Source organism: Marmota flaviventris, chromosome 17, assembly GCF_047511675.1.
Source record: "Marmota flaviventris isolate mMarFla1 chromosome 17, mMarFla1.hap1, whole genome shotgun sequence".
Taxonomy (NCBI): domain Eukaryota; kingdom Metazoa; phylum Chordata; class Mammalia; order Rodentia; family Sciuridae; genus Marmota; species Marmota flaviventris.
Genome location: NC_092514.1, coordinates 48,096,988 through 48,385,345, shown reverse-complemented (window position 1 = coordinate 48,385,345; position 288,358 = coordinate 48,096,988). Strand labels below are relative to the sequence as shown.

At 36.8% G+C, this 288,358-nt stretch overlaps 3 protein-coding genes across 9 annotated transcripts; 2 read left to right on the top strand and 1 right to left on the bottom strand.

Moving 5' to 3' along the window:
* Nucleotides 1-66,232: 66,232 nt before the first annotated feature.
* On the top strand, nucleotides 66,233-108,851 carry Tom1l1 (target of myb1 like 1 membrane trafficking protein). 3 transcript variants are annotated; one of them, XM_027924782.3, is made up of 16 exons: nucleotides 66,233-66,345; nucleotides 69,066-69,150; nucleotides 70,633-70,711; nucleotides 76,965-77,114; nucleotides 77,742-77,867; nucleotides 78,630-78,725; nucleotides 79,731-79,847; nucleotides 87,499-87,632; nucleotides 93,122-93,182; nucleotides 93,547-93,664; nucleotides 94,946-95,042; nucleotides 102,325-102,376; nucleotides 104,243-104,348; nucleotides 104,790-104,871; nucleotides 107,384-107,448; nucleotides 108,078-108,851. In XM_027924782.3, exons 1-15 carry the CDS (start codon nucleotides 66,288-66,290, stop codon nucleotides 107,445-107,447), a joined length of 1,425 nt encoding a protein of 474 aa, XP_027780583.2. In that variant the 5' UTR covers nucleotides 66,233-66,287; the 3' UTR covers nucleotide 107,448; nucleotides 108,078-108,851. The 3 variants fall into 3 exon arrangements, with proteins under 3 accessions (XP_027780583.2, XP_071459894.1, XP_071459893.1); XM_071603792.1 differs by having other exon boundaries at nucleotides 66,270-66,345; nucleotides 69,071-69,150; XM_071603793.1 differs by lacking the exon at nucleotides 69,066-69,150 and having other exon boundaries at nucleotides 66,264-66,345.
* On the bottom strand, nucleotides 108,726-114,169 carry Cox11 (cytochrome c oxidase copper chaperone COX11). Its single transcript, XM_027924783.3, has 4 exons — nucleotides 113,744-114,169; nucleotides 111,491-111,646; nucleotides 110,067-110,192; nucleotides 108,726-109,726 (listed from the first exon to the last, which is right to left on the bottom strand). Exons 1-4 carry the CDS (start codon nucleotides 114,104-114,106, stop codon nucleotides 109,544-109,546), a joined length of 828 nt encoding a protein of 275 aa, XP_027780584.1. The 5' UTR covers nucleotides 114,107-114,169; the 3' UTR covers nucleotides 108,726-109,543.
* A 20-nt stretch (nucleotides 114,170-114,189) lies between these two features.
* Stxbp4 (syntaxin binding protein 4) lies at nucleotides 114,190-275,259 on the top strand. 5 transcript variants are annotated; one of them, XM_027924780.2, is made up of 18 exons: nucleotides 114,190-114,271; nucleotides 136,517-136,593; nucleotides 137,024-137,154; nucleotides 140,799-140,931; nucleotides 149,782-149,888; nucleotides 150,070-150,289; nucleotides 151,260-151,338; nucleotides 156,653-156,747; nucleotides 161,274-161,370; nucleotides 163,653-163,744; nucleotides 175,196-175,285; nucleotides 178,547-178,612; nucleotides 201,029-201,205; nucleotides 209,793-209,909; nucleotides 210,928-210,977; nucleotides 213,072-213,205; nucleotides 259,428-259,485; nucleotides 274,729-275,259. In XM_027924780.2, exons 3-18 carry the CDS (start codon nucleotides 137,108-137,110, stop codon nucleotides 274,841-274,843), a joined length of 1,677 nt encoding a protein of 558 aa, XP_027780581.2. In that variant the 5' UTR covers nucleotides 114,190-114,271; nucleotides 136,517-136,593; nucleotides 137,024-137,107; the 3' UTR covers nucleotides 274,844-275,259. The 5 variants fall into 5 exon arrangements, with proteins under 5 accessions (XP_027780581.2, XP_071459891.1, XP_071459892.1 ...); XM_071603788.1 differs by lacking the exon at nucleotides 114,190-114,271 and adding an exon at nucleotides 114,569-114,689; XM_071603789.1 differs by lacking the exon at nucleotides 114,190-114,271 and adding an exon at nucleotides 114,880-114,938.
* The last annotated feature ends 13,099 nt before the right edge of the window (nucleotides 275,260-288,358 follow it).

Genomic DNA, 288,358 nt, shown 5'->3' with positions numbered 1-288,358 from the left:
TATACTGTATTGTTTGGGGAATAATAACGAGAAAAAAGTCCATATGTGTTCAGCGAAGACGCAATTTTTTTCTGAATATTCTCAGCCCAGGATTGGTTGAATTGATGGATGCTAAACCCGTGGATACAGCGGGCTGACTGTACATGAATCTTGTTCCATTCATTTCTTGAGACTTTGCTTTTAAGACTGTGTGGATTTTTGTCTGAGCTTTTGATAATTACTTCTATTTCTACTGAAAAACAACACACGGGGGAACAAGAAACCCCACACAAACTACCCTTTCATCTTTGTAATCCCAGCTCCAGTCTTGTATGCACAAAGGAGACAAGTTCTTCCTAGGGCTTCAAGAAATAAAATCACAGAAGAGATTCAAATGGTAGGCGATCTAAGAGCACAGAAAAGACTCCAAAGGAAATATTAATTTCAACTTTTATACCCAGAGAGGTTAGGGTATAGTCCAGAATACTCTGCACAATCACAATGTTTTCCTAAAACACTGTTTGTTAATCCACACAAACTTTCTGTGCTGCTTCATAACTTACCAGCAATTATTTTAATAGACAACTAAAAATTTCCACAAAATTAAAAATTACATTTCTTCTAGAAAATTCTCCAAAGTTTTTTTTTTTTATTTGAGCAATGTTTGTCCTTTAGCTCTTTGTGTTATTTCCAAACACACATAGCCCAATATAAGCACAAAGGAAGTATGTTGTAAACACACACACACACACACACACACACAATGTTCTGGTCAAACTGGAATCTCCCTAGAATGTGGAAGCAGAAATGCACAGATGCTAACACAAAAGGAGAAGGGAAAAAATTATGCTTTGTTTTGCAATGTCTCATCTTTTTCTCCCTTAAAGGAGTTCTTAAAGGTAGGATAGCTAAAGAAATCATTGTAGGTCATACAACTCCATTTATATGATAAAAAAGAAACTGGCTACCCTGGAAAATTATGGAAACTCTCAATATTCACTTTATAAGATTGCACATTACCTTTCCCTAAAGCAATGACCATGGGAACCCAAGATTTCAGCATATTAGAAATGACCATAAGCATAGTTACATCTTCAGTTCTCATCCACATAGTGCAGGAGATTAGAGGTGCACTTCAGGATGGTTCGCTACCTTCCTTGTTATAGAAAAGAGGAAGCAACACTCGAGAACCTGCCATGTGCAAGTGACTATATTTTAAAGCACTTTGCATTCAATGCCTCGATACTGCACAAGTCTGTGCATGCATGTTTAACATGCCTTCTATGGGTTAAAACTGAAGGGGGCTGAGAGCCCACCCAGCAATTTAGTAGCAGAGCCAGGGTTTGACCCCCACTTTTCTCTCAAAGCAGAACCCCATGCTTCCTCCTTGCTATAGTTTGAATCAGGAATGTTGCCCAGAGGCCTAGGTGTTAAAGGCATAGTATGCAGCCAGGTGCCATGGGAGTTGGTAGAAACTTTCAGAAATAGAGCCTAGTTGAAAGATTCCCAATCTTTGAGGGTGGGATTTTGAAGGGACTGTCATGGTGTGCTGCCCTCTATCCCCAAGAAGTCTCCAAGCCCTAGATCTGCCCAGTCACGGACTGGAACCTCCAAAATGGTGAGCCAAAAGAAACTTTCCTCTGGGAAAATTAATGAGGATATTTGTTAAGCTGACCAACCCTCCCTGATTCTGCCAAAAAAAGAAAAAAAAAATATATATATATATATATAATATATATATATATATATATATATATATATATATATATATATATATACATAAAACCTTTGCTGTTGTTGGGCAGGTGAAAGAGTAAACTCCTGCTCTGTTCCAGATTTTTGCCTTCAGGACAAACTTCAACACCAAACTCTGCCAACTGTGATTGACAACCTCGAGGGTTTTGTTTTTTTTTTTTTTTTTTGAGAAATTAGTTCGGCACTATCCAGTAACATTGAAGAAATAAGCACCTTATGACTAGTAATTCCACACTTAGGATGTACTTCTGCAACCAAGATCCTGCTGGAGAAGTAGTAACAGCATTGTTCGCCTGAGCCCCAGACTGGAGATACCATCCATGGTAGGATAGCTAAAGAAATCATTGTAGTTCATACAACTCCATTTATATGATTAAAAAAAATACAAGTAAATTAATTAGCATAAATTCATCTTTCAAACATATTGCTGAACAAAAAAAAATACAAGAACTCTTAAGGTATGATTTGTATTATATAAAGTTCAGAAACATGAAAAAATAGACTATATTGTTCAGGAATGCTTGAATATGATTAAATGACTTTAAAAACAAGGAAATAGTTACCATAAAGTCAATGAAAGAAGATATCCTAATGGGGCAGGAGGTAGTCCAATGGAGCACAGCCTCACAGAGGGCCTCTGAGTGTTGGACTTATTATTTGGGCTGTGACCATACAAGTATTCACCAGTAATTATTTGAGAGGAAGCTCTATTCTCCACTTATGTCCGCAGGTGGGGCCTGTAGCAGCTAATCACAGCAGGGGATGCCTACCTGTGCTGGCTCCGAGGTTGCAGCCAGCAAAGCCTCATTCTTCTCTGCTACCTTTGAGGGGTGAGCTGCAACTCTTCATTTGGCCACACCCTCCAGGTTGCAACAGACCCCAGGAGCTCACCACCAACTTCTGAGTTCTTGTCTCACAAATCCAAAAAATGAAATTCACCAGACAATGGAAGGCAACAGTGAAAAGAATGATTTATTCGAGTGCGAACTCTCACAGGGGCAAAGGGGGCTAACGGAGGGGGGGGCTAGTCTAGGGGTTTACATAGCACTTGGGTCAATGCTACTGGCCCAAATTTATGCTAATTAGGTTTGGAAAAGCACTGATGCTACTGGTTGGCCCTTAAGTCTCTGAACTTCCATTTTCTCACAGATGCTCCCTAGGAAGCAAGAGATTGAGTTCCTTAGATTTTGGATGCTGGGGATTCCAGGCTACAGTGCATAGCAGGTACACAGCACTGGGTCCAGGAGGGGCTATCTCCCTGTGACAGGTCAGTCTTGGCCCTGGCTTACTGAGCCTGCTGGCATGGCAGGCTCTTGACCACCACTCCAGAGCTCTGGGACAAGGACTTGGCTTCATTATGATGTATTTTTCCATATGTGTATTTATTTCAAAATTATAAATGTTTAAAAAATTAAAAGTTGTTATAAAGTAAAATTTGGGGAAGTTCACTTGATGCTACAGTAAACTCTGACCCCTGAACTCCTCACCTTACTTATCTTCTACTTTAATTGTTAAGATGCCAACAAGGCTGAAATTTTAGATGAGAATAAGGAAGACAGAAAAGAGAACTGCCCAATAAAGCAGTTCCTATAATCATTCAGAAGAGAAAATAAATATAAATGTTAGAATATATGTAGATTAGACCACAGAATTTACATTTATTGAGTGCCAGTATGTATCATGACACATATACACATATGCATACAAACATAGGAGCAATTCAAACATCAATGTTCCTTATATAAAGAAGAAAATCAGCATAAGAATCATAGCCTCTGGGACAGGAGTCCATTGTGTTTCTCATTTGCTAGCAAAACAATAAAACTTCTTTTTCCTTTTTCTTAAAACCACATCCTCATTATTGGATTGGCACCAGAGACAAGGAACAAGTTTTTGGAAACAAATTTGGTACCCCAGGTAGGACCTGAGAGCAGCCCTGCTCCAGCTTTCTTGGGCAGGCCTGGTTCTCCAAAGAATCCCACTTCCATGCTGAGGATCTATGGTCCTGGTGAACTTGAGAGCCAACTACTGGAGAGTTAGGAGATGGGTGAGTTTGCCTCCGATAGAACTGGAGGCACTATCCCTTTCAGTAAGGAAGGGACTGAGGACTCTCTCAGCAGCTGCCAAAGCACCTTTTCCTTTGGGAAACATCCACCTTCTCTCCCTGAATGGTACAGTTTGCTCCAGCCTGGTCCACTGTGAGAAAAAGGAAACTCAACTCAGTAAAGTCACAACACCATCTGGTAAGTCTGCTGTGTGCACGACAAGACACCTGGTCCCTCTTTGTCGGGAAACCTGTGGTACCACTGGTGTAGGAGTCAAAGTTAAGCAGGATTCGAGAACCTGGCCTCTGCCCTGCCTTCCAGCCCCATTTACCCATTGTGGGTGGAGGCTGCTGGCCACAAAGGACATGGAAGTAGGTTACAGCACTGTCAGCTTGTGACCTGGGGACAGGAATAATCTCCCCTTTTAAGAGCTGACAGGAGACCCCATTTGGCAGGGGATAGTCATCACAGGTGCAAAGCAGTTCTTAATAGAATCCCATCAAACTAAATGCCTGGGGAGACTTGCAGAATAAACAACTGCACCCAGAAAAGAAAAACACAGAAACTAAGGCCGACCTGTGTTTTGTAGGCAGGCTCTGCAAGGGGATCTTCAAGGAAGCCTAAAGAAAAGGATGGAAAGGCCCTCTTCTCTTCTATATCAATATGCCTAGTATAAGAAAAGGCCCAAAAGGATCCTCTGGGTACAACTGATAGTGGGAAAGCCACTTAAGATTGATTATATCATGATAATGATAAGGAAGACAGGTCAGACTCAAAAATATCATGTGCTCCAAACCCTTGAATGCAACTTGGAAGAAAAAAGAATAAGGCACAGTTTTTGTATATGCGATATAGTCTGACTGCTCTCCCCTGAGATGAAATTTGTTGTGCAAATTACATGCACAAAAGCCATTTATAAGGATTGTTTCAGAATGTGGATTTAAGAAATCGTCCAAAATTAGAAAAGATAATAGGAATGGAAATATCTTTTAGTGCAGAAAAATAGAAGATAAAAGAAATGTTTCTAGATAAGAAAGTATTTTGTTTGGTGAAGTAATATTCTCGTGCTAAAGTCCACAGTGAAAGAGAGGACAAAACTAAGGATGTAAACAAGTTGTGAATGTCTACATAAGTCACAGAAGGTTTGTGGAAGGTAAATCTCAAAAAGTTTGTGTCTGTGATTAAAATGGCTATAATTACCCCCCAAAAGTTATGAACTTTAATGTAATGATATGAAGCAAAGTCTGAAACATTTATTTGCTTTTGTCTATCAATATGATTTTCTTTGACTAGAATTTTCTTTTTTTTAATTTTTTTATTTGTTTTCTTATGTCTCTTAGGTTTCATTACTTATAGAAACTAAGTCTTAAAGAAATTAATGTTGGTACCTGCTTCAAAGTTTTTAAAACTATTACTTTGTAACTGGTTGAACAACTATTATTTTATAACAATATAGTTGACACCCTAAATATGTAAGTATACTAGATACATGTATACATCTTGAAATGATAGCTTTCTGAGCCTTGTCTAAGTGTTACATAAAAGTTTATAAAATGAAAGTTTATGTAGGTTGACTGGAAAGGTAATTAATAAGTGTTCTCCTTTATACACTGTATCAGACATATAAGGGCCACACTATCATTTGAAGACACTATGGGTTCTAAATAGTGGAATGTATTACAATTCTTATTACATATATAGACCACAATTTTTCATATCTCTGGTTGTATACATAGTACATTCACACCAATTAGTGTCTTCATACCTGTACTTTGGATAATAATGATCATCACTTTCAACCATCATTAATTACCCCACCCCTACCTCGCTTCCTCTCCCACCCTTCTTTCCCCCTTCTCCTCCCACCCTTCTGTCCCCCCTTCCCCTCCCACCCCTCTGCCCTATCTAGAGTTCATATATTCTTCCCATGCTCCCTCTCCCTATCCCACTATGAATCAGCCTCCTTATATCCAAGAATATATTTGGCCTTTGGGTTTTGGGGATTGGCTAACTTCACTTAGGATTATCTTCTCTAACTCCATCCATTTACCTGAAAATGCCTCTTTTATTGCTGAGTAATATCCATTTACCTGCAAATGCCATGATTTTATTGGTCCTATGACAGCTCCTCTGACCTTAAGGGTCTGCAGAAAGAGAAAGAGAGAGAGAGAGCATGAACCCCTTTATTGAGGAGAAGCCATTCAAATGAGGCAAGGGGTCAGATTTAAGGGATTTGAGTCCAGCTTCGTGATGTCTGCTGCCAGCAGTTGACTGACATCTGGGAAGGCCACAACCAAAGGCAGAGCAAGAGAAGGGGACACACAAAGGGTGTTTCCATGGAACATTCTATCCCAAACAGGGCAAAGGGGTAGTGTTACAATAGAATAGGTGAGTGCAGCTCCTGAAGACACATCTTCTACTTCCTGGGCTGGGACAACGCCCAAGTCACCATGAAATGTAGTGATCTAGTGATCTGTCAGAGCCTCTTGCTTCAGGATGGAAAGTGTGGGTCATTCAGAGTGGCTCCCCACAGGCAAGGATAGAGAACTGGCTTAATTTTCTGTAGACATATAAATCAGAGCAACTTTGAAAAATGTTTGATAGTCAAACTAAATACACACACACACACACACACATACACTGTACAATCCTGTAATCCTACTCCAGGGTACAAACTCAACAGAAATAAGTTCCATGTGCACAAAAGACATGAACAAGAATTTTGATATCAGTTTTATTGAAATAGCCCCAAACCGTAAATGATCCATATATTTATCCACAGTTGATTGAACAAGTAAATTATATAGTCATGAAATGAAATACTATGCAGTAACAAAAAAGAATAAGTCACCGTGATATATATTACCATTATTGAATAAATCTCAAAAATAAAAAGTAAAATGAAAAAAAAAATCAAGCTTTAAAGAGTAGGTGTTGCCAGGCAAAGCAGCACATGCCTATAATCCCAGCAACTGGGGAGGCTGAGGCAAAAAGTTCAAGGCCAGCCTGGGCAACTTAGTGAGACCATGTCTCAAAATAAAAAAAATAAATAAAAAGGACAGAAGATGAAGCTCAGTGGTAAAGCACTACTGGGTTCAATCCCCTTTACTGGGAAAAAAAGTGTAATTATTATATAATTCTACTTATATGATGCATAAAAACAGACAAATTTTGTGTATGGTGGCAGAAATCTGAAGAGCAGTTAGCTTTGGCGGGAGGACAGCTACCCAGAAGGGCACAGTGGGTAGTCCTAGGACCCTGGATATAGTCTATATTTTGATCTACTTAGTAGTCATATGGGTTCATACCCATTTAAATATTTATTAAGCTGTACACTTAATACTTATAAATTATGGCAGGTACACCCTGATAAAAATATATAAATAAAAAACTGTAGGGACCAAATTTTTTAAAAAAGATACAAATATTTCTTTTCCCAAGGAATATTAATTCTCCTCCTAAATTTTTGTTGCTGGTCATGAGATTATTAAAATTTTATAAAAGCTGGTTTTGTTTCAAATCACATATTTCCCCACTTAGGATCAAATGCTAAAACGTGAGCCATTTTCATTCATCCATGTTCTGTTGGATGTCCATTTCCATTGCTCTGTACACGTACACACCAGCACACTGGGAATCAGAGAACTGAATTTGAACCCCTGCTGAGCTGCTCCTTAATCCCTTCCTCTCCTGCTTTATCTGCTTCCTGGCTACCAGGAGGCCAGCAGCTTTCCTCCAAGGCATGTTCCTTCCCATGATGCTATATCTCACCACAGGTCCAGAAATAACACAGCCAAGTGACCATCTGAAACTGTGAACCCCAATAAGTCATTCATCCTTTAAGTCGATGTTCTCAGATATTTTGCCAAGGCAGCAGAAAGCTAAGACCTCTAGAACAGGGTTCAGCAAATGAGAGCCTGCAGATAAATCCCGCCAGCTGACTGTTTTGTAAACCAAGGTTTTTATTAGACTATGGCCATGCACATTCACTTATTTATTGTCTATGGCTTTTTTTCTGCTAGAAGGACAGCAGAGGGTAGTTGTGGTAGAGATTACATGGGCCATGATGTCTGAAATATTTGCTGACTCTTCACAGAAAAAAAGTTTTCTTGTCTCCAATTTAGAAGAATGCCTAGCACAAAGGATAAATGTAATAAATGTAAAGACTATTCCTTATTGGCTCTCTCATTCTTTGGGCTTGCTTTTTTCCTAATGGCACAATCAGTTCTCTTTCAGCAGGATGGCTCTTGCCTGGAACTACTTCACTGATAGCATTCCACACTATACTTCCCGAGAGAAGAAAGAACTCATTCCCTTGGATCAGAGAATTAAAGTTCAAATTCTTCTTCACGTCATGGGGGCATCTCAAAGGGAGAATCAAAAGACTTTCACAGGTGAGCAAGATAAATCAGATTCTACCTGCATTTCTTCAAAGGAACACTTTAGATCTTCCTTTGCCAACCAAAATTTACATAATGACCAGGAAAACTTCTAAATTTTCTATCACAATTTGTTATATATACTATCAATATCTTTCAAAATACAGAGTACTTTGAAATTCTAGTGTTTTTTCCTGCAATTCTTTTATCACTGAAATTAAACTACTTTAAGCCTAAGTTATGATACCAACTCCCATGTCATTAGAGTCATGTTTTCTGGGAGTTTTCTGTTTGTTTTTTGTTTTGGTTTTCTAGTCAATGTTTTTATCTTTGCTTCTTAGGAATATAACTTTTAATAAATTTCAACATTCAATACCAGAAGTTTGACACCCAGAGGATAGGTTTTGGGAATCCACTTCCTGTGTTTCCTTTAATGCTGAGAACTTCCGGCATTATACAAGGTGTATATGGAGGAAAGTTGCATCCCTGGTTTATCTTTGGGGGGGTATGGAGTGAGCAGTGTTGGGGAGAAGTTGCATGCAAAAGAAGTTGTATTGTAAGCCCACTAATAGCTGCTCTTCCAATCACTACTGGATTTCTATAAAAATGCCTGAAATGAAGTGATAAGGTTTCAGGATCCCCTCTTTGAAATCTATCCCACTTATATACCATCCAAACCTGCCTTTCTGCATTTCCCCCCTCAGAATCTGCCTCTTGGACATCTACCTCACACAAGCTTCCACCAAGTCCCATCTGATTAGGGTTTCATTTAGTCTCTGAGCTTTGTTCCTAAACACTGTCTCTGGGCCTACTTTAACTCCATAATCCATGTGAATCTAGGCTCACCCCATCCCCGTGTACATCCAGCTTCCCAGATTCCAATTCTGCCATCTTTGGTAAGATAGTTACAACATTCAAAATATATAGAGGAAAAAAATACGTAGAAAATTGCTGTATAGCATATGACTCACTAATCCTGGGAGGTGCACTGAGAGGAAATAATTCTGTTATAAAATACATTTTGGAAATGCTGAATTCCCTACCACCACCATCAATGGTGATTGTGAAGTTCCATAGTAAAGAAATCTATTTGGTTTTTAGATGTTTTATTTATGCATTGTAGTTATACATAATAGTGGGGTTCATTTTTTACATCATACATTTGTGGAATATAATTTGTTCTATTTCAAACTCCGGTAATTTCAGTAGTCTCCCCTCTTCCCTCTCCTTGTTCCCCTTCCTCTACTCTACTGGTCTTATTTCTAGTTGGTTTTGTTTTGTTTTTTTCATTTTTACTTTATAGATACACATAAAGGTGAAATTCATTTTGGCATATTCACATATGTACACAGCATAATTTGGTCAATTTCATGCTACAGTTCCTCCCTTTTCCTGTCCCTCCTCCCTCCCCTGCTATCCACTTCCTCTCTTCCACTAATCTTCCCTCTATTTTCATGGGATCCTCTCAAAACCCTTATTTTCCCTCTACGTTCTGCATAGGAGAGAAAACATTCAACCCTTGACTCTTTCCATTCCATAGACCATACTTTGGGAAATGATAGTTGATTTCAGCTATAACCAGTTCAAATGCTTTAAATGTCCAGGTGTGTAAATAAATGTGAGGAACATTTTGGTAGAAGATGTAGGACTCGTAGGTCCTTACTTTCTAAAGGCATTCAAGTTCAAAGCACTAAAAACAAACAATGGATTGAGAAATAGAGAGATTTGTTGGTCAATCAGAGTGCATTTATGGAGAAAAATACAACTCTTGAGCCACAGTTCTCAGTTCCTGATCTCAGTCACTCTTCAGCTAACAAGTAAAAGCAAGAGTCTCAGAAGGAATAACTTAGTAGTTCCACCGGAGGATTGTTGATTATTTTGAAGTGGTTATGATTTACAGATTTCAGTCAGCTTTTGCACTGCTGTGACTAAATGACCTTACCAGCACAACTGCAGAGGAGAAGGAGTTTACTTATGGGCTCACAGTTTCAGAGGTCTCAATCCATAGATAGACAACTGGTTCCATTCCTCAGGGGTCCAGGTGAGACAGGAACAACATGGCGGAAGAGTGTGGCAGAAGTAGGTTACTGGTGATCAGGAAGCAGAGAGAGAGGTCTCCACTATCGAGATATAAAATATATATCCCTCAGCCACCCCCAATTTCCACCTCCTTTGGCCACGCCCCACCACTCATTTAATCCCCATCAAGGGTTAATTCACTAATCGGGCTAAGACTCTTACAACCCAATCATTTTTGCTCTGAACCTTCTTGCATCGTCTCCACGTGAGCTTTTGGGGGACACCTCACATCCAAACCATAACAAGGTTCATGTCAATACAAAATATCAAATTCATGTCCTTACCAAACATACCCCAGGCCATCTGTTGTTACCTTTTATATTGTAGATAAAGCAATTTATGTTCAGATTATTTGACCTCCCTGGAATTAGATTGATCAAACTGACACTTGAGTTCGGATCTCTCTGCTTCAAAGTCTGTGTTCTTTCTGACTACTATTATGCCTCCCTCCTGGTAGGACAGGAATGTGGTACTTCACATGACAAGGGTAATACATAAAGGCAAGTAATGAAATCTTCAGCTAACCTGGCAGAGTTGAGTGGCCATATATTTTCCAAAAGTAATCAATTCACAGGTCTTTTTTAAAAAAATAGCAATTATAATAATGGCAGACCTACCATTTTTTAAACACTTGCATTACTAAGGTCCACATTAATCATATTCCATTATTCATATATCTCCATATTGTACATTATGTTCATATTATTCATATAATCTCCTGCCACCACAACATCTTCAAAATAGGCAATATGTGCATTTTTAAATTTAAAAATAAAACAACTTGAGAAAAATTAGGTAAATTTTCAAAGTGACAGAGCTTTTAATAATAGTGGGATCTGATGACCTGTTGTTTCTTACACGGAGCTCCACTTCATGTTGTAAACCCGTGGCTTTGGAATAAAAAAGGTATTTTTTAATCTCTTTATTAGGACATGCCAATATTAAAAACTATCCTTTCTAGTCAAATGGTTCTCTGACAATTTAAGAATTGCTTTAATATACGTAATCTCATTTAATACTGCTAATGGCTCTGTGGGTAGAGAAGACAGGTTTCAAACCCCCCACATAAAAAATAAAGAATCTGAGACTCTTCCCAGCGGCTGAGATATGTGTAAAGCAGAGCCTGAACATGAACCCACATTTTCGGCTTTTCATGATCATGATTCCAACATACAGCATAAGAAAAAAAAACAGAGGTATTCAGTTCTCATTTCACCAGAAGGACACAACCCAAAGAAATTCAAGTCACAGAGTGAAAAACAATTGCAGGTGTACCTATGAATTAATAGTTGGGAAAAAGTTACTCAGGTACTCTAGATTCAGAATATTCTGTGTAACAATGATCCTTCTTAATCTAATGCAAAATTTCTTTAGCATTTTACTTTCCCGAGTCTCTATTTCAAGGCAGTAAATACCTAAATTGTTACCAAGTAAAAATACAGACTAAGAATAGTATAAACTTGCAGACATTTTAGATCTCCCATTTACTGATACGCAAGAGAAATTGGATGAATTCCAAAGACATAGTGCTGAAATCAGGTGACATACTGTTATGACTCCATTTATATTACACTCTCAAATAACCAAACACTAGAATTGCAAAGAGTTATTGATTCCAAATGTTGGAGATGGGTGTGGGGAGTGATGGGGTGAGGGGGATTGATGGATGTGACGATAAAGGGGTATCATGAGGAATTTTGGGGGTGATGGAGTTTTGTATCTTGGTTATGGTGATATTAAAAAATGTGATAAAATCACATAGAAACACACACAAACACACACACACACACACACACACACCATATGAGCACATGTGGCTGGTAAATTTGAATAAACTCTGTGGATTATACTAATGCCAGTTTCCTGATTTTAATATCTCCCCATGATTATATAAGTTGTCACCTCTGAAGAAAACTGGGTGAAGGGTACAAGAACCCCTGTGTATAATTTTTACAATTTCCCATGAATCTCTATCTCAAAATTTAAAAGATATTTGTTAAATCTCCTGATCTTGGCAGAGGACCTTGGATCAACAGTGCCTTCCTTAGACATCACCAGCCAAGCCTTGGGCAAATCTCTCCCACCATCTTCAAAAGCCCCCTAACCCCCAAGAAAACCTGGGCTCTCAGGGCTACTATCAAATGTATCCCAAATCTAAACTGGTTGCTTCTCTTGAAAATACATCCACAGGATAAAGTTCAAATTCATCATTTAATAAGGCAACCAAGATCATTATGATTGGAATCCTGCTTGCTTTATCATATGCTCCTCCCTCCAAAACAAAGTACTCTCGTGCTCATCTCACGGCTCTGGTTATGCCCTCTAATCTTTCTGGAGTGCTCCTTCCTAGTCCTTCCAGAGCCACTCAGCTGAGAGTCCTCAGCAGCCCAAGGTAGCTGGGGGTAGGAGACCTTGGGAAACCTCTTGCTTCCCTCCATAGACCAACAGTTTTTCCACACAGTGCAACTCCGTTCCCAACAGGCTGTGCAGCTAAGGAGCTGCACCCGGCCAGCTAAAAGCTCAACTCATCAACAGACTCACTGAAGATTCCTCACAGCTTCTCTCCACATCCAGGATTCCCAAGCCTTTGCCTCTGCCAAGGACTAAATCCACTTATCTATTTTTCAGAGCTCTCTCTCTCTCTCTCTCTCTCTCTCTCTCTCTCTCTTTCTCTCTGTGGATCTAGGAGTGAAACCTAACCTAACTAGTCCCCAGAAGGGAAGCCTGTGGATTTTCTCTCCCCTCATTTTAACTATTTACTGCACACCTAGTTTTCAGAGGACGATGGTGGTGACAAAGAGGAGCACTAGGACCAAGATATGGAAACGATAAATTCTGGATACTTGGCCCATGCAGGTTATCTCTGAGAGGCTGAGAACCAACAGTGTAATTTGCAACAGACAACCCCAGGTGTGCAGAGTTTATTTTAGAGAGGCAAGATAGCATGACTGCAGCTTAACTCAAGGTGTGAGCAAAAGAAAGAAGACCTGTTCCATTTCAGAACCTGTGATGCCAGATCCAGTCCTGCTGGTTGTTTATCCTGAGGACTTCTGTCCACCTGTCTTCCTTCTCGCTCCAATTTTTCTTCCATGTTGCCTCATGTCATTGACAAGCAGTGAAACTCCTGCAGTAGGTGCAGTTCAAACAAACTTATGAGAAATTATTGAAGACCCACATCGGCACAAAGGAGTGGAAATATATTTTTGAGGTCAGTTCTCATCCCACAGAGAACACATTTTTATCTAGCTCCAGAGACGATTTTTAACTAAGAGGGATATTCTGATTAACCTTATCATGAAAGTCTCTTCCCATCATAACTGCACAAAGCCAGCTGGATACTCAAGCAATGCATATGGATAAGATAAAGAATTGTCGATCTTTTTAAATAATTCAGCAGCATATTAATCTTTGTGAACTTTTGGGGACTGTGTTAATGTCAGCTTTGCTTTGGTTCCCTGAGACTACAGAGAATTCAGGCCACGTTTCTCACCTTCGTTTAAGAATTATAGCAGAGCAGGCTCAGAAAAGCTCAAGTCTGGAAGTTATGCTGGAAGAGGATAGGAAGCATTTGGAACCAGCCATACATAAGCATTCTGTAAGGTACCATTCTGTCCTGAAGGGCAGCATTCTGACTCTTCTTATTCTCAGTCCCTTTACCCAGCACCGTTAGTCATAACCTCCGAGTTTGCTCATAACACTCAGTGGAAAATGAAAAACATGACTATCAAAGCAAAGGGTTCCTTCCTCTCAACTAGCCATCCCTATTTCAGGCAGTCCAGAGTGTGAAAATTGCCGAGATAGACATCAAAACAACAGAGAAGTTATCTAGTCAATCTGATGATCCAAGTTAAGGTGTATACATTAATAGTCTTTTACACAGATCAAAATACCAAGATATTGCAGAATCTGCTAAGAAACACAAATGCACAGAGCTTGCAGTGATTTTCTCATTCAACCAAGGTTATTTATGTGTTGAATTCTAAATGCCTTGATTTTATAATCTATCGACCTTCACCCCAATCTGTACCTATTTGCAAAATGTTGAATCTTCTCATTATTATGTGATGAACCATTTTAAATGGAAGAGTACTCCTGAAGAAAGTGTTTTTTAAATCCTTGCAAGACATTTTAATCTAACTAACAGTTGAGGTATATGTCTCTTGGGAATGGATTTACAGTACTGCAAACCATGCTTGTTTATCAAAAGAGTCCTCTACTCATTGTTTTCTTGAAGTATTGACAAGTTACAGGTTCAATAAGTATAAACTTGAGTACCTGTATCCCTGAATTTACTTGGAAAATATTAGCAGGAATTATGCCTTTTAGAAGTAAGAATTAATCAATCTTCAGCTTTGTTGAAATGCCAACTTTGAAAAGTGGGGTTGGTCCTCTGATAAGCAGAAGCTCAGTGCTGGGGATTGCTAAAATCTTAAACTAGAAGGGAACAACTTATCCAAGGCAGCATAAAAAGAAGCAGAAGCATGTTTACAAACCAAAATCTACTGATGATAGCCGCAAGTAAGAGACCAAAGCACATTAAAAAAAAAAAAAAAGCAAAATCCAAAATGCTAGAAATGGAAGGAGACATGATCAGTGAAATTTTGAAGTCATCAGGGCATTTAATCAGACAAAGACTATGTGAGGAAGAAGCAAGTAACATCCAAAGTGCTAACTGCAAAGAACATTCCAGCAGTTGGGGTATGTCTCATGCTTGGGTGAGTGGGAAGGACAGAAGCAGCTGGCTTAAAGCATTGGAGGCAGGCTGCAGAAGCCTTTGATCACAGGCAGGGAAATAGCGTCGGGGTCAACCACTGCAAAATAGGTCCCAGACTCCAGAAGATTCTTCCCAGCCTTTGTCAAATCACTTCTGTGAAAAATAGATCACACAAGAAAGGGCTCTTGGCACAGTTAATTCAGAGCCTAACCAATATTGTTAAAAATTTAAAAGACTCTGTTCTAAACACTCTACATTAATATTTATACTCAAGGTAAAAAAGCAAGTCAGTTTCCTTAATTCTACTATCAAAACGTTAACCCTTTCAAGTACTCAGTTTAAAGTATATGGATCTCCTTCAATCAATAATACAGAGCTGTTGTACTAAAGAAAGGAGGCACAGATCTTCATACAGTGGTCTATCCATCTAATGTTCAAATTCTCAATGAAATAACTGATATTCAGAGATAAAGGATAAGAGACTTGCTGAACATCCATTTCCTTCCATTCCCTAAGCCCTGCCTGTCCCTGAAGCAAGTCAAATACCCAGAAAAGTTATGTGCAGAGACTATTATACTAGTTCCCTGCAAATGCCTTTAAAGGCCAATTTAATATTGTCTTTGTATTAAGACTAAAAAGTTGTCATCTTTTATAAAATTGCTATTGAAAAACTGTCTAGTATATTGTGTAATGACTACTATAGAAAACTATCAGGAGCAAAATCAGACCAAGGGAAGTGTGACGGTCCCTGATGAGCAGAACTGGTCTATTAGAAAATAGCAGCATTAAAGCTTTCCACCATGATGTCCAGAAAGCTCAAAACTAACAAATTTATACCTTCCCCTTTATTTATTTTATGTCCTTCTACTCTTGTCTTATTAGAAGAATTAATGTTTTGGGAAAAAAAAGAGGTAGCTCAACAGGTATTGGAACTAATTATCCAGAATGATAAAAGTAAGAGGTTAATTACAGCTCTGCCATTGATTTCACTTTTATCAATGTATGTGATTCATGTTAGATTTCTCTATTGCTTTCTGGTATTTAGGAAAGCTCTTTGTGATGCTATGCATTCACCAAATTTCTTTTCATTTTCCTGGATACCAAGGAAGAATATGCTGTTTGCTCAGTCTATATTTGATATTATACCTGTAGTTCTTGACAGTGAAACGTAGATGGGGAATAAAGGCATTTCACTCTAAGTGGGACACTTAAAGATATCCCATGCCGTCTTCTCACATTCTCTTCCCCTGTTCCAATAACTTTAGAAAGCCACAGTGAGAGAGCAACATCATGAAATGGTGCAGCCTTCATCAGCCTAGGTACCTGAGGGACCAAGTGGAGTAGAGGCCCTCTACACATCCATGTTGAACATCTAATTGTTAAATATTTTTTTCTTAAAATAAGACACTAAGACTTCAGAAATAATTTTTTTTGACACATATAGCATAGCCACTTCTCTACTGACAAGGCCCTGTGAAATGTTTGTTACAAAACCCTTTATAAAAATCCTCACTATTGGGGCTGGGGTTGTAGCTCAGTAGTAGAGTGCTTGCCTAGCATGTGTGAGGCACTGGCTTTAATTCTCAGCACCACCTAAAAGTAAACAAACAAAATAAAAGTCCATTGACAACTAAAAATGTATTTTAAAAAAATCCTCACCCTTTGCTCTTAACTTGGATTACAGTCACTGATATTTTTCTGATCTATTATTTTAGTGAGTAGGATTGGAAAATATATGAAATTCTATAGCATCTTCCTTACATGCTCATTTTTACAATTGTGGTAAAATACATATAACATAAAATTTACTAGACCAACTATTTTTAAGTGCACAGTTCATTAGTGTCAGGCACATTCACACTGCTATGCAAGCTTCACCAACCATCCATCTCCAAAATTCTTGCAAAACTGAAATTCCTTATTAGACATTACCTCCCCATGACTCCCATCCCAGCCCTAGCAAATACCATTTTACTTTCTGTTTCTGAATGAGACTACTCTAGGTTCCTCGTTTAAGTGGAATCATTCAATATTTATCTTTTTATAACTTACTTCATTTAATATAATGAACTTTAAGTTCATCCATGTTGTAGCACATGCCAGAACTTCCTGCCTTTTTAAGGTAAAATAATAATCCACTGATGTATATGCTGCATTTTTGGTTATCGGTTCATATATTATTGAACATTTGGTTGCTTCCACCTTTTGACTATTGGGAATAATGCTTCTAAGGACATGAGTGTACACATGTCCCTTTGAGACCTTGCTTTCAATTCTTTTGAGTTTATACCAGAAGTGAACTTGCTAGACAATATGATAATTCTAGTTTTAATTTTTTACAGAATTATCATACTCCTTTCCATAGAAAACACTATTTTCCATTTTATACACCTACCAACATGGCACAAAGATTCTAATTTCTCCCATATCCTTGTCAACACTGGATATTTTCTGTTTCATTTTGTTTTGACAGTAGGTATCCTAATGGGCATAAGGGGGTCTTATATTGTAGTTTTGATTTGAATTTCCCTAGTGATTATTGATGCTGAGCATATTTTTATGTGCTCATTAGCCATTTGTATATCTTGGGAGAAATAGATATTCAATTCTTTTGACCATTTTTAAATTGGGTTTTCAAGGGTTGTTTCCTTGTTTTGGGGGTGCTTACATTATACTTTAAACCATGCACTTGAGAAACTCTCTTCACCACATCACTCTCCTCTGGATTCCATTCATGCTGCTTCTGCTCCCCAAATATGAATGCTTAGGAAAACTACTTTTTATTCCTTACATTGGCTTTCTTCTTATTTGTGGCTAGGGCTGGAATATATATATATATTTTTTTACCGCACATAGAAACAGAATTAAATTCACTCTGAGGAAGAATTTTAAAAAGTCTTGAAAAGACATAGTTAGAGCTTTGAGATTATGTCATAATAAATTAGTTTCCATAAGGGACCACCTGAGATCAGGCCAAACTATGGAGAGACCAACATAATGAACACACAAGTCAGGATCAACCCAAAGACCAAATTATTTTGACCTAGGAAGAGAGGCTTAATTCAAAGAAAAGTAGCTAATCAGGCCAAAGCTTGATTTCAATAGGACAGAACTATTTGAGGTTTACTTCCAACAAATAATTAAATTCTTACTAATCTAATTCAGAGAATTAAACCTATCAATTTAGGTCAGAGTTGGGATAGCTTAGCACTTTTCTGCTTCAAGGAGAATCTAGCTGTTGGCATTGAGCTCCACACTAGTACAGATGTGGGTAGATGACTTTTCTCACCATTACTGCATGGCAGGCACCAGCACTCCATCCTCTTCCTCCAGGACGCCACCCTGACTTTCTCTGTGGCTTATAAATCTCTTGGGACCTTGTGAGACAGAGGAAAAGGAAGGATTGTACAAGTAGAATAAGCTGGACAGAGAGAGAGAGCCATCACCAACCACCAAAAGCATCTGCTTGCAAGATGATCAGTACACCATGTGGTGAGGACTGATGAAGAGAAGTCCTCATTGGAAAAGAAAAAATTCTAGCATAGCCCCTGAGTGAAGTGAGCACCACAGCCACTAGCTGGGAGACTGATCACCCACACCACTGACGGGCTCTACTTACTCAAGTAGAGTCTAAAGTGAGAGGACACTGACTTTCCAACACATAATCCATTTAGGTTCCCCTTAAGATCAGCTCCAACAGACATTTCTCTCAAGGACTCCCCATTCTCCCTGGGTCCCTCTCCACCAGCCCTGAATGGGAAGAGAAAGCCCTTGTACTCTTGCTGTTTCCTCCCTAACCGTCTAAATATGAAAAACATCTTTCCTGTGATGCTGAGACAAGAAACTCAAAAGACACGAAGAGGCACCTTTTCTGTGCTCTCTGTTACATATCTCTTTTCTGATACAAAGAAAGCAAAGAAAAAATCTATGTATCTGAACATGAGTGGTCAGCTGGTATCAGAAAAGCCACAGTCTACAGGCAATTACCAGAAGCACTTGTATTATTCATATCCCAGACAACACTTGAAGGTCAGCTAATTAGCTGACCACAAGAAGAAGCAGAAATGGGCTTTTTTGTCGAAATGTGTGGCATGTTAAGTAGCATAAGGAACACTAGATATGGAACTCCAGATTACAGAGTAAGCACAGAGGTACTAATTCACTTCTACAGTCAGCAAGGGGTGGTTTTAGGATTGAAACATTTCCAGAAAGTTATAGGGCAACTCAGAGGTTCTGTACACATTCAGATATGCTACATATGCTTGGCCATTCCAACTGGGGAGATAACTGTACCTTTATGTCAGGACTGGCTCTTATAATGTTTTCAGGAACTCCAAAAGGCCTTTGTCTTCATGAGCATTACAGTAATATGTATCCAGGGGGAATCAAGAGAGACACTGGCAGGGGATCAACCAGAAGCTGATAATATGGAGAACTTCCATTCCAAATAACAGATTTTTTGAGCAAATTAATCCATAAATATACACCTATCTCTAGCACAGCTTAGGTATGAAGATGTACATAACATTCTTTGTTTTTTTATAACTGAATTAATTTTTTTGTTTTTTGGTTTCCATCCAATCAGATGATGAAACATGTAAAGTTGTGCCAAGTTCCAGTGAAATGACATGGTACCAGGGCCTGGTAGAGTGGATTGGGTGGGGGAATAAACTTGTTGGATTGAGTTGTCAATGTAGGGATTCCCCTGGAAACAGATCCTGAAACAAAGATTCAAGTGCACACAGTATGTTTGGAGGTAATCCCAGGACACATTGGCAGGGGAATAGAAAGTATTATAGGGAAGAGAGGCAAGGCAGCTGCTATGGGTAAAAGCTTCATCCTGCTGGGGAATCCCTGAACCCATGGAGAACACACTCTGAGTTAGCCCACCTGAGCACAAGAGACCTTGGGTATTAGAATATTAGCTCCTATCAATCCATTGGTTGAGGGGTGGCTTCTAGGGATGCAGGGTGGTGCCAGGTTTCTGTTCACGACTAAAAGGCTCAGGGGTCACTCCAGGTAAATTGGGCTAACTGGGCTGTGCAGAATAACCACACACGAGACACAAATACCTTTTTCTTTGGGTCACTGTGAGGACTCCTCTGACCTTAAGGATCCACAGGAAGAGAGAGAGAGAGAGAGAGAGAGAGAGAGCGCACACACACGCGCTGACCCCTTTTATTGAGGAGAAGCTATTCAAATGAGGCAAGGGGTCAGGTTTCAGGGGGCTGAGTCCATCTTCACGATGTCCACTGTCAGCAGGTTGACTGACACCTAGGTAGGCCACACCCAAGGGCACAGTAAGAGAAGGGGACACACACAAGGCACTTCCATGGAACATTCTATCCTAAACAGGGCAAAGGGTAATATTACAAAGGAACAGGTGAGCATAGCTCCACCCATGGGGCTGTAGGAAGACACACCCAGGCATGAAGACACAGTCACTCAACCCTAGAAGAGCGGGACAGTCTAGCAACATAGGTGCCACATCGCCCAGCAGGGGAGTTACTCAGTCACACGTGAGGTTGGCCTCCCACAGGGTGGGGTGGGGGACACTCATTCTCTGTTTAGCACTGTTGGTCTGCCTGGGACAGAAGCACAAAAGGTTCTACCCATGAGGAAAGCCTCCAGCAGTTGAAAGTCAGGCTGTTTTACTGGGCTGCACTGCAGTGATAATGCACCACATCTGCTGCAATGAATCTCACTGTCATGCTCTCTGTTCACTGCTGCCCCCTCGCACCCACCAATGGCACTTTGCCCTCTCTTGTTCCTTGGCCATCAGGCCATGAATTACACTGAATGGCTTCTCCTTCTCCATCAAGACTCTTAGGATACAGCTTTCCTTCATCTGCTTCAAAATCTTTCTCTGTACAAGGGAATCATTCAACTGACTGCATCTCATGCTAAGTTGCAGGAAATCTGTGAGACTGAGTGTGCACCCACCACCTCTGTGCTCCCAGGAACATAGATCACTGCAGTGACAGGCTGGGTGGTGGAAACTCCAGGTGCTCTCCAAGGCTGGCTTTTCCTAGGCTCACTAACCTTTCTTCTCTGAAGTTCTGCCACTCCTCTGAGATTCTATTCTGGAAGCATCACACAAAATCTTCAGACATACCTATCACTATGTATTGCCTTCCCCCATCCCACATTAGACTACGGAGGTAGATCAAGGTGGAGTCAAGCGTTCTTTCCTAGTTTTTCAGGGATATATAATATATAAGCCCACATTACATTGCTTGTCAGCAGACATTTTCCCACCTCCCAACTAGGAAATCCTGCCTGAGAGTTTCCTAGCAGGATCCCTGGCTTTGACTCATCCTGTGTCCTTCCAATTCTATTGTTTACCCCCTAGTAATTTTAAAGGCTATTCTTTTGAAAGAAAATTCTAAACTTTTTTTTCTGTGGTTGTTTGTTTGTTTGTTTGGGGGTTTTTTGGCGGTGGAGTGGGGGGGGGGCCTCTCTTTTTCATTCCTCTGAACTTCAGGTAATAAATGTCACAGATCTAGCAGCCCAGATGAGAAATACAAAAACAAGGAAGAAAGAAAAAAAACTTTTGGTAACATTTCCAAAAGCATCACAAATCCATGACTATTGATCATGCTCATTAGTCTTTGGCTTGATAAAAATTTTATTCACTCATTAAGGGACAGTCTTCTGCAGACACCTTTCATTTAAGGACAGCAAATTTCTCTATCTGACTGATTTCAGGCTATGAAACTATTCAATGAAGTAGATATCTGTATCATTTCACAAACCCTTTTTTTTCCCATCCGAGAGGTGACCAGAACATCATTTCTGTCACTAAAGGAGAAGAGTTAACCTTATTACACTTTCTGGATTTACTGATGGAGGCCTCTGTGTCTGTCCCTTATGTTTCCAGATTTGCAAATGAGACAGAGCTGAGTGTTATCTCACAACTCATGCAAATTAGATGCCAGAAAGGCTATTGAATAGGGAAGATGGTATCATCCGTCTTGCAAGGGCATCACTCAGATTGACAGCCCCACATTTAACCTCCTATTTTCCTTCACAGGAATTAATATCTCAGCTCAGTCTCCCTAAGAAGTCATCTGCTTTATTGAAATGACATTTCAGCCACACTAGGGAGACAGCCACTAAGACAGACTCTGTCACTTGTTGCCTTTGTTCTCCTAGGCTAGCCAGGACTGATGAACAATGTTTGAGACTTCTGATGTGCCTGAAGAAAGGAGAGGGTGGCAAGGAAGGACAGCTTCCTGATTTTCAGATGCCTCCACGTTTCTGAGCTCCAGGCTGAGGCATCCCTTGCTGAGACCTGCCATCATCCCTGCATTCCCACGACATGTACCTTGATTCCACCAGACCTACTCACCAGTATTCAGCCTAATACCTTATGACCGCCCAGCCTTAATATTAATTCAATGCATCACTTGAAAATATGAATACCTGAGCAATAAATATTAGGCAACATTTGTTCAGTATATTTTGATGAACCACTCACTAGGGTCAAACGCATATTTGAGGCATACGTATGTTTATGAAAGGATTAAAGTTAGGAAATATGCCTAGGAACCAAATAATCTATTCAACAAATATTTATGTTCTAGGACTGTACTAGGTGCTTGGGATACAGTCACAAACCAGACAGACAAGTTCAGCAGGATTAAGAGTGTAGAATCTTACTGGGAATCTAGAGACAGTATGCCCCAAAATCAAATATTATAAACGAACTGGTTTCAGATGGAGGTGAGTGCCACCATGGAAACTCAAGGGGGTAAGGTGGTGGCAGTGAGCAGCGTAGTGGGACTCCCCTGTGCGTAGGGTGGTCCAGGAAGGCCTCTGCAAAGAGGGGATGCCCGAGATGAGCATAAACAATAGAGAGTGACATAAAATAAACGAGAGCTCAGAAGTTCAAAACTCTAAAGTACAAATGAGCTTGAGCTGGGAGACCAGTGTGACCAGAGACATGACTAAGTCAGAGGGACAAGACAGGAAGAGCAATTGGTGGAGAGACTATGGAGCATTTTCAAGTGGAAGTCCCATGATCTAAGTTTTAAAACACCGCTCTGACGATATCAGAGGAGCAGGTTGTGGGGAAGGGAGAATGAGGCGAAGACACAGGTTAGCTGGCAATAGCATAATCCAGGCGAAGTATGATGGGTAGATTAGAGTTTTTGGCAAAAAGAAAAAAAAAAACTTCACCACAAGCAATTCTTACCCTAAAACTAATGAAGAGGGAAAGATGGGAAAAGGTTGATTCATGGATATTAAGTTGCAGCTCGAAAGCTAGAAGGGAGAATGAGGTTCGGATATTCTGTTGCACCATAGATCTTGACAGTATACTGCACAGACATTTTAGAAGCTGAAAGAAAGCCAGGTGTGTTGGTGCACGCCTGTAATTCCAGTCATTCGGGAGGCTGAGGCAGGAGGATTTTGAGTTCAAAGCCAGTCTCAGCAAATTAGCAAGGCCACAAGCAACTTAGCAAGACCCTATCTCAAAGGAAAAAAAAAAAATAAAAGGGCTGGGAAATGTGACTCTGTGGTTAAGCACCCCTGGGTTCAATCCCCAGTCCCACACCCCCCTCGCATCCCACCCCCACCAAAAAAAAAAAAGAAAAGAAATTTGGAGGCTAGCCCAGACAATTTAGCAAGGCCCTATCTCAAAATAAAAAATGAAAAGGAATGGGGATATACAGCTCAGTGGTAAGGCACCCCTGGGTTCAATCCACAGTACAAAAACAAAACAAAACAAAAAACAAAAACAAAAGCTAGAAGGAGTTCTTGTTCATCACAAAGAAATGTCTCATTGATTGTGTAGGTAGGAATGGTACCCCAGATGTGTGTGTGTGTGTGTGTGTGTGTGCGCATAATTTCTATATATCAGTTTAACATTTTATGTATAAAATTTTGTATCATGTACATACACACACACACACACACACACACACATATACATACACTGAAATAGACTGAAGTACTTTCTTCCCACTCAGAGAAATATTTATGAGAGTAAAGAGAGGAGGCAGACAGTGGAGGGCGGGTTCATGGATGGTGACACTGGCAGCTTAAACAGAGAAGAGCAAGTGCCAGTCCTAGAAATCGACACCACTTCAGGGTTTCATGATCCTCCCACTCTTTTTTTCAAGAAGAGAGATCAAAGGTTACAGGGCAAGAACTTAAAGGCAAATTCAGTTAGATAAAAAGAATTGGACCATAAAACTGTTTTATGGGAGATGAAAGAAAAAAAAATCTCAAAAGAAGTGTCCCACGAGGCCGAGGGAGAAAAACAGAGTTAAATTTGGTCTTATTGGGACCCACCTTCAGCAGGATAAACTGGATAATCAAAGCGTCTATCCAGCTTCAATTTCTTACCAGATCAAAGCAAAGGCTTTCATGAATAGCTCCCATCTATATAAACAAAATGTCCACAGCCTTGGTTTTAGGTGTCCCGTTTTTCCATTGAGCTGGGCAGAAGGAAGCATACACTTTCAATTGCAGCTAAAAGTCCACAGGTGTCAGCCATGGTAGAGAGAGGACAGATTCAGAATATAAAAGAGGCGAGGCCAGTGAGATTTTGCAGGCAGCTTAAATAAGAGGGGTAAAGAAAAGGAAGGACTCAAGGTGAATTCCTCAACTTTAGGCTTGAGCAATCATGCAGATCTTTATAAAAGTAATGGCCCCTTGGAGCCAAAGACATTCCTTGGTTTCCAAAGAGTCTTAATTCCTAGTTCTTGCTGGTTTAATGAAGATCCCAAGCTTCTTGCAAGCAGAGATTGTATTATGTGCCTACATCTGTCCAATAATTTAAAACAGTGCATGTAAAGGTATATAGATGGCTGTTGGATTAGAACAGAAATTTTTATTGGAGTGGGAATGGGGTGAGTAAATCAGAGGTCTTTGAACAGATGATGTTGCCTGACTGGGAAAATGATTCCTAAAAAAGATAAAATTATCATTGTAATCACTCGCATTTGAGTGATTATCTTATATTAGTTTTAGGGTTCTTAATGTGTATCATTTTAATGATTCAAAACCCTGTGGGACTGATCCTGTTATCCTCATTTTGCAGACAGGAGACTAAAACGAGTGTCAAAACAATTGCCCCAAATCACATGGTAAGCAAGTGGCAAAGCCAAGGTTAGAGCCTACCCTGACCATCAGTCCTTGATCCAGAACCACAAGTTTTACTACATACCAATGGTGAAGGATGTTTCTGGCACTCTTGCCAATCACAAGTGAATCAAAACATTCGGTGGAAATTCATCTCCCATGGATGACAGCAGAATGTCAAGGAAGGTAGATGCCACCCATGGAATTTAAGCCCCGGAGAGCTCTGTGCTCTCTATCATGGCCTCTAGCACCACATTGGCTCCAGAACTTGCCACTTATGGACACAGTCCCTGCTCAGTCTTTGAACTAATAAATTCATGACTGGAACCTCAAACCCTAGAGGCCATTCATAAGCTTTCCCTTTCCTCACTAAAATAGGTTCTCCAGAAAAACACAACCAGTCAGATAGATAGATATAGATATGAGAATTATTTTAAGGAATTGGGTCTTAGAATTATGGAAATTGGCAGGTCCAAAATTTGCACGGTGGCCCAGCAAACTTGAGACCTAGGAAGAAATGATACTGTAATTCACGTCCAAGAGCCATCAGACTGGTGATCCAGGAAAAGCAAAATATGTAGTTCAAACGCAAACACAAACACTGCTAGCAGAATTCCTTCTTAATGAGGGGCCGGAGGTAGGGAAGGATACCAGTCCTTCATTCTCTTCAGGCTTTTGACTAATTGGACAAGGCACAGCCATAGTATGGAGGCCAATCTGTTTTACTCAAAGTCCACCAACTTAAATGTAAACCTCTTCCAAAAATACCCCTGCAGAAATATCCAGAAAGTTTAAATATCTAGGCACTGTGGCCCAGAAAACTGACACAGTTCAATCCACAGTACAAAAACAAAACAAAAACAAAAACTAGAAGGAGTTCTTGTTCATCACAAAGAAATGGTCATTGATTGTGTAGGTAGGAATGGTACCCCAGATAGATAGATGGGTGTGTGTGTGTGTGTGTGTATAATTTCTATATGTCAGTTAAACATTTTATGTATAAAATTTTGTAATATATATATATGTGTGTGTGTGTGTGTGTATATATATATTTACTTTTGCAAAGGAAACACCAGGGGCCTCTAAACTTTCTCAGGTTGCTTCTTCCCTAGGAATGTCCCTTTCTTCTTTGGTGGCAGCAGCAGCAGCAGCAGCAGTCATCCAGTTTTGCCCAGGTCATGGTAAAAGCAATGGAGAGTCTATTGGTTACATGATAGGTTTTGCTATCTGACCAGATGTGAATCTAGGCTCTGCCTCTTATTATTCTTGTAACTTCAGGAAGGTCATATTCACTTTCTGCCCAGAGATATCCCCTCCGTAAAACAGAATTAAGATTACCTCCAACTCCCAGGTTGCGACAAAATAATGGAAGTAGAGCAATTGGCACATAGTAGATCTCTATAAATTCTAGAGACAGCAGCAGCAGCAGTAATCCAGTTTTGCCCAGGTTATGATAAAGGCAACAGTTTTCACTGTGCAGAACAGAAAAGTAAAGGCCACCTTAAAAATCCTGATAATGCCAAGCACACTCTTGTAATCCCAGCTACTCAGGAGGCTAAGGCAGGAGGATTGCACGTTCAAGGCCAGCCTCAGTAACTTAACGAGACCCTGTCTCAAAATAATTTTTAAAAAGGGCTGAGGATATAGCACAGTGTTACAGTGCCCCTGAGTTTCATTCCCAGAACCACAAAAAAAAAATCCAGATTATAAAATAATTCTTAATTTAATTCTCCAAAGCTAGCCTCATACAATGATATTGGTCTGTTTATTCAGACTTGCTTTGATAATACTTCGCACTGCTTTGCACATAATTTTATCTATACAGTTCAACACATACTTCTGTTTTCTAAATAAATTTATTCCACAGGACCTAAGGATGTTAACAGGTGTCACCCACACATGAAGAAGGATTTGTTGTTGCTTGAGATTCAGCACAAGAACACACACAGGCTTCTTTAGCACAAGTTTTCTCAGAGCATTTAAGTGCACACGTAAATAGAAATCTCTAAGAGGAGAATATAATATGCAACATTTCAAATTTAATTGACCACAGCCCTTTCTGGTATAGCATCTCTGCAATGAATGTTCCGCAGAACACTCCTTGGCAAACAGTGCTCTAATTGTTTCAGGTACAGCAGCCTTGTCTTTCAGGTTAACCGGTGAAGTCTCTGAGACTAGAAAAATAATTGCTACTTTTGTATTCCCCAAAGCACCAGCACAGAGTGGGATACAGAGTGGCTGGGTAAATACGTGTCAATTGATAAACTCATTTTAATTCATAAATCAGCATAGATATTCTATTTTTGTAGTGCCTGTTCTATGCTGGATATTTTCCTGGATACTAGAAAAATTAAAATTAGTTAAACATAGTCCCTGCTCTCAAGAAATACATGGTCCAATAAAGAAGAAAAGCAAGTACATATATAAATAATGGCAATGTTGTTCACCTATTACTATAATGACATGTTTGCAAGGCCTTGGAGTGACACAAACAAGGAAATCATAGCTTCATGGTCAAGGAGCCCAGAATGAGAGGGGAGGGTGGGAAAGGGCTTCATTGAGATGACTGTCTGTGTGCCGTGATAGAAAAATACCACAGATTGGGTAAGTTACATACAATAGAAATATATTTCCCACAATTCTGGATGCTGAGGAGACCAAGGCATGCTCACTGTCTGGTGAGGGCTGCTCTCGGTTTCCAAGATGGTACCCTGTTGCTGTATCCTCTGGAGGGGAAAAAAAAAATGCTATGCTCTCACGTGGCAGAAGAAATGAAAAGGCAAGAGCACCTCCTTCAACCTCAAGGGTGCTCATCCCATCCATAAAGGTAGAACCCTCATGACTCTGTCACTTCCCCAAGCCCACGCCTCTCAATACTGTTAGATTGGGGATTGAATTTCCACATGAATTTTGGAGGGACACCATCATTCAAACAATAGCGGGGACCATGGAGCGGAAGCACAAGCAATGACCAGACAGGCCAACGATGCAATAGGATTCCAGGAAAAAGCAGGAGGCATGTCCAAAACCACAGACATGAAAGTAGCATGACTCATTTACTGAACCATAAGAATTCTGCAGGGCTCATACATAAAATGCTCATGGGACTACAGTGAGAGATGGAGAAAGGGTGGTGAGGAAGGCAGGACATGGAATGCCTCGTAGTTTCCATGCTGTATTTAAAAGTTTTAACTGTTCTCAAGGTAATGGAGAGCCAGCAGCCGATCTGGAAAGGGTCAAGGCATTTATTAAGAGAAGGAGAGGGCTGGGGATGTGGCTCAAGCGGTAGCGTGCTCACCTGACATGCATGTGGCCCGGGTTCGATCCCTCAACCCTGTTGTTGTTGAGGGTTCGATCCTCAACACCACCTACAAACAAAGATGTTGTGTCCGCCAATAACTAAAAAATAAATATTAAAAAAAAAGGAGAGAAGGAGAAAGGCAGAACCTGGGAAGTGCCTGTTCCCTGCAATATTCTCATTGGAGAACCGTGCTAGCAATAGTGCAAGATGTCTGTGTCTCTTCCTCATCTGATTTCCTAATTGAGACAAATCCCTATAATCCTGGTTTGATGATACTGTAAATTTCAATACAACTGTCATTTCCCCATCCTAGGTTGCCCCTGTTGGAATAATGGTATCCCTTTGGCACAAGGAATTACTAGTTAATATTTTTGACTGTTTAAAAAAAGATTAAGGAAAAGCCTTTGGAAACGTGTGAATGATAACATTATTATAAACGGATCTTGTTTAAAATGTTCACAATATCTGAAGAGGAGATTATGTCAACAGCATCCTTGGAGATATTTCAGGTTTGTTAATTTTAAAAAGTATTTTTTTAATATGAAAGTATATAAAAAAAGATACTTTGGTTGAAACGTGCTCTGTAATAAAAGCCAAAAGAAAGGATTATGATTCTAGCTTGTAACACAATTAATAAAACTGCTCTTTGGAGAGTATTAATATATATATATATATATATATATATATATATATATATATATATATATATATATATATATATGTATATGCTTTAAAATATGTTTTAAAAATTATACATGATCCCTTAAGGATTCTTCCAGAATAAAACTTTAGAGTTAAGCCACTCAGTTGATCATATATTGAGATAAATCTCTGGGCCTTGAGATGGTGTCATTGTCTTCTCCCCTCCCTCCTCCAAGTCCCAGGAATTACCAAATGCATCCTTTACGGCCACATATGCAAGGAAGGGAATGACAGAAATACACTGAACACATTTTTCAGAATAACATGATTTCATGGAGGACCTTCAATTCTCTGCTTAATATAGTTGGAAATAAAGAAAGCCATCTGATGCCAGATTCAAAGACTGTAGCTCCAGTTCTCCACATTCTATACCACTCTGTAGCTGCCCTTCATGGGCACAGTGCAGGGGGAGGGGAAACCCGACTTCTGAGAATGACAGAAGGAGACCAGGGAGGTGTTTACTCCAGGAAATCCTTCTAAATGAAATAACCAAGCCAAACGGGAAAACAATAAAACTCAAAATGACTTGCTTGTTCCCACAGAAGACAAGCAAATAAAGAACAAAACTCCCAGCTACTCCCAAGGACTCTGGATTGAGAACTTAATGAAGGACAATCTCACAGGCAAGCAAAAAGAGCTGCTGCAGGCCTGGAGGACTCTGAGGGGTACCTGCTGTCACCTTGAGCCTCAGAGGCAATGCTCTGAGGGTGACAGCATCCAGGAACTCCACCTCAGCTCTGCTAGTAAAAGCATTCATATCTTCCCAAGGTGAAGGTAAATAGGTCCATAAGTAATCAGGCTCACAGGTTCATTTTAAGAGACAAGTTTAAAAAAAAAAAGGTAATAAGTCATCATTTTTATTTTCCCATTTTTTAAATATTTTTATTGGTCCTTTTAGTTATACATGATAGTAGAATTCATTTTGATATAATTGTACAAGCATGGACTATACCTTATTCTAGTTAGGACCCCATTCTTATTGATGTACATGATGGTGAGATTCACTATAGTATATTCATATACGTACATAGGAAAATTATGTCCAATTCATTCCACTATCTTTCCGTTTCCTATCCCCCCTCCCTTCACTACATTCTCTTTGTCTAATCTATTGAATATCTATTCTTTCCCTCTGCCTCCTTATTGTGGGTTAGCTTCCACATATCAGCAAAAACATTCAAACTTTGGGTTTGGGGGACTGGCTTATTTCACTTAGCATGATAGTCTCCAGTTCCATCCATTTACTTGCAAATGTCATAAAATCATTCTTCATTATGGATAATGTAGTATATATCCCATTATGTATATATACTATAATTTCTTTATCCATTCATCTGTTGAAGGGCACCTAGGTGGGTTCCATAGTTTAGCTCTTGTGTATTCAGCTACTATAAACATGGATGTGAGACATTTATCCTAGAAGTTTCACATAGGCATTTCTGAATACCCCCCAAGTTTTACAAAATTAGACTTAAGAAATAACAAAATCATGTAGAATTCCTTCTAGGGCAAATCACTCAATACCTATGCAACTTTGTACTGGAGCACTATAGATCAGAACCTTTGGAGGTACTTGGAAAATCCAAACAGACATAGGGCTGGAGAATACCCGCAAGGAATACCAACACCCACCTCTCACAAATGGAAATCCTCCTTGCAGGTCAGACTTGTGCAGGTGGAATTGGAGCCACGCACCCAGGAGGAACACCTGGGTACAGATGCACACATTGCATTTCTTCACATAAGGTTATAAAAGCCCCTCCCTGGACTCAGACAACTAAGAGTCGTACTCTTTCCTGATGAAGGTTGTTGTTCTCCCTCTGGTCTGCTGTTCATGTTCCTGAGAACTGTGTTGCAGCAGAACAACTACCTGACCTTGCTCCACATTATTCCTATAGACCAAATATGTTCCCAAGTGGGACAGGCAAGGGAGGAGTCACCAAAACACAGGTTACAGTCCTCCTCCAATGCAGTGAGACTCCCCAGATATTTTGTATCTGGAGAGTGGAGTCTCTCTCTCTGCTTCCAGTTCATCGTGATGTGAGCTGCTTCCCTCGGCCATGTGGGTAGCTGATGGCAAGGAGATGTGAGAGCTCCGGGGGAACAAGCCGGTGGTGCATGGAGGCAGATGTGGGCAGCTCCGTGGAGGGTTTTATAACATGAAACTGTCTCCAGTGAGGCAAGTACAAATTGTACAAATATGATGGAACTTTCCACGCCTTTTGCTTTATGGAGAATGGACAGAGGATTGGTGCAGAGCACAGTGAGTAAAAACAAATGAGACTGTGGTATCAAGAAAGCTAGGGGCAAAAATCATGAGAAGAGAAACATCAACTGTGTATAATGCAATTGAAGGATCAAGTGACAGGGAATCCCCGTAACTGGCAACACGAAAAATACTGTTTTTCTTGACAAGATCCAGAAAGAGTGGTAGGTAGGAGACAGAGCCCAAATGGAGTGAACTGGGAGGAAAGTGTCCTGAGGAAGTGCAGAAATCTCAGATCAAGAGTCTGTAAACTGCCAAGTAGTAAAGATTCTAGACTTTTCCAGCCTTGCAGTCTCTCACAACTCTGCCTTTGAAAAGCCAAAGCAGCCAAAGATTGCAGATAAATAAAGGAGCGTGGCTGCATTCCAATAAAACTTTATGGACAAAAAATTTTAAGCTTTATATACTTTTTACATCATGAAACATTACATTTTGTTTTATTTCATCTTCCCCCCAACCATTTACAAACATAAAAACCATTCTTAACTCTTGCATTATACAAAACTAGGTGCTAGGCCAGATTTGCATTGAGGGCCCTAGGCATGGCAACCCCTGCTATAGACTCCTCTTGGGTGAAGGTTTTCTGTGAATGGTGCTGAGCAGATGTCATGGACCCTTCAGGTCAAAAGGGAAAGCAAGCTCCACAGGGTTTGGATGCAGAGGCTTGTTAATGCACAACATGCCTAATACATGTGCTAAATAAATGAATTAATTTTAACCTAGATCTAACTGCTAAATCGGTCTACTAATTTCAACTTGGCCACACTGCCACACAGGGGCATACATGAGCCAAATTAGACACTTTAAAAAAAGTTCTCATCAGCTAATGTAATGCTAACCTGTCTATGTGCTGTGAGTCTTTCACTCCTCCTGGGACAGAATGAGGCATCTGTCTGCCAGCCTGCTTTCTGGACCTTGCTTGGAGCTGTCCTAGGCAGATACCTCTTGGTACCCTCAGACCTGAACCCTGCAAACCGTTCTGAGACTGCCTAACCTAGTCTTTAAACATAGGTCTGGGTAAGTGAGGGTGAAAAAATTCCCCACCTCAATCCTAATATCAATTTTGTATTAGGGAAAAATCCCTTTCCTTGATACCTAGCTAAATTTTAAGGTCAGGCTAAGAAGAAAAAAATATGACTATATAACATACACATATATACACATATGTACAAACACACATGCATACACAGTGTGGGGTTTGCTTATTTGTTTTTTGATTTGCCCTGTCATTTCTGTCCTTCCTTCCCTTTAGAAACCTGCTATCTTATGTTTCTCACAAACAGCCTCTGAGCTGCTTTGCCTGAAAAGGCTGTGAATGGGTAAGCCCTTTCAGACTCCTCCAGGGTCTCAGGCAGCTATGCTAGCTGAGGGAGGAGATAACCCTGAGTTTGAAGAATGACAGAATATTCCTTGATCCACTAGCTGACTTGCTAAGTGCTCTGCCACACACAGACCCAGGGTCTGTGTTTTCAAAGCTCACTCAGGGAGACCGAGCCAGGGAGAGGCACTGTCAGCACAGAATTTCCTCCCCCAAAATGACTCAAGGAGCAAATGCTCACCCTGCTTTTTCCCTCCTCTGAACTCACATCACTGACAGCGTAAGCCACTTGGAATTGAATCACACGCTGGGCTGTGCAATTGACGCCTGGTGCCCACCTTCTCGGTCTTATCATTCCTTGCACACACTCTTTTCCATTTCCATTTCCCGCATTTGAGTCACAGTGAATTTTCTGCCATTTTTGAACGGCCCATTTTCTTCTATTTCATTTGTTTGCTCATTTTGCAGCCTACAACCTACCCCTCTCCTGCTTCTCCCCACTCCACGCCTCCTTCTCTCACAGTCCTCCACAGTCTTCAAGGGTTTCTTCTCATTCTCTGTCTTCAAGGAAGTTTTCCCAGATGCCCAAGATGCCACTTAGGTCTCCAGAGCCTCTCACTCACTTCACTATTTTTCCTCCCCCACTACAACGATGGCCACACAGAGCATCTGCTCTAGAGTTAGACTCGCTTTAAACCTCATCTCTGCCTCTTATGGCAAAGGAAGCTGGGTGAAGTCAGTTAACCTCTCTGAGCTTCTGCTTTCCCAGCAACAAAATACCTAAATGTTTCCAAGTTGGCTTTAGCAGCAAATGATTGGCCCAAGTGGTCAACAAAACAGTCACCAGTGCATCCTTCATCCCAGAGCATTCTGTAAAAAGTAACTTCACACAACTTTTGTATTTGCTGCTATCCAACTATGTTCCATGTGAGAGCTGACCTATTTTCTCAAGAGGGAAGTGATTGAACTCAAGCTTTTTATTATGGTTTGGATATAGTGTCCTCTCAAAACTTACATTCAAGAAGGTTCAGAGGAGAAACAATCAGCTACGACAATCTTAATCCAATCAGTGGGTTGATCCCTGATGGGATTAACTGAGTGGTGGCTGGGGGCAGGTGGGGTGTGGCTGGAGGAAGTGGTTCATTGGGGACATGGCTATGGGGTATATATTTTGTATCTGGAGAGTGGAGTCTCTCTCTCTGCTTCCAGTTCATCGTGATGTGAGCTGCTTCCCTCGGCCATCCTCTCCTGCCATAATGTTTAGCCTCACCTTGAGCCCTGAGGATTGGAGCCAGCCTTTCTCTGGACTAAGCCCTCTGAAACTGTGAGCCCTCAAATGAACTTTTCCTCCTCTATAGTTGTTCTGGTCAGATCCTTTAGCCACGGCAGTGAAAAAGCTAAGACACTTCTATACCCTATCAAATTAAAACAAACAAACAAAAAACAAATCAGAGTTATAGATGGGAAGGACCCCTAAGAAGGCAGTATAATTACCAATCTTCAAGCAAATCTGTGGGCCATCTGCTGGTCACAGGTGTCTGTCTGTACTCGGACCCAACCTAATAGAATCACTGGGCCAATATCTGGACCTCACATTCCAGGCCCACAATGCTATTTAGTGGGGGGGACTTCCTTTCCAGTTCCTCTCCCTGCAATGGGCTGGCTTTGCCTATAATTGTAGCAATATCACAATTTTTGTTTACAAAAAGGAATTCTCAAAAGAAGTCATTTAAAAAGGTATCCACTTTATATGACTGCCCTTGCATTTTAACATTCGCAACTTTTTGATACTTCTGAGGTTGTCTTTCATTCTCTCATGGCTTTAAACAGCTCATTTCAAAGTAATGATATTGAAACGAGCACAACGTCTTCCATTTCACAAAGGGGAAGGCTTAAAGTCATAATGATGAGAGAGCAGTGTGGCTTCAGGCCTTTGATCTCTTTATAATGACCAATCATGCATTGAAGGCCCTCTCTGGGCAGCCAGTGGATGGGCTCGGGTGGGGCCTGTGGTCATCACCATTCACTGGGCATCTCTGGCCTCCACCAGCTTGAGCAGGAATGACACTAGAAATGAAGTGCTTAGAGTAGGATATTTTCAATTTGCAGTGAAAGAGAAATAAGGGCAGGAGGAGCAAGGCAAGAGTTGACAGCCCACAAGTATAAAAATGCTCTCAAAAAAGGAGATTTACCCAAGAAGATGATCACATTGAAAAATCGAATCTCCTCAGGCAAAGCAAACTGTATGCCAGTAAAGGTCAGCTATTCCTCCTAGATTGCGGTTATTGCAACCAACTATTTGTTTTAAAGCGAGTTCTTTATTGTTTGTGTTTACAGATCCTGCTCTCTCTCTCTCTCTCATGTAGGGAGACTACTGAAGGAAAAATAATAAGAAGCAGATACATCTTTCCCTATTCCATGCCTGGGAATATTAAATGGTGCTTAGCTATTTAAATATGCTGTTTGTACTGAATTTAAAGTGCATTATGCTATACATAAGTTGATGTTGAAACACTTAACCAAATGCCTAATGCCCAGAAAAACCATGATGAACCTTAACATCTGTAGTTTAAAAATAAGTAATGTCAGAATTTTTCACTCTTTTGAGTTAACTCTTGGTCATTCAGGAGGATGTGAATCATACCTAAAATAGTCCCAGAGTTGTAGAAGAATCACTGAATAGTGCTTCAGTTGTTTTTCTGAAGAGTTTACAGCTTTTCCGAGGATTAAGAAGAGGCTAAGAGACAAAGTAAATATTGGGAGACTGAGATACCCAAAGAGCTTAGGAGTGTTAAGATGCTGGGTAATGAATATCTAGGAAAGCAAGACCTGCTAGGAATGATCCTTCCCAATAGGGTCCTACAAACCTAGATCTGTCACTTTGGGCACCTATACCATCATATATTCATTCATCTGGTCTCATCCTGTAATAGGGCTTTATATATCCCATACCATTTAATCCTCATAACACGTCTGCAAGAAAGGAATTGGTTTCTCTGTTTTACAGACAAAAGAGAGGGTAGCTGAGCAGAGTGAATAAACTCATCTGAGGTGCCACAGCTTGTTAAGTGGCAGAGGTGGGTGAGATCTGAATGCTCTAAAGTGCTTATGCCCCAAAGAGTTACCATCACATAGCCCTGACCCACAGGAGGTTAAAGACAGGGGAATTGGCAACAGAAAAAGAGGTCAAGGGGATCAAAGTCAAGAGAAGAATCTGCCAGCCATTGATCATTGGCCGTTCACGATTCCGTGCAATGGAGGGAGTTAAAAGGTAGAATGTGAAGGTTTGCTTTGTGGCCAATGCATTTACTTTCACAGGCTTCCTCGTGTTCCTTTTGCCTGCATCTATATCCCCTGGTTTACAGTACATGCTTTCTCTTCCCCTGATTGGCCCACCAACCTTTCTAAGTTGCCTGTAGGGTCCCTTGGTCTCCTGTATCTTGTAGTCCCTACAAGACAAAGCCACCCCTTAACCCTAACAGGAAACTTTAGTTTACCACCAGCCCCCATCTCTCTGATTTCCTCTCCCCTGCTGCCCCTTAGCTCCAGCCCCTACCCTCCCCACCCCCCCAAGCTATACCACTCATGTTAAGACCACAGTGTCCTGAGATAGCCACAAAGCTTGGGCTAAGAAGAAATTCCAGTTCCAAAGAGGCAACTAATGATGGTAAGTTCAAAAATCCCTCAACCCTTTTACTTTGATTCAGAAAGAGGCCACACACCCATACAGACTCTGTCTGTTAAGTGACAGATAAAAAGAGCAAGGACCCTTTGCAGCTATTCAGACCTGAGCGGGCATTTACACTTTTGGCCTCCAGCCCACTGCCAACAACATTTTCTCTCAACCAGAAAGTAGTGGCAACTCCTCCTTCACAGGTCCTGTTTATCAATTCAGCCATGCACCAAACCTTTCCTCTGCAACCTGTCAGTTACCTTGCTTCTTCTCGTCTTCTTAGGAGTCCACACTTTGCCTAGGAAGTGCTTAATTGGTACCTTAATGCCAGTTTAATTCTCCCCACTATTATTCCCTGCATTCTGACAGCCCCATCGTATTTCTGCTTTTTTAATATTTAATTCTTTATGATGACTGTTACTGATGAGGACTCAATTTTACCCCAGGATGTCCAGGGAATAAATGTTTTTATTAAGAGTACAAGAAAAAAGAAAGCCATTCTGAGAAATAGAAAAGATCCCCGTGATTTCCCTCTGGAGACTCATTGAGCAGAGAGCAGAGCTGACTTGTGGCTATTATTTGATCAGCCTGAGCTAATCTGTGTTGATGCCTCCTGCCAAGTGCCACCATTTGTGTGTGATTTCTCCTCTACTAATACATAATGTATAGATCTGGATATAGGCAAATCAATTATCCTGCGTTGAGAAAGCAAAGACAGCTAATGGAAACATTAGCCCAAGACTTCAGAAAAAGAGAGTTGAAGACCCAGATGTGTGTTTTATGGGGGGTAGAGAAAGCTTTCAAAAGAAGATGGAAGTTTGGAAAGGGGTGCAGAGAACAAAAAAAGGAGGGGAAGTAAGGAGCCAATTTCGTCACCTGAGGATGTGGCTGTTCTGTAAGGAGGACATCTGTCCCTCACAACAAAGATTCATTTAAAACAATGCCCAGATGATTCCAGGCACCGTGGCTTTCTTGTATTAAATTATCAGATGCAAAGAGACAGATATTTAGCTCTTTTGAAGCAAACTAAGGATCAGCGTGAACACACACTGGAGAAATTATAAGTATCAGACGGTCCTAGAATAGATTATCTTGACCATGCTTGAATTCTTAGTTTGTAAGAAATCTGAAAATTGACAGCACAGACACAATGTCCTAATGTCCATGGGGGCAGTTAGAGATGTGAAATTGGAAGGGGTCGGGGGTCCTCTTGAAGATTGGCTGAAGGGGAGCTGCATGTTCATGAAGCTAGTGTAAACCCCTCTCTCTCCAAAGATTGATGTTAACTTTCAAATTGTATATATTATGCCCCTTCAGCTATTTGTCTGTAAAAATGTTTCTGGATGCTTTATTATTTTTCAAAAAAATACAGATTTTTCTACATGAGTTTAATCCATCATTTTATAATTTAAAACATTTATACGAAGCAATTTTTGCACATCACTAAGAATTCCTAGAACTGAACTCAGTGACCAGCATGAAGTAGATAACCTGAGGAAATGTGAACGGGGGTCTTCTGACTTCTATTCCAGTCCTCAATAAAGGTATAGGTAGAAAAGAGATAGTACATAGAAAGGCTGAAAGTAAAATAATGGGAAAATTATACTAAATAAATACTAGCCCAAAGGAAAAATAAAGAAGTATGTGAATGGAAAAAATAGATGAGAGACCAAATGAATGAAAGGTCTCATATGCATTCAGCAACAGCATCCTGTGTTCATAGGGGTGTAGGCCACAAGTACTTAATATATTCTAAAATTATAAGAACATTCTTTCATACTTATTTTATATGCTTCTGACCACCTTCCTGTATTTAGTTGTGAATCTCTTTCTAAATAGAGCAGAGACAAGATGAGTAGTCTACATTTGGGACCAGAATACAGAAAGCCCAGGAACACCCTGCCCCCTCGCCCTGTGAACTTTTCATTTGCGAAGTCAAAGTCCTCACAGTTGATATGAGACTCAATCGTACGCGCCATTAAGAAAATGCACATGAAGCAAACATCAACAGATGCAATAGGGTCTATGAGGCTGAACGTGGAATTCAGACGGGTAGGATGAAATTCTAGATGGTTCATAAGATGCAAAACAATTTTTCTTTTGCGTTAAAACAAATACTGCATGTTGGTTGTAGTCTGTAAGACTCAAGACCTTACATTTTTTTATAAGGCAGAAAACTGATGATATAAACACATATTTAAAAATACATTCTCATGCTACCACCACTGACAACTGACATATTTTGAATGCCCTGTGCTACATTCTTTGTGACTCACTGAACACTCAACACAGTCCATTATCCTTATTTTGCAGATAAAAAAAGACATGATCTTATTTTACAAATGAGAAAAACAGTGTGCAAAATGTAAACTTGTTGTCTAAGGTAACAAACCAGGGTATGACAGAGTTGGATTTGAACCCAAGGCCATCTAATTCCAAAACTCAGCTTTTGACCTCCATGAATCACTGCCTTCTGTTTCCAGAAAGGAAAAAAAAATGAATACATATGTCAATGTTTCATTAGTTTGTGGAAATCTTGATATTGCTTTAACATGCACCTTCATCTCCCCAGTAACTGGGTGCAAATTCTATGCTGGGTACTGGGAATAGGAAAGTGAGCTGAATATAGTCCCTGTGCTCAAGACACTGAAAATAAAGACCATCATGATACAATGTGACATAGAAACCCAATGGCTTCCTCAATGATACAATGATGTAGAAAAGAAATGAAAATGAACAACTTTTCTGTCAAAGAATTATGAATATTCACAATAAGCATGATCAATAAGAAAATTAAGCATGAAGGCAGGAACAATGTGTTAGTACAAGGGAGGTATTGTGATTGGTTTCTGTGCAAAGCCTTATATGACTGAAATATTTTATAAAATATGGTGTGTCAAAATGAAGCTGTAGGAAAAGACTCTTGAAAAACTAAAGCAAAAAAAAAAGAGTATATACTCAATAACTTGATGATAATTATAACAGCATCCTCCATTGTAGAATTGACTCAGTCTTTATATAAAATAAAAGGGAAAATGGTGTGGCTTTCAACATGTCATTAAATTATAGTCAAATGTAATTATAGATAACTAATAAAAATATGTAGGCCAAAAAACATCAAATAACTAATTGCAACAGAAAATGTGCTCTGAAATTGACCAGGGAAAAGAACTCTATGAATATCTTAGTACCTAATGATGATTCACCCACAAAATAATAAAAATATCTACAGATGGCTCTACCAATGTAGAAAAATTCTCATTACAAAGAAGGAGTGCTGTGAACTAAAATAAATCAGAAAGATTTACTGTATATATGAGCGATTTATCTTGAAGACATTTGCAGAGATGTAAATTTCAGGAAAGTTTTGAAGTCATAGAGACCTTCTTTCTAGGTTTCATAAAAAGTTATTTTCCTTATCCAAGAATATATATGTAAAAGCTAGGCAAAGATTTCTTGTATAAGCACAAAAAGCATAAGCCGTCAAAGAAAAAAGATAAAAGAAAGCTTTGATTTCATAAGAATTAAAAACTTCTCTTTGAACAACACTTAAGAAAACGAAAACTTACTGGGAGAAAATATTTATAAAAGACATCAGATAATGGACCTATATCCAGGATATATAAAAAACTCTCATGACTCAATAATGAAAAAAAACAACCAAATAAAATAGAAAAGATATTATAGACTCCTAAAAATACACAGATGGAAAGTAAGAATACAGAAACATGTACAATATCTTATGATGTGTTAAGCACCTACTAACAACTTCACAAGGTGTTAGGGAAATGCAAATTAAAACCACCATGAGATATTACTAGACATCTGTTAGAATAGCTAAATTTAAAAGGCTGACCATACCACATGTTGAAGAGGATGTCATTGTAACCATCCCACACTGCTGATGGGAATATAAGATGGTACCACCATTTTGGAAAGCAGTATGGCAATTTATTAAAAAGTTAAATATACATTTATCGCATGACACAACCATTCCACTTCTAGCCAAGTGAAAGCACATATTCACACAAAGAGTTGTACATAAATGTTCATAACGACTTTATTTGTAATAGACAGTAACAAATGAGAAGTCTCACGTCCATCAACTTGTTAATGAATAAACAATGTGGTATATCAATACAATGGAATACTTCTTAGCAGTGAAAAGGAACTACTGATACCTGTAACTACAAAGATGAAGCTCAAAAGCTTTATGCTAAATGGAGATTCCAGATTCTACTTATATGGCATTTTGAAAAAAAAGGCATATAAAGAATATTTAAAAGTAGTCTCTTAGGGCTTAAGACTAGGGTGGAGAGAGAAGTTAACTACAAAGGGTATGAAGAACATTTTGCAAGTAATGGAAATATTATTTATCTTGATTGTGGTAGTGGTTACTCAGCCATATATATATTTGTCCAAATTCTTAGAACAATACAAAAGGGTGAATTATACTCTATATAAATTATGCCTCAATCAACTCAACTTTAGTAAAATAATATGTACTGTAGCTCCCCACCTATCCATGCTTTTGCTTTCTGTGGATTGTTACGCTCTATGAACTAAAATCTGAAAACACTGAAAAAAAAAAATCCCCAGAAATAAATAATGGATGAGTCTTAATTGTATGACATTCTAAGCAGCATGATGAAATCTCCCACCCTCCCATCCTATCCTGCCCAACCATAAATCATCCCTTTAGTCCAGTGTACCCATGCTGTATATGCTGTCTGCCTATTAGTCACTTGAGAGTTATTTTGGCTGTGAAATCGACTTTCTTGGCATTGGTGTGCTTCTGCTCAGGCAATGTTTACACAGTAGCCTCCTACTATGTCACAATGCCTCCATCACTCACCTCACTCCACCTTATCATGTATGCATGTCATAGCTTCCCAGGAAGAAGGGTAAGAATATTACAGTAAGATACTTTCAGAGGGAGACTACATTCACATAACTTTTATTTACATGTATTGTTATAATTATTATTGTTAGTTATTGTGGTTCTATAACTGTACCTAATTTATAAATTAAACTTTATCATTGATGTGTGTGTATGTATAGAAAAAAATCATAATGTATACAAGTCTCAGGCATCCACTGGAGGTCTTAGAATGTGTTCCCTGTGGTAAGGGGGACTACTATATGTAATATTTATTTGTGTCTCCTTTAAAGTCTAGTAATAGAAAAGTATTTTACACAGCTAGATTCAAAACAGAATTGTGGTACATAGTCAATTTAAAAAAATAATTTGTTTAACAACAGAAACAAAATTGTTACTTCAGTTTACTAATGAATGTTTTCATATTTTTTTTTTAATCATGAGCTACTGAACTTTAAAAATCCCTCCTCTATCAAATCCAGCCTCAGCAAAAGGAAGGTGCTAAGCAACTCAGTGAGACCCTATCTCTAAATAAAATACAACATAGGGCTGGGGAAGTGGCTCAGTGGTCCAGTGCCTCTGAGTTCAATCCTTGGTAACCCACCCCCGCCCAAAATCTAGCCAGCTGATTGCAAGTTTTTCCATTACACAGTTTATAGTTGATCATTCTTAGCTTTTCGGAAAGCCTCAAGTTATGCACCTCTCTCAGGGATTATAAAATACAAGTATCATAGCTGGGAGCGGTGGCTTCATGCCTTTAATTCCAGCTGCTTGGGAGGCTGAGGCAGGAGGATAGCAAGTTCAAAGCCAGCCTCAGCCAAAAACGTGAGGTGCTGAGCAACTCAGTGAGATCCTATCTCTAAAAAAAAAATACAAAATAGGGCTGGGGATGTGGCTCAGTGGTTCAATGTCCCTGAATTCAATCCCCATACCCCCCAAAATAAAATACAAGTGTCTGAACCAAGTAGATTCCCAGTTACATTTCTGTTTTCTTAGTGTGAACAATATAGTAGGAAGATTCTTATCTACAATGATAGTGAGAGCACCTTATATCATTCTAACTTTAAAGATGATTTCAACCTCAGTGCAGGACACGTCAGCCCTGGCGTGCTGCATGCTCTCTGATGAACACTATTGAAAGGAGAGTCACACGTTGAAGGGTAAACCTTCTGAACAACTGCTGCATGTGCACCCCTCATGCAGCTGACGTCCCCAAGCTGATTCCAGATCCCTGTGTGCAATCTGAAGTTCAGCAATTGCCTTTAAGAATAAAACTTCACATTATTGTTTCTGAGCTTTCTGAATCGGGGTCTCTGGCCCGGTGCATGATAGATATACTTCTCTCTCAGTTTATTTTCATCTCATTGCATGGAATATTTCCCATAGGGGACTCACAAGGGGGAAAGCAGAGAGCTGTCTGAGGCACTGGCAGAATGGCCTGATCACTTAATTTTTTTCAGAGAACTGAGGCAGGGACTCATTTCCAGGGAAGAACTGCAGCTGCCCTCCAGAGCATCTGTTGCTTAGCAAGGCACTGGGGTGACATATCCGTATATCTTAATAAAGCACTGTGCATTAATCTATTAGTAGCAACTCCAGGAAATACTCCAGTGGCCAAAACACACGAGGTATACACAGTGAGGACTAACAAGATGGACGGGAGAGAAATATTACAAAGAAACTTAGTGATAATGCTTTGCCCCCTCTACACGCAAAGAGTTCGCTGTCTTCAAAATTGAAAAGGATGCTTCACCGTAAAGGAATTGGAACAGTGAGCTGGGTAGGGTTGCCTTTGAAGGACAGCTAGCAGCTAGAGGTTATTAGTTCTTAATGATACACAGGAAATCAGTAGAAACAGAAACGGACAGCTTCTGGAATATTAGCAAAAGAAAAAAAGTCATGAAGATATAAGTACAAAATTTATTCCTTTGGTTTTAAAAATGTAAAATTATTATGTAAACTGAGTGGGGGTGGAGACCAAAATGCATTTAGTTGACGAGGTTCTTTGAGGTCTAGGGTCCAATCAGTTTGCATGCCATGGGGTGAGGTCAAGTAGAAGATGAGCAATGATGGTCCAGCAGCAGGAAAGTTGGTCTCAACATCAAGAGATTTTTTTTCCGTTTGATTCTCTTCTGCCTTTGCTCGCTGGATGACCCTTGGCCAGTTACTGAACTTCTTTGAAATCACATGAAACAATACGTAGGAAAGCACCCAGCACTAGCAGACACCAAGTGGGATTTTACACGTTCTGTTATTCCACTGTAGAGAGCTGGATAAAGGCAGTTCAATTTCATGTGCTGAACGTTGCATTTAATTTTTTTTTTTTTTGTAAGTAGCTCATTGGCATCGTCCATCAGGATGTCAATATCTTTCCCAAGTAGGACCACCCAAGTGGGGTCCCTCTTCCAGTAGACTCACCTAACCACTTAATATGCTGCCTGCACCCGAGTGTACTGCCTGGAAAATTACTCTGTAAGCATTCTTATATCTGTTCATGTGTGCATGCCCTGTCTACTCAATTAGGATTATTGATTTATTGAGCCAGAGAGCATTTTAGAGAAGTAGGCCAAACTCTTCATTGTGTAGGTGGGAATGTGGAGATCCAGGGAAGTCCAATGACTTGTACATTGAATGGTGACTCAGTCAGTATGAAGACCAAGTTCTCTTGCCTTCCTTCTGCCATATTCTCATCACAAACTACTTTAAAAAGCAAGCATCTGAGGACAAGAAACCATTTTGTTTCTATTGTTTACTCCTAAACGTCAGTACACATTTTATGTCCTAAATGACCAGAACCTAAAATGACCAGAGGCATTGGAAATGTTCCATATTTATAAACTGTTACATTCAGAAACACCCGGGGGTGGGGACAGAACCACCAGAAATATTTTCTAATGATTAATTTGCTTGATAAATTCCATTCTTTCTTCATGAGACTAATCATACCGTCATAGATATAAAGATCTTTATATGGATGAGATACTTTCATGTTTGCTGTCATATTTGATCAGTTCAGTTACCCTGTGGAGATAGAGTTGGTAGTAGTATCCCCATTTCACAGTGGAAAAAACAGAGAACAGAGATATTAAATAGTTTTCCTCAACTACACACAAAGTCTACTTGGTAGGGCTGGAAACTCCCACTGACAATAGGTGGGTTGTTTTTTTTTTGGCTCAATAATCCAATACTACACCCCCATTGCACTATGCTGTATCACATCCATAGTTATATTTTAATAAAATATTAACATTTTTTTAATTGTAAGTAGCTCATTGGCTCAATGTAGTATCTGTACTACATTGGTCAGACTTCTTTTGGATGTAGGTGAATAACACCCAATTCAAATAAACTTCAGGGTTTGGTTTCTTGGTTTTTGTTTTTTGGTTTAAGGCAGGGGAAGGAGAGGATTGGCAGGGAATGTGAAGTTCACCAGCTCAGTAGAACTAAACCCCAGGGAAGCAAAAGTAGAGAAGCCTTAAGAACAGCTCTAGTTCTGATCTTCACAGCTTTAACAGAACTCTCTCCCAGGCCCCTTCAGAAATCTCAAGGAAAAATTCACTCTGAAAGAGACAAAAGGGGGTCCATGTGTAAGCATATGTTTATTTATTTTAACCCACTTTATTCAGGTATGGTTGACATGTTAAAAACTGTATGTATGTGATGTGCATGATTGGATGTCTTTGGAGATGAGCATATACCCAGGAAATAATCACCACCACCACAGGCAAACACATGACCATCATCTCCCAAAACTTCCTCCACCTCCTCCTTATTACTGTGTGTTTGAGTGTGTGTGTGTGTGTGTGCCTATAATATAAAAATTAATATAAGATCTATTCATTTAACAAATTTTAATATTACAACAGTTTTGTTAGCTATAGGCATGAGACTGTGGTAGATCTTAAGAAGTTATTTATCTGCTAATGTGGAGGTGATGGTCACAGGGTACAAAGTTCCAGTTATTTCTTTAAGTGCTAGAGCAACTATTGCCGGAATTCAAGGAATGAAAAACCTGGGCAAAAAAGATCAATATTTATTTATGATCTTGATGTTCAGACAATAAGGCAGCATCCAGCAAAAGAAATAAAAAACTTAATGTTTGACTTGTAGCTTCCTCTGATTTCTAAGATGCAAATACTCCCACCATGGCTGATTTCAGGCTACCAACAACAAGACATCAATCAGCTCACCAGTTTCCTGAAAATATGAAACTGGCTCTTGCACACCAAAATGAACCAGCCTCAGCATGAGACAGCATGGAGCACTGGTTAACCACAGCCTAACCAGAATAGGTCAAGAAATTCATAGAGACCACCAGTTCACCAGCAGATATTTCTCTGCATCCCTGGAGAGGAGAAACAATTCAATTCAGCAAGCATTTATTGAGTGCCTACTCAATGTTAGGCACCAGCCTCATCAATATGAAGATAAAAAGATGCTTTCTCACCCTTAAGGACTTCACACTCTAGAAGGGAGAGATTAACTAAAGAGTGGGAACAAGGAGAGATGTACTACAATAGAAATATTAATTCATTCCTTTCACAATAGTTTACGGATCATTTACTAAAGACTAAACATTATGCTTACATTTAAATAAGAAAACTAGACATAAGACAGACACAAAAATAAATTTGAGTTATTGTAAGTACTGTGAAGGAAACAATTAGGATTTGAAGAGAATAACAAAGCAACCATATGAAATATGGTGGAGTCCCCAAACTTGAAACGTCCTACTAATTTGTTTTGGTTTTTATAAATTGTTTTAAATTTTAATTTGCAATCCACTTACAAATTTATTATTGTTGTTGTTGTTAATTTGCTTTTTTCAACTAAAAGCACAACTCTCTAGCTGCAGTGTTGGTCTTACAGTTATTTCTCCCATCTCCCAAAAGGATTTATTTTTAATGCCCAAATGAAAGAAACATAAATCCAAAGGAACAATGAACTAGATCTAATCAAGCTCTCAGCTCTCAGCAGGAGGAAACTGAGCCCAGGAATACAGGACAGGTAAAGGGGGTAACTCTTGGTCAATTCTTCTACCAAAATCTGCTCCATTTAAGGTCACTAGTGATTAAGTTTAAATATGCTACAAAAATCATCTTTTCTCATTCATGCATTAAATATTTGAAGAGCCTCTCCTCATTCAACATTTATTTATTGATCAATTCCTATGTTCCAGGTATTTTTCCCAGTTGCTTGGGTCACAATGGTGAACAAAACAGACCAAGACCTCATGAAGCTTACTTAAAACGAACAAATAAAGAAGAAAATTGGGCAGTGCTATACACTGCAGGAAATTATAACACAATAATTTGATAAAGAGAGTTTGGGTAGTTCTTTTGATTGGGTGGTGAGGGAGTGACAAATTGAGATTCTGATAACAAGAAGGAACCATCAGTCCCAAAATCAAAATTAGAAGAAGAGTCTTCTAGGAAGACTGCACAGTTCATGCAAAAGTTCTAATTTCAGAGAAGGAGGGCCCAGGGTGGATGGAGCTTAAAAGGAAAGGAAGTTAGTATGTGTTGAGGTCAGACAGGTAGACAGGGCCAGACTGGACAGAATATGGCTTCACAGAATGTGCTCTCCAGGCTGACAGCATCCAAGGCACCTGGGAACCTTTGAGAAGTGTGAATTCTACACCCAGGCTCCAGGTCTCCTGAATCAGAAACTCTGAGGTTAGGGCCTAGCATTCTGGGCTTTAATAGGTCTGCCAGGGGACAATGGTGTGGCTCAAGTTGGAGAACCACTGGCATAGAGTTAGATAGATCAACATGGGTAATCTGAATTTTCAAGTATGGAGCCAAGGTTATTGGTAGTTTTAAGGCATGAGGAAAGGATGTGTGACATCCTTAGATTTGTGGTTTTCAAAAGCTCACTCTCTACGGCTTTGGAGAGAATGCAGTACAGGGAAGGGTAATGAGTTAGAGATACCCAGAACAGAGCCTTGGGTCACTTGACAATTACTGACTTGACATAGAAATGGGACCATCAGAAGACTAATCTGTGAGATGAGAGGAAATTAATTTTTATGTTTGAATCTTATATTTCCCCCCAAAGCCCAAATGTTAAAGACTTGACTACCAGTCTATGGTACTGTGTGAAGTTGGTAGAATCTTTTGTGTGTGTGTGTATGGGGGGGGGGGTGTACCAGGGATTGAACTCTGGGGCACTCGGTCACTGAGTCACATCCCCACCCCTATTTTGTATTTTTACTTAGAGACAGGGTCCCACTGAGTTGCTTAGAGCCTCACTGAGATGCTTAGCACCTCACTTTTGCTGAGGCTGGCTTTGAACCCACAAAATCCTCCTGCCTCAGCCTCCTGAGCCGCTGAGATTACAGGCATGCACCACCATGGTGCCCAGCAAAGGTGTTGGAATCTTTAGGAAGTGTGGACTAGTGGATGGAAATTGAGTCACTGGGGGCCTAACCTTAAAGGAGATAGTGGGACCCTTCCTTTCTTGCTCTTTGCTTCCTGGCCACCATGATTTACTTTACCACGTGCTCCCTGCCATAACGTACTGATTTGCCACAGGCCCCAAAGCAATGGAGCCAGCCAACCATGAACTGAAACTATAAAACAAAATAAGCCTTTCCTCCTTTTAAGTTGATTCTCTTAGATACTTTTTCACAGTGACAACGAATTTAACACATACACACACAAAAATGTATGGCATCATGCAATCAAGTGAACATTTAAAAAAAAAAAAGTGCATCAGCTATTTTGAAAGCTGCCCAGGAATCCTTAAGACAAGATCAAGAAGTTACCAGTGATCCATTTTGAATCATCAGTGACTGTGGTCAGAGAAATTTCCATACAAGGATAGGAAAAAAAAAAAAAACACTTAGAATGGGTTGAAGAGAGATTATGAGATAAGGAAGTAAAGAAAGCAAAAATAAATAACTCTTTATGTAAAGGGTAGAAAAAAGGGAAGGAATTAGAGGGTCCTTTGGGGTTGAAGCAGGTTTGCATATTTCAGGTACTGTGTAAGATAGACAGGGTCTACTTCAGAGAGGTTTACCATACAGCAGAGAAGGTAGGCAAGATAGGAATCATCCCCAATTACATTTGTGATAGATGCACGAATAACATTTAGTGTGCATCTATGTTGGGTAAGAATAATCAAAATGCAGAAATAAATATTCACCTAGGTAATTAAAATAAAAACCAGTGGGTGGAAACTCCACCATTGTAGTACAAAGTGCTTGACTTTTTCCTGAACTATTGATAATCTTTAAGAAAAACAGAGGATTGGAACAGTTTTACTCAAGGATAGAAAAGTAGTAGCTTTTAGTATGGAGGTCTCATGACTAAAGACTAATTAAGAGAAGGGGTCGGTAAAGCAGTAAAAGTGAAAATACATTTAACTTCTATTATATTCCAGAGAATAATAATTAATATTATGTAAGGTTGAGGTTTTAAAGTAACTTTATATGTTTTGTTCTTCAGATTCATAGAAAACAGAAGGTTGGATATCTACAGCAAGAGACAAGAGTCAGACAAAATATGGAAGAAATAGAAATTTACCAGGAAGGAAATATCTATTGAACATTTATGAAACTATTACATGCCAAACTTTGTTGTAATACTTTCACAACTATTATCTCAACAATTCCCCTGTTCAACCTTGGCCATTTTCATCTCAGTGCTAACTGCATGATTATTATAGAGAAAATTACATGTAGTTTTTCTAAGGATACTTCAAAGGATTTCTTCCCCAAATAAATTAGTGATAATAAGTTATGTTTCTTTCATATATTAATTAATTAATTGGGAAACTATTATTTATAAGAATCTCAGTTGGAAGAAAGGGGTTTCCTGTTTTTTTTTTTTTTTCCTCCATTGGGTGGATTTCTAAACTTTTAAGCAACTACAGAAGTAAGCTTATATAGTGGTTTCCAAATCCAGTTCTATATTTGAAGGAGAGAGGGGGAAGCTTTTTGAAAACAAATTCCCAAACCCCAACTCCAGAGATTCTGATCCTTTCATCTGATGTACACTTTAGAAGTATTAGTGTTTCATAGATCCCTGGGTGATTCTGATGTGCAGCCAGTTGTGCAAAACATAACTCTAAAACAGGCATTTCTCTTATAATTTATGTTTTTATGACATGATTTGACTATAATAAGATTGAAATCAGAGAACAATATTAGCACTGTAAGGACGACTACCAGTTGGAAAGGATCACCAAGAACTAGCTATGCCCATAGAGAGAAGAAAACAATCTGTCATCCATGTGGTATAGCATAAATGCTTTGGCTCATCTATTGCAGTTACTTTGAGAGAATCTGAGTTTTGTGTTATAGTAACAATGGATATAATCAGTCATTTCCAAAGAGTGTAAAAAAGCCAGGAATAGTGTCACATGATTACAATTCTAGCAACTTGGGAAAATGAAGTCGCAGGATCTCAAGTTTGAGGCCAGTCTCATCAACTAAGTGAGACCTCAAGCAACTTAATAATACCCTGTCTCAAAATTTAAAAAATAAAAATAAAAATGGTTGGAGATGTAGCTCAGTGGTAAAGTGCCTCTGAGTCCAATACCCAGTGCCAAAAAAATAAACAAAATATAATAGTGTAAAAGATGTTCCAATCACAAGCATACCAGGGTTTAAAGAAACCATTTCACTTAAGGAAACCCAATGCTGGGTCTGCTCAGTGATTTTTAGAGATTATAAGAACACACTGGCTATAGAAACATCCTGATTATTGAAAAATTTTAGGAAAAATAATGAATCCATTTCATACCATTTAAATAGTGGCTTCAGTAACACTTAAAAAAATAACACAAAATTTCCTTAAGGAATGCAGTTAATATTTAAGAGCAGAATAGATGGTACCCTCTGCTTGTGAACAGGTATCATAGTGGGTAGGCACTTATGCAAGAATGTACAGGTAAGAAGCATTAGAGCAACTACTTCTTCCCAGGAGTCTTAAATGATGGTTAAGAATTATGTTTAAAAAGTTGGGTATGGTGGCACACACCTGTAATCCCAGTGGCTTGGGAGGCTGAGGCAGGGGGATCACAAGTTTAAAGCCAACCTCAGCAACTTAGTGAGATCTAGTCTCAAAATAAAAACTAAAAAGTTCTGGGGATGTGGCTCCGTGGTTAAGCACCCCTGGGTTCAATCCTTGGTATACACACACACACACACACACACAAAGATTTATGTTGAAAAAGTAGAAACATTTTTAAAAACACTCATTTATTACGTTTATTTGTATCTTTATCTTTGGGGCATTAAAGAGATTTCCCACTATCTTTATGTATTCTAGAGTCTCAACACTCTAGTAATTAGGAAGTTCTACTTGACTGCTTTAAATCCTTTTCTGTGTAATTCCAATTCGTTCCTAAGAGGATGCTTTTCTTGACAGAAATTCCTGCCTTATAGAAAGTGCTTAGATGGGTTGATTTCCCCATAGAGACAGGTATTGACCTCTACAAGCAACTCAAGGTGCCTTCCTTCTCCTCAATCCTCATTTTACTCCTTTACAAGAATAACTTAGGGTTTGGGGGAAACCACTTCAGCCTTCAAGGGGCAGAAGCACTGATGTGGATGAAAAAAAAAATTGGTCATTCTCCAAATTCTGGTCCTAGCTTCTGTCCCCCTGCCTCCATACAGGGAATTGAACCCAGGGCCTTATGCATGCTGGGAAAGCACACTCCACCACGGAGCGACACCCCAGCCCTGTTTATTTAGAGACAGGGTCTCACTAAGTTGCCCAGGCTGGCCTAGAATTTGTGAGTGTCTTGCTTGAGCCTCTGGAGTAGCTGGGATTATAGGCATGTATATACCATTGTGCTCAGCTCCAGGCTTTGACTAAGACAAAAAAGGAACTTTCTGTAGTTCAACTTTCTCTAAAGTTTTATATTAAGGTTTGAGAACAAACCCTGCTAACCAGAGAAACAACACAAAAGCCAGTTTATTCTTTCTTGCCCCCAATTGTGTTCCTATCATCCCAGGGGGCTGTGCTTACCTGTTTCCAGGTGACCCAGCCCAATCTCATCCTATTACTTCTATTAATAGTCTCCCCAGCTCATTGTCCCCAGCTGCAATAGAAAATAGAGTCCTGACTGAGACCTTTGTTTTGGGCCTCTGGGTCTTTCCTTCTACAAAACACTACTCCAGGTAATCAAAGGTAGTCCAGTTGTGCTTCCCCCCTCCAACCAGCAACTTGTCTGTGAATCAATTACTGAAGTGTCTTGAGGACTTTCTACCCAGCACTTGCCTATTAATTTGCTATGACAAACCTACATCTGTCAGCTCTTCCCATGAATTAATAGGTCTGTAATTAAAATCCAACGGAGAGCCCCAAATTAATTAGGACAGGAGACAGCCATGTGAGCAGCATGGAGCACAGCTTTCTATAAAGACAAGACAAGCCTCATGTAAAACAAGGTTCTCGCAGGTCTCTGTCCATCTCTGCATCCACTGGGCTCTGAGCTGCTTCTGTTCTGATCTGTAACCTCTTTGTGAAAGAGTCGAATAGAGGGGCCACCCACACAGTGGGCATCAATATGTTGCATTGATTGTCTGACTTGTTACTTAAAATACATTCATGGGAACCTATTTCTCTTGCTAACAGGAAAAAAAAATGGAGGGGGGGTGCAAGAATTAGAGGGATCGAATGTCTCCTTGCTCACACCTGGGTTTCCCTCTTTAGATTTCCATGCTCTGCGCATGCAACCTGACCTTGTGGCCAAAAAACCATGGAAGTGGGAGAGTGCAGAGATGTCCCTAACTGGAACCCAATGTATCTGCTACTTGCTGTGAGACCTTGGGTAAGTTAACAATACTCTGTGCTTCATTGACTAAGTACATGGCAAGTCTGCAAATGTTAGATATGTTATTAATGCAGATTGGCCTATAACAGAATGATGAACAGTCATGATGTCTATTTTCACCTGCTTTCAAGAAGAGACACCTAAGGGACTCGTATTAATAACTTCAATGCACTCCTAGATCTATAAGGAACAATTTCCCAAAGCAAGGTGCCATGTTTTATGTGATGTTTGGCAGTTAGCTAAACAGTTATTTATTTTTTAATATGAAGAAATCAGAAATAAAATATCTTGCAGCACAGCTGTGAAAAGGAGGTATGCTAACAAATCTAAGAATTCACCCTTTTAGTGATAAAAATGTGTTTCTATCCTGAATAGCTACAAAATTGCATCTTTTTTCCCCATACTGTGGGGGAAAAATGGACAAAGTTGTGGTTTTTTTTCCCAAAATCTGAGTTATTTTAAGATTGGCAGTCAGAGGAGGGGACCATAAAACACTGTCAGAGATGACAAGGGTTGAATTAAGTTCCATGGACTGTTAAGAGCAATGTGAAGGACTCATCTCTGGCCAGGGATAACTGGACATAAAAGCATATTGATTAATAATGTAACCTTCTTTTAAATCTGTTCCCAGGCAGCCCAAAATCCTTCCCAGCACTCAGGTGAGAAATATGAAAAGGTTTTCCTGAGATCCTCAATAGAGGCAACAACTGGAATAAACGAGAATTGTCAGGGAACAATTTTCGCCACACGGAGCACTAATGCCTCACTGAACAGCCCTGAAGGGCCGGAAAGGGACACACACCATGCTTACTCTTCATCAGATGCCCCCAGAGAAAATGTTTGTGCATTTTCAAGAGAAAAATGACTTTGGCTTACTCAGTGCATTCAAGGACTAGACAAAAAGTCTCAAACAAATGATTAACAGAGAAATCTCCTAACTTAGCCAATATTGCACAAGGAATATTTGATATCCAACTCTGGTTCTCAGCCTACAGGCAGGGCGATAGTTACCTCAGTTCTCAGAAACAGAAATTTATTGAGGTTACCTCTAGCAGTGGGAGATCAGCCAGAAAGCTCTGTGTAGAAATAAGAACAATAGAAATCCCATAGGAACCCAGGAATGGCCACACTGAAACTGGAAATCAGTTACAGCAGCACAACACACAATAGCTAGGTAAAGGTCCCACCCTAGATGTCCATCAATAGATGCATGGATAAAGAAACATGATATGTATACACAATTGAGTTTCCCTCAACTGGAAGATTGTAATGATGTCATTTGTGGGCACACGGATGGATCTGGAGACCATGATACTAGGTAAAATAAGCCAGACATAAAAAAAAAAGAAATCAAGGGTCAAATGTTTTCTTTCATATGCAGAAGCCAGAGAGAGAAAAAAAAAGGGGGGGGGGGGAATCTCCTAAAAATACAAGGGAAAAGGGCAGAGGACTAGAGGAGGGGGTGGATCAAGGCAGAGGCAAAAGGAAAGGGAAAGGGGAGGTATTGGGGAATGAAATTATATACTATGTGCATGTATAATATGTCATAATAAATCCCACCTTATGTGTAGTTATAATGCACCAATTAAAAAATAGAAAAGAGACCAATAGAGTTGAGAATGGGGACGAGGAGGAGGAAGGAAGGGAAAGGGGAAGTACCAGGAAATGAGATTGATCAAACTATGTTCTGTGCAGGTATGAATATGTCACAAGGAACCACACCATTATGTGTAATTATAATGCACCTATAAAAACCATTTTTAAAAAAAAACAATAGGATTTCTTCTAGGACTGAGGTGTCAGGACTTCTGCATCATAAAATCAACATCCCTCACCAATCCTAATTCTCTCAGATACTCTAGAGTCTTAATGCTCTTCACCAACTACTCCACCCTCTATTTGGATATCATTTTTCTAACTTCTGGTTTTCCTCTACTAACCTTCTGATTACTCTTGACTCTGGCTACAGCTGATACTACCAAGAATGGCCGTGTCTTCTATCAAGGGTCAACAATTAGTACAAAGATCTCATAGCCAATGTCTTTCTTCCAAGGCTGTTGATCACTGTGAGACTGGCTAATAAGACTTGCTCCCCTTACTTCGGGTGCCCTTTTCTGGACCCATCAGCTAACATAGCAAGGTTAAGTAACTTAGTACAGGGACTTGCAAAGTCAGCCTGCAAGCCAAATCTGGTCTGTCACCTATTTTTGTACATTTTTTCATTTACATATTGTCTATGGCTGCTTTTGTGCTTTTGTCTATGGCAGAGTTAAGTAGTTGCCAACAAAGCTTAAAACATTTACTATCTGTTCTCTTGCAGAACATATGTGTTGATCCCTGACTGAGAACACGGATCCAAGTGTTCAGATCATGGAGCTGCATTGAAAAGGGACCATGAGTGGGTTTCTCAGGTAGGGCTCAGGAGTAGGGTAGGAATTCTGAGGCTAAGGGTCTCAGGGATGCTGCATAAACACACTGGACCGAATAAACCTGCACATGTTCAAGTAAAATTAGAAGATTTTTCTTGTCCATAAAATATAAATTAATTCATTTAAAAGTGATGTTGATCCCATACTACCTCCTTAATCACTTTTTCTCCATGAATTGGAATGCACCTCTAATTCTGTTGGGGACTCCTGATCGAGTACTATGGAAGCAGTACATGATCTGAGCTGCATTCCTATTTAGCTCTGGAATGCAATTGATGTTGTTTTGTAAGGAACATGCTTGGAAATCCACATTATAACTTAGGGCTAAGACCTGCATGAATTACTCATATTTCTACCACTTCCATCCTGACCATTTTGAAGCTTATCCTGATCTTTTTATGATTAAAAGCCATTGAGGGGCTGCGGGATATAGCTCAGTTGGTAGAGTGTTTTCCTCGTATGCACAAAGCTCTGGGTTCAATCGCCAGCACCACCCCCACACATCAAAAAAAAAAAAAAAAAAAAAACAATGAGGAAACTGTGTATAATTTATTACTAGGCCAGACATCTGCACACACACAAAATTAACTTTGCCCTCTGGGTTATGCATTCTTCCTAACTTGATTGTGGACACTTGGAAAACAGAGATTGGATTTTTATCTTATTCATGCATGTCAGTAATTCCTAACACACTAACTGGCATGTTTGGGGTGCCTCCTTATGTGTTTGTAGAATGAAGGAGTGAATTCTGCCAAAGAAGGACTATTAACTGTAAAGGAGACTGGGCTCATATCAGTAATTACTATCACCCCACAGTGCTGGGAAAGCACTGCTAGGTCTTCCCTATAAAAGAGTGAGGTACCTTGTTTTGGGGATCCACACTTATGAAAATTCCCCTCCCCTCCCCTCTTAATCACTGCATCTTTTGTGCTCAGGTTTACATGAACAGACCTGGCTCAACTCTGTACTGCCCAGACCCCAACCCTCCCTGCTAAGTCCCTTCCCTTTCCATGATACCATGTCCAAATATTTGTTCACCACTTAGACTGGACCGTAATTATCTGAATACTAAATAGTTTCCTTCATATGATGAAATCCACATGACAGTGCCTGTGTGTGATAAAATTCACTGTGTGACAAATGAAGGAAGGAATACGTGATCCAATAAGAATTATGAATGACAAGGCTCCATCCCCTTTCATCTCCCTGAACATTTATGCTGCCTGATCATAACACCCTTTCTCGCTAGGCCCACCTTCAACCTCATGCCTTTTTAATGACTTAGCCTCTCCAGGGAGTCTTTTTCTTTTCTTTTTTTTCTTTTTGAGAGAGAGAGAGAGAGAGAGAGAGGAGAGAATTTTTCAATATTTATTTTTTAGTTCTCGGCGGACGAAACATCTTTATTTTATTTTTATGTGGTCCTGAGGATCCAACCCTGCGCCTCGCGCATTCCAGGCGAGCGCGCTACTGCTTGAGCCACATCCCAGCCCCTCCAGGGAGTCTTTAACTACATTTCCAAGTTTGGACAACTGTAGGGTTGCATTTGTTATCCAGAGATTCAAATCCCAGACATGATCTTTATAGCGTCTCTACCTTCAACCTTCTAATTCCTGATACATGTCATCCATCCCCAACAACTAGCTCTTTCTCCTAGACACCCTTCTGCCACTTTTCACTACGAATGTGAGACCCCCCAGGAAGGAAAAACAGTGATCATCTAACCTTCAGCAAGAAAACACCCTGAAAAACACACTGGCTGGGTTCCTCCAAGCCACCTCCCTTAACCAGTGGCTCAGGGAGTAGGCTGTGCCAGAATGTAGCTGTCCAGCTAGGCTTCAGGGAGAATTTTGATAAGTTAAACAAGACTGCCCTCTCATGGTTAAAAAAATTACCTGCATAAAATAAAATGCTGTTCTCCATGCAAGAGAAACCCAGGGCATCCTATTGAAAATTTGAGTCATACTTATGTCTTTTTAAAAGCAGATAATTTATAGTACATTGCAGTCAAATCTTTAAAGATACAATGCATATTGAATAATGAATACCATGAAATTTTAGTGAAAAAGTACATTTGCAATTTAAACACTTGCTCTAGATTGAATTATAGTCATCATTGATTCATTTTGGTACCAGAATTTAAGGGCAGATGAAATAATTTTTAATATGTGGAATTGCTATCATAAGTGACTGATTTTAGAGTTTAGTTGGCTTACACAGCAATAACACTGTATCGATTCGTAAATTCACTGAGCAAAAATCTATGGTTCACCCACTAGAGAATCTTGGCAATTCTAAAATGCACTCCCTGCTCCCCATGTTTTTCATATTCCAGTGCATCTGACCACCTGGTGGGGTGCTATAGCCTCTGCTAGCCAGGCAGCAGTAGAGATGTTCATGTAGTTGTCATCGCCTGAACATGTGCAAAAATCTGCTTCTACTGGTGGCCTACAGGACCACAACCCCTTGATGTTACAGTCAGCAATCTATATATTCAAGGACCACTGTGAGAAGAAAAATGAGTCCTATTTCTGGTAAGATCAAGAAAGTCCCACCATCAAAACTTGCAATGGATCTCAATGACTTCAAATAAAATGCAGTACCGGGGAACAACAGTAGAGGGTGCCAAAGAAATGCTGCACCACCAGCACTGGCGATGGCTCAAAAGTGACATGGCTTGGAAAAAGACACATTGATGACCCTGAGCTAAGATGTAAATCCAGAGCATTGGATTCTGTAAGGGATGAAGAAACACTTTTGCTCATTTACTTTGCCTATATATTCCTCTCATACATGCACAGGAGTTACCTATGAAAAATAAACCAGTATCCAATAAATCTCAATGTGTTATTTAAATAAATATAAAATAAAACCCCCAAGTGATAAGTAGTATCTCATAGTTTTACTGGAAGCTTTTTCTTTCTCTGAGTAGTCCCTAAAATAAAGGGGCAACTTGAAATACAATGAGTTTAACTCACTGAACTACAGAATGTCCGAGGCAGGGCTGTAGTCACTGAGTGAAGAGGAACAAAACAGACCTTTCTCTGCCTCCACGGGGCCAGATGAGGGGCAAACACCTATAAACATCACCAATGAATAAAGAAATGAGACCATTTCCAATAGTAGTAGACACCATGAAGACAGTGAAGCAGAGTAAGAGGATAAAGAGAGATGAGGAAGGAAGGGAGGCTTTAAATCAGCTCCACAGGGAGAATTAGGAGAAGTCAAGGAGAGAGAACATCATATCAGAGAAGGTCAGAGAAGACATGCACCAAGAAGCAGGCCAGCTGGGACAAATGCTGTAGGAGGGGCCGGAAGGTGCAGCAAGAGGACTGTCCTTGTTATTGGTTGTCAAGAGGATTATTATTATTTTTTTAAATGCTACAGCTGCGCTGAAGTGGTAGTGAAGACTGAATGGGAGGTGTGTGTGTGAGAGAGCAAGTGACACCACTTAGGGTAAATTGGCTTTCAGGGACTGAGAGAAGCAGCAGGAAGGACTGTACCTTCAGGACAATGTATGCTCTGTGGCTCGAGGGGCCAATGTTAAGTCTTGTGAATACGCAGCAGGCAAATAAATAAATTCAAAACCATTTCTGAGTATAACCTGTGTTATAAAAGGATATAACCAAGATGATGAGATCAAGTAGGGACTAGGAGGCTATTTTAGGCTTTAGGCTTTGGGCATTAGTCTAAAGCCTCTTGAGCACCAGTTATATGCCAGGCATTTATTAGAAACATTCAAATGTTATTTAATATTGGGACCTACTTTTTTAAGATGTGTGGAATTAGCTCTGTTGTTGAAAAGGAACTGGGGTTCTGAAAGAATGGTTTGCCTGTCAGTGGTCAGGTAGTAAATGACAGTGTGGGGATTGATCTCTATTTCCCTTACTGTCTGCGTGCTCTTTCAGAGATTTTCTGCAGAACAGCCACACAAGCAGCATCCCTCTGGGCCAGCCCTTGCCCGCTCCACAAAATCTCAGCTCAGAATCTCTCAGGTTTTTCAGAGTCCCATTTCCACAGATGTTTTCAAAGTAAACTGATTAACCCATTACATATTATTCACAACATGCTAAAAGGAATTAACATGTGACTGGTAAAATATTAGCTAGGTCCTTCTTTTTCCAGAGCACCTGCATCTTGAAAGAGTGGCTTTTAGGAAGATGTTGCTCAAAAGCCATTTTTAATGGAAGTTTCAGGCCACCTGGTTGACTGGAAAGAGAAGACGATCATGATAACTAGTTAGTATTTACCGAACCCTTATTATGTGCTGAGAACCAATCTAAGTGCCATGCATAATCTCATATTTTTCAAAGCAACCCATGAAATTGCAATTATTTTCATCCCTCCAAGAGCTGCGATTTGAACCTCGTTAATCTGACTTGCCACCTGGAGCTAGAATTCCAAAGGAACACACAAATTAAACGACAAACCCCAAATGAGTTAAGTGTGAACTGGTCATACAGTGAAACCCACAGAAAGCTAGTTGGCTTCGGTTATGAAAATATTGATTTTTTTTTAGTTTATTTTTCCAGATAAACATTGGTTCTAAGCTTCAGAGGAACCTTCTGAGATGACAAATTCAAGCAACAGGTGTCCTTTTGTTCCAGATCTCAATGGAGGTTCTTAATTGTAAGGATCATGAGGGAAGCCCATGAGACATTCTTGCGGGTTTCAAGTTTAAAGATGGCTAAAGGATGAAGTTTTAAAATCAATCAACCAACTTCTACTTGGGTGAAACAGCCAAACTTCAAGAAAGAGAGTTATAGCTTTCAATTCATAGAAAACTTTCAAAGAGTATGTGAATAATTTAACCTATACAAGAGTATACATAGTAAATAAGAACTATTTTAACAACCATGAAAATAGCCTTAGTAGGTTTTTATGGGTTTATCATTAATTTATGAAGAGGCAGAGATTATAATTGCTTTGCTGTTGTTGTAGATTTTTTTAAATGGTTGACAATGATTCACATTCTCTTAGGAACTGTATGTAATACAGTCAGCCTACCCACATAACTATACACAATTGTGTATCAGAAACTTCAGCGCAGCCAAAGCTGAACCTGAAAAAACAAAATTTCAACTTGCAGATCTGTTTGCTTGTAAGGACTTTAACTATAAAGTCTACCAAATTAACGACTTATTTTTTAACCTGTTTTAAAAGTTAGTAATCTTTTGCCCAGTTATTCTAGATTAGTAAGCAATAATAAAGGCCTCAGTTTGTTACAACTAAAAATTGAGACTATACAGGGGCTGGGGATGTAGCTTAAGCCATAGCGTGCTCGCCTGGCATGCGCGGGGCGCTGGGTTCAATCCTCAGCACCACATAAAAAAAAAAAAAAAGATGTTATGTCCACCAAAAACTAAAAAATAAATATTAAAAAATTCTCTCTCTCTCTAAAAAAAAAAAAAATTGAGACTATACACAATCATCCAGAATCAGTTAATTTCTAAAATTGGAATGCAATGTACGGGATGAAAGTCGACTAAGACTTATGTACTCCTTCAGGAAATCTTCATCAATAATGGTTTTGGAGCACTAATAGAGAAAGATTAAAAGTTATCATTGGTTCCTATCATCCACAGTGTTTTGGTAACCTGGTTAAAGAAGAATAAAGTAAAGGTAATTATTTCATATCATACATTTAAAAAAAAAAAAAAACAGACTTACTTCTGTTTGGCACTGCTGTGTCAGCAGCACTGGGCTCAAAGCCACAGATACCCCAGGGTCAGCAACAAAACCCTTGCTCTGGGGGTTTTATCATGCAATGAAAAGGATCTAAGCTTTGGAATGAGAAAAAAACAAATCCACCTCCGCATTCTGAATGACCTTGGGCAAGTCAATTAGTAAAATAAGAATAATGATTCTAAGATTATTATGAGTTTTATTGGAGATACCAAAGTGAACGGAGTTTGAAGTAAAAAGTCTACAAGAGTTAACTCCTTTCCCCCTCGCTGTGCTTTCTTCCCTCTCATCTTGGGTCTCTTGAGTTCATAGAAAGGGAAGAAAACAGTCCTGGAGGTGGAGGTATGAAGGGAAAGGAACCCTTTTATTTAAGACTAATGGAGGATTTTTTTTCCCCAAGAGTTCTTACTTTTGGGAAAGGCTGTTCTTTAAACTAAATTTCCATAAATCAGGAGGTGCAAAGATTTAGTACATTTAAAAATAAATGAATTCTGAAAAAACTAAATAAACATCATTTTTATTTAAAAAAAATGAAAATACAATCAATATATCTATTATGACTTTCAAAAATAATGGGCAATATGTTTTGTGCAAAAGAAAGTCAATTTTAGGGAGAAATAATGTCTTTATTTATTTTGTTTTTTTGTTTTTGCTTTTCCCCCCTAAATGTCAGTATTTTAATTCACTATAGATTCAAACATTTTAATTGTCATTGTCTTAAGTCAGACTTGACATTTTTTAACTCAAAACAATTCTTGATTTCAAAATTACTTTCACCATTTTTATGGTTTGATAAGGTTTGTAATTTAAGCAGGGCATAAATTTTGGTTTTACAGGTGAGACTCAAGCAAAAATACACGTCATTGAAAACCTAGGTTCAAATTCTTACCTTCATCGTATAATAATTGAGAATCTGGAGACAGATTCCCTCCCCACACCTGCCCCCCTCCACTCTGGCTGTACAAGGTGCAAAGTCACACCAGTAGTGTAACCATATCTGTATACAGGGTAATAGGGTCTGTCTCATTCTACTGTCCTTCCCATCCCCCAGCCCCACCACTTGCCTCACTCCCCTCTGCACAATCCAAAGTTCCTTCCTTCTTCCCTCCTCCTCCCCCACTATGGCTCAGCATTCCCTTATTAGAGAAAAGATTTGGTCTTTGGAGAAATAACGTTTTTAGATTTAGGAGGACTTGACAATGGTCAGGAAAACCTGAACTTTCATCCAATTTTATCCCCAAATAGTATTCAGACTTAGGATATTTAAGAACTGCTGTATTGAGCCTTGTCCACCCAGGGGGTGATAAAAAAGGCAGGGAGAGAAAAGAGAGGTAAAGCACAATCCCAGCACTGACTGAAATGAAAGTCAGAGATAACTTCAAAATTTCCTATTTGGAAAATTATTGGTACCCTTCGTTCGTCTGGAGATGCTTAAAAATCTTGATGCCCTTGACATATTTAAGATGAGTTAAATCAGAATTTCTGAGGTGGGACCCAGGCATCATTACTCTTTATAGCCACCCGGCATTCTCAGCACATTAAGCTGGAGAATAACTACCAGAGTGAAAACAAGAAAACCCAGCAGGATATTGACATGACCAAGGAAGGGGAGAGTATAATCCTAGTCACACGGGGAGTTTAAGTTTCCAACAGGGCATCCAGGAGGAAATTAAAGACTGGATCTCAGGAAGGACAGAGCAGGATTTTGGAGTTATTCCTGCACTCAATGAATACCCCTTCAGGTCTGTTAAGCACCAGGATCTGCAGTCTAAGGAACAGCTTTCTGGTTCCGGTGAGGGACTTATATCTGGGGGAAGGGAACAGATTTCTCAGCAACTGAGAAGTAGAAAGTGATGTAGCCTTTAAGATGGAATCTGTATCTGGGTCAGGAAAGAAGGGTTCAATGCTCTTGAGAGTGACCAGAAAAGGCTTCATAAAGAAGGGACAAGGAGGTGTGCAAGTTCCAAGCCAGCCTCAGCAACTTAGTGAGATTCTCTCTCAAAATAAAAATAAGGGCTTGGTGATGTGGCTAAGTGGGAAAGCACCTGGGGGTTCACTCACCAGTACAAAAGAAGAGGAAGAAGAAGGGACAGGGAGAGGGTAGGCTGTGGGGAATAGAGAAAGGAAAGGGAGGCTGTAGGAGCTTATGAAGCTTGCTTAGATACAGCAGACCAGAGAAGAAAATGGAACCAGGTGAAGATCTTTGAGAACTAGCAGAGAAAAAGGCAGGTAGGCTAGAGAAGTGCCTGCAGGTAAGGAGGCGCTCAGCACAGTAGCCCAGGGAGGTCAAGGAGGATAAGGATGGCCTTGAGAGTTGATGATCACATAACCAGAGAAGTCAGTTTCCAAATGGGACAGCTGGGGGAGAGACACTGGATACCATTTGGAATTGGACCCTTCTAAAAAGTAAAGGATAACTGGAAGGCTAGAGAAAAGATTGTGGGTAGAGTTTGGGGAGCACCTTTAAGCCCTGAAACAGAGAATCCGGAGGAGGTGCCCTATAGTAGGAAAGTGGCCTCAAGCTATTTGCACTGCATTCTCCTAGTGTGGAGCTGGATGGTCTTGGGTCAAGTCACTTCCCCTTCCTCTGGGTGTCACTATTTCATCTGCAAAATTATAAAAATAGACACTTATCGGGTTTCTAAAGTCACATACTGCTCTAATCTAAGCATTTTTGTGGTTAAAAACAGCATCAAGTGAGAGGACAAAAATTACTCTCAGCTGCATAAATCGTGACGGTGAGTCATCTTTGCCTTCTACACATGTGCACTCTCCATGTCTGGTCACCTCACTCTAAGGGCACCACCCACTATGGCCCATTTTTCTCAAAGTGAGTGTTGGTGAAAGGTACCCTCTATCATTTAGGGATGCAAAAGGTGGTGTAGCACAGTTATTAAAGCCACACGTTCTGAAATCAGACAGTCCTTCGCTAGGAGTGTGACTTTGTGAAAAATCACCCACTTTAATTTTTCTAATCTGTAAAATAAAGTAGCAATGGTTCTAATCTCATGAAGTTATTAGGGGATTACGTGAAAGAATGCATATAATGTATTTAGAACACACCTAGCTTGTCCTAGCAAAGAAAACATTAATGTTCTTAAACAAGTGCATAAAAAAGCAAGACCCTGTGCCAGAAAAGTATATGACTTCCCTGTTGTTATATTCTTGGAGAGTTCTTCCTTTGAATCAAACAGATCATTTTTGAATAGTAAAATGTCACACTCGATGTTTTAGTCAGCTTTTTCGCTGCTGTGACTCAAAGACCTAACCAGAACAATTGCAGAGGAGGAAAAGTTTATTTGAGGGCTCACAGTTTCAGAGGTCTTTCAGAGGCTGGCTCCATTCCTCACAGCTGGAGGTGAGGCAGAACATCATGGCAGAAGAGTGTGGCAGAGGGAAGGCACTCACATGATGATCAGAAAGCAGAGAGAGCCACACCCAATTCCCATTCTCCACAGCCACAGTCTACCACTTCAGTTACTACTTGGTTAATCCCTATCAGGGAATTAATCACTGATGGGTTAAGACTTTCAAAACCCAATCATTTCTCCTCTGAACCTTGTTGCAGTGTTTCCCAGTGAGCTTCTGGGAGACATCTCACATCCAAAACCATAACACTCAATAAACAAATTCAACTAATTGTAGTAATATAAGCTCCAGAGTCAGACCACCATGATTCAGACTCTAGCCAAGCTAATGATTGGCTTTATCTTCCTGAATTTCAGACTGTGCATTTTGTAAACATAAGGTTAATACTACCCAACTACCACGACTGTAAAGACTAATTTAAGACAGATTCTCAGTTTCAGGCACTAAGCACATTTTAAGTGTTGTTTGTTTCCACCTAGTATTGTGACTTACACACAAATAAATGCTTAGTAAGTATTCTTGGAACTGAAATTGTGGTAAGATTCTGCTCTGGGAATCCAGGCATTTTACTAGTGTTTTTCTCTAGGATTCTGCACCTTCTCTGAACTCAACTCATCTGTGAAATCTATTCTTGGTTCCCAGACCACATTAACATTGACTGGGTTGATTTTTCAACCCAGACCATATTAATAATCGACTGGGTTGATTTCCACCCCTCAGGAGGAGGGGGATCACCGACAGAGTGGCAGAGAACAGAACGAGATAAGGTCAGGTACCACAACACCCTGGAGGGCACAGGGAGAGAGGAAAGTGTCTGCCCAGAAATAGCTGAGGTAGAACACAGACTCATCTACCTAGGTTCTGTTCACCTAGCCATCATGTCCAGAATTCCCTCCTTGCTGCTGTTGTCTTCTGTCCTGGGTGCTTTGATCCTGCCATTTAAGGAAATCAAACAAAGGGGAACACACACACACACACACACACACACACAAAACAAACCTTCCACATAGAAGTAGCAGTGTTAGGTACAATGTCTATGTGGATGTTCAATTCCTTCCTAATTCTCATTCCTTCATGGAAAGGCAATGACACCAACACATGGCTAACCTAAAATTGACTTTCTCTTTTAAGATTTGATTGTAGACTGCAGAGAAGGCAAAATATTTTGCTAGAGGCTATAACATGAAATACAGAGTAGGCTGGTGATGTCACAAAAGAGGTCTTCAACAGTGTCAGCAGAGACTTGCAGTGATGATTAAAGTTGATAAATGGCACCATGTGAAATAGCTAGTTACCCCATATGAGCAGGTGGAGAATATTAGTTATAGGTAGGTCAGAGCTCATTATGAGAAATACCAGCACAAGAAAGAATGCTTCATTCTAGATTTTGGAGTCTCAGGTATTTACTCACTTATGTCAAGAAAAAATGGAAACAATAGAATTAGAGATCTATGAAAAATGTTAGCCTCTTGGCAGCGCCTAGCAATTGGTTTTGAGCTCTATATTAAAATATGTCAGACCAAGTCCCACAGCTCTCCCTAGTCACCATATCCAGTAGCCACAGGCTACCACTTCAGTTGCTACTTGGTTAATCCCTATCAGGGGATTAATCACTGATGGGTTAAGACTTTCAAAACCCAATCATTTCTCCTCTGAACCTTGTTGCATTGTTTCACCAGTGAGTTTCTGGGGGACACCTCACATCCAAAACCATAACACTCAATAAACAAATTCAATTAATGATAGTAATATAGGCTCCAGAGTCAGACAACCATGATTCAAACTCATTTGTGAAAATGAGTTCCCAGTTGACCTCAGGGAGCAAGATCCACAGGCACAAGTAGCCCATTTTATGCCTAACTGACATGGCCTGCAGAGGACCCACTCTCTACAAGCTCCCCCATAGCTCACTGGAGATTGTAAACATAACTAATCCAAGGTTAACTGAATGCAAAATCCAAGAGAGAAATTCGGGTTCTGCGAAAACCGCCAGAAAGGGACTGGGCTTCTCAAATTCAGATTTACATTCCAAAGTAGCCCTGACGCCAAATCCCTTCCAGAGCAGAAGGAAAGTCCCTCTATTCTCCGGAAAACAGTTCCTAGGAGAAGGTGTTAGAAACCAAGATCTCTTATGGTGGCGCCCTGCGGTTCCCCTTGGAAACAGGAGAGATACAAGGGCGCCGCTTGGGAGAACCCACACTGGTTTTCCAACAGGTCTTCTCTCATCACCCGCCACTTTAAAGGACAGCCACGGCTCGGCTCCCCTATCTCTATGGCAGGGCGGCAGTGGGATGTATGTATATTTCTAGTCATTTATTTTTTTTCAATGGTTAAAGATTTTATGGATGACTTAAGCGGTTTATGTCCTTTCCTTAATTCTGACAATAATCCCGAGGCTCGTGTTATTAACCCTGTATTTCCTTGCCTACAAAGGGCGGAGAAAAGGACGCAGACAAGGGTGGCAATCCGCCCAGGAAGCGGTGGGAGCAGAGCCGGGGTCTCCACCTCCCACTCGGGGCTTCTGCCTGCCTGCCTCGGAGTAGCCCGCCTGGGTGCGGGGCGGGCGCCGTGTCCCTCCCGCGGGCTCCAAGCGCTGGGCGGTGCCCGCGGCCACACCTGATGCGGGGAGCGCCTCGCAGGGCGCGCGCTGCAGGTGCGAGGTGCGCCCGAGACTCCGCCCCGCGCCCCCGCCCCGAGCCGGGTACCCCGCAGCGGCCGCAGGACGCGCCGCCTCCGCCCGCGCCCGCCAAGAGGAGGAGCCACGGGCACCGAGCGGGAGGAGTCGGGAGTCGGAGGGCGGCGGGCGGAGGCGGATTTCCTGGGCCCGGCTCTCTGGGGCCACTATGGCGTTTGGGAAGAGCCACCGGGATCCCTACGCCACCTCCGTGGGCCAACTCATAGGTAAGGCGGCGCGGGGAGACACGCCCGGGCGGGCGGGCAGGCGGGCTGTGGGGATCGCGGGGTCTGTCCCCGCTCGACTCCATTCTCGGCCTGCGGAGGACGGAGTTGATCCCAGTTGGGGGAGATCCTTCCGCCCCCATCCCCCCAGCTTTCCCAGGGCACCCACATTCCACCAGCCCCCTTCCCGCGTTACTTTCTGGGCCAACTCACCTTGGAACTCCTTTTCCCCAAATTCTCTCTCTTTTGCTGACTTCTGGGTAGTGGAACCGAACAGGTGAACCCCAAGGCTTTGGCGTGGTGTGTTGGGGCCTCTACCAGGAGAGGCTGGAAACTTGTTTGACTAGAGGAAGGTTATTCAACAAGTGCGTTCACCCGTGGGCTGTTAGGCGTGTAGTGTTGTTCCATACTGTTATGCCCATTTTGCAGATGAGGGAAAGATGTGATCTCACTGTGAGAGGCTCAGCAAACCTGAGCTGTCTTTTGAGGTAAACAAAGAGAATGAAAATGCTTGGCATTGGAGTAAAGGGAGGAAAGAGGAGAGGTGTTAGCTGGAGACACAACTGGAGACAAGAAGAAGGCCTTTCTGAGACCAGGGTGGGCCGCCTAGGCACCGTCCTACCTCTTTTTATCTCCAGTGGCTATCCTCTGAATTATGTAGGTGTAAGCATAAGTCAGTGATTGGACTCTTCCCAACACCACGTCACTTCTCCCTCTTTTTCTTGATTCCTCCCCTTGGGAACGGGGTGTGGCACCCTGGCATATTAAAGGCAGGCAGACTGTCTGTTGGGAACTTAGTGGGATGATGAAATCGTGAGAACCTGGTACTTGGAGCAAGAAGGCTCAGACTTGCAAGATTTGGGTTACAGCACACCTAATTGCTGTGTGACACAGAACAGACCACTTACCCTGAACCTGAGTTTCCACATCTTTATGGGACCAGGCACCCCAGCCAGGCTAAATAAGACATGGTCTCAAGCTTCAGGGAATTCACTTTCTTTTATTTTTAATTTTTTTTCCAGTAATGTGGATTGAACTCAGGGAGACTCTACCACTGACCCACATCCCCAGCCCTTTTGATTTTTTGAGAAAGGATTTTGCTAAGTTGCTCAGGCTGGTCTGGGATTTGCAATCCTCCTGCCTCAGCCTCTCAAATCACTGGATTACAGTCATGCACCACCACACTCATCTGATGGGAACTCACTTTCTTATAGGGCAGACAAGTTTGTAGTAACTTCTGTATGATACTTTTAGAAGAAAAATATAAAACACATAAAACCTATGAAAAGGGAGAGATGAACCCTGTCGGGGTCTTTGAAGGGTGAATAGGAGTTTCTAGGAAGATAAGGTTGGGAGAAGAGCAAGGAATGGAAGGAGACATCTGATAGATGGGACAACCATATATGCCTGACAGTGCAACGTTGCTCACCTTTGTTCACTGAGTGCCAAATTCTAATAGCTCTTTTCCTGGGTGGGAAGCAGGCTAAACTTGGGGGTTCTCCCAACCAAGTCCTTATTCTTCTTCCCCTTCTTTAGTCTTTTCTCGTTGTTTTGTCTTCATTTTCCTCAAAAACGATGTTATTTTCATGCTTATGGATCACACCTTTCTCCAACGAAGATATTAAATTCATTCATATAGGGTATTTCCCTTCCTAGATAGCATTTTGTTTGAGGTACTGGGGATCAAACCCAAGGCCTGGCACATGGTAGGCAAGCGCTCTACCACTGAGCTGCATCTTTAGCTCTTCTTATTCTTTCTTTCTTTTTTAAAATACATATATATATTTTTAGATGTAGATGGACACAATGCCTTTATTTTATTTGTTTATTTTATGTGGTGCTAGGGATCCAACCCAGTGCCTCATGCATGCTAGGCAAGTGTTCTACCACTGAGCCACAACCCCGGCCCCTTATTCTTTATTTTGAGACAGGTTCTTGCTAAGTTGCCCAGGCTGGCCTTGAACTTGCCATCCTTCTGCCATGGCCTCCCCAATAGTTGGGATACAGTCATGCACAATGACACCTGCTTTAACATTTGGTATTCTTGAAGAGAATGTCTGGAAAAGGGAAAATATCTGATTATTTAACGATGGGGTTCCAGGTACAGTCTGCATGGAAGTCTGCCTGTGGTAGCTTTGATAGTATAGACTAAAAGTGGTCTTGCTCAGTCATTCTGTTCTCTCTCCCTTTTTCTCACCCCCACCTAACAAATGATTTTAAAAAACAAACAAACACTGAGATCAAGCAATTTTGGATTTCAATATAAGTTCTACCTCCTACTTGCTCTGTAACCTTGGGTAATTTCCTTAACCTCTCACAATTTGTTTGATCATGTCCAACAGTGGGTTAAATGGGATTGCAAAATAAAATACTTAGCTCTGTGTAGTTCCCCTAGTAGGCGGCTGCTGAATAAGCTCTAGTGCTGTTCTCTGAAAGTTGGGCAGATGGAGATCTAGCTGGCCTGCTTTAGTCCCGTAGCCAGGTGTTATGCTTGCAATCTTCATTAATAGGTCACTCATTACTGTTGCAACAGCAATACTCTGAACTTGAGTTCTGAGTGATTCCTGAATTACTGAGGATTGTTCAGGGGAAAAAAAAGGAGTCACTTTGCCCTATATAAACTTAATGGTACTTGCTGTTACACCCTGGGGCAGATTATTTAAGGGAGACATTTTTTACTCTGTTGTAACTCAGACTCAACACAAGCAGCTTTTTCTTTGCAGAAAAGGCTACATTTGCTGGAGCTCAGACCGAAGACTGGGGCCAGTTCATGCACATCTGTGACATAATTAACACTACCCAGGATGGGTGAGTTCAGTGTGGTGTCCAAGTCTTTACCTTTGATAAGAAGCATCAGATCTATAACATGTTTTTTCTTGCCAACTCTGGTTTTCTTATTGAAAGAGGATTTTTATCATCCCTTAGGGACCCTCTACCTTTTAAAGATGTCAGGTTTTGACTTATTGGGGCAGTTCTTGCTGGGACATGTGGAATATCTGAGAATCCATTGTAATTTTTTTCCCTCTCCTCTTTCAGTTTTCCTTAACAGTTTCAAATTTTGTCTCTGAGAAACTCCTTGTTTTTAAAAGATTAAAAATATATATATATATAAAAAGAGATAGATTGTTTCCTTCCTTAGGAATTTTTTCTGCTCTGATTGCCAGTATTTTGTGTAACTAAAAAATATTATCCAGAAACTGGTTAACTCCTGGTGGTGAACAATCTCTGGACATTCATCTTTATAACCAGGAAATGATCTAGCAGTCTTTTTCTTCCTTGTCATGGGACAGGTTGCTTTGTTTTGTTTTCTCCTTAATGCCAATATAGCCATGTTTGTGCTGTGTATATTTTAAATAATGGATGCTACTTTTTTTTATATACTTTTTAAACTTTAGAGAATTGAAGTTATAAGAGAAGTTATTAAAAAGGGCCTACATGGGCTAGAGTTGTGGCTCAGTGGCAGAGCACTTGCCTAGCAACATCGACAATTGAAAAAAAATATTAAAAAAAAAAAAAGAAGGGCCTACTAGTTTGAATTTAGTCAGCTAAGGTTATTATAAAAGACACAATTCCATTAATTTTCTTATAGGTATTCAAGTGACATTTGACAGGAAAAGATGTAATCTAGCTCATGTTGAGAAGAAGACATGACAACTTAATTATTGATTATATATTGATGGAAAGTACTATGTCACCATCACACTGTTCATGATTTTTTTTCTCTATAATCTTGTTTACCATGTTTAGATCTTCTGTGAAGCTTTTCATTGATACGACCAATTTCTTCACTGCTAATACATAAGGAGACTCTAGTAAATTCTAGCCCTCTATTTATAGTTCTTCCTTTGTAACATGATATTGAGGCATCTCAGAAGCTGACCTCATTTGCTGTAATTCTTCCACCATCCCTTTGCCTAGAGGGTGCTCAGGAAATGCCAGTTGACATTAAAGTGGTAACTTTCATTGATTATCTTGGAAGTTAGATTTCCTGTAAACTGGTTCTGTGTATTGGTAGAGGAAATGGGTATAAGCATATTTCATGAGTAGTGCTTTCTGGGTAATACTCTTAGGTAAATATTTTGATTCCCACCATAAGGTAGGTGGCATTGTCTGATTGTATCCATGAGGGGAAATTTAGGTAAGAGAAGGTACATGATCTCCTGAGATGGCAAACCAAAATCAAGGCCTTGGTCTTCTGCTCCTTAGACATTTCTGTTTGCACAATGCATATTGGTTTTCAGAAAACAATTTGCATGCCTAAATTGGTGATTTCTATGTTTATTGCTATAGGCCAAAAGATGCAGTGAAAGCTTTGAAGAAAAGAATTTCCAAAAATTACAATCATAAAGAAATCCAACTTACCTTGTCGGTAAGTACTTGAATGTTCTAAGTAAGATTCTAGGATTTCCCAAGTTATAATTACATTTTTAATCCTGGGTTTTAAAAAAATCTATCTATCTGTGTACACACACACACACACATACATACACACACACACACACAAATATTCTGAAGTAACAATAGGTTAGCAAAATTTTATACACTGTATGAGTTAAGTTTATTTATAGAGAATTGCAGAATAGAATTTAATTGATTATAATGGCATTTGATTTTGTGGAAAGAGTACTCCTGGAAAATCAGTTTTTCCTGGTCAGGAGATAGGAACTTGTGATTAAAAACTTATAGATGCTGAACCAGTGAAGAAGTTTGGGCATGTCTTAATTAATCATAACTGAAGGTGGGAGGAATTAAAGTCTTGAAAAATGCCCCCCCCCCCCCCTTAGTTTTATATCTTCCTTGAACACTTGTGTGGAATCCTGCATGCTGGCAGCTCATTTAGTTTGAACCAAGTTCTGCTGCATGGTATCATTGGGAAAATGTTCTTTGTTGATATAAGCAGTTCTGTGTACTGTGTTGTCTGTGGTCTCTTACGTGACTTGTTCCCATTCCCCCTCCCCCATTCTTGGCCACATGACCTCTTCAGTCACATTGGTGAGTTGCCCTTTTTACTTTGATATGTGTTGCAAGCTCTGCCTGCTGCCTGAGAGTGAGCTGTGACATGGCTCTCCAATTTCTTCTGCATGCTTTATTTACCTCTGCCAGGCCCCAGACCATGCATGGTTATAAGGCTCTGGTTGGCCAGCTTCATGCTACTCTGAGGAGCTTGGGGAGAGTTGATCAGGAGGGTGATGGGGCAGAGGAGAGTGCGGCTCCCTGGTTTTAGATTCACAAGGAAGAAGAAGGGTCACATCTTGTGTGCTTGGAGACTAATTCAATGAAAAGAAATGAACAGTCTTCAAGATGCAGTCACTAAAGAAACCCTTCACAGAGGAATCTGAATGTAGCTTAGGAGCATTTCCCTTTTTTGACCTCTTTTCTGTCTTTACCTCATGGTAGTAACCTCAGGAATTTCACAGAATGGAGGGGAGACATGAGTAAGGCATTTCTGTGGAAATACCAGAACAATGTCCCAGTGTTAGAAATGCCTGGCACCTGACTGATATTCTTGACGTCAGTAGAGATGGTTATGTTATTAATTCCATTTCAAAGGTGACAAATCTAAGACTAAGCAAGGTTAAGTGATTCCCCTCCCCACAAGATTAAATGGCTATTACATGGCCTAGGCAGGATTTGAACCTAGTCCTCAGATTCCAAATCCCACACCCTTACCCCCAAACTACTTTGCCCCTTGGAATGAATCAAGTCTCTTATAGAGCAGACTACTGTATTTCATTTGTGACTTCAGCTCCTTCATGTGTGTGTGTTGGGCCAGGCTCATCAGTATTGACTGAATAGATGATCATCTGCACATTCCCCTCCCACTTCTCCTGGTATCCAGGAAGCCTCAACAGCTAATGAAAGGGATAGTAGAGCTGTGGTAGAAACCAATGTGCCCTAAAATGAAATGGATCCAGGATATCTCAAGGCTGCAGAAGGTTAAGAGAATTGAGCGAGGAAGAAAGGGGATGGCGAATTTGGGGAACACCACCTTCTCTGTTTCAACTCACAATTGTTTACCCTTTGTAAGGGTCTGCCTCTTTCTGTACTGTGTCTGGCTTGCTTTGACATTTCTGTGGTTGTGTGTCTCCGTCTCCATGCCTTCCTCCATTATGGGTTCTTCCCTCTGGGGATGAACCAGTGCCTTCCCTGAGGAAGCTGGGTTGTGTCAGATTGTTGTGGTTCCTTTTTGGAGGGGTCACAGTGTTTCTGCTCTTAACTCAAGCTTTGACTTCTCAAGCCTTGCTCTGAGCTAGCTGCTTGTTTTCCATGAACTTGTCCACCTCATAACTGTGCCACCTCCGCCCCAAGCTTGCTGTGCCAGTGTGAGAACAAAGCAATCTAAAACCTATACTGAAATAAGGATGAGTCACGATGGAGGGATTAGAATACAACTTTGTTGTTAGAGTCAGAGTTCATGAAGGTCAGAGAAAAATGCATCTTTTCTCTTGAATTCCCTTTAATATCTTCGTGCAGATTTCCCCAGGCTGTGTACATAAAGGCCCAGGCACCTCACCTCAGACCAGTGCTTATGGACTGGCTCCAGAATTCAGTTGAGCCAAACTGAATTATGAGGGAAATTAGTCACAGAAAGAATCATCCAATGTCTGTCAAAGGCAATTATAAGTTTACCAATAAACTCTTTAAAAAAAGTAATCCCCCTATGTGACATTTCCATTTTATCACTATGAAGTTATGACAGCCTGTCAAAGTCAATTATACATGTTCTTCATTTTATCTGCCATTTTGGGTTCTCCATGGACTTGTTAGCCTCGATTAGGTCCTTGATGGGATCTGACTGTACTATGATTTCTTACCATAAGTTGATAAGTTTTATTAAGGAGCCAGTCATTTGTTTTGCTTTGTTTCTGTTGTGCTGAGGATTAAACCCAGGGCTTTGTGCATGCAAGGGCCATACCTTTGAGCTACATGCCCAGCCCAAGAAGTCAGTAATTTTGTTTTTGTTGTTTTTTTGTTTTTGTTTTGTTTTGGGTACTGAGGATGGAATCCAGTTTTGTTTTGTTTTGTTTTTTAAATACTGCTGTTTGATTTTATTGCTCTCAGCCAGAAGCTAACCTATTCTTGAATGAGTCAATTGTGATAGATCTCAGCAAGGTATCATTGTTAAACACAGGAAAGTGGTTGAACAGGTTCCTGAGAATCAATGAATTAATAGACCTTTGTGGAATACCCATTAAGTAGTGAGCTCTAGTAGTTTCAAAAGTCTTGTGAAATGTGGCTCTCCCTTCAGCAGCAGTTAGAGGGGCTGTGGAGGCTGCATTGTCTCCTGTGGGTGTCACAGTAGGGTAACGTAACCATACCTTGGTATGGTCACCAAGAATGGTCCAGGTGTATTTTTCAGCTCTGATGGCTCTGAAACCTGATTGTTGTCACTGTACCTGGTTTAGAATTTACTATGAAAAACATAAAGCCACATAGCTCTTTTTCTTCCAGTCCTCTCTGAAGAGAATATTTCTATCAGCAGATTGGTTTCTTCTCTTCTAGAAGGATCTACTCCTTGGAAGCAAATGATCAAAATGGCTACTGTCTACTGTTTCATGTCAGGTCCTGTTCATGTCAGGCTCTTAGCATACATTATATTTTATATAGTCTTTAACAACAAGCCTCTACATGGAGGTACTTGTGTCCATTTTGCGTGAGGATACCCAGGTTTCAGATAAATGACTTACCCAGCTGAGCACAAAAGTAGACCAGTGAAGCTTAAAGTCATCCACTTAGGTCTCTCTTGGTCCCTTGGCTCCTCGGTTCTCTATCACACCTGAGATTATGGACTCTTGCTTCTCCAGTTTTCCAAGGTGGGTTGTCTAATCTCATATACACCAAAGTTAGATTGCAAAATATGTAAAAGGGACGTATGTAATTTTTCCAATTTGCCACAATAGGTTTTATGACCAATCTAACTGGGCTGCTGGGTGAGTACTGGAGACATAATGGAAGAGGTGATAGAGAAGTAATTAGTCCTGACATCCTAGATTCCAATGGGAAAACACAAAGGACATGATTGCTGATCTCCAGATGTTAACATTCTCAGAATTTCACTTTGGCTCTTTGACCCTGTGTATGTGCCCCCTGGGAATGTTACCCGTTACAGTAAAATACCAGTGCTCCAAAAGACAAAGTTGATTTGTGGAATATTTAGAAAGAAATTCACCATTCACTTCATTATAAGCAAAAGTGAAACTCAGAGGCAAGGTACCTACACCGAGATTCCGGTGAAGTATTTCTGTAAACTCATTAAACCAATGACACTCACCCTCTCAGCATCTCACCCATTAAAAACTTTTATCAAGTTCGTTGTCATTTGTCACTTCCCTTTTCAACTTTGTCTAATCAACTTGTATTAGTAAAGATTCAACTTACTGTGCTATGGATTTTTTTCCTTTGCTTTAAAGGTGTTCCTTGGGTGTCACCTAGCTCCATGTGCTCAGCCCCTCCATTTCCTGATTGCCTTCTTGGTCACATCGCCTTAAAACTATAGCTTTCATATGGCAAAAAATGACACTGAAAATATAGAGCATGGTAGCAAGTCAAGTTTCAAGGCTACTTCTCTGCAGAAATGATAATCCCTATCCTAGTTGGTTATGGTTTCTGTGACCTCGCTCACTCAAGGTGGTGGAGTGATTTAATTTTGTTTTTAGATCACTTGTTGAAGTCTACCTTCTGCATGCAGTTCTTCCATACCAGCTCATTCTCTGATTTCTGCTCATGTTGCTTTTTGAAAATTCTTCTTTCAGGGCAACAGTTACCCCACATGGGTTTTTCTTCATCCCTATTTTTTACTATTTAACACATCATCCTCCTGGAAGCTTCTCTTTTGACCTTACTAATGTTGTGTTTGCCTTATGTTGTGCTTCATTTCTGTTGCTCTTTGTTTTCCTTCTGTGAGTTTCTCTGGCCTGTGTAATAGGTAACACCAGTGTCCCCACCATTCTTCCTCTGCTTATCAGAAGTGACCTTGATGGCTCACTCTCCTGACCTGTGTCTGCTCAACAGCTACTCGAATGTCCCACTTTTCTTTCAAACTAAAATATCTAAATTTCAACGCATCATTTTTGTTCCTAGGAACCCATTTCACACTACCCCACCCACTTCCAGATTTCCATCAATGGTGTCCTCAGTCTCTTGCAGAATGAAGGCCACTTAACTTTCAGTCTTCCTTCATCCACAGTCAGGCCGAAGTCTTCCTTCATAGTTCTTCCCTGACTTTCCTCCCTTGCTTCTGCCTCATTCATTTCAGGTCTCCATAAATGGTGGGAGCCTACTGGATCTTTCTTTCTTTCCAAGAATTTTCACCCTCTGGTTTCCTTTGTAAGTGCTGCCTGACAGCATTTCCAGAGTGCTGCTTTGAATACATTATCCTTTTTCCGGAGCTCCAGAGTGAGGTGTGATGGTGACAGACTAAACAGGAATCCCTGCCTTCAGGATAATGTCCAGATGCTTTACACTGCCACATAAATTTCTGTGCAGTCTGGGTGACATCCTGACAGACTTTATTCATTCAACCTCTGCAGTGTCCCTAGTTTGCCATTCAAGAAGCCACTACCAGAGACAAACCAGAGGACTTCTGTTTCCCCTCAAAACTCATACATTGCCACCTTTCTAGTTTTTTTCAAGCCATTTGTGTTAGTTACCTTCCCATGACTGTTGCAAATATCTGATGTAATCAACTTAGAAGGGTTTATTTTGGCTCACGGTTTCAGAGGTTTCAGTCCATGATTGGTTGGCACTGTCACTTTTAGTCTTGGAATAAGGTTGGCTTCAATGCATGGCAGTGCAAAACCTCTCACCTCATGGCAGGGAAAAGAGAGACAGAGAGAGAGACACACACACACACACAACACACACACACACCGTGGACCCAAGATCACCTTTGAGGACACACCTGCAATGGTCTAAAGCTTCCTGTTGTTCCTTCCACCTATTGAAATGTCCACCACCTCCTAACAGCACCAAGTTAGGGACCAAGCCTTAAACCCATAGACTTGTGAGAGACATTCCAGATCCAAACTATAGCAACACTTGTCTGTCGAAAATGTAACTCTGTACTCCTTTTTTTTTACTTTTCATATTCATTTTTCAATGCCTAGTTCAGGACCAGCCTTTTCCAAAAATCTTGTAAGGCCACCCGGTCCTAAATAATCACACTGACCTAAATAGGTCTGTAGCTAGGCTTACTGCTGTGCAATTTATTATCCAAACCAGAATGTTTGAGAGTGAGAGGATGTGTCGTCATTAACAAAGTCAGGACAACAGGAATGGAACAGGTCTTCCCTGGATAAACTGGGACAGATGTCATGCTGTCTTTAGCCCCGTGTGGTTTGCTCACACTTCCCACTTAGCAGGTAGCGTCTACTACCTTATTTTGCTGATAATGCTGTGATAGTGGTGTCCCCGCTCCCCATCAAGCCCAGCCCCCGGGTAGCTACATTATACTTATTCTTCCTCATATCCCTAGAACCTACCATTTTGCTGTGTCTTGTAGTAGAAAGTAAATAATGTTTATTAATTAGAATGCTGGTAGAAATCATTACTTAGCAGTTTTTGCCTTATATTTCTGTGGTGATCTTGCCAGAGAAATACACTGTTTAATTTTTCTTATTTAGCTCATTGACATGTGCATGCAGAACTGTGGTCCAAGTTTCCAATCTCTGATTGTGAAGAAAGAATTCATTAAAGATAGTCTGGTTAAGCTGTTGGATCCTAAATACACCTTACCATTGGACATTCAGAATAGAATCTTGAACTTCATTAAGGTGAGTCTGTTGTCTACTTGCCACATCCTAAATAAAGGACGGTATGTTTCTAAGATTAGAGATTTAATGGGATAGCTTCTGATTGTTTCAATGATCCTTCTTAACCTAGGATTGAGCCAGAGAACATTCCCATTCCTTTGTTTCTGTGGCATAATGATTTCTGGGTGTTGGATAATAACCTTTTCCTGAAGAATTTGTATTCATCTCCCTCCCTTCCTCTTAGTTTCTATTTCATCCACATCAGGAAAGACATTGATGGGTATGTTCATTTTGTAGATATGGAAACTATCTTCTGGAGCAGATAAATGACTATTTCAAGGTTACCTGGCTAAAGAGTTACTGATACTATTTTGGAATCTATTAATTTTATGTTTAGCACAGCAAAAAATGATTGATCGTATCTATTTCACGGTTCTATCAAGATGTTGAAGCATAGGATTCTGAGGATTTAAAGTATTTTATAATATCCTAGCCTTGAAAATGAATACTTTGTTCATGGCATTCAGAAAAATAGCTTTGTGTTTCCTAATAAAGGACACAGTTGTTAATTTCTCATCTTATATCGCAAGTTTAAAAACTGCTTTTGCTGCTATTTTAACTCCAGAACTTTCTGTCTCTTGAACTCAGTGTTGGTCACAGGGTTTCCCAGGAGGTGTGGATGTAAGTGAAGTGAAAGAAGTGTACCTGGATCTGCTTAAGAAGGGTGTTCAGTTTCCTTCCTCAGATGCAGAGGCTCCAACAGCAAGACAAGAGGTAGGAGGCTTTTCTTTGACCCATGTGGAGTAAGAGAATGTTACCTGGATCCTTTTATATTGTAAGCCACACCCTGGCTCAACTAGGTGGAGCCAAAAGATGAGTTAGTTTACTAGAAGGATGTGGCCACATCTTGCAGAATAACAATGGCTAAGGACCTGGTTGCTTGGTGATTTTGGGGTCTGATCTGGAAGCAAGTTAGAAATGCTTCATGCCCAAATAAGTCAGAATCCTCATTTTTATAAGATTTCCAGGTGTTTTCTCTGCACATTGGTGTTGATAAGCACTGGCCTAGAGCCCATGCTATGGGCTGTCCACCTAATGTTTCAGGTAAGGCATTGACTCAGGGAGTGGTGATTGGTGGAGGATGTGCCTTGCCAACTGTGGCTTAAAAAAAATTAATATGAATTTAGTTACCATTTGTTTTAATGACCTAAAGAGAGGGCAGTAATCATCTCACATGACAGTTTATCAGGCAGACACTTTGTAAAAACCAAGAGTACTTTATTGAATTGTTATTCAGTTAGTAAACTGAATAGCAGCCACATTGCTATTGAATACCTGCTGCATACTATTGAATACCTGCTCTGTTATGGGCATGTCATTTGCTTAGGGCTTTTCTCAAAATGATGGACAGGTTATATGCTTGATGATTGAATCTGGGCTACTCAGGACTTTGGTTGAGAGTGCCTGAGTCAGCTCAGAAAACGGGGCTTGAAGTGGCTATGTGAGTCTCATAGAATTTCTTCCTTTCATTCTCAGACCTCATTGACTCCACCAGCATCTGTTCCTACTGCACCAGCTCTTTCTTCAGTAATTCCTCCCAGGAACTCAACTATTACTTTGGTCCCAGAACAGGTAACAAGCGCAAAAAATATATTTGTTGATGCCTTTTCTAAGTTCTAAGCATTGTATATATAGTTTGTTTGTTTTAACAACATTATGAGGTATATGTGCATTATTCCCTGTGGTTTAAGAGCACAGAAGACTATGGCTTGGGGATACTTCTGTGAATTACCGTGGTTGATTTCTGAGGAGAATTTATCCAGTTGCTTCTGTCTGATTCCATAGCTTACTTTTAATTGTGTGTATCTAGTTGATTTCAGGGCTTTGTGAAGTTTTGATTGTGGACTGAGACTTATGTCCATCAGTTGATTCCTGTTCCTACTGATAGGACTGTCTGAATATCATTTCAGAGAGCTCAGGAAATGGGGGTCTTTATTAATTGTGCCAACTAAGAGGCTTCTTTGTCCCTGTCCATCAAAGGGGCACATGAACAATTATGTAACACTTAGGTCCTGCTATAAAGGAACTGTCACTGAAGATTTGTATTAGTATTATTCAATTAATATTTGTATTAATATTATTAATAAACATGAAAATCTGTGTGATTAATCCCTCTTCCTGTTTAATTGGGGAGGAAAAAAAGGGGTTTTATTTTTTTATCCTTCTTGCTATGATGCCATCAGAGTGCTAAACATTCTCATTTTCTCCCCAGCTCTTATTGGTTACCAAGAAACTCAGGGTAACATTTGCCATTTTTTTCCAGGTTCTTAATTCTCCTACTATGTACTTAGTACCTCCTCCTCTAATTGTTTTAATCTTTTTTTTTCATCCCTTCATTTTTAATTTTCCTAAAGTGTAATTTTGGGTTTGTTACAAGAAATCTCAAGACCATTTATTAACAGTATAATTCATAAAGTAATTAAACGTGTGTGTTTGTATAAACTTAAGTGTGTTTGAAGACATGAAATTTTGCAGCATTATCTCCTCCAGCATAAGTCCTGGGAGTGGGAAGCAAGCTAGCCACAGCCATTCTTCTTCAAGCAGTGCACTTACTGGGGATTGTGTTGCTCTCCACAGATTGGAAAGCTGCACAGTGAATTGGATATGGTGAAAATGAATGTGAGAGTGATGTCTGCCATACTGATGGAGAACACTCCCGGGTCTGAGAACCATGAAGACCTAGAGCTTCTGCAGGTGCTGTATGATCAGAGACAGAGTGTCTTGTGCCGTCATTCTCTAAACTTTTGAGCTTTGGAGATGGAAGACACTACTGTTGCCTAGTCCTTCCCCTTGCATCTGACTTCATTTGATTTCTAAACTTGAGAAGAAAAGATCAAAGAATGACATTAGCAGAAATGCAGTAGTAACTTAGACATGATTCTTCCTTGCCCTGATGCAGTTTATGACCTTGGTCATATGCAGTCAAGTACCCCATTGGGTTTTGTTTTCTTTTTAAATTTTCATTTATTTATTTTTTTTTCAATTTTGCAGTACTATGAATCAAACCCCAGGGCCTTGCATGCTGGGCAAGTGCTCTATAGCTGAGTCACACCCCCAGCCCTTGTCATTTTATTTTGAGGGAGAGTCTCCCTATGTTGCACAGGCTGGCCTCTAAGTTTTGTGATTGTTTTGCCTCGGCCTCTGGAGTAGCTGCGATTATAGGCGTGTGCCACCATGAGTATCTTCTCATTGTTTTAAGTGTAAAAAAATTGCATCCATTCAGCAAATTTATTGAATAACTATAAGGAATATAGATATAAAGAGGCTGTCCGTAACCTTAAGAACTTTTGTCTAGTGAGCAAGATTAGTTTATAAACAACCAAATCAAGTATTACAGATGCTGTAATATAAAATTTGTCAGAATGGGATGGCCTCATGAATGGGGATGAGGAGAAAGGTGAAGATTTTAGGAAAGCTTTAGATGGGGGCAGTACTCATCTGTGGAGGAACAAATGAAAAGGCATTGGGACTTTCATGAACATGGGAGGAAAACCATGAGCATTTGGAGGGTCCTCCCAAACCTCCTGTACATTCATATACTTTATTTTTTCACTCTATTCATTTGTTCATTGAATTATCAATTTTTAAATTTTAATACATATTACTTTTAGCGACTTGTTATAGCACATGTCTGTAATTCTAGCACTTAGGAAGCTGAGTAGGGAGGCTTACTTGAGTCCAGGAGTTCAAGACCAGCCTGGGCAACATAATGAGATAGTGAGACCTTCTCTCAAAACAAAAGAATAAAATATAGACTTCCTTTTAATGCTTATTAAATTTAGAAGTCATTAGAAAAAAAAAAAAAGATCTGTTTCTAAGTCTCCCTAGGCAAGTTAACAATCTGTCAGATTTTTATTTTTCTCAGAAGATTCTCACTCCCTGCTTCTCATGTTGGTGTTCTCTTTAATTCCTTAGATAGTTAGTGAGTGATATTCCACTTCCTCCTGATTTACTAGGGTTACAGACATGCGCCACCACACCTAATTAAGAAGCGTTTTTAAAGAGTTGATTCTAATGTGATTAAAATAAAAAGAAAAGAAAAACAAAAAAACAGAGGTTACTTCTCACTCTGTGTATCTCTGCAAACCTTTACCAGAGACCACTGGGTCTCCTTGTAAGGAACTCCTTGTGGCTCCCAACCCCACTGTCAGTGGATGTGAATTTGCGTGTTTCTCAGGTGTGTAGGCAGAAGAGGATGCAAACACATAACTTGAAGCATAAAGTAAGATCTGATCTGTACAAGTTCTTAGGGACTCTTCAAGCCTTGGAGATTCTTGGGGATTCTTCAAGGCTTGAGCACTTGGAGGGTCCTCCCAAACTCCTGTGTCTATATATTCATATACTTTGGGACGTTTGCAAAGTTCATTGTTATAGTAAGATTGAGTCTTTGTTTTTAACCCAACATTTGCAGACTTACTTGACCAAAGAATCCTGATTTTCTAAATACCTGTTAATATTCTGCAGAACATGAAAGCAGTGTACCTTGAGAAACAAATCAATGTTATGATCATTGGTTTAAGTGTATCATTCTTGGAATATTTTACTTAGGAGTATTGTAAAATATCATTTCATTGAACAATGGAGGTCTTGCCCTTGGTCTAGTCATTGGGCTTTGTTTCTGCATGTCTAAAATGAAGAGCTTAGATGATACTTTATAAATAAAGGGAATATTAAACACATGCTATTAATTTAGAAGAATAAAAGGAAAATCAATCATTAGAATTCATATTCAGCAACCCTTTAAAAAATCCACAATTGGGGCTGGGGATATAGCTCAGTTGGTAGGGCACTTGCCTTACATGCACAAGGCCCTAGGTTCGATCCCAGTACCACCAAAAAACAAACAAATAAATAAATAAATAAAACAAATCCACAATTGGAGTCTTTTATGTGTAGAGACTTTGTAACCTGTTAACTAGTGAGTTAAACTAAAATTTAAATATCCAAGTAAAAGGGTATGTGGCAGATAATAGATTTTGAAAATGGCCATAGCAATATTTCTAGTTTCACATGGTCTTCACAGGCCAGTCAGACCTCTGAAATGAATTGATTTATGACTTGTTTCTCATAGTCTCATCCATTTGTAGCAAAGAGCCCTGTGGTAAAAATGCACACACTTCTATTTAAATACCTGAATCCAGTTTTATCTTTTATTCACCATGACTGAAATGCCTTTTTGTCTGAGTCCTTGGGTGCAGATGTTTGGTTGAATCTTACAAGTATGATGAGAATTTGTGGGTTGCTGTTTTAATGCCAGAGCTCAGGGTTGTGTATTGCTTTGAATAGTAAAGAGATTTAGGTTATAAATCAACATTGGAATACTGCTCCTAGCTAATTCAAGTTGAATGGGTTCTGGCATCCAATCAACTTGTTTACAGAGACTGCTAGATGGGAAACTTTGTTTTTCTTCCCATGCTTTTTGGCAGTAACAGATAAAGATCTGGTGTAGGGTAGGCTATTCCAAATTTCTTTTGACCCATATTTGAAGTTTTAAAATCTAAGTAACTCTGCTGTGGTTGATTTCTTCACCTGCTATGGAGGGAAAGGACAAGGAACCTATCTGACTGAAAGATCTAAAAAAGGAGAGTAACCAAAGGTAGACTTTGGAGAAGCAAAGGAATTCTTTACATTTTACTTTGTCAAAGGTTTGCTCATCTGTCTGCACTACTGAGATCAGTAAGAGGGAGGAACCTAGGATGATGTGCTAGTTCCCTAGCTGCTGCCCTCAGAACTGCTGGGGCTTCCAAAAGCTGCATCATGAACCCAAGTGGTCATTAGAAGGAGTTGGCAGCCAGATGGGAGGAAGAACCCAAAGGAAAGAATAATGCAGAGAGAGCAGCCTTGACAATAGCAGTGTTGTTGGTAGAAGGAGTGGAACCATCCAGACCTCATTCTCCTCCTGCTTCCCGTCCCTGTCCTGATAGCTGAATCCAGTCAGAAACCAGAGGGCAGCGGACCTGGTGGTGTGGTCCCTACAAGCCAGCTTCCCTGGCAGAAAGTGGCCAGTGGATCTGCAGGGCAAAAGAAAGGTGGCCAGCCATAGGAAAGCCTCCACTCAGAAATTGTCTGGCTCTTCTAGCACATAACCAGTGACTACAGTCTTATCATTTGTTAGTGTTAAAACCAGAATTTTATCTGTTTGAGGTTACCTTCTACTGGTTGTTCTGTTTCTTTGGAACCTGTTTCCTACCTGTTTCCTTCCATCTGAAATCTAATGTATTTCCCTGGAACTCCCTCTCTGTTCCTCCAGTCCATGTTGAGCCATTAGATCCTGAAACGCTATTGATTCACAGGGCTCCTGCACTCTGTTAGGCCTTTGGGTCATAAAACCATTTTGTGCAGTAGATGCCGTTTCTTATCACTCACTGTGCTTAACTGGGCAGGGACTGGATTTCCTTTGCTAGAGGGGAGTGTGAGGCTGCAGCCAATCTCAGGTATGTGGTGATGAGCTGTGGGTGTCTGCCCTGGCCACAAGTATGAAGAATTGCAACACCCGTTTCCTGTATGTGTTTTCTTGCCCATTGTACATTTGGCCTTGGGCACTTTCCTCTTATCTTGAGAAACCAACTTTCTCAGGACCTCCCACTTTAGTCTTTCTTACCTTTTGCCTCTTCCCAGTAGACCAAACGAAGAAAATATTTTGGTCTTTTGTGGAATCAAGAGAGCTCAGATGATCATGTGAGGATGATCTATAAACCAATTAAAAAAAAAAAAAAAGGAAGAAAGAAAAGAAAAATCACCCTCCTCTGACCAAGTCTTTATCCTTCTCAGGAACTTGTAAGATACTTGGAAGGGACTTTCCACGTCATGGACGAAGCTGCATATTTAGAAGAGGGATGGCTTGCCCACCCACTAGTAAGCAGGGAGGGGAATGAGAACTGTATTCTCCTAAGCCTGTGTTCTATCCTTGATGCCAGCTCCTTTCTCATTGTGAACCAAGGGTTGATTTTTCTAGGGTAGAAGGCTAACCTATTTTATTTTTAAAATTATTTATTCATCAATTCATTTATTTACCCTTTTTATTTCTACTTTTGAGACAGGATTGCACTAAGTTGCCAAGGTTGGCCTCAAACTTGCACTCCTCCTGCCTCAGCCTTCCTAGCTGCTGGGATGATAGGCATGCACAACCATGGCCACCCTAACGGACTGTCTTTTCCTGTAGGTATGAAATTAGCTCTGAACTAGTTAGAAAGCCACTTGAATACAGTAACCAAGGCCTATCCTTGTAAAGCCATTACAGTGCTTCATGGAGTTATGCATATTTGTATTACATGCTTGGCACACTGAGTGAGGTTATTAAACATCAGTTGAATAGATCAATGCACTTTGTTGAAGAATGAGTGACTTAGGACAAAGGAAGTTACATAGAACAGAAGGATTTATTGAAGACATAGGTATTAGGGAAATAAGATGTTGACAATATTTAATGGGGCAAAAGAGTCAAAGAATTCCAATGATGATCTGAGGATTCTATTGACAGTTCATCGTTCAGCTGAGGTGTGTATGAGGAACAACTGTGTGAACAATTGATTTAAGCTGATAAATGTTTCATTTTGGAGTGTGGGAGAGTTTTTCTTTTTTAGCAGATAGAGGCATCCTCTCAATCTCTTGCAGTCGGGGTTGGAAGCACTGGGAGAGGAAAAATATGTTATGGGCTGATGATAGGGATGTTGCCACACAGATACTCTATTTTATAGAGATTCTTTCATGCAAACACACTATTTCCTGTTTGTACATTTCTCTTTCTGTTTTCAGTGTGTGGCCCTGTCTTGGTAAACGTAGGTCAACTGTAGTTTGTGCTGAAAGTTCAGAGGGCTCTCCTTCCTTAATTCCTGAAAGCTTTGTGGAGGATTAAGAGCCATCTGGATGTTGGAAGAGGAAGCTCTTAATGAGCTCCTTTTTGTTTTGCTCCAAAGCTTTTTGAATTGATTGTTAAATTCATTCTAACTTGGAAGCCTGACTTTGCCTTTATAATAAAAGGAGGTGATTCCAGAGGCTCTGTCAGTGACACTTGTATTAGCATCTGTCATTCTTGACTCATTCCCCATGGCTCCCTGTATCCACAGCCCTGCAGGTTCCGACTGTGAGGAACTCTGACCCATCTTTTTTGTCCATGGTGCTTGGTCTCTGCTGTTTCCAGGTGATGCAGCCCTCCTCTGAGACAGACATCAGTTGCAAAGATCAGAGTGGGCTGGCTTTTGAAGAGGTTTTTCTCATTCTGCTTTGCAAACCTGCTGAGAGATGTGATGTTCCTTTCATGTTTCCATTCCATTTGGCTCTTGAAAGGGCAAAGGGAGGGTCTTCTTATGACTGGGGGCTATTGATGTTGGCTGCAAATTCATTTCAAATTAATTTCTACATTTTTGTCATGGGCATCTAACACCCATTGTATTTCCTTGATCTTGACCTTGTTCTAGCAAGGCTGCCAGTGAGCAACAAGAGGAACAATTGCTGTACCCTTTAAAGCAAGAACAAAGGAAACATTCTCATTCATCAGAGAAGTAGATGCTCTTGGTTCTCTGCTTTGCATGATATTGGTTCCTAGGTGATGGTGCAAGTATTAGAGGATTGTATGAATTATTGAGATGAGCTTCTCGTCACCAATGTAATATGTCGTGGCTACTCACTGTATACTAGACATTGTGGGGCTTCAGATAGTCATTTCCTGTCCTTACAATAACCCTGAAAAATGGTTGTTATTGCTGTGTTATAGATGTGGGGAGAAACAAGCCTTCTGTTAAATTTTAGCCTTATTTCTCTAAATTCCATAGCAGGTATGTATACTGGGTCTACTTTTAGCCTATTGCATCTGCAGTCCTTTCTCTTTCCATGTAGCTACCACTTGTCTTTTGTTTTATTAGAAGTTTGTCACAACCATCTCTTGTTTTCTAGGGTTGTTTTCACACCATAATGGCAGAGTTCAGTACTTTCAACAGACTAGATGCTCCACGAAACAAAATATTTAATATCTAGAGCTTTAAGAAAAATTTTGACCCCCAACACCATGCCATGGCTGATGGTGGCCATGTCATTAGCAAATAGGACAGTTTTTCTGGCTATACATTGGAAGTATTAATACCCACTCTCAGCTATCTGTCTGATTCCCCCCTTGTTTTTCCCTTTTCATTTCATCTGTGTTCTAAATATTTTTATGATTTTGTGGAGGGTAGTGGCTTTTATCTCTTAGTCTAAATGCCAGTTATTAAAAGGTCGATTTATTTATTTAGAGATTTCCTCTCAGGAGTCTTGTAATATAGATTGTTTGAGATTCTAAATGGTCTTCTGAAGCATTAATTTTTCAGTAGTCTGTTTCTTGAGGGGAAAATGTCAGATTGTTTAATTGTGTGATGCTTAAGCAACTTGAGTTGCATTCACTGCAAGAGGAGGATCAGCCCTGTGCTTTTGGCTAATGTTGGCAATGTTACACAGGCAAATTCTAGCCAAGGTAGGGCGGAGGAGATAATAACATTAGTTGGATGCACTTCAGGTTTATTGGAGGTTTGCCTAGAAGGAAGTCAGTTGTAAGGCGGCACTTTTCAAATGTCAGTGTACATAAGAAACTTTTTGGTGTGCTTGTTTAAAAGTATAGATCCTCGGACCCCAAGTCCTGGAGATTATGGAATCAGTAAGTGTGTTTTAGGTGCCTCTAATGCTTGTGAGAAAGATACTGATTTGGAGCATGGTGGTTGTGGCTCACTGCAGGGATTCTAGGTATCTCAATAAGGTTATTACCTGTGAGGAGTTTTTTTAATCCTGGTAGTGTTTACACTGGAATGTGATATGCCTGTAAACTCTTAGTGTTTAAGTACAGTATAACAGGAAGTAAAATTATACCACTGTCAATGTTTTTTAACTACTTCTTCTCCCATCACTAATAACGACAATAACATTTTATGTTTGTGCTTCCTAGTTATAGAGTTCCTCATTATGTACATCTCATTTCATTTTTATGTCAACCCTTGAGGCAGATGGAGCAAATGGTTATTTTTCATCTATCAATGAGAAAACTGAGATTTAGAAAAGAGTAATATTTTTTCCCCCAACATGGCATAGGTAATAAGTACTGCATCTAGAATTCCCATACAGCACCTCTAATTTGTAGTCCAAGCATTGCTTCTGGTATACTGTATTGTCCTTAGGACACCCATTTTGGCTTTCAGAGAAAAATAAAAGCATTTTTATAACTCATTGCCTTCCAATTCGAAAGATGCACTTTCCACAGTTGAACACCTTGTAGGCTCTCACAGGTGACTTGGCCTGAGGTGATCACATGTATATGTAGACTGGCATGTTGTGTCTATAGAGCCTAGCATGGAAGAAGAAACGACTCTCCTTTCTTTGACAGAAACTTTACAAGACATGTCGGGAGATGCAGGAGAGGATCATGGACCTGCTTGTGGTGGTGGAGAATGAAGATGTAACTGTTGAGCTGATTCAAGTAAATGAGGATTTGAATAATGCCATCCTTGGATATGAGAGGTGAGCTGATGGTGTCCCCTCTTTAGCCCTCCTTCGGTCACAGTTGCACCATTCACTCAGTGACCTCACAACAGTGCCCAATGGGGGACACCTTTTTCTAGATACTTTTTTCTCAGTATGTGTGGCATTCTGCAAGGGACAGTTTTCCCTTGTGTGGCTTCTCTTCACTAAATGCCAGAGGTGTTCCTCCCAGTTTAAGTGATTTACGAGGCGCCCTTAAAGACACATTTCTGAGGAGAATTACTTGGAATGTTTAAATGTACAGTGGCTATATTCCTAGCTAGCAGATGAAGAGCGAGGCATAAAAAAAGAGAATCGGTGAAATAAAACCAGCACCCGTAGAAGGGTAGGTTCTTCCTTTGCTGCCTACCAGGACAGCAGCTGTTTGTAAGAAAAGATGAGGGGGCATTGACTGATGATGCGAACCTTGCTCTCTTTCTTAGCACTAAAGAAATTCACAGTCCCATCCTGTGTTTATTTTTGTATGGTGTAAATCTTGGTAAGCAGAGAAATATCCAAGGAAAACCATGTGTTTTTTAGTCTAGTTGTGTCCTGGTTTTTATTTGGGAGGATTCTATTGCAGACCATAAGTCCAGTGCCTAAAGGTCTCCTTCGTCGGGAGAGAGTTTATTTGGTCTAGATATCAGGGAATGGGGTTACTTCTGTGAACACTAGGTTCTGGTTCAGCTTTGAACTACATGTGCCAAGGTGACTGTGGCAAGTTGTGTGATAAACGCTTGAGTCCTGAGATCCAGAGAGAAATACTTGCCTCTAGAAAAAATACAGACCTGTGTTTTAGTTTTCTTCGGCTGCTGTAACAAGTGACCATGGACCTGGTGGCTTAAAACAACACAAATTTATTATCATAGGATAATAAATGAATTCTCCAGGTCAGGAGTACCAGTGGATGTCGTTAGGCTAAATCCTGGGTGTTGGCAGGGCTGTTTTTCCTTTCTGGAGGCCCTGGAGGAGATTCTGTTTACAACTTCTAGAGACTGCTTGCTTTTTCTCATGACCCCTTTCCCCTGTCTTCAAAGCCAATGCCTGGTTCAGAACTCTACATGTATCACTCTTACTTCCTCTTCTGCCTCCTCTTCCAAGTTTAAGGACTTTTGTGACTACATTGGGCTCTTCTGTACTGTTTAGGATAAATGCCCAGTTAGGGTCAACTCACTGGTCAGCTTCATTCCATTTGCAACCTTTAATCTCCCCTTGCAGCATAACCTAATAAATTCACTGGTTTTGTTGAGTAGGTCAGAGATACATTTGGAGGGGTTATTATTCTGCCTATCCCAATCAGTCCAGTGGTCCCCCAAAGATTCCCCTTCATCCCTCATACAAAATACATTCATCTTATTCCAACATTCCCTAAATCCAATTCCTCACTCAATGCTTCCAGGGGATAGTTTTGAAAATAAAGAAATTGATATCAGTTACCTACAGCTTGATCTGGGAACGCTGTTCTTACCTCACACATAACTGAGTAATGTAACAAAGAAGCCAAAACTAACAGTAGAAGACATTAAAAAGCATATATTTTTGAAAAATCCTTAAACCTAGTGCATACTCAGATGCAGTGTAAACTTTAAGACCGTAAGGCTCATGAAGTCAGTGTGTCCTAATGGTCATACTGGATGCTTACTACAGAAGGGTCTCCACCTTCATCTACCTGGATTATCTGTGTATCTATTTATCTATTTTTGACCCTGAAAATAAATTTCTTCTACTTTGTTTTCCTTTATTGCACTAAGGATTGAACCCGGAGCCTCAACATGCTAGGCAAGCTCTTTATCAGTGAGCTACTGAGCTATATCCCCAGCCCCTGAAAACAGATTTCTGAAGTAGTTCAAATATTGTTATTCCCTTTTAGCAAATGGAGAACTGAGGTTTAGGAAGTCATGTCCATTGTCTCTTAGTTTCTATGGAATAGTAGTGACAGCTGTACTTTGGACAAGGATTTCAACTCTTCTGCCTTTACCTCAATGCCTACACAAATAAAATTAAGTCAGAGATACAAAAGGTTAATATTTTTGGAAGGTATCAAGTGTCTTACAGAAATAGAAATAAACAGTGAAACATAGATTACTTTAAATGTATTTTAATTGTTCTGGACAAATATTTATAATGGCAAAATAAGTAATAGCTTAAGTATTTGAGAATAAGATGGTTAAAGGAGTAATAGATTCATGTGGTAAAATGTTATAGCTATTAAAATTATAGTTCTGAATAACTCACAACACAATTGAATTAGGATATAAAATTATGTAAAGTGTAATTTCAACTATTTAAAATTAAATTTATTGTAAGAAATACTGGAGGAAATATACATAATATTAATAAATTTTTTAGTGATGTGATTTTTAATTATTTATTGGTTCCTTTTCTGTGGAAGGCTTTGTATTTGATCCTCAATTCTGAAGCTTACTTTTGTGGACTGTGGTATTCTTTCTTGGCATCCATTTTCTTGCAGATCTTAGTAAAAGTCTAAGACTTCCTAGCTTTCAGGGTCTGGGTTGAGAAATCAACTGAGATCTGGATTGGTTTATCTCTAAATGTAACCTATATTTTTTCTATAGCATGTTTTAAAATTTTGCCCTTATTCTGTATGTTAGGCATTTTCATAATAATGTGACTTGGGTTTGGTCTGTTGTAATTTTGTAAATTTGGAGTCCTCTATGCCTCCTGTATTTGATTTTACCACTTATTCTTAAAGTTTGGGAAATTATCTCATATTATTTCATTGAAAAGATTTTGTATTTCTTTCATTTATATTTCAGAGGATAGAAATAAATATGTATATGAATAAAAGTCCATGAACCCTTTAGTACATATTCAAAACAAGAAAATCTTGATGAAAAATTAAGGAGTAGTTTCCTTTGTGATGGACAAAATAATCAATGAGAATATATACATGTTATCTGTTTCTGACTTTCTTCTTTCCTTTCTTTTTTTTTTTAAATTTGTTCTTTTCAGTTATACTTGACAGTAGAGTATATTTTGACATATTTATATAGACATGGAGTATATATTATTCTAATTAGGATCCCAGTCTTGTGGTTGTACATGATGTGGGGATTCACTGTGGTGTATTTATATATGTACATAAAAAAGATTCATTACACTATCTTTCCTATTTCTTTTCCACACTCCTTCCCTTCATTCCCCTTTAGACAAATCTACTTCGGTCTAATCTACTGAACTTCTGTTCTTCTCTAATCCCCCCTTGTTATGTATTCATATTTACATATCAGAGAGAACATTCGCCTTTGGTTTTTAGGATTGGCTTATTTCACTTAGCATGATAGTCTCCAGATCCATCCATTTTCTGGCAGATATCATACAGTCATTCTTCTTTATGACTGAGTAATATTCCATTGTGTATACATACCATGTTTTCTTTATCCATTCATCTGTTGAAGGGCATCTAGGTTGGTTCCATAGCTTATCTATTGTGAATTGAACTTCTATAAACATTGATGTGGCTGCATCAATGTAGTATTCTGTTTTTAAGTACTTTGGGTATATATTAAGGAGTGAGATACTGGGTAAAATAGTGGTTCCATTTCTGGTTTTCTGAGGAATCTCTATACTGCTTTCCAGAGTAGTTGTACCAATCTGCAGTCCCACCAACAATGCATGAGTGTACTTTTCCCCCCCAACATCCTCACCAGCATTTATTGTTACTTGTATTCTTGATTATTGCCATTCTGACTGGAGTGAGATAAAATCTCAGTGTAGTTTTAATTTTCATTTCTGTAATTGCTAGAAATGTTGAACTTTTTTAAAAAAATATATTTGTTGACCATATATCTTCTTTTTCGAAGTGTCTGTTGATTGGGTTATTTGGGGTTTTTTGGTGCTTTTTAGAGTTCTTTGTTTATCCTGGAAATTAATGCCTTAACTGAGGTACAAGTGGGAAAATTTTCTCCCATTCTCTAGGCTCTCTCTTCATATTCTTTATTGCTTCCTTTGCTGTGAAGAAGCTGTTTAGTTTGATACCATCTCATTTATTAATTTTTTAATTTTATTTCTTGTACTCTAGGAACCATGTTGAGGAAGTCGGGTTCTAAGCCGACATGAGGGAGTGTTGTGCCTATGTTTTTTCTAAGAGGTGTAGGTTTTCTTGTCTAACCTCTAGGTCTTTGAACCACTTTGATTTGAGTTTTGGTAACTTTCTTTTTCTTTCTTCTTGAGGTATGTACTGAATGAAAGGGTAGGGGCCCCAGGCTGTCAAATCTTTTCTTTTTATTGTGTTGCTCACCAAGATGCCAGTTGGAGTTTGAAACTTCTCAGCTTCCCTCTGGGCTGTGTGATGTAGGATGATATGGGAAGTACTGTCAGCTCCATTCCCAGGGTGAAGTCATTGCTAAGTTCTGTGAGAGGAGTTCCTGTAGATTGAGCTCCCAGGGGCAGGGCTTAGGTCTAGTGAGGCCCCAGGTGCTTTATGCATGGCCAGTTGTCTGGAGGTATTAAATATACACATGTCTAGAGCCCAGCGGTTGCTGATCTATGCTGAGAGACTACCTCAGGAGCCTCCCCAGGGTTCCACTCCTGGGACACTGGAGACAGTCCTTTGCCACTTCTGTTGTTTCTCCTAGGCTCAGACCCTGATCATGCAGTCACACCCCGCAGGTTCAAATTCCCAACCCCTCCTAGGACCAGCTGCAGGACTCACAGGGGTTAGGGTGCTGGGCTCTCCCTAGCCTCCCTGACTTGTATTTCCCCAGCAAAATGCTCTCTATGCCTGCTTTTCTCCAGATTTGGTAGACACAGACTAGGTCAGGCGGCTGTTGTCTGCTAAGACTATGTATTGGACCCAGCCCCAAACTCCTGGATAGGACACCTGAGCTCCCAGGTCCAAGTTAATGGTTCCTGTTGGTGCTGGCAGTGTGGTGGCCTCAAAGCGGATCCTGCCTCAGCTGTCAGTGAACACGGGTTTATTGTGCTGAACAGCCTCTGAATTGGCCTAGGGCAAGCTTCCCCTCCACTCTCAGGTTTTTCCACACTTAAGACCATCCATTTCTCAGCTTTTTCCATCTTTGTGTGCTAATTCTCCTGCAAGCAGCTTAGCTCTAACTTTGTCCCTTTTCCTTGTTTAATATACCCGACATTTCTAAGTCTTTAGGGCACTCTAACTGGTCCAGTATTGAGTTTTAATGAAATCTCTCTTTTACCCGTCTTGCTGGAGCAGTATTTCTGCTGCTCAAATCCCAGGTCACAGGGCTAGAGAAATGCTGCTTCACCCTAGTTCACCGTCTTGGATCCTGATTGTTATTTTTATTATTTTTAATGTTTTTCTGTTTCTTCACAGTTTTCTCTAAGGTGGTTAATACTTTATAAAATGCAAAAAAGTGATTAAAGTATTTTATTATGAATTGAAAAGGAATTGTCATTGATCCCAAATACATTTGTATTTAATAATTGTTAGATTTTGTAACGTCCTCATATCTATTTTCTTTTAAGTACCTGCATTTTGCTAATTCAAACAGGTTTATTCGAAACCAGCAAAGGCTTTTGGAGCAACATACGAACCAGATGGAAGCCACCAATGTAAGTAATTATAAATGTTATAAAATAAATAATTGAATGTTTTTCCAATTGTACAGTAAGAAGCCAGGCTTACATAAAACAGATCTTTATAAAGAGGAGACATGCACTGACAATTTGAAGTAGTTTGATGGGGTCTAGGTATTTGTATTAAATACAAGTTCATGAGAAGAGTCCGAAGTTAAACAGAAATCCATGTGGATGGTGAGGTGTTACTCACCATGGCTACTCAGTGAATGGAGGCTTCTTCCTTCAGTGCATCCAAATGGGGTTCTTCTGTCTCCAGTAGAGATTCTGAGATGGAAAAGCCACAATAAATTACATGACATATTTTTCTAAATGGCATTTTTGCTTGCCTTATTTTCAGACCACCAGTGAGCCCTCCGCTCCATCTTGTGAGCTCCTGGATTTAAGTCCCAGCACCCTGATGTCAATGGCCACTCAAGGAGAACTCAGCAACGTGAATTCTCAGCTTTCAAACTTAAGTAAATAAGCAGTTGGGCCTTTTCAGATCAGCAGAAGAGCTTGATGTGAAACATTTCTCCTTGATTTCATGATTAAATGGCTCCTGAGAAGGACTGAAGTCAGTGTGAATATCAGAGAACTGTATCAGCAGATGCAGTTACTTCCTGGCAAATGATTGGGTCAAACCCAGTATAGGAAGGGAATATGTCTTGGGGAGGAGGTCTTGGAAATTCATCCCACTGGCTTAGAATCTCAAGGAATTCACCTGGCCTGCTTGGTAGAGGTGTCCAGCTCAGTAGCCAGTATTTAAATCTCTTCTGAATCCACACAGTATTATCGTTGGGTTTCTCTGCTGTACCGCAGCACCAGGTAAGGTAATATTTGATGCAGACAGGAAATTCAGGAATTACAAGGCATGATTCATGTGATTGTGAAATGAGGAGGGAAAAACAGGTTAGAGACAGAAGTCCAAGTTCAAATCCCAATTCTGCCACCTCTTAGTCACTTGACCTTTGACACATTCTTCCTTTAAAAAAAAAAAAAGGTAAAAATGGTTGCCTTAAAGGGTTGTGTGAGGGTAAATGAAATAACGTTTGCAAGATATATTTGTAAGCTTGGGGCTACCTGTCTTATCTAGCTTATTTGTTGTCCTCTGTGATCCTTATTCTCAAGTATTCGTAAATTATGAAAATAAGGATGGTGAAAAAAATACTACAAAATCAGTTCATTTTCCTCTTACATTATCTTGTGTTTCTAATGCAGAGATATTCGGTACCCCAGAATTAGTGGTTTTCTTATAACTCACTTCATTTCTAAAATATTGGCTGTCTGCTTATATAGGCCAGGATGATGTGTGGAATCACTTGCATTAGAGAATTTTGTTGGGTTTTGATCAGGAATTTTCCAGAGGGGAGAGTAATTATTCCTATTAGGGAGTCTCAACATTATAGGAAGAACTTAGAGGTGAGGATTGAGCTCCATATAAACCGTAAAATTTTTCTATGAGATGGGCAGAGCAAGTCATATAAAATCCTTTTCATTCTAGAACAGCATGAGATGGCAGAAAACTCAGTAAATGATATTTGTTCCCTTCCTACCCCCTTTTTGTGGCAGGAAATGTCTCTCTGTCATCTCCCTCTCACAAATGTTGCTTTTAAATCTCTTTTAAAGGAAATTCTGTGATTTTTGTGGTGACAGAAATATCTAAATCTCTTTGAATTTTTTTTTTTAAACTGTGGAAAATCTGGCAAGTGATTGAAAAAGGGTTTCAAAAACCAAAGAAGTTCATTTTGTGTTTCTAGGTTTCAGCTCTCCAAGTCCTATTGTAAGAAACAACTTGAATCCCAGTCTTCATTCAAATGTGGATTTGCTAGCCTCGGAAAATACAGAAACGCCCCTGTAAGTATGTCAGTAACACCACAGAGCTAGTACTGAGACATTCTTATCCTTACATTTAAGAAAACATGGCATGATCAAAAGAAGTAGAGAATTAAGAATCAGACAGACTGCAGTTAGATTCTCATCATTGCTTCCTATGAGACTTAGGGCCTAGGATGACATATTTAGCCACTGTGAATCTTCCTTTTTTCCTCAGAATACTTCTAGTGTCTTACAAAGATCTATGAGATGTTACATGTAAAACTCCTAATGTGGAATTTGGTACATAATAAGCCTTCAATAAATTGTCTCTGTTTTTCTGTTTGTCTTTTTAGTGATAACAGGAGATGAGGGAAAATGGGCAATATGATAGAGGAGGAGGAAGAGAAATGAGTTTCAGGATTGTTAAGGGTAATAGCCACACTGGTCTCTTGACATGCCTGGCACATATCAAGCACTCCATGTTTTTTTTGGTTTTGTTTCTTTCATGTAATCTTTGCAGAAGTTCTCTGGCCAGTGCTGTAATCATTTTATGTCTTTTGTTCAGGACCTGAGACATAGGGACTAGAACTTGCCAAAATTCACATAGTCAGTAAGGAGCAAGTCTGAATGATAGAGCAACAAAAAGAAATTTGGTTGGACCATAAACACATAAAATGATATTCAGATTTACTTAGGGAAACATAAGATAAAACTCCAAGACGTTGTGTTTTTAACCTGTCAGATTGGCAAAAATCCAAATATTTGTTAATAGGCTTTGTTGAAATGGAAAGACAGACACTATTACAAAATTATGCAGTCCTTATGAAGAGCAAGTGATGGTATGTATTAAAAATAGTGCATTTAGCTTTGAACCTTCAGTCTTATTTCTAGGAATTGGTGCTGCATTCATACAAAATTAGGTGTTTATAAAATTATTCTTTACAACATTTTTGGCAATAGTGAATAAATGGATACAACTCAGGTATCTATTAGTTGGAAGCTTGTTAAATAAACATCTATTTAATGTATTATTAAACAGCTAGGGGGAGAAAGTAGGCTTTCTGTGTGAGAGACCAGTAACCAGTATATGAACTGTGAAGTGGAAAAAAAGATGCAAAATAATGTTTGTACGCTGTATTGCAGTTAATGTAGGAAACTGGGGGAAAATATACATGTATATGCCTGTACTTTCATAGGTAATACAAGAAGGAGACAGAGGAAACTAAAAAGAGTGGTGATTTAATTTAAGGGAAAGGCAAGATATAGTAAATAGAATGAAAAATGAACAGAAGTTGAATTTGCCTTATGATCAGGCTGATGTTCTCTTTTTTCTCCTTTTAAATATATATAGTTTAGGTCATAGGCAATGCGTTTCCATGAGTCACATCAAAACAACCTACACTTAAAAAAGACAATTCTTTTTGTTCATCTATTTATTTATTTATTTTAAATTATAATTGTTATAAATGACAATAAAATGTATTTCAGTTCATATTACACATACAGAGCACAATTTTTCATATCTCTGGTTGTATACAAAGTATATTCACACCATTCCTGTTTTCATACATGTACTTAGGGTAATGATGTCCATCTCATTCCACCATCTTTTCTGTCCCCGTGCCCCCTCCCTTCCCCTCACAAAATTCTTGATCTCATCCCCAGTTCATCCTTCCTCCCTGGTACCACACTCTGTTCCCATCTGGGTAATCACTTTGTTAGGTTTTTATTTATCCTTCCAAAGTGTCTTTAGGTAAATATAAATATGTATTTTTTCCTTTTTAAAATTAAATGTAGCTTATTATTATACTTTTCTGAACTTTGCTTTTTTCATTAACTTACCAATATATTTTGACAGTTTTTCTATCAATGAATTCAGGTTGTTTTTTTTTTTTTTTAAGTTGCCCATTGTCTTGTTAAACATTATTTGTATCCTCAGTCACTGAATTATTTTTCTGTATTTAAAAATGGGAGGGCCATGAGGACAAGAATGAAAAAATAAACAAACTTGGAATAAAAAAGAGCAAAGAACAGAAGTGTATAGAGCTATTATATATATGATTATATAAAGAAGAAGAGGTGAAAGGAAAGGTTCATGTATTGAGAAATCATGTGTATCTGTGGCCATCTCATGCACCACTTTATTGGTCAGTGCCTCAGGTTGGCAACATGAGGTCCTAACTGCATGCAGTGCAAGTAAATGTTGAAATGTTCTAGGCAGATTTCTAGTGAAATTGTTTAATAATGTGGTCTAGAATAGCTGATTGTTTTCCTGTTATCTTTTTGATCTTGGTGGGTAATAGTAGAATGAGTAATACAGACAAAGTTGTATTTCAGCATGTATCTCCATAAAACTCATTAAAAACCAAATGCTAGCAAATAGCTATTTTAGTCTGTGACCCAGTAGATCTTATACTTTAGTATGTATAAAAAAATCACCTGGTGACTGTTAAAAAGTGAAATTGGTAGCCACCAGAAATTCTGATTCAATAGTGAGAATTTTTAGTTTTAACAAGCATCCTAGGAGAATGAATTACAAAGCAGTGGTTTTTTAGTCATATATTGAGAGACCCTATTATGGGTCTCTATCCCAGGATCCAGATATAATAATTTTTAAGAGTTTTTGAAATTCACTAGAATGAAAGATAATCTGTGGCAACTGTTACTTTTTGTTTTCTAGACAATCCTTTGTACCTATATTTTTCAAACTTTCCAAAAATCTTCTAGATGAATCAAATTATAATTAGACCAAACTTATAATTAGACCAGTGTCAGAAATCGAAACATTAAAGTTGATTAGGACATTAAAGTTGATCTGGACTAAACCATATGCCTCAGACCAAATACAACAAGAAGAATGAGCCATTAAAATGTCTTATGGTCTTGTCATTTGTCAACCACTCTGTAGGTTAACTGGTTCAGCATCACAGAATAATTATGTGATGCAGTTATTTTTAACCAAAAGGATCCTTGAAACACAATGACAATTTGATAGTCATTAAGTCATATTTATAGCCCACTTACTATCAGGTAACAGGCTGAGAACTGTAAGAAATGCTTTCTTATGACTTATTAATGCTCCCAATAAGCTGTGAGAAGTACCACCATCATTCTTACCTTACCAATGAGGAAACCAAGGCCAAAAGAAAGTTTTAACTTTGTATTGGTTGCCCAGTTAGTGCTGAAACAGATTCAAATTTAAACAGTACCTGCTCTATATTTTCTCTTGCATTTTAATTTTGCTTTAAGAAATTTACTTTTTTTTTTTTTTTTTTTTTTAGTTTGGTGAATTAGATTAGATTAGATATGATTAGACTCACATAACCACCATAGTCAGGATACAGAGTGGTCCAACACCGCCCCCTCCTGTCCCCACAAAAAAAAAACCACTCTTGTGCTATTTTATTCTTTTATAATCACATCTTCCTGGCCCTAACCCTAAACTCCTAGCAACCACCAGTCTGTTCTCTATCACTACATTTTATCTTTAAAAATGACATCTAAATAGAATCATATGTATCTTTCTTGAAGAGACTGTAAATTTGGCATTTGCTTCATGTCATTTGAAACTCTGTCATTAAGTACATATTCACTTAGGAATAGAATGTCTTCATAGCAGATTGGCCCTGCATCATTATGTAATTCCCCTCTCTGTTCCCCATAATTTTCCTTGCCATATTTATTTTAGTACTAATATTCCTGTTTTCTTTGGATTAGTATTTGTATGGTATCTTTTCCCATTTTTTTACTTAACCTATATCAAAATATTTGTAGTTTATGGTTAGGTAGCACATAGTTGGGTCATGCATTTTTATGTATTCTCACTATTTCTGTTTTTAATTGATGTATTTAGACCATTTACATTTAATGTAATTCTCTGTTGAATTCATTGTTTAATTTGTTTTCTGACTCTTTTTTCCCTATTTCTTCTTTTGGATTATGAGAATGTTTGTTGTATTCCATTTTAATTTATCTATTGTGATTTTTGGTTATATCTTTGGTGTGTATGTGTGAGAGAGAGAATGGGGGTACTTAGGTGATCACAATATATTTATAGTTTGTCAGTCTACTTAACTAGTGTAGAAAACTTATCACTATTTAAGTCCTCCTTTATGTAATCATATGTATAATAACTCTAAACATTGGGGGAAAATATCAAAGGACCATGTTATATCTTTTGCTTACAACCTTCAAATATATTTTGAAGAACTCAAGAAAATAGTCTATTATTATTCAATAGTTACCATTTCTATTGCTCATCTTTTCTCTGGTGTAACATACCCTCTCTCTGAAGTTCTCTTGGCAATTCTTTTTATAGAAGGTATATCCCCAGCAAAGTTTTACTTTAATGGAGAATGTTTTTATTTCATCTTTGTTCCTGAAGGGTAGTCTTACTGATTGTGGATTCTGGGTTCACAGTTTTTTTTTTCTTTCAGCAGTTGTAAAAGGTTGTCACTCTCTCTTTTGGCCTACATGGTTTCTAGTAAGAAACCTACATTGATTTGAATAGTCATTTCTCTATACATAATGTGTTCTGTTCTCTGCATACTTTAAATATTTTTTCTTTTTAAATTTTGAGTGTTTGTGATGTCTATACTTGATTTCTTTTTGTTTGGGGGGATTGGGAGAATGTATTAATAGTTTCCTATGGCTGCCATAACAAAGTACCACAAATGGGTGGTTTAAAACCACAAGTATTCATTCTCTCATAGTTTTGGAAACAGGAAGTCTGAAATTCAGTCCCTTATGGACTCTTAGGGTAGAATCTGTTCTCTGCCTCTTCCAAATTCTGGTGGCTTGGCATTCCTTGGCTTGACTGGTTTATTACCATGTCACTCGTTTCTGTTTCCACCCTAACCTGGCCTTCTCTGTATGTCTCAAATCTCCCTCTGCTTTTCTCTTTTAAGATCATTTGTCACTGGATTTAGAATCCAGCCAGCTATGATAATCCACATCTTAAGATCCTTAATTTAATTATGTTTGTAGGGACCCTTTTTTCTAATGAGATAACATTCTCAGATTCTGGGGATTGTGATTTAAACATGTCTTTTGGGGGACTTCATTTAATATACTACACAGAACTTCTTGAATCTGTGGGTTTTGTCTTTCAACAAACTTGTGAAATTTTCAGCCTGTACAGAATCTTCAGATAGTTTTTTTCCCTTTCAACACTACACAGTTTCTGCTTTCCTGTTAGGACTCTGAGGACATAATTGTTGCAGCTGTATCATTATCTCATAGGTGTTTGGGGTTCAGTTTAATTACTCTTTTCACTTTTTTTCCCTTTATATTCAGATTAGATAATTTCTGTGATCTCTGTTCAAGTTTACTCTTACCTCTTTTATCTCTTTTTTGTACTAGGGACAGAATTGAACCTAGGGAGCGCTTAATCACTGAGTCACATCCCTAGTCCTCTCTCCCCCTTTTGTTTTTTTGAGACTTGATAGGTTGCTGAGGCTGGCTTTGAACTTGCAATTCTCCTGCTTCAGACTCCCTAGCTGCTGGGATTACAGATTTTCGCCACTATACCCAGCTCCTCCCTCATCTCTATTTTGCTATTGAGCTCATTAGAAAACTTTTTAAAATTTCATTTATTGAATTTTTCAACTTTAAAATCTTCTTTTGGCGCGCGCTTATGCGCGCTCTCTGTCTCTCTCTCTCATATATCTTTTTTTCTTTTTTTGGCTGAGACTTTTCTGTTTTTCTCAAGTGTGTTCCCAATTGCATCTTAGAGTATTTACATAATAACTGGTTTAAAATCTCTTGGAGATGATTCCAATATCTAGGTCCTCTTGATATCCATGCCTGTTGATTTTCTTCTTAATGCAAGTTGAAATTTTCCATTACCTAGTAATTTGGGGTTATATCTTGGCTTTTTTTTTTTTTTTTTTGCGGTGCTGGGCATTGAACTCGGGACCTCACACATGCAAGGCAAGCACTCTCCTGAGCTATATCCTTAACTCCTTATTTTATTTTGAAACAGATCTAAGTTTCTGAGTCTGGCCTTGAACTTGTTGTAATCATCCTCCATCAGCTTTCTGAGTAGCTAAGGTTATAGGTATGTGCCACTGAGCTTCATGTTCTTGGGTATTACTAACAATTTATTATGAGATGTGTGGTCTTAATTAAATCTTGTCCAGAATTTTGATATTTTAATTTTAAAAGGCAAACAACTTGGTTAGATTTAAAGCACAATTTTAGCCTGCCCATTGGCTGTGGTCCCAGTGTCAACCAAGTTTTCTAAATCTTTGTCGTGCTACTCAGATCTGTCTTGCCTATGTACCAATCTAAGGTCTAGATAGCAGGTTGTGTGCTCAGTTCTCAACTTTCTCGACATCCTGATTGATACCAGATCCATGGGTGTGATGAAGTAGGTCGCGTTTCATAAGCAACTTTGAGATTGTTTTCCTGAATTCTTCTATCCCTCTGATTTCTCTGGTGCTTCCTGGTTTCCTGGGGCTCCCCTCTCAACTTTCCAGTCACAAAGCTGCTGTCATTATTATACCATGCATTTCTTCAGCTATGTGTATGTCTGAGACTACATGGCAAGGCCAAATGGAAGAAAGAAAATGGGTTTTTCCGTGTCCCCTTGGGGTCACAGCTCTACTTATAAAAGGGGAAAATGTTTTTCATTCAGAGTTTTATCTCTGTGTTGCCTCTGCTGTTACTGCAGCCACCTTGGGGTTACCTGTGGCTTTGGATGTGAACAGAGATAAAAAATAAGAAAGGGGTTAAATTTCTGTTCTCTATGAGTGTAATTTCTTTTGCCTGCTCTTGATAAAATGGGTTTTCTCGTGAAGCTCTGTCCTCACTGATGCTCACATTTGGGGCTGCATTGCATTCAGGTGACTGAACACAAAAAATGATAAATTCACCACAGTTCAGCAATGTTTGAATTCATGTTTGCATTCAGGGGGACAATGGGAGGAAAATGTGTTTGTTCCCCCTTAACCAGAATTGGAATCCTCACCTACCTTCTTAACCTCTACTCCACCCACTTCTAATCCTTCACAAGGAGATGGGATGGTAGCTACTCTGACAGAAAGACCGAAGGCTCCGTTCTTAGTGATGTGTGCTTCACACTCAGGTTTTGGGACCATACTGCAAAGGGACAATGCTTTGTGTCTTTGCTGTCCTTGATATTTAGGCATCATAATTTGGAAGGCACTGAAACCTGAAGGCAATTGTTATAGTAAAATACCACTTACGTGTTATCAGTAGGTACATGATAGTTTTGTGTTTAGACCAGGAAAATCATCTTACTTTTTGCATTTGTGTTCTCACTGTAGGGTAATCATGCTGTGTTATCACACTATCCTAGGTTTGCCCAAAGGACACGCCAAAACCACGCCTCAAGTCACACATATGATAATGTAAGTAACAAGACCCTTTTGTGGCACCACACTAGTCAGCAGAGTATTGTGGCCAAAAAGAACTCTTGGTCATTAACTTCCCTATTCTGTTCAGCATTTCTTTACACTGTGTTGATGTAGCTGTTGTTAGGATTTTTAATTTCCTTTAAAATTTTTCTAAGATAGGCAAGTTATCACGCTCCTGTTAGAGAAATGGTTAAAGATGTAATTCCTGGCAGAGATGTAGCTCAGGGGACATGCTTGCCTAGCATGCAAAGACCTGGGTTTGAATCCCAGCACTGAAGAAAACAACAACAACAAAAAAAACTGTAATTCTCAGTCTTTATCTTGCCTGATTTATTAGTAGCATGTGATGATGTTGATCACTTCCTTCATTTTGCAACGTGGCTTTCAGACAACACTCACTTTTAATTCTTCTGTTGCATCACTTCCATTTCTTCTCTTTTGCTGGCATTTCTTCCTCTCTTGGCCTTTTCATATTGGAAACATCAGGCTTAGGCTAATGATTTTTCTGTTGACATTAATTCCTCCAAGGTCTTTTACTTGAAATAACCACTCAAGTTTTGACAACCTACAAGTTCATATCTCCAGCCCAGACTTTTCCCTAAATGTAGAACTCATGTATCTACTTTCCACTTAACAACACCTCTTTATTTCTTCTCAGTCCCTGCTCTTTTTACACACTTGCCATCTCAGTAAATGGCTACTCCACTCCTAGTTGTAAAGGGAGAAAACCTTGAGGAAATAGTGCTTGACCTCTAACTTTTTACCTTTTATCTTCAAAAATATGTCCATTATCCAGCCATTTCTCGCTACCTCTACTTCTGTTCCTCAGTCGAAGCCTCCTTCAGAAGGATGCTGCAGTGGCTACTTAAGGATTGACATTTGCCTCCCTGCACTTCCTCCCACCCTCACCCCACCTCACACCTCACAATCTAGACCTAAAACAAAAAACAGAGCAGTCCTTTTTTTAAAAAAAGTCAAGTCATATCACTATCTGTTCAAAGCTCACTTAGGATTTTTCTTCCTCCCTCCATTTTGCCCAATAAGTCTGTGATGCTGATATGACCCTCCAGCTTACCTCTTGCCTCCCCACCTTGGCCCACTCTTCTCCAACCATATTGGCCTCCTTCAGAGTCCGTGAGCTCATATCCTTTTTGATAATCATTCCAGTCAGGGTTTTGCTTGAATGTCCCCAGGGTCGGAAATCCGCTGACCATGGCCTGAATCCCACCATAGCCTCCTCTTCCCATTACCCTGTTTTTTACTGTAGCATATGCCATCTGACATGGATTTACATTTGGTTATTATCTGCTGCCTGAGGTTGGGGACTTGGCCTTTTTTTCTTTTTTTATTAATAGTGCATGGTAGCTAATAAGTATCCAGGACACATTTGTGGAATGAATGAGAAAATTACGAAGATACGTTTCTAATTCAGAGTTCAATCTTTATCCTATCACTCCTGGTTTGATAGCATCACTGTGTGCCTTTCTGTAGCTGTGAGACTTTATTTTTCTTTCCCATTCAAAGCTGAGATTTATATTCAGGGCAAAACAACAGAGAATCTAGACTGAGTCAGTCAATACAGCTTGTTTTATGAAGGCAATAATTTTTAAACATTTCATATTTTTTGTGGAAATGGAGTGCAATGAGCATGAAAACAGACAGAAAAGTAATAAATCTTGTAAGTGGTAATTCCTTAGAAACTGAAGTAATAGTTAAATATTACTAGTATTTATCCAGCTGAGTATACATGGTTCTTGGAACACTGTCCCTAGGAAACTTAAGGCTTAATGAGTTAAAACAAACCAAACCAAAAAAAGCCTAATGTGGAGTGTATGTTTGAACATGTTATGCTTTCTTCAGTTTCTAGAACACTCAAATCCAGTATTACTACAGCCAGTTAGCCTACAGACTGCCACAGTAACACCGTCAAACCAGACGCCACCCTCCTTGCCCAACAATCATCCAGGTACTTGAGACCTTGTAATTGCCATCATATAAGGAAACTTAAAGAGAATGTATGATATGTCAGAGATGTAAAGATAATTGAACATAGATAAAGGGGAGACATCAGAGTAGCTCATTGCATTTTTAAGCTATTTAAAGTAAATTCAGGGCTGTTACCATTATGCCTGACATTAGGAAATTATAAAAAGGCTTGTGTTAAATTGAATTTTTATGTAGAACACAAAGGCAAATAGACCTTTAGTTAAGGTTTGGAAATCTTTTATGGGTTTTTTTTTTTAACTGGGCAATTATTAAAACAATGGTCTGTTTTACTTTGGATTGTATTTATTAGAATCTTATATTTTAAGTCTAAGTTAAAACTGTTCAATATATTAATTATAAAAGAACATATGAGTACTACTCGACAAGCATGTGTGTTTAGGGTCTCTTTTTTCACCTACAGCAATGACAAAGAATGATCTCCAGCCACCCAATTACTATGAGGTAATGGAGTTTGATCCCTTAGCTCCTGCTGTCACTACAGAGTAAGTCATTTACAAAATGATTAATTTAGTTTGTCTTGGTTTCGTTTCATAGCAGAGCTAACAGCTTGGTTACACGTTTAACTTTGTTTAGGTCTTGACTGAAATTGATGGCCTTATTAAAATAGATTTATGAGGTTTTATGGTGGCTGTTGCTTGTAGAGATCTTTATCTCTCTCAGCATTTTGACATAAAAATAAAAATGCTGGGCTGAACATCAATACACAACCAGAACCAACATGTGCATTCTTCCTAGATATCTTGGCAGAAAGGCAGATTCCCTCTCACTTGAGAGGGCACTCTTCACTGATGACATGATACAATAACAATGGGATATTTTAATTGTTCTTTGAGAACTAATCCAAAAGAAAACTAGTATATATGTAAGAACTTTTTAGTAGTCACTACACATGACAACAATGTACTTAAAATGTTTTGATAAGATATTTGTGTTAGCTTTCTGTTGCTGTGACAAAATACCTGATACAAACAACTTAAAGGGAGAAAAGGTACATTTTGGCTCATAGTTTTAGTCTGTGATCACTTGGCCTGATGGCTTTGGGGTCTATACTGAGAGAGTCCATCATGGCAGAATTGCATGGCAGACGATATTTGCTTACCCTCCCAGCAGCCAGGAAGCAGAGAGCATGCTTTTATAAGAAAGCCTCTGCCCCCCAAACCCTATAGGGTATGAATCCATCAATGGACTAATCCACTGATGAGGTCACTGCCCTGTCGCCTCTCAAAAGCTACACCTCTGAACACTCCTCCATTGAGGACTAAGTCTTGAATACATGAGCTTTTGGGGGCTATTTTAGATTCCAATCATAACATTATCAGTGTAAAACTTGCTTTTTCACTTGAAATTCTTAAAAGCACCAACCATTATTTTATGATTTCCTCCTGGTCAAGTGTATACATTTGTAGGATGGTAGATTTTTTAGAGCATAGTACCAGAGTGGAAAATAATTTTGTAGGAAAGATTAGTGAGTGCAAAATTATGATGTACATTGAGAGGATAAGTAGGTTGAGAACTGAAAACTAGATAATGGATTTAAGTAAATCATTGGTGATTTCAATGGAAATCATTGATTTTAATTAAAACCATTTTGGTGAGTTGATGGGGACAGAAGCCAGATTTCAGTGCATTAAAAAAGCAAGATGAAGTAGAGACAGGAAGTGCAAGAACCTAGGAAGAGATGGTAGGAAGTGGTTTGGCAATTAGAGGATTACTGAGGTGGTTACTGCAAGTGGACATAAGATGATAGACTGTGCGATGTCCCGTAAAATGGGAGACACCAGAGCATTTGTGAATACCAAGTATCTATACTAGTATAGAGGGTGAGGTTGAAGATTCAGGAAGGGAAGACAACTGTATGAAGTATTTAAGAAGCCAGATAGGATCATGGAAGTAGAGAATGGTGCAGATGACAACAGACTTAGGATTTAGTGATGGTAAGATGAGAAAGTTTTTTGATATTAAGACATATAATTTATTAAAAAGTACAGATTCTGGGCTGGGGTTGTGGCTCAGTGGTAAAGTGCTCACCTATCATGCATGAGGCACTGGGTTTGATCCTCAGCACCACATAAAAATAAAATAAAGGTATTGTGTCCACCTACAACTAAAAAATATACTTTACAGTTTCTTCCTGAGAGATCTGAAGATCAGAGATATAACAAGAGTGAAGGCTGAAATAATTTCTTAGAAAACGAAAGACAAAACTTTACAGAAACACAGTAAATCGCAGGACCATGCTGAGGCCTCATGAAGTGACTGATTTCATAGTGCTTCATTTTTAGACTTTCTGCAGCCATGTTTTACTCTCTCTATGAGTGTCATGTTTTAGGGTATTGATATTTCTAGTGAAAGACATGTAAAACATAAAGAAGTGAGGGATAGAAAAACTATTATATTAAAGGTTCAGAGATGATAATTACAAACTAAAGGATGCTTAGGAATCTGGATTATAAACATAGAAATTAAATGAGCTAGACATTAATATTTCTATTTTTTTTTTTTTTACCCACAACCCAGGGGTGATCTACCACTGAGCATATCTCAGCTTTTTATTTTTCGAGACAGGGTCCTTAACAGAGTTTCTCAGGCTGGCCTTGACATTGCAGTCCGCCTGATTCTGCTTCCAAGTTGTTGGGATTGCAGGCATATGCCTCCACACATGGTTACAACATTTTTTTCTTTAAGGGTTTAAATTAGAAGCTGAATGATTTTCTAAAAAAAAAAAGAAGAAGAAGAAGAATGAGCCCAAATTTGAGCCATGTTTTTTCCTTTAAATCACAAGTAAAAATGATTTGGTCTTGAAAAGGCATGTACCCTTGAATTTAAGAAAGTTAGACTTCAAGCTTCAGGACAGATATCTTTGTTTTTATTCATTGATGCCTGACCTTCCCAAACAGCCCCAGATATTTAATTATGGTGCTGAAGTTTAAAAAGCAACATAATACTTTGAATTGATATATAACACTTTAACTGTGATAACTTTTTTTGTTTCAGAGCTATTTATGAAGAAATAGATGTTCATCCCCACAAAGGAGCTCGAAGTCATAGTGACTGTTGAGGTAAAAACTTCAATTACATTCCATATTCCATCTAATTTCAGTGTAACATCACCTTTTGCATTCAGTAGTTATATTTTGTAATGGCTGAGTTTTACGCTTATGGTTAATGAAATAACAGGAATTCCTCTGGATCATTCAAACTGTAAAGAACTGTTTTTCACTAAGGAAATACAATCTTTGTGATCTTGTCAGCAAAAAGCAATGAGACTTGGGAATGCAGGAGTTGGGTTTATGGGATTGAAATGTTAATGCTAAAAAAATTATTTGATCAATAGAAATTCCCTATCACTAAAATCAGGTGTTTGGCTTTAATGTGCAGTTAAAACCTGTTAACTGGTACCAAGAAAACCTATTCATTGTTAGTCCTCCAAATAGGTCTGGTTTTTCCCTATTTGTTGCATTAGTCATCCCACTTACTTCCTGATAAATGTCTGATTATCAGGTGCCTATTATATATTCCCGCCACACCATCCCCTACAGAAGTAGTAGGTTACCACCATTCCTCTATTTGACTGGCTCTTCTATCTCCCAGTAGAGAAAAGACAAAGAGTTATCAAGAAGTAAACAAGAGTTATCAAGAGTTATCAAGGAGGGCAGGATGGAGAATGACCAATTTTCTTCTGTTTTAGGTTAAAGTGGATGATCAATCAGCTCATTAGCAGCAGAGGGGCTAGCTCTCTTAAAGGGTAGATCCTATCCAGCTTTGAGACCTGGAAGACAAGACCTACCAACATGTGAAAGCCACAGTGGACCATTTCTTCTCTGCTATAATGAAGTATAAACAGAAGAATAATAATTTCAGAGTAATATTCATGATTAATGACAACCAATCAAGATTTCAGTAGAATGTGGTTGTAGCAAATATTCACTTAAAACTTTGGAAGAACAATTACTTAGTCCTTAGGCCAACCAGTTTAATTGCAGTACCTTCTGTTGCCTACATCTTCCTATATATAGAAAACAAATAATCACACGGCTGTGATAAAAGTAGATAAAGATTGTTACTTTATTATTATTACTACAAAATAATTCTAAATAGATGTGAGAAACTAAATGTATTATTCAGGAAGAACATTTTGTGCCTTCACTTAACTAAAATTGAATGTAAGATAATTTGCACTTCTTTAAAAATAATTCTTTGATTCTTTATAATGCTAAATTATCTTCTATTGCCCCCTACCCTTTTTATTATAATTAATATTTCTATTTGGAACAAAGACTACTGGAAAACATTCAGAATAAATTGTGTATTCATTTACATAAATTACAATGACAAATAACTTAAAATAATTTATTATTATTATTTTTTTATACAGTTTTGATCCCAGAACTTCTATGTCAGTAATCTTCATAATCCCATCCTTCCCTTTTAACATTCAGGGGCTTGGAACTAAGAAAGTAAATGCAAGCAGTCTAATTAGATATATTACATTATTATTACATTATATTACGTTTTATTTCAATTTCCTAGTGTCACAATTTCAAAGTAATTCAATATTCAAATGTAAAATAGCCCTAGACCTTAAAGGGAAACTAAAGTCAAATTTGAAATAAGAATATAATCTTTGAGCCGTCTTAGGGCTTAGTGACTTCTCTTTCACCTTTGAATTTTTTTAAATAATGGCCATTCACACTGAAGGAAAATAGCTGTTTTGGAGATAAATAAACATGCTCCAAAGTTCTGTTCTATAGCCTGATACAGATAACTGTGCGCGTGTGGGCATGTGTGTGTGTGTGTGTGTGTGTGTGTGTGTGTATGAAGGGCCAATAATTTGAAAAGCAACTATAGAATTAAGCTGAACAATGATCAAGTTCATGCCTGCACATGTAAGAAACAAAGCAGTTTCTCTTCATATTATCACATTCTTAAATATGGTAGTGAACAGTCATACAGTCTATATAAACATGTGGGTTTCTTATGGTAAAAAGCTGAAACTGTTCTTTTATTTTTAAGTGGCATAAATTAGTTAACAAGAAAAAAATGCTCAAAACAGAAGGCTTCACTTCATCTCATTACAGAATATTTCTCTTCTGAGAAGGCAGGATACATGATTTCTCAAAAATCATAAATCCGAAGTAGGACTTGGTTGCTACTTCAATTATAGCCTGGAACTGGCAACTTGTGCCCTTCCTTTGCTTCAAAAAAGGTATAAGAAAGAGTGATAAGATCAACATTCACCATTCTTGGATCTTCAGCAAATTCAGGATCAATGTAAAAAAATACTGGCATATCTACTTCCTCTTGGGGGTTAAGCCTTTGTTCTTCAAAACAGAAGCACTAGAAATTATAGAAAGGTATTTGTTTAATAACATTTCTATTACCTGTAACAAAGGAATAGTCACTTCTTGACTTTTAAGTTCTATGATAGACTAATAGCATGTTTCAAGCTCAGATTGAGTTTTGTTTTAAGGACTGAAATTCTAATCTTAAAAGCAAAATATTAATTTGGTTTGACGATCAGTCTTTATATAGCAGTTTAAACAGAGAAGATAAAAGTAGCTTGAAGTCTATAAGAAACAGTTTTCAGAAATTATAAGTATCTACTAAAACATTACAGTAAGTTTCACACTAAACAGTTTCATGTACCTTTACTATATTCCTTGTTTGCACTGTTTACCTGTATTTTATTGAAATACTGTCCAGCTTCAAATGGTACAACATTGTATGTAGAAATTCCAATTATTGGTTTGTCAGTAGGATTCTTAGCTTTATAAAATGCCAGTGCAGTCTCTCCTGGTACTACCTGTTTTAAAGAACACACGTTATCAGTGCTTTAAATCTCACATACCTCCTTTTTTTCCCTACTAAATTACAATCCTTATTTTTGCTGTTCTTCAGACCACCACACCTGAGGTTCAGCAAAATAAATTGTGAATCTTACCCACAAACCTGAGTCTCAAATTTTATTTGCATGTCAATGAAGAATCAGTGTATTGTTAGGTATAATTAGTTATGTATTACCCTCAGATATATCTGAGATTTTCAAACAACAGTCTACAAATTATTCAAAAATACGTCCAAGGACAAGCCAACTATATCACAGCCCAAGCCTCACTTCTTTGTAACACTTAAACATGAATGTCATGATTATTTTTTTTAAATGATACTAACATTAAACTTACCTTGAATTAAATTATAATCAAAGTAAATTCAAATGAATAAAACCAAAAAATGCTAATGCATTGAAAATAGGGAAGCTTAAAATAAAAAATTTCGAAAAGATAGTCTTGTCTACTTGTACCAGTATACCATCTTGTACCTTGTTTTCTACCACATAAATGAACCAGTGCAAAATTATAACCTATGAAACCCTTAGTCATTGAAGATACTCAGTCAGGTTAACTAAACTGGACAAGTACTAATATTTAGAAGCGTTTTCCAATGAGGGTTGAAATTAAGTCTTTCTTGTTAATCCTCAATTGAGAGAATTTCAGTTAAAATCCTTGCAAGGTTGCAATTAGTTAACATTTAAGAAAGCTTTAAAGTATATGCTCTATTACATTAAGTACAAAGCACTATTAAAAAGTCATTTCAGCTGGGCATAGTGGTGCATGCCTATAATCCCAGTGACTCAGGAAGCTGATGCCAGCCTAGGCAACTCAGTGAGACTCTGTATCAGAATAAAAAATTAAAAAGAAATGGGGATGTAGCTTAGTGGTACAGGTTCTCTGGGTTCAAACCCAATACAAAGGAAAAAAAAAAGCAGTTATTTCAAAATACTAACAAATTCCATGAATAATTCCATTTCATGAAATATATTCCATGAATTATTCATGGAATCTGTATTTTTAAATTGAGTTTTGATAAGTCAGACAACTTAAGATTAAACGGTTTTTACATTGAAAAAAGAAATCTAATGATTGCTTTAGTTACTTACATATATTTCTGTTTGCTGAGGTCTAAAGTTCCACTGGAGCCTTGCATGCACATCTGCATTAAAGGTACCTTAATGATTCGATCCTTGACAGGCACCATGTTTTCAGTTTGGTCTGATGAATGACCTGCTACTGCTGAAATCTAATGACTGCTTTAGTTACTTACATATATTTCTGTTTGCTGAGGTCTAAAGTTCCACTGGAGACTTGCATGCACATCTGCATTAAAGGTAACCTTAATGATTCGATCCTTGACAGGCACCATGTTTTCAATTTGGTCTGATGAATGACCTGCTACTGCTGATCCTCCAAGTCCAGTAGTCTAGGAAAAAAGATACTAAATATGTTAAATAATACAGATGTTGGTCTATTTCTTGAACAAAGCAAAATTTTAAAAGCAATAATCCAGCTAGAGCCATGTTTAAATACTATCTCTGACCATTTCCTATAACTGCCAATGGTTTGCCCATTTTTAAGGTGTCAAAAGCCTATGTTAAAGTGATCCATATGGTATGTTTCAACAAAGTCGTGATTATCTGAATGATCAAAAGTGAATCCTTTGGGAAAAGTAGTTTCTTTGAATTAAAAAAACTATTATCTATTATCACAGAAAATAGAGCACAGAATTTCCAGATTAGCCTTTTATTAAACATACTTCCCTTTATTATCTTGTACTCACTAGAATAAAATTTACCCCAAACCTGGTCATTTCAATGAAAATACTTATTATTTCCACTTTTCCATGTTTCTTTCTGGTTCTTTTCCATATCAAAATTACACTGTAGTTTTATTTCCATATACTGCTTTTCTACAGCATTTTAAGTATTTTTCCATGCCAGTTAAAGTTTTTGTATGGTTTACTTCTTCTCATGATATAACTTTTGTAGATGTCACTAGTTAACTAGAGGACATGATGTCTTTGGCCATTGAATCAGCCTATCACAGGGCATGTATCTGACATTTCTTGTTTAACTTCATTGGCATTGATTATTTTCTTGTTTGACTTTATTACTTTCTCATATGCTTAAAAAAAAAAAAAAAAAAAGTCCTTGCATCCCTGGTTGTCATTCTTCTGATGCTTGAGGTTATCAGAATTTTGGTTTCCAGATAATTTACCTTTTACTGTACTATATTGGAAACATAACAAAACAAAATTTCAGGTTAGGGGTAGATTCCCAGCAAGATATAATATTACTATCTTCTGCTACTTATAGTCACCTAGCTTCATTTAACTTCCATGTGACATTATCAAATTGCACTATAATAAAAAAAGAAGCATCAGAGGGCAAGTCATTATCCTTGCTTAACAGATAAGTATATTCTTCTGCCTAATAATAATATTTGAGTTTTGAGATGTAACTTCTTTTCCTAAGAGTCACTTTAATTTGTCCTCCCTCAATATAAGATTCCTTAATATACTTTTTGAACACAGATTCTTCAAAATTTCTAAGTTCAGTGTTTAATATACACACAATTAAAAAGCATTGAAAAGATGTACTGAGCTCAGGTCTAGTTTTGCAACTTATTGAATAAATCTTATTTTCTTTGGATTACATTTTACATGCTCATAAAATGAGGACACTGTTAAGTGGTTTGTATAATCCCTTATTTCTGGTTATAAAATTTTTGTGATTCCAGAAGTAACAGAAGATGTTCATCACATATCACTGTTTAACATCCAACCTGATTTTAGGATTACAATATTTTTCACCTTTCTGCCCTACCATTCCAAGTGAAGACAGACAGACACATATACAATATTCTCAACTGTTTGGAGCAGGGTTTCTTAACCAGTACTGATATTTGGGGGTGGATAATTTTGGGGGGAAAGTGAGGGTGTCCTGTGCACTGTTGGATATTTGGCAGCATCTCTAGCCTCTACCCACTTGTATGCCAGTACCACTCAACCCGATATCACCCCAGGTTGTAACAAACAGGTCTTCAAACATTGCTAACAGTTCCCTGGGGGGACAAAAATCACTCCCTTCCAGCCAATGATGGTTTTTGAGGAGGATCTACACTTGATCTGGATTTGGTTCTTCTAATGAACTAATCAGGTGATAGTTTGGGGGTTCATATTCGGTCCTCCTGGGTGGCGAGGTAGAGATCAGAGAAATCCACTCTGCTGCGTGGAATAAACAACCACTATGGGGACTAGGGTTCTACTGAGCTTTTCCACTAACTTTCTCGGTGACCTTGAACAAGTCACTGATAGAGCCAGTTTCCTCTTTGAGACCTAACCTTAGACAACCTTCCAACTATGAGCCTCTTCTAGAGGGGCGGCTTCCGAGGTTCTGCCCCGCACCAAATGCGGTTTGCCCTTCCGTGTGCAGTGTTATCATCATCTGTGATTGTACCCCTGACCTTCCTAAACTCCACCAGTCTTTGTCTTGACCCTCGCGATCGCGCCGCCCCCTACCTGGCAATAGAGCCGATAAAGGGGCACAGCGGCGTAAGAGGCCCCCAGCATGCCCACGGCGGCCGCGGTCACGTAGGTGAGCACCGTCTTGTTCCGCCGCCTCCAGTCCTCCTCCTGCGCTCGTGTGAAAGGGTTTGTGCTCTTCGGTCGCCGCCGCCACTGCGCGGCTGGGTCCCGGGCCGGTCTCCGGCGTTCCCATGTCCACAGCCGCCTCAGCCCTCTTTCAGCCCCTCCAGTTCCACTCCACCCCAGGCTAAGGAACGGCTCTACCCTCCCCGCAGCCCCAGTCGGGGACCCAGGGTGGCTCCATCGCCAGCCACAAAAAGCAACAAGCCTCCATCCCGGAGGCCAGATCGCTCCCATAACCCCCTGAAAGTAGGCCCGCCTGTCAGGGACGAGAGGTCCGATCTCGCGAGGCCTGTTACTTCTCGCGGTATCTGGGTTGAGCCGGCCCCTGCCTTGGCTACCAGACTCCTCAGGTGGCAACGCTTGCAGTCTAGCTACGGAGGCCGGTTTGCGGGACTAACGGTAAGTTCGCGTTTTACCTTCGTGGCTGTCCCTCCCACTTTGCTCCCTTCCCCGGGCACTCTTTAACTTAATCTTGAGGAAAATGCGGTTTGCCCTTCCGTGTGCAGTGTTATCATCATCTGTGATTGTACCCCTGACCTTCCTAAAGTCCACCAGTCTTTGTCTTGACCTGGCGGCCGGCGCTCCCGCGGTACCTCTGCTTAGGGCGCCCCAGCTCTGGTCCCCGGGCTTACTGCCCTTGACTTGGGCTCGGGGATCGCTTGTCGCAGGAAGCCTTCTGTGTTAACCACAGTCCTCTCGGATACTCAACATGTGCAACTTCTCACCTGGGCATCGGCTTCTACTGCTGTGATGTCCCTTTGCCACTCGCCCAGTGACAGTCACCACGTCTGGAGCGAAAGAGACTTAGCAAACCTGAGTATGCTCAGAAGGGAGTGACCAGAGTATGAGGGTCACTTAAAAGGAGGGATTGGGGAGAAATGGAGATGTTCATTTTGGGAGGAAAAAAACAAAACCAAAGAGAGAGGGATGTGACGCTTTCTTCAGCTGTCCCAAAATACTTAACTAGGACCAAAGAGGGAGCAGATTGCAGAGCCGATTTTACTGAAATAGAAGGAAGCATCTTTCTGCAGATTATAAAATCGTGATTCAGAACTCAGATTCTCAGGTTAGGCGTTTCCACATTCTTAACCGGGCCCTCAAGGTGGCCAGTAACTTGACCGAAAACTTCGTGTCCATATTCCTAAAATGGAAATCATCATAATTAATGTGAATATGTGTATAAAGTGATTTTTCACCAGTACCTGAGGCATAGTAAGAATCTTAGTAAAAGGCTTTATTTCTAAGGGCTAGCACAAATCAATTATCCCCATTTTATAGATGAAGAAACTGAAGGCCTGAGAAACTTTGTCACTCAATATTTATTTGTTGCACTCTTACTGTGGTCCACACACTTCAATCTGCTAGGAAGAACACAGGAGATAATCAAGTTACAGATACATAAGAAGGGAATTTCAGATAATAATCAGTCAAGGATGACATTGAAATGACATAAAGTTTAATTTGAGAGTGATGACCCCAGGAGGGGCAGCAAAATTAGGTCTTATTTTAAAAAGGTCCAAATAAGATCTTTCTAAAGAAGTGATATTTGAGCCTAGTCCGAAACCATGATAAAGAGCTACTTGCTCAATGACAAGCTGGCTGGAGAGAGGAAGAAAATGGGGTCAGAGTTGTTATACAGAGGCCTAATAATACAAAGCCTCCTAAGCCATGTCCAAGGGAACCTATTAGGAGTGTTTGGAGCATACAACATGACCCAATTTGAGGCACAGTGAAAAAGAGAGATTGGTTACTTTGGGGTGGGGTAAGGGGCAGGAATGAAAGTGGAACAGTTAGAAGCGATTATGGTAGTCCAGGTGAGTGATGACAGTCACCTTGAGTGATGACTGTCACCTTGAGTGAATAATTAACTTGTGTTCCTAAGACCACAATTGCAGAGCCAATAAAATTCAGTTATTTTCTGACTCCTTTCTACTTTGGTACACTTAAAATTTTCAAAATTCTATGATTCTTCAAATTTATTCATATTGTGTTATGACAATGTTTGAAAATCTTTTTCACGTATATGTATCTTGGTGTTCTTATAGCGGATTGTGAGCTCTTTTGGATAAGACCTCATATTTTAACTTTTTTGCAGCATAGACTCAAATACCATGCAATCATTCATGTTCTTGAAGCCAGTAATACATTTCTTCTTAACCATACCTTCCACCCAGACACCCCTTCTACATAGCTCCAGGTAGCAATATAAATATGTCAATAATACTGACTTTGTATTAGATTATTTATTTGATTTTACCTCACTTTATTTTTTGTAAATGTGAAATGAAACTATTCCTTTCCAAGGTACAATAATGTTGGTAGCAAATTTTGGCGTTGGTCTTTGTATATTTCTCATTTAATAAAAGAAAATATGTGACATATCTAATCTTATGATAATATAAAAGGGCAATTCATGTTTATGGAATATTTCTAGATGACAAAATATTTTTGATATTTCAAATGTACTATGCAAAACATCATTTAGTTCAACCTTCAGTTTTTTTTAATTAGAGCATTATAGATATACATCATAGTTGGGTTCATTTTTTCAAAATCATACATGCTGGAATTTAATTTACTCAATTTCATTCCCTGTTCTCCTTCCCTTTTGCTCCTCTCCTCCATTCCCATTTTCCTTCCTCTACTGATTTTCCTTTTGCTATTCTGTTTACTTTTGACTTGTGATTTCTGCATACACATAAATGTGGAATTCCCTGTGTTATATTTGTACATGCACATAGGGTAATTTTGTTAAATTAATTTCACGTTTTCTCCCCTTTCCCGACCCTCCCCCTTACCCCCTCTTGATCCCCCTTCCACTTCACTGATTTTCTCTATATCATTGAAATATCTGCCCCCCCCCCCCACCTTTTTCTTTCTTATTTTGTTCTAACTTCTGCGTATGAGAGAAAACATTTGACCCTTGATTTTCTGAGTCTGGTTTATTTCACTTAGCATGATATTCTATATTTCTATCCTACTAGCAGATGCCATAATTTCATTCTTAATGGCTGAGTAAAACTCCATTATGTATATATACCACATTTTCTTAGTCCATTCATCTATTGACAAGCATAGGGCTATGGACGTCCAATTTTACTTTGAAATAATTAAAAAATATACATAAAAGTTGCAGCAATAGTGCACAAATTTCTAGCATATCCTTTATCTAGATTCTCTTAAAAATTTTGCACCATTGAAAGATATGAGATGATATTCCAAAACTGTAAACTTAATACTTCCAGGTGTATCTTCTAATTATAAGGACACTTTCTCCTTCATAATCATAGTACAGACATAAAAATGAAGAAGTTAATATTAACCTAGTATTACCATCTGTGGTCACCTTGAGCTGCCATATTGAAATACCATAGTCAGTATCATGAAAATGACACTGGGATTTCATTCTGAGCAAAAATTTGGTAAAGAATGAACTCTTGTCTCCATGGCAGACGAATTCAATGACCTAATATATTAGTTTTCTAGACCTACAACAGCAAATTACTGCAGATGGGGTTGTTTAAACTACAGCGATTTATTTCTCACATTTCTGGAGGCCTAAAGTCCAATATCAAGGTGCTGAAAGATTCAGTTCCTGGTGAGGGTTCTCCTCACTTGTAGCAGTCTGCCATCTTTCTGTGTCCTCTCGTCATTGAGAGGAGTGAGCAAGCTCTCTAATGTCTTTTTTTAAAAAGGACACTAATCACTTCCCATCAAGGTTCTACATTTATGACCTTAATTACTTCTTCAATTCATATGCAGCTTCACTTGGGGTTAGGGCTTCAACTTAAGAATTTTGGGGGACAGATACATTGAGTCCTTAACACCGTGTTGTCCTTAGACTCTGTTGGAATTTTTGTTTGTTTTTATTTGTTTGTTTTAGTTATTCATGACAGTAGAATCTATTTTGATATATTTATACAAGCATCAAATATATTTTATTCTAATTAGGATCTCAGTCTTGTGGATGTATATATTGTTGAGATTCATTGTGGTGTGTTCATATATGTACATAGGAAAGTTATGTCAGATTCATTCTACTGTCTTTCCTATTCCTATCCTTGCTCCCTTCCCTTCATTACCCTTTGTCTAATCCCCTAAACCATATTCTTTCCTCTCCTTCTCCTTGTTGTGGGTTAGTGTTCACATATCAGAAAGAACATTTAACCTTTGTTTTTTGGGGGATTGGCTTATTTCACTTAGCATGATAGTATCCAGATCCACCCATTTACTGGCAAATGTCATAAAATCACTCTTCTTTATGGCTGAGTAATACTCCATTGTGAATATAGATATCACAGTTTCTTTATCCTTTCATCTGTTCAAGGTCATCTACGTTTGTTCCATAGCTTAGCTGTTGTGAATAAGCATTGATGTGGACGTGTCACTGTAGTATGTTGATTTTAATTTTGGATGTATACCAAGGAGTGGGATAACTGGGTCAAATAGTAGTTTCATTCTTAGTTTTTTGAGGAATCTACATACTGCTTTCCAGATTGGTTGCTTCAGTTTACCATCCCACCAATAGTATATGAGTGTACCCTTTTCCCCACATCTCGCCAATATTTATTACTTGTATTCTTGATTATTGCCATTCTGGTTGGAGTGAGATAAAAACTCAATGTAATTTTAATTTGCATTTCTCTAATTGCTAGAGATGTTGAACATTTTTTTCATATATTGGTTGAACAGTCATATTTCTTCTTTTGAGAAGCGTCTTTTCAGTTTGTGTGCCCATCTGTTGACTGGGTTACTGGGGTTTTTTGTTTGTTTGGTGTTAAACTTTTGAGTTCTTTGTATATCCTGGAAATTGATGCCTCTGAGGTGCAGGTTGCAAAGATTTTCTCCTGTTCTGTAGGCTCTCTCTGCACACTCTTGATTGTTTCCTTTTCTGTGAAGAAGCTTTTTTTTGATACCATCCCATTTATTGACTATTGATTTTACTTCTGTCCTTAGGAGTCTTGTTAAGGAAGTCATCTTCTGAGCTGATATATTGGAGTGTTGGGCCTACATTTTCTTCTAGTAGGTGCAGGGTTTCTGGTCTAATACCTAGATCTTTAGTCCACTTTGAGTTGAGTTTTATGTAGGGTTTGAGATAAGGATTAAAATTCATTCTACTACATATGGATTTCTAGTTTTCCCAGCACCATTTGTTGAAGAGGCTGTCTCTTCTCCAGTGTATGTTTCTGGCATCTTTGCATGGACTTTGTTTGAATCCTCTGCTCATCCCAACATTGCCACTTTAGTTCTAGGATCCAGTCAAGGATTCTTCCTTTTTGTTTTGTTTTCACTTTTTAAAAAATATTTACTTTTTAGTTGTAGTTGGACACAATACCTTTATTTTACTTATTTATTTTTATGTGGTGCAGAGGATCGAACTCAGGGTCTCACATGTGTTAGGCGAGCGCTCTATCACAGAGCCACAACCCTGGTCCCCTGTTTTGTTTCATTTTTGGATGTCATGTCTCCTTAGTTTTCTTCAATCTGAAATAGTTCTTCAGTCTCATAATTTTTCAAGACCTTGCTATTTTTGAAGAATATAGACTGGTTACTTGATACAGTGCCCCTCAGTATGGGTGTGTATGATGTACTGTCATGGCTTATGAGTCTTTGACAGGAACATCATAGAAGTGCTGCCCCTCAGAAGTCACAGGATGTCAATTTTTTCTATGACTGTGATGTTAACATTATGTATTAAGATATGCCTCCCAGATTTTTTCTATTAAAATATTAATTAATAAATACTTTATACTTATTAATAAGCAATTAATATATTTTGTGGGGATAAAACTTTGAAACTGTATAAATATTCTGCTCCTAATCAAATTTTCTCTTGCGAAATTTAACTTTAGGATGTCAAATAATAATTTTCTAATGTTATTCCTCTTTCCAGGTTTATTAGTTGGAATTTAACTGTATGGTTAAATTCCTTTCTCTATATATTTTTATTCATTTATTTGTTTATATCAGAATAACTCATGAATTTCTATTTTAATCAAGGTTTAAATTTCATTATGATCATTTTTTATTCTGATTTCAAAATTTCCTAGACTTGGCCAATACATGCCCACTTTTGACATGTTCCCAACATTCTTTGGTTATTTCCTTCCCTTCCAGCACAAGATGTGCAAGGCCCACCTTGTGTTTTCCTATCCTAATCCTGGAGTCAGCCATTTCTTCAAGGAATTTTGGTTCCTTTAGTGGAGAGTGGTATTTAGAAACAAAATCTTGGAACCAGAAGTGATTATTGCTATTTGAGTGACATTGCTTCCAGACCTTAGTAGAGAAAACTAAATAGTTTGTATGTATAAACAGTTATCAGTGTGTGTCCAACAATGAAAATTACCATCGTTAAGATGGCATATTTTGAAATTATTTCTGAGTCAGAACAAACTGTTTAGATAGAGTTGACATAGGATTGAGGTCAGAGACTAAGGTTGACATATGGTTCCAAGGAGTTATTATAATAAAAGGTCTATCAGTGCACATAGGTACAATAATAATGCAGCACTGGGGGATGCTGAAATGCATGTTTTTCTTTAAAGCTTTAAATGAGTGCATAACCCTGGTATGCAATTTTTATGAGTTGGAGTGTGCTTGTGTTGTTGCGTAATTATATTGCAGATCATTGTGATTAGTGATGCTAGATAATAGATTCTGCCATGAATGGCATAAGAGCTCCCTGGGGCAAGATTAGTCCAACCCTGTTATACAGGTAGAAGTGTTGATTACACATTTAAAATATAAAAGTCTGGTGTGGCATTAAAGACTTGACAACTTTAATTTTCAATATCATTCTTCAGTGGAAAATAATCAACCTTATAAACTCTTTCTGGTTAGTTTTGCTGTGTCCAATTTTACATATTAGGTTAAATACATTATCATATAAGCCATTTTGATATTCACGTCATGTTTTCCTATATGATTGTTTTCAGGCTTTCTGAAGACTTAAGGATTGATTATAAAGATGTGAATTTTAAATTTTGATTTGCAGTTACTTTTTTTTAGTATTTTAAAGCATAATATAAAATAAGATAATTGCAACTTCAATCTTAATATGGTAGTCACTGATCTGTATTTCTTGACCTTTTGCATAATAAAGCTCCTGGATCCATTCAGAAATGTGAAATATCTAACAATTATTCTAGCAGTATAAACAGCTATTTATTTGGTAGCTATTTATTGTAACTCTTGTACATAATGGAGGAAGAGTAGAGTATTTGAATAATAGTAAGAACACATGAACTGTAATTTACTTGAGAACTGCTGGGCATGCGCTGTCTTCCAGTTAGTGCACAATAATGCCATGAAGTTGCCTCAGAAAGTCATCTTTGTTTCCTATTTCTTGGCAGCTGCTTTTGTGCCCCTTTTTTTTGAGGAGCTACTCTATTTGAAAGATCTTGAATAAGTTTATATGGTTAACAGATAATGTGAAATGGAAATCGAAATCATTAATAAAAGGTATCCATTTAGTCACAAAACATTTATCAAGACCAAGGTTACCTTCTTGGATATGAGACTTTTGTAATCACACAGGATCCTGCTTTTAAAAGGACTTAGATGGGCTCTTGCACTTGTTTTAACTCTTTGCTACCACTGTCTTGAAATTCTTAATAATTGCTTAACATGAGGCCTTGCATTTTTTTGTGGGGGGTGGCTATTAGGCTTTGCAGTTTATATAACTAACTGGTCCTGGTCAAGACACACACATGCAGGCACACAGTGTTATATTCCACGTGGACTGAAAGACATTCTGACATGATTCAGGCTAAATCATAGCCTACCTATTGTAATAAGAAAGGTTAAAGACAAAGGCAGAAAACTAGAGCCCAAATTCAGGAGGCTAAAGGTAAGAAATAAGGCAAAAGGAAAATCTGGTCTCCTGAGAATAATAAGGATATGTTTTGAAATAAGAATAAGCAAAAGTTAAACTGTACCTTGGCCCATATGACTAGATAATCTAAACACTGCCTACTTCTCCAACATCATCCCTACCACTGTCTCCCCATGCACCATGCTCCAGCTACACATCCTTGGGTTCTATAAATACCTAAGTTTGTTTTGCTGCTGTGAGACCTTTTGACTGCCTGGAATGCTTTGTTCTTCAGTCATAGCTGACTTATTGTTTGGGTTTTAGATAGAATGAACACCCAGTTTAAATTTGCCCTCCTCTACCTGGTCACATTTGATATTACTTTTCAGTAACTGAAATCTAGTTCATTTCATTTTTTCTTTTTTTAATCGATTTTCTCCTACCACTAGAATGCAAATGCCCTAAGAACAGAGATTTTGATTTGTTCACCATATTATCACACGGATTTAATATCAAGATCGAGGTATGGTAGCACACTCCTGTAATCTCAGTGACTAGAAAGGCTAAGGCAGGATATGGCAAGTTGAGACCAGTCTCAGCAACTTAGCCAGGCCCGTAGTAACTTAGCAAGACCCTGTCTCCAAATAAAAGCTGAAAACACCTATGGATGTAGCTCAATGGTAAAGCACTCCTAGGTTCAATCACTGGTACCAAATAGCAACAACAACAATAAAATAACTTAATGTATAATGCCTGTATGTAATTGTGATAAATAAATGTTTGGTGGATAAATGCATGTATAAAAACATGCATTCATTCAAAAACATCCTCCTTCCTCTTCAAGAAGGCTTCTCCATTACTGTCTCCAGATCTATTACTCATGACTTAAAATAGCTGTTATATAGAAACAAGGCTTGACCAAACACAGAGCAGGCCCAGCGGCCGGCTGAGGGGCAGAGCCGCCCCCCACCCCCCTCGCCTGCCAGGTAGGGGAAGGGTGACCACCAACAGAAAAGGCCCAGTGGCCCGCGGCGGGACAGAGCTTCCAATCACTCCTGCAAGGTAGGCGGGCCTGCGACCCACCAGCAGAAGAAGAGCAGCCGCCTGCTGAGAGGCTGAGCCGCCCCCTCCCCCTGCGCCGGCATAGTAGAGGGAACTGTGACCAAACACAGAGCAGGCCCAGCGGCCTGCTGAGGGGCAGAGCCGCCTCCCACCCCCCTCGCCTGCCAGGTAGGGGAAGGGTGACCACCGACAGAAAAGGCCCAGTGGCCCGCGGCGGGACAGAGCTTCCAATCACTCCTGCAAGGTAGGCGGGCCTGCGACCCACCGGCAGAAGAGGAGCAGCCGCCTGCTGAGAGGCTGAGCCGCCCCCTCCCCCTGCGCCGGCATAGTAGAGGGAACTGTGACCAAACACAGAGCAGGCCCAGCGGCCTGCTGAGGGGCAGAGCCGCCCCCCACCCCCCGCGCCTGCCAGGTAGGGGAACTGTGACCACCGACAGAAAAGGCCCAGTGGCCCGCGGCGGGACAGAGCTTCCAATCACTCCTGCAAGGTAGGCGGGCCTGCGACCCACCGGCAGAAGAGGAGCAGCGGCCTGCTGAGAGGCAGAGCCGCCCCCTCCCCCCCGCGCCTGCAAGGTAGTCGGAACTGTGACCACTATCAGAACAGGTCAGACCTGCAACCGAGAGACAGAACAGGCCCAGTGGCCTGAGGAAGGGTAGAGCCGCCCCCCCACCACGCCTGCAAAGTAGGCGGACCTGCGACCCACTGGCAGTACAGCCCCACAGGCCTGCAGAGGGGCAGTGCCGCTGCCTGCGCCTGCAAAGTAGGCAGAACTGCGACCACCGACAGAACAAGCCTAGCGGCCCGCAGAGGGACAGAGCCGCCGCCCGCGCCTGCAAGGTCGGCGGACCTGCTACCGACTGACAGAGCAGGCCCAGCGGCCTGCCGGCGTGGTAGGCACATTGCCCCAATTGGAGGAGGGGCAGAGCCACCGCCCGCGCCTGCGAGGGAGACTTTGCAACTATACAAGACCAATATAAATATATAGGGGGAAAATTCAATAGCACAACAGTTTCACCAAGTAGAAAGGAACGCGAACAGTATGAAGAGACAAGGAAAGAAAGGACCACAAGCATTGCAGGTCAACTCAACGTTAGAAGAGGTAATAGCTGCAGCTGATGGAATGTCAGATAAAGAATTCAGGATATACATGCTTCAGATGATCTGGAGTCTCAAGGAAGACATCAGACAGCAAAATCAGACAATGAAAGATCACTTCAACAATGAATTACATAAACAAATCCAAGAAGCAAAAGATCAACTATACAGGGAAATAGAGGTTATAAAAAACAAACAAACAGAAATCCTAGAAATGCAGGAAGCAATAAGCCAACTTAAAAACTCAATTGAGAATACTACCAGCAGAGTAGAACACTTAGAAGACAGAACATCAGACAATGAAGATAAAGTATTTCAACTTGAAAAGAACATAGACAGCTCAGCAAGACTGTTAAGAAACCATGAGCAGAACATCCAAGAAATATGGGATAACATTAAGAGACCAAATTTAAGAGTCATTGGGATACAGGAAGGAACAGAGTTTCAAACCAAAGGAATGAGCAATCTATTCAATGAAATAATACGAGAAAACTTCCCAGACTTGAAGAATGAGACAGAACCCCAAATCCTAGAAGCCTACAGGACGCCGAATGTGCAAAATCATAAGAGACCCACACCTAGACACATTATAATGAAGATGCCCAACATACAGAACAAGGAGAGAATTTTAAAAGCTACAAGAGAAAGGAAGCAGATCACATTTAGGGGTAAGCCAATCAGGATAACAGCTGATCTTTCAACACAGACTCTGAAAGCTAGAAGATCCTGGAATAACATATTTCAAACACTGAAAGAAAATGGGTTCCAACCAAGAATTGTGTTTCCAGCGAAATTAAGCTTCAAGATGGAAGATGAAATTAAAACCTTCCACGATAAACAAAAGTTAAAAGAATTTGCAGCTAGAAAACCATCTCTTCAAAACATCCTTGGCAAAACATTACAGGAAGAGGAAATGGAAAATAACAATGAAAACCAACAGTGGGAGGTAGGACACTAAAGGGGGGGAAATAATCAAAGTGGAAAACAAACCATGTTTAGTAACATAAATAAACAAATATGGCTGGAAGAACAACCCATATCTCAATAATAACCCTAAATGTTAATGGCTTAAACTCACCAATCAAGAGACACAGGCTAGTAGAATGGATCACAAAACAAGACCCAACAATATGCTGCCTACAGGAGACGCATTTGATAGGAAAAGACATACATAGGCTGAAGGTGAAAGGTTGGGAAAAATCATATCACTCATATGGACTTCGGAAACAAGCAGGAGTATCCATACTCATATCAAATAAAATAGATTTTAAGCCAAAGTTAATCAAAAGGGATAAAGAGGGACACTACATACTGCTCAAGGGAACCATACACCAACAAGACATAACAATCATAAATATATATGCCCCAAACAATGGTGCAGCTATGTTCATCAAACAAACTCTTCTCAAGTTCAAGAGTCTAATAGACCACCATACAATAATCATGGGAGACTTCAACACACCTCTATCACCACTGGACAGATCTTCCAAACAAAAGTTGAATAAGGAAACTATAGAACTCAATAACACAATTAATAACCTAGACTTAATTGACATATATAGAATATACCACCCAACATCAAGCAGTTACACTTTTTTCTCAGCAGCACATGGATCCTTCTCAAAAATAGATCATATATTATGTCACAGGGAAACTCTTAGACAATACAAAGGAGTAGAGATAATACCATGCATCCTATCTGATCATAATGGAATGGAACTGAAAATCAACGATAAAAGAAGGAAGGAAAAAGAATACATCACTTGGAGAATGAACAATAGGTTACTGAATGATCAATGGGTTATAGAAGACATCAAGGAGGAAATTAAAAAATTCTTAGAGATTAATGAAAACACAGACACAACATATCGGAATCTATGGGACACATTGAAAGCAGTTCTAAGAGGAAAATTCATTGCTTGGAGTTCATTCCTTAAAAAAAGAAAAAACCAACAAATAAATGATCTCATACTTCATCTCAAAATCCTAGAAAAAGAAGAGCAAAACAACAGCAAAAGAAGTAGAAGGCAAGAAATAATTAAAATCAGAGCTGAAATTAATGAAATCGAAACAAAAGAAACAATTGAAAAAATTGACAAAACTAAAAGTTGGTTCTTTGAAAAAATAAACAAAATCGACAGACCCTTAGCCATGCTAGCGAAGAGAAGAAGAGAGAGAACTCAAATCACTAACATACGGGATGAAAGAGGCAATATCACAACAGACACTTCAGAAATACAGAAGATAATCAAAAATTATTTTGAATCCTTATACTCCAATAAATTAGAAGATAGTGAAGGCATAGATAAATTTCTGAAGTCATATGATCTGCCCAGATTGAGTCAGGAGGATATAGACAACCTAAACAGACCAATATCAATTGAGGAAATAGAAGAAACCATCAAAAGACTACCAACTAAGAAAAGCCCAGGACCGGATGGGTATACAGCAGAGTTTTACAAAACCTTTAAAGAGGAACTAATACCAATACTTTTCAAGCTACTTCGGGAAATAGAAAAAGAGGGAGAACTTCCAAATTCATTCTACGAGGCCAACATCACCCTGATACCTAAACCAGACAAAGACACTTCAAAGAAAGAAAACTACAGACCAATATCTCTAATGAACCTAGATGCAAAAATCCTCAATAAAATTCTGGCCACTCGGATACAAAAACATATCAAAAAAATTGTGCACCATGACCAAGTAGGATTCATCCCTGGGATGCAAGGCTGGTTCAATATAAGGAAATCAATAAATGTTATTCACCACATCAATAGACTTAAAAATAAGAACCATATGATCATCTCGATAGATGCGGAAAAAGCATTCGACAAAGTACAGCATCCCTTTATGTTCAAAACTCTAGAAAAACTAGGGATAACAGGAACATACCTCAATATTGTAAAAGCAATCTATGCTAAGCCTCAGGCTAGCATCATTCTGAATGGAGAAAAATTGAAGGCATTCCCTCTAAAATCTGGAACAAGACAGGGATGCCCTCTCTCACCACTTCTGTTCAACATAGTTCTCGAAACACTGGCCAGAGCAATTAGACAGACGAAAGAAATTAAAGGCATCAAAATAGGAAAAGAAGAACTTAAATTATCACTATTTGCAGATGACATGATTCTATACCTAGCAGACCCAAAAGGGTCTACAAAGAAACTATTAGAGCTAATAAATGAGTTCAGCAAAGTGGCAGGATATAAAATCAACACGCATAAATCAAAGGCATTCCTGTATAACAGCGACAAATCCTCTGAAATGGAAATGAGGACAACCACTCCATTCACAATATCTTCAAAAAAAATAAAATACTTGGGAATCAACCTAACAAAAGAGGTGAAAGACTTATACAATGAAAACTACAGAACCCTAAAGAGAGAAATAGAAGAAGATCTTAGAAGATGGAAAAATATACCCTGTTCATGGATAGGCAGAACTAACATCATCAAAATGGCGATATTACCAAAAGTTCTCTATAGGTTTAATGCAATGCCAATCAAAATCCCAACGGCATTTCTTGTAGAAATAGAGAAAGCAATCATGAAATTCATATGGAAAAATAAAAGACCCAGAATAGCAAAAACAATGCTAAGCAGGAAGTGTGAATCAGGCGGTATAGCGATACCAGACTTCAAACTATATTACAGAGCAATAGTAACAAAAACAGCATGGTACTGGTACCAAAACAGGCGGGTGGACCAATGGTACAGAATAGAGGACACAGAAACCAATCCACAAAACTACAACTATCTTATATTTGATAAAGGGTCTAAAAGCATGCAATGGAGGAAGGATAGCATCTTCAACAAATGGTGCTGGGAAAACTGGAAATCCATATGCAACAAAATGAAACTGAATCCCTTTCTCTCGCCATGCACAAAAGTTAATTCAAAATGGATCAAGGAGCTTGATATCAAATCAGAGACACGCCGTCTGATAGAAGAAAAAGTTGGCTACGATCTACATACTGTGGGGTCGGGCTCCAAATTCCTCAATAGGACACCCATAGCACAAAAGTTAATAACTAGAATCAACAAATGGGACTTACTCAAACTAAAAAGTTTTTTCTCAGCAAAAGATACAATAAGAGAGGTAAATAGAGAGCCTACATCCTGGGAACAAATCTTTACTCCTCACACTTCAGATAGAGCCCTAATATCCAGAGTATACAAAGAACTCAAAAAATTAGACAATAAGAGAACAAACAACCCAATCAACAAATGGGCCAAGGACCTGAATAGACACTTCTCAGAGGAGGACATACAATCAATCAACAAGTACATGAAAAACTGCTCACCATCTCTAGCAGTCAGAGAAATGCAAATCAAAACCACCCTAAGATACCATCTCACTCCAGTTAGATTGGCAGCCATTATGAAGTCAAACAACAACAAGTGCTGGCGAGGATGTGGGGAAAAGGGTACACTTGTACATTGTTGGTGGGACTGCAAATTGGTGCAGCCAATTTGGAAAGCAGTATGGAGATTTCTTGGAAAGCTGGGAATGGAGCCACCATTTGACCCAGCTATTCCCCTTCTCGGTCTATTCCCTAAAGACCTAAAAAGAGCATGCTACAGGGACACTGCTACATCGATGTTCATAGCAGCACAATTCACAATAGCTAGACTGTGGAACCAACCTAGATGCCCTTCAATGGATGAATGGATAAAAAAAATGTGGTATTTATACACAATGGAGTATTACTCTGCATTAAAAAATGACAAAATCATAGAATTTACAGGGAAATGGATGGCATTAGAGCAGATTATGCTAAGTGAAGCTAGCCAATCCCTAAGAAACAAATGCCAAATGTCTTCTTTGATATAAGGAGAGTAACTAAGAACAGAGTAGGGTCGAAGAGCATGAGAAGAAGATTAACATTAAACAGGGATGAGAGGTGGGAGGGAAAGGGAGAGAGAAGGGAAAATGCATGGAAATGGAAGGAGACCCTCAGAGTTATACAAAAGTACATACAAGAGGAAGTGAGGGGAAGGGGAAAAATACTACAAGGGGGACAAATGAATGTCAGTAGAGGGGGCAGAGAGAGAAGAGGGGAGGGGAGGGGAGGGGAGGGGGGATAGTAGAGGATAGGAAAGGCAGCAGAATACAACAGACACTAGTATGGCAATATGTAAATCAATGGATGTGTAACTGATGTGATTCTGCAATCTGTATATGGGGTAAAAATGGGAGCTCATAACCCACTTGAATCAAATTGTGAAATATGATATATCAAGAACTATGTAATGTTTTGAACAGCCAACAATAAAAAATTAAAAAATAAAAATAAAAATAAAAAGAAACAAACAAACAAAAAAAAAAAACATGCATTCAGGAGCAATCAGGTAGTCTAAGGAAACTTCCAAGAGTAGTAAGCTGTTGTGCTGATGAAGATCTCATACTTGAAGACCTGAAAACTCCTTCTTAGGAGGAGTTTTCCAGTGTTACCCACAACGCTGGGTTGTGTGTACAAGCGGATTTGTAGGCGTCCATCCTCAAGATTCCAGAACCGCTTCAATTCAAGAAAAGGAAAGGAACTAGCAAAGGAAATATTTCCTTTGGATACAGAATAAAGGAGACAGTAAAATAACTCTGTCTAATCTTTTGGAACTTTCTTGTCATTTAAAAAAGATCATTTAACTAAAGTTTAGCCCATTCCTGATTTTGCCAGTGTTAAGCAACCCTAGAGTTGTGTGCACAGCTGATATTTTATCTGGAAGAATCTTTGCTGTGATAAAGTATACAAGTTGCCACTGCTTCTAAATGCTATTATTTTTATGTCTCTTCCAGTATAATACTGAATTGAAGATCAATTTTACAACAAAAAAATAGTGACATTTTTAATATTAGCTTTAGTGAATCAATATATAGCAGGCATTTCTGTCTTGCCAGTCTAGTCACAGAATCTGTACAGATTATTTATTAAGTAGCTAGCATCATCATGCCCTCGTCCTCTCTTGAAATGATTTTAATATAAAACATCATTACACTAGTATTTTTTCCCCTTTTGGTGTATTCCCACCCATATGACCTGACTGTAAGCTACCATATCCTAGGCAAGGATCACTCTGACCATAGAGTGCATGTACATTTCAAAAATTCTCCCCTTATGAATGTTTTTTATTTTCACAGAGCCCAAAAGAAGCTTTATATTTCATTTTATGAATAATTTTGTCATTCTATTTATGGAGAGACTGGGGTTGGGGGCAGGATAATTGACTGCTGAAAACCACATGGGTAGGGGTCAGCAGAAATGGAACTCAGACCTCTAGAGTAGCATCTTTGGCTGCAGTGCACTTCCAAATACATAATCAGTGGCAGGAAAAATTCCCAGTTTTTCTTTTTGAACAGACTAATGGCTAATTTCAGAAGAAAAGAAAGTTAAATGCCTCTTGTACTATGACTTTCTGTGCTTTGAGTGTTTCTTAAATTATAGCAGGAAAAAAGGTGTGGTTTATTTATTTTTACTGCTTATCAATTTGCATACACAGGAGTAATTATAAGAAATTTTTTAAGGGTATTTCCAGTTTTGTTTGGGAAACACCTTTACATCTTTTACAAAATGTAAAATTTGTCAATATCTTAGCAAATGGAGAAAAAAAGAATGATATAAAGAAGACATAACTGGAAAGAGCTAATTTTAAATGCTACATATCAAAAAGGAAGGACAAATATGTTATAATTACTAACTATTCTATGATGATATTGATGTACTGACAAATATTTTCATATATTTGTTCAGTCACCTCTTGCCGACCCATAGGGTATTAAAAATTACTTACCTTTGGGCTGGGGTTGTGGCTCAGTGGTAGCGCGCTCGCCTCGCACATGACCCTGGGTTTGATCCTTAGCACCACATAAAAATAAATAAGTGAAATAAAGGTATTGTATCCAACTACAAGTAAAAAAATAAATAGTAAAAAAATTACTTACCTTTAAGAAAATATCTTTCCTTTTATACACATGTTCTAGATTTGGATTTATCACCACTACTATTTAAAATGTTTTTGTTTTATCATTTGTTCTAACCCTCTTTTTTTATTTTTCATAATTATTAAATGTGCCAAATTTTCATTTTCAAGGGATAATTGACAAGCCATATTCACCTGCCTTCCTTGGGCACTTCTGACCTTAACTATATCTTCCTGTTTGAACATAAGTCAAGGTGTGCCCTCCAGTTGGAGGTGGGTTACTTTATATAATGTGTAAACCTTTAAAAACAATTTCTCCTCTATGTCCTTGGACAAGGTAACAGTGCTCTCTTCTGAGAGGCTTCCTTGAGCTCCTTCCTTTCCTTTTGTTCCCTAGCAATATAAGCATAAGCCCTCACTTGCAGTATCAACTAAAGATTTCCAACCAGTTGATCAGATAGTCTGGTGGATCTTCAGAGACCTCTACATGGCCAGGGGCTTCTTAGCAATCATTTTCTTATGAGCTTAAGAATAGAACTATTTCTGACCTACATGCCCAGCCCTTGTTTTAATTTAATTTTGAGACATAGTCTTGCTAAATTGCCTAGGCCAGCCTCAAATTTACAGTCCTCCTGTCTTGGCCTCCGGAGTAGCTGGAATAATAGGCATATACCTCTATGTCCAATTAAAGTTATTTATGTTATTGTTATTATTATTATGAAGAGAATGGGCTTCATATTAAACCAGCAAATTTCTCCATGACTGGTATCACACCATGTTCTTTCCTTTCCTCTTGTAATCTTTGTAGAGACAGACTATTAAAAGACATCAGAACTCCTTGACCTCACAGCTTGTGGCATACTTTGAAGTATATATGAAAGTACTTTGTCAAGGAAGGATGGGAATGTTCTTGCTTACAAAGCTCTTATGAGTCTATTGAAGATGAATTGTTTTAATCTTTGCAACGAAAGCTGAATAAATTTAGTTTATGATAAAGACTGTGTTGAGGTGTTAAGATGTACTTGGTTATAAATTAATATAATGCAGACGCACAGTTTACAATGAAAATCTAACATGAATAGTGCCTGTCTTTTCTTCTTCTAGTTTATTAGCAACATTTAAAAATGAAAACATTTAATCACATTGTAGAATTTCGAATAGAAAGGAAATTTTTTTCTAGGAGATAACTGTACCTAAAGCTTTACAAAAATAGCTTTTGTTATTTACAAATTAATGTATTTTAAAAGGCATTAAATTAACAACAAAAAAGAGAAAGTATCTAGGAATTAACTTAGAAATGTACAAGATGGATGTGAAGATAACTTTAAAACTCTATAGAAGGTCACAGAATATTTGAACAAATGGAAAGACATACCAAGTTCTTGGATAAGAAGACTTAAAAATAACATCAAAATATAGATACTAATACTGTCTCAATTAATTTGTGATTAATCAATTTTAATGTGATTTCTTAATAAATAGCATTATTTTACTTTTTAACCAAGGTAGGGAGATTTTGATGGTTATGTGTAAAAATAAACAGCTAAAACTAACTAGGGAAACTTGTTTAGAAAACAAGAGGAGATTGGTTTTTTTTTGTTTTTTTTTTTTAGCCCAAGTTCAGTAAATTTATTTTGTCAAAACAATTGATATCTTGAGCATTACTGAGCCAACAGGACATCAAAATAAAAAGTTGTCTAAAGTTAAAGGCACAGTACATTAACAAACAAATGATCCTCAGTCACAAAATTATAAATGCAGTTTGGGATGGGGATAGGCGGGAGGGGAGTTAATCCAAACTACAGCAATGAAGTCTTCAAACCACCTTCCGAACAGGGCTGCTGAGGAGATTGGTTTCACTAGATATAGAAACATTACAATGCTGTAGAAAACCACTGTGAAATTACATGAGTATCTTCTCTCAGTATGGTAGCCAGGGAGATTTAGGTTTGGCATTGCTAACTATCCGAACTAGAACTATCCGTGGCTCTTCTACAGCAATAGATTGCCCAATGCACATGACCTTTATCTCTAATCTGCTAAGAAGATACCTCATAATAGCTCTGGAGATGGCAGATTGAGAACTGAACAGCCCAGCCTTAACCCTTTTTAGTGAAGAGCATTCTGTGGAAGGCCTTTGATGTTTCCCAGTATGAATAAATCAGGCACAGGCTCCATTTTGCCATTAGGCTAGAAGCTCGATCGATCCTTCTCATCTGCTGGTCCCACCCTCTGCTTTTGAAATTATTTTCTGTGTCCTGTGGTTTTTTGGTCATTCTATTTTTCCTAGCTTTTATTTCTCAGCCAGCCCGTTCCATGGAGGGGAACCCCATTTTCACTGCCCATGTGGGATTTGGATGGACAAAGTCTTAGTAATTGAAACAGATCAGTTTTGGAACATGAATATATTGACTAACCAGAATAAGAATTATGGAAGTAAACCCAAATACTTAATAAGATTTGGTATGCTATAAAGTGTCCATCTCATATCAGTGGAGAAAAGATGGGTTGTTTAATAAATGTGGTTATGACAATAGGTGATTTTCCAGGGAGGAATTATAATAGTCAGATCGATACTTTAGATCATACAGTAGGATAGATTCCATATGGATCATATTTTTAAATTAAAGTATAAAAATACCAGAAGAAAAAATATGAGATTTGTTAACTTTGGAGTGGACAAGGAATTTCTAATTTGATCTTAAACCCAGAAATCATAGAAGACTAATGTATTTAGCCACAAACTTTTTCATAACAAAACGTCATAACCAAGAACAAAAGGAGGTGGGGAAAATACTTGCAATTCTTAGTGCAGATAGAGGAGAAATCTTCCTGGAATTTAAGAAACTGAACTCAAAAAAAAAAAATTACCAATGAATAGAAAAATTGGCAAAATGCTAGATGGTTCACCTGAAAGGAGATATTAAATGGTTCTTAAAGCATAAAGGAGAAAAGAAGCTTAGCCTTACTCAGGTTAACTTAAGATACCATTTTCATGAAGAAGACTAGCAAAAAACCCAAAAAAAAAAAATGTAGAATATTATGTTGGTGAAAATTCAGAATCTAACAGACAAGAGTATTTATGGAACAGTATATTAGTACAATCCTGAATGATGGCAATTTCAGTTTTATGGCATTTCAGTAATTTCATCAAGTTAATATTTACTATAATTTCTGGCAGAAGATATTTTTATTCCTTTCTCTTGTATACTGTCTGTTTTTCATCTAAGAACTAGTTTTAGAAATTATTAACTAGCATGTCTCTGCGAATATCAATTATCAAGTCTTACTCAAACACCATATGTGTAATGTACAGATTCTTCCTCTGATGACGTTTCTAATTAAATGGGATAAAAACTGGTTTGATAAGATTGTAGGGGGAAAGATTTATACACTGAAGTAAAGCTAAGTTTTCTGTTGATTTTGCTGACCTAAACTTTTCCCCCTATTATGACTCACCAAACTTGATAAACAGTTGGCATATTTTTAAGTAAAGGAATAAGAATTTACTCTTTAGTCATTCTTTAATAATGTTTGGTTGTGGGATATGTGCACATCTGTGTGTGTGACTGTGAGTGTAACATTACTAAATGTGTCATAAAATGCCTATCCCTCCTGTCTTGTTTACCTGTTTCCTACCTATTCTTGCAAGGCCCTCCAACAACAGGGTTTTAGTAATGTCTTCAGGGTAGACTTTGCTTTCCATCTCATCTCCAGTACATAGTTATGGCCAGGCATGTGAAGTGAATGGAGCAATTTAAACACTTAACTGTTATACTAACACTTTAAATAGAAATATTTTAAACATCTAATTATTTGTAGCATTTTGTGGAATGCATTGTAGAGAGTTAGAGTTGATATGTCCATTGGACTTGGCTATGTTCCAAGGGACGCTGAGAACCCTGTGTTCTGCTGAGACAAATCACCATTAGATGGGGATCTTGGTCATTTGATACCAGTGAAGATAACTGCTCATAATTTTTTTTTTTTTTTTTACATCTCCCTTTGAGCCGGTGTTACTATTCCTACCTTAATATGATATTACCTATGTGTTACCAAGAGGCTGGGTAATTCTTTCTAAGGCCACATGATTAGCACATAGCAGTCCTGCCATTTGAACTTTTTTCACTTAGTTGTAGTACATTCTCTGTGATATTAAATAAGATGCTTGTATTTGGAATACTTAGTGTAGTGTGTGACACACAGTGACAATAAATGGTGGTTACTATTTCTTATTATATCAAAACTTCCTCCCCTGAGATTTGAGAATCTGCCCCATGCATAGTATAGATTAAAACAAACTATAATAAACTTACTTTTAGAATTGAGTTCTCTTCTGGGCTGGGGTTATGGCTCAGTGGTAGAGTGCTTGCCTAGCATGTGTGAGGCACTGGTTCAAACCTCAGCACCACATAAAAATAAATAAACAAAATAAAGGCATTGTGTCCATGTGCAACAACAACAAAAAAAATTGAATTCTCTTCCATAGCTGGCTTTGTCAGTCTTTTTGTTTAATTGGTGCATAATAATTTTATAGAATAGTGAGTTTCACTGTGGCATATTCATTCTTGCACATAATTTGATCAATTTTATTCCTCACTACCTCCCTTGCTCTCTCTCCTCCCTCTCCCTTATTCCCTTCCTCTACCCTAATGTTTTCCCTGCTATTCTCATGAAAATACCCCCTACACCCCACCCCGAGTTATTTCAGTGCTTTGGACAACTGAGTAGCTCTTCTCTCTGAGTCAGTACTGGCCACATCCCTAGGATTTTAAGCTCTTCAAGACACCTCTCTTTTCCTCATGGGGTAGTACTGCATAATTTTCTTGCTTCGTGGCTGTTGACATTGCTGCTGACAGTGTTGTTGCTTGGTGGTTTCCTTTCTCTTGCTGCTTGATATACTTCTGCTGTTCCTTTGCTTGCCACTGTAGGGGCTGTGATAGTTAAGTGTGCTTTGAACTCCCAGGCCAGTGAGTAACTGTGCTAAGCTCCTAAAAGGTAGTTAGCTTTTGTTCAAGGTATGTTCAATTTATTTATAGAAGAATCTATAATTTCTTCTGCATGCAATGGTTAGAAAAGAGATAGGATGAACCCTTGATTTGAGTTCTTTACCTCTGTAATTGGTTTACAACAAATATCCAATGTTTAAGGAAAATTTGGCAAGTTTCCACACATGTAACCATCGGTGAAACCATCACTACTCCTAAGGTACCTACTGTGCCTATGAAAATTGAGGCTTGAAGAAACCCCAAAAGCTCAAAATGGAACCAAGGTCTACTGAATCTCAAGATTCATACTAGATAGAATCTCTAAAGCCCAAGTTCTTGCTGGGGGGTAAAAATCACTATTTCTCATTTGTGTGGGGAAAAAACACAATCTCTGAATCCAGCTACTGCTTACTTCAATAAGAGAGTTATGCTAAATGAGCCTAAAGTGTTTTTCAACTATAAGTATCTTCTGTTTGTTATAAATAAGTTATATCTTAATAAAGTTAAATTTTTAGAAAACTGATATTTAGTTAAAAATGATGTCTCTACTTTCCCTCCCAAGAGGCAACTAATATGTATTGAAGAGGTTAAAAAAAGTAAAAATTCATGATGTTAGTGAGCAGGTTCCTTTTCTTCATTCATGTCTTATGCAAAGGTAATAAACCTCTGTTCAAATTCAGTTTGTTTTAATTAAATGAAATTGTACTATTCTCTGTAATTTTCACAGTGGAGCTATATGAGACTATAATTTTTTTCTTTTCATAGGGAAGTGTTTAAGAAGATCATGGAGTAATATGAGTCAGAGTAATAAAAGATCTGCAGGAAATCCCTCAAGAGAGTTGGTGAGATGATAAGAATTTCTGTTTTCTTCAAGTGTGTTCTATAATTATTTTTCTAATTGTGAACATCATAGTCTTGTGCTCACAAGAGACATTTTCCTCAATCTTTTATTATTGTGTGATTTGTTAAGCATATCAGTGGTGGAAATTATAATAATTACTACCTAAAGCTTTGCTGCATTCTTCACTTTTGCCAGAGAATTCAGATTTTATATAGATATAGTTATTCATAATGATGTAGATATAGGCCAATCTATCTAGAGAGCTATCATTACCTTTAAGATATTATCATCAATGACTAAAATGCTATAGCTCAAAGTACACAAAATATATAAAACATCTGTATATGAGCATATATTGTTTATGTAAATAATATACAAAGTTGGAGTCAAATTTGACTATTTTAATATCTATTCATTTTCTACTGTTTCAGTTTTAGGAAAAGAAGAATTTGTAGACCCTTCACCAAATTCTTCATTTATACCACTGTTAAATCCAAGGCACCTGTGGTGAAAGCATGAATAAAAACACATCTGCTACAGCATCATCTGGTCTACTTGAAAAGTAATTTAAATCAAATTCAATGTGTTTTAAAATATTGAAGTTTGAAATATATAGACTATTAATGAACATTTCTTAAAAGTTTTTATACCTACCTTTCTCATGTGGTCTAGGACAGCAGTGATGAGTAATGAGTAAAGTAATACATTGAATTACCAGTATTTCAGTGTGTGTTAGTCAGCTTCCCAAATCTGTGACAAAAATACTTGAGTTAATCAACTTATAAGGAGGAAAGATTTTTTTGGCTCATGGTTTCACAAGTTTCAGTTCATGATCACTTGGTGCTGGCACTTTGAGCCTGTAGCAGCATAGTACATGATGACAGGACCACATGGAGGAGGAGTTCTTTCTACCTCATGGTGGCCAGGAGACAGATCCTAATAGCTCCTTCAAGGCCACGCCCTGGTGACCTAACTGCCTCCAACAAGACCTCATCTCCTAAGAGCCCACCACCTCCCAGTAGCACTACAGGCGGGCAACCACGCCTCTGAACACATGGGCCTTTGGGGGACACTTCTAAACCATAACACAGTGTACATCAATGTGTGGGACAAATTCTGCATTCTCTTTAAAATGGCCTGTAGAAATTAGACTTTTTAAAATTTTCATTTGATTTTTTTTAAATATCTAAAAGATTTTATAATTCAGTGTAAAAATCACATAGTATAAGATTAGCTTTGGCTAACTAACCATTCCAAAGCACCTTAAAACAATAAGAATTCATTTGTTCTTACAATTCTGTAGATTTGCTGAGAAGTCTGGTCTATACCAGATATGCAGAATGGCTCCTTCAAGGAGAACAGATATAGACCTTACTTTTAATATAAAGGAGCGGTAAAGTCACAATGTCAAGAGGCATGCAACCAGGGATAGAAAAAATTAGTGGCCATTTTGCTAACATATAAATATATTGACAATGTTTAATTGGGAAAGTCTGGCTCTTATTCTTATCCTTCCCTCTATGTCCTTAATCATCCTATAGATAACTTTTTATTCTTTTTTTCAGTGTTATTTTTGTATAAATAAATGAATGCATATATAAATACACAAATATTATATACATAATATATAGACATAATTGTATATATTTGGATTCTACTCTCCAAAATATTCTAAACTAAAAGTATGTTACATATATACTCTTTTGATCTTGCCCTTTTGTCTTAAAATTATTTCCTGATGATCACTGCAAATCAGTTTATAAAGATTATTCTTGTTCCTTGTCAAAATTGCATAATAGTCTCTTCCTGTGTATGTGCTGTAATTTGTTCAGCCACTAACTTCTTGATGGATAATTGGATTGTTTGCAATTTTTGGTAAGCACAAGTTATGCTAAAATGAAGAATCATTGGACTTTTTCCAAGAATCTCTTTGAGAATGGGATTGCTAGATTAGAGGGTAATGTTTTTGGAGGGGTTACTAAATTTGAGTTTTTGAGGTTGTACCAATGTATAAAAGTGCCTCTTTACCAGGTTCAGTAACGCATACCTGTAATCCTAGTGGCTTGGGAGGCTGAGGCAGGAGGATCACAAATTCAAGGCCAGTCTCAGCAATTTAGTGAGGACCTAAGCAACTTAGAGCCTGTCTCAAAGTAAAATATAAAAAAGGGCTGGGGATGTAGCTCAGTGATTAAGTGCCTCAGGGTTCAATCCTCAATACCAAAATGAATGAATGAATGAATGAATGAATGAATGAATGAACCTCTTTTCCTATAGCTTTGTGATCAGAGGATTTTGTTCAGATTTTAAGTATTTGTCGATCTGATAAGTAAAGAATAATAGCTCTTCTTAGTTTTAACTTGTAATTCTCTTATTACTGCTAACTGTTGATCAGCTGAACAGCTTTTAAAATTAAAAAAATAAGTAATCTAAATTCTTAAAAGGGTAATTTTAAGATCCTAGTCATGTGATAAAGTTTTATGCTATCATTGAAGTTTATGTTTAGAAAATCTTTTAACAGCATGGAGATTGAATATAATAATTCTGGGGGAAAAACAGGACCTATAACTGTTTATATAGAGCAATGTTAATTCAGAAAGAAAAAATATAGATAGATTTGTAGAAAGAAGATTAGAAGTAAACATACTGCTTTGTTAATAGTGCATAATCTGTTGGGATGAGAAAAAGAAGGTTTTTTTTTTTTACTGAAATAATAATATATGCTGGATGCTGTATATAACCTTATTGAAGGAAATTCACATTTAGGTTTGCTAATGAGGTACCTTAGTTCCCTTTCTCTCTGTCATCTCTCCCATTTCTAGGCTTCATTCGTTTATGCTTTTGCAACCTAATATCCCATGAAGAATGGGCTGGAATTTATGTTAGTGGAATATTTTAGACCCAGTCCTCTCTGCCTTCTGTCTTTTTTCCTAGCTAATTGCCTATTACCCTAGTAACTAGATAGGCTTTCTAACACAAGCACTGAATTCAGCATAATGCAATCCTAAAGGATGTACAGATAGGGAAAAAAATATTCAATAACAGGAGATTTTGTAAGTTTTTAAAATTTCTTTTCTATTTTTCATTATTATGTAACTTTTGAATATAGCGGTTTTCTTAAAGGCATACTTAGAATTTCTGTGGCAGAAGCTAAGAAAGCTTTTTCTAAGAACTATAATCATATGTAAGATATGAAGTAACATCTTCTTCCCTATCCCTTTTTGGGCTAGGAATTGAACTTAGGGTATCACACATGATAAGCACGTGCTCTACTGAGCTACACCCCATCCCCTAAAGTAACTCTTTTTTTTTTCCCCAAGGTTGACCTTATTTGATATATCTGAAGATAGCTGGAAGTCTCGTATTCAACAAAGACTTAATACAACTCATAGCACCCTTGTCTCTGAGCTTATATTACAGCTCTCTTTGTGACCTGGGTCACCAACTTACCTATCTGAATTTTGGGTATTTTAGGAAAGTGAGAGTAAGAATCTTACAGTTTGTGTTAATATTAAATTGGATGGCATCATTACATATGCATAAGCATATTACCCAGAACATAATACACAGCAGCCCTAAGCTTTATTTCAGACTTTATTCAAGTTATTCAAACAGTAAAATACTCTGCTGACTGGAGTGTTCGGGAACACCTCTTGGTGATATACCTTTTGCAGAATTCTCTGACAGTTCCTTCTTTTCTAATGGCAGGAGTAAGTACTTCATAACAGGAAAATACTCTTCCTAAGTTAAAAAAAATGAAATGTTTTTTGAGATTCAAATGAAAATGATAATTATTTTGCTTTAAATGTCCATAAATATGTCTTTTAAAATTACTTACCGAGTTCATTAAAATATTTAGTTTTGAATTCCTTCAGTGTCGTCCAATAATCAACTGAAAACAAATCTCTTCAGTCACTCTTAATAAATCCCTAAATTTACTTAAATAATATTTTTAAGGTATTTTCTTTGTTTTCCCCCAAGAAATAAGTATTATACCATAAATTCTTTTATGCTTTTGGTTGTTTTGGAAGAAAGAATTAAAAATAATGTAAGAAAATTTGATTGTTTTTCTGTCACCATACTTTTTAAAAGTAGGCTTTAAGTATATTGGTTGTCTAGATCTAAGAATTTGATTTAAGAAGTAATTGAAAGAAGACATAGGTATAGATCTCTAACCTAACCTGTGAATACTAATTTACTTTATCTTAGGGATCCTGCCTTTCAGATGATAACAGTTGCCAAGGAAACAGGACTTGGTCTAAAGATCCTAGGAGGAATTAACCGGAATGAAGGTCCATTGGTCTATGTTCAAGAAATCATTCCTGGAGGAGACTGTTGTAAGGTAAAAATGAAAATAAAAATACTCCCCATTAACTGGGCATGGTGGCTTATAGCTGTCATTCCAGCAACTCAGGAGGCTAAGGCTGGAGGATCACAAGTTTGAAGTCAGCCTCAGCAATTTAGTGAGACCCTGCCTCAAACTAAATAGTAAAAAGGGCTGGGGATGTGACTCAGTAGGTAAGCACCCCTGAATTCAATCCTTGGTACCAAAAAAAAAAAAAAAAAAAAGATTGAAAAGCAAATAACAAATACACTCATGCCAGTAGTAAGGTTTGTTTTCCTCTTTTATCAGCAAAATTTTAGTGTAAATTGAATGTCTTCATTGAAAGATAAAAAGGAACCAAGAAAAGACCTTAAACTCAGGAGCTTTACCCTAACAAATGAATAGGTTCTTTACATATAAAAATAATAGACATACTCGACTAACTAAAGGTTACATATTTTTTTAATTACATACGGTTCAACTTTTAAGTAGAGTTAAGAGAAATTTTATTTGAAATCGTGTTATCTGGATGGCATTCTAAGTTTGGGTTGGGTTAGATCTGTTCAATTTGAATTACATTCACTATCTTCCCCTAAATGCAAAGTCAAACAAAATAAGCAAAAACAGCAAACAAATCTATTCCTTTCTGAATTTTCAGTAATTCTTATTGAATCTGTTAATTATGTAACTCATTAGTTGCCCCCAGGAGAAATTGGGTTTAGAATTAAGACAAAAAATATGGGCTTTTAAAATGAATTAGAAAGTTTTTCTCTCAACATCTTACTTTCCCTTGATGGAGGAAAGTCTTACTTTTCTTCAATGTAGTAAATATGTGATACCATGAGTTCCTTTTTGCTCTGGGTGCTAGGAAGTGCAGACGCAAATTTGAAGCAAAAGACCAGCAACTTCTTTAATTATATTTTCATTGTCATTTATTTTGAATTTCATTTTCTATTTCTGTTTTATTAATATGGTTATTTATATGTGTGTGTGTGTGTGTGTGTGTGTGTGTGTGTGTGTGTGTGTAACTTGTTAAGAATGCCTCCAGTTCTTTTTGGAGAGATATAGGATATAAAGAATTTAATAAAATATTCTGATAATACCAAGCTAAATAGCCTGAGAAAGGATTGTCTGTTATTAATTTTGTTCTTATTCTTTTTCATCCTATTATTATCCTTTTTGTTTTGGTTAAATATATAGTCCCACCTTATCCCCTCTCCCACTAAAAACACATAGCAAGCAGTTTATTTTCTCAACTAGATTTTTTTTCTTTGTTATTAAAAAAAACTCAATTTCAAAATAGGTACGTTTTAGTCAGCCTGTTTACTGCTGTGACCAAAAGACCTGATGAGCAATTTTAGAGGAGGAAAAATTTATTTGGGCCTCACAGTTTCAGAAATCTCAGTCCAGAGATGGCCAACTCCATTGCACCGGGAGAGTGAGGCAGGACATTACGGTGGGAGAGTGTGGTAAGAGAAAGTGGCTTAGGACATGGCTACCAGGAAGAGGAGAAAGAGAGCATTTTGTCTCCAGGGACAAAAATATATACTCTAAAAGCATATCCACCGGTGACCCACCTCCTCCAGTCACATCCTACCTGCTTATAGTTACCACCTAGTTACTCCCTATCAGGGGATTAATGCACTGATAAAGGTAAAACTCAACCTAATTATTTCACCTCTAAAATTTCTTGCATTGTTTCAAACAGGAGCTTTTGGGGGACAAAAAAAAGTTATGATTTCAGTTGTTTGTGCATATTTGGATAATAAGACATTTTCTAAACGTACTTTCTAATATAATAAGTTCAAGATGGTATAATGATAAAAATTTTTACTATTCAATTTAAATTACTAACCAAATAAGAACATAATTAGATGTTAAATGTAATTAAAGCAAAAAATGATTACTGTTTTCCTAAAGAATGGAGATATTTAGTGCAACTGTAGTTTTAAAGCTGAGGGATGGAATGGTGAGTGGAAGGTGTGGGTATTTCTTGGATTATATGTGATATAATGCAGTAATGGATCAAACTGCCTAATAAGTGATAGGAATTCACTTTTAAGACAAGTATCAATTTGTTCTTTTTTATGTACTTGAAAAGCATATGAATTAGAGTAATAAATTGATAGTGTTGGTGCAGAATTTCTGACTCTTTATATGCTCTCAGTGATTATAGACTAAGAAATTATTCCCATGATACGTACTTTTTTCTTGTTTGTTATTCTAGGATTATCATTTGAGAGTATCAAAACAAAACTTTGAATGGACTATATTCTTTGTTTACCACTAGAGGGCAGCATAGAGTTATTAATGTTCTGGCCATGTCCAAAAGATGGAAACATCCAAAATAGAGAAAGGTGTAGCAGAATAAGTAGTTTTCCAGAGCTCATATCCATTTTTTAATATTTCCTCAATATGGAGTACTATATTTATATTTTCTCTGTAAACACAAAATTGATACACTTTACTTTAAAATATTAATAATAATTTACTCACTGAGTTCCAAATACTGTTTTAAGCATATTAATAAATTTCTAATCTGCAAAATTTTCTGAATAGTAGGTATTTTCATAGAATATAAAACAAAAGCTTATAAGATTATCCTTATCAAAGTAGTATTAATATTTTTTTAAAATGCATGTAAGTGCTGTAACTTGTTATAATTTTGTTTTAATCTTATAATGATTCAGAATCAACAATATAGGCAATCTCACACTTATGGCTAGATTACGTTTCATTTATATCCCCAAACTCTTCAAGCAGTATGGAAATTATAAGAATTTTCTTTAGTTAATTTCGGTTAGCCAGCATCACCCCTAAAATGTTTTTCTCCTGGCAGACATGAAAATATAAAATTGGCTCATTAAAGCCAAAATGTCATGTTTCTTGAAAAACATTCAGAGTTTATATTTGAGATATCAAGAATACAGTTTTCCAGTTAAGTAGGAAAAAAGATTCTCCTAGCTCTAAGAGTAGGTAGCCTATAGCTTGAGAACAACTACACCAGGTACTGAATTAAGGAAATATGGGAACCCCAAGGTCCTTTTCACCCAATCATCTAGCCCCATCCCATATTATTCTGAAGTGCTTAGCATTTAATCTTAGACCCTTTGTTGGCTTGGACACCCCTTTGAGCTTTATACACACCTACCAATTTCATGATAAAAATTTCCACCTGGATCTCTTATAGCATCTCAAACTCAGTATTTCTCAGGCAGAATTATTATATTTACCTCACACCCTCATCTTATCTTCTCATCTTCCCAAACAGAAAATTCTTCCAGTGATGAGTGACACCTTCCAGCGGCACCAAGTCAGCTAACCAACAAACTTCCTAGCTACTTCCTCTCCCAGAATAACCATATCCAATTCATTGGAACATATTGTTGACTTTTCTACTCTCTAAATATCTCATGAGCCCATCTCTTTTTGATCTCCACTCTCATCACCACAGCTTAAGTGAGCATCAGTTTTTAGCATCCCTCTCTAAAGCTTTGCCTGCTCTTCTGCACTATGCCTATTTCCCTCCCATCCTACCTATTGCCTGCAAGGCTCTAGATAGTGCATTGTCTACTCTAGTCCTCCATCATGTGCTTCCCCACTGACATTCCCTCTAATCCTGAAAGATTAGTTTCTTGTTTATCTCATATGCTGTTCCTCTAGACTGGAAATAGCACACTCGTCTCATTCCATTAATTCCACATATCAGTTCCAAAGGCCCCTGCCTAAATGTGTTCTCTATTCTCTTCCAGTGTGACTGCTTTTGTTTTTCCTATAGGTGCTCCTAGATCTTGTTCTTTCCTTCATATCACCTACCTCTGTTGTAATGATGCCTGGATATATGTAATTGTTTTATCAACTCTGGCTGAACCATAAGACAGTATGTTTCCTAAGGACAAGGATTCCAATTTTATTCACAGTAATATTGTTGGTATGATGCATGACACATTTCAATTGCTGAATTAATATTAATGAATGAATGGTCCCTTGGTTATTCTCATAATTTCTGAGAATTATTCACCTGTCTATTTAGCATTCTATTGCTACCATCTGGATTTCACATCAAGATACTTGTCCTCTCCATGGCCTTTTGTGTCAAATTCTGTATAACACTTTGAAGTTTGCAAATATTTTTATTTCTTTTGTTGCAATAATGTAGAGGAAGCAGCAGAAATCAAAAGCTTTGTTTCAAACTTGATACTGTACTTTATATTTCACTTAGTAAATTCTAATACCCATATTGAAACATAGTCATATAAAGTACATATATGCATATGTATAGCTAAGAGTGCATGTAGTGCGTGTGTGTGTGTGTGTGTGTGTGTGTGTGCGTGCGCGCATGTGTGAATGTTTCCTCTTACCTCTCTGAAATTGGGATGGGTCTCACAATCAATGTCATTGTAATTGGAATCTTTTTTTCCCTAGTCATACATAAAGTAATAGTGTCTCTTACAATTAGCAGCATCTTACATTTGATAAATTCAGGATTTTTTTGTCAAGTCCTATAGCTAAAGACAAAGGTCACACAGATAAGTGTGGTGTCTATAAAGTTAAGTAGAGGGACACTTAATTTTCAAATGAAATATTCTTTCAATAGGCTGAACAGATCACTGGAACTGGGACCAAAGATTTTAGATAAATAATAGGGCCAGGCCTCTGGGTGGCAGAGTATGAAGGAAGCAGTGCCACTTGTGAGAGCAGAATGCATAACAGCAGATAGTATTCTCTTTGCAACATCACTCTCTTCTTTGCCATTATTATTTCTGTCACAGCCACCTTAATTTCTATAAGCTGTTCCCTGGATCTCATTAATTTATTATTGACTTATTGTATACTTATCAATGTGGTGGGGAAACAACTGTGAGAAGGACAGGGTTCTGGCCAACTGAGAGAATCCATGGTACCAGCCTGGGAATTACTGAATTAACAAGCTCAAATGCAGGGGCAGTGAAAGTAAATGTGAACAAAAAGGATGCTACAAATAAGTTAAATAAAAGTGCTTTTTGAGCAAAGAGGAAGAAACAATTAACTAAATCTGGAGAATTAGAGAAAACTCGCAGTAAAGGTAGTATTTGAATTTTGCTGTGAAATTTTAAGTGAGAATTCATCAGGAGAAGTGGAAGGGTATGTGGTGGCCTTCTGGATAGGAACCTGTATTTGTAAACCAATTGAAGTCTGAAAGACCATCGGTAGTTCAAGGGACACTCTCTGAAAACAGAATGAGGAGTTGATAGATGGGATGGAAGTTGTACGAAGAGGGTGGAAAAGTAGGTTGCAGGCAGCTTGCACTAGGTTTAGGAAGTTAAGAATTTTGAACTTTTATTCTACCAATAGGCAATCAACCAAGGTTCTCAATTTGAGAAGTAACATAATCAGATTTGCTGTCGTGTAAAGATTATTTGTAACAGAAAGTTGGATTAACCTCACCTTACACTATTTTATAGTTTATATATGTTATGTGATTCTTATAGAAAACTTGTGTTATAGATATTTATCCCCACATTACAACTGAGAAAAGGGATGGAGTCTCATAGAGGTTAAGCAACTTCCCTATGTTTATGTTAATAACACACCATGCAATCATTTCCAAGGGGACAATGAGCTTTCTTCCAATGGCTTTCTTCTGCTCTCAAAACTAATTGGGAACCGGGCGCAGTGGTGCTCGCCCATAATCCCAGCAGTTCGGGAGGGTGAGGCAGGAGGATCTCAAGTTTAAAGCTAGCCTCAGCAAAAATGAGGTGCTAAGCAACTCAGTGAGATCCTGTCTCTAAATAAAATACAAATTAGGGCTGGGGATGTGGCTCAGTGGTTGAATGTCCCTGAGATCAACCCAGGTACCCCCTACAAAAAAAAGGTAGGTGGCTATGTTCAATCTGTAGATCGTGAAAATATGGGGAATAAAGAGTTGGTTAAATCAGAATCATAATATCAAATGGTTTCTAATAATATGGTAAAGTATTATTAAGAAAATTACATAGTAAGGTTATAATTGGAAATAAAGAATGCTAGTAGTTTTTAACAGTACTACTTAAATGCTCAGGAATACATTATTTCAAGGTCTGCACAAATGTCAATGTGAGAGAGTTCAGACTTTGAAGTTGAGCATGTGAAAGTGCTTAGCACATTGCCTGTCACATCCTGTTGCTTGGGAACTGCTGAGTCAGAATCTAGACTATGGAAAAAGGCCTCTCAGCACAGCCCTGAAGTTAGTATCTTTACATATACATTAATCCAGCTGGGGCAGAATTCACTCCTTTAGAATGCTAGACTTTTACAGAAATAGCTTTGTTTTCATTTGCAGGTTCTAACTTTTAAACGGGTTCAGAAATTCATGTCATCGGCTAAGATCTTATTCCAGGAAGCAAAGAAAAGTAACTCACAGCTGTAAATACTTTTTAGAAAGTGTGTGTGTGTGTGTGTGTGTGTGTATAAAAATCAGAGTCAGAAAGCATTCTTCTTCTCTCTTCGGATTACTACTTTGTTGGAAAATGCTACTTCCTTCATTAGGGTACTTGAACGCAATGTGGGGTATAAATGGTCTTCATGAAATTTTCCCTCTGTACTGCTCACACGGCATAGCCTGAGAGGAGAATGTGGGAGGCTGTAGGTGGCCTCAGCTCTTTTACCCACCTGTGTTTTCTTAGCCTTCTTCTCTATAATCCTGACAAACTGTGATTTCTATTAGATATGCGCATACCAGAGTTATCTCCAAATAATGAAGAATTTAGTTCCAAGTTCATAATGAACAATATTGTGAGCTAAGCAACTCAGTGAGACCCTGTCTCTAAATAAAATAAAAAATAGGGCGGGAAATGTGGCTCAGTGGTCGAGTTTCCCCTCAGTTCAATCCCCGGTCCCCGTCCCCCAAAAGAAAATTAAATTGCAGGCTAATGTATAATATACTTAAGTGTCTGAGAATAGTCTTGATATAGTTGATTTAAACACATATGTAACAAAATGTTAATAAGACTTGCACCCAGGCAATACAGAACTGTGTTTATAAAGTCTTAGAAAATCAACAATTCTGTTTTATTGAGCATATAAGAAGGATCCAAATGGAAGATGTTTTTTCCATATTACTTTCTGTTCTACCATTGTTACTGTATATTCCTCCTCACACAATTATTAAATGTAAGAGATAAAAATGACTTATAATTATAGCTATTGTGTATTATGTTCTGACTTAGAAGTTATTTAATTACATATTTGTAATAGCCAAATGGTTCAAATTTTATATATTTTAAAATCAAATTGCCTTTTTTTGTTTAGGTTTTTTAATGTTTAGATTTCAGAAGATCATAAAGTTATAATGTATTTAGATAATGACATCTTTATACAGTAATTGGAATGACATATTCCTATCAAATCTCTTGATTTTATAATTCTGTACTGCCTGTTGTGTATTTATTTAGTTTTTCTATATATGCATTAGTCAATGCAAGAGATAATACCACATATCTTTGTAATAAACAGAAATAACTGTTTTAATAAAAACAGAAATAACTATTGTTATTTAGGCATAAAATAACCATCAATCACCATTTTTGTAAGTCATATGGTTCAGACTAATAATCATTTATCCAAGGAATAGGTTTTAGTAGGTAAGACTTCAAAATAAGATGTTTCCTTGAATTTCTGGAAATTACTTCAATACTATCAACGTGAATAATCTATCTTTTAAACCATACATGTTAGTCAGTTTTCCGTCACTACCACAAATACCTGAGAATAATCAACTTATGAAAATAAGTGGCTTATTTGGGTTCACAGTTTTTCAGGTTTCAGTCTAGATTTGGGTCCAAAGAGGCACCTCATGGCAGGATACATGGTGGAGCAAAACCACTTACCTCATGACCTGGAAGCAACAGAGAAAGAGAAAGAGACTAGAGTCCCACAATCCCCTTCAAGAGTCTTCCCCCAATGACCCCAAGACCTCCCATTAGGCCCCATCTCTTCAAGTTTCTACCACTTCCCAGTAGTGCCACCCTGGGAACCAAACATCTAACACCTGGGCCTTCGGTTGACACTCAAGTTCCAGATCATAGAACCTATGTAAGCTTTTCCCATAGTTATAGAATAATATTTCCTGCCTTAGTATGAGGATAAATGGAGAAGTATCTTAAGAAATGAAAATGAATAAAGCTTATTTCTTATTTCAGTTTGAATTAAGAGGAAAAAAAAGAGATGAATACTTGCTTAACAACCACAATAAATCTTGTAGTTGACATAGTCTCGGTCATTTAGGCTACTTATAAGCAAAGCCAGGACTTATCAAAGACAATGCCAGGTCTCCTGTTAGTATTGCTCTTGATTAGCAGGGTATGGCTAACACTGTAGACACAGTCAATTAGATCTAGTCACAGGAACCAATCTAGTAAAGAAGATATTTGATCATGAGCTGAAATGTGGATAGGTTAGCCAATCTAGTAAGAAGATATTTGATCATGAGCTGAAATATGGATTGATAAATATAATTAAGAGCTTCAGTTAAATTTTTAAAAATCTAGCCCACATTTATTCCAGAAATGATGCAGGAATGTTCAGAAATGAAGGTGAATGAATCTTGAATTCTGAAATATCTCATATGAGTATTTGGCTGGATTTTTCACAGAGCCAAAGAGTTTTATCAGTCTCATCTCCATTCTGATATGCAGGCCTAACAATTAATATAGGCAGGATTCCTTGGCATGCAAATTTTACTCACGTGTGTTATGAAGCCAGGCTTTTAAACATTTTCCTGTTGAGATTCTATAAACTTTTTTTTTTCACTCTTTCAGACATTCTTCCTAAAAACTTTTTATTGCTATAATTGTATCCACTAATTTTTAAAAAAATTAGTTTCTTTATAAATGCTATTGTTTTTGTTAGGATGGACGTTTGAAGCCAGGAGATCAACTTGTCTCAGTAAACAAGGAATCTCTGATTGGTGTATCATTTGAAGAAGCAAAAAGTATAATTACCAGAGCCAAGTTGAGGTAACGTTTCTATGCATAAGATAGAATGAGTCATTTAGCATGTCTCTTCAAAAATAGCAAAGATGTTTTAAGTACTTCAAATGCTTAAAGAAATATTTTAATAATATTTGAAACATTATCTTAGAGTTCAGTTGTACTATGTCCATTACATATCTATAAAGTGATTTCTTTGTAATGCTAGGTCAGAATCTGCTTGGGAGATAGCATTCATAAGACAAAAATCTGATGGCAGTCATCCAGAAAATCTATCATGCACATCCCTTTTACAAGCTTCAAGAGAAAATGGACCTCAGGCCTCAACATTTAGTCTTCTTTCTTCTCCCCCTGAAATACTAATTCCAAAGACCTCATCTACTCCAAAAACTCAAGCTGCCATTTTACCTTCTACTAAGATGAGTCAGGTAATCTTAAGTTTCTCCATTTATTAATTCATACATCCACTGTATGTTTTTATCTTGGTTAAATAGATACAGAATTGTGATTTGGGCCATATAGTTTCTTAACAAATTAAATAACTTTTTAAAAAACTTTTTTTTTCCTGTTTTAGATTTTATACTGTGTTATCAATAAATATGATTTTTCAAGCCAAGAATTCTATGTCCAGAAGCATAATCAGTTAGAAAAATATAAGCATGACAAAAATGGCACTATGGAGATATATCTAAATATCACTCAAAACTGTTAGGGAAGCAGTATTTAGTTTGAGACACTTACTAATGAGGTTCAATTAATTATTTCTGTTTTCTGCTTGACAAAAGCCAGACAGTGTTTTATTATTGTTTCTGTTGTTATTCCTTAGCTTATTTTCTACATAGTGAGGTTAATCCTAGTCATCCAATCTGTGTAGGTAATGCTCCTTACATGTGTATATTAGAAAATATCTTGCTTTATTGGAATCATAAAAATGGGGAATTTATAATATCAAAATTAACAATCATTATTAACTGTCGCATTACCTAGTTAATCAGTTATAAAATAGAGCATATACTATATAAATATCTGTTTCAGCTATAAAATCAAATAGGAAACTCAAAGAGGCTTTCAGTCAGTGAAATGAATTCCTTAAGGGTAACTTAAGTTTTAGGGATATGCTGATCAAAAACAGGCTCTTATTGTCATTTGAAGTTATAGTGTCTTAAAAGATAGGATATATGTCTTTATATGTTCCTGTCCTTGGATGTGGTAAAGCTAAAGCAACTGTTAACCTTTAATTCTAAAATGTTTTGTTTGAAGATAAATATTAGAGGTCTCATATTTTTCATAATATTACTTTAATCTCTTTAACCATTTTTTATGTTAACATAAACATCTAGTCTGATCTTTGACTTGCTTTAAAAAATGATATTGCATGTTTCTCATTTTCTTTCACAGATAAAAACTGAATACCATAAAACAGAATATACTCCAATTACTTCTACAGAGAACAGCCCTACAGATACGTCTATTTCAGGTAAATACACATTTAATTCCTCTTTCCTACTATTTTTTTCAATTTCTTTCTCTCAGTGTAGAGTACATAATGTGGTTTAATAGACTTTAAAGAAGAGCACATTATGCCTTTTTTCTGTCAGTGAATAAAAGAATAAAATGAATGTATTGTCAGTGGTTCCTGTTAGATCCTGACTTTCATTGGAAATTGCCCTGAACAAAGGTTGAAATTTTAAGAGATGCTTTTTCATAAGTGTCTATGAAGCTGTAATAGTTAATGAATTGTAGAAACCAAATAATGAAAACTCTTCTATAAATTATATTCGGTTACCTTGTCCTTTTAGTGAAATACTGAAAGGTACATTAAATGGATCTTTCAAAAAACTCGTCGGAAAAAGGAACACAGCTTAAGAAAATAAATTTTTTTTAAGAAAGCATATGAATATAAATTAGAAGGGCCATCAGTGTTGTAAATTCAACATTATTGGGTTTTAATTACCCTAAAATGATTTATGGAGTTTTTAAAACAATAAAGCAATACTTGTCTAAATTACCCATAAAGAAAAGGATTTTTATCAAGCTATAAATCAAGTGCTTATTAGCCCAAGTATTAAGGGAAAAAAACTTTCCCTTGAAATTATCTCCAAAATCTAAAGGAAACAATAATTTAAAAACTATACTTAATATGAACAAAAGCTAATTATATGTTGCTAAATTATAAAGCAGATTATCACCCTTATATTTTAATTTTTAACAGTGTTATTTACCTGAGACTTGCAAAGAGAGTTAGCTTCAATTAAATAGCTACCATACATGGGTTAGGGAGATAGCTCAGTGGAAGGGTTTGTATTTAGCATGCATGAAGTTCTGGGTTTAATCCCCAACACTGAAAAAAAAAAAAAAAAACAGAATTTATGCTAGATTTCATAGTAGTTTCCTTGGATTCAGATCAGTACTGACCAATGGGTTTGTAGCGATCTTTAGAAAAATTGTATTCCTTTTAATTTAGTGAGATTTATTGACTCCCAGAAACTTTGTTAGCAGTAATGCCCTTTACATAATTAATGTCCAGTCTACTATTATACTGTTTTTATTTTAAAGTGGGAAGAAAGAGATAGATGAATGAAGCAAAAACTAAGGAGATGTGGGATCGACATTGTTAGATGACAGAGGTCAAGGTCCTTTATTCCTTGATGCTATCATAAACACTAATTATGTAGCATTTATATCATGTTTTCAATATTTGAAGTAATTGAACTACTCGGTGCCTCTTTGAGCCATTTATTTATTCAGTATGCATTTACTAAATATATGTGTAGAAAACAGTACAGTTGGAATTTGAAAAAATTAAGATTCTTCTCTAAGATAATGGCATATTGTGAGATAAATCATGGGGTTAAAAATTCTTTCTTATTCAAATTAGAAAGTATTTAATTTCATGTATATATTTGTTAATATACATATGTTCTGATTTTATAACACCTTCACACAAATAATGTAAAGACATGAACAAAGTAAACTGAAGAAATAATGAATGGCTTGAGTATGATAAAGACTGTGATTACTACCAGGTTCTGAACCTAGACTTACACTTTTAAATCCTAACCCAGCATATTAGCTCTGTAACCTTAAAATAGTTGCCTCTTGGGGTTGTTATGAGGATTAAAGATCATAAGTGTCTAGCACTTAACATTGTAATTGGTACAGAAAATTTTGCCGTTGTTGTTGTTATGAATATTACAGAATCCTTACCTAATCTGTAGCTCAGATAACATTCCAGGGTATGTTTTTAGAGCAGACATGAGAGCTTCAACATTTGATTCCATTTTGTGACTTCCTTTCAACCCCTGAAACTGGTTTATACTAAGGGATTTGTTACAATATGCAGAAATCAGTTAAGAAAAACACCTTAGCAATGTCCAACATTATCCAAATATTGAAGGAAGTGGTACTCAGGCAAGAGATTATCCCAAGTTTGGAAAGTATCATGAGCACCAGGCATGGAGGTGCAGGTCTACAATCTCAGTGACTTAAGAAGCTAAGACAGGAGGATGGCAGGTTCAAGGCCAGTCTAAGCAACTTAGCAAGACCCTGTCTCAAAATAAAAAATAAAAAGGGCTTAGATGTAGCTCAGTGTTAGAGCCACCTCTGGGTTTAACCCCCAGTACCAAGTACCAAAAAAAAATAAAAGGAAAAAAAAGAGAGGCACAGAACTAGAATAAGCAAGATGTCAGGTGACCTTAAGAGGTAGGTCTGATTAGAGCAAAGAGATCTTGTAATCATTAATAAAGTGAGAGAATTTTATACCATTGACTAAGAAATGATGCTAGGTTTTATAATAGGAAAATAATGGAAAAATATTTTAAGTATGTAAGTTTATATAAAGTACATATTAAAATGGAATTTTTTCTAGGGTTAAAAATAACAATAACTCAGCCTCATTTTCTTATTTCCACATAAATATAAGGAGGTAAGTTACTTCTGGGCAGGGAGCAAGGAAAGAAGAAGCAAACTCAACTCTAAATTATCTCTTAAGTATCTTAGTATATTATGATTTTTCTTTTATAAGTACTTAATTATAGATTCTTTCCAAATTAGATCCTTAGCCATCATTTCTATACTCCTTTAGTTGATAGTCACAAAAATAAATGTTTTAATGTTAACCTCAATAAAAGTAAACTTAATAAGGGAGCTACACCTCTATCCCCATCTCAGTCATTCCAAGGTATAAAATTGATTAGAATTTTTAAAATCAGTATGATACTTGAATATTTTTAAAATCATTTATCCTATCATATCAATTTATTCAAAATCAGAGTTGTTTACTATTGCCACAAGTTAACACATGAGTTTGTGGGTCAGCTAAAAGTAAAGACATTGCTAAGGGAAGAAGAAATACTGTCATAATTTTAACAATGGCACAAGCTTTAATTCCTCTTCATCAAGTCTTTTGAAATTACACAAAGTACTGATAGGGAAAAATATCCTTTGAAGGTTCATGGAACTAATCAAATGGTATTGATCCTGCTCTTATAAATCATTCCCTTTCTTCTGCTTCTAAAAAGAGGAATAGGAAAGAAGATCCAGGAGAATGATATGTTTTTGAAAAGCGCCCCTCCCCCCCCCCAGAGAGGAGCAAATAAAGAGCTTGTTTTGATAAAGAGATGTGATTGGCTAATGAGGAAAACAGTCTTTGAGGTACTTTTTGGGTCAAGCTATTCCAAATTGCCAAAACATGCTGGTCTTATGCACAAGACCCTCTTAATTAAGGTTCATCTCACAAGTAAAGATTTAGAAAACAATGTTTTGTTAAGCCATGACTAAATATTGCTAAATGGGGTGAGGGGGGATTAGTATCATTTTATATTATCTCGTATTAACACTGTATCTCTGTGTTAATTTGGTTTTTGTAGTAGTCTTCTACGATTTTGTTGATTTTTACCTTTACAGCTCATATGAGATTATCAGTTTTATTCTTCCTACTATTCAGATGAGAAAACTGATATAAAAAAGGTTGGCAAATAAGAACACTGGTTTCTGTGTGACAAGAGATTAGAATTGTAACATTGTTATTATGTACTAGCTGTGTGACCTGGAGCCAATTTCTTTACCTTTTTGGGCTTTAGTCTTTGGGATAAGAATAGTCAACACCTATGTTATGTTATTGTTGTGAAGATTAGTGAGCTTAAATATGTAATTGATTCACTCCCTGGCTAGAAATAAGCGTAAATATAAGCTAATCTTTTGTTATTTCCACTATTAGACATAGCAAGTTTTTATGCTCAGATGTAGGGAAACGTGAGTGAGAAGCTTATGTTGGTGTTGTGTGTATCCCTGTCTCTGCTTCTCTCCCCCTTTATTCCTCTTGCTCTCATCTCTGTGTCCCTTCCACACACTTACTCTTTTTTTTTTTTTTTTAAGTAATTCAAACTTACTTAGTCTTAGTGAGGCCCTAGGTTAGTTTGGGTCCACCTAGTGTTAGTGTGTCTTAATTGCAGGTCAAGTACCAAGCTGGAAGTCAATTCCAAATCTAAAAGATGAAAAGTAAAGTTGACTTACTTGCTATTTTATCTTCCATAACATTTCACTCCATAAAGATCTTTTTTTTGCCATGCTGTAGGTTTGTTATAGAATTTCTCTTAAGAAAAAAATAATATTTAATATTTTTATCCTTCAGCCAACAATTAGATGTTATGATAACAAAGAAGATTTTCTAGCTTTTATCAGGATTGTAAAATTCTGTTACACTAAAGTCAGTCTTTATAAGGTTTATTTCCATTTGGAGCTAAAAGTCAGTAACCATTTTTTTTTATAATCTTGACACCTATAAGCTATATTAAAGATTTTACATAGAATGTTGAGGATGTGTTAAAGGTTTAGAGGAAGACTATTTATTTTCATATGCACTTCTTATGTTCTTAAGAAAGAGAATGCAAATCATTTTGTACTTAGAGACAGATGCTCTGAGAAATTAAAAAAAAATTAAAACACTGCATAAAGATGTGACATTTTAAGAAGTTTTTTTTCTCTTCCTCTTGTTTCTATGTAGAACTAGTAAAATACCATTTAAAAGTGTATTTGGAATATAGTGACAATTTAGGTAATAAGGATTGACATAAATTTTTATAGAAATTTGATTTACAAACTTTGGCATATTAATACAAATAGATTTTCAAGTTCTAGCCTCTTATGGAACCTGATTTCTTATTCACGTGACAAGGACAAAGGCATAATCAAGGGACATGGACAAGGTTTATTGAAAAGGTATAAGAAAATAGGTGAGAAGTATATTACCCTCAGTTCTTAAAAGTCCAGTTATTTACTTAAAATATAACCCTTCTATAAAATTAGACTTTTATTTTTAGCTCAAAAAGTTTTGTGTCTGTGTCATATTTTATGTGATTTAATGCAGACTTGAAATGATCTGCATTCATGGGTTTTTCCAGAGTACTTCCATAATTCACATAACAAAGCCATTTTGCCAATTTAAGATCATGATCTTTTTGAATTTTTAATATGACTTTTTTTGAGAAAAAACTTTTTAATATTACAATGATGGTCATAGTGTTGAGATGTATGTTTGTCTTTTAATATTTCCATGGGACTTCACAGTGCATAATTGGTACTCTTTTTATATCTTTGAGGGCTCAAGTAAAGCTGATTTATATGATACATTTTAAACTTACAGGGAAAAAAATTATGAAAACAAAAGTGAAAACTGCCAACTGATTAACCAGAATTATTTTTGAACAGCAGGAGCCCAGAACACATCCTGTCAAATGAAAAGTTCTATTCCAATTAAGTTTCCAATTAATGTGCACCCTGTTGTCTCTTAGATATTGCTCCTGCCTGGACTGATAATTATGGACCACAGGGAAAGAAGATTTTCCTAAATCCCTCTATTCGCCTTAAGGCAGAGAAACTGGAAATGGTAAATCCCTTAAATTTTCATTTTGCTTTGGAATACAGCAGGAAAGAAGTATTCTCATTCCTTGAGAGGATAAAGTACTGGAGCCATTTTTGCCTCAAGTTCTTTGCAATTGAATGAAGGGCAGTTGGGGTTTAGATTATTTAATTAATGTTTGCTTTTGGCAATTCATGGTGATTTGCTAATACAAAATAGAAAAAAAAACTTTGTAACTAAGTTGACATGCAGATAATAAGTTTCTTTCTCTTCTGCAATAAGAAAATAATGATGCTTTGCAATCTAGAATCAGTGGGAACATGGAATAAATTGAGACAAGGTATATTTGGCTTCATATATAATAGAAATAAATGCAATGAAGTAGCACTTCATTGTTGTTGTTGTTTTTGAATGCAAAAGTTGCTAAATTCTAAAGAACAAAATAGTTCTTAAATTTAAAAAGATTTTAGCAGTGTACTGAGGCACTAAAATATGGTCATGAGGAAGGCTGGGCATATAGCAGGATGGTAGAAGTGCTTGCCTACCATGCTCTGCATTCCAAGACCAGCACTGCAAAGAAAAGGGGTAAGACAAAAATAGTCCGGGGAAGAGTAGAGCATTGAGGACTATTGGTACCACATGATGGGTTCCTTACTTCTTGCCTTCTCAAAAGAAAGATTTGTCAGGAAACACAGATAAAATGAGCATAAAGGGTTTAAACCTTTAGTGAAGTGAAAGTTCACCCCCAAGAATGTAGAACAGGTCCCCATTAGTACCTAAGCAAAGCCCATAGGGAGTGATCAAAACCAGAGTGTAAATGATATTACAGTGGATGCCGTCACCCAAATAACAATGCCTCCTGTTCTGTATGCCCCAAAGTGGAAAGTTCTGAGGTTGGTTACAGCCCAGTTTCTTAGTTTTGAAAGGTTGTATCTGACCCTGAAGGAAGCGGTTTTCTGCCCACAGATTAGAATGCTCCTTTCTCCATCAAGACGGAATGAGTTCTATTCTTCCTTTCCCCATCCTGGGCTCATGTCTATCTACCTGCCTACTCTAACACTAATATATGTAAAAGAAATTTAGGATGATTATAAAAAGGGGAAGCTAAAGGTGGGAAAGCACTTTAAAACTTATCTTAAGGTAACCAGCAACTGAGAAAGAAAATGTGCTACATCTTTTTTTCTTCCCCCAAAGGCACAGAGGTTTATTTAGGAAAGTAGATACATATTGAAGAAAAGATGTGTCAATATCAAGAAAGCCTTCAGGGTAAAGCAAAGAATACACATTATTGAGGGCTCTCTTCAGGAGAGACAACCACCCCCCCCCCTTTTTTTTTTAATATAAATTACATATAAAGCTGAAGGTCCACAACCTCTACTTTCCTGTGAGTTGTTGTGGATTTTTTTCCCACATTTTAGAAAGAAGATGAAATTGCAAAGCTAGAGTGAATAAACATAGCATATATGTACTTACCCAACCTTTGCTCAGTCCTGTCTTTCTCATTGAAATTTGAAATTTGAACAGTGTAATTGTTCAAATGCTGACTCAATTTCTTTGTCATCCAAACTTTGCTAATTATGATAAATACTGTGCTACTTTGTGTATCTGTAGCACTGACCATCAGTCAGTGTTTTATTGTACGATGAGCTTTTGTGTTTCATGCTTTATCAGTGAGATCAGTTTCTTTACCCATAGTACCTCCTTCTGTTTAAGTACCTGACTTTTGCTTCTAGGAGAGGAAAGATTTCTTTTCTCATCTATCACTAAGTTCATGGCTGGCAGAGCACCTATAACAAAAAAGATTAACAAGAGAAATAGATACACATTTATTTAATATGAATATGAATTTTACATGACACAGAAGCCTTCAGCAATGAAGACCCAATGAAATAATACAGTCTTTATAATTTTTTGCTTATGTTTGGGATGAAGGTGAACAGTCATGGAAGAGTGTTGATTGAACAAAGGGGATATAGCTTAATAGTAATAAACTAAGGGAACTTAGAAAGTCCTGTTTGTTCAGGGTTTTCATTATATCCCTGTGTTTTAAGAAAAAGAGATGTATGTATCTAAATGACCACTAAATGCTTCAATAAAAGTACTTGACAGTACTATGAGAAATATTTTTAAAAACATATAGTAGATCTAAAATGTATACAATGGGAGGTTGTGATATAGTGACAATTTTTAATCATAGATCATTATATATAATGAAACTTAAATTTGTGCAAAAAATACATGATTTATATAAGCATGTATTGGCATTATGTTCATAGTAAAAGCTTGAACATAATGCCAATACATGCTTATATAAATTAACCAAGTTAATAGTGTTGCTTAAGCAGTAGTTCTTAAGGATGGGAGTATGATTTTTCTCCTCAGGGGACATTTGGCAATGTCTAGGAAGTTTTGATTGTCAATATTGGAAGACTGCCTCCAAATTAGTAATCAGTAACAAAAGATACATCTTAAAACTCTATGAAAATTTAAAACATATTTTAAATAATTTATAAGTCAAAAACACTGCTAATGAACATGAAAAAATATTTATTCTCACTTGTAATTAAGGGAATTCGAATTAACAACATAATATTTCATATCCAACATACTGACAAAAAATGAAAGTGTAAAAACAGCAAATGCTGTTGAAATGTAGAAAACAGGAATGCTTATATACTATTAGTATGCATAAGTTGGCACAACCAATGTGAAGAACAATTAAACAATACCTAATAAAGTGGTCACTGAATATCCCTAAGACTTAGCACTTTCTCTTCTAAGAATATACTGTGGAGAAATTTTCACACATCTACAAAAAGAGGCATATATATTTTGTAATCAAAATACAAATCAGAGTAATTAAAGAGTCCATCAATCATGGAACTTTTGGACAATACATTATTACTTATAGATAACAAACTACTTATGAATAATAAATTATAATGTATTCATACATGAAATACCATTTACAGTTAAAATAAGTAAACTAGTTTTACAGATAATATTGAGCAATTATAAAATAATAAGGTTAAGGTAAAATAAAACTAATTTGTAGAGTTAATACTTTTAGATTATACTATTTATGTAAGATTTTAAATGCATAAAATTAAAGTGCATATTACTTAGGGGATACATAATTATATAGTAAATGACGTTAAAGTATGGCTGCTTAAGAACAATAAAGAAATTTTCAATTAAATTAGTTTTATTTCACATATTTATAAATTTCAAACTAATACATGATATATTTGATAACATGGAGTTTTTGTGTTCTCCTTTTTTTTTTTTTTTTGAGGGATGGTATTTGGAACATTTTTATAACTGAAGAGGAAAACACACAAAGCTAAGAATTATTATTCCATGTACACAAGGCAAATACTTAGGACTTCAACAGGGCAGACAGATGATGCTAAGAAACTTTTGGAAGAATCTTTCCTGATATTCTGCCTCCTGTTTCCTACTTTCATTGTGCCCAGTAAGATTGTGTGCCTGGGGATTAACTAGTTGCTTTTCGAAATAGCATACCCTGCACACACTATGTTAAATTGTGTATTGTAGTTACTATATTTGTTCACATCTTATTCTCTCCTTCGAGACCATAGAGTCTTTGAGGGTAGGGACCATATATCATGTATATCCCTTGTATTTAGTTTTGTACCTGACAAATAGTAAGTACCATGTAAATATTTGGTGAATGAAATGAGGAATGAGTGAACGTATTACAAAGGCAGAAGAAATTTGTAAGGAATAATTACCAATATTAAACTACCTACCTTTTAGTTGTGATGTGATTGACAGTATATATTGTTTTTGCTAGAAACCAATAATAGGGCATCTGATCAGCCCCTGTACATTGGGTAAGATATATCCAATATATTTTATATATATATATTTATTTATAATAAGATATATTATATATATGTATGTATGTATGTATATATATATATATATATATATATATAGAGAGAGAGAGAGAGAGAGAGAGAGAGAGAATCCAAAATAATAGTGGTTATATTTCTCTCACACCAAGAAGCCTGAAAAAATGTAGTCCAAGGCTGACAAGGAGGCTTCACAGTGCAGGGGACCCACATTCAACTGCCCTTCTATTTTACCATCTTTATTGAGGTACCTCATGAACTGCTCAAAAACACTGCTCAAAACTCCAGCAGTGTTTCCTTCCTCCTATCTTCTTTCTTCTTTCTCTTTCCTACCCTTCCTTTTCTCCTTCCTGTCTTACCTTCTTTCTTTCTCCTTTCTCTCTTCCTTTACCTTATTAAGCCAAAAGAGAGAAGGAAAAGGAAAAAGAAGTGCTTAATTCTGCTTTGGAAAAGAGACTTTCTAGAAATGGTCTCCAGGACTTTGCCATATATTTCATTGGCTTGTAATCTTTATAGGCAGTTAATCCATAAATAGCATACTTTCCTTGGCCATTTGGTTTTGATCACTGTTCCTAATGTGGATTTTTTTTTTCACTGGGTTGGAAAAATTGCAGTGAAAAGTTTTATTCTTTGAAGATTTGAAATCTTGCTTTACATGAGGCCTTTTCCTTCCAGGCTCTAAATTATCTTGGTATCCAGCCCACAAAGGAACAACACCAAGTCCTGAAACAGCAAGTACAAGCAGACTCAAAGGGGACAGTGTCATTCGGAGGTAATATTAGGTTCATCATGTATATCACAGAAACTCAGTGAAGAATTACTGTGACCCATTTTCAGCAAGCATGTCTGTTCTTTAGAAGGAGAGAATGAAGAGTAAAACCACATTGACTTAAAGATCCTTAGTCTCAGTACTCTAAAAATTCTAATAGTTAATAGCAGAAAGGAGAACTTTATTAGAACCTTTCATCTCTAAAATATCATTATTCTATTTAATTTTATATTCTTTTTAATTTTATATTTATTGCATAGATTGCTTTAATAATAACAAAAGAAGCAAAGACAATATATAGAAGTCCTGATTTACTACTGTGAGATTAGTTCTAGTTCCTCTTTTTAGCTAGAATGATATAAATATATTTATAGTGCTACATAATTATTTTTATTAGAGACAACATAATTTACCACTTAATTGACAAACTATAGTATTAAGCCTTTCTACTGTTGGGAATTTTGATGGTTTGTAGTATAAATCTGTATTTATTATTGTGAATGTATCCCCTTTCTTGGGATAAATCCTCACAAATGATTTTGACTTTCAGTGCATATTGGTAAGTTATTTTCCAAAGACATTTTACATATACTTGTTCTGCTATCAGTAATGTTTGAATGTTACAGTTTTTTTCCATCTCTGGTGGCATTAAATATTTCATGTTTTTCTTATATGGTGGATGCCCCATTGAATCATTTTAAAAACATCTATTATTACTAAAAAGAAAATCTGCCTTTTTGTTTTGAAGCCATAAAAAAGGATAATTTTGGTCTCATCTCCTCTTGAAAATCATGTCAAAGTAATAAGAACAAGAAACAGAAATGCATATATAACCAAAACCACAATATCTAAGGAAAGTACAGTAAATGAATTAGTGGGTAGAGTCAGGTAAAGCCCAAGTATTCAGAGATTAAACAAAGTCACAATAGAGATCGTGTAGATTTGACCCTTGGAAATTAAAAGCATTTAGGCAGCACATTTGAAACAGGACTGTTAGAAATGTTCCTAAGAAGAATTATAGGTGCTGTTTCTTGCCCCTTGTCAAGCAGGCTAGCAACTACCACTCCCTTACACCTCCAGGGAAAAAGAAGTTTATTTCCTTGAGAAATTAAAGCAGAGAGATTATGGCCCTATAATTGCCAGCAGCAAAGAAATTTGGGGGAGTGTATGGTGAGTCATTACTCACAACACACACCCAGATTGCTCCATGGAATTTACAGCCATGTTTATAACTGTAGGCAGGAGATTGTAGGATTCTGTCTGAAGAAGCTTAACAAAAATGTCAGCAGGCCACTCGGTTGCCCTGTAGTTTAATCTGCCAATTGACAAGCCAAGTTATGCATAACAAAATTTCCAACTAACTTTTTTAATGCCTGATTCTTAAATATATTATTATAACCAATGGTTACCAGACATTTGGGGAAATCCTCTATCAGAAAATATAGTTCAAAGTATCAGACAAACAGGAAAAAAAGGAATTTAAAAAGAAGGAGAAATGATGAAGAGCCAAACAAGAATATCGGATAAACCATAATTAACATCTTTAAAAAGACAAATGAAGATAATGCATCTATGAAACAGGAGTAAGAATTTGTAAATTAGGAATAATCAGAAAATATTTAAAAGAATCCTTAGAAATTAAGAAATATAATAGTCAAAACTAAAAATTTTGAGAATACATAGATAAATAATTCACTCTTAGTGTCTAAGAAAGCTACAGACTGCTGCTATTTATTTTCTCAGTGTCCATGGGCAGGTTAAGACGGTTAAGACAATTAACTTGTGTTTGCCCCAATTTATTCATCTTTAAAGTGGAAAAGACAAGAGAACCTCCCTCCAAAGGTTGTTGTGAGGATAAAATTGCTAAGCACCATGCCTGGCATAGAGCAGCTGTTACGTAAACAGTAGCTGCTGCTATTATTCTAAACTTCAGATTCTTCCAGCTAGAAAAGCCATAAGTCATAATATTGTCATATGTTTCAGGAAAAGTTCTACTTACAATAAAGAGTTGGAGAATTAAAGACATCTGTAATATGTTTGCTTTATTATTATCTTAACTGAATTATTAGCTTTAGCAAAGTTAACTAAAATGAGATAAAACCAGTTTCTTACTTATTTGAACTTACATTTACCCATCAGTTGGCAAAAACAATTTTAAGATAAATTATGCAAGTTAAATCTGAAGCACTAGTTCTAATACATAGTTACAACTTTATGTGGGAAAAGATGACATTTATTTAGATGAGGTTAAATGCTATGTTCTTACTGAAATGTGTTCATTTCAGATTTTGTACAGGTTGCCAGAAATTTGTTTTGCTTGCAGTTGGATGAAGTAAATGTTGGTGCACATGAAATTTCCAACATATTAGATTCACAGGTAGAGTATGCCCTATAGAATTATCTTGCCCTATAGAATTATCTTGATTCAGTTTTAAGTCACAGTCTTATGTTACAGATCATATATGTAGGCCTTTTAAAATTTTTCACTAGCTTTTTAAAAAATAATACAAATAATACATGTTCTGTCATAGCATGATAGCATACACCTATAATCCCAGTAACTTTTTGAACTCTGGCAAGTTCAAGGACAGCCTTGGCAACTTAGCAAGATCCCATCCCAAACTAAAAAACATAAAGGGCTGGTGACCTAGCTCAGTAGTAAAGTGTTCCTATGTTCAATACCAGGACTACACAAAAGAACAACTTCCTTGGAAAGATATATATATATTTGTTTATTTATCCAAGGAAGATACATATATCTTCCTTGGATAAATAAACAAATTTATTTGTGTGTGTGTGTGTGTTTATTTATCCAAGGAAGATATATGTATCTTCTTTGGATAAATAAACAAATATATATTTATTATAAACTATATTTCGTATATAATAAATATGCATTTATAAACTTAAATACATATAAATATATATAAACTTCCTTGGATAAATACATATATATATTATATATATACACACACACTCACACACACACACATATATATAAAAACAGATTAATTTAAAACCAAAAATAGGAGTTTTTTCAATCTCCTCCAGCCTTTTCTCTCCTTAGCTCCTCTACTCCCATATGTAAAGTCATGAGTATTGACAACTTGCCAATTGGAAAGCTAATTAAACAGATAAGTATCATGTGTCCAATCTAATTTGTTTAACACACCATAATATATACATGGAAGAGTGCCTCTATCATAAGTTTATATCCTTTGATATATTACAATCAGAACCAATCCCATGAAGCATAACATTAAATAAAGAAATACATTATCAGGACCCCCGGTGCTCTCCTACACCCATGTTCCTTTCCTGTTACTAGCAATAACGCCCCCACTCCTAAAAATCAGAGTAACTACTCTTTATTTTTCTAACATCATAAATTTGATTTTGACTGTTTTTGTGCTTTATATAAAATTGATTTTTTAAATTTATTAACTTCATAAGTATAAACTTGGCATTTATACTATCAAATCTTTCCGTCCTTTTATGAATTTTTGATACTGTGTTATTTTAAAAACACCTTCCCAATTTATATTATATACAATTTATATATTTTAATTAATTCAAAAGTTATTCTTATTTATGCATCTGAAGCCCTTGTCCGGTTCCATTGTCAAATAACAACCTGTCCTTGTGCACTTTGGCTATTGAATTGAAATGCAAACTTTATATTTGCTAAATTTATATCTAGATAAGCAGATCTGTTTCTAGATCCACCATTCTGTTCCATTTCTGTTTGCTAGTTCATTAGTATTTTAATTACTGTAGCTCTATAATTAATACCAGATTCATTATTATCTGGTATATTAGATAATTCTTAATTTTGATCTTCTAGATGATCTTTAGAATCATTTTGCTATGATAATAAAAACACATGGGACTTTTTTCATTTTTGTTTGGAATTGTATTGAATTCAGCGGATGGTTTTGGAAGAATTGAAAATAACTTATTTCTTTACTCAGATCTTTGCTCATCTTTTAGAAAAAGAAAATTATAGCTTACTTCATATATATTTTGAGTATTTATTTTTGGATTAATTGCTAAGATATTATAACTTATGATGCTATTGGAAATGGGATATTTATTTTTCATTGTTACATTTTTGATTGATTAAGAAATATTATCATTTTAAGCTGCTTATTTTGTGTGATATCATTTTACCTGTCTCCCTTGTTCCAAGTGTTTTTCAGTTATTTTTCTTGGATTTTCTAGGTAGACATTTGATTACGTTTTTGTCATTTCCACAGAATTGTACCTATTCTAAATACTATTGAATACAAGCAGCAAAACTGAGTAAAAAATAATTTCTAAGATACTTTAATCGTTTTACACATCTTAAATTTTTTTACCATTTCTATTTTTTTGGAAAAATCTTAACAATTGAAACTATTTCTTTAGAACTTGAAAATGTTTTATCTGCAAATTGTCTAGGCCTAGATTCTTTCAGGAGAGGAATGTACTTCCTACTTTTAATCAGTATTATATAAGGCTATTATTCTGTTCAATTGTTTTGTTCTTTTCTTGAATATTTTGTTAATGTGTGTCTTTCTAGAAAAGTTCTCCTTTTACCAAAATACTCAAATTTACCAAAGATTAATATAGATTTGTTTAGATCCTTAATTTTGTTTCAAAAATATACTATATAATTTTTACAAGTAATTCCACCAATACATTTTATAGATCATATATTAATCATCATTTGGTATGTAATATTTCCACTTCTTTGCCTTCTTTGATGCTTATCTTGATCTTTTTTGGGGGCTTAACTTCTAAATAGTTTTTTTCTTATACAGTTTCTTTTTGGTTACTTATTTTTAGTTTAATTCTTCTAAAATTAGAGACATATTCTGTGTGATATTAATTCTTTGACTATACATGTAGTGATTATAGTCAATTAAATATTCCCAATCTGTTGAAAAGAAAGTATATTCTGCAGTTTGGAGTACAGTGCTTCCCATGTCAATAAAGTCAAGATTGTTTCATGGTTTCATATTTTCTGTTTTTTTTTACTCATTTTTCTCATTTTTTATTATCAGTTACTGAAAGAGTTTTAAATTTTCCCCCACTTAGTCTTGTTTATTTTTGTTTTACATCATCATAGACTGTATTATTAGGTATATATAATTTTGAATTGTTATAGTCTTATCCCAGGTATTGAATCTCAATATCCTAAGATGTTTCTTTATTTTCCTATTTAGTTAAATAGAGTAGCTATACCATCTTTATTTTGGTTAGCGTTTTGTTCAGGTTTCCAATTATTATAATTATTTTTTTTTAAAGAAAGCAGTTATATAAATCTTTTAAATATATCGAGTAAAATTTAAACACTATCATTTTTGCTACTCATAAACACTTGAAAGAAAATTTATGCATCAATTCTTTCTTCTGAGAAGTATATCTTTTCTTTCCTTTTGTTAGCTCTTATTTCTATTCTATAGTTCTAGAATGTTCCATTGATGGACTCTGATTTTATGCTCGAAAGTCATTGATCATCCTATCATTTTGCTGCAAAAAATTTACATGAATAAAATGTTTTCATTGCTTCATAAGACTTTAATCTTTTCTTCTAGATTGAATTGTAGTTATACTTATTAATTGATCAAAACAATAGAAAATCACATAAATTTTTATCAGTTATTTTAAAAATTGTTTTAAAATTCAAATTCCTATTTTAATGTGATGTGTTATTTGCAATCCAGAGCCATCATTTATAAAATTTGCACATTTACTTGAGCACTTCTGCATTCTTCCGCTCAATTATTTATAGATTCAAAAGGTATAATATCTGATAAAGACTTGTTTCCAACCTTGTAGTTATTTGTCTTACTTACGTATATATGTATGTATGAAGGTATGTTTAATCGAGAAGTTAAAATATATATTTATCATGTACAACATGATGTTTCAAAAAATGTATATATATATATATATATATATATATATATATATAATATACACACACACACACATACACACATACACAATGAAATGGCTCCATTCAAGCTAATTAACCCCACATATTTAGTTTTTGTGGTGAAAATGGTGTTCTACTCTCTTAGAATTTCCAAAATATAATACATTGTTTTTAAGTAGTCAGCACTTTCTACAAATATCACTTGAGTTTATTTTTCCTACCTAACTGAAATTTGTATCCCTCTACCAACATCTCTCTAACTGTGCCCCCATACAGTTACTTCTAAAATATAGCTTTGACTATTGTTGATCATGTCTATATAAGTTTCACAAACATTTTTCACTATTAAATTTATAGATCATTTTGGGAAGAATCAACATCTTCCTATATATGAACATGTTTTGGCTTTTCATTTATTTATGTTTTCTTTGATGTCATTTAATACATTTCACATATTCTAATATAGGCTTTATTGCTATTTTATAGGCTAAATGAATCTAGTTAATCTTATTTTATATATTTTGTTGCCATTATAGTAAATGGTTTCTTTTTAAAATTTAAGATGAATTTTTAATTCTTTGTTTTTGTATAAAAATACAACTGACAACCAGGAGGCCTGTCATTTTCCAGAAAACTCTCATTATTGCTTATATTTCTACATGATTATATTTATTTTCCTTCTTATTGTTTTCAAATGTGATTTTAAATGAATAATATGGTGAATCAGTTGCTAACTACCTGTAAATTTGAATGAGAGGATAAAATGTCACACATTTCTAAAAACTTTCTTTTAGTTCATGATTAAGAATTAAAATTACACTTTTACTTTATGGTTATTTTTAGAGCTCTATTCATATTAGTGCATATTCTATTACTATAGTGAAATACCTGAAACAGGCTAATTAGAAAGCAAAGGGGTTTATTTAGCTCACAGTTCTAGAGTTCAAGTCCAGAGTCTAAAATTTGTTATGGGGAAGGGTGACATTGATTCTACTTCTGGTCAGAACCTAACAGCAGAAATTCATCTGGAGGAATAGATCACATTTGGAAACAGTAAGTTAGAGACTGATGACCCACCTCTTAAAGGTCCATCACTTCAACACTACCATACTATGGACCAAATCCCCAAACATGAACCCTTGGGGACAAACCAAAACCAAATTATAGAATTGAGGTTTTTAAGTAATAACCTTGTTAACAGGAAGTTCAAATGCTATTTATTATTAACTACATGGTTCTGGAAATACAAAGTATAAATATATGATTGGCTTAGTAGAAAAAATAAAGCTGATTCTCTCAATAAGAAAATAATGTATGTTAGTATTTTTAAAGTTTAAAATTACTTTGTTTTATTTAGTAATCCTTTTTTTTTTTTTTTACTTCTAAGCATTTGCCCATCTGAACACTTAGTTTTTCAGTAACTCTCAGGAAAGCACCCAGTTTTCCCAGAATTGAGGCACTGATTTATCAGAACAAATTTTTTAGCATTTATCAGAGAATAACTACAGTGTAGAAGCACAACTGATTCGGTGTTATGTATTCATCTACACAATGTTGATGGCAGAGCATTGTTTTTTTTTTACTACCAAATAGTTCTCAAAGCTGCTATGCCCATTTTTTATGAGGAAAGACAAAGGTGGTTTACATCATGTCAATGAAGTGGCGAACTATAGAAGCATGCAAAGATTTTTAAAGCCTCTGAAAAGAGATACTCATGCTCCAAATTAGTAGTTTATTTCTTTATTACCCACATGATTTTAGGGCAGATAAGAATTTGCTTAATCTGTGATACATTGATAGAAGAAGCATAGTGCTGATGGCAATTATGCAAGGTGTTCTACATGCCAGTAGTATCCTCTTGTGGCTTCAGAACAAAAATGTTGTTCCATCATTATTACATTATGTTATATCATGTTGTATTTGTTTGTCACAGGAATATATTCTTGTCAATTATTGGCTTTCCTTTTTTTGAATCCATAATACTAGTACATTTTTTTACTACACTCACATATATACCTAAAACAAAAATCTCTCAAATCATCAGTTTCCTATACGTATTGCATTCTTATTTAATAATAATTCAATTCTATTTCACTAAAAATTTTGGTCTCTCAGTTCACTAGAGGATGATGTACCACAGTTTGAAAAACACCATAAAATTCCCTACTTTTCAAGTAACTCACCAAACACAAATAACTTTTATTTTATAATGTAATTCCCAACATTTTGGGGTTGAAAAATCGTGTAGTGTTTCCTGAAACATATCAATTGATCTGTGGTTGAGAATGATGACAGTCTAGGAAGGTGGGGAAATTCCACTGTGGCTATCCCCTCAACCATCTCAGTTTCAAAAACAGCAGAGTCAAGTTCATTATCATTTTGTTTGGGTTGCTTGTCTTTTACTCACATGTTTTCCCTTTGAGGGGCTGCTAAAGATATCTTAATTTATTTTTTTTTTAGAAATATTTTTACTGAAATCCAGCATACACATAGAAAAGCCCAAAAATCTTAGGTGTACAATGTGATGAATTTGGATCATTATCTCAAGTGGAATCACTGCTCTAAAGTCTCCTTCAGGCCATCTTTCCACTCAGCTGCCACTCCCACCTTCACATGGGAACCACCATGCTCTCTTCTAACAGCTAGGTTGCTTTTGCCTGATTGTGAGCTTCATAATGAACAGAATCAGTATACTCTTTTGTAACTAGCTTCTTCTGTTCATCATTTTGTCTGACTCATAAGGTTTCTTGAGATGCTATCTTTTAAGTAGGAATTGCTGAGTCAGTATAAGTCAGTCCTACTTTTGTTTATGTGACAAAAAGCTTTCGGATCTTGGAGAATATGGTATTTAGAACTGAAAATATAATTATCTTGCCGTGATTCTAATCACTGTTATATTAAAAGAAAGTCTCACAGGGTTACATGGCTGACACAAGGTCATACACAGAAAAGGCAAGGCTGGGGCACATTCAGCAGTACTCTGAACCTTGCAACAGCAGACTGTAGCCCATCATAATATGACAGTCTTATCAGGATAATCAGTAATCTGAATGGATTATTTTAAAAGCACAGTGAGAACACTGTAAATTCCCTAGAGCAGACTTTTCACAGTTTGGGCTCTGGTTGGGTGTAGTGGCATACAACAGTAATCCTAGTGGCTCTGAAGACTGAGGCAGGAGAATCACAGTTTAAGGCCAGCCTCAGCAACTTAGTGAGGCCCTAAAACACCTTATCGAAACCCTGTCTCAAAGAAGGGAGTGGGTGGGGCTGTGGCTATAGTTCAGTGGTAAATTGTCCCTGGGTTTGGTCCCCAGTACCAGAAAAAAATAACATCTACCAGATATATATTGAACAGCTACAGTACACATTACATTGTTTCAGGTGCCATGGCACATGTTATTAAGATAGATGAAATCTGGTCCTTATGGTATGTGGGAAAGTAATGTACACATAATTATGGTTAAAAAAAAGTGTGTTGTATAAGATCATAATAATAACAATAGCTTAAAACATTTAGGGAAGATTCATAACAGAGTTGGCATTTGAACTAGTTTAAAATGGTAAGTTGGATTCTGTCTGCTTAAGAGGTGAGCATAGAATGATAAGAGTATTAGAGTGTACAGGAAAAAGGTTAGAATGTGATTGTAAGCAGAAAGTAGTTTACTTTGTCAAAAAGATAATTGGGTACATGAAGGTGACAGAAGTTAGATCTTAGAGGGTAAACATTAAATGTAAAGTTTAGTTTTTTATCCCATACTCAGAATCCACTTAGGAGAATAGTGCCAAGATCAAATTAGTATTTTAGAAAGAGGAATTGTATGTATTGGTTACCTAGGAAAGGAATGAAACTGGTGATTGGTAGTCTAAATACTGAACTATGAACAAAAATCTAAAAAAGGATAATAAGAACTAAACTATTGTGAAAGCAGGAAAAATATAAAGGAAATGAAAGACAAATATAAAGGAAATGAAAAAACAAATCTAAGTTGTTACCAGAAACAACCACAGGTATATCATCAGTAGAGCTTAACTTACTGTTTAGATGTGAGAACCCCAGGAGAAGAACAAAGATAACTCCCAAGTTTTGGTTAGGATGATTATGAATGATGATACCTTAAGAGATAGAGGAAAATAAGGAGAAAACCTTATTCAAGGTAGAGAAGATGATGAGTTGTGCTTTAGAGAGAGTGAATCCAAGTTACTGATAGGTGTAAATAACCAAAGGCCGTTGAAATTCAGGAACTTTCACACCAGGAGAAGGAATGTTTAGGAAAGTGATAGTTAAAGCATGACAGTGAGGGTGATCACCCAGTTTGTAGAAAGAAAGGGAGAAAGGAACAATCTTTGGGGAATTCTCCCTTCTCCCAGTTAAGCAGCAAAAATGAAGATAAGTCACTGGAAGCAGATCAACAAACTATTCAGAAGGGTAGGTGAGATGGTAGAGTAGCACAACCCTGGAGAAGAAAGTTTCAAGGAAAAAAAGGCTTGAGCAAAGAGGTTAAGAAAGTTAGCAGAGGCATTTACTTTGTCAAATAGCAGTTGGATTGGTGAAGCTGCTTGTAATTATTTTAGAAATATGAGGATGGGAGGGAAGTTGTATAAAACACAAGAAGTAAAAAGTAGTAGGGGAAATAGAAGATCAGAAGAGGACAGACATTTTTAGGTGACTGGAATGGTATAGTCCAATTTTTAAGGAAAGGAGGTAGTTGAATGGGTTCCTAATATAAAACCTTATCAATAAAATTAGACTGAAACAGAAGTTATTGTTTTGTTCTGTTTAACCTGAATTTAGGTCAGGGAATGTGGCCAGTGGAATAGTATCTGTCCAGAATTGACGGAAATCAAAACTAACTAAAATGATGATGGTGGAGCCACAGTGAAAGAGAGGTGAGCTCAGACCTATTAGTGCAATTCAGTGACTCACAGTGTCTCAGCTTCTCCAGAGGGAAACTGGAGAATGCAGAGAAGAAATGCCTCCCAAGGTCATTTGCCAGCTCTTGCAAGGTCAAGGAGCTTGAGGGTCACAAATGATGATGTGAGACCCAGGCAGGAAAGGGATTTACAATGTAGAGAGGGAAGTTAAAGCATTTTAGGTAGATTTGAAATTAAGCATCTGTCTGGAATTATTGGTGTTAAATAGCAACAGTTCATTTTATTTGTTGCTTGATTAGCTGAAATATATTTAAATAGAATTTTATTTTTTTAAAAAAGTCAGTGAGCATAAAGGGATTTTTTTAAAAGAATTAACAAATAGTATCTATAGCTAATCCTCTGGCTGCAGTTTTTATGTTGAGTAGTCCAAAATAGTGACAGGATTAAAGTTATGGTTTGTCCTCTGATTGTTTAGGCTAGTGCTTTGACTCCCCCATTGACTCTTTTATGTGTGATTTACATCCATGATGTTAAGCTCAAAAGTTAATGATCACAGGGCTGGGGCTATAGCTCAGTGGTAGAGTGCTTGCCTAGTATGCGCTAGGCACTGGGTTCGATGCTCAGCACCACATAAAAATAAACAAATAAAATAAAGGCATTCTGCCCATCTACAATCTACAAAAAAATTTTTTTAAAAGTTAATGATCACATTCCTAAAATCCCAATCCATAGTTTCCTCTCAATAAATTGTTATAAATTCATTATCTAAAATTTTATATAGACTTCTGAATTCTCTTGTTTCTCAGAATAAAAACTTTGACTAGGCCCATGTGAATGTTAAGTAGCTGTAACTCCTAAATTGTGCTTTGTAGACATGAATTCTATGAGCTAAATAAAACAAATTAATAGAGGCAGCAGGGGCAAAAGCATGAGGTTTGTAGTATGGTCAAATTACTGAAGAAATGGAACAAATTGTTAAATTAGTTTTTCTTTTTGGAAATGTACATGCTCATGAGATAATAAGACTATTGGGAAGCAAAGCAAGAAATTTTTTTTTTACTTTTTAAAAATTTTGTATAGGTACATTATGATTCTGCATAATAGAGGGATTTGTTATGATGTATTTGTACATGCACATAACATAATTTGATCAATCTCATTCCTCAGTATCTTCCCTTTCTCTCCCCCATCCCTTAAGCTCTTTCACTTGCTCTACTGATTTCCCTTCTATTATTATTATTATTAATCATAATTATATATTTTTCTATTATTTATATTTTTCTATACCACTGTTACTACCACTCAGTTTTGCTTTTACACAAAATTAGTTAATGACTTTTAGAACATGCTTTGGAAAATAGTGTTACATTTGAAAATATTTTAAAAATCAGTCTTATAAAATGTAAGAATCTGGGCTGGGGCTGGGGCTCAGTGGTAGCACACTTGCCTGGTTTGTGTGAGGCAGTGGGTTCGATTCTCAGCACCACATATAAATAAATAAAAAAATAAAGATCTATCAACAACTAAAAATATTTTTAAGAAGTAAGAATCAATTCCTATGAATGTACATATTGAGTAATTCTGAGACATTGGAGCAACAGATAAAAAATATGAAATCATTTTCATTATGGATAATGACCATAGATACTCAAATGTTAATGTGGCAGGGCAAAAGAAGTCAATAATGTTTGGGGGAAAACTTGAAGAATAATTCTTACTTCTGTTGTTCAGGTATACAATGCAAATCTGATCAGGTCTATTCTACCTTGATTTTTGTTAAATAGTATGATATAGGACCTCTGTGAGAATCTTTTTTTTTTTTTTTTTTTTTTGGTGTAGGGCCGGGGTTTACCTGGGATTCGACTCAGGGGCATTCAACCACTAAGTCACAACCCCAGCCTTGTATGGTGTTTTATTTAGAGACATGGTCTCACTGAGTTGCTTAGCAGCTTTGCCTTTGCTGAGGCTGGCTTTGAACTAGGGATCCTCCTGCCTCAGCCTCTGGAACCGCTGAGATTACAATTGTGCACCACTGTGTCTGGCTCTCTATGAGAATCTTGAAATGACCATTTATTGACTATGAAACCTTAGGCAAGTTACCAACATTTTGGAGCCTGTTTTCTCTTCTGTAAAATGGTGACAAGATTATTAGAAAGCTATAACTGAATAGTCCTTAGCAATGAATCTACACTAATAGGTTCCCATTAAATGCTTGATGTTATTAATAATTTTTGTTATCTTTTCCTTACTCTACATTTGTGTCTCCTATTTAAAGGACTGTGTTTTAAGCTCACACTTAATATAGTAATCCTTTATAGCACTTAATAAACTTAATCCTTTAAATTATATTTTCTGTACTATTTTCAAGTTCTATTGTAGCTTCCATGAAGAAGATAACTGTAATCAGACTTATGTGTTTTTCTCTGCTTAGATTGTTATTTTTTTCTACAGTAATTCATTGTCAAAGAAATCATGCTACATGTAAGAGAAATTGTCATCTTTGCTGCTTGTTGTTATTCTCTAGCAGATGAATTATTAATACTATCTTCAATCCACAGTTTCTGTGCAGGAATCTCTTTAAGCCATTTGGCTGTTGCATTGTCTTTCATTGGGTTTAAAACCAAATATAAAATTAATAAGCATACTTCACTAAGCTTGTATAAACCATCTTAATTGATACTGTACACATTTTGGTGTTTACTTGACATCATAAACACCGTCATGGAATTTGAACTTTTAAGGAAAATTATATTGGTTAAAATAAGTCTCATAAATGGATTTGCAGAGTATGTCTATCTCTTAATCATTCAAATTGTAATAAGAAACAGCAATGTAAGGTTAAACTTACACGAATGGAATTGTGCCAGATTACTTTAGTATTCTCTTTAATCTAATCCAACAACTCCAAAGTAAGAAACCGAATTTTGTTAGTAGAATGCAAAAGCCTAAGACAAGTCAGAAGAGATTTTTTTTGTTAGGCCTCATATTTACCATCTAATATATAATGTTCCTCTTATTTTTTAATGTTGATAGCTTCTGCCCTGTGACTCTTCAGAAGCAGATGAAATGGAAAGACTTAGGTGTGAAAGAAATAATGCCTTAGAAGAAGTGAATTTATTGAAGGTAACCTCCTGTTTAGTTTCCTTATATTTTCTTTAGAAAAAAGAAAAACAGCAAACCTGTATTGGATTCTGAAGTATTAGGGCTATTTTATTTTTAATAATAAAAATATTAATAGCAAATAGGTCTTTAGAGAGTTAATTTCTTAGTTCACACATGTGTTTCTACTTGGCAATATCCATATTTATTGTGAACAGTTAGTTTTGCTTATGCCTTCTGATGTAGCTACTTTTCTTCTCTTGTTGGTAGCAGTAGCAGAATTAGATGAAGAGCAACAAAGCAAGCTGTGAGAGTTTTGGGTCCTCCAATGTTCATTGAGAAACATTTTTCCCATGTGCAGGGGCATGTGTAAAGTGCATCATGTTTTGCTAATGTAAATGAAATTAAGCAGTATGATATATGGGAAGAAAGATTACACATCCCAAATATACTGTAACATGTGGATTCTCTTTAGACAGTTTGTTTCTGGTTTTAGTAGAATATTAAATTTAAATTATATCCTTATTTTTTACAGAAAGCCATTATATTTTTCAGATCTTTAAGAAAAGCAACATAGCTGCTTTATTTTCCAGTAATTCACTTTAGAAATATATAGTTTAAATTACTTTGTTAAATAAGTGAAATTCTCTTGTTAATTGTTTTATTTTTGTTGAAATAAATAACTTGCAGCAAAAAAAAAGAAAGAATTCTTGCTGATCTCCCTTAGTTTTTACAGTTCCACCCTCTAGCAGAAGCCATTATTTAAAAAAAAAAAAAAAAAATCTTTTATCTTTTCAGACAGCTTCTGTACACAGCCAGTCCTATTTCAAAAAATAAATGTATATGTGGTGTCAGGGAATATCTGGGAAATCTCTGTGCTTTCTCTCAATTTTACTGTGAACCTAAAACTGCTCTAAAAATGTGAAGTCTTAACAAAAAAAAAAGAAAAGAAAGAAAGTGTATATGTGTATTTTAATTTTTTTATAAGTTACTTCATACAGTGAAACATTTTTACAACTTGTCTTATCTTTTTATCAGAGTTAAATTTTTGGCAGCTTTTCAGGTAATATATATAGATCTGCCATATTATTCTGAACAGTGAATAGTTCTCTACAAGGTTATGTAGCCAATTCCCTGTGGATGGATAGTTAGGCTCTTTCCATTATTAGAAATAATTCCACTTTCAGGCTGGGGGTATAGCTCACCTAACATGCATGAGGCTTTGGGTGCAATCCCGAGCATCATACAAGTAAATAAATAAATAAGTAAATATAAGAAAAACCAGTTACACTTTAAAAGCTTTGTAGATGTATTTTTGGGGCAGTTGTATAAGTATCTGAATAGAATAAATTTCTGGAAGTGGAATTGCTGTATTAAAGGATATGTAAACATAGAAATTTCTATAATGGTATCAGATTTCCTTTCAAAGACTTTGCCAATTCACATTCTTTCCAGATGTTTACAAGCATTTCACTGGTATAGGAATAGTTTATATATTTCTGTTAATAATTTTGAAGTTATTATTATCTTTCCTCATTTTTTTGTAACAAAAGTTGAGATGGAAAAATAGAAACTTAGTTTTAAAAATAAATGGATGGTTTTTGCCTCATATTCTCTTAAAAAAACAGCTTCAATGTTGATTACCCTGATAAAATACCATTTTTACTTTACATATTGCTACATAAATAAGTAAATCATGTGAATATCAGAATTTTCAGACTCTAAATCTTCTTTGTTTTCTTAAATTTTATCATTGTTAAATTTAATGATATATTTCAGTTTTTATTTGAACATCAATATTACTAATATTTTAAATTAAAATTATATAATTCATAGTTATGTAATATTTACACAAGGTTCTCTGAGGAGCCATGCAATAAATTAGGGTCACATTTGAAGTTCATGAAATGTAACTGAACAAATCCGATTGTGGCAAAACTGAAATCCCAGATAAAACAAATTGTACGTTTTATAATTACCTTTACCTCAAAATTTACCTATTGACTGAAGATGATTTTTAAAAGCTATACAAAATATTGTACTATGCAATTAATACTTTTGAGGTAATGTTTGTATTTTCAGTTGTCTTCTTGTAGCGTAACATAAACACACACACACATACAGGTTGTTAAGGGAAGTTGTGAGTATGGAGATGCTCTGTCATCACTTTTCATTGTCCTGTGACATCTCTATTCTTCATGTCTGACTTTTGGTACAAATAAAAATGACACCAAGATAATTCTATGCCAATGGCTGATTTTTATTTTGTAGAAATAATCTTTAAAAAAGCACTGTGGGCTGAACTTATAGCCTTTTTTGCAGAATTCACAGCAATGCTACTTTGCAGAGAGGTGAATGAGAATAGATATTTTCCATTCACTGAATGCAAAAGCCTAGAGGACAAAGAGTGAAGGTGAATTCCAGAACATAAAAGCATAAGAGCCAGCAGTCTTGTGGTTCCTGATCTGCAGCATGTTCATTAGATCACTATATTATATTCATCTTCACATACCTTCATTTCACCTCTTAGACAAGAGTGAGCTGAACTATTTCAGAAAACAGATTGCCTCTTATAAACATTGCAATGTTGCCATGAATCTTTTACCACTCAATTTTAACATTCCTCTCCTCAGGTTTGTAGTAAAACAATTCTTAAATTACTGTTACAATTTCTGAGTTGATCAATAAAATTTGGATATATTTAAAATATATTTAAGAAAATTGGACTATTTATAATATATGCTTGCCTTAATTTTAACTTCAAGGGTAATAATATTTTACTCTGTATTAATACTCTTATTTCACATTTGGTTTATACCTGTCCTATCTTCCTTTTTTTGGACAATCTTCTAAGAGTAAGTTAAATTTAAATTAGTAAAATAATAGGCAACCCAACCTTATATGTTCTCTCTTTACTTCTAATTCCTAATGATAATGCTAACATATTATTAGCTAATATTAATGATAATGATAACATATTTAGAAGCTCTTCGGTGAAGATAGCTCTTGTCCAAAACTTAGTTAATATTTATACATTTGGATTCTGATTCACGTTTTTGGACCTCAGATATTGAGGCAAAAATATCTTTACATCACAATTATATAATAGATACCTAATTACTTTTAAATGATATGTTAAAGCCAGGAAAGTGACTGGGAACTACATTTTTAGATTTGTAGCAGTTTTTGATGTGTGGGGAATTCATAAGTTTGAAATAAAGAATCAAAAATTATACTGATGAATACCTTTATAAGAAGTTACTAATTCAAGGTGTTTAAATACAGGCAAAATTATTGGAGTCAGAGAGGCAAAGGAAACAATTGACAGAAGAGCTCCAGAATGCGAAACAAGTGAGTACATGTAGCATATGTCTGTCTGTCTGTCTTGCCCGTGTGTGTAAACAAGGTATAATTTAAAGCAGTGCTTCTTTATAATATCCCAGAGTTTACTGATGCAAATTATTCAGTATAAAATGGTATATGTCTTTAAGAAAAATCACTTTTGTTGACTGTATCTGCACTAACATCCTGCTACTGTTGCTCAAAGAAATGTCAGAACTCCTTTTTGAAATGCTTTCCATGGACCAAAATGACCAATCTCATTTCTATTCTTTTCTTTCTTTTTGTCTTCCTTCTTTTTTCCCTTTCTATTGTTATTCATACCTTATCCTATTAAAGGAAAGCAAAATAATTCAAAATAAAATAAAACTCCAAGACAAAGCATTTTTTTACATTTAGTTGTTAATTAAAAAAAAAACTTAGTTTTACTCTGCATACTCTTCAAAGAATTTGATGTCAAATTAAAAAAATATCATTATGAAAGAAAAGCACAAATACAACTAAAATATGAATAGGAGTAGAGAGTTAAGAGAATACTTTTTAAAGTTCAGTGGAGATGCTTGATTTTGAATCTCTTTCCCCCTAAACTGCCAGAAAACATAAAATCAACAAAGAGATAATGTAGTCATACAGGAATCATCTTCAGTATGACTTTGTGACAGGGACCACCACAACCTTCACAGAAGAAAGTCAAGCAAACAACAAACAACAAAACAAAATTCCTTCATCTTGCCTGCCAGTGAAATCTAGGGAACAGAGAGCAGAAGAAAGAAGACTCAAAAGACTGAAAAAGAGTAGAGAGAAGCTGGGGAATTAGATAAAAAGCAAACAAAATCAGCCCCAGAAATCAGAAAGTGCAATAATAAATGCCACAATCCTGGGTATGAGTCAGGACTTGATAGCTCTCTGCACTAAGTGTAAGAAATAGTACTTGAAGTGTGCCATCTAGAAGCAGCAGCCTCAGAAAATCTTTGCTTCTGCAGAAGGATCAGGTAAATAGAGAATGGATGGAACACCTTGGAGATTAGGCAATGGCAGGAAAGAAGGGCATGGGGGGAGGGATGTGGATTAAGGATTTCATTGAAATGAGATAGAAACAAGACATACCAATCTACCCTACTCCATCCCATGACCATCAATAACGTGATCCATTTAAAAAAAAAACTGCACAGAAGAGGGTGCTCTTGAACTAAGAACTCTTTTTGCTGTGAAATTAAAACAAAAAGAATGAAAGAAAGAAAAAATTCTGTCTTTATTATTACCAAACAACTGCAGAAATCAAATGATGTGAATTAAAGCCTTACTCCTGATGAAAACTTTACAAAACAATGGAATTACAAAACTGAAGAAAATGGTAATGTAACCCTCCAACTCAGTTATATACAACAATAAGCATGGGGGTAAAGAAAAAAAAATCTCATAAATTTAAAAAAAAGCATTATCAAGAATTGAAATTTAAAAACAGGAAAAATTGAGGTGAAAGTTGATAAAATTCAGGAAAGAAATAGAAAAAATAAAATAATATCCGAAATGAAATCTAAATTTCCAGGAGCCCCAAGGAAGATACATTCAATTGAACAAGTATTGAAAAAAATAATCAGGAAAATGAAATCAAGAAATAAGGGTTTCTTGAAGAAATGAACCAAAACAACTGAATAGCACTAATATTTAGAACTATAATTCAAGAAAAGATTCTCGAATTAAAAGAGAGCCTGAATCTAATGAGCACAGAGCCTTATTTAAGTGTCCGATACCATCTCCCACTACAGGAACCCAGGCTCCTGTTGGTGAAATGACAGTTTTCAGGGATAGGGAAGTGTAAGTACATTAGAAACCTGGAACATCTTATGCCAGACGACAAGAAGGTGCTCAAAGTGATAATGATGTGTCATAAGGAAGTACCTTGAAGGGACTTCTGTTGGCCAAATTTGGAAGAACTTCCCAAAAATACTAGGTACATTAATAAATTATAAACCATTGAAAAGATAGTAATTTATGAGTCCATACCATTTATAAATAGTTTGGCTAGTAGAAGAAAGGAATACTCTTGCTCATAAGCAATTGAATGCTGACTGCTAACTGCAGAGAAGCTGCTAGATTTGGAAATTAGCATTATTCACTTATTAGTGAAGACTGAATTAGGCACAAATTTAGATGGTAAATTTAGGGGGAAATTTTAATGAATATTAGGATATCTACATATTGACATTTTTTCATTTGTTCTAATTAGTTATACTTGGTAAACCATTTATTAATTACAAGGGTGAAAATAGTAATTATACAGTAGAAAAATCAGAAAATACTTTGGTGCTAAAACTTGATTTTACTAATGAAGAACATTTTGTGACTCCAAATATGAGTCTCTGAAAAGGATACCTGTGTAGTATTCTAGAATGTGTAACCTGACTGTGACCATGAAGAAACATCAGAGAAACCCAAGAAAGAAAATTTCATTTTAAATGTGTGTGAGTGTGGGTGTATGTATGTGTGTGTGCACATATGTGTAGAAGTTGTATGCTTCAGACATGTCAATACCATTTTTTAAAAAGCTGATAAAAATAAACATTAAAAAGTTAAAGAGTCTTTAGTTATGAAAACTAAATACAGTACTTGACCCTAGACTTGATTCTATACTAGAATGGAAAAAAATGCTAGGAAGGATATTATTGGGTAAATTGTCAAAACTGGAATACAAGTGGTAGATTAGAGGAAAATATCGAATCAAATTTTAACTTTAATGGAACTGTGGTTATGTAATATCATTATTCTTAGAAATACTGCACTGTTAAGGATAAAGGGCCATGATATAAGTAATTTATCCTCATATGGTTAAAAAATATGTGCATGTATATGTGTTACATATGTATGTATGTATATGTAACACACTTATTTGTGTGTATGTATGAATGTGGATATATGACAGAGATTGAGAACATACAAAATCTCAGCAACAACAACCTATAATCACAAGTGGTTTGCAAAAATACTTATTTCTATTCATGAACAGAAAAATCTGAATCTGGTAAATCTAGATGAAGAATATGAGGATGATTCTTGATGAACTCTCTGTTCATTTGAAATTATTTCCTAATAAAGTTTTTTGAAATCCTCTATTTTTCAGGCAGCTTTCAGGCCCTTATTTTATTAAATATTTTGTGCCTTTATTGATATGCATTTTTAGTTCTTATAATTTTACATCTTTAATACCTGCATCAGGACATATGGCCAAGACTTTTTACATTTTAGTGTTTCTTTGTGTTCTGAAATTGAACATTTATAAATTTTCCTTGTTAATTTTTATGTGTAAAATAAATTAAGGAGTGGGCTTTTTCTACATTTAATTAAAGTTTTCTTTTCCCCTAAGTGCTTACAACATATGCACTTAAGAATTGAAGCCATGCTTGATAAAATGATTACATTAAAGAGTGATATATATATATATATATATATATATATATATATATATGTGTAAAAGATATAAATCTAAAGAAAAACAGCAGTTATATTTTCCTTTTCTAGTAATACCTACTTTTTCCACATGAGACCTTCCTGTATTTATTTCTCTGTAGGGACTAGTTTCTGTTATTAAAAAAATAATAATAAAGGTTAGATCCACATCAATAAATAATATGCACCAGAATTAAATAGGCTTCAATAGGGAAAAATGGGATACAGATGAAAATATATGAACAGGTGAGAGAGACTCTTGTGCTGAACAATGAATTGGTACATGGATGAGTGTAGTAGATAATGGGTTTGGGAATTTGACCATGCAGGTTTGTATCCTCCTAATCCTTCCTTTTATCTTTTAACCGTTAGCAAATCACTTCACCTTTCTAAGCCTCATTTTCCTCATCTATAAAAATGAGTGTGATAATAGGATCCTTTCCAAGAGTGTTAGAAGTATTGAGTGATACAATATACATAGTATATTATGTATATCTCACATAGGAAACACTCAAATATTAACTATTATGATTGTCATAAATAATAGAAGAAATCTTAAAAGATGAAATTAATTTGTCTTTTACCATATAATTTAGAGGAAGAAAGTGTAATTCTGGCTATGTTAGTCAACTTTATGTAGCTATGACCAAAATACCTGACAAGAACAACTTAGAGCAGGGAACATTTATTTTGGCTCACAGGTTCAGACATTTACTTCATGTTGGTGGAATCCATTGGTCTGTGCTCGAAGTGAGGTAGAATGATATCATGGTGGAAGGGCATGGTGGAGGAGCACTGTTCCATTCACAGTGGCCAGGAAGCAGAGAAAGAAAGGGAAGGGGCTCCAGAGAAGATGAATCCTTTTAGAGCATGCCCCCAGTGACCCACCTCTTCCAGCCATGCCCCTCCTGCCAGCATTTTCCCTCCAGTTAGTCCATTCAAACTAGGGTGGACTGATTTGATTACAGCTCTGATAATTCACTCGTTTCACTGCTGTACATTCCTGCATTAACTCAGGAGCTTTTGGGGGACACTTCATATCCAAACCAAAACGCTGGATAAGGGATAAGGGGACTTTTCATAGATAGGGTAGCATATGGACTGGGCCACACAAAGAAAGGAGAAAGTATTCCATGCAAAGGAAATGGCATAGGAATCATGGTATAAAAGAGAAAAGCTTATCCTTAGAATCAAAATAGGCCTTCTTTGTATGCTAACTTTATACTATTTGTTAATATGTTCCTGTTTTCATGTCTCAAAAAGTAATAATCCTATCTTCCTTATAATTTATTCATAGGACTTGAAAGTTAAGAGCCTAAATCTGTCAGGAATTAGATCCTTGAAAAATAATAGTTTTGATATGCTTTCTTTTACCATCATTGTCCTCCTCATTATCATTATTAAAGGACCAGGAACATAAGGGAAATAGATGAAGATGTCAGGAAATGACATGTTAGTTGATATGTTGGGGCTGAAGCATACAGGCATGAGAATGATGATGTAAAATTCTAGACAATCCGCTACCGTGGAAGAGATTTGACAAGTTGAAAAAAATAATAGTAAACTATAGTTCTCATCTAACCCGCTCTTTCATACTCCATATCCAACTTGTTGACCCTACAGAATTAGGGGCCAGTAGAATTTTTTTAAATTACACTATTTTACCACTTTCATTACTGGGCTTAGGCATCATCCTTTCCTACCTTGTTATAACTTCCTGCTACATGGTCTTGCTTCTGCACTTCCCCCAGTAGGTTAATTAGAGAAGAGCAGCTGGAGATATCCTTTTAAAACACAAGTTAGGATTCTCCAGGACTTTCCTTCATAGTAATTCTTAGAGAAAAAGCCAAAAATACTGCATGTAGATGCCTCAAATTAACGTCAAAGCCTCCGAGGGCTTCCATGATCTGCCATCTGTCCTCATTTCTCACTGTTCTCTTGCTCCAGTTACCTCCTCTCTGAACTCTTCTCACCCAGCATTTCGATCCTCACTGTGGTAGAGGAGTGTTTGGGTATTGCTGATTGCTTTCTTTAATCATATAATTTACTTTTTCTGTTTTGCCCTTTGTCAATATCCCCCCAACTCAAGGGTGAATTACCTGAGGGCACCTATCTTCAACTTGTTCTCTGAATTCAATCTAAAGCAGTGACTGGCAATGAGTAGGTACTCAGACATTTAGGAAATGAATGAAGGGATGAATGAACAATGAAAGATTAAATTGAGAGCAGATTGGGAAGTAACTGAAGATGAGATGACAGCAGTGTCAAGTAGAAATTTAACGACAGCGGTGTCAAGTAGAAATTTAATGAAACTTTCTAAAGTACCCGCACTTTTAAAGAAGTAAAAAGAAAGAACTGAAATTAAATATATTTTATCTAATCCATTATATCATAAAATATCATTTTAGCATGCAATAATATTAAAATTTAGATTTTATATATTCTTTTTCCCATTGTATCTTTGAAATCTAAGGTTATTTTACATTTATAGCACACCTCAATTTTTAGACTAGATTTTCATTTGGAAACACTGGATTTGTGTTTTGATTTAATAAAATTTAGGGTTGGAAAAGTAGATTCACATACACAAAATGTTCCAAATTTACTTTAATAGTTTCTGATAAGTGAATTTGATACCAAACATTTTCCTTTTAATATTTACATCCACACAGATAAAACTATTTTAGTTTGTTAGGATGATTTGTCTTTAAGCAAAATCATTTAACACCTGCATCTGTTAAATTTAGTTTATTCACTAGTCCCTATCAATTCAGCATTATTAGCATCAAATTCAAGGGATATTATATATACTAAAAGCAACTCTACATGTAGCATTTATCAACAAAGCATATTTCAAAAATGTTTTAATTTTTGTAGCCAAAATATATAATCCTAGCAATAATTAAAATATATATATTGATATGTGTTAAAATAATTTTTATATTATGAAAAGTTTCAGATAGTGTAAATTTTTATACTTGTCTAGCTTCACAAGTAAACTTTCTTTTTTCTTTTTCATTTTTTCTTTTTGAGTTTCACATATATCACATTCACATGCAATGTGATACTGAAGAGAAAATGTAAATCACACTGGCATTTTTTGTCTTTGATTATTAAATATTAAGCATGCATTCCTTTTGTTTTAAGAAAATTTTGAATTGGAGTTAAAAATACAGCATGTCTTTGTAAAAATTCTTGTACAATTCAGTCAACTAGCATTGGCGAACAAAGAATCATTACATTAATTATTTGCGAATTTTTTACTATTACTATGGTGACTCAGAATTTACACACATACCCTAAATAGTGTCTGTAACTTTATTCATGAAACTTTTCATACAATCAGCTTCAAAAGATTGAGGACAAATATTTTTAGTATGTATCATACAGTGGAATAAAGCAATAAAGAAAAGTCTCTTGTTTGAAATGTCAGATCCAAATTATTTATCCAACATAGCTGTAACACCATCTATCATGATAAAAACTTTCTTTTCATTATCTAGCTGAAACTGTTCTTTGACAGATATAAGTTAAAAATATCTACACTGCAAGTGTGATTTTTTTTAAGACTGCAAATCAACAGCATTTCATCATAAATTAGGAAGTCCTTTGAAACAACACATGCATGAAGTCTGAATCAGGTAGTGTCTCTTATATGGATCAGCTTCAGCTGAAAAAAAAGTATCTTTTCAAATTTTGAATCAATTCATCATTTATATTGTTAGAAAGTTCCTACAGTCTATTGCATTTGCTTTGTGACTTATTTGAATATTTTTCATTTTTTAAGCTACCTTTCCTGGTATCTTTATCATAACTGAAATTACCATCTCCATCTACAAATGACTTACTCTTTTGTACAAAAATCCAAGCCATTTTATAGTTGGCCAAATTACCGTGTTGTGCATTTACTTCTGCCTTCAGATGACTAGTTTCCTTGATTCTTTCTTCATTGTTAAGAGGAAGTTTCCTATGAAATTCACCGTACAGTTGCAGAAATGTTTCTTCATATGGCCCAATTTTATGTCTTAAATATTTAAATATTTATGTATAAAGTATATTAAATATTTCTTACACAGCAAATGGCTTTGCAGATTGCATGTACATTCATCATAAACTATGTGACACAGTGTATTCTCTTTTTATCGCCCTGATTATATGTGTAGCCAATTCATCTTCACTTCATTTTATACTAGTAGAATGTCTTCATTTTAAATCTAGAAATTGGTCTATGCATACTTTTATGGACAAATTTTGAACCAAACAGAAAAAAATTTAATTGTAGTCTAATAAAAATTAGAAACATTTCAGTTAACTTATCAGCTATGCTATACATAGAATCACTGTAGCTTATGCTATCTGAATAAAATATTCAGATAGGCACACTGTGTGTATACATTGGTGTATAATTTTTAAAAATATTTTTCAGTTACACATGGAAACAATATTTTTATTCTGTTCATTTGTTTTTATGTGGTGCTGAGGATTGAACCTAGTGCCTCACATGTGCGAGGCAAGCGTTCTGCCAGTGAGCCACAACCCCAGCCCAAGTATAGAATTTTTAACTTGAAAAATTTTAAATAAATTTATTGACTCATGTTATCTGAATAAAATATTCAGATACGCACACTGTGTGTATACATTGGTGCACAATTTTTAACTTGAAAAAATTTAAATTAATTTATTGACACTAACCAGACCATTGTATATTCATGTATACTACTCAAATGACTCATGCCTGACACAGACATATAGTTCAATAATAATATTTTAAATTGTGCTGTTGTTTAAAATAAAATATAGTCCTACTAAAACAATAAAGTTTTGGTAAGTGAAAAAATATTTTATGCTTCTTTAGTTTTTAAAATTTAAATGCATGCCAATTAAAATTAAATTCAAAATTCAGGTTCTTGGTCAGATATCTCTATTTCAGATGGCTTTGTAGCTACATACAACGAGTGACCACCATGTCTAGACAATGCTGATCTAGAACTCCAAATCCTTGCTATTGAAAAGGTGATCAGTAACAGCAGCTGTAGACCAACAACACTTGAAACTTAGAAATGCAGAGTCTTATGTCTCACATCAAACCTACTGAATCAAAATCTGCATTTTAGCAAGTTTTCAGGTGATTTATATGCACCTTAAAGTTTGAGAAGATTTTGCCCAGATAATAGGTAATGGAGGATTTAGCCAGGCAGTGATAATGGGAATATGCCAATGGCATTTATGTAAAAGGTAACATAGGATAGTCAGCCAAATTTAACAATGATAGAATGGTATTTAATAAGTAGAGCAGAAAGCTTGGTAATTTAATCTCTGAAGAGTCTGTAGTGATACACTTAACAAAATATAAATGTGATTGAAGCTAAAAATGTGTTGACTTGTGGTAGTTTTTAATGTATAGTTTCTAGTTTTAGTAAAAGTACTTAAAAATATATAAACCCACATATGTACATACTAAAACACTATTAATTTCAGAAACAGAATAAAAAGTAACCTATTCTAAAGAATACTAAAACTATCTATTTTTAAATTATATTACCTACATACTATTCAGCTTCTCATATGCATGTAAAATTCTATTACTCCATTAATGGAATTTTGGTAGTACAGACCTTCTTTTTTGTTTGTTTGGTACTGGGGATTGATCTCAGGGGCAATCAACCACTGAGCCACATCCCCAGCCCTATTTTATTTTTATTTAGAGACAGGGTCTCACTGAGTTGCCTCACTTTTGCTAAGGCTGGCTTTGAACTCGAGATCCTCCTACCTCAGCCTCCCCAGCTGCTGGGATTACAGGAATTCGCCACTGCACGTGCTCAAACCTACATTAATTATAGTGTTTCTGTGCCTTAGTGAAAATACTACTTTTCTGTTTTATTAAAGAATATTTCTTTTCTAACAATTATTGAGTTTTTTTTAATTACAAGTGGTGTGTATAATTCTTCTCTAAAAAACTTTCAAGAACCAGAAATTTGAGCTGAATAAAAATGTAACAGTTTCTGCCCTTTGATTTAGTATCCTTTTGAAGATCTTGACATCAAGTCACTATAATGCCAATGATGACAACATATAAATCCTTTAAACACATAGGATGTGTTTAAAGGATTTATATGTTTCCATCACTGTGACAAAATACCAGGGGAAATCAACTTAAAGGAGGAAAGATTTATTTTGGCTTATAGTTTCAGTCCACGGACTCTTGGCCCCATTGCTTTGGGCCTCAGTGAGACCAAACATCATGGTGAAGAGCAAATGGTAGAGCAAAGCTATTCACCTTATAATGCCTGGGAATCAGAAGGTGGAGATTCCAGGGACAAAGAAAACCCTTCAAAGGCATGCCCACCCTGACAGTGAGCTATTGCCTCCTACAAGGCCCCGCCTCCTAGTTTCTTCCACCTCCCTATACCACCACCAGCTGAGGACCAAGCCTTCAACACATGAGCCTTTGAGGACATTTCAGATCCAACTGTAACACACAGGTAACCTAATTATTAACATACCACCATATTGATTTTCAATCAGTTGAAATGATGACTGCCCACTGGTTACCAGTTGCTTCCAAGGGGAGAAGAGAACACAATCAGATATCTTTTATTCACTTACTTTTAAACTTTAATCAGATTATTGTAAGATAATGACCTGATTCTAAAAAAAGAATAGTTTCCCTTTTAACAAGTTCATATACTGTTTTAAATTATAGAAATTCATTTACCTTTATTTAGTGGAGTGACTTGAAAAGAAACCAGTGAGGAATGAAAAAAGGGAGAAAAGAGGAATAGGAGAAAGAAAGGGAGAGGAAGAAAAGAAATTAAGAAAAAGCAAAGAATAAAATGAAGAAATCCTCTTTCACTGGAAAGGTCAAGTCCATTGTTGTTAAACCAGGAAGAGCTACAGAATATGTGCATACCATTTTATTACAAACTAGCTGTACTGTTCTCTAAGTATTTTTTATGAGTTTTTATGCCTTACAAAATAATCCAGCCTTACTCTCTTTTATAATCAGCACAATTTCCCATGAAGTTATACTTGTTGTTATTTTTTCTTCAAGTTCTAACAACTTTTAACAGGCATAGGCCATGTTAAAAAGGAACAGCAACTTCCTTTGATCAACATCTTTCTAAAACCTACTCTCACACTTAAGTTGTTTTTAAAGTTTCTTTCAGCAAGGTGTTATGACCTCAGGCAGCAATGAATTGATGAGCAATCCAAAGCCAAACTATTTAGCTTGTCTGAACCAGTCTTTGCCCTAAAGAAACTTGGGAAATTGTTCGTTTGGCAACTTCTCCAGGTTCAGATAAGCCGAGTTATAGTTGGCCCCCCCCAGTGCAAAGACTGGGTTGAATGCTTGAGGAGGGTATGAAGTATAAGGTCAGATCAACACAGGCTTCTCCGTGGAAAGTCAAGTTTGAACATAAACATAGAAATAGCTGATACAACTGACAGGTGAGCTATTGTAGTTTATGGATGAAGCACCAAAGAAACTTTATGACCAAATTATGTATGTCTTTAAGAGGAACATTGGTAATAAGTGATTATCCAAGAAGTATTCACATTTTTTTCCACTTTGAGAGATTGTATTCTTTGGGGTTTATTAAACAGTGAAGCTTCTAATTTTTCGAATTGATGTGACTGCCTACTCCCTTCTAAATGCTTCTTTAAGGATCTGAATTTTAGTAGTTTTTTTTTTTTTCATCATAGTATTAGTAGGTATTCTAAGATGCCATCTGATTTTTAGAGGGGAAAAAGAAGAAAAATACATATACTTGTCTTATCAATCTTTTCTGTTCCAAAAACATGCTACTGTAAAATGTCCCTGGCCTCAGAATGTCAGCTATTACTTTTCATTTAAAATCTTCTTTACAAAGATCCCTCATGCTAATGTTTTGAAGCCATTGACTCCTCCTTCCACCTGTTCTCCTAATGCCTGGTAACCACTAATCTATTCTCTATCTCTGTAATTTTGTCTTTTCAAAAATGTTATTTGAATGGAATCATACAATATGTTACTTTTGGGAAATTGGTTCTTTTTCATTCTGCATAATTGCCTTGAGATCCATACATAGTGTATATATTCACAGGTTGTTTTTTTTAGTTGATGTGTATATAAAAACCATTAAATCTGAATAAAATTCATGTATTGTCTCCATGTCAATTTCCTGGTTGTGATGTTCTATTATATTAATGAAAAATGTAACCTTTGGGAGAGACTGGATGAAGAAAACATAGACCTCTCTGTGTTATTTCCTACAACTGCCCCTGTGAATCTACAATTATCTTAAAAGATTGTTTTAAAAGGGGAAAAATACTCTTATAATGTTAGACAGTAATCTGATTGGAGAAACTTATTAAGCAAACTTGTTTGGATTTATTTTTCAATATTAATTTCCTTTTTGTGATTCAGCAAATGATTCCTCTATTTTCCACCATTAGACTCTGCCCAAGAAACTGCCTAAGGTAAAGAAAGCTTGCTTCAAAGAGAAACAGGAGGACATAGCCTTGGGGCAGCCCACTTGGCATTCCTGTTTGCACAGACACCAGCTATACCTAGTGATTCTCTGGGGGTGAACATACCATTCTAAGCAAGCACTGTCAGACCAAGCTGTGGCTGTGGTCTCTATATGTCTGAGAATCTCCCCCAAAGATTTATGTGTTGGTCCTCAGTGTGGAGATGTTAATATGTAATAATAGAAACATTAAAAAGTGGAAAGGGCTTAAATTTACTGGGTGTGCCCTTGGAAGTTCTCCTGAGATCCTGTCTCTCTATGTGATCACTCCCTCTCATGCAGTCTCTCTCTCATGCTATTTGCCATGATATACAATCTACCAGGAGCTTTCAATATATTAAGAAAAAAGAAAAATCAAGCAAAAACATCATTGGCTAGAAAGCATTTCATAATAAGTATTTTGTAGCTGGTGAGTTGTTAGAGGCATATTTTTATACAAAAGTGGACTTACTCCCTATGATTTTCTTTCTTTAATTAAAGTCAAGCAAATACACATCTCTAAAATTCCAATAGTCAGTTGTTATGCAAGCACCTTTTAAAGTATATTTTAAACATCAATGCCAAACATTTCGCTTTTGAATGTTGCAGCAATATGTATTAGTTTGGCAAACTAGTAAATTTTACCCAAGGAGGAAGTAGTGATAAGGCAGCTGATACTATAAAACCCTTATCTTGGCAGTTGACTGTGTAAGAAACACTTTCAGTGCACTTACTTCAATATGGGACTCATGACATTTGTATTAATGATTTATTCACCGACTATTTTAGAGTTCAAAACAAGACTGCTCTAATCATGACTAGCCCCACATAAATAAATTTGAAAATAATATACACTCTATTTGAAAATATTAGACTTCGATTCACTGTCATCCATGTTAGATATCAAAACATTGCCTGTGACTGTGGATTTCAAAGCAGATTATGAATTCCATCACATTCCTCAGTACGGAAGGCATCCAATTTCCTGATGTGATTACTAGTGATGGTGTGCCACTTTTGCCACGTGCCCCTCATCTTCTCTGCATCCCTTCCCACTCCTGCTTCTTCCTGTATTCTCAACCACTGTTTTCCCCTTTCCTCACATCATTTTATGAGATAGTTTTACATTGCAAAGTTATTAATCCTGTTTACACCGACTCTGGGGAAAATATTTTATCCAGCATGCAAATTACTTTTCTGATTTTTCTAACTTTTTTAAGCATAGGTGGTTTTATGTTGTCAAATTTGTATTTTTATGATATCTCCTTTTTTATAACTGGAAAGGTTTATTCCTAGCCATATTTCAGATATATATTTATCAAGCTCCCCGACACACACGTACATCTTTATTTAACTCATCTAAGAGCGTATTTGTTTGATATATCCTATGAGATGAAAGTCTACATTTTGCACATTTTCCCAAATGGTTTGTTGTAGCAACCACTTATTCTGTGGCATCACCATTATTATGACTAAATTCTTACATAATATGGGATCAGTTTGGGACTAGTTGATCATTCTAGTTGCACCTCAAATAAATATTTATTGGGCGAATGGCTGTTTTATCTAACTCTTCTTTGGTCAGTACCAACTATTGTAGCTTTATATATACCTTAAATCCTTGAGACATGCCCTACCTTGTTCTTCCTTTATTTGTTCTAGTTGGTTTTCCTTACCTATTCTCATTTATTCATTCTTCCAAATCAGCTTAAGAATCTTGTTATTTAGATCTTTTCATACCTAGCTTTCAATTTACAATTCTTTGTCAAGTTTGTCCAAAACAAAATTTGGTAAAATCTTGATTTCATTTAAATTAAATTATTTTTTAAATTAAATTCTTAAAAGTTAATTTGGAACTAACCCATTTCTGTTTTGAAGACAGCTCTACCTTAAATCTTAAGCTTCAGATGGATTCTAAATATTTAATATCTAAAGTAAAGATTTTATTTCTGATACCCAAAAGAAGATTTACACTATTTGAAACTTTCTTTTAAATCAGAGTGTAAATTATCTTCATTGAACCACGGTATAGCTCATTTCTGTGATTCAGAAAAAGTTTCACCGGATGGAATTTACCAGCTAGATGTATTTACATGTCTGTCCTTCATTAGGGACTTCTGTTTATAAAGGAGACTGAAAATTGTTTCTTTGATTTTGTTTTATGTTTAGAGGCAGAAATCAATTTTGCACTTTTTGGAAAGTGAGGTAGCTGCAGGTTAAAAAGTTGACTGCTCTTGGGAGGGTTAATTAGAGCTAATTATAATTTGATTGACCTGCTTTTCCTCCAGAAAGAAAGGTTAACCAAATCTTCATTTCCAAAGTGAGGACTGTTTTGTTTGTTTTGTTTTGATACAAACTAGTGAAATCCTTGTTTCTTGAACTCGCAGATTGACTATCATTATTACACACTTTACAAAGAAATGTTACTACATAAATTGTGGGATCCACAATTGGGTGGGGTCAACAGGACCTGCATGTAGTCCTTGAAAGCATGTGCATGTTAGAAAATTGTAAGTTTTAAGGAAATATAAACTAACCTGCATACTTTTAAAATCATACATATTTAATGAAAAAACTAGAAACAAAGTTGTAAATTAAATATGACTGTTTTGTTTCAGCTTTGGTATTTGCTTCACTTTGTTTTTATGTAATTTCATTTACTTGATAAATAAGTTTCCATGTAATTTCATTTGCCTGATAAATAAAAGGATTCTTAAAATTTATATCTAAACAAAATATTTTAAAAAATGTTTTTCATTGTATGATGTTTCTCATAGCATGGTAATAACATTTCAGTTGTAATTATTTAAATGAAATGTAGTTCTAATATTCTTCTAAAATTGAAACCTGTTATGAAGGAATTTCCTATGAAAGCTTCTTGCTTAATCAAATTCTCTAAGGCAATCATTATATATGAAAAGCAAAGTAGCCCTTTTCATGGTTTGTCTACTAGATTATATATCATTTTTAGGTTAAGTGGAGCACCTGTTCATAGTACATTGTGGTTTTTGTTGTGGTTGTTCTGTGTAGATGTACATGACAGTAGAGTATATTTTGTCATATGATACATACACGGAGTATTAACTTATTCTAATTAGGATTCCATTTTTGTGGTTGTGCATGATATGGAATGATACCAGTCGTGTATTCATGCATAAACCAAAGAAAGTTATATTCGATTCATTCTACTGTCTTTCCTGTTCCCATCCCCTATCCCTTCCCTTCATTCCCCTTTGTCTAATCCAATGACCTTCTATTCTTCCTGCCCCATCCCCCAGCTTATTACATGTTAGCATCTGCATATTAGAGAGAACATTGGGGCTTTGGATTTGGGGGATTGGCTTAGTTCATTTAACAAAATAGTCTCCAGTTCCATCCATTTACCAGCAAATGCCATAATTTCATTCTTCTTTATGGCTGAGTAATGTTCCATTATGAATACATACCACATTTTCTTTATCCATTCATCTTTTGAAGGACACCTAGATTGGTTCCATAGCTTAGCTACTGTAAATTGAGCTGCTGTAAACATTTGATGTGGCTACATCACCATAGTATGCTTATTTTAAGTCCTTTGGGTATATACTAAGGAATGAGATAACTGGTCCAACGATGGTTCCATTCGTTTTCTGAGGAATCTCCATACTGCTTTCCAGAGTAGTTGCACCAATTTACAGTCTCACCAGCAATGTATGAGTGAGTGTACCTTCCCTCCCAACATCTTGCCAACATTTGTTGTTACTTTTATTCTTGATAATTGCCATTCATACAGGAGTGAGATGAATTTATCTAATTGCTAGAGATGTTGAATATATTTTCACATATTTGTTGACCATTTGTATTTCTCCTGTGAAGTGCCTGTTCAGTTCCTTAGCCCATTTTTTCATTGGGTTATTTGTTTTTTGATAAGTTTTTGTGTTCTTTGTATAACCTGGAGATTAATGCTCTATCTCAGGTGCATGTGGCAGAGATTTCTCTCCCATTCTGTAAGCTCTCTCTTCACATTCTTGATTGTTTCCTTTGCTGTGAAGAAGCTTTTTAATTTGGTACCATCCCATTTATTGATTCTTTTTTTATATATTTTTATTTATTTTTTAAGTGTAATTGCACACAATGCCTTTATTTTATTTATTTTTATGTGATGCTGAGGATTGAACCCAGGGCCTCACATGCACTAGGCGAGCACTCTACCACTGAGCCACAACCCCAGCCCCCCATTTATTGATTCTTGATTTTACTTTTTTGCACACTAGGAGTCTTGCTGAGGAAGTTAGGTCCTAAGCCACCATGATGGAGAATTGGGCCTACATTTTCTTCTGTAGGCTCAAGATCTCTGGTCTCATGCCTAGGAATACATTGAGTTTTTATTCTCAGACAGCTTGTGTTCTACTTGGCAGTCAAGACTCTTTGATTTTAAAAAGTTAGTCAATAAAATATTGTAAGGATAGTTCAAGATAGCAATATGTAGGTAAATATGAAGAACAGATATTATAAAAGATTAAAAAAGAGGAGAAGATGTTTACACTAAGGTAGGTGGAAAGAAGAGAAGAGGTGAAATCTGAGGTAGATTTTGAGGAACAGCTGAGAAGTAGATGAAGGGGAAAGAGTTTACACATAGTGGAATGCCGTGATCAAAAGCATCTTGGAGGAAGGAGAGCCTAATCTGGGAAATGTGTTAAATCCATGCACTTGGATATGGTAATCAGGTAAGAGAGTGGAGAGTACAAGTGCTAGAAGGGTTGATTTGGAATAGGTTAGGGAGAAATTTGAAGTATGGAGACTGAGGGTATATTTTATTGTGTGCCATGTACTTAGGTTTGCTGTCTAAGGTGGGACTTGAGGAATATTTTAGGAATATCAAAATCGATCCTCCAGAATTCTGCCGAGTACATTACACTGCAGAATACAGCAGCCAGGGTGATCACTTATGTGGTTTTCACAGTGCCCAAGCATGAAGTGGTGAAGGTAACCTAGTGGCAGATTACATCGTCAATGCTTAATGACTGCTCCAGTGAGGAAGTGGAATGGGAGGCTTTGATGTATCCATGGAGAAGGAGCGAGGAAAGAGAAAGTGGAGAGCGCATCTCAAAGATGTATAAAAAAAATGCTGTAAATCAAATACTTCCCCCAATACATCTATACTTAAGGGGCGAGTTGTAAATTCATTTATGAATCTATCTGCAAAGTATTTTAAGATCATTGTTTGAGAGTTATATTTATTCATAGTTTAATAAATCAGATATACAAATTAAGGAAACTAGATATAACTTGCTTTTAAACACTTCTCATCCAACAACATTCTTCCTGCAGTGACCCTTAATCTTTTTTACAAGCTATAAGAGGTCTAAGACCTAGAAAGGTTTTCCAGTGAGTGGATGTCGGAAGCTGATAAGAGAAGTATTCTCTGGGCTCGGTAGCATAAGTTACATTACACTAAAGCATATCTTTGCAGTCTCCTTTTTCTCCTGTCAGCCATTGACATTTTGAAAGATTTACTAATGAGCTTAAAAATTACAGAACTTCTAAGGTTAGTGATGTGGATGTGCTACCCTAATTACAAATGTGCAAATGCAGTTAATGCTTTTTCCTTCTACTTTAGGGAGCCGTTAGGACCCATAACTAGAGAGGATAGGGTTTTACATAACTTTTGCTAACATTAAAAAAGACGTGCAAATTATATTTCCAAATAACTTCTCTAAAGTTCAAGAGCTGGTATTACTAATTGAATGCCTCAGGAAAACCCTTTAAATTATCTAGTTTGGCTCTCTGATCACTAAGGTGATTATGTATGTTTTTCCAAAGTAGTAAAGAAAAAAGGGGGAAAAAAAACTGTACAAAGTACTGCAATAGTTTCTTTAACCCGCTTGCAAGAGTTGTTCTGATCTTATAGGTGTTATTTCCCATTATACAACTGAGCAAACTGAGTCTTAGAGAATTTTCAGCCAGGAAATGAAAAAGAAAAAAAAAGTCACAGATTTAAGCTACTGACCTAGATAAGTTCATCTGAAACCAGTGTTTTTTTTTAATTCTAGACAAGCACTCTACCATTGAGCACTGCCAGTTCAATGTTCGTTGTTGTTTTTCAGTTAATTCATTCATTCATTTATTTTAATTATAGATCCCATTGCTTTGTGGGAGAAAGTGGTATATGCAGAAAATCCTTAGTATACCCTCCTTTGTCTGAGCCTATACTGTCCTTTATCCCAACATAATCATATAGCTAAGACCAAAGTATTTAGAGCCTACAAAGACTTTTCATTAGTTTGAATTATCTTTACAAAGAAGAATTTGGTCTGATCTTCTTTTAAGGTTCATTGTGAAATTGTGATGTGGCAAACCCTCATTTTACAAAGGAACAGTGTGAGGTAAAGGCATTTCTTCAGTGTCACCAAAGAAAAAATTAAAGTCAAAGATTTTACCTCATAATTCCGGATTCTTTTCTATCACATTTGCTCATACTAGTTAGTATTACAAATTTATGTTTATGTTGATTTCTCTGATTTATTCTTATATCTTAGTTTTTCTTTTATTATCAACTTTGTACTCTGAATTAAACTCTACCTGATACAAAGTACATCAGTAAGTCAACGGTAGAATTTGCCCTGATTGGGATTTCAGGCTCATGGTGAGCTACTGGGAGAATTCTGACTCAAATGTTACTGACACAGGAGGGCTTTGCAGTTATTTATTAGAAGACAGCCTGGGAGGAAAAGAGAAAATGGATTGATGTGATCCTGTATTGCTAAATACGGCATACTGCTGTTATCTTTTCTTTACTGCTTCCTCTAAAAGTCATCATTTCAATGCACTAATCTTTTAAACAGCCATTCAGTGGGAATTGGGCTAGAACTTTGCTAAGGGGTCACATTCACCAGCCTGACAGTTATACATTTACAAAAGAAATGGCATGAATTTATTCAGCATCAAAACCTCTGCATCTTTTACCACCCGACTGCATTTCACACTGTATTACCATCAGTGCGCTATAATGGCTATATAAATTCCATCCAGATTCTTCATTTAATTAACTAGCATTCTTTGAACAAAAATAAAAGTGCTGTTTTTATAGAGGAATAAAAGCTTCATGAAGTGAGTGTGAAGGAGACAAATCATCAAATTAGTTATTCTTCATTGCAGCTATGGTGAATTTTCTGCCCTTCCTATTTCACTTCAGAGGCTTTATTTTATTTATTTAATTTTTTTTTTAGCTTGATTGAATGGAAAATGGGGAGCAGCGTAGCGCCTCGGGTGTGTTTGAGTCTATTATAATGACCACTTCCTAAGCTAATTCAGGGCTGGCGCTGATGATCTTGTCACATATAAGCAATTTTTTTATTTTAACATTTTCTGTAGTTGCAAGGTAGTATGGCATAGTGACCAAGAACATGAGCTTTGTAACTAGACTGCATGAGTTCAAGTCCTAGCTCTGTCACTTATTGTGTTTGTGATTCTGAGTAAGTTGCTTAACCCTTCTGTGCTTCAGTGTACTTTGTATAAAACGAGGAGAGAAGTCGACACACCTCACATCACACAGTGCAGATTAGCTTAGCTGACAGTTAAGACATTTAGAGCAGGGCTGGCTCACTGAGCCGTGAGCGCCTGTGTGCACCGCGACTGTCTGGTGTGAAGTTGACCCAGCTGTGTCCCTGGTGACTTTCCTGATCTCCTAGACTGAACTGACATGTGGTGGGCTAAATGGATGCCCCTTTCCTTCCAGATATTCCTTTCTAAGGGTACATTCTATTATGAGATAATTACTTGTAGATATGAGAAAATAAAGCTCTCTGTGCCAGGGTGTGGTTGGTCGGCCACAGCTCTCAATCCTGCACCTGCTGCCAGTGTTACTTTCTGATGCACGTTCTCCTAACAAGGCTGCCCCAGCTTCAAACTCCTTTGCCTGTCATACCATTTCCACCAGCCCCTGATGCTTTCCTGCCCTCTCCCCAGCCTTTATTTTTTAATTTTTTTATAGTTATAGATGGACAGCATGCCTTTTTTTATTTATATTTTCATGTGGTGCTGAGGATCGAACCCAGTGCCTCACACATGTTAAGCAAGTGCTCTGCCAGTGAGCTACAGCCCCAGCCCTCTCCCCAGACTTTTTTATTTTTTAAATCATTATTCCCCTATAGGAATCTGTTACTCTAATGGAAACCCATCCAGCACCATTTCTCCAGTTTGCCACATGCCTTCTTGCCTCTCTTCTTCTGTTCAAGTTCTGTTTTATGCTGTGGTGGAGGTTCTTGTTTTGTTTTGTTTGCCTAACATACCCTCTTCCCTTCCTCCTTGTAGCCAGGTCATGCCTGATGTTTTAAGCTAGCCAGAGCAAGACTGATCTTTTGCCTCTTTATGTTTTTATCACATAACATGATTGTCTAGATGTAGTAGCTACCTAATAAATGTTATTGATGACCTAACCTGTTAACCCTGCTTCCAAAGATATTTAGAATCTAACTACTTCACACCATCTCTGCTACTGTCGCCCCTGTTCAAGTCACAGCTAGCTCTGCCTGTCTTTCTTGTTCTTTGCTTCCACTCTTGCCCACCCCTACAGTCTAGTCTCAATATAGCAGTGAAAGTAATCCTCTTAAGATAAGTCAGGTCAGATCACTTCTTTGCCCGAAACCCTCCAATCACTTCCCATCTCACCCTGAGTAAAACCAAAGCCCTCATAATGGCTTATAAATCCCCTTAAGATCTGCCTTTCCACTCCAACCCCATCCCCACAAATGGTCCAGGCACCATTCTGCCCTTAATTTTGCATTACTCTTCTCTTCCTTTTTCTTACTACTCACTATCTCTTATCCACCGGCTTCCTTGCTCTTCTCCAAAGATGCAAAACACAATCCCATCTCAGGACAGTTGCACAAACTGTTCCCTTTGCCCAGAAAGCTCCTCCTTGGGAAATCATGACTCCAGCCCTTCTGCAAGTCTCTGATCGAGCATCTCCCCAATGCAATCTGCACTGAAAATCCCTAACCTGCTGTCTGTCTCTCTAAACTAGGATTGCAAATTCTGAGGAGCAAGAGGGAGGATCCTGTCTATACTGTTCACTGCTTATCCTCAAACCTGACACTTAAGTCCTTAATAAGTGCTTACTGAATATAGGAGTAGAAAACTGACCCTTAAGAATATGTCCACATTCCTAACTCTCTCAGCACTTCAAATGTATTTAAGCTCAAACAAAAGCAAGTGCCTCTTAACAGCTCCAAGAAAATTAAAATAGCCATAGTTTAATATTAGCCATAACAATTGGAGCAGAAAGTTCCATTGCAGAGGAGAGAGATTTCTGCATCAAGTAAAGAAAACGAAATGGTTTACAGTATTATAACTGCCACGTTAAATTATATTGGTGTCCTGGAGAATGATCTTTGACCCAAGGCACATTTCAAGAGAGTGTTTCTGGTCACCCTGACCTCTTCCTAAGAGACTAGTGTAATGGGGATTTTCATTATGTTTATTTTGTCATTTAAAGGCAGAGTGAAATGGTGAAAGGAGAGTGTTGATGTTGGAGTCAAGAGCAACTCTGGACTAAAATTCTGGCACTATTGTGTGTCCTAGAATGGGATGTATAACTTCTCTAGATCTCTGCTTATGTATGAAATAATTTTTGAATAATACCTTCCTCCCAATGTAGATCTAAAAATTAAATGAAAAAATACAGTCAAAGCACTTGAGATAAAACAGTATTTAAAATTATCTTGTGAACATTGCCTTCTACAGATTTTGCTACAAAATTACACCTTTGGGCTTAAACAAAATTACACCTTTGGGCTTAAAAAAAAAAAAAAAACAGACTAATAATGTATAGGAAAAAAACCTTGGGCCCTGGGTCTTGGTCCACAAAGAAGCTCCACGCTATAAGACTATAAATCTCCCAGCAGCATCCAATGAAGCTGCAAGAGCCTTCTAAGAACATGTGCCCTCTACTACCTACTTGAGTTTTGTTCTTGTTATTTTTTTCTTTTTTTTAGTTGTAGATGAACACAAAACCTCTGTTTTATTTATTTATTTGTATGTGGTGCTGAGGATCAAACCCAGGGCCTCACACATGCTAAGTGAGCACTCTACCACTGAGCTACAACCCCAGACCCACTCCTTGAGTTTTGTTAATAGCCTCATTTTATCATTTGAACTTTCAGACTTCCTTGAGTGCTCGAGTCAAATGGCAAAACCCATCTCTGGAATCATTTTCTTCCATTTTCCATCTTCAATTCTTTTCAACTTCCCTTATTTTCCAAAAGTTAACTAGGGTGTGTAAAGTAAGAAATTTCATACTGAAAAATTTCCAAGAATTCAACAAAGGAAGAGTATAAGACCAGGCACTGAGTCCACATAATAAAATAATATGAATATTAATTTTCAAGTGCAGAAGTGAAGAACACAAGTGTATTAAGTTTTGGAAGTATAACTTTCAGAATGAGGAAAATATTTTGTGAAGACCACCTTAACTATTTTCTACTTTTTTTTATGACATTAATTTTGAAATCTGCAGGAAGCCAAAGCTGTAGTGGAAGAAACGAGGGCTCTGCGAAGTCGTATTCATCTTGCTGAAGCTGCGCAGAGGCAGGCCCATGGAATGGAAATGGACTATGAAGAAGTGATCCGTCTGCTAGAAGGCGAGATTACAGAGCTGAAGGCTCAGCTTGCTGATTATTCTGACCAAAATAAAGTAAGCAAAACAGACTTCTCTCCTAGTTACCATGGTTTCCCTGCCATTGTCGTGTATCCTGTTTTCATTTTCTTTTCATCTGCACTTCTAAACTAGGTCAGTGTTTGTCTTCTATTATTCAATGATAGGATGATGTGCTGTGAGGAGGTAATGTGAAGGTTGTGAGCTGCCTTTATCTGGATAGCTTTGGGATGGAAAAGCATGTGCCCCAAATTTATTTGGGTCATTGGTCAACTTTCAGTTCAAGCATTAAATCCTGAAACTATTTAACATTTAATTGACTACATTGGTTTTCTCCTTCTCTTTCTGAACTTGCTAATTTGCTTTGTGGGGATTGAAGGAGGGGATACCAGGGATGGGTTTTGCTCTTTAACTAGAGCACTTAGGGAAGTGTGAAAGTTAAAGAATTTTTGCCCAAGACCCAAGATAATTAATGGGGGAAAAAAAAAAACTAGCTTGAATTTGGGTTTTGTTTTGTTTTGTTTTGTTTTTAAGATATAGGGTGTACTCAGGCTTTAATAGAAGACCCCTCGATTTCAATAGCAAAATACTAAATGTTTTTCAGAAGGCAATGTAAACTTTTCTTTATGTTAATTTTTTATTATGTGGATGTTTTTACATTGTACATATACATTTATTCAGTGGCCTTCAAAAACTATAGTAGAAAAATAATTTTTACTTCAATGAAGAAGAAAATTGAATAAATTGAAATAGATATTTTATAACTTCATAGGGTTGTTCAGTTATGAATATAATAGGTATTGATCCCTTTGATCCAATCACCTTTCAAGAGAAAATAATGTGCATTTGAATAATTTATGAATGTTTACTTAATCATAAAAAGAGTTTTAATTTTTTAAAATATACCAATTGAAAATGAAATGAGCTTTATAAAAGCAAAATTTTCTTTGGCTAGCTCATAAGTCAGTAATATATTTCTCACGGTGGTCTACTTAAACCAGTTCCACAAGAAGACTGAAGTTCCCATCTCCCTTTGACAATAACAAGGCCAGAGGGGAAACACATCACCTGAGAAAGCAGCAATACTTCTGTTCTCATTTTTTGACCCAGAATTTACTTCCCCAAAACAGATATGTGATTATTTCATGTAACCTTTACCTGATTATGAAAAGTATTTTTGTAATTAATTTTAATTACTTTTAGAGGGAAAAATTAAGTCCTGGTAGGGAGAGACAACAGGACCTTCCTAGGTAAGTACTCAACCACTGAGTACATCCCCAGCTCTTTTTTTTTCAAATAATATAACATTCATGATTGCTTTCTCTATTTCTACAAGAAATGTCGTTGGGATTTTGATTGGCATTGCATTAAACCTATAGAGAACTTTTGGTAATATCGCCATTTTGATGATGTTAGTTCTGCCTATCCATGAACAGGGTATATTTTTCCAGCATTTCTTGTAGAAATAGAGAAAGCAATCATGAAATTCATATGGAAAAATAAAAGACCCAGAATAGCAAAAACAATGCTAAGCAGGAAGTGTGAATCAGGCAGTATAGCGATACCAGACTTCAAACTATACTACAGAGCAATAGTAACAAAAACATCATGGTACTGGTACCAAAACAGGCGGGTGGACCAATGGTACAGAATAGAGGACACAGAAACCAATCCACAAAACTACAACTATCTTATATTTGATAAAGGGGCTAAAAGCATGCAATGGAGGAAGGATAGCATCTTCAACAAGTGGTGCTGGGAAAACTGGAAATCCATATGCAACAAAATGAAACTGAATCCCTTTCTCTCACCATGTACAAAAGTTAATTCAAAATGGATCAAGGAGCTTGATATCAAATCAGAGACACGCCGTCTGATAGAAGAAAAAGTTGGCTACGATCTACATACTGTGGGGTCGGGCTCCAAATTCCTCAATAGGACACCCATAGCACAAGAGTTAATAACTAGAATCAACAAATGGGACTTACTCAAACTAAAAAGTTTTTTTCTCAGCAAAAGAAACAATAAGAGAGGTAAATAGGGAGCCTACATCCTGGGAACAAATCTTTACTCCTCACACTTCAGATAGAGCCCTAATATCCAGAGTATACAAAGAACTCGAAAAATTAGACAGTAAGATAACAAATAACCCAATCAACAAATGGGCCAAGGACCTGAACAGACACTTCTCAGAGGAGGACATACAATCAATCAACAAGTACATGAAAAAATGCTCACCATCTCTAGCAGTCAGAGAAATGCAAATCAAAACCACCCTAAGATACCATCTCACTCCAGTAAGATTGGCAGCCATTATGAAGTCAAACAACAACAAGTGCTGGCGAGGATGTGGGGAAAAGGGTACACTTGTACATTGCTGGTGGGACTGCAAATTGGTGCAGCCAATTTGGAAAGCAGTATGGAGATTTCTTGGAAAGCTGGGAATGGAGCCACCATTTGACCCAGCTATTCCCCTTCTTGGTCAATTCCCTAAAGACCTAAAAAGAGCATGCTACAGGGACACTGCTACATCGATGTTCATAGCAGCACAATTCACAATAGCAAGACTGTGGAACCAACCTAGATGCCCTTCAATAGACGAATGGATAAAAAAAATGTGGCATTTATACACAATGGAGTATTACTCTGCATTAAAAAATGACAAAATCATAGAATTTGCAGGGAAATGGATGGCATTAGAGCAGATTATGCTAAGTGAAGCTAGCCAATCCCTAAAAAACAAATGCCAAATGTCTTCTTTGATATAAGGAGAGTAACTAAGAACAGAGTAGGGTCGAAGAGCATGAGAAGATGATTAACATTAAACAGGGATGAGAGGTGGGAGGGAAAGGGAGAGAGAAGGGAAATTGCATGGAAATGGAAGGAGACCCTCAGGGTTATACAAAATTACATACAAGAGGAAGTGAGGGGAAAGGGAAAAATAATACAAGGGGGAGAAATGAATGACGGTAGAGGGGGTAGAGAGAGAAGAGGGGAGGGGAGGGGAGGTGGGATAGTAGAGGATAGGAAAGGCAGCAGAATACAACAGACACTAGTATGGCAACATGTAAATCAATGGATGTGTAACTGATGTGATTCTGCAATCTGTATATGGGGTAAAAATGGGAGTTCATAACCCACTTGAATCAAAGTGTGAAATATTATATATCAAGAACTGTGTAATGTTTTGAACAACCAACAATAAAAATTTTAAAAAATATATAACATTCAAGAAAAATTGCATAAAATTATTTGATATTTTTAAGGCTTACTTACCTGTTAATATAATTAATTCAGCTTTCTCTCTTTAGCATAATGGGGGTCTCGTGACATCCTTAATAAGAGCCTAAACTAAGTAGAAAGCTGTCTCTGAAAACAATTTCTTTAAAGAAAAGTTGTGAAACTTGGGCATCTCAACAGTCCACATTTTCCAATCTCATTATATGTGAGAAATGAGGGAGGAAAAAAAAAAGACAAACTTTTCTTATTTGTGTGAGATTACTTAAGAGACATTGACCAAGATGTTCACAATTAGGATTTAAATGTTTACTTTTAAAGACAGATTCTTTTTATAACAAAGCTTTTATTTTTCATTATAGATTTTTTCCTTTTTTGTTTACTTACTTATTTGTGTTTGGGTGTGGGGCTTAGGTTGTGGTACTGGGGATTGAACCTAGGGTCGAACTCTCACTGAGCTACATCTTCGGCCCTTCGGCTTTATTTTTTATTTTGAGATGGGATCTTGTTAAGTTGACAAAGCTGAACTTGACTTGAAATCGTCCTGCCTCATTTTTTCATTCACCTCCAAATTAAGAATTCAAGCATTACTAATCCCCTTGAAGATCCTCAGTGTCCCTTTCCAATTGTATTCCCTTCCCTTGCCTTTCAATAAAATCATTGTACTGGGTTTAATATTTACCATTTTCTCAATAATTTTACTTCTTCTCTGTGTGTGTGTGTATTCCTTAACAATATGTTGTTTCGTTTTGCTTATTTATCAACTTTATATAAGTAGAAATATACATATGCATCATTCTAACTTTCTGCACTCAACATTTTGTTCCTTCAATTCATCTGCTTGAAATCTGTTCCTAGTTCATGTTTTTAATCTTTCCTTTTACTCCACTGCATGGATGTACTACAGTAGAGTTAACCATTCTACATTCATTGGGCAGTCCAGTTATTCTGTATTCTTTTTTTTTTTAAGAGAGAGAGAGAATTTTTTTAATGTTTATTTTTTAGTTTTCGGTGGACACAACATCTTTATTTTTTATTTTATTTTTTTAAAGGAAGAGTGAGAGAGAGAGAGAATTTTAATATTTATTTTTTTTTTAGTATTTGGCGGACACAACATCTTTGTCTGTATGTGGTGCTGAGGATCGAACCCGGGCCGCACGCATGCCAGGCAAGCGCACTACCGCTTGAGCCACATCCCTAGCCCCTTTTATTATTTTTTTATGGGTTGCTGAGGATTGAACCCAGTGCCCTGCGCATGCCAGGCGAGCGTGCTACCGCTTGAGCTACATCCCCAGCCCCTGTATTCTTTAATCATGTTGCTGAAAACATTTTTGTACATAGATCCTGTTAGGAGTAGAATTGCTAGGTTGGATGATAATTGCATATTCAACTTTACTGGGAAATGCCGAAGTGTGTATGAAAGTGTTTGAGCCAATTTGTACTCCCACCAGTAATGAATGAGAATTACCATTTACTCCGTAATCTTGCTAACCCTTTGTTTTTAAATTTTTATCAATTTGGTAGGTGTAATAAATTTTATATCATTATAGTTTAATTTGAATTTCCTTGCCTGCTAATGACCTTTTGATAGTGATATGTGAAGACCAGTGGACACTGGCTCGTGAGAATTAACAGCATGCATTCTTTCTCAACTTCATGTTCAGTGACATCAGGTTGCTGGCTTGAAATCAACCATAATGGTGTTATACCCCCAAGTATTATCACCCAGGGCTTTGCCGCCCAACCCTGCTAGCCATTTGAACATATAATGTATTTATTATGCATTCATGTTTATGTGTGAAATGCCTCATATCTTTTGAGCATTTTCCATTGGATTATTTGTCTTTTTCTATGAATGTATAGTGATTCTTCTGGTTACTGATCCTGTATTAAGTTGTATGTTATAAAATTACTCTCTAAAATTTGTGGATTACGTTTTTACTCTGGTGAAATGGCAAGAATTCTTGAAGAAGTTCTTTCATCTTCGAAGACGTAAAGATATTCTTTTATATTTGCTTCTAAAAGTTTTGATCCTCCTATAATTTTTTAAAATATTTCTCTTAGTTGTCAATGGACCTTTATTTATTTATATGTGGTGCTGAGAATTGAACCCAGTGCCTCACACATGCTAGGCAAGTGCTGTACCCCTGAGCTATATCCCCAGTCCCTTATAATTAGTTTTGTGGTACTCTATGAGATGGGGATACATTTCAGTCTTGTGTGTTTGTTTATTGATTTGGGGTCTCTCTATATTAACCCAGGCTGGGATCAAACTCAAAATCCTCCCACTTCAGCCACCGAGTAGCTAGAATTCCAGGCATCCACCACCACACCTCTCCTATTTTTTTCTTTCTTCTAAATAAATAACCTACTGTCTGATCACCATTTATTTGAAAATCTCCTTCTTTCTTAATTGACCTACAAATCATCTCTGTCATATATCAAATTCATATGTGAGTTGACCTTTAGTCTCTTTCATTAGTCTATGTATATTCCTCTGCAAAAAACATAGTATGTTGTTTACTATATCTTTTACAGTAAATCTTGATATCTCATCATTCTACCTAGGTTTTTTTCCTTCAAAATGTTTATAATCCTTTTATCTTTTCTTATCTATTTCACACTCAGCTTATCAGTTCCTTCAAAAGAAAAAAAACTATTGTAAATTTTACTGAAATTTCATTACATATATAGGTTAATTTGGGAAAAATCTACATATTTATGGCTATCTTTATTTATCAACATTACAGAGGCACAGGAAGGTTAATTGCATTGTGGTCAGAGAATCTAATTTACAGAATAACAGCTCTTCAAAACTTGTTAATAATGTCTTATGAAATTTGTTCATGGCTTACTATGTAGTTGGTGCTTACAAAGGTTCAGAGTGAACTTGGAAAGAATTCTGCAGTTAATGGATACTGTTGATCTTTATAGTCCACTAGTTCAGTGTCATGGTGGGGGCACTTAATTCTTCTGTATTTATATTCGTTTCTTTGTCTGTTTGAACCATCAGTTTCTCAAAGAAATAGGTTAAAATCTCCCTTGTAGGGAGATTTTTTTAAAAAATGTTCTTTATTTTGAAATAATGTTATTAGATGCAGTCAAACTTAAGAGTAAGTTTCTCATCTACTGTGAAAACATAATGACTATTTCATCTAGTAGTCTTCTTTTTCCCTTAATATTTTTATTGATATTAATATAGTTAGGTAATATTTACCTATGTATTTTTTTTAGCCATTTACTTTCAACTTTTTAGTGTTTTTATGTTTTAATTATATCTGTGGTAAATAACATATAGCTGGACTTTTTATCCATTTATTAATTTTTGGCCTTTAGTTGGAAAGACCTTTCCATTTATAGCTTTTATTTACTAAAGCAGTTGACTTCGTATCTGCTCTCTTATTTTATTTGCCCCATATTTTCTAGTCTTATATCTGTGGCTTTCCCCTTCCTCTAAATATTGGAAACACTTTAGAATATAAATCTAATCATCCCTCTATACTTCTTTTTAATTATTTTTATATTTTACTTTTCCCTTAACCTTTAACTCTATTAGAATTTGTTTTGTATAGTCAGAATTTGTTTAACTAGATCCTGTGTTAATCATTTTCTGTGTTCAGCATTCTTTACATCTCAGGTGGTCTTCCTTGCATTATTTCATTTCTTCCTCAAGGGTATCTTTTAAAAATTCATTTAGTGAAAATCTGTTGGTAAAATGTCTCCAGTTTGGGAAAAAAAATCTTGATTCAGTTTTTATTCTTGAAATATATTTTTGCTACATTTTAGATGTTAAGGTGATATTTGTTTCATGGTTTTTATATCATGGTTGTGATGTCAGCTGTCAATCTATCGTTTGTTTGCAATATTTTTCCTTCTATATGATTTTAGTATCTCTTTGGCTTTGATGTTCATCATTTTGACCTCAGTGAGTTATGTGTTAACGTATTTAATTTCTGTTGTTTGGGATTTATTGAGCTTCCTTATCTGAGGAGCAATGTCATATGCCATTTCTGGAATACCTTAAGTTATTTCTCTTTCATTCTTAATAGTTACTCTTGTGAAATTCAGATTGTGTATATTATACATCTTCTGGCTATTTTCTCCTTAGCACTCCTCCTCCATTCATATGTTAATTTGTGTCTTCTATTAAATTATCAGAACTTTCTTTACCTGTTTACCTGTTGTCTTTTAGCTGTATCTAATTGAATATTAAATCATAAACCATGTCTCTGATTTAATTGTGACTACATTTTTATTTTTGAGATTGATTTTTTGTTATATAGATTTATTTTGATATTTTTGTATCCTTTTATTATATTTTAATATATTCTTGTGTAAACATTACATTATTGCTTTATATGTTGTATCTAATTACTCTAATATCTGCTGTCTTTATAGATCTGATCATATAAATTGTTTCTTTTAGCTGACTTTCTTTTCAGGAACTTATTTCCTCACATATTTACTGATTTTTTTTTTTTTTTTTTTTTTTTTTTTTGGTGAGGGCATGTTCTCTAGGTACATTATGTATGGAATTCTTTAAGATCTGAATTTAGAAAACAGCTCTACATAGAAGTTTTGGGTTTGCTTCTGTTTGCCTGGGACCAATTTAAATAAATTTTCAGCTTCTGGATATTTAGGCCACTTCGATAATATAAATTCTGACCCCAAACCTGTGTGAGCGGGGGCTTATGGTTAACAATTATTCAGGAGAGACTTTTTTATTTACTCACCAGAGCCAAAATCAAAACACTGTTTACTTATGTGAAAATTGTTTCTTCCTCATTTGCTCATTAAAATTTTGTTGCCATTTGTTTCTGATAAACCCTACAATAGGCTTCCAGGGATTAGCACATATCCTCAGAGCAAATTATGTTTCAGTACTCCCTTACCAATGAGTGAGTTCACTGGATATTACTGTTACTTTTCTCCATGGAATCTCTTTATTCCCTGCCAGCTACGCCTAACATGGGATTTTATTATAGTAAATAGGTTGTGATACACTCTCAGGGATTTCTGTCAGCATCTGGTAAGACAAGTTGCTTAAAAAAAAAAAAAGGAAATAATTCTTTTTTATTTTATATATATATTAGATGTTATTATGTATTTATATAAATACACACATTTTAATTATGTTTAAATAAAAATGTAAGTGTATTTTGCCACAAGACTCAATAAAGTCATATGTAGCTTATCTCACAAAACTTGCAGCATCCCTGTGAAAATTAACTTTATGTTCACAATTAGTTATACATGTCCTCCCAAACTCAGAAGACATGTACATATTAAGAGAGAAAATAAATTAAGTAGTAATATTGAGTCAAACAGAAAACAGCAATATAATATTTTTTTAAATGTGTAAGATGCTCCTTTTCTTATCTCTGACCAGGAAAATGTTCAAGATTTAAGAAAGAGAATTACAGTACTTGACTGCCAATTGCGAAAATCAGAAATGGCTCGAAAAACTTTTGAGGCATCCACTGCAAAGCTTCTTCATTTTGTAGAGGTGAGTTTTTATGTTATAGTCAGCCCTCTGTCTCTGTGGGTTTACATCTATGGATTCACCCAACCACAAATGGAAAATATTCAGAAACAGAAAAAACTCCCAATAGTTCCAGAAAGCAAAATTTCATTTTTCCGTACACCAAGCACCATGCTGAATCCACATGAATGAAGTGATGTGTAGGTGCACACTGCTATAGCTTACCGCTTTCACAGAGCCTAGGTTTCTCCAGCACTCCTTATATGAGTATTGTTCTCCTGGCATCTCATTCATGATATACTGTGTGGTTAGACACACCATGATTGCATCTGTACTGAACATGTACAGTATAATGCAGTATAACATTGATTTATGTATTATTTGCTTTGTTTTAGGTATTGTAAATTATCTGAAGATGATTTAAAGCGCACAGGAAAATATGCATAGGTTATATGCATGTATAATGTGCCACCTTATATAAGGAACTTGAGCACCTGCTGGTTTTCTTATCCTCAAGGGTCCTGAAATCAATCCCCCATAGATACCAAGGGAGGACTATATATTATATCGCCTACTGTAATATACATTAGGCAATGTAATATACATATAGGCAACTGACACTGATAAATAAATACAACAGTGTTCAGTGGCGAATGAAATATTCTCTAGTCTCAAAACAGCAATGCTGACTTATAAAGTCAGACTTAGAATTACCTAGATCATGAAAAGACTGATTAACATTATATAGATTTTTTAAGAAAAATAATTGAGACTGAATAACATGATTTCCAAAAATATATAACTTAATGAATACTTTCCTAAAAGTCTTGATACTAAGAAAATAGAATTTGATAAACATTTATCCTCTAAAGAAATGTTTTTATAACTGTTATATTCTGAGTAGAATTACATCCTGCTATATCAGAAACATCTGTTTAATCAATGGAAAGGGAGGCTGTAAATATTAATTGGGCCAATAAAAGGTCATTTTTTAAAAACTATTAAATTTACATATCTCCTTCACCATCTTATTTGTCACTAGGCTATTCAAGAAGTACTTTCTGATAATTCTTCTCCTTTATCAAGTTTGAGGTGAGAAATATTTAATTGCTTTCTTCAAAGTATGTCAACGGATTAAATTCTGTACCTGGTAATTGTGACTGAAATACCAAAAATCTCTTAAATGATCTTAAGATGCTGAATAATTCCCATTGTACACTATTATTCAATGTTGTGGAATAATATGAGGACAATGGTTTTTTTATTAGCTCTGTAAAAGAAATTCCTGGAAGTATTTAGCCAGTCATTATAACCTTGAACTACAAAATTGAGGTAGGAGTCACCTACCTCTTGTCTTTGTCAAGAATGCCATAAAGATGAGTTTAATTTGAAATTCTTGAAGCTTCCTGTATGTGGAATAAAAGTTACTAGCCATAGGTGCCTTGCTAAAGGTCATTCTCAACCCAGCAGATTAGTTGTTATGTCAAAAAGAATTTTGCAAATCTTATTCATGGAATCAGTTTCTTTTACTTTCAGCAGTCAGTAGGTACAGATAAAAGAAATATATTTGGAAAATGCACCTTGATTTTCTTATTATTCACAAAATGCTTCGCATTTCAAGTTTCTTACTAAGAGCAACAAACATAAAAGTAAGATTTATTTCAAACTATAAGTTTAGGGTCATTTTGATACATGATGAAAGACATATAGAAAAGAAAGATTCTTGCTTGTGCATTTTGAAAGTGGATTTTTCTTCATCTTATAATAGCTGTCACTAGTTCTAAATATGTCTTCTACTTCTGGCAGTATCACTTGCAGAAATGGGAAAGCTCTGCCCTTTAAAGTGAAAATAGCAGTTTAATAAAGGAAATAAACGAAGATATTTTAGGTGCCATATGACTTTTTTTTTAATTTAGAAGAATATCTACAGTTGTTCACTTTTAAGCTATTTTGATATAATGTTTATTTTTTAGAGTAAAAGAATCTGACATTTTCTCATTGTTATCCATGCTGCTTATAAGATATTTATATAAATTCCATGGTTTTTATTTATGTTAAGGATCTTAACATTCAGTAATCAAACTGAGGATATAGCTCAGTGGCAGAGCACTTGCCTAACAAGTGGGAGACCCTGGGTTCAGTCCCCAGCACCAAAAAAATAAACAAACAAATAAAAATATTCAGTAATTCTCTTACCCTTAAATGGATTAAGTGTGTCCCCCACAATAACCCCCTAAGGTCTCATTTGATTTTGACTAATTTAAAAATTTTGCTGTTAAATTTCAAGGATAAAAATTACTATTTAAAAGCCAGCATCTACCCTTGCTTTAAATTGTTTCATAGAAAAAAGGCAACTTTAAAAAACTATCATAGCTTTTTGCCATGTCATGAAAAGTTAAGCACTAGCGAAATCTAATTCAATCTTTTTAACGTACCATATCTTCTATATGAATATTAGCCTTGATCATTCAACGCAGAACAAGACTATGTGAATTTGAGAACTGGTTCTTTAATTTCTCCTTGTGAATTAATACCATCATGCTTAAGAAGATGGATTGTAAATGATGATGATTTTATCATTAGTTTAACATTATCTCTTTTTTCCAAGTAAAGGTTTTGCTGTAGTGGTTTTCTGAGGAAAACTTAGGACTTTTAATTATATCAGGGTACATTTATTTCAAATGACATTTGACTTTTTAAAAAAAAAGTTATATAAATGCGCTAGGCTATTTTAGATTTAGAGGAAATGAAGGGCTTTAAGAGGTAATTTCAAGATTGAATGTATATATTTATGTTTGCTATATTAGAAATTTTAAGTAAATATATTTTAATATGCCTAATTTAAATTTTTACCAAACTAAATAAAAGGTTTCATCATGTTAGCATATAAACATTCACAAAATATGTCCCAACAAATAATCCAGGAGGTAGGCCATCCTTCAGTTGCTTCCTCCTTATATATGAAGTCAATGTAATGCTTCAGATGTTCTTATTTAATATTTTATAATAAACAATTGAAAACAGAAATATTGTTTTATGTTATTTACCTCATGTGTGGCTATTTTACATTTTTTTTTACATTTCTGGATAAAGAAATATTTTTGATAATGAATACCAATTCACATTTAGCAAAGATAGGTGTTTTTGTTATGGAACATATTCTAGTTCATTTCATTGTCCTCTCAGTGAAAGAAGAGCTGTGTTAGCCTCTCAGATTTCCCTCACGGCACTGGGAAGGAATGGACGCAACATCCTAGCAACCTTGGCATTGGAATCTAAGGAGCTTGTTAAGTCTGTTCGTGCCATACTTGATATGGATTGTAAGTTTTCCTCATTTTTTTCACTTTTTTTCTCTTTTTTTAATAATTCACTTAACGAAAGGAGAAAATGTCAAGTCAGGTAGTTTAATTTCATTGAATATATTAATATATTGGTTTGCCCACATTAAATTTGATAATTAACTGATAAAAATCTTAATGCACCAATTTTATGGGGAAAATACTTGCTTTATTTACAGTGTTCAAAAAGGGTTCTAATTTAAGATTAAGACATGTCTTTACTTTTGTTTCCATCCAAAGTTTCTGTCTCTTTTTTTTCTTTTTCTTTTTCTTTATTTAGAAACAAATTAAATTAAACCAAGAGGCAACTTACCTTAGTGCTACATCCCCAGTCCTTTTTATTTTTTATTTTGAAACAGGATCTCCTAAGTTGCTGAGGCTGGCCTCTAATTTGTGATCCCCCTGCCTCAAACTCTCAAGTAGCTATGATTACAGGCATGCATCATCTTGCCCAGCCGAAAGTTTCTTTGCAATGGAAGAATAAGTATAAATATTAGAAGGTAGAATCAACATTGAGACATTTTTAAATAAAATAGATGAAACAAGATGTATCTGTCACTAGATAGCCCTGGAGTCAGCATTGAACTAGAAAGAGAAGCAAAGTGATTCTCTAAGGAATTTCAAGCACCCCAACTCACAGAGAGACATCCTTGGAGGAAACTTAAGTAATAGAAATTTTCATCTTTCCCTCTTCCTATCTTTCAGGCACTTTCACCTCTTATTTCTCTATCTATTTATGTATTTATTTTTGGTACCAAGGATTGAACTCAGAGGCACTCAACCACTGAGTCCCATCCCCAGCCCAATTTTATATTTTTATTAGAGACAGGGTCTCACTGAGTTGCTTAGCGCCTCGCTGTTGCTGAAGCTGGCTTAGAACTCACAATCCTCCTGTCTCAGCCTCCTGGGCCGCTGGGATTACAGGCATGCATCACTGTGCTCCACTTCACATCTTAATTTTTACTTCTTTTTATATCCATTTCTGGCATATCCTTTATTTTCCTTCCATGTAAATTATAATTTTCTTAGTTATATCCATTATTTATAAAAATTGATAACATGTTCTAATTGTACTATAGAGGATAAATAAAAGGAAGATGATACATAATAAAACAATATATATGTCAGTAGGTAATACACTGGGAGATCTATTGTAGCCTCAGATGCTTGTATCTGCATATAGAATCTCTACAAATGTGAATATATATTGACACAAGTATGTTGTATTATCAACTTAAATAGCATAAGCACATTGCTGTGAGTAATATGATTGTCTAGAATGGTGACCTACTCTTGGTAAAGGTCTGAACAAAAGGAAATACAATCTTCCATCATCTACCTAGTAGTTATAAGCCTGGAAAAGCTTATGTATATTAAAACTGTGCATAAATATTTGGGGTTTATCTAAAAATTGGGTTATATTCCAGGCTCATATGACTTAAAAGGTTTTTTTACATTATGCATGTCTAATAGGACATTTGAAAAGCAGATAGAACATAGAGCAATTTGTTGCACAAGACTATCGATAGATTCTATAACAATAGGCTATTTAGCTTTCCTGGCACTCTTCCACTAAATACCAAAAAATACCCCCAAACTCAGTAACAATAGATAATGCCTTGCAAGTTTCCAAAAGTATTCCTGAGTGTGGTACCAATTTATTGATAACTCCCAATGTTGATCCTTTTTTTTAAAGGTGAACACACAACCCAGAATTACCTAATTATGCTCCATAAATGAGAGGAACTACTTAATAGGGAAATTATAGACAAAGAAAAATAGTTTTCAGTTAAACCTAGATAATATAATATTGTGAAGATAGATATATTGTTAAAATAAAATGAAATTATCAAATTTAAAGAGACAATATGAGATTGCATTCAAAATACAAGAAGTAGCTGCCATGAATAAAGATATTTTTTGAAGAGGACTTTTACAAAGTAATTTTAAATTTTCTTTTCTATTACATGATGATAATACCTAGTAAAAGTGTTGTAAATATTAAATTATATTATATGAAGCACCTATTCCCATCACATTTCATAGTATAAAACATATATGTAAAGTTGAACTTTCCATGTAGCACCAATGTTTTAATTAATTATCCTATTCACCTTTGTTGCATAACAAACCACCTCAAAACTTTATGACTCACAACAACAATTTAGTTTTGGCTCTCATGGTCCTCCTGGTTAACTGGGCTTTGCTAGGTAGGCCCTTCTTGTTAGAAAATTTTCATGTGGCTAGAGTCAGAAATCTTCTTGGGTTGTAGGCATCTGATTACTCTGCTGGGTTGGACATCCAAAAGGGAACTCAGTGTCAGTTTTGTGTTAACACGTACTTCTATGTGGTCTCTCTGGTACGGTAACCTCAAAGTAATAAAGCTTCTTACATGGTATCTCAAGCCTTCCACAGATGTTTAAGTGAGCAAGACAGAAGCTATACTACCTCTTTTATGACCCAGCCTCAGAAGTCACTCAGCCCTGTTTCCACCATATTCTATTCATCAATGCAGATTCCGGGAAAGGGACTTACACTCCACCTATGGATGGGGAGATGGAAAGTCACATTATAGAAGAGCATATAGTCAGAAGTCATTTTTGTTGTCATTTTTGGAAAATGTGGTCATCTTTGGAACTACAATTTGCCATAGTAGCATATGTCAGATGTTATTTAATTTAGTTATGATGGCTCAGTATCATCATTGTAAGTATGTATTAATATGTAGCATGTTAGTAGAGAAATATGCTGTGCAGATTTTGTTTGTTTGTTTTTGTGTGAGTTTGTTTGTTTGTTGTCTCTTCTCTTAATATCCCTATCCACTGGTTTTCTATGTGCCAGCCTCTAACATTCCACTTTCCCTCTTGTTTGCCACTCTTAATCTTCCATATGCTAAGGACCAGATGAATGGGTACCTAGGTGGATGGTTGGATAGATAGACAGATAGACAGGTAAGTAGGTTGGTAAATAGATAGGTAGATATAAAATTTTATTAATTAAATGTCAAAATAATAAGCTCTGAGCATGTTTTTGACTAGTAAATGGCTTGGCTTACTACAGAATAACATTCTAAGATCCATTGTATAGCTTTGACTTCACAGATATGTTACACAGAATATGATAGTATCTGCTCACTTTATGCAATAATTATGTATTTAATATTTCATATACCTACTACATTTTTAAAAATCAAGTTATATGCCAAAACCCATAAAAATTTATTATAGAAATTCTGTGGTTTGTAGAAGTGAAAACATAATCTTATTACATTTTATATGTAAGCTCAGAATTTTGTAAGTCAAACATTTTTATGTTGTCTTGAAGAGTGGAGAGAAACACCTGTGTAGACATAGCCCAGTGGATATTGCCATCATTAATTTTAATTACCTCGCTAACATTAACCTTTGTATCTGTCAAACATGATTATTCAAAGAAAATATTTGAAATTCAGCAGAATTTCTTTGAAAGAAAGGAGAAAGATTGCATCTACACTTTCTATTCATTGCAAATTTATATATGCTTTTCTGTTTAAAACTAGCAAAGAGTTTCTATGTTGTCATTTTATTTAAAAATATAATTGTTTATATTAGCATATTTTGCAGCATTTTTATAACTGTTTAGGACCTATTTTTTTTAACAATTCAGAGAAAGTCAATTCACTTTTCTTACTCTTTAAGCAGTGGGTTTTTTTTTTTTTGTTGTTGTTGCTGTTGTTGTAGTTATTGTTGTTTTACATACATAATGGGAAAGAGAAATTTAATATAGTGAGGTAGATAATTTAGCCCCAACCCACACCTCTTTTTCTTTGCCATGAGTATCTGGTGGTTTCAACTTACAACTGGAAATGTTTACTTGGGTAATTGCCTCCATCTTCTTTTGATATAATTGTACTTTAGGATGCTATCCTATGACTTTTCCTCAGAAATATGAAGGATAAGATTTCTTTGGTCTTACACCTTAAAACCAGGCTCTAAGGAATACCTAGAATGTCTTCATTCTAGGTATTCTGAACCTTTTCTGGATCATGAATGCCACTGAAATCTAATGAAGATCTTCTTCCCAGAAATGTCAATTATATACATTTTGTATCCATTTTCAAGGTATTTATGAGCCCCAGCCTAAGAACCCCTCATGTGGAGGCATAGGGAATACAAATGCTACAGCACTGCAAATGTGGCAGTTTCTCCTCTCATCAGAATACTTGTGGGGGAGTAGTCAACCAGCAGTTTGAATCCATATAAACCGTGTTCCATACAACCTTTGATGTTCCCTGGAGTCGCTCTAGAGAACATTGCAATTGCTCATCCAACTTCCCTGGACAAATTACTTAACCTCTGGATCATTTCCTCATAGAAGATCATAAAAAAGTGGAGATCATAATAATATCCATATGGCAAGATTAGAGAATTAAATGAAGTTCATGTAAAGTACCAAACAGAGCCATTAGTAGTATAAAATGCCTCATGTTTTGGTGTTGCTGTTGCTGCTCTTAAGGCTACTGCTAGTGCTGTGTGATTGTTATTTAAGCAAATAATTTAAACGTACCTTCTCTCTATGGTAGGTGTTAAATTATTGTCTACAGCTTCTTTCAACTTGGGTATATTTGGAAATATGCTAAATGAGAACTTTTCTAAATACAGAACATTTAATGTTGTTATTGATTTTGAGTTAAAATGTCATCATGACAGGAAACCGCAGCTAAATATCTGAATCAGCACCTTACCTTTCAATAGTTTATTGCTAACCCTGGGAGCTTTGGGCTGTTCTGTTACATTGCTTTCCGTGAAACAGAATGAAGATAGAATAGATATTTTCACTCAGTATTGGAACCCCAGAGACACTTTTGCCAATCTTCATCAATTTTTATGTGATCAATATCATCATAATACTTTCATGTAATCTTCATGTGAAATAACTACTTGCAAGGAACTGGATTCTTTGTTTGAGTGACGTAAAGAACAGCAAAATAATTCTGTAACAAAAACAAAAAGAGGCAGTTCTATTTAAAATGAATTTTTTAAAATCTGGCCAGATATCTCATATAAGATCTTTAATAAAAAGAGACCTTATTGCGTTCCTGGTAAATTGGCAGTATAAGAAGAGGCATCAAACTACCTCCTTCAAGATTCCTATGGAAATGATAAATAGCTGATAAAAATAGGGTAAAAATCTTCAAAAGCCCTGGCAATGAAAGAGGAATCTTAGGATCTTGTCAGTGTGGGGCAGGTAGAAACACATAAAAGGAAAGCACAAAGGGTCAACCTTTTCCTTCTTCTGATGAACAACAGTAGCATTTATGGGAATAACTGGCCAGAGGGTACCCTTAATATGTTCTAGCTGATGAATAAAGTCGGAGGTGGCTGCAGAGTACATAGGACTTTTTCACTGTTTCATTTTGAGACTGTGACATTTGTTGAAATCCTCAGAGTTCACACACATTCTTTGTCAAGCAGAGGCCAACCGGGGCTTGATACTTGAGGAAGCATAGATGCACTTAGGTCTGACATGCACTGCGGCACAAGGGAGGCTTTAAATGTAAAGGAGCTGGCACAGCAGCTTCTGCATCAAGTGCCATATGGCTCTGCACAGCCTCCTCAAGTGCTAGCTCACTTCCCACTCCCCATGGACTGCTGCGTCATCCTTATATTCACAATGTAAACACACATTGGCCAGTGCCCAGCCGGAGGTTTAAGAGAGTGACTCCTACAACTCCATCAAATGTCAGGCCAATAAGGGAGCCTCACTCACATCCTTTAAAAGGGCAAAAGCCAGTTCTGAATAAGATCTCTACATTCAAGCTTTTATAAATAGAAAAATGAAAAACATGACATATACACACTCATGTCATTCAAGCTCTTATAAATAAATGTACGTCTACATATAAATCTATGTGTATGAAAAGGGCCACCATATTAAAACAAGAATATTCAGCTGTCAAGATTTAGAATAGACTTTAGGATCAAGATTGTGGAGTGATCTCATGCTCCCACTTTGCCCCTCCACTTAGAATTGACATTTCAAATTGCATACATATGTATTTTGAAAGATAAAAAACAAGGAAAGAAGAAACCCTGCTCATAAACAGGATGAGTTTATCATAATAACTGGGGCTTTAGCCTCAGAAATTCATGGAATTGAGATGAGCAATTGGAGCTAAAGTTTCTTTGCCCAAAATGACCTAAATGATGCCTGAGCAAAGAAGCAAGGAGCAGGAATCCTCCTTAGAGAATCTACTTTTCTTTCTTAAATTACTCATGTATTAGGCATTTAAAAAAAAAAAAAAAAAAAAAAAACCCTCTCTAGTGTTGGAGCCATCTGGGCCTGCCACTAATTACAGTTGAAAGTAAACATTTATCATCCTCTACAGGTGGGAATGTAACTTGGCACTGCATCCCTGGGAATCAGCTTTGCAGTATATATCCAGAGCTTTTAAAACATTCCTTAGAAAGGTTTTGAAAGTTTTTAAAAAATGGTTTTTAATGATCATATATTTTAACTCAGTAATGCCAACTATTGGTGTTTTTGCAAATAACAGAATGAAATATGTGCATAAATATATACGTATAGGTATTTTCATTCAGCATTTCTTTTAATAGCAAAAATATGGATGTTCAACCCTTGCAAATTGGTTTAATGATTAGATAATTTTTTTCTCCACCAATTGAAAACAAGGACAACCTTTTCCCCTCCCCAGCAATAACCATCTGATTCCATGTATTGCCTGGATTTAGGTGTTCCCATCAGATTTAGCAATACATTCTGAAGCTAATTAGAAGTTATGTAAGCCAATAGAAAGGTTTTATGGGACAAGCAACAGTACAACATTTTTTTTAATTTTTTTTTATTGGTTGTTAAAAACATTATAAAGCTCTTGACATATCATATTTCATACATTAGATACAAGTTGGTTATGAACTCCCAATTTTACCCCAAATACAGATTGCAGAATCACATCGGTTACACATCCACATTTTTACATAATACCCTATTAGTAACTGTTGTATTCTGCTACCTTTCCTATCCTCTACCATCCCCCCTCCCTCCCCTCCCATCTTCTCTCTCTACCCCATCCACTGTAATTCATATCTCTCCTTGTTTATTTTCCCATCAACAAAATGAAACTGAATCCCCTCCTCTCGCCATGCACAAAAGTTAACTCAAAGTGGATCAAGGAGCTAGATATCAAATCAGAGACTCTGCGTCTGATAGAAGAAAAAGTTGGCTCCGATCTACATATTGTAGGGTCGGGCTCCAAATTCCTTAATAGGACACCCATAGCACAAAAGTTGATAACAAAAATCAACAAATGGGACTTACTTAAACTGAAAAGTTTTCTCTCAGCAAGAGAAACAATAAAAGAGGTAAATAGGGAGCCTACATCATGGGAACAAATTTTTACTCCTCACACTTCAGATAGAGCCCTAATATCCAGAGTATACAAAGAACTCAAAAAATTAAACAATAAGAAAACAAATAACCCAATCAACAAATGGGCCAAAGACCTGAACAGACACTTCTCAGAGGAGGACATACAATCAATCAACAAGTACATGAAAAAATGCTCATCATCTCTAGCAGTCAGAGAAATGCAAATCAAAACCACCCTAAGATACCATCTCACTCCAGTAAGATTGGCAGCCACTATGAAGTCAAACAACAACAAGTGCTGGAGAGGATGTGGGGAAAAGGGTACTCTTGTACATTGCTGGTGGGACTGCAAACTGGTGCGGCCAATCTGGAAATCAGTATGGAGATTCCTGGGAAAGCTGGGAATGGAACCACCATTTGACCCAGCTATTGCCCTTCTTGGACTTTTCCCCGAAGACCTTAAAAGAGCGTACTACAGGGATACTGCTACATCGATGTTCATAGCAGCACAATTCACAATTGCTAGACTGTGGAACCAACCCAGATGCCCTTCAGTAGATGAATGGATAAAAAAAATGTGGCATTTATACACCATGGAGTATTACGCAGCACTAAAAAATGACAAAATCATAGAATTTGCAGGGAAATGGATGGCACTAGAGCAGATTATGCTTAGTGAAGCTAGCCAATCCCTAAAAAACAAATACCAAATGTCTTCTTTGATATAATGAGAGCAACTAAGAACAGAGCAGGGAGGAAGAGCAGGAAGAAAAGATTAACATTAAACAGATAGATGAGGTGGGATGGAAAGGGAGAGAAAAGGGAAATTGCATGGTAATGGAGGGAGACCCTCATTGTTATACAAAAAAAGTACAACATTTTTAATGCTGCCATGATTTATCATTTAGATCCTTTTCTTCTCTTGGATCCACAGTTCACACTTTATATGGCATCTTCTCATTCTACTTGTCCTAGACATCAAACTCCTATCATTATTTTCTCATTTCTCCCAAGATCATATTCTTTATTACCTAGCAAGAATTCATCAAAGGAAGAACTTTGTTTCTTTAGTGAAAGTTAACTTTAAAGAATGGGCAGTACAGTATTGTTCTCCCCACAAAGTAATCTTACTATTTATATAATCTCTCTTCTTCTAGAATTGGGAAAGATATTCCAAGCATCAGGGAGTAGCTTATTATGTGATTGTATATTTCTTAATAAACAGCTTTACCTGTTTTTATAAGGCAAAATGGTTCTATGGTGACTTAATTTTTAATGCCAGAAATTTACCACTATAATATAAAATCTCTCCATTCAAGGAAATGGTAAATGTATGTATTCTTTGTATTGTTGCAAATTGAAAGTCACTTTGTATTATTGCAAATTGAAGGACACTACTATGTTTCCATTAAGAAAATATATCAAATTTAACCTTGGGCACTTAATTTGTTTTAAATGGGTAAATTACTGTTAGCTTCAAAAAAATAATTTTTCCCTGGCACAATTTTATTCTAGGAAAAAAAAAAATTCTATTCCTTCAAGAACTGCTTATCAGATATCTACAGTGGGCTGGACCCTGGCCTAGGAATTTAGATAAAAGTATAAATAAGGTTCTTGATGTCAGGCAGCTTAGGTCATTGGTCGTGGGCAGAGATGAACAAAGGAATAAGGAAACATTTAGTGCCAGGTGCTGGACAGTGTTACACATTCAATAAAACCAGGTGATGTCTTAGCAAAGAGTTAATTGGGGATGCTATTTAAGATTGATGGGCAAAGAAGTGGCACTAGACCTCAGACTCAGGCGGAAGAAAATTCATGGGAAGAGATTCTTAGGCCCAGGAGAAAAGCTGTGAGGCAGGAGCAAACTTGACATACTTGATGAGCAGGAGGAGAAAAATTAAAAAAACAGTGTATCTGATACACAGCTTAGGGTGATATAGGAAGAAGCCAAATCACACAGGGTTTTAAATACCATGCTAAGGAGTTTGGATTTTTATTTTGTGGCGTAGAAAGCCCTTGATGGTTTTAAAGAGAAGAAACGTGTTATAATCTGCACTTTAAAATATTGCTTGAACAGTTAGTTGACACTGAACTCTTAAGAGTAGCAAGAATGAAGAAAAAAAAGAAAGGTTAGTTTGCTATTAAAATATCCAGGTGGAGAGTAGAGGTCATTTGTCATGTGTTTGGAATAGCAAAAAAAAAATGTTTATTTTAAAAAGAGAAATTAGTTTTATGTCAGTGTGAACACCTGAAATTCAGTATTAATGTTTTAAGTTGGTATTCATGTGTGTATTACATCAATGAGTACCTGAAAGTCCAGTAGCACAGAGCAATTATCTGTTGTCATCTTGACTCTTAGACTACCCCATGTTTTTCTATTGCTTCATCTGTGCATTTATCAACTATTGAGTGTTTGCTTTTTTCATTAAACAAATTCCTGAGAAACTGTGGTGCCAAAATTATTTAGTACTACCAGATATATAGCAACAATCTACTACTATCTTGGCACATATAAAGCAAACATACACAGTTTTTTTAGTTATAACAATCAGGAAACCATTGTTTCCGGTGTTTAATATATGCAAACAAGTATCTAATGTGAGTCAATTAATCCTCAAACTACCATATATTCTGGGTTTTCATAGAAGATCACAACTAGGGAAGTATCTAAAATATATTCTTTAATCATATATACTACCAATAGCCTTAAGGTATAAAATCATGGCCAGATAAGCAAAACTTAATTTCTCCTGTAAGGCAGGGATATTGTTGCCAAGGGGATTACAGGATGTGCAAGGTCTAGGATTTAATTAAGTAAAAATCTATATATCCGAGTACAAACATGGTAAACAGACTGTCACATAAAATGGTTGTTAACTCAGAGGCAGAAAAAGAATGCAAAGACTGCTTCTAAGATTGATGATATAGAGAATTATCAGTCTTCCAAAAGATGAAACTCCAATCTATTCACAGTTAAAACTGTGATGATCAGATATCTTAAGTAAAATTCATGTTTCAGTCCTTTAACTGGACAAGCAAAATATGAATGATGTCAGAAAGAAATATTTTCCCTCAAGGCCTGAAAACATCTTTATCCAAACTGAATGCATCTTTTGGTTAATGGAATAGGTGTTCTCCAGAGTTCACATGAGGACGAAGTTTTAACAGCTCATCTCAGAAAAGGAAGAATTATTCAAATGTGTGCAGTGACAGCTTTCATAATTATTTAATATGATAAAATAGTTCAATTTAGACTTAGAAGTTCAGTTCCTGCCTTCAACAACAGAATATTAACATTACTAATAGATCATATCTTTAAAAATTATAGATATGGAAGTTTTTTTTTAATCTCTTACACAGTTTAAAAGTGCTATTTTCATTAATATGTTCTCCCAGCAACCCTGGACAATAGACATTATTTACCATTTAAAAGATAAGAAAGGAGCAAGAAGGCTCAAAGAACATAAATAATTTTGCTTAAGTCAGAAACTTGGAAAGATGATGCCAAAACCCTAATTTAGGTCTTCTGATTCTAAATTCAGGATTCCTAATAAATCCTTTGAGTCAATTCAATTGACCTTTTTTTCTTAAGAGTGTATAAAATCACATGGTATCTTATAACTAATGACATCTGAGTTGGAAAATACCATGACCTCCCTGAGTATTACCTTCCTCTCCCCAAGGAGAGGGTATATTTGAAAATTTCCTCAGGGATTAAGAATGAAAGTACTTTGCAAATTATAAAGCACTCTGTAAATATAATATTGTGTTTAAGTGGGTTTTTAAAAACTGAAATCATTGAACAAAATATACCTTGTCTAACTTCATGACTTAAAAATACTCAGGATAAAGCAATAGACTGCACTGGCTCAGGGAGCTTCAGTAGTTTTCAGCAATATACAAAATATCTAACTCATTGATCATGTTGGCTTTCTCAGGAGGTAGGATTTTATATTTGAGAAATAACCATTAGTTTTTACATAAAAATTAGCTGCTTCTGGGCTGGGGTTGTGGCTTAATGTTGGAGCACTTTCCTAGCATGTGTGAGGCACTGGGTTCAATTTTCGGCACTACATATAAATAAATAAAAATAAAAGGTCCATCAACAACTAAAAAATATATTTTTAAAAATTAGTTTCTTGTATGCTAAATGATAAACTTTATTGAAAAGATAGATTTATGTTGGCTTCTAAAGAGGCAGAATAGTGTAGTGAAAAGACCATATGCTACAGGATTCAAATTCCAGATCCCCCATCTGATAGATTGTGCTTCTGTATCTGAGTGGCTAGCTGGTTAAAATAAGGTGACTTGCACGTGGTAGGTACTAGATGCATCATCACTACCATCTTCTTCATAATATCCATCATTCATTATTGTGTCAATGGTTCATTTTGTCTTTATAACTGTAAATTATTCTCTTCCTCTCCCCTGCCTCTTCTTTATTTTATTTTATTTATTTTTTTTTTTTTTTTTTTGAGAGGGAGCTTAAAATCTTGGAAGTCAGTGGTGTAAGATATCTACTAATGTAGACTTCTGTGGTATATCACTATTAAATTACTCCTATGAGAACATGTGAGACAACATGCACTAAAGCCCCTAAAAACAATTTAAAAGTAACATTTCCCTCTATCAAGTAGCAGTAAAATTTGGGTAGGAAACCCATCTACAACTCAAATTTATTTCATGCTATACAGGCTAAAATTTTTTTTAAGTATATATATACACACACACACACATTATATATACTTTTTAATATATAATATATTATACTTTTCTATATAAATATGTATTATATATTTATATATATAATATATTAATATGTACTTTTTATATATGTATATATAATATATATAAATAATGTGACAGCCTCGAGGATCTTCCAGAAATAGTTCATATAGTCTTGGCATGTGGAAAGAGATGCCTTACTGAATTTGTGCAGAAGATAAATACACCAAAATTGCCCAGAGAAGATTCCAGGTAGCCAGAGTTTCTGCAAATGTACAGACTGGATTTTCACAGGTGTTTCATCCACATGAGGCTGGAGTAAGTCTTAGAGATAAGTGAAGGAAGAGTTTTCCAGACAGAGCCAACAGCAAGTGGAAAGACCCTGAGGTAGGAGCATGCCTAATGTGTTTGAGAAAAACCCAGAAGATAGCATGATAGTGAGGTTCCATTCATTGCATCACTCAATCCTCAGCCCAATTGTTTCCTTTCAGAAAGGCCTTTTTTCTACTTCCTTTTTTCCAGCCCAATTGTTTCCTTTCAGAAAGGCCTTTTTTCTACTCTTACTTCACTTCCTGATTGTACTGTCTTCACAGCACTTCACATTATTTTTCATTAATGTGTTCATTATCTATCACTTTTATTAAAGTATGAGTTCTTTGAGAGTAGAGTTCTTGAATGTCTTGTTAAGCACAATTAGTTAACACCTCCTACAGTGCCAGGTATGTAATAGGTGCTCATGGGAGACCCACATTTCGTAATTGGGATTAGTTTCTAATAAATGTTTAATATTTGATATATAATATTTAATGTATTTATTTTAATTCATTTACTTAGGATTGAATTTAAAACACTGAGGCACCATTATTCAGTAGACTGTCATATTAACAATGATGGCCCATCTATGGTGGTAGTCAATGTGTGAGGAAACAAGCATGCTCATATACTGCTCATAGGTGTCTCCATTCAGCTTTTTTGGAGAGCAGTCTCACTGTGTCTCTAGGAATCTAAATGACATTTTCTTTGACCTTGAAGCTTCACTCCCAATAAGTGTACACAATTACCTATCCGCATGCATAAATATACAGAAATATCTACGTGTACATAGAAATAGATGTCTAATAGTGGTTCATTCCACAAATATCTGTTAAGTACAGAGGCCACTTCTGCTAATGTTGAGGAAGAAGTAGTAAAATTCTAGGAAGAAGAACAGAATCAACTCTTCTTTCTTATAGACCCTAAGTGGTTACCACCCACCATCTACTGGGACTTTCTGACTAAAATATGCCCAGGGAAGTTCATGCCTGATAATAGACCTGGTAGAAGGGGAGAAAAAGCCCAGGCAAAGTTTCCTGAGTGAAAGTCATGAATGTGAGTGAAGACGCTGCACCAAAGCAAGCCTTAGAGGTAAAAAAAAAAAGAAAATATCAAAGACAAACTAGGAGAGTGGACCTCCCCCTACCAAAGTGGGCAAAGAATACCAATGCTGCCTCCTCAAAGTAGGTCATTCAGTAGTGCAGGCCAGTGTGCTGTGATATGTCCACATCTGCTGGACTTGTAGTACTTCCAAAAGAAGCTAATGAGGATGTGGTTGTTTAATTATGGACATACCTGGATTTATTCCAGACTCCACAGAAGCAGAGTTTTTTATTTTTTCTTGTTTTGCCTTAATTTTGGATAAAAGGTGTCTAATCTCATGTTGAGAGAATAGAATGGGATGTGGCTTATGGAGTAAGAAATCCTAAAAGGCAATGCCACTCTATACAATTACAATAAGAAAGAAAAGGTAGCAGTACACAAGTAAGTAAAGAGAAACTTCTCAGAGCTCTTTTGATGAACTTACATGTTTAAGAAGTGTAGAAAAGATGGACAAAGAAACAAAGTAGAACTAACATGAACTTTTAAGAATAGTGTCAAGGAAGTTAAAGCCAGGATTAATTTAAACTATTGGAAAAAATTAAGGATGAGAAGAGGTACACTTAATAGAGTGATGAAAAAGAAATAGATTTTGTATATTAAAGTAACCAAGGGGACAAGGCTCAGTAACATCTGGGACAGATTCTTTGAGTGGTCCCCACCATCCTGTGTCCATGCCCTTGTGAGATTTCCTTCCCTGGGGTATGTTCAGGACCCATGGTTTTCTTAGAACCAATGTAAGCAGCAAAGGTGACAAAAGATACATGATTCTGTTATGGAAGATTTTATTGCCTTTTGCTGGAGTCTCTCACTGCTTGCTGGCATCAAAGAAACAAACAGCTTTGTTAGGAAAGTAGCTGAGGGTAGTCTGTGGGTAAAAGCCTTCGGTCCTTCCCCAACTGCGCCTCAGATGAGATCACAGCCATGCTCCACATATAGATTGAAGCCTTGTGAGATCCTAAGCAGAGGACTCAGCTAAGCCGTACCCAGACTCCTGACCCTCAGAAACTGGGAGATAACACACGTGTATTGTTTTAAGCTGCTGTATGAGTGGTAACTTGTTACAACACAAGGGAACATTAATAGGATAAATTGTTGATGTGTACTTCTCTTTTCCATCAGGAAAATGACCTGTGGAATAGTAAGGGTAGAGTTTCCTGGGAATAAAAAGTTCTCTTCTTTTGGAATAAGAGATAGAAATATCATTCTTAGAGCTTTGAGTCAATCTTCAGATTCCTCATGAGTTATCAACACCCTCCCACCCCTTTCACTTTTCTATCTAATCAAAGGAAGTGTGAGAGAATTAGAAGGGTTCTCCTTTACAGATTCAATTAAAGACACCAGCCTCCAGAAGTGGGCAGCTGCTGTTGTGTTATAGATGCTGTCATGAATAGTCCCCAGAGAAAAGCTCTCCCTCCTCACCATGCCACATTCTCTCATTCAGCTAAATCTTCCCAGCACCTGTCATGATGCTTGACACATAACTGATGCTCAATGATTGATGAGTGAATTCCTTATTAGGCTCTCTCACCCTAAATTCAACAAGAAAGAAGGAAAGTTTCCCTTCCCTACTATGGTACATTTCCTTCTTGGAATTATAGGAACAAAAATTCAAGTGTAATATTTATTTGTTTGCAGAGAAGCAAATGAATGAACCATGAGAATACAGAAATGAGTGAATGTTTTTTGTAAATAAAAGGAATTTTTAAATGTAATATAAATTCTAATTACTTCAGAACTCTATTTCTTCTCAGGCTACAGAATTGTGCATAGTTTTGTATGAGACGCTTTCAGAGTTAGTAAATGCCAGAAGCTTAAATTGCCTGATTCCAAATGATACTAGCATAATAGACTCATTTGTTCTGTCTCTTGTTCTGTATATTCACATCACATAGAAGTACAAACCTTTTATAACCCGACAATAATTGAAATGCCTTTATCTTTTATTCATTTTATTTTTCAGCTTTCTTCTTTGTAGACCCCTTAGTGGAAACAAAATTTTAGTATTATTCACCCCTATTTGGTACATTGACGGTCTGATACATATTACCTCATTACTAGCACTTTGTGAATCCTTTGTAAATACTTCCTTATATACATTCCTAATTGCCTTGTTGGACATTACTGGTGTCAAAAATATATACCCCCAAAACTGGCTTCTTCACAAAACATACCTATAAGTAGAAAGACTGTTTCCTTATCTCTTCCAGATTCGAGAGGCTGCCCACATTTCTTGGCTCATGGCCTTTCCATCTTGAAAGCCAGCAATAGCCAGTCAGGAATTTGCCACATAACTTCATTCTGACACTGTCTCTTCTTCTATACTCAGTGTCCACTTTTAAGAATTCTCATGATTGCTTTGAGCCAACATGGACAATCCCTAAAGCTTCAGGTCAGCTAGGTCAGTGTAGTCCAACCTTACCTCCATCAGCAATCCTAATTCTCCCTTGCCATGTAACACACATAGTCTTAGGTTCTGTGGATTAGGATGTAGACCTCTTGGAGGATGTGGTTCTGTCTACCACAGAGAGAAGGGAAGAAGGCCTCATGGGCAGTGATAGGCCTTGAAGGCTGGACAGAGTGTGTACTTAAAGGATGGGGGAGTTCTCTGCATTCCAAATGGAAGGAGTGACAGTGACAGTGGTTCAAAACTGAGATGGGGATATATGAGAGATAAAGTAATTTAGTTTGCCTACAGCTGTGTTCTGCAAGCTTTTTTTTTCTGAAAAAAAATCTGTAAAATAAATATTATAGGCTTTGTGTCGTAACTACTCCACTCTGCCATTGTAACATGAAATTAGCCATTGATAATAAGTATAGAGGGGCTTTGTTCCAATAAAACTTTATTTATAGGGCTGGGGATAGAGCTCAGTTAGTAGAGTGCTTGCCTAGAATGCACAAAGCCCTGGGTTCAATCCTCAACACCAAAAAACCACAATAAAAAGTTTATTTATAAACACAGATGACAGGTTATATTTGGCCCATGACTTATAATTTTTTAAGCCCTTGCTAAAGTATAAATAATATAAAAAGAAAATAATGTAAAATTAGTCAGGAGTCAGTCATGGGCTATCTTAAACACCAGCAAAATATTCTAGAGATTTCTTTTAATAGTAAGGAGCTATTAATGCTCTTTGATAAAGGAAAAGTACAATAATAAGTGTGCTTTAGGGAGCATAGTCTGGCCAGTGCCAGGGTACAAGGTGAAGAAGGGGCAGCAGTAACAGGAAGCTTAAACTCTAATGTAGATACAGGTAATCAGAATTTAAAGGAGTAGTGTCAAAAGGAAGGACACTAACTGGCCTCTCTGCTTTCAGACTTCTCCCCTATTGTCTGCTCTCTGGTTGTCTCTAATACATATGCCAGACCCTATCACTCTCCAGTCACTGCACATTATACTTAGAATAAGATCAAAACTCTGCAGCTTGGCTTTAAGAGGTCCTTCATTGACCCCAATTTGCTCTCTTTGTCTACCACTGTTCCCCTGCTCACTGTTTACCAGCCGTATTAATTTGTTTGTAGTCCTTCCAGCAGGCCAAACTTAATCTCCTCAGGCCAAACTTAGTCCCATCCTGGGACCCTTGCATTGGCTCTTCCACCTGCCTGGAATGGCACTCCTTCAGACCCTCACAAGACTCTTTTATTCAAGGCTCTTCTCAAATGTCACCTTATAAGAGTGGCTTTTCTGACCCACTCCATCATTATGACCAATAATTCTTGATCCTTTGCTCTTTTTTGCATTCCTAATATAATTTCTTTGCTACCTGATATCATCTTGTCCCCACTAGAATGTAAGCTCTGGGAGAGCCAGCCCACACTTGCCTTATTCACCAGTTTGGCCCCAGAAATCTACTGTAGCAGTTATTCACTAAGGATTTATTGAATAACAAAGTCAATAACATTGCAGAAGGGAATTGCATAAGACTGAATAACAAAAGAGTAACAAGGAAGAGAAGTAAAGGAAACTCTGGATTTTGAAGCCTGGATTACTGGAGATTAGCAGAGCTAGTAAAAATTAGGAAACTCAGCAGGAAAGACAGATATCAGAGGGAAGGAAGGTGAGTTCCATGTTAGACTACTGAGATGCTGACAGACATCCAGAGAGAGAGAGATTGAGATATAGGTCAGGATTGAGAGATGCTGTTTCGGGGGGGGGGGGGGGGGGGGGCTGTTCGTATAGCTTTGAAGGTTGAAGACCCAGTAGTGCAGAGAGGGGATGTAATAGAAGAAGTCCTTTGTGATAGCTCAGAGGGGAAGGAGGGGCCAGATGGGGAGCAGGCAGGATGATAGGGATAAATGAAGAGTAGCTTATTAGGGAAAGGGTGATCCCAGGGAGGAAAAAATTTCAAAGGACTAATCAGCTGTGCTAAATGCTGTTAACAAGATAACAACATGTGAGGAACAGGCTGGCTGTGTTTATAATCATTTGTGACCCTTAAGAGAGAAGTTTCAGTAGATTGGTAAGGGCAGAGATAACATTTTACTCCAACACTGTTTTGATTATCAGTTCGTCATTCTACGATTCATAAGGCATTTCAGTATTTCTTAGAACCTTTTTAATAAATATTATGATTTAAAAGATGTAAGAAAAAATATATAAAATATTACTTATTGAAAATTTGCTAAAAGTAGATTTTAGGTACTCTTACCACGCATGCATGTGCACACACACAGAGTAACTGTGGAAGGTGATAGATTCTTTCATTTCACTACAAATGTGTATATGAAAATATTATGTTGTACATCTGAAATGCACAGAATAAGAAATAAATTTAAAGAAATGTTTTAGAAAATTCAACTCAATCTATACTAATCCTAAAACATGTTAAAAGTTACTTAATTTGAATAAATTCATGCCTGTGTCCAGATTTCTGTGGCTTTCTAGGGAGATGTGATCTCAGAGCTGTCAACAAATTGTCATTTAACTATATGCATAGTTTTTCTAAATTGAGAAGTGCTGAGATAAGAGGGAAAACGTTTGTTAGACTAGTAATATTTTTCTTTTCTGCTGACATAAAAATGGTGTTAAACTTTATTCTTGTTATTTTTGAAAGGTTTGAAAAGAATGAATAAGCAAGAAAAATTGCTCATAATCTACCAAGAGGCAATCATTGTTTGCATTTTGGCCTAATTGTTTCCAGTCCTTTTTTTTTCTTTCTTTCTTTTTAAAGTCCATTTATAGGGCTTGTCATTGTTGTTTCTATAAGGGAGGAAGCAGCTTAGTGGCTCATATGGTCAAGAAGTAAATTGCCTTTGTTCAGCTCCTACCTCTCTATCTCTTAGGAACTTCACCATCTTGGCGAGTCTCATAATTTGTCTGTATTTCAGTTTCCCATCTGTAAAATGGAGGAACAATAAATTCTTTTATATGTTTATATGTTCTAGTGTCCAATATGCAAAACAGACTTGATCCCATCCTCCTTCCCCTTTTCCTAACTTTCTAGTTCTGTTTTTTTTTTCCTTTACTGGCATTCATCTGGAAGGTTTCTCGTCTCTTTTGTTGTTTTTAATCTGTCATTTTCATGTTGTTCCTTAGTTTTGATATTTTTCTTGTTTTAAGTAAAATTATTTAAATGATCGTAAACAAATCTCATTCACAGATGTAACCAAGGTTAGAAGCCACTTTTATTCCTAGAAATTAAACTAATGTGAAAAACCAAGGAATCTCGTTGAGGATTGTATTTGTCTATAAAGGCCTCAAAGTGGCAGTGCACTGTGCCCTTACATTAAAATCAAATATGGCCTGGATCTGTTCTGAAAGAGAAAAAAAGAATAATAAACCAATTAAAGAATTTGATTGTCTGTATCTGAGTTATTATCCTAAACGCCATTAACCATATACTGATAATCAAATGACTGGATGTGCTGCTAATAGTGATATGTCCTCTGGGCACCACATTGCCACTGTGTGTACTGTGCATAGACTGTAGAGATAGAAGTGTTTCTAAGACCTGATTAAATAAACTATTTAAGTAATAGGGATTCCAAGGGAGAATAGTTTCTTCTTTTGTTCATATAAGTACAGTATCTTTAAATATAGATGAGATTATGGTCTTGTTAGCATTTCGGTTAAAATAATTGGTGAAATAGCATCAATGCAGAACATGGCCATAAAAGATGAAGCACCTCTCTCTTGGTTTCATGATTGAAAACAAAAATAAACCCTGAGTTCTCCCCATGGAACAATGGGCCCTTTGGGTACAACAGTGCTATTTCCTGTTTCCCAGAGCCAAACTTTATTTGAAGTGTTTTCAGCACACTCTCTATTACTCTTCTAATTTGTGAATAAAAAAAAAAATGAAGTACCCGTAAAATTATTTGTCAATCTGAACCTTATTGAAAATATCTCCTCTATGCTAGTACCATAATATAAATTGTTATCTGAAGTTGGACCCCTCTGTATTGATAAGGTACTGATGAAGTTCCATGAAGTGTATTGATAAACTGTGGGTTGGAGAGTTTTTTTAAGCAGAACAGTTCTACCGTTTTATTGTTTGGGTAGACAGCAAATTGACATTAACTTAAGGAAACAGACTACTTCAGGTTTTTCTAAGTATCTTGCAGTAAATCAATCTCCAAAGACTTCCTTAGGAAACACATTGACGCTTTTTAAAAATATAAGTGCAGTACACTGAACATAATTCTTAAGCCTTCTAGTTCTTTTTTCTTACTCCAAAGATAAGAAAACTATATCAATATAAAATGTGGCTTACTATTGATTTGAAGAACAGAGAGCTTGTATGCTTCTTATGCAGCCAGTTTTATACTTCTTTGCATGTTTTCATTTGTTCAGAGTTGAGTTCAGAGGAGAGTTGCATTTGTATGGTATCTTGACTCTGCTCATCTTTCTTTTTATTAATAAGTATGTACTGCTTCCCAAACTGAAGTACAAATTTTGTTCATGCATTTTTCTGAATTTTTAATGATACCTTCATTTTTATGCTTTGGAGTAAAACATCATTGTTTTTCTCTTTAACAAAATGCAATGGCACAATTATTGCAAAATAAGCTGTTTACATACATACTTGGATCTGTAGCCCAGTAACAGTTTAAAATAACTCCTCAGCAGAGTTCTTCCAGTAAATCTGAAACATAGAGTTTGCAAAGGAAAGAGAATAATAGGAATATTTGTTAGGCTGTAGAGATGTCATCCTCCAGCATAGAGGAGTAGTTTTTAAATTTACAATTCAACATTGAAGTCTGAACTAAATTTGATCAGACATGATTCATGTGCTAGCTTTAACCATAGTCATAAATGACAGGAAATGCTCATTTTTCCTTCAGTTCTTTTCTGAATTGTTGTCGAAGGTTTTAGTTTAGATTGGGTCTCCTCTCTTAGTCTTAGTGACCCAATATAGGTGCAAAAATAAACTCCTTTGTTTGTTTATATTTCAGCTAAAAATGTCTGAGCTACTTCTCAGGATCAAAAAGCTTAATGAAACATACATTTTGATAAAGATTTTTGGAAATGTTCAAAGGAGATACTGTCATTTCCCAAAAACCTGATAAATTCATGTTGCCGTAGAGCACTTTTTTATTTGGGATAGAGCTTAAATATTTTGTTTTAAAAATGTTTTGGAGGTGTTTGTGTTATTTCTGAAGACCATTAGTGCCGAATCACCACATGAAGATATGTTTATCACGATAGCCCATTCAGAAAAATCATGAGGGCAGCAAATCTGTTGGAATACACGAGCAGCTCTCTTTTCTCTTTAGGTGCTGATCTGCCTTTTGACTTGCCCATGCTACAAAAAGTTAGTTGGTATTTAAAGCAGTTTTGAGACTTCCAGGTAAAAGATTTCCCAGAAGCACAGCTTTTATCATCCACCTTCAGTGGTTACCCTTCGTACACACTGACTGTAAACTTCCTTGTGTACACTGGTAACATGTAAGGCTGTGAAGGACAAATGTGGATAGAACCAAATGTTATGCAAGTTAGCCAAATGTAATGACAAAGCAGATAATTGTTAAGTATTGCTTAAACATGATTTTCTTTGAGTCGTAGGCAAAAAAAAAAAAAAAAAAAGGCTTTCATGCCCTCCTCTTATAGCAATGCTCTGTTATGTGACCTAGATTTCAAATCTCTGTAGTATTTCCTGTAGAAAACCAATGTATTCCCTCTCTGCACACCTACCACTGATGATAAAATATGAGTCAGCTACATAGAGGTACTTTCTGTGTAAGGTTTTTAATCAAACCTTTTATTAATGAAAAACAATACATAATAATATTGTACTACAAATAAGTTCATAAGCTAAGTGTAACTAAGAATCTTTCCAGAGAGAAGTTTCTCAGGAGGTAAATATTTAAAGATTCATTCTTAAGTTGTTTTCTGAAAATAATAATATACTTTTGTATGTACATAAAGAAGTTTCTCATTTCTGTGTCTGATGTAATCTTAAAATTCTTGGTAGTCAGAAACTGTGCTTCTTTAATTTGATCTTGTATTAAATATTTTTGATCAATGTCTCTTCAAAGAATCTTTGCTGCTATTATAATCTATATAATCTCATTGTTTTAAAATGGGCATTCATGCTCTAGAAAGCAAGCAACTGTCCATTTCTATTATATGTCAAATGAATGATATGACAGTTTCGTCCTTTCCTCTTGGCTCAGCCCTTAGTGCAAAAAAGACTATTTGTGAATTTTTTTCTGTAACCCATTTAATTTTGATGACATCCAAGGATCTTAGGCAATGATCATGCTAAAATGTTAGTTAAGAAATCAGATCATTTCCCTATCTTTCTTGAGCACATGCCTCTTGACCCTCAGACTTGATGGTGAATGACTAGCACAGGTCTCCTTATTGAGGAATTCTGGGTCTTAAAACAATGCACATCTATCCAAATCTGCTAGGCTAATAGTTTAAAAAATTCAAAAAAAAGGTTGTATCAGCTATATCTCATTAATATCAAACCTGTTTTATAAGTAAAATAATGACTATTTCTAAAGGTGTAGGTGTTTCCATTATATGGGCAAAACAAATGAACAATTGAATGTTTTTCTTTTGTGTTCAAATTGTTGCTGTAGTCTCAAGAGTATAACTGTAAAGCATTCCCCTTGAGTATCTGTTCTCTCCCTCAATCATATCACTTCTCTCCTTCCTTTTCTCTTTTTCTTTCTTCAGCAGAGATCAATTGAGTTCTTTCTATGTGTTAGACACTGTGCATTGAGTGGGGAATAAAACAAACATGGTCTTCCTAGTATATACACTTAGGGATTGAACATTTTTTAAAGTTTATGTAATTATAAATTTTGGTAAGTCTTCTAAACAATAAGAATAAAATGCTACTTACAGTCAACATTTTTGAGGGCCTACTATAATTCAGGCATTTTGCTAAGCTCATAATGAAACTGGAGTTTGAGATGAAACTCATTCTCCATTTCTATTGGTGGGTGGGGTCTGCACACGCTGCAGGCCTCTGTGACTAAGAAGTGTTGCAGCTCTTATTGGTGGGCTGTGCCCTCCAGGGTTGCAGTAGAACCTAGCAGCTCACCATGAATTTCTTCTTTCTGGGTTCTTGTCTCACAAATTTAAAGAATGAAATCCAGGGCTGGGGCTCAAGCAGTAATGCGCTCACTTTGCACGCGGGGCACTGGGTTTGATCCTCAGCACCACATAAAAATAAAATAAACATGTTGTATCCACTGAAAACTTAAAAAAAAAAAAAAAAAAGAATGAAATCCAGAGACCAAAGTGAGTGAGTGTAAGTAAGATTTATTTAAGTGTGCATACAAACAGAATTCCCATTGGGTGACAGGGGTATGAAGAGTGGTTGCCCTGGAGTGTGCTAGTCTAGGGGTTTAGATAGCGCTTCAGCCAATGCTGTTGGTTCAAACTTACGCTAAACAGTGTTTGAATTAAGTACCAATGCTATTGTTCCAAATTGGTTAGTTATGGTTTGGAAAAGTATTAGTACTGTTGGTTAGCCTTGAATCCCATTCAGGTTTGCCTTGCTTCTATTTTCTCCCAGCTTCTCAGGGATACCAGAGGTTGAGGTCTTTGGATCTCACATTACAGTGGTGTTTGGGACGCAGGGTGGGGGGTTGGGGGGTCGGCAAACCTAAATGGGTTCTGGAGCAGCAGCACCACGTGGAGCCAGTGTCTCAGTGTCTACACTGGCGGGGCTGAGCAGTGTGGGGATGACAGATCAGTGCGCCTTGGCTCACCACCACAGGCCCACTGAGCCTCAGGTCCACATAGGCATGGCAAGCTTCCCATAAAGGCAGTCCAAGCCTGCCACTGGCATTCCAGCCTGCCCCTGCTGCCACTATGCTGCTCCATTGCTCTGCTGCTGCCTCTTGGCTGGGATCAGGGAGCGGGCTGGCCACTTGGCTTGGCAGCCAAGCCATGTCAATGATACACAGAGGTGGATGAAACCCTCATAGAGCTTATGGTTTAGTTGAGGAAAACAAATAAACAGAAAGAACAGTAAATATGTCATTTCAAACTGATGAAGCACTGTTGCTGTAGTGCACACATTACTCTTACAGAAATGGGAAGAGCAAGGATAGCCTTTCTACCTGGTGAGATTTAAGTCCGGACTTGAAAGATGAGTAGGAGACAAACTTCTACTGAGTTAAGGAGAGAGCTTTCCAGACTGAAGCAAAGAGCTGCCACTCAAAGAAATGAAAGGAGGCCAGAATATACTTGCTTAGTGAGATGGAGAAGATTGCAGGAAGGCTCAGCTTTTGAGAAATAAATCAAAACTTCATTTGGGGAAAATTAAGTGTAAGTTGCCTATGAAATATCTAAGTGGAGATGCTTATCCCAATCTGGAGGCAGAAGCTAGGCTGGAGAAAGAAATCTGCGAGTCCTCAGCACACATGTGGTTTTGAAAGCTATGGAATTGATGAGATCACCTAGAATGAAAGTGCAAGGAGAGAAAAGAAGGAGATCTGAGTCTGAACTCCGGAACATTCAGCTGTCTTGAGAGAGGAGGAACTAGACTTAAAAGGAGTAGTCAGAGAGAAGGAGAATTAGGCAAATGTTGTATTATGGGAACCAAGAAAAACTTAATGGTTTTAAAGCATATGCTTTTCAATAGTTCATTAATTTATTTCCTTCCTTCCTTTCTTTCATAAAATCACTTTCTCCAAAAAGTGAAAACTCTCTTAACCAATCTCTGTTTTTAACTTGCTTGCCAGTTAGCCAAATCATCCATTCTGTCTGAAACATACTGAAGCCCATGGGCAATGTCTGCTTATGTCTCTGTCTACCAGGCTTCTCTCTTAGTACTCCCTTGACCTGAACACTGCTGCCAGTTAAAATATTGCATTTGTTCACAATTAATAATAGTTATATTTGTTATTCTACATTAGTTATATAATTCAAACTTAATGAAATATAAATGTAAAAGGTTGTTTTCACAAAAACTAACTTGAATAATTTAGACAGATCTGATAATAGTGAGTTAAAATACTATTGATCCCATATGAGGGAACCATCTAGAAAGACTGGGGGGGATTTATAAAAATGTAGAAGGATTCTACTTCTGGGCCATTTTATAACTAGTCTCAATTCTCAGTCCACTTTAAAGAAACTAAAACTGGAAATGACAGCTGATACATTTTGAGTGTGATTTCTGCAAGAACAATAATACAAAACCCTAATCAGATGTCTAGTCAAAAAAAGGAAAGATTTGGACCTATTAAATATTATTAGCAAAGGAGTATATTTTTATACATTTTAATTTAAAAATTGGTAAATACATAAAAGTATGTCTGAGTGTATACAATAGACATACATCCAAATATCTTTGGATATTTTCAATTTTCTAAGTATATGCATATTTTATTTTAATGCCTAGTCTTCTGGTTCTTTACTTTCATTGCACTGCTAACTTTTTAAAATGTATTTGATTGCTCATCAAATAAAATCAACATTAAAGTCTCACTTTTATTGTTAACACATAATTGTAGTTTAAGTTACAAAGGTTTATTTTTCAAGTAGAAACAGGGTTTAAAGGGGTCTTCTTATTTTCTGAAATTCTCTTGACAATTTCAGACCTTTCCCATGATAGTCAGAGGACGTGACAAAGAGTAATTTTTAACAGTATCTTTCACTTATCAGTTCTTGTTCTATAAATTTTGCTGCAAGCATTTGATTTTTATCAGTAATATTTGCAAATTAAAATTTCATATCTAATAGATTGTCAGTGGCCAATATGGGGTGACAAATGAGTCCACAGCAACCATGACAAAATGGGTAGGTGTTAAAATACAGGACAATAGAAGACAGTTGGGGGAAATAGGAAGTTTAAGATTTCCAGAGTCTGTAAATTAGATTCTCAGAGTAGGCTTGCCCCATTGGATTTTAAACACAAGCTTTTGCATATTCACACAACTGTCTGGTAACCAAAGACAATGGTTGTGGTCCATACTTATAAAGAATACATGCAAGTCTGTGTACTGCTTGGGAGGGAACTTCCTGCCACAGACATGTGTAAGTGCTTTGAAGCATGATAGTTATATCTAGCATCAGAAGTTTAAGGCTCAGGCTCTCTGAAAGAAACAATGGGGAGGTAAATTGGACAATTAGACCTATCTAAAATGTGTGAGGTTCTTAGTTTCCCATCACTGTATTTAGAAACCTGGAGAAATTATAAAAGACTCATACTGGATGAAAAAAGAAACTTCTGAAATCCTTTCTGTATAGCTTCTGCTAAGCACTGAACATTTTATGCAGTAAGCAAAGGTCAAGGGAGTACATTGGGGATTGAAATACAGCCTTTCTGAATTCACCTAGCTGAGTGCTCTGGTACAGGACTGCATCTCTTAAGGAAGGATACCTTTCTGTATTTTGAAGGACCAGGCCTCCAAGCTCCATGCCCTCACAGTTGCATCAGTTCATAGGAGGTGCTATTCTCCAGCCCTGGTGTGCAGAGGGAGTGCCATTTTCCACCCATAGCAGAAACATAACTAGCTTTTAAGTCGCCATAGCAGTGTCCTTATTTTTATACACATTAGTCCTCCCTTCCATTTCCTTAAATGCAACACTAATAGTCTGACTAAATGAAAGAAAATAAATCAATATTCAATTCAAAAAATAATTTTTGGAACCTTTTGTGTCTGAAGAAGATTTAGTACCCTCAAGGAGCTAGCATTCTCTGGGAAGAAGGGAATAAAATAATTGTGCAAATTATCATCATGTAAAGTTTAAGATATTAAGTATTTTTGTGAATAGAACAAAATGCTAATAGCTCAAAGGAATAATGAGAGAGGTTATTTTTAAAACAGGAAAGTGTTTATAGAGAATGAAACATAGAGCATAGTAGTGATAGAACCAAAGGTAGGTGGGAGTGAATGAGGAATAAAGGGATACAAAAAAAAAATAAATCACAAAAAGGTATGAGAGGCATGATAGAAACATACCTCATAATTTATGCCATTATTAGCAACCACAATCTTAAAAAAATATCCCAACATGAATTATTATCCATATACCCTTTTGCACTTGATGATACCCTCGGGTCCCCGAGGTCTTAGACATATTCATCTTGACAGATGGTAACTTTAATGTCCTAATCAACCTTAACCACTCATTGTTATCTTTTAGTGTTGCTTTCATCATACATGGCAGACTTTGTGTTCTTGCCTTAGCCAGACTGTGATAGATACTGAAAAATCTAAGAGTTGCTTTTCTCAGACTTCCTGCATCTGAGAGTAGTCACACACAACAGTTCTGCCCAACGAGATATGAAGCAAAGTCTGCTTAGAAACTTATTTGAAAACTTAATTGATGCATAAGGACATTAACTGATGGCGGAGCTGGGACCACGTCTGTTTCCTTTCTTCCTGCCTTCCACATGAATGTAATGGCTGTAGCTTCAGGGGTTTTCTTGCAACCAAAGTGCAAAGGATCCCCAAGGAGAACGATGGAAAGAATCTCAGACCTTGATGCTATTTTGGGGCAACTTCCAAGCTCCTGAAAAATAAGCATCTATTTGTTTGCCCAGCCAGTTAGATTATGTTACTTTTACCTGAAAACATTACTAATGAATAGTTCATATTTTTTTCTATTTAGCTTCTACAAAGATTCACATATTTATCAACTCAATTACATATAATTTTTACTTTCTTTTAAAACTCTCTTATAAACCTAAATACCTTTACAATTTACCCAAACTTCTACATAAGTTTTGTATTATATCCCCTGTTCATTTTGAGATCATAGTAATCTTTATTTACAACAACAAAAAATTTATCTTTTGAACATAACTTTAAATAAACTTAGTTCTAGCCTACTTTGGAGCCATCCTAACATGGAAAAGGACAAGAGGCAGACCCTTAACTAAGGTGAGACTGTCTTCTTGATAAATCTTAAAGCATTTTATTTCTGAAGCTGGTCTTTGCCTCTTTTTTGAAGGATCATTCTACAAAGTTCTCATGTATTGTTTCCTGAGCCTATCCGAACATCAGTTAACATAATACAACACTATATCTGAAACAGGAATCAAACAGAAAGGCTAATAGAGTTCTTAACTTTGTTTTTGAATGTTTCATCTTTTTAAAAGCCTTCTAGACAACATTGATTTAAAAAGAAAATCTGAAGATGAGTCTTACCTGTTGGAATGTGACTACTCAACAAACCACTGTTGAATATTTATTATGTGCTAAAACCCAAGATGTGTACCCAAGATGTGTGACAGTGATAAAGATAGATAAGTCATGGTCATTGTCCTCAAGGAACCCATGTTTTCGAGGGAAGAGTGTTAAATGCACTGATATAAATCACAGACGTACCATAGAGGAGGAGAAGATGAACTCCTGCCAGTTTCTTCTACCAAAAATAGTTGAGAAAAGATACACAGAGGAGGTATTTAAACTGGATTGTTGCAGAAGTGTCCAAAGCCAATTAGAAAAGAGTATCTCTAGTCAGAGTTAATTCCCTATATAAATACAGAGATAAGTGAACACATGCAGTCAAAATTGATCTCTGTGTTAAGGTGTATATGTCTATGTGTGTTTATGTATGATTTGCTAAGCATACTAAAATGTTAAGTTGTAAGGGATTTTTCCTTTAAAAAAAAAAAAACGAAAGTTGTGAATTACAAATATTTTATCCAGTTGTTAAAATATTTCCTTTTTTAGTGGAGGGAGCTTGGGCCTGGGTATCAAACCCAGGGCCTTGTCCATTAAAATGTCTTTAAAAACATTACCTGAAAGTAAGAGACCAATATTTCTTAATTAGAATGTCTCTTTCAATATTTCACTAATTTCTTCAAATTTATGGGAATTTATGTTCCCTGTGTTTGTCATTTCTCCTCTTTTCATGGTTCTCATTGATAAAAGTAGATACACAATTAAAAGTTTGCCCAAACTCCAATCCCAAACCTTGCATTGCCCAGAGAATCTCAAAATCCAATCTAGTAGTTAGATAACCTCCTCTACTTTTGATATCAGGATTCCCGAACATAGCAACTCTCCTTTTTATTCAGTTATTTGTTAAGATCACCAAGTGAAGGGGAAAGCAATATTTTGGGACCTTATCAAAACTGTATATGACAATATAAAGTTAAGGGAAGAGTTGGCATAGTTGATACCTGACTTCCTTAGAATGGTTGTCTACATCAATCAAACCAGATCAATATATATATATTATATATATACATATTATATATATATTATATATATATATATTATATATATATTATATATATAATATATATTATAATATATCAATTATATATCAATATTTTATATATATATTAATATATATTATATATATATATAAAATTGCTTATAAGTGTTTTATCCTGAATTATCCCTCATTATTATCACTGGTCAGATGAGAGGTAACTCCCATATTTCTTAACTTCTTATGATATAGAAGAACTATATTAACTATACTAACTTTACTAATTGCTGCCAGATGGAGAAAAGGGATAAAAGAGAGTTGGAATGTAGAAATGAAATATGCTGACCTAATATCACCACACAGACTACCTGGCTACAATAGCAAACAGCAATGAACATAAGAAAAGGACAGATAAAAGGATGAAATGAAAAATAAGACTAAGATTCCTAATGAGTAGTACCCTCCTGACTATACATAATACGTCTTTGTTTCTGTTGATAATGATAATCTTTGTTTCTATTGATAATTTGATAATGATGATTGCTACTTCAAGTCTAGATTGGGCTGGCTTAGGTTGGTAGAAGGATATGACAAGAAGACCCCAGGTCAGTTCATCATGTAAAGATCTTACCAAGCACAGTTAGGTAAAAAGGGCAGTGATGCCCCATGATATGAGATAGAAACAGCAGCTGTGAGGGGTGAGGCAGAATGAGAGAGGTCCAAATGATAGGGCAGGCTAAGGGGTCAGAAGAAGATATGAAAATCTAATGGTGAGCAGAGGTTCCTGATGGATCAGGAAACCTAGTCTTCAAATAAGGGATATGCTTTCAGGCCTTACTTTGGCATGGTGCCTGTTTGCATGCTATTTTGGAAGCCATTACTATTTAAAGGTATTTATTAATAACAATAAGCAGTTTAACAAATAGGAAATTCAGTAAGATGAAATTGTTTAGAAATACCATTTGCCCTCAGTTTCACAACAGATTTACTCAAAGTGCTGAATTTAGCCTTCAAAATAACTTGTTGTTGTTGTTTTAATTTCATTGATTGGCAGATTTCATTTTCTTTTTTTTTTCTGTCACACAAAGCGTAGATTTATTGAAGGAGAAAATAATAGTCTGTAGAGTGAGTAGGGGAGACTCCATGCCCCCAGATTTTATTTTTCTAAGTTCGTGCTCTTTTAAAGAAGAATATCAGTTTACCTTTGTATAGTCAGGCTGAAGTAATTCTGTCAGGTAAGCTGGTTTAACATTTTTATAGCTGCATTAGTCATAGTCACTCAGGCTGCCATTACCAAATACCAGAGAAGCTTAAACAACAGAAATTTATTTCTCACAGTTCTGGAAACTAAGAAGTCCAAGACCAAGAGGTTGACAAGATAGGTTCATTTGTAGATCTCTTCCTTTGGCTTGCAGGCAGCCACCCTCTTGATGTGTGCTTACATGGCTTTGTGGGTGCATGATCTGGGAAAGAGCAAGAGAAAGCTCTGTGGTGTCCCATATTTTAAGGACACTGATCCTATGGAATCAGGGCTCTACCCTTTATGATCTCATTTAATCTCAGTTATTTCCTCAGAAGCCTCATGTACATCTAAATTCAGCCATAGGACATGACTTGGGGGCAGGAGTTGGAGAGGGGGACATTCAATTCATAACAATAGCTAATGGTTAAGCAAGCAGTAATTAATAATTGAGAGGTAATATACAATATATATTTGCAAGAGAGGTCTTTAGTGCAGCACTTTACACTTCACACAGAAGCTGCTCATTCCCCATTATTACAGAATGGCATGGTGAATAGTTCTTAGAGTCGAAGTTAATTGACTCTACATTAGGCTCTTTAACCTCTTTTGGTATCAATCTTCAATTTATAACATTATAGAATTGAATAGAGGATTCCTAAGATCTCTTTCTTCTCAGAAACTCTATGCTTCTCAGAGTTCCAGTTTAGTATGGCTGAGTAAGCTCCTGACACACTCATCATCCTGCAGAAGCCAGTTACAACCCGGACAAAATATTAAAGACAACCACCTGAAACCTATGGAAAGTGAAAAAAAGCCGGCAGATTCTGGTGTTTGGTCAAAATTTGAAAGAACTCAACATGGGATAAATTTCCTGTTTGTTCCACTGCTAGACTGACAGCAGGATCCAGGACTGGGACTAGAGGGTGAGGCAAGCAGTGCACCTACGGTGCCTTCTGTTTAAAGAAACAGTTGGTCCCAGGTACTGACCATGCACTTTCATGAGTCTGAAGTTGAGTTCCTCTTTACATTTTGTTCCCTGGGCAATTTGCTTACCTCAACCCACTCCACACCCTGGCAGGACCCATGATGTGGTAAAACTCTGATAACCTGCAGTCTTTCTGACCTACAGAACAGCAGATGACATTTGGAACAACCAGTACTGCTAGAAATTGAGGGGGGAAGTCCCATAAAAGAGAGAGCCAGAAACAGGGACACCCAAATTCTGTGTATATATTCCACCCAAGTCTCTGGCTGACCCTAAAGTATACAAGTGCAGAGTACATTGCAAATAACCCAGCCAAGGGAGAAACAAAGAACAATTAAGATTTAAGCTGGTGCCCAAGAGATTTTTATCAATTCTCTTAGTATGTACCAGAATACTCAGAGTTTCTACAATATAACATTCATAATTTCAAGAAGACCATCCAAAAATACTCAGTGTGAAAAGAAACAGAAAAATATTGCTCCTTCTCACAATAAAGGTCTGTCAGCAGGGGCCAACACCAAAACAGTCCAGATGTTAGAATAAGGACTTTGAAGTGCTTGTTATTACTGTGTGCAATGAGGTAAAGGAAAACATGCTCATAATGAATGGAAAGATAGGACATCTAGATGGAGAAATAGGGACAATGTTTTTAAAGTAAATGAAAATTCTTAAAGTAAAAAATATAATATCTTTTAAAAGTAAGAAGTATGGCTGCTTCTGGGTGATGATGGTAGAAATCAAACTGAATGGGATCTTTCTGGGATGATGGTAATGTCCTCTATCTTGGTAGGTATTTGGATTACATAGGTATGGGTATTTATGAAAATTCAGCATGTGCACACCTCAAATTTATGTAACTCAAGTTGAGTGTGGTTGTGCATGCCTGTGATCCCAGCACTTCAGAAGCTGAGGCGGGAGGATCACTTGAGCTTAGCAGTTTGAGGCCACCCCGGCAGCATAGGAATCATTTTTTTATATTTCATTTCATGTAAGTTTTACATCCAAAAAAAAAAAAAATTCTGGACAGACTTACTAACTGAAGGAATTTCTAAGTCAGAGCCCTATTGACAGCTAGACAAAGAGATTCTGGTATGTAATTATTATGTTTGAAATTGTTAAAACATGGTTGTTGAGTGACCATATTCAATAGTGGTGAGCATTCCACACGGAAGGAGCAGTATCAGACAAAGTACAGAGAAAAAGAAGTCAGTAGTGTGTTCCAGGAAATAGTTCATTGGATACACTGTAAGTGGAATTGGGTTTTAAACATGAAGATGAAGTGGAAGATGTAGCCATTCAGTTAAGGTGCTTTCTTTAAAAAAAAAAAAAAAAAATGGGGAGGTACTTATACTACAGCTCCCAGAGATTTCCTCCTGCATTTAAAAATTGAGATGTAATTTACACACAATAAAATGTAAGTATACAGTTCAGTGAGTTTTGACAAATGTATGCAGCTCTATATCACTTCCACAATCATATTCTAAAATTCTTCGTCACCTTAAAACTTCTTCTATGCCCTGTATCCCATGCTTCTGCTGACCTGCTTTGTGTCATTGTAGTTTTGCCTTTTCATAAAGTTTGTACAAACAGATTATAAATATCTGTCTTTTTCCACTTAGTACAGAGCTTTTGAGATTCATCCTTGCTGTGTGTATCAGTAGCATTAATAGTGCTGCATGGTAATTCCATAGTACTATTATGCCACAATTTATTTATCCTCATGACACATGATTGCCTTTTGGATTGTTTCAGTTTGAGGCTATTATGAGTAAAACTGTGATGATTCAAGCAGTTTGTGTCTACGTGTTTTGAATGGCTCTAATGCTATTCTATGAATTTTTACATTTTTTAAGTAATCATAAATGATACTGTTAGAGATGATGTTCTTTGCAGAAAAGGCAAAGTTTGATTCACTTTTATTTGAGTTTGTAACTCTTTAATATAATCAGTATTGAGTTGATCCAACTTTTTAGAAGCTATTTTTAAACACCTCTGTGAAGATGTTTTTATTGCTTTTCTTTAAATCATTATAAATTACATTTAATAAAACTTACAAAAAATCTTAAAGGCAACTGTCTGAAGCAAGATTTGTTTTTATGATATTCTCAAAGTTTACTTGAAAGTAATGTGAGAACATTAACAGATTCCAGATTTTTTTAATTTTTTTTTTCATTATTTAAAAGATAAAGATATTAACAGCAAAATGCTGCATGGATTGAGGAGTGAGGATGCTTAGAGCTGAGGTATCTATTCCCAGGGTGAGAAATAACAGTGATCTTGCTTCATTTCATCTGCTCTGTGACAACGAATTTCCTATTGGTCCTCCACCACCCTGTTGTCAAAATCCACAAATAACAGTTGTGCAAATATTTGTGAGAAAGTTCCCCTGCTGAGTACAAAGATCTTATAACAACAGTAAATTTTCAGATATCTTCAAGATTCACTGTACCATCAGTCTTCATGGGAGGCCTATTTATGCAGGCAGTCAACAGGCATTCATGGGGTCCCCACTGCGTGTAAGGGACTATTCTGAAACTGGGCCTACAAGGCCTTGGATAGGGGCCCTCAACAAATGTGAGTAGGAAAAGTGTTGAGTGAAGGTTCTGGAAACTCCAGGGTCTCGATAGGTAAAGAGCTAGGGGTACTGCTCCGAAGATTCAGCAGGTTATGAGGCTGGCCACTTGTGAGGGAGATTTTGAGCAGCTGTACCAGGGATAGCTTGGTTGAGATTACAAATCAGGTCCAAAGGGAAACCTGGAGATTGAGTCTACCACCCCCAAACCACTGTACCTGCTCACCTGTAACCAGGAGGGAAAAACCTTTCTTCTCATCTCTTTGCTCCACTAAAACTTGGGAGACAAGTTGGAAAGGAAAATAGGTTTATTCAAAGCCAGCTTTGAGGAAGGTAGAGATCTTTTTCTTTCTCAGATCTTCATCTTAGGGACTTGGATTGGAAAGGATTTTATAAGAGAGGGGGCAAAGTGGGACTAAAAGGCAGGAAATACATGCATGTAGATTGAGCGAGGCTGTGTTAATCATGTCAGTCTCAATTTCCTTGGCGCCCGTTCTCAGCATGAAGAAGCAGAGGCAGTTATCAGGAAATTGTAGGCAATGCAGAAAAGCAGTTATCAGGAAGTGCCTCTAATTTCAAAGGGGTCTGTTCCACAACTTCACCATGCCTACCTTTAGCCTCCCATTATCCTTTTTACATACTGACTTTGCTTTTTTTTTTTTTTAATATTTGCTGTAACTATGAACACAACTAAAAGATTTCATAGTCAACTTAGAATAGTAAGCGTTCTTTTTTGTAATCCTTATCTTTTCTTACCTTCTGGCCTCTTTCTTCCTTCTGTTTTTCTTTCCCAGTTTATCACTTTCTGTCTCTCATTGACTGAAAACACAAAATGAAACAGAAACTAGAAAACTTTTTTTTTTAATATCTTAGGTTTGTTGGAGGGAAATGTGTATTAATCCTGTGACTATTTTAAGGTATTTTAAGGCTGAATTCAAGAAGAACTCAGCTATGGCATGCTGGACATACAAACTACAGAACTTTGAGCTAATACATGTTGTTTTAAGCTGCCAAGTTTGTGAAAGTATGTTACACAAGAGTAGAAAACACAAGCACAAATAATGTTAATTTAAATTATAGATTAAATTAAACAATGTTATTTTAAATTATAGATTACTTTAATATTTTATACCTACCCTTAAAAAAACTAAAAGCAGTTACTAAGTTCTCTTTATTTGTTTGTGACCTTCAATATATTTTTTCCCAATGATCTTTCCCTTCCTGATTTAGACACTAAAATAAAAAAGCGTATGTGTTGAGGTAGGCAAAGTTCTAAGATGGGCTTCCAAATTGCCAGCCCCTGGCATGTGAACTCCTTCTACAAGTTTAATCAGATGCTAATCTAGGTACTGCTACAAAGAATTTTGCATATGTAATTAGTTGACTTTAAAATAAGGATGTTATCCTGATGGGCCTGTTCTCCATGAACCTGTAAAATCTTAGTTTAGAAATCAGAGACAGGGAAGCCAGATTGGAAGCATTAAAACCCTTTGCAACATTGCTAGCTTGAATATGGTGGGAGTCACATTGCAGGGAATGTCAGCTCCTCCTAGAAACTGAGTGTCCCCACCTGATAGTCGGTAAACATGTGGGGTCCTAAAACTGCAAGCTGAATTCTGCCAATAACAAAAATTAATTTGGAAGCAAACCCTTCCCCAGTGCTTCCAGATAAAAATTCATTGCAGCTGACATCTTGAATTCAGCCTTAGAATACCTTAAGTGAAGAACCCAGCTATGGCATGCTGGATATCCAACCTACAGAACTTTGAGCTAATACATGTGGTCTTAAGCTGCCAAGTTTGTGAAAATACGTTACACAAAGGTAGAAAACACAAGCACAAACAATGTTTTCCTGAATGCTTATTTTCATAGCACTTAATTTTTATTTTGTTTTTAGAAAATACTTAGTTTTTATAATTCTATTGTTCTGGTATGGGATAAAGAAATAATAAGGTGTGGTATTAGAAAGCTAATGATATTTCATAGAGATATTCATGACATCACCTGAAAAGACATACCAATTTCTGAACAGTTTTGAATGTAGCATTCTGAACTAGTTAACAAGCTGCTCTTCCTGTTTTCTTAGATCAAGAGTGTTCCTGTTAATCTCAGGCAACCTGTTAGTTGTGGACAAATGAATACTGGTCTCCATTTTAGACAACTTGAAATGGTACTGCTACTCTTAACCAAAGGAGATCAGCTTGCCAAACAGCAGCATTACCACTTCTGATCACTAAATCAGTTTTCCTGAGTAGACCATAAAAGTGAAGGTGTAATTACCAAATTATCTGTTTTTTCCTGCCAAGAGATTTTTTAATTCATGTTCAATAGCCATAGACCCCTTAATATCTTTATTCTAATAATAATAACAATATTTTAAAGAAATCTTGTTTATGTTTGTTTATTAAAAGGAATCAGAAGGCCCTCTCTCCTCCATCTCTGTAACCGACAGAGAAAAGTATCAGTTCCTGGGGAAATAATTCAAATGTTCGAGTATGTTCTTGTGTAACTCCACTTTAAATTCTCTTCTTAGTTTATCACCCTTTCAACACCTTTTTCTTAAGAGCTTGCCTCTCATGTTTTATGTCTTATTAAATAGTAGGTGTTTGTGTTGCCATAGATACTTGGTATAGTAAACATTGATTTCTTAATTCAGCAAACAGCAATTAAGAATCTACAATGAGCCACAATAGTGCTGGCATTGGAACTGGAGCTGTGAACAGAAAGCGCCTGCTTTTATGGAATTGCATCCTAGTGAGGGAGGAGAGACAGGAAGCAGGTTGAGGGGGTAATGAGTGCCAGAAGTTGGAAGGGAGGGAACCCTGCTAGTTTATGTTGAGTGACCAGAAAGGTATCACTGAACAAATGACATCTGAGCAGATATCCAAAGAATGATGGAGAAGCCATGGATACCAAAGGGAACGTCCCTCCAAGCTGTTATCCTTTTTTGCTCTCTACATCCATGAAATACACTTATTAGTTGATTAGTCATAAGCAAAGATTGTCAGAATGAAATAGAGTGCTGTTATTTAGCTCTCTAGGCTGATTATACACAGATCTCACACTCTAGTGAGGAGAGCTTCAGCAAGCTTCATTCTAAGCTATATCAGTGCACAGGATGAAGTCCATTGTATGTTATTTATTCTAAGCACAACAGATCAAAGTACCCAAATGATTCTCCCAGCAAGGTGCAAACACAGGGACACCTGCCAGTGAAATCCTACATTCTTATCTTCAGTCTTGAGTCCTGGGATGAGAGTTAGCAGTGTAAGAAAGAACATTTAGTTGGCCATCTCAAATGTCTGGTTTTTGGAGGTTAGGGAAAGGACCTTACAGTCTGAGAATAAAGAACTCCAACTATAAAAATACTGAATTTTGTTTCTGTTGAAACATATGGAAAATGAATAATAGTTTTTTCCCTCCTCTGAGTGCTATTGTAGATAGTATTTATTTACCAAAAATAGAGCCAACTAGATAAAAAGGATCATGAACCACCAAATAACCTCTAAGAATATTTTTATTAGTTGTTCCTTTAATATACATTACAGTGTTTAGCTGTATGCTGGGTATGTGACTTCTAATTAGAAATAATTTGTCTCTAATTATGTTAACATTTTTAACTTTTCAATTTGAGATACACAAAAGATAAAATCTTCTACCTTACATATATTTCATTCCCCACCCACCTTCATATAGCAGTGATATATGTAACCAGGTGTTTAAAAAAATCAAGTCACAGACCCAAAATCATATCTATTAATACAGCATTTACACAAGTCTGATATTAAGTAGTATTTAAAACACAATTCAGAACATTTGTATAGCTCTTTTTAGAAATTTTTTTCTTTGAAATACAGCATTATTTGGTTATTTATAGGTCACAACCACCTCTCAGCATAATAGATTCCTTTTTCATAGGAAAATTAGCTAGTAGCTCTTTTAAAATTGGCATCACAGTTCAGAACTACAAATTAACTTGTACAATCGTAAATCTAACATAAAATGTCTCTAAAATAGACTGCTTTGTGTTCAAGCCTAGAAATTATTTCAGTTTCTTTTAAAAAGAGCATTGCTCTGGAATAATGCACAGATTGAGATGGTGGGAATTTTGTTTTCTTTTTTTTTGTTCTCAAAGTTAGGCAGAAATCTTATTTGATCTTTTTAATATTGATAGCAATGCAAACAAGAGCTGGAGGAATGGAAGCAACACAACAGTGGCTCAGAGCATAATCTCTAGTATTAGATTGCTGGTTTTCAAGTCATGATCACGTGGTTTACTAAAACTGTGACAATGGGCAAGTTACTTGAACTTCTTAATTCCTGTGTTTCTTCTCTGTATAATGAGGCTTCTAACAGATGCTAATAATAGATTACACATATTTCAAATGGTTGTTATGAGAGTATAATGAATTAAAAATGTTTATAAAATAAATAGGTACAGAGAAAGCTCTGTGTAAACATTTGATAAATCTATAGTTAATTGTTAGGACAACAGTTTTTTGTTTTTGGTACCGAGGATTGAACTCAGGGGCACTCAACCACTGAGCCATATCCCCAGCTGTATTTTGTATTTTATTTAGAGACAGGGTCTCACTGAGTTGCTTAGCACCTCGCTTTTGAAGCTGACTTTGAATTTGCAATCCTGCCTCAGCCTCCCGAGCTGCTGGGATTACAGGTGTGCACCACTCGCCCAGCTCTTTATATCTTTAAAAGCTGATTTTGATATCATATACTCATCTATTTGAACAGTGTTTCTATCCTTGGATTTTTGGAACTTTCCATCAGATAGGACCAGGGAAATGATATCCACAGTGCTATGCTGGAATTGACTATCATTGGCTTACAAGAATTTTACATACAGTGTCAAAAACTTAAAATGTTTAAATTGAAAATTAAATAATTTATATTAAGAGAAAAGGCAACAAATACTAAAAAAAATTTCAGCAAGTCCAGGTTCCCCTTGCTCCAAGAGCCATTTCCTAAACACTTACCATCACCCCACTGGATGAGGGTCAGGGTGTCCCACTAGTTTCTATTATTCTTTTGCTGAATATTATTAATGAAATGGGGACTATATAATTTCTTGTGTTGAGGAAAAGACTGTAAAAAACTTTGTTAATGGAAGTTTGCCCTGTAGACATTTTTAAAGCTTATCCTAAATTGAGCATCCAAATTATGTCAGTAGAATTCATATGCAATGAATAAGGAGCTATTTTCATTACTATTAATAATAATCATCTCCTTTTGTATAGTATCTTATACTTATATATTAACTAACAAAATTCTGACAATAATTTCATAAGCTAAGAGGTCATCATTGCTGCTATATAAATGAGAAAGCTGAGATTCCACAAGATTATTACTTTCCCATGGTTATTCAATGTGTATTTGAAGAGCATTACTTATGAAATCAGATTTTTCAGAGTACAAATCAAGTGAAAATTTCAGTTATGTTGATGAAGTCACGTCCTATTAATTGTGTATTAGAAGTCTGCCACCCTCCCCCTCTCCAATCTTTCTCTCCTTTTCTCTCTCTTCTCAGGATATTGGATGCTAAGAAATTAAGTGTATTTGAGTTTTTGTAACAAATGCTAACCACAATTTTTCAATGAACCTGGTTCTGATGAAACTGATGGTATTGTCTTTGTCACTTCTATTCTTAAAATTCTCAGCTGTAGATGTTTCCACATTCCAGCCTTGCCATCATCCATGTGAATCCACCATCTTCACATTTTAGTTCTTCTTTTGCCAGTGTTTTTTTCTCCCCACCACACCGTCTGCCAGGAATCTTGTTGTCTGCCATGAATCTGGTCATCCTCCAGAAACTGGTTCCAACCCCCCACTCACTCCCGCAAGCCTCCCATCTTTGCAACTCACTCTATGACTACTGCCCTCACGTAGCTGTCTTGTCACTGCCTCTCTGTTTTCTCTATCTTCTGCCTTCACTGTTGTTTCAATTTGTCTTCTTGCTCAAATGCAAGTCCATAGTCCATTATTCCAATCTTCCTTACAAATCCCCTCAGCTCATTTGGCCCTCTCTCCTTCTATCACACCATTAATAGGATTCCAGGTCTCAATAAATAAAATGTACCACCCTCTGCATGATGTAACGAGACCAGAGGAGTATTGCTGTGGTTAAACTAGTCGCTAGGTTCCACCCGCTTTTCTAATGTTATGTTTAAACTCCAGCATTGTGTCCAAATCTGCTTCTGGTTTTGGTGGTTTCATCTTTTAGCAATGAATCTTTTTTTCTCTAGCTTTTCTATGTGTCTCATAATTTTGATTGAATACAACCATGATAGGAAACTAGAGACTGAGATAAGTACTATTTAAACCCAGAAATGAGAGTGTCTCTTCCCTGTCAGGCTGTTGGCATGGGGGTAATTCCATCTCATTTGAAGTTGTGCTGGTTTTGTATTTTGTAGTGCCTGTTAGTCTGAGTTTTAACAGCAGACTACAAATTCTTTCCTATGATGGTCTGCCACTCTTGTGCTTACACATAGGCTGGAGTGCTAAAAAGTTTTTCTCAATATTTCTGCGCTGTCCCCAGCTGGCAGAGTTCTCTACACACCTGCAGAACATGGTTTTTCCTTCACTCATAGTAGACAACTGTTGATTTTACTCAGTGCAAGGTTCAAAGTGGTTGGAGAAGCTGGAGGTTCTCCAGTTTTCTTAAGGCAAGCCCTGTGCATCTGAGGTTCAGCAGTGGAACTTTCTCCACCTTCCTGCCTTCCTCAGTAGAAGACAACCCTACCAGTCCTGCTCAGTGCTCAAGTGGGCTTCCTGCTCCTCTCCTTGTGGGTTTCAAACTCTGCTTTATATTAATACAAGATTCTGAATTTGAACAGCTTTCCTGTCCTTGACCCCCAGTGGCAAGTGACTTTTTACCAGATTTCACACTCTTTCCACCATGATCTTACCTTGCTTGGGCCCCCATAAAGAAGTTGGCTATCTATTGCCTGAGACCTCTGAAACTGGGAGTTCCAAATAAACTTTTCCTCCTTCAAAATCATTCTTGTCAGGTCTTTTGATCACAATGGTGAAAAGTAAGCTACTTCTTCCCAGCAGCAGCCAGCTACCACTTTGTCTCAGAGATGGGTCCAGGCATCTGAATGCTTTATGCCTGCTCCAGGTAGCAGCTGATCACTGTCTTGTACTCATGTAGAGCCCAGTGCACAAATGGAGTTCCCTGGTGTTCCTGCTCCACCCTGCAGGAGCCTGCACACCCAGGAGGCTCTCTCAGGTCTCTCTCCCTCCCCTAATCTTTCTTAGGGCCCAGAGCTGTTTGGGAGGGCAGAGTCTCCTTAGTCTTAGGGCTTCCAGGGATACTAAATTATAACACTGTCTGTTATGGTTTGGATCTGGAATGTGCCCCCAAAGCTTGTATGTTGAAGGCTTAGTCCCCAGTGCAACAGTGTTCCCAGGTAGGGCTTTGGGGAACTGATTGGATCATGAGGGCTCTGATCCCATAGGTGAATTAATTAATCCGTTGGTGGCTTAATAGACTACTAGGAGGTTGTGCAAACTGTTGGGGAGGGGCATAATTGAGGAAGCTGGCCACTGGGAATGTGCCTTAGGGCTATAGCTTGCCCCAGGCCACTTTCCCTCCTTCTGCTTTGTGGAGCCATGAAGTGAGCAACTTTCCTCTACCACACCATGGTGTTCCTTATAGCCAGTCAACCATGGCCTGAAACTTCTGAAACCAAAATAGATTCTTCACCCTTTAAGTTGTTTTCCTCAAGTATTTGTCACAGTGATGAAAAAGCTGACACACCGTCCGATAGTTGAGCTTTAAAAAAGTGAGTTTCTCTGTCAGTTATTTTCTTCTTACCCCCTGTTATGGTGACACTTCATCCTCCTGTTCTCTGCCAAGGGGGATAAAGTTTGTATGCTTCCTCCTCAGAGAGGCTCAGCACTCTTTACAATTTAGTCAGGTAAAAACTTAGTCTCTGTGGATCTTGAAAAAAAAATATTATTAGATTGTACGGCTTTTTCCCACATATGTTAAGACCGACATTCTCCTTCAACTTTCTTTCTTAAACAGGAGATTTCTTACTAGGCTTGTTTTAAAACGCCCAATTGTAACATGGCCTGCATAGCCCTGCATAAGCCTATCTGCCTGACTTTTTTCCAACTAAACATTTTATCACTGTCCCCCAATTCCTCAAATGTGCCGACCTGTTTTCCATGCCAGAGCCCTCACAGACTGTTCACTCTCTGGAGAGTGTTCCTCCCCACGTCTACCCTGGACAGCTTCAGACCCTCAGATTCTTTCTTGCACTACACCCCCATCCAAATTGGTCTACATAAATTACTTACCGATTCTTTTCCAGAAAGTAATAATAGCCAATATCCATTTTCTAGATATAGCATATGCAATCAGTCTCTGTTGGTGGTTATTTAGATTATTTCCAATCTTTTCATAATTAGCAGTCTTATACACAAAGCATATCTATTGGATACTTTTCTAGAAAAAGAATTGCTGTATTTTAAGTTGTACATGGAAACAGTTCATCCCAGTTTAAAAAGTCTGGACTCTGCCAGCTGTGTGCCCTTAGGCAAGTTATTTTACCTTTCTGTGTATTGGTTCCCTCATTTCTAAAATAGAAATAATAATAGGACCTCTTACAGATTCTTTGTGAGTTAAGTGAATTCATATACAGTCCTTAGAACAGTGTGTAGCACATATTCATTCAATAAATGTCAGTTCTTAGGATTATTAACATTTAAAATTTTAGATAGATATTGACAAGTTTTGCCTCATGAATGTATTTTATAATTTTACACTTCATCACTATGAGAATGTCTCTTTATGCCCTCAACACCACATCTTATTAACCCACTTTTTAATCTTTGCTAATTTGATATATGAGCATGGCATCTCATAATAGTTTACTAAGAATGAAGTTAAGCATATTTTCACAAGTTTAAGTCATTTGTGTCCTGGGTGTTCTGTATGTTTTGGCTGTTGTTGTTCGTTGATCTTTTTCTGATTGATTTGTTGGAGTTCTTCATCGTGTACCAGGGAGTTTAGCCTTTGTGTTATGAGTAGCTTTTTTATAATAGTGTTCTACACTTTTACTTCATAGTAAATTTTCTTTCTTTCTTTCTTTTTTTTTTTTTTTTTTTGTGTGTGTGAGAGATATGGGGATCAAAGGGTCTCACACACACTGGGCAAGAGCTCTACTACTGAGCTATCTCCCCAGCCCTTACATGTATTTTTAATGATGTCTTTATTTATGATTATTTTGAAAACTCTGTAAGATCAAGAGCCGTGTCTATTTGTTCATCATTTGTATACCAAGTACCAAGGCAAAAATGTCTAACACTTAATAAATAATCAATAAATATTTAATGAATGAATATATGGGCCAAATATAACACAGAGAATCTTTGGTACATAAATAGACTGGAAAATTGGAAAAGAAATCACTTTGTTTGGAAACATGATGAGTTTGACTTTGGATAGGTTGAGTTTTAGGTGACAGCCAGTATTCTAAGTTCAGTGTATTCAAGACTTTTACTCTGGCAAAATATTCATGCAGATTTTGGAGTCATCACCATGAAGTTTTTCATTGAAAACAGATGATTTCTGATGGAAAGAATGTTATGTGAGGGTCCACAAAAACACTTCTAATCAGAAAAAAAATTTCAGGTGGTTTTTAGTTGTCATAATAGTTTTAAAGTAAACATGAAACGGGAAAAATAGAAGCATTATATATGTGCAAGTATATAAAGATTGTGTGAGTATAGAAATACTTCCGTATTTGGGACAATAATGATTATTGCAAAACATTTATACAGTGTTATAATTGCATCCAAATCACTTATTGTGAAGAAATGAAAGCCTTTCTTAATGGAAAATGGAGTTCATCATAATCATATAAGCTTGTGAAAATCAGAAATGTTCTTTTATATAAAGTAGGCTGTTTGTATTTTCCAGTTTACAATTGAACAGTGATTTTTTTATTGTAATATCACTGAGAGATTAATTACTATCAGTTTAGTCTCCAAGTCTGTTTTTTACAGATTATGTTAACTGTATGAAAAATAAGAAACCAATTGTCTTAAAGGAAACAATTTGTTTTCTCAAAGCAGAGAAAATAAAGCTCTACATACTGATTAATACGTAGGAATATCTTTATGGCAGCAGTCATTGAATAACCATTTTGACTTAAATATTTGTGAATTAGTACATTTACAAGTCTGTTCTGAAATTAGAATTCTTATTTAATAATAGGAAGGAAATGATCAAGGGAGGAACTCTCTTCGACGGCACAGGAGATATGGTATTCTAGTATCAATCTCAATTTTCATAGGATCTTATGAATAAAAGATACTATCTTAAAGTCTAGATTTTTTTTTTTTTTTGCCTTTTCATTAAAAAAAAAAAATCAGTGACTTAAGAAATTAGAACAGCTAGGCATGGTGGTGCACACCTGTAATCCCAGTGGCTCCAAAGGTTGATGCAGGAGGATTGCAAGTTCAAAGTCAGCCCCAGCATAAGTGAGTTGCTTATGAGACCCTGTCATACAAAATAGGGCTGGGAATGTGGCTCAGTCATCAAGTGCCCCTGAGTGCAATCCCCGATACCCACCCCCCAAAAAAAAGGAATTAGAACTTGTGCTAATCAAACAAGTCATTTAGCAGACAAAAACCTTAGACACATTAGAATATCTTCCTACTTAACCTTTATAATCAGAAGTCCTGTATTTCTGAGCATTTACTGACATGAAAGGAAGATTCTATGTACTATCATCAGATTCTTCCCTGTAGGAAAGGAGCTTGTCCATGATGAATGAGCTATTAAAAAAAGAGAGAGAGAGAGAGAGAGAGAGAGAGAGAGAGAGAGAGAGAGAGAGAGATGCAGAAAGTGTTAAGACAGAAAATAAATCTGATATTGAACTGGTACAGGAGCAGCAGTCTGTCCTGCCTGAGCACATGCTAGAGGACATGCAAATGGAGGATCACCTCAGGGGCTTTTAAGTAGCCAGTCATTTCCTAATGCTGAGCTCTCAGAAGTGCTTATTTTCTACTCAGAATAGGAATATTTATACATGAAGAGGGAATGGAAACTCCAAAGTAGCCTGTGTTAATACTTTAAGTAAGAAGTTATAGAATTTTTGCCCATGGTCTTATTTTATGTAACCTGTATTAAAAGACTGGAAATAAATATAAATAAGGCATTTTTGTTTGTTTTTCTTACTTACAAGTACAATATCCTTAGTGCCCTTCTCAAAGAGTATTTGAGAGTGATGAGTATTTGAGAAGGTGATGTAGTAGAGTTTTATTTCATTCGGATAGTTAAATTGCTCACTTTCACTCTGCCTCTTACTGATACTTGGAAGAAAGGAAGTCAAGAATTTGTTGTTCAAACTCAATTACTTTCTGAAAACATAGGCTACCTGAGCAATGGAGTCTTTTCTTTAGTGTGTTAATGTATACTATACTCATAAAAGGAGTGGTAAACCATTGTCAAATTGCTGATCCAGTAGATTAGTTAAAATCCTTAGCAATATTCAGGGATGGAGTGAAGGGTGGCAGCCATTGTATTCTACAAGGTTACCACCCCAAATTGAAACATAAGAGAATATGGCTGCCTCAACATGGGACTGTCCTCTTGGTATGATGAGGGCAAAAATATACTCACTTTCAGAATATGGCCACATATTGCTTGCTTAGTTCATTCTACATCTCATTTTAGCTAATTATTCTCACTCCCATTACAGAAATAGAAGCTAAGTTTAGCAAATTGTTTGGCCATTTATGTTTAGTGCACAAAATTTTTAATTAAGTAAGTAAAATGTCACAATTCATTGTAAATCACTTTGCTAAAGTTCCAAACTTAATATGGAATTTTGTCTTGCCCAAAAGCTACTTTCAACCCCCTGCTGATCTGGCATTCATGTATGATTCCCTGTGGAGCTGAGTGAAATAATGTAAAGAGAGCCAATTAAAGAAACTTTGAGCCAGAGTAGACAAGCTTCAGCCATCTTGTCCATCTTTCTGCCCCCCAGGCACAAACCATCTACTTGCTTGAATCTTGCTGACAAAAATGTTCACTACATGTAAATGACAAGTCATAATCCAGTTATTGCAACTAAAGCAGATTGTTAACTGTTCAAGACTTATTTATTGTGTACTAAAGATGCTGAGTATAAAATCTGATCTGAATTGTCTTGATTCCCCCTTTTTAGGAAATTATTTTGTACAAGAAATGTACTCAAATAATTGTCAAGATGGGGGAGGTTTGTGTCCAGGAAATAAAGTTATCTTCATCATCTTATTAAATGTATTTTTGGTTTCCTTTCACTCTAGCCTTACCTTATGGGTGGGAGGAAGCTTACACAGCAGATGGAATCAAGTACTTCATCAAGTAAGTACAAGCCTCTCAACCAAGTAAGCAATTTTCCTCACATCTGGAGAGAACCTGGAAGTTGCAGAATAATCAGCAAAACCAAGAAATCCTCTTGGAGGTTACAAAAATTAGAAACAAGAAATGAAGCCTCACCATTTTCATTTCATGTGATTTAAATGCTAATATCAGATGTCACTTGGGGGGAAAATCCCTAGTAATAATTTCAAGGGAGACATCAAAATGTTGGAACAGAAACATTATTTGAACTTAAATGGTGGCTACCTAAATTTACTTGCTGGGGAGTAGTGTTAATATTTATGAAAAGTTAATATCTAATGAAAAAATCCATTTTATATGTCTTAAAACTTCTTCACAAAAATACCCATAACAATCAACATTTTTCAGTGCTTTACAATGTACCCAGACCATTCATTCTATAAATATTTCTGTAAATATTTACCAGGCTGTTTCATGCCTTGGAGACACATAGGTAAAATGTACAGACTGGTTCCCAGATGCCTTGGAATTTACATAATAATGAGGACAGATAGACAATATGTAACTTAAGAGATAAATAGGACAGTATATGAACAAACCCAATTCCACTGGATTCAGAACAACTCTTTGAGTTGTGCATATCTTATCATTTTCCTTATTTTAAAGATGAAGAAAATAAGCCTAAAATTGCTGCCAAAAAATTCACAGCTATGACATAACCAAGCCAGAACTAGAGTCAAAGTCTTCTGATCCAAGATCTTTTGTACTGTACTAGACTGTCTGCTAGAGGCCTTAAAAACCTGGACAAAATTACGTTGTCTAGCTGCTGAACCGGTTAGTTTTACTCTGGACAGAGCAGTCTGATATACTGCCCCTGTGTTCTGAGTAAATCCTTTCATGTCAGAATTGGTGTTATGAGAGCACAAAAGGGAATCTCAACAGACTCCTGAGAGCCCAAGAAACTCCCTGTTCATTCTTTTGGTAAATTATGCATGGTATACATTTTAAAAGGAAAAGGAAGACATGTCCTTGCTATCCCTTCAGATGTGCAAATACTTTCAAGCCCTGTGATGTCACATCTCTCTTAGCCTCAGTTTTCCAATCAATAAAGTAAGGGGAATACTATCAACTTTATAGAGTTGTTGAATCACCTAGCATACAACTGTGAGCACAGCAGATGCACAGTAAGTAGTCATCATCATTTTGCAATATGGAGAATTTTTGGTGGGAAAAAAAAACTGAGAAATCAAATCACTATTATAAAGACTGAGAATTCAAAACCTTCATATTTGAAAAAAATTTGAGGAAAAACTAAGGATAAACCTGGCAAAGTGTTTTCATGGTGTGCTTTCCTTGTAGTCTGTAGTGATAAGTAAAGGAAAAGTATGAAGGAGAAGGAATTTTGGAGCAGAGAACCCAGGAATTCCATGTGCATATTACAGTTAGCACCACACTATTCACTTCCAGCTCAGACCTCTTGTAAAGAAACTTGCCCTCTGATGTGCTGGATTAATCGTGTTTAGTATCCTGTAGGGACATCAGGAAAATAAAACAACACAGTCAAATTTGCATTGAGCCCTAGCTGATGTTCAATTGCCAGACATAGATGTTGGTTTCTATATGTTGTGTCATTTAATCCTTTTAATGATATCTAAACAGATGTCACTTAACTTACTGATGGTGTGATGAGGGTGGTGAACTATATCTTGCCATGTTATGCTCTAGAAGATCCCCAAATGAATGTATGATCAAAGGAAGGAAAGCAAGCATTCATTAATAACTGGGGTTCTGCTTTCAGAGTCTCTTGAAAAGTGTTAATAAATGAGTCCAGACCCCGTAGGGAACTCCTTTGCCTAAGCTTAGCTGTCTGTCAGTACATCCTAACCCAAAACCAAATATGAGAGCCTAACTAGCACTGTATGAGAGATAGATACTAAGAACACGATTGCCCATAACAAAGAAAAAGGGGGAGCAAGAGATGGATAGCCAGAGAGTCAGTTTGGCTCCCCACTGGTACCCAGTTGACGTAGCTACTGGTCCTTACAGATGGGAACAACAGCCTTGGGCTGAACTACTAATACCAGGGGAAGATAGCACCCAAGGAGAAGACATAAAAAAAGAAGGGTCAGCAAACTCTTCAGCTGCCCTGAGATCTAACTCAATTCTTGTGGAATAAATAGGAAAAGAAGCCACATTACCCAGTCCCGTTTACTCCACTCAGAAAAATACCCCAAAGGATGCATTCTGGAAGCCCATCAGTTCTCTTCCTTAACCTTAATCTTAATCTTGATATATGAGGAAAGCATAAAAAACATAAAATAAATTTGTTTTCCAAAGGGCAATGGTGGGTATCATTATCTCACCATTACAGCTGAAGAAACTGTTAAAGAGGCTAAATTTGTCAAGGTCACGCACAATAAAATTGCAGAGCCAAGGTACAGAACCAGGGTTGTGTGGGTCCAAAGCCACCCCCTACACACATACTCAGGCTGCACCACCTCCCCCTCCTTATTTTAAGGTTGTCTGTTAACGTGACAAGAAAGACATTTTAAACAGATCTTGATGCAGATACAGCTCTATATCCAATTTAAAATAGCAAAATAGAATTTTGATTTTAAAAATAAGTAGTGATCTTCTGGAGATTAGAAAGGTCAAAGAGCAAAAATAAGAAAATCTAATATCGTGGTGCATCTTTCCCCTCCTTATGGAGGAGTAGGGTGCTTGTTGTGAGTTGGGTTTTGTTTTTATCATTAAAATTTTACCTCATTCAAGCACCAAGACTTATCTAAACTGTTCTTGACCAAAGTCTTACTTTGATATGTACTACATACTTCCCTGCCTTCTTGTACAGAGCCCACTGAACATGATCATTATGAACATTCATCATTATATAGACAGTGAATTCTGCAGGGGACATTGAGCTGTATGTGCTAGAGTAGAGACAAATCTGTCATCTGTCACTGCTCTCCATGTGCCTGTCACTCCCTTCACCCCCATATTTTTTCCCTCTGCACAGTCACCCTCTTCTCCAGGAATTTCTTATTTGGAGAAGAGAGTAATCTAATTTGAATTGCTTATAAATAGTCTTTGAGCATGGGCCTGCAGGAATTGTGGTGAGTCAAGTATGCAAGTTCTGATGGGGGTGGATTTGATTACAGGATAGCCATTGGTTTAAGAAAATGAGGAGCATGGGCCTTGGACGCCAAGAACTTGGATGCAAATGCTGGTGTTTCCACAAAATAGCTGAATGACCTTGGGCATGTTTATTTAACATCTGTAGGGTTTTATTCCACATTTATAAAATATAAAGTATATTAGCACTTCCTAGAATTCCTGTCCAGAATGAATGAGCTGATATACGTAAAGTTTGACATTTGGTGGCAGTTTCTTCATGGCTCTGAGCCACTTTGAGTTAGGTGATATTGCCGAGTAAGTAAAGTCTACACAAGTGAACATCTACCAAGGTCCTTCTTAGAACTATTTAGGTTTTGTTTTGTTTTAATTTTTATCCTTCCACTACCCCCAACCAAAATTTTGAGGCCACACAGCCTGTGTTAGCTATTGAGAGGGGAGGGGTTTATTTGTAGGTGGATGATAGTCTGGAGGCTAAAGAAATAACAATTAACTCACGTTATTGCCTCACTCACCTCTGCTTAAAAAGAATAATGACTGAAATCACCCTCCCAGAACACCCAAAGAGATGATGGTTGGCATACAGATGATCCCTTCCCAGAAATTGGCATCTGTCACTGTCCTTCCAGAGATCGAATCATTAAGTCTGATGAAAGATAAGCCTCCAGCAAGAGAATAACTGTCAGCGCTGTCTCCAGAATGTCCAGGTACATATGGTCCTCACAGAGTATTCCTAGCCATTTACCATTTCCGCGTCCATCCACACATCTATTAATACTTTGTCATCTACTTGAATTCTGATGCCAGAGAAGAGCATTTTACCTGGTTTGGACAGACTTATACAGCATTGTCATTGACAGAGCCAGTGTGTCATAGAACTAACAAATGTATGTGTCTGTGTGTGTGTGTGTGTGTGCTGACATGCGTGAACACAGGCATGCTCACTTGCCATAAATATATATGTAAATCTATCGACATACTTGCATAAAATATATCAGTATATTCTAGGAACATTTTTTCTATTTTCTCCTTAGAGAGGAAGTTGCAGCATTCTTAATGACAAAGTATTCATTATCTTGAGGGTGCTGTAATAAAATTATCTCATTACTTGATCATTTTTTCGCTCAACTTCTTATCTTCCCCTTGAAGTTGTATACTAATACAAATTTACGATAATCTTTTCATATGATTCTATATTAAAGTATGTTATGTGATAAATAAAAATATTTTGAGAGTTATCATGTTTATTAATAAAACTGAGTTTATAATTGCAAATTAGATATAGCTGATACTTGCTTCCATTGTACTCTTTTAACTTTTCATCAAAAGATTGAATTTACTGTGATCAATGATCATACTTATATTAATTCCCTATTTCTACATAATAAATTTTTTCCACCCAGTTTCAAAACATCAACAATACAGAATTGACTTCCCTGCGTTATTTTGATGCTCTTGCATTCTGTCTTCCTGAGTCTTTCATGAAGTTGTCAAGCTGTTTGCTAGCTGGGCCCCCCAGGAATTGAAGAGTGGCTTCCTAGGCTGGCTAGAAGACTTATTTCAAGCTCACTTATGAGGCTGTTGGCAGAGGCCTCAACTTCTCATATAAGTCTGTGGGGTCACTCCCAACATAGCAGCTGCCTTCCCTAAGAACAAGGGATGAGAGATACCTGACAAAAAAAAGCTACAGTGCCTTTCAAAACCAATCTCAGAAGTGAGTGATATACCTTCTCATCTGTTGTTGGTCACAAAAACCAACCCTGGTACAGTGTAGTAGGCAACTACACAAGACTGGATTCCAGATGATGTGGTTCTCTAGGAACCATGTTAGAGGATACCTACTAAAATGCCATTTCCCAATATTATGTCAATTAAATTATATGTACATACAATATTTGTAAATAAATAGTATAAGCTTCTAAATATCAGATACTTGCTAATGAATATTCAATTATATTATTGGTGACTTCAAATAGATATAATTATTTGCTTTTAAAAATTACTTGCATGGTCTTGTAATTCTCCTTATATGTCAAATCTAAAATCGGAGGTATTGAAATATTGTTTCTCATGTTATAGATTCTGTTCTCTATTACACATCAGTAGAATATAGGAAATCTGTGTTTTGTTTTTTTTTTAATAAAACTAAAGTTTTGTGTAGAGCTGGGAAGGAAAGTAGATGACACCTCACACCAGCTCTTAGTTGATGATGACTACCTCAAGTGTTGTTTGAGAATTCTAAAGCCATATTTAACCTCACTAACATAGGCCTTGATCAATTAATTAAAGATGTCTGCCGTGGGTGTGGGGAAGTAATGTCTTATAAGACATGTGCCACATCTTTGGAATGTTGATTTTCTACAGCATATTGCTAACATAGAAACTCTGCTTGGATGAACAGTAAAAAGGTAGCTATTAGGTTGGAATAACAAATTATGACAATCACTCCCCAATATCTTATGAGATGTTCAATATTTGAAGCTTTGCTTTTGTAACTCTAATTTTCGATAGGCATGATTTTCTTATTTCCAGTCAGAGTTCATTAACAACCATAAGTATGTATCTGAACTTTGGATAGAATAAGATAGTTAGGTTGTTCCCAAGTAGGAAAGAATGTGGATCTTAACCTATATATGGATAAGATTGACCATTGTCAGCCTACTGTGTTAATTAAAAACTTCGGTTACACCGTGTCATCTCCTTTATAAAATAAAAAATTGAAAACACACAAGGAAGAATTTGAGCTTACAGTTTCCTAGGGCCTAACTTTATTCTGCAAATAGATCCTATCTTTAGTAATTCTAAAGCAATTAGAAATTTGGGGGATTGGAGAGGAAATATGGGAGATTGGAAATAAAAAGTTACTTCTTTTACCTTTCCCCGAATCCTGGGCAGATTGTTTTAGCTTCACTTTTTGGACATTGTGAAGCTCTCTCCCTCTGAAGACCTCATTAATTTGGCTGCTTTGATTCATTTTCAATAAGTTAAGAAATGTCCACTGACAGACTAATAAGCTCTAAGGCTCATTTAATGAGGCGTCAGGACAATTTCTGTCTTCGGGCTAGGGTAGGCTCCTCGCTGTATTCTGCATGGATAAGAACCTAAGCATACCTTTCTTTCTTTCTTTTTTTTTTTCTTCCTTTTTTAAAAAATATTTTTAGTTTTTTTTAAATATTTTTTTTAAATATTTTTAGTTGTAGATGTACACAATACTTTTATTTATTTATTTATTTATTTATTGGTACTAGGGATTGAACTTGGGGGTACTCAAGCACTGAGCCATATCCCCAGCCCAATTTTGTATTTTATTTATAGACAGGGTCGCAACTGAGTTGCTTAGCACCTTGAGGTTGCTGAGGCTGGTTTTGAACTCGTGATTCTCCCATCTTAGCCTCCCAAACCGCTAGGATTACAGGCGTGTGCCACCACGCCTGACTATTTATTTATTTTTATGTGGTGCTGAGGATTGAACCCAATGCCTCACATGTGCTAGGCAAGCACTCTATCACTGAGTTATAAACCTAGTCCTCCAAGCATGCCATTCTTAATGAGACAATAATGAAGAAACCAGCACAGGACTTAAAAGTAGTCAAGGTAGTCCTGATTAACATTTTGCCTACAAACACTACTTTTCTATGAATAAGTTGTAATATACTAAAATCCTCACTAGTTTGCACTTCAAAGTTGTAACCACCTATGTGATAACTTATTTAGAATATCCATTCTGTTGCACACGGTGTGGTATGTGTAGGACTGAATATTTTTCCAGTGAGTAAATACTGTTGGCAGTTTGGAGAAGCAATCAATGGGGGAGAGAAAGGAGGCTTCAGTACCTAATGGACCTGGGTTCTAATATTTTTGTCACCACTTTCAAGCATGAACTTAGTATTGGTTATTTCAATGTATCCTCCTGAAAACAATAACAATAATTTCTATCTCCCCAGATGGTTTTGAGAATTGAATGAAATTAGGGATCTAAAGCCCCTGGCAAAATACCTGGCTCAAGGTGAGCTCTTAACAGATGTGGTTTCCCCTTCCTTCCCTTGCTTCATTGCTATTTACCAATGAAGGAGTTTTAAATGACAACATTTGCACAGCTGCAAATAGAAACCAGTAGCCAAAACCTACATTTCTACTACTCTCTGGACAGTCAAAAGCCCAGTGATAGGAGCAGAAAGGTTGCATTGATCATGAGCCTGGAACAGCTTGCCCAGGATTTTCTATAAATACCTACAAAGATGTATAGAAATATGAAATTCTGTAGGAGAAATTGTCATTTAAACGAAAGGCCAGCCAGCTGGCTTGGGTTATTCAGAATGGCAAAGCCACTGAGATGAATAAAACATCCAGATCTAGACATCCAACATCAAGCTCTTTTCCCTACCATTTCAATAATGACAGGTATAAATTGGGCATGAAGCATGATTTCCAGAATTTCATTGGGGTATTATAAGCAAATCCCCCAGGTTTGCATAGAGTTCTTTGGAAATTTATCACCTTTTTGGAGTTATACTTGGTTTAGCCAGATGTAGACTTCTCTCTGCTTCTAGGACCCTTTATATAGATTTATTAACATATACTTCTTTTTGTCACTTTTCCTCCCAAGTTGCTGTGTTAGCTTGCTAGTGCTTCCATAATAAAATAGCCCAGAGTAGATGTCTTAAACAATAAAAATTTATTTTCTCACAGTTCTGGAGGTCTGAAGTCCCAAAATAAGGTGTCAGCAGGGTTGGTTTCTGTTGAAGCCTCTCTTCCTGGACACAGTTCTGTCCTTAACAATTGCTTTTCCTTTAATTTGCTTTCTGTAAGATCTTTGGCACCTTGTTCTTCATCCATTGGATTATTTTCATTGTCATATAATCTTTCTTGTAACAAATTTACCAAGTTTTAGGCAAATTGCAAGAATTGATTCAAACCCCAGTGCCTTTTTACTTCATGGAAGTGGCCCTAGGCATTACAAAGAAGCAACTGAGGAGTAAGGGAGTGTGGCAGACAGAAAACAGTGATCTCCAACAATGTCCAATCCTGGTCCCCAGGACTTGTGGATATGTTAAGTTACATGGTAAAGGGGAATTAATTTTGATTATCAGCTAACCTCAAAGCAGAGTGTGTGTCCTGAATTATATAAGTTATTGGCAAGGGGTAGAGAATGAAGGATAGAGTGAGCTCTTAGGAAGAGCTTTGTGTTTTTAAAACATTTTATATTCTAATGGTTAAAACTAGATTTGTTAGCTTACAAGAGTATTTATTTGCCGTAAATAATTATAACTTAAAGCCTGGGATTCAAGTAAATTTACATATAAATGCCAGAAACTCTAGTTAAAATTGAATTATAATACTGCTTCAATCATTACCTATCACCAAATGTGTGAATAGACCTTAGCAAGCTGCTTGGATGTGAGAGTATTGGCAAGGTGGGCTATTCTGATTACTTGGTGACTTTTGAGCTAAATTAAGTGAGTCTCTTTTTCCCCAGGTAATGTTCAATTTCTGTAAACATATCTGTAAACTATGTAAGACAAATTCACTGCATTATCACATCTGAGGATTGTTTTATCTGAACCTCAACTATAAATAACTTAGTCTCCCACTTTTCAGTCAATGCTGTAACTATAATAATATGTCAGTGGGATGTATATTGTATCCAGGCATCAAACATTTATTGATTCCACTTTTTGTGAGCCAGACACAAGCTATAAAGATAAGAAAGACACATTCCTGACCTGCAGAAGCTAACAGTTTAGTGGACAAAAATAAACATATTTAGAATTTATTGTCACATGACTCAAAATTTCTGACTGCTGGGGAAGCACAAAGGCCTCTGATTCAGGCTTCACATGTACTTTTTATTCACAGTTATTCAGATAACATTTTTTTATAAATTTCATGACAAGTACTATTAAAAAGATATAGTAGCATTGGACAGATTATCTGTGATCATTGAGTTAATTATTCAATTAATTTCACCTTGCTGAGCTGAAGGGCCCCATTCAGATGGTATCACCTAATCCACTTCAGAGCCTCTTCATGTGTTGTCATGGAAACCAACCCAGATAACAGAGGAGTCTAACATACTGGTTAAATTCTCAGAAGTCAGATCCTGTCTCTAAAACATGACTTGGACAGATATTTCAACTGTCTCAGTATTCCTTTTCTCATAATGGACAGTTAAATCCATGTAGTCATAAGTCCACACATGGCAGGCACCATTGAAATCAATCAGTATTCAAAGTATGTGAGAGAACTATAGAGGATGATGGTATGTTTTTTAAATCCCATAATTTTTCACTAGAATTAGAGGGTTCAAGCACTCACTCTCAAATGACTGTAGCACTTCACATGATGGTGTCAGTAATACTAACAAAATACCTCAAGACCTCAAAAATTTTCTCTTTAAGAATCTCTCAAACTCACTTTCAGTTTTGTGATATAAATTTTCTCTAATACTATATATATATATATATATATATATATATATATATATATATATATATATATATAAAATTAACTTTGGTATAAAAATAATATTAGACTCGATATAAAATAAGTTGAAATTGTATGTTTTAAATTTCAGGTTTTAAAGTTTCAAATTTGGTAATTAAGAAAAATATGTTTAGTCAGATGTTTAATAAATTTATTTACTAAATTAAGTGAAAGCCTGTGTTACTCATAATTCTATCTTAAAGAACATTAAAATTAAAGGAGTTTCTATATTTTATGTACTTTTGCACACTAGTGGGAATTTAATCTGAAAATAATGTGGTCTTGCAAAGTGGTTTCTAATTAAATTTAGTGTGTATTAGTCTATATTCTGACAGTCTTTTGATTGTTGACATAAAGTAGCAAGAAAATTATTTATTGCCGGTTTTCTGTATTTTAAAACTATAAAAGTAGTACATATATTCCCTGGCAAAGTCAGTCATGGCTTCCTCTTGAAATACTCCCTTGGGCTTGGCAGTGATTCACATAACACTAACTGCAGTAGCACATCTCCTTTCAGTAGCTTAATACCCACAGATCAGTGCAGCATTCCTGTTTAATGGGTGTGGCTATTTCTTCTGGATGGTAAATTTGATGTCCAGACTGCTTCATTTCTCTTGGTTCCGCCCATCCTCTGCAGCCTCAGAGTCCTTTACATGTAGTTAATGAGTGAGGATTGAAGAGTGTAGAAGGCACTCCATCTTCTTAAAGACCTCAGACTCATAAAAGAGAAACAGTTCTGTCCCCTTCCATTGGCAGGAACTAATCCCATGCTCAGTATAAAGATAGGGTGGGCTAGGAAATTAATCTTTGCCTGAATGTCTGCCTCCTAGCAGCAATGCCACAGTCTGGGATGGAGAACATAATTTTTTTTTTTTTTTGGGACACTGTCAAAGGATATATGTTAAAGTATAAATACACCCACAAGCCTATATCATGATTAGTATCTTATAGTCCAGGATATAGGTATCTAGGTATTGATATCAGTAGGACATATTTTTTACTTTATTCTGTTTGTTTTTTGTCCTATCATGATCAAAAACAGGATTAATTTTTCAGAATTACCCAGGGCTGCAATCTGTGATTTATACAGCTGTTTCTTTCTTTGAAAAATTAATTATGTCAGTTTTGGAGTTGGGATGTTAGCTCTATGTAATGATTGACAACAATCCAAGTCATATATAGTATCTGAAGAATATAATTAATATTCTTTATGTTTTTTATCAGGAATTTTTATCTTTTACAAGTCTAGTGATAGCAATTACTTCAATATTATATGTAAGTAAAATATTACTGTAGCTTTAGATTATTATAATTTAATATCTCAGACTAAGTTTTTTTAATTAATTGGAATTTCAAGATTTCCAAAATGTATTTTTATAGAAAGGACCATAAATATATAATAAAAATAAAATTTGTCCTGTAAAGATTTGAATGAGATCCTGCTAACGTTTGATCAGAGCCCTACTGACTTTCCAGATCACTCAGTACAAACTGCTCAAAGTGTTCTGTGATATTTACAAAGTTCATTAATGAAAAATATTCATTTTAGAGGTACAGTTCTAAAATTATGTAAGAGGGAATTCTTGTATTAGTGGGAACAAAATGCCTATAATCTTCTCTTTCATATTTTGGGATGGATTCCTCATATTGCTGATCTGTGGTTATTCTCATAACCAATGCCTGTGGCCAGATTATATGATACCTTACTATGGTTTGGTGAGTTTTTAGTACTTTTATTGACGTGGTTCACCTTATATTCTTGTGCTCTAATTTGTTAATTTAAAAAATGGAAATTCTGTTTTAAGTGTAGATCTTTTATATACTTCACTACTTGGAATCTGTGGCCAGGAATAAATTTTTCCAATGATTCAAAGTGACTACTGCCTGAAACAAATCATATGAACATGTATTTACTTTGTTGTCTGGTTCATATGAATATTATACCCATAAAGTTATCCCCCTAAAAAATGACATTGGAAGTTAATTACTTTTGGCTCTGATCCTGCAGCTTGATCTTAGGCATGATAAAATAATATTGGCAAGTCTTATTAAACTCAGAGATTTATAAATAGGGCCATCTACATTGGAAAGTTACAGAAGAACCTCTCCTTTCATCATCATAGACAGTTATAAGAATGAATTTCTACAAAACTGTTACACTTTTTGTCTTTAAGCCCACTTTTTGCTTAGCAGGCTGTCCTAAATTTTTATTTTGAAAGAAAGCATTTGCTTTCTTTTTTGAAAGAAAGCATTTTGCTCCTCTAGCTACGAGGTAAGAAACATAAGGAGGGTAATTATAATGGGATTTAAATAATTCGCTTATATTTCTTTGCCAATGAAATAAAGCATGTTCTTTTAGGTTTTTTATAAGCTCTAAAATATGTCCTTCAATTTACTAATATTATTTTTTTAAAAAACACACAATACCATCATTTTCCCGGATCGAATATTATTGTTTTCCAACAACAGATTTGGCAACTATTCAAAGGCAGGGAATAATATGCTTTTCGGATTTTCAAATACGTCTGAACTGCTGTTGATTGCTCTCCAAATCAGGTCAGATGCACTGTCTCTGCAGGAGCATTTGCCAGAGGTACTGTATGTTCAAATGGACGGTTTTTATGTTTTGTAGTCAGCTTCATTTATTTTCTGGACCTCTAAATTTTTCCTTCTAAATAGCAGCATCTCCCTTTATTCACCATCGGGTCTTTATTAATTAAACAGAATCAACAGGACTGGTTTATTCTCTCTTTTCAGCTGAGTTACCAAGTGCACAAATCAGAGAGGAAATATTTCTAATACTAGAATGTTCTCAAAGCCAGTAAATCTGGGATTATCTCATCACACCGATTATGTCAAAGCTCTTTAGCCACAGTGCTCACAAAGACCTAAAATTGAATGGTATACTCAAAACTGGCCCCATTCCAGCATCATAGGCAAAATTCCAAGTTTTTCTTACAATAATCAGAAAGCCCTAATTATCAATAGACTGTGATCATTCATTGAATATGTGCTCTTTGCCAGGACCTTCACATGCATTACCTGAGTTTCAGAAACTCTGACCCCTTGCTTCTGGATGCATTTACCCAAGATTCTGTTGTGGAAATATATTCTCAAAGCACAGAAAACATCACCCTGTTGTTTCAGTGTTATTGTTTCCTAGTGAGTCATTGAAGTAGCTACATGTTTGACACTTAGGTGTGCTTGTGTGTTTTTAAGCAAGTCCAGAAAAGTATGCTGTGAATGTAAGACTGATAAAATTTGAATTTCATGGAATTACCTTTCTATTTGGAGCAAGATCAGATGTTGATTTGCTGATTTTAAAAAATCACTTCAGTTTTTTTTAAACATCTTACTTTTGATTATTTTAATCACCAATCTAATGGACTCTGTATTTGTGCAGTTATAATATTTCAAGTATAAGAATATTGTGTGAAATAGTCAAATTGCAAAACATGAACCTAAATTTTTCCCTTAGGTGGTTGCTCCTGGTTTCCTTTCTTCCCATCCTCCCCAATTAGGGAACATTATAGGGGAGGGAAATTTTAAAGATAACTTAAATTGCAGTCTCTCCCTTGGACCAACATATTGTAAGTGTGCTGATAAACATGACACTCATGGATACCGAGACTGTGAAATAAGCAGAGCATTCTCCTCCAGCTTCTTCGCTTCAAACACACACTTTTGACAGGATGCTGTGTCCTCGTTTCACCTTGCAGTGCCATTCCACCCTTCTTATGCTGCTCTCGTTAGTATTTCTTTAAAACCACTTTCAATTTAGGCAGCTTCCCAGCTTTATAAAGGCCTTGAAATGAAATTAACCTGTACCGAATCAGATGCTTTTGTAAATTTAGCCATCATCAAGAAAAATTCCTTTAAACCACTTTAAAGAGTGAATAGTAATATGGATTATTGTGAAGAGAATAATGATTCTTTGTACCACTTAACCATGCTTCAAGGTTTTGAAACTATGAAGATATCTGGGCCTTGTCACATTCACCTTGGTTCTTAAATGGCATGAGCTCCTTTAACCCCATTGTGAGATTATCAGCAATCTTCTTCCACAGAAAGCTACATCTATAATATTTAAACAGAGAAGCTGAATAATTTGTTCAGAGTGATTCGAACAAAAGTTAGAGGATAGGATTGAAAACAAACCAAGTCAGAAATGACAGTCCCATATTTGTATCAGTCCCATATTTTCAGTAACTAGCATCAATAGCCAATAAAATGGGTTCATTTTTGTGATACTTCCTGAACACTAGCCCTATGTGTAAGTAGCAGGAGCATGCTAGTTTAAGTAATGTTGCATATTCAAAGATTCATGGGACACATTAGCATATTAAAGGTGCTGGGAAGTCCTATACTTAAGAACCCCATTTGCCTATATTTAACCTGTAGGATTTGACATCATACAAGTCTTTCTTCATACAGCATTTATTAAAAACTCTTGGAACATACTTTGGAAAATGTTGTTGTATGACCTAGGCTATACATTCAGATCCACAGTCTATTAGATCTTCATGGGCACTGGCCTTCAGGCACACTTAATCTAAGACGTGATGCTGCTTCTGAGGTTGGTGTGGGAGGATAGGCTGGGGAAACTGATCTAGGGTGGATGCAGGCAGTGTGGCAAATCAGAGCTAGAGACAGTTCCCAAAAAGAAGAAACAAATTTCCATCCTAAATTCAGAAGCTGTCTGTCAAACTCTCAGGAGGTAGGCAAACAGTGGATTTAGGAGTTTCATCTAGCTGAAGGCTTAGAGTAAGAGATGAGTCCTGAGAAACACCATCCCATCCAGCAAGTAGGACCAAGGTTGTGTGATGTTTTACTACTCCCTGCACATGCCCACTATCTTTTGTACCTCCTTCCTCAAATTTGTGTTCTTTTCCTAAATTTGTCTTTCAGGATGCTAATCCTTTGTTCTGAGAACATGTCAGGCACCATAAATTCCAAGATAAAAAATAGTTCCTGCCCTCGAAGAGCTTCAAATGTTGTAAAAAAGCCTACAAATAAATAGGCATTAAAAATACAGTATAATAAGAGACAAGACTGTGCACAGATTGGAAGAATCTTAAGGGAGATTTGGTTCTTTAGAATGAGGATAAGTTAACTCCTTAGGGAAGAGGATTGTGGCAGAGAAGGAAATGTTATTGTGGAGTATAAAAAACAAGATGTTTCATACTATAGAATGTGTATTTGTTCCAGAAGCCATTAATTGGATTTGTCATAGATCTCTATGCTGGAGTAGGCGATGAATTAGAAAAGAATTAGAACAGAGGCAGTCACTATTTTAGTGACCCAGACTACTGCATTGGGAAAGGAGAGGGGGAACAGATTGCTGAGATATTACAGCTAGACAATCATAGGACTTGCTAACTGATATTATCCAGTAAGGAAAAAAGAGAAATCAAAGATGATGCATTAACCTGCATTCCTTGTTACCAGTGAGGAAAGAAGGAGATGGATTTTCTTCAAACCTTAAAACATGCCTAAGATTTATTCATACTGGTTGGGTTCAGTTCTAACTGCTTTCTATTACCAGGGACTGCAGAAGGGTGGCTGCAGTGGAACCAAGATCAGTACTTGTGTGGCTGGGTAGAAAGATCATTGTTCAGATCCTAATTTGTATTCCTTGTTCTTCTCAAGTCACGTAACACAGACTACATCCTGGATTCACCCCGTGAGGAGTATCTTGAACCTGTCTTGCTCAGAGGAGAATGAAGAGGATTGCTCTAGAGAACTCACCGACCAGAAGAGTTGATGGTTTTCTGTAGGAAGCGGAGCTCCACAGTCTTCCGGCATCTCAGTCTGTGCGCGTGACTTGAGCAGAGACCTGTGACACCCAACTCTGAGACACAGCCATCTGAAATAGGAGCAAAGCAGGCACTACTTGATGGAGTAGGAAATGGAGACTAGACTTAGGGTATTTTTGTAAAAATGTTTTAATATACTGTACACATTTAAAAGTTGCTACTCAGTAGTTTCTTAAGAATGATTCAGTTATATCTTTTGAAATGATATATAATTAAATTTTATATGTATACTTTTGTCTTATATATTTACATCTTTATAATTTTATATGTAGTTCATTATTTGGCATCATATCCAGTGGTCTTTATAATTAAGATCTATTTAAAATTTATGTGAACAGAGTAAAATACTTCATTTATTTGATAATTCACTGATCTTTTTTTTTTATGTTCATATCTTAGAAAGAGATCTTAGCAAGCTTTTGGGGATTTTTAAAGGCTCATATTTAAACATCTATCTCCTGGGCTACCAAATACAACTTACATCTTTAGGGGACTTTTTAATTTACAAAATGACTTTCAGACTTTGTCTCTTCTCTACCCTCCATCCTCACCTCCATCTCCACCTTTACTGGTTATTGAACCCAAGGCTTTGCATATGCTAGGCAAGCACTCTATCACTGAGCTACATACCCAGCCCAAACTCATCGTATTTAAACCACATGATATGCTTATTAGGCTGATCTAGTATTTTTATCCCCATTTTGAAAAGAAACTGCTTAGGGAAATAGTGGTTCAGAGAAATGAAACTCCCTGTCCCAGGACTGAAACTCACACCTAAGTGCATACTCAATCTTCCCCTCACCCCACCCTGTACCCTGCGGTCCCTGCAGAGGGAGGTCATGGCCCAACACGCAGGGCACTGCACTGTAGTTCTGTTGATGCAGCTGGCTCTGCAGTTGTACATTCCAGAGACTCAGAAGGCACCTCTCAGTCAAACATGCTTCTCCCTCTGTAAACCCTTCCTCCTTCCACCCACTCACTCACCAGGTAAGGGTACCGCTTTGTGGTGTTGTTTCAATAGGCTTCTTTTAGCAGCTCATATTTTTCTTAAGTAATTGGTGGGGCTCATATCAGTGACTTACTCTGCGCTTAAGGTGCCCTTGCCAGAGGGAACATTTGGGGGCAGGTGATGAGATATTACTGTTCTTCTTGGAACAAGATAGAGGCCAGGAACCCACTGCTACCACACAGACCTAGAGCTCCTGAGAACACCGTGTAAGAACTATCACTTGTAACCACTTTGTAGATGAGTAAATTGAGATGCTAAGAGTTCATACAGTTCATGTCTAGGTCAAGGCTAGCTAGACCCGATCCTAAGTCTCCTAGTGTGCTGCATTTCATCTGGTTGGTAAGATACAGATGGCGAGTACATATAGACATTGCTCACCCATGCCTTCCCAGTACGTTGAGGATTTATGGTTTATGTCTTCAGGAATGGTGTCAAGTCAGATCCAGCCTGAGAGGCAGTCATCACCCATCAGAAAGGTGGTAGAGTGACGGAGAAGACTGGTGCTCCCCTGATAGCTGTTTGGGTATAAGGAAGCTTTAGAGAGGACAGTTTTGAGAAAAGCTGAAAAAGAAGGTATTTCTTTGTGTGTCTCCCTCCCTAGGCCAGTGGACTCTCATACACTTGGGAGTTACTTTCATAGGTTAGTAGCTCTAATTGTGAAAGGAACACTTTTTTTGTTTTCAAATTAATTGTATGAAATTCCCTCCCCAACCTTGATTTTAGTGAGGAAAACAGGAGATGCCTGGGTCGCCAAGACCAAGGGTCTCAGGCACACAATCCACTGACACATCATCTCTTCGCTACTGCTTTTGCCACTATCCTCTCTGTTTCTATCAAATATCCAATAGAAAAAGCCTATAAAAATCGTGATGGTATTATTGAGCGTTTTACACTGTACATTGCAAAGAACAATTTGCACATATTTCACTATCTTCTGAAAAAGATAGTGAAATATGTGCAAAGATTTATGCTCCGTAAGGCATAAATCATAACTATCCCCATTTTGAAAAGAAACTGCTTAGGTTTAGAGAAAGGTGTTTTCTTTGCCCAAGGGTCACACAGCACCTACATGTAGAAACTGGAATTCAGAGCAAGTCTCTTATGCCAGGGCCCATTCTTTAAACCAGTGAGGAGAGCTCCTTAGACTTGGTCAGTTTTGTAAAGCAGCTGATTCCAATTCAATGCCATAAAGAACTTGCTGGTAGTTAGACAACTTGCTGGTAGGAGAGAATAGAAGCACCGTCCCAGGTTTCAGTCCATGTGAGCTCCTTGTGGGTGTTGCTAAATTAGCTGAACCTGTTGAGCCATCTCTAACATTCCCTCCTCTTTGTGTTTCTGTGTCTTTTGATCCAATAGGTAAGTGTCTTAAGAGACAGATACTCAAAAAAATCTTATGATGAGGACTCAGTAAGATTCCTCTTCCAAGGGCTGGAGATGCAGCTCAGCGGCAGTGTTTGCCCAGCATGAAGGAGGTTCTGGGTTCCACCCCCAACACTCCCCACAAGAAAGAATTATTTTCCAATGCAAATGGAATCCCCAAACTATTTTATGTGGGTCTATGTTTTGTAGGGATAAATTAACCCTATCATTGTGTTTTTCAAACTCTTCTCCAATGACTCACTGACTAAATATAGCATTAGAAGGTATGAATACTATTGTCCCTACATACCCCTGTCCCAGAGTGACCAGGGTTAAATGTCCTTGCTCACATATTCCCTCAAAATATTCACTGAACACTAACAATGCAGGTAGCACTCGAGGCACTGTGGCAAAGTAGGAACATTTAGCCATTTCCTGGGTTTGGCTAACTGTTCATCAAAACAACAGACTTCTTAGGTATCCAGATATAAAGTTACTTTTTAATTTTTAAAATTCAAAAAAATCTATTTTCATTTTTTAAAAAATCATATTGTAGAAATGAGTAAATTACATAAATAGCCCACCTCATTTCCAGAGGTTTCATCACCAATGCATGGGTGAATAGTTTCACTCCACCTAGAGCCTTCTGCTAAGCAGCCTTTGACTTAGCATATTGTGGCCATCTTGTCACGTCCATGCATAGATCAATATTATATTTCAAAGGTGTGCATAAACTGTCATTACCCAGGTAGCCCATAATTTGTGTAGTCAGCAGTCTATCAGTGAACACTTAAGCTGTTTTAAGTTCTCATCTACAACTAACCATGTTCCAGTTAATATCATATATTCATTAAATCTTTTTCCTTATATGTCCCTATACTGCAGTGCCAATATGTCCACAATTTGAATACACTCATAAAAGTAAATCACTACAGAATGGCCAGAGCTAAGTCTAAAATATGTTCACTTTAATTTTGGTAGGTAGTCATAAGTTCTTCATAAAAATAGAATCAATTTAAACTAACACCAATAGTATATAAGAGATTTTTTTCTATATATGATAGGACTTTTTTTTTTTTTTAGTTCAAAGATTATAATAGGGCTGGGAATGTTGCTAGTGGTAGAGGGTCTGCCTGACATGCGTGAGGCCCTGGGTTTGAGTCCCAGCACCACACCAAGAAAAAAAAAAAAAGATTAATAATAGCTTTTTTGAGGGGGGGGGGAGTTCTTTAAAGAATAACCTTTCAATCATTATCCAAGAGCCTGAATCTTTTAATCATTAGGTTTTAGATTTCCCATAGTAACAGAAACTGACTCACTCTATAGGAGAATCTAGCAAGTGACTAATTCAGTGTATTTCAAATGTTTCTCTCATCTTTTTCTACTTTACATCTAATTGTGGTGGGGACTAACTCTTAAATAAGCTAATTTGGATGGGAGCTGTTGGGAGAGTGCAAAGCACAATTCAGATGCACCTACAAGTTCTACGGACCTCAGTTTCCCATTGTAAAATGGAGTTGCACTTGCTTAGCTCAAGACAACTCAACTCAGCAAACAATTCCTACATCTATTAAATGCCAGACAAAATATGCAGTAGTTTTTTGTTTGCATGTTTGTTTAACCATCTGAAAGCGACTTATTGGGACTTATTCTGCAGAATGATGGGAAGCACAACAGGGACTGTCCCAAAATGCCACATTTTTATATTACCATGATGGATGCTACTGATGCCCAAATCAAGGAGCTCAAAGTCTAAAATTATTCTTCTTTCTTTTTTCTCAAAAGGCTTTTATTTTTCCCCTTAAGGAGTTAAGAAGTGAGGGGTCTATTTATCAAGAATCCCTTAAATTTCAAAATAATGTTAATATCCCTTTACTAGGAAAAAATAGGAGCATGCTGTATGAAAAGCCTCTCCAATAATAAATGCAAAGCAGCTGTCAAAATACGGAGTCAAATGACACTCTCCTAGTGTTTGCACAATTAGAAAATATTATCCTTTTTCTAGGGAGAAATGGAACATTTTTATTTTCTCTGCTAAGCAAAATCAATTTTCTTTTTTCCTTTGTTTTTTTTTTTTTTTTGGGCGGGGGATACTGGGGATTGAACTCAGAGGTGTTGTACCACTGAGCCACATCCCCAGCCCTATTTTGTATTTTATTTAGAGACAGGGTCTCACTGAGTTGCTCAGCACCTCGCCCTTGCTGAGGCTGGCGATCCTCCTGCCTCAGCCTCCCAAGTCACTGGGATTACAGAAGTGTGCTACTGCGCCCAGATGAAACCAACTTTTTGAAGGGTCAACTTGACATTTTTATGATATATATACAGAAAGAACTGAACCAACATTAAAACAACTTCCACGTATAACTTTTAAGAAGATGAAAAGAACTTGAAACAGAATATGCCAGTGGAATTTAACTTTAGAAATGAAACACCCAAGGTGTTTTAACCACAGATATTCTCACGTGATATCACTGTGTCCACATTGGTGATCTTACAAATATTAAACACTATTCTGAATTTGCTTTCTTCAAAGGATTTTTTTATATTTAAACTAATAGTATTTCTGTTCATTTTTTAAGTTCGACTCTTACTCTTGGGCATGGTTTGTGCTGTCATATCAGTAGATCAGCCCACGTCACCACCCCTGTTCTCACTCCCCGGTCACCGAGTATTCTCTATCACTTCACCATGTGTATTATTCCTTTCACATTATTTGTCTATTTGTCATGATCTTATTTTGTTCATTGCCTTCCTCTATAATAGAACTTATAATGGAAGTTTTCCCAGAAAAACAGGAATTTTTATTTTGTTCAACACTGTGTCTTAAGGATCTAGCACAGTGCCTATCATACTAGGTGTTCAAGAAGTGTTTGCCAAGTGGAATATGTAATGTGCTGCCATAACTAAGACTGATTTTCCAGCTTAGCTCTCATCCTTTCATATTCATTTATTCACCTAAAATACTTAAAAAGCCAGACATTTTGTTAAGTACTGGGGATACAATGCAAGACAGGGGGTGATTGTAACCCTCATATAATTTACATTCTATGCAAAGGACATACAACTGAAATTAACCAAACTTTTCCATCTATTTTCTTTCTTCCATGTCTTTATTTCGTATTTAAACTACTAGGCCCATGTAATATTCCCTGCCTCAAGAAAGGGTGTGATGACAAAAAACAGAGAAAAGCAGGTTCTTCTGAGTTCTAAAAATCCTTAGGGAGTTCTGAGGTATCTTAGGGAAGGATTTGTGGTATAGATCAAAGATTTGAAAGCCCTATGATGAGGAAGCCAGCCTTTCCTACTTCTGTCTGGGAAATAATTCCCCTGACTCTGGAAATAAGAGAAAGAACAATATAGTTGGAGCCCAGAGAAAGGGTCCTGGGCCCCATCTTCTGGGCAAAGTTTCTGGAAGCAGCAAAGCCCCAATTAGGTTTTGTTTTGTTTTGGTACAGGGGACTGAATTCAGGGGCAGTAAACCACTGAGCCACATCCCCAGCCTTATTTTGTATTTTATTTAGAGACAGGGTCTCATTGAGTTGCTTAGTGCCTCGCTTTTGCTGAGGCTGGTTATGAACTTGCCATCCTCCTGTCTCAGGCCTGTAATCCCGAACCACTGGGATTACAGGCTTCCACCACCGCACCGGGCTCCCAGTTAGTTTTGAGAGCAGAAGAAAGCCATTGAAAGAAAGCTCATGGTCCCCTTGGAAATATTGCATGGTGTGTGTACACACAATCAGACTTAGACAACTTCAGTGAGTTTCCTCCAGGAGTAGATTGACTTCCATGAACCCAAAGGATCACAGGAGGAGCAGGAAGACTCCCTAGATCTGAATGAGAATTTTTTTTTTCCATTTAATCCACAGGGCCTCTCAGTGGAAACCAGATGAGACAATTACATCAGACATCCAAGCCCCTAGTCCCTTGACACTAGATAAGCCCTTGCTCTGTTTCGAATGTTTGTGTACCTTCAAAATTCATGTGTTGAAATATAACCCTCAAAGTTATGGTATGAAAAGGTAGGGCCTTTCAGAAGTAATTGGGACTAAGGACTTCACCTTCATGAATGGGGTTATGGCCTTTTTGAAAGAGGCTTGAGGGAAACCATTGCCTCTTCTATCTTGCAAGGGCACAACAAGAAGGTACCATCTTTGAAGCATTAGACACTGAATGTGCTGGTGCCCTGAGCTTGAACTTGTCATCCTCCAGAACTGTGAACAATAAATTTCTCTAGTTTACAAATTACCCAGTGTAAGATATTTAGTTATAGTAGCCCAAACAGACTAAGCTAGTCCCACAGAAATCAGTGACCCCAAAGAAAGGAAAGAACCGTATGCTGATTGAGTCTCCTGTTGGTTTGGATCATTATTCCCGATTCCTAACATTTCCTTCCTCATAGAGGGACCTCCAGTAGAGTGACACTTTGGGCCTCTTTCTGTCTCTTCTATGGGCAGCAGTTTACCTGACTGGTAAGTTTGGGATAAAAACCCAAGGCATGTACTATTTTCTAGAACATTTCTGAAATATATTTATTACTTCTTCTCTGTTCCATGAAAACATTTTCTTTTTGTGTTTCAGGTCTTTCTCATTTTTTACCTGGATGATTAAACATAGGCAATATGCCTCTCTCTCATTCTGGGCCACACCTGCCCCCCATCAATCTCTATAACACTTCTGTCAGAATTACCTTTCTAAAACACTAATGTGATTCCATTACTCTGTTCCTTGCTCCTATTCGTGAGATTCCTAGCCCCTCTGCTCCCTTAGCCCTGCACTTTCTCTCCAGCCTCCATTCTCATCCCAGGAGTTGCTCAGAGGTTCCATCTGGGAAGTGCCTCTTCTTCATTCCCTCATCAGATTCCTTCTCATCCACAAAGACTCTATTCATGTTTTACCTCTTCTGACACATGCTACCTTGGTATTCTGCAGATGCCGTGGATGCATTTGTGCATACCTGTCCAGCCCCATTTCTCACTCCAGGTGGTATAGCAAGAACGGCCACTCCAAGAGAGCTACTGACCTATGTGTCCAGATCTCACTGGACCACTCCATTTATTAACTGCTTCACATTATCTGATGAGATGGGTTACTAAAACTTGTGACATGATTTCTGGCCCTACATTCTCCTTTGTGCTTTCTTTATCAACACGGTAATGAAAATTGGAACTCTGGTTGAAGCCAACTATTTCTTCTCCCTCTGGCTGTTCCACTCAACATTAGCAACCAGGTAAGTAACTCAGGTGGTGATGGGAGGAAAGTGGAAACATAGAAAACTGGCCCAGATAGTCAGTTGTTTCTTTTCTGTTGTTGCTTTGGGGTATTTTTATCTAAAACCCTGGAAGTTAAGAAGATAAACTTGGAGAGCCATGCTCTAAACTCCTACCTCAACCCCCTATTACTGCATACCTGTTAATAAAGTTTCTATCACACTCCATTTGCCATTAATTTGGGTAGAAAAGTAGTACATATGTCTCTGCCATTAGACTTTGGATCTTTAAGTCAGAGTTCATATGTTATTTTGTATCCCTCACACCAAAGATGTCATGGTAAAATGCAATAAATGTGTTCAGAATAAATTAAAATTGCGATTTGTAGTTTTCAAAAACTCTTTTAACTGTTTCCTGCAAATTGAGCGAAAAAGAAAATGAGTTGGGAGTTTAACTAAGCATATCCATACTAACTAGTTCTTTCAAGGCTGGAACAATATAATGGATTTTACTGAAGAGAAAAGTGTATGCTGCATAAATGTGGTCATAAAGCTCACAGTATGATTGCAGTGAAAGGATTGTAAAGCACATACTCAAGCATTGTTGATTTGCCCAAGGTTTTTAAGAAACACAGTACAATGATTTTGGTGTGGGAGGGTAGATGAAGCCTAAAACCAAAATACTGGGTAAGTGCATTTCAAGGCAATAGCACTCAAACTTCTGTCCTCATGGGTTAATTAATCACGCTGCTAAAGAACTGATTTGGCACAAGGGAGCTATGTATTGCCACAGTACTCTGAAAGTGCAGAATTCATCCCATATATAACTAACCCCACTGGAATTGCTTGACTATTCTGTTTTACAATGGAGAGAAATTCATCTTTTATCAACAGATATGGGAAGAGAAAACAAAGTAAGTGGATAATAAAGTTGTCTTAGAATGGACAGTTCAGGTCAGGAATCTTTCTGGAATGAATATGAAAAGATATTTATGGGCAGATCCTCTTTCTTTGTACTGAACAGTTTTTCAGAGAAGGAATTCTAATGCATTTAATCTAATGCCAGCTTTATTTTTGTTTGCTGATCAACACACATAAATGAAAACAAATTAAATGCATGCATTATTTCCCTGAATGGTAAAAGTATTCAAAATAAGGAAAGTCTAAAGGAAACAATGCATACCTAAGCACTTTATAGGTATTTATGTATGTGTGCATATTTCTGTATGTGGTGTATATTTGTATATGTATTTATGTGTATTATATATATATATATATATACATAGATATACATATATATAATTAACATACTAAAGTTTGCAGAATTTCAGGAACATGACCAAAAACTCTAGTGTGAAGCTCACTCACCAATGGAACTCCTACTAAAATCAGAGAAAGTGAGCCATCTATAAATTACCTTAGTTTTTCCAATATAGCTAAGATTATTCATTGGTTGTATTTCTTCTGTCTCTTTGTATACCATATTCCTTATTAGTAATTCATAAATCATAACATTTATTGTGATTTTATATATCACTAACAATGAAAAATGGCATTTAAAATATGACTTAGTACTTAGAATTTTTATCTTATAATCCTTTAAGTAAATCTAAAAAATCATATTTTATCATGTGTGTTTGTATAGGTATAGATATAAACATAGATATAGGAAAATGAAACACAAATAAATCATGATATTCCTAAAACTCTACATTAGAATGGACCTCTTCTGAATCTCTTTCAAGTCAGAGCTGTTGTCCACATTTTCCTTCTGCTGCCAAGATGAAGCCTTTCTTGAAGGATTGCATCTCTATGTCCAGGAGTCCCCCAACCCCAACCCAGTCTTTGACGTTCATTCTATAATTCAACATTGTCACTTTCTTTATCTTTTAAAAAGGATTCAGTAGAAAATTCTTAGATAGCAATCAGGATTCACATTCCTTCCTTAAATAGTTCTTTAAATGATTTATTAACAGAAAAGTAAAGGTATAACAGTAGACAGTAGACCACAGAAAGAACAGCCAAATTCAAGCCTTCACAGAGAGACAGCTGTATCATTATGGCTGCGTGGCCAACAGTAACCGCAAGACCTCATTCATTATGAGACACATCCTGTAATATGTCAGGTTCCCCTGAGATGAGAATTGGTATAAATTAGGAAGTGGCCCAAGGGGGAAAAATAATAAGGAACTAGAAAAAATAGGACCAACCAAAGGGAAGGGAGGGGGAAAAACACACACACACACACACACAAAAATATGATGCCAGGCAAAGTCCACTGCAGAGAGGTAACTTTGGCTAAGTTCACAGGGGAGCCCTGAAGACAATACAGTCCCCACAAAGTCCGAAATCAAAGAGCTGGAGTATTTATACCCCTGCACCATCAGTCATGGTTAAGCATGAGGGCCAGGGAGGGACAGAGAAATTCCCAGGTAAAAGCATGTTCCTGCAGCCTGGGAGTGAAAGTTGGGAGTGAAAGTTCAGGGAGCCTGCATGCTGGAGAGTGGTAGAGAGATCTCAGTGCTAGAAGTGTATAATGCACACACCCGGTTTCAATGATGTTTAAATGTTAATATGTCTTAGAATTAAAATATGATATGGAGGATCAAGTCTTCTTACTGGCTTATCCCACAGCATGCATAAAACTTAATTAAAGATGAAGTGGCAAAAGTGAAAACATAGTATCCATTCTGGAAAATGACTTAATTAAATCAAAAGCTATTTATAAAATTCCAACTGAAAATATTTGGGTGCTGGGGGTGTAACTCAGTGGTAGAGCACTTGCCTAGCATGCACAGGTCCTGGGTTTATTCCTCAGCATCACAAGAAAAAAGGGAGGGAAGGAAGGGAGAGAGGGAGGGAGGAAGGGAAAGGGAAGAAGAGAAAGGAAGGAAGGAGGGAAATACTTGAAAAGATCAAGTGATTCTATTCCTGATTTTTGTTCCTTGACAATGTCAGAAAAATTGTAAACAAATTTCCCCACCTATATACAAGGCTTCCTTAGACTGTTGGTTGATCATTGAAGATATGATCAAAGGAAATATTTTAAAACACTCTGGGTTTTTAGAATACACATGATGCATGATATGATTATTTGCTAGTATTATGGGTCATCTACAAATTACTACTGACTTTCTGGAAAACAATCATGGAATATCTATTAAGAACATTAAAAATGCTGAAACTTTTTGACCCAAACTACACTATTATTCCTTTATCCCCATAGATGATCATAACTTTAGACCAGAGTTCAAGTAAATGGTTGGCATTATTTAAAATAGAAATGACTGCCTAAATGAAGCCCAGGGGACATTTAAATAAAATATGATATCTAACATAATGGAAAATACTTAATAATAGTTAATATCACAAAGGAAGTATTATAATATAATATTAATTGGAAATAAAAGGAAACAAAAGTTTGTATACAGTATGATAACAACAGCATGTTATGTATGAACATCATAGAAGACCTGAAAAAAGTGATATTATTCATGATATTTATTTTATTCATTATATTTTTCTATATTTCTATATGAGTATCTCTTTAATAAGAAGAAAAAGTTAATGTTAGTAGTCATGTATGTATGAGAATAAGTGTTTACCTGATTTGATTCTGGTTTTCTCGTTATCTTTTCTAGAAGTTTTCTGTAGAACTCTGCATGCTACCCTTTGGGAATCTGTAATGTTACAAGGCCTGGAAATATGAGTGATTGGACTGTGTCAAGCCTCACAGCCCTGACCTACCTTCTCAATATTTGAATTGATTATTGAGGAAACAAAAAAACAATTGCATTTAACATTTTTGCCACTCTGCAGTCAGATTTACTACATTTGATGCTTATTGGGGATTATTCCTCATGCTGGAAATACTAGAGTTGTCACAGATGTGATATTTCCTTTCTCATTGCTGGGGAGGACCAGGTTGATGGTAAAGAAAGACTGAGGCTTCTGCTACTATTATAGGTATCAGTTTAAATGTCCCAGAGCAGTTTCATTGGTTACACAGTCCCACAGGGACCCGAGTTTTCCACTGTTTTGTTGTTAGGTTGTTACAGTTTGGATGTATTATTTTAAATTACCAGACAGAAAAATTGACTTTTTTGGGGGGCGGGGGGGCTACAGTTCTATGAATTTCCAATATATAGGTACATTTGAGCACCATCATAACCAAGATAAAGAAGAGTGTTATCACCCTCAAAAGCTCCCTCATGTTATTTTATTGTAGATACATCCTCCTCCATCCAGCTCCCAGCACTCATTGCTTTGTTCTCCATAATTATAGTTTTGCCTTTTGGAGAATATCATATAAATATGCAAATAATATATAACCATCGAGACCTCTTTCATTCAGTGTAATGCCTTTGAGATCCACCTGGGTCAACATGTGTATCACTCATTTTTTATTACTAAAAGTCCTTTGGATTATGTTCAGGGTTGGGTGATTATGAATAGAACTTCTGTAAATACTGGTGTACTGGTTCTTGTTAGTGGAAATATCTAACCCAGAAATGAGAAATCAGGGAGACATTCTTGAAGGATTTTATGCCCAAACAGAAAGTTAGTATTAGTCACCCCCCAAGAGAGAGTAGAAAAAATAAGGGTGATAAGAGAATGATACCGTGAGGTTTGGTATAACCAGAATATATCTTTGGGGTGGCAGTGGGAATGGCCTGAAATAAGTCTAGAAAGGTGAACAGGAATCAGATCTCAAAAGGCCTTATGAGCTGTTAAGAAGGTTTGGACATTATCCTAAGAATAAGGGTAAGTCAAGGAAAGAGCCTGAGTGTATATTTCCCAGGTGAAATACCTAGAAGTAGGATTATTTGATCATGTGCTATATTTTATGTTGTTGCCATTACAAATTAGCACCAATTTAGTTACTTAGTATAAGTTTCTTTTCTTGCAATTATTTAAGTAAAAAATCTAACATTGGGCTGAGTCTAAGGTATCAGCAGGGCTGTGTTCTTTATGGGAAACTTCTGGAGAGAATCCATTCAGGTTATTGGTAGAGTTCCGTTCCTTGTAGTTGTAAAACTTGGCCCCTGACCCCCTTCTATTATGTAGGAGATTAGGGACATCAAGATGATGGAGGCAGGGTACAAGAAAATGGCTGGAGTACAAGATAGGAGATAGTCATCATGTCCCTGTGGATAAGTTCTTGACAGCTCCCACCACTGAGGACTTATCCATGGCAGCTCCTACCCCAGGTTCAGTATTCTAGGTACATGAAAATAAAGTAATTAATGGGCACAAACAGGACAGTATACTAATTAGGTATCATAAATTAACCAATGGAGCAGGGTCTTCAATAAGGTCTATGCAGGGAGGGTCTTCCTCACAGCTCAGCATATAAGACAAGAATCCCCCAACCTTGGGGCCTGGAGCCTCTCTCTCTCTTGCTTGCCTACTCAGCTCTAAGACTGTACCCATTCTGTTTTACAGAGCACTATTCTCCCCTTCAATAAATCTGTGCTTTGTTACTTCTGCATGTCTTGCTGAATCCTTTGTCTGGGACACCAAGAACCTGGACTCAACATCCCACCAGTATCACCTCCTCTTCCTTCAAAGACAACAGTGGCCTATCAAGATTCCTTTCTGACTTGTCTTCCATTGTCACATCTCTCTCTGATCCATCCAGGAAAGCTGATCTGCTCTTAAAATACTTGGATGGGGCCCACCCTGATGATCCAGGACAGTCTCTCCACCTCAGAGCCCATGCCCTCAACCACATCTGCAAAGTTGCCTTGCAGGTAACATTTTCACTGGATCTTGAGAGAGGGCATGAAGATCTTTGGGGAGACATTCTATTTACCTTTTTGAGAGACTCCCAAGCTATTTTCCACTCAGCAGAATCTGAGAATTCCAGTTGTTCCATGTCTTTGTGAG

Coding starts and splice junctions, on each gene's coding strand:
- Tom1l1 (XM_027924782.3), top strand. CDS start 66,288: ATGGCGTTTGGGAAGAGCCACCGGGATCCCTACGCCACCTCCGTGGGC. Junction 77,115..77,741: donor GAATCTTGAACTTCATTAAG/GTGAGTCTGTTG, acceptor TCTTGAACTCAG/TGTTGGTCACAGGGTTTCCC. Junction 77,868..78,629: donor CTCCAACAGCAAGACAAGAG/GTAGGAGGCTTT, acceptor TTTCATTCTCAG/ACCTCATTGACTCCACCAGC.
- Cox11 (XM_027924783.3), bottom strand. CDS start 114,106: ATGGGAGCGATCTGGCCTCCGGGATGGAGGCTTGTTGCTTTTTGTGGC. Junction 111,647..113,743: donor TTTATCGGCTCTATTGCCAG/GTAGGGGGCGGC, acceptor CTTTTTTCCTAG/ACTACTGGACTTGGAGGATC. Junction 109,727..110,066: donor AGTATTTCAATAAAATACAG/GTAAACAGTGCA, acceptor TATAATTTCTAG/TGCTTCTGTTTTGAAGAACA.
- Stxbp4 (XM_027924780.2), top strand. CDS start 137,108: ATGAATAAAAACACATCTGCTACAGCATCATCTGGTCTACTTGAAAA. Junction 140,932..149,781: donor CTGGAGGAGACTGTTGTAAG/GTAAAAATGAAA, acceptor TGTTTTTGTTAG/GATGGACGTTTGAAGCCAGG. Junction 151,339..156,652: donor TACAGATACGTCTATTTCAG/GTAAATACACAT, acceptor GTTGTCTCTTAG/ATATTGCTCCTGCCTGGACT.